The sequence below is a fragment of the Mustelus asterias genome, chromosome 16, assembly GCF_964213995.1.
Source record: "Mustelus asterias chromosome 16, sMusAst1.hap1.1, whole genome shotgun sequence".
NCBI classification, from domain to species: domain Eukaryota; kingdom Metazoa; phylum Chordata; class Chondrichthyes; order Carcharhiniformes; family Triakidae; genus Mustelus; species Mustelus asterias.
In genome coordinates, this window is record NC_135816.1 from 18514479 (window position 1) to 18802836 (window position 288358).

At 44.3% G+C, this 288358-nt stretch overlaps 1 protein-coding gene across 1 annotated transcript; it reads right to left on the reverse strand.

The window, feature by feature from the left end:
- Positions 1–2008: 2008 nt before the first annotated feature.
- On the reverse strand, positions 2009–169314 carry glra1 (glycine receptor, alpha 1). Its single transcript, XM_078231724.1, has 10 exons — positions 169234–169314; positions 163571–163635; positions 161572–161699; positions 111159–111226; positions 93981–94204; positions 76114–76196; positions 65797–65931; positions 58774–58988; positions 51816–51962; positions 2009–2293 (listed from the first exon to the last, which is right to left on the reverse strand). Exons 1-10 carry the CDS (start codon positions 169312–169314, stop codon positions 2009–2011), a joined length of 1431 nt encoding a protein of 476 aa, XP_078087850.1.
- Between the last annotated feature and the right edge of the window lie 119044 nt (positions 169315–288358).

Consider the following 288358-nt stretch of genomic DNA (forward strand, 5'->3'; position numbering starts at 1 on the left):
CTTGCCTTGTTTTGAGCTTTGTACATTTTGGCACGGCTAATTGTTGGCATCAGCTCAAACTTTCCATTCGATTTGATCATAACCACTTGTGTGTAATTGAAAGCTGCAATTGGCCTGATGAGCCATTCTGAAGGAGCTTTGTGCATTCCAAGCTCCTGGTCACGGTTCCTTAAGTGTAAGGCTTGCAACAAATTAAAACGCCATGGGGGGAGGGGGAAGTAAGTCTGTTGAAGAACAACCAAAATTTGTGTACCTTATTGTAATAATAAAGATTTTTTTGAGTTGTCCCGCGATTTAATCTTAGTCATCATGGTTGGTCAATATTCTTCTGAGAGACATCATGCGACTCAATCAATTCGAATGTCTTGAAGAATTCTTATTCCAAACTCTAATTCAAGAGCACGGAATACAAATTTCATGTGATTAACTACTGTAAGGTCAAAAGTCTATTTTTAAATTGAAGGCTGAATGTTTTTAGGTCCCAAAGCAGAATTTACCTGACATTATCCAAAATGTCGTGGGTTACCAAAGGTTAGGATTGATCGAAACTGACAATTGCCAGATCAATAACAAATTCTTCCTGAATCAGCATTGACAACATCCATCCTACCTAACTGATCTGAAAGATTTGTCCAATTCTGATACCCTGCAATCAGATCAATTACTGTTTGAGAAGAATAATAATCCCTGATAGTAGATCAACGGTGATTTACCTAGCTGAAAATGAATCAACAACAATGCAGCTACTCTTGATATGAGATCAGTAATAACACACCCATTGCTAAGATTAGACCAATAATGACACCTGTCCCTACTTTAGGATCAATTGCAATTAGACTTTGCAAAATCTGGTTCCAATATCCATTTGATACGATAATATGTTTCCCGTTAATGCTTGTACATGCATGATAAATTAATGAAATTAGGCCAATGTCATATGTAATATGTAGGAATAAGCACTATTCTACTGCGGTAGTTAAAGGCAGTGTCTGCCTGGCGCATGCACCTCTTAGTAACTAAAGTTCTGCTTTCTGCAATGATACATTGAGAGAGATGCTGCTTTATGGATGAGACGTTAAACTAAGTTCCCTGCGCAGGTTCGGGTAAAAGCTTGAGCCAGGGAATTTCCCTAGTGTCCTGGCCAACATTTATTTTTCAACCAGCACCAAAAAGAAGGAACAGATTAACTGGTCATTTACATAATTGATGCTTATGAGACCTTGCTGTAAGCAAATTAGCGGATGCATGTGTCTACAAAACAAGAGTAACCACAAATCAGAAGTAATTAATTGCTTGTGTGGTGTTATGGAGCATCAGGGACACGAAAAGGTGCTATACAAATGCAGGTCTTTAATCTTTAACAAAGTGAAATACGCTTATGAATTTAAAATGCACAGATACCAAACAGCTCATTATCCTTCCTGCTGTTAGTATTTTGCCAATAATTTGGAAAATGAGGTTGATGTCACGCATGGGGGTGTGATTACGTACTGTTCTGTTGCAGCACTGAAGAGGATAGTTGGAAATCGAGCTTTTTTTTAGATTGGGAGAGAAATGCTACAGTAATGCGATTTAAATGGGACACGTAAATGCTTAAAGGACGTTAACATATGATTAATGAAAGCCTTAGAGGGAACATGATAATTTAAAAAAAAAATTGGTGTGACCTTAAATGGAATATTTTATATCAAGCACATGAGGTTTATTATTATATAGCCATTCCATTTTTCTCAGATTTTATACAGATCAAATGATCACATCGAGGAGTTTAATGAACCTTTTATATATAATATATTTAATTATATGAAAGATTTTTTGACTGCATCGTCTCCTCTGTAATGCTTCTGTGTTGCAGTTTTTAAGGATGCCTCCCTTCAGTCTGACTTTATATAGAAATTCTTTTTTTATATATATTGCCATATTTCCTTTATATTCATGCCTTACTGCATTGCACATGTGCCAGATGCCAATATTCTTCCTGGCAGTGGAGTGTTTTCTCTCTCCAGATCTAGTCATTGTGGATATCCTCACTCCTCACGATCTTGTAGATCACCCAGTAGAAAATATTAAAAATCAGGAAGACAAGGGGAAAAGCCACTCGTGATACTGTGTCAATTCTTTTTGCTCGGTGGATGAAAAGTTTCCTCATCTCGTCCGATGATTTGGCCGGAGGTGAAGATGACTTTGATGTATTGTTATTGCCCTTAATGGCAACTCCATCCTTAGCCTGAAGGCAAGCCGGGCCCATCCCGTAAGCAGTGAAGCTGAAACGACCTTCCACTACCTCATCCTCCTGGAACAAATGAGAAGAATTGAGTTCATGAAACCTTTGAGTGAAAGCCTGTCCCCCCCCCTCCTTCCGTGCCCGTTGGGCCCCCCGCAGGGGCTGTGTGTATGATTGACCCCTTTAATCACTTATTAGTTTGATGTTTTAAGTTTCCTTTACGCTTTGTCTTTTGTTTTGGGCGGTTCCCTTCTTTTTGGGGGCTGCCCCTCTTGCATTGAAATCATAGAAACCCTACAGTGCAGAAGGAGGCCATTCGGCCCATCGAGTCTGCACTGACCACAATCCCACCCAGGCCCTACCCCCACATATTTTACCCACTAATCCCTCTAACCTACGCATCCCAGGACTCTAAGGGGCAATTTTTAACCTGGCCAATCAACCTAACCCGCACATCTTTGGACTGTGGGAGGAAACCGGAGCACCCGGAGGAAACCCACGCAGACACGAGGAGAATGTGCAAACTCCACACAGACAGTGACCCGAGCCGGGAATCGAACCCGGGACCCTGGAGCTGTGAAGCAGCAGTGCTAACCACTGTGCTACCGTGCCGCCCATTGTCCCTGGGTTTGTTTGATTTGGCCAAAAGAAAACCTGTCTACCCTCCAACCTTTCTACATATGGGAAGTTTCAGCAGACGTTGCAGAGAGTTGCAAGTTCAAGCGTAGCAACTAGCTTAGTGCAGTGCAAAAGGGCTTCACTGACATTGATTCAATGTCGCTTTGATCAAGGGGAACTGCCATACTTTCTGCTTCTTCAGGTTATGAACCTAATCTGACATCGACTGAATATTTTACAAAAATTGATTCCAATCCAGACTGGTTCCAGCAGGTGAACTCAAATGATTGCTTTGAAAAGTGTAATTAAGATAACCAGTCAATGTGGAGACAGAGATCAACAGAACAGCGGTGTAAACATCTATTCATTGATCTGGAACCTCTAGAAGGTTTTTGAAAACAATTTAAGATAACTTCCATGAATTGCCATGAACGTGGATGCCTCCTGATCATTTCCAGTTGGTCTGCCTCTTTTTCGATACGAAGAAACTATGCTGCTTCTTTTAGTACCTCCCTCACCATCAATCTGCCTTTGTCTGGCTTGGAGATCCTGCAACAATACCTAAAGGCTGATCAGCCATCAGCCAATTACTACCCTTGTCAACTTGCCCAAAGCCACCATCGTTTAACTACTCGAACTCATACCAACTTAAAAACTCATCCTTTTTTTCAAATCCCTCCACGCCAGGCCCCTCCCTATCTTTGTAACCTCCCTCAATCCTGCAGAGATATATTCTAATTCCAGCCTCTTGAACATCATCATTGGTGGCCATGCCTTCAGCTACCTAGATCCTAAGTTCTGAATTTCCCTTGTTACAATTCTCTGCCTCTCTACCTCCCATTCCTCCTTTAGGGCATTCTTTGAAACCTACCTCTTTGGCTAGATTTCGCTCATCTGACCCAGTGCTTCATATTTTGCTTTCTGTCAAGCACCTTGGAAAATTTTATTACATTAAAGGCACTTCATAAATTCAAGTTGTTGTCATTTTTTAGTTTCAACTCTCCTCCTAGGAATTTACAGCCCCCGTTTTTATTTATTGCTGTTTTACTATATTATCAATGGCTTTACAAGGATGCAGAAGTGCTCAATAATTCCTTGAAGAGTGATGTTGAAGGTTGACAATATTTACTAGAACATCCTTCCTTTAACCTGTGATGGAAAAAGAAACCTTGGTAAATCTTAACTGTCAAAGTTTCGGATTATGGTATTTGTGCTCTTTTCCCCTGACCCTTAGGGAGGAATGTCCTGGGCTTGCTGATGATGAGCTCGGAGGTGGGAAGGGTTTGCCATTAGGAGGGATGGTGGTGTACTAGAGATCCGCTGCCTTCCTGTCTCCACCAGAATTAAGTCCTTGGTGGGATGCCTCATGGTTGACTTTCCCACTTTGCCACTTATTGGGGCCCTTAAGTGGCTAATTAATGACCATTCCAGGGCCTCTACCACCCCCACTGGTATTAACCCAGCGGCAGGCATGCCTGTCTCCAGGTGGTGCAGCTAAAATCATGCCGTCACCTCATCAGATCTTGGGTGGGAGTGAGGGAGGGAGTGGGGGGGGGGGGGGGGGGGGCGGCAGGGCGTTGCTGGGCATGAGGTTCCTTCAATCAAACACACTCAGTGCCTCATTGAGCAACTCTACTTTGGGAATTGGGAAGCCTCCTGAGACCTACCCTCTGCTCTTGCTGCCGACCGCCTTACACCATTCTCCCTGTGAGCACCACATCCCCTCTCATTACTCACCTCAGGCCTGGGTAACTCTGTGATCCAGGGACTTCAGTAGATATTTTTTCCTGCAGTGACCACTGCTTCCCTGTGGCACTGTTGAGCAGAAAGAACTACCAGTCTCTGTTTGGCCAGCATCTCTCAGTCAGCAAGACTCCCACCCTGATGGTCTTGATTCCAGGGGGACGCCCACTCGTAGCCTAGTGCTAGTTTTTTGCTTTGGCCGGACTTCCCAACACGGGTCTCCCCCCCCAGCTCTCCAGCCAGCAGGCCTGATGCCTCAAAAAGATTTCACCCTTAGTCCTTTATCATCACGGGCGGGATTTTCTGGTCGTGTTCGCCCCAAGACTGCAAAATCCCACCCGAGGTCAATGGACCTTTTGCATGGTCCATGTCCTGCCTGCTATAATTCCTGTGGCGGGCGGGACGGAAACATTCCGCCCATAGTCTCATAAGACCATAAGAGACAGGAACAGAATTAGGCCGCTCGGCCCATCGAGTCTGCTCCGCCATTCAATCATGGCTGATATTTTTCTCATCCCCATTCTCCTGTCTTTTCCCCATAACCCCTGACCCCCTTATTAATTAGTCTCTGCCAGAGTCTTTTCACTCTGATCCCCAATCTTCACTACGTACAAAACCTTGCCTGATTTCACTTTGACCCTTATGAAATGTGTTTAACCTCTATTTAATTGAAAGTCATAAACCTATGTAATGTTGCTATGTGACGTCGACTCATGTTTCAGCATTGTGCCATCCTTTCATTCAATACTTTAAAACAATGTGTATGATTTTTTTCTCTCTTTTATCCTCCTTTTTGCTCCCACGTCCTTGTCTGCTCTTCCAAACCATTTATATATATTGGTGGATGAACAATGAGCTGTCCTTGTGTCGGTGCCTGATTTATGCCAGCTGTCGGCGCTTTGATATGCGGTTATAAATAGGCGCAACGTAGGCAGTTCATTTTCAGAAGACATTCATTCAGGGCTTAATTTTGATGCATAGCTTCACCTTTGATTGAAATCAGAACTAATCCCATCTGTAACGCATGCCCTATATGACTGCTATGCATGTCAGACCTGGATATACTATCGCTGTAAAACTGGGGACAAGCACCGCAAATACCAGGCACCAGAAGGACAAACAACAGGCAGACAGAGTGGATAAATGAGAGAGTAGGAGTGGGAATACTTGGCACAGTGGAATAACTGGAAGAGCACAACAAATCCAGGGCATAAGCAATCCCAGACCGGATTAAATAATAAAGCAATCAGAGGGAATAACTGATGGGAGAATACCAAGCCCAGTGCAGTGGCAGATCTAATACGGACCCTAGGGTGGTTGGGTAATGGGAATTCTGGTGCAAAGAAATGCAGATCAAAAGAAGTAGAAAAGTTAGGTGCAAAGGTACGCTCGGTGCACATAATGAAAATACAGGGCACAGAAGGAGTGATAACCTGTCCTAACTAGCTACCTGTGGCAGAAATAAAGAAACCGTGAAATAAAGAGAACAAACAGCAGAGAGATTGAGCACAAACAGCAGAAGTAACCTGCAAGAGCAGCAGAAATGCCAAGAATAAGTAATGGAAATATTGTGCAAAAGCAACACACTGCATTCAAGCTGCAGGAATAAAGTGTACAAGCAGCAAGAATACTGATAACAGGTGGTATAACACTGTATACAAGCACCAGAATACTGAACACCAGAGGTACAAGCAATATACTGTGTACAGACAACAAGAATACTGATTCAATAAATAGAATAAATAGAAACAAGCAGACTGATTGGAACAAGCAGAATAAATATCATGTACAAGCAGCAGCAATGCTGAAACAAGTAAAATAAATAGTGTACAAGCAGGGGAAATACTGACAACAAGCGGAATAAATACTGTGTACAAGCAGCATTAATACTGACATCAAGCAGAATAAATATTGTGCACAAGCAGCAGTAACACAGATAAAAAATGGAATAAATACTGTGTACAAGCAGCAGCAGTACTGACAACAAGCGGAATAAATACTGTGTACAATCAGCAGTAATATTGACAAGCAGAACAAATACTATGTACAAGCAGTAGCAATACTGACAACCAAGCGGAATAAATACTGTGTACAAGCAGCAGTAATATTGACAAGTGGAATATATACTGTGTACAAGCAGCAGTAATATTGACAACAAGCGGAATAAATACTGTGTACAATCAGCCGTAATATTGACAACAAGCGGAATAAATATTGTGTACAAGCAGCAGTAATATTGACAACAAGCGGAATAAATACTGCGTACAAGCAGCAGCAATACTGACAACAAGTGGAATAAATACTGTGTACAAGCAGGGGAAATACTGAGAACAAGGGTATAAAGACTGTACAGCTTAAATAACAATGCACAAAATAAATATTGTGTACATGCAGCTTAAGTACCGATAATAGCAGAATAAATGACATGTAAAGCGGCAGCAATACTGATAACAAGGCGTATAAATGTTGTGTACAAGCAATGGGAAATCTGATAACAAAGTGAAGTATATTATTATGTACAACCTCTGGGTTGCAGTAGAAGTTGTGATTAGAAGCAGCTTAAGCACTGATAACAAGTGGAATAAATATTGACAAGTAGCTTAAATAAGCACAAAAGGTACATCTTCATGTGTAACCAGCAGGAATACCAATAACAAGCAACATAAATATTGTGGACAAGCAGCCGCAACACTGGTAACAAGATAAATAAATATTGTGCACAAGCCGGAACACTGAAAACTAACTGTAGAAATAGTGTTGTCATGCCCAGTGCAGGCACGAATATATTACAAATATTAAAGCTGTATTTTAAAATAGATACAGCAGCTTTTAAGATGGTGGCAGCATATCACATGACTTTGGTAATATTGGCTTCAGTCATACTTGAAACTCTAGCAAATATCTAATTAAAATATGAATAATTACAGCTACTTGTGAAATTAATATCCTTTTGTTAAAGATGAACTGTTAACAGAGCAAGTCTATCACATGTCAGCCAATTTGTCTTTATGTTTAACCTTGGGTCATAAAGACAATAATGCTCAATATATTTTCTGAAAGACATTCAAAAGCTAATTTAAATTGAGTGAGCATTCTATTCCAAAGCCCTGGTTGGCTCAAGAACTCTCAAAAGTGTGAAAACCCAAACTATTAGCTTTTTTGCAAGAAGGAGTTTGGATTGGCAATTGGTCATATGTTTACTTACCTGTTCTTTTCAAAAGTAACAGTAAAAGTTGTTCACATCAGAACCACCTGAAACATAATCTGAGAAGCAATCAAACCAGTTGCAAACCAACTACACAGCCAAGGTTAAATAGCAATACCTGGAAAATCAGAGAAGGATTCTCCCCAACCTGGACCCAATTCAACTTCACCAGCAATTCAACCACAAGAAATCTCACAGCTTACCGACAATTATTTGCTTTACAAGACCTCCACTCCAGCTAAAACCTCAATTCATCCAAGAAATTACAGACATGCTACTAAATAGACTGAAATAACACCAGGAAGTAACTATATATTTTTTCTTCCTCTATATCTGATCTTTAGGTGTGTTGATTTAGGTGCGTGTGAGACATTGCATTTAAACCTCTGGGACAAGTGTGTGATAATAATACATGATTTATATTTTTAAATTCACAAAAGCTTGCTGCTGGAAATTATTTGAATTGGGACAAACCACTCTCAGGTTAAGAAACCACTCTCAGGTTAAGGAACCATTCAAACTTCACAGATAAAAAACTCGGATCATGGACAATAAGAATACAGAATCTGTTTGTGACACTACGTACGAGTAATTTAAACACTGAAAACAAGCAGAATAAGTACAGTGAGCAAACAGCAGCACTAGTGATAAAAGCGATATAAATACTGTGCACAAGCAGGGAAAATACTGAGAACAAACGGTATAAAAATTGTGTACAAGCAGCTTAAATAATGATAATACACAGAATGAATATTGTGTACAGGCAACTTAATTATTGATAGCAAGCGGAATAAATACTGCATAAATACTATGTCTGAATAGTGGGAATATTGAAACTTTATAAATACGGTGTACAAATAGCAGGAATACTGATAAATTGTATAAATACAGTGCACAAGCAGCCAACAATACTGATAACAAGCTGTATAAGTATTGTCTAAAAGCAGCAGCAATGCTGATAATAAACAGAATAAACATGGTGTCAAGCAGCAGAAATACTATAAAAGCAGAATAAATTATACAATAAAAAATCAATTATTTACAATCTATATCAACGACTTGGATGAAGGTACTGAATGTCTGGTAGTTAAATTTGTTGATGACACCAAGATAGGTAGAAAAGTAAGTTGTCGAGAGGAGATAATCTACAACAGAATGTAGACATATTAAATGAGTGGACACGAATTTGGCAGATGGATTATCATGTGGGAAAATGTGAACATGTCCACTTTGGCAGGGAGAAAGCAATATACTATTGAAATAGAGAGAAATTGCTGTCCCTGGTGGTACAAAGGGATCTGGGTTCCCTGGTACATGTATCACAAACAGTTAGTGTGTAGATACAGCAAGTGATTAGGAAGGCAAATGGAATGTTGCCAGTTATTTCAAGGGGAAGGGAATATAAAAGTAGCAAAGTATTACTGCAGCTGTACAGGGCCTTGGTGAGACAATATCTGAAGTATTATTGGAGATCCATGAAGAAATAGCTGTGGATAAAGTGGAACTTAGATTTCCATTTCATAAAGTGCCACATCAAAGGTAATTGTGGAAAATAAAAACTCATGGTGTAGGGAGTGACATATTGACCTGGACTGATGATTGGCTAGCTAACAGGAAATGGAGAGTTGGCCTCAACGGGTCATCTTCTGGTTCTGTGCCACAGGGATGAGGGCTGAAGCGTCAACTTCAATTTATATAAATAACTTGGATGAAGAGACCGAAGACATGGTGCTAAACTTGCTGAGGACACAAAGATAATTTGGGACGTATAATTTGCGATGAGAACCCATGGAGGTTACAAAGGGAGATAGATAGGCTAAGTGAGTGAGCAAAGATCTGGCAAATGGAGTATAAATGGAGCAAATGGGGAAAATGTGAAATTGTCCATTTTGGAAGGAATAATTAAAATGAAGCATATCATCATAAATGGTGAGAGATTGCAGTGGTCTGAGATTCAGAGGGTGTCCTAGTGCTTGAAATGCAAAAATGTTAGTATGCAGATACATCAAGTAGTATGGTCGGCAGCCCATGGTTGGCCGCACTTGGTTGAGGTCATTAGGTTACACTGAAGCTTCATATGTTTCATATGAAGCAATTTTTTAAAGCGGCATCTCGGCCTTTTGGCTAGGATGCAGATGAGCTCAAGTCTTGGAGGAGGAACCTCCCCCTTCTCCAATCAGCTTGGCTCATGTAGATCAGGCCCAGGACAGGGTGGTTTGGTCGCTCGACATGTCTTGTCAGCCTGGATCTGAAATGTCTCAACTTGTTGAGACTCTGAATTGGATTTGATTTGATTGAATTGGAAAAGTATAAAAAAAAATTAGGCAAGCTAATAGAATGGCATGGTTTATTGTCAGAGAATTGAATACAAAAGGAGTGAGGTTGTGTCTCAGTTATACTGGGCATTGGTGAGACCACATTAGATGTATTGTGTATAGCATTGGTCTCCTTATTTAAGAAAGGATGTGAATGCATTGTTTATTTATTATTGTCACAAGTAGGATTGCATTAACACTACAAAGAAGTGACTGTGAAAATCCCCTAGTCGCCACACTCTAGCATCTGTTTGGGTACACTAAGGGAGAATTTAGCATGGCCAATGCACGTAACCAGCATGTCTTTCATACTGTGGGAGGACACCTAAGCAGACATGGGAGAATATGCAGACTCCTCACAGACTGTGACCCAAACCGGGAGTGAAACCCGAGTCCCTGGCACTGTGAGGCAGCAGTGCTAACCACTGTGCCACCGTGTTGCCTTACTTGCTTAATCCATAATGATTCAGATATGTGTGCAGATTTGCATTCCATCACTCCAGCATGGGTGCAGTGAAGCAGTGGCTAGGTGAAAGTAAGACACTTCAAGCCCTAGGTGCCTCTGGGAGTCAGGGGGTTGCCAGTGCACACTGACAGGGAGCTGGACTGCCAGCAATCGCCCGGGCACTCTCAGGTCACTTCTTTCTGCCAGTGACTTCATCATCTCTACTAGCTGAGGTTGAAGAAGGTGCACCTGGGATTGTGCATGACTCCCTCAACAGGTTACAGTCCTCTTGGACTTTGGACACCAGAGGATGGCCGTTAAGGTAATCTTGGGCAACAGGGCATAGCACCCAACAACAGGGTTCCTCTACCTCAGCTGCGGGGTGCACCTTGGCATAGTTGGTAGGATGCAGAAATTAAAAAATATATTGTACTGGCACAAAGGTGGCATTGCCTGCTTGAAACTGGGTCCAGCACAGACTTACTCGGGGGGATTACAGGTGAATACATATCATAAGCATGTGCGCCCATAGAGTGGTTAGGACCCATTGGGGTGAAACTCAAACCTTCTCTCTTTCTTCAAAGAACAAAGAACAGTACAGCACAGGAAACAGGCCCTTCGGCCCTCCAAGCCTGTGCCGCTCCTTGGTCCAACTAGACCAATCGTTTGTATCCCTCCATTCCCAGGCTGCTCATGTGACTATCCAGGTAAGTTTTAAACAATGTCAGCGTGCCTGCCTCCACCACCCTACTTGGCAGCGCATTCCAGGCCCCCACCACCCTCTGTGTAAAAAACATCCCTCTAATATCTGAGTTATACTTCGCCCCTCTCACCTTGAGCCCGTGACCCCTCGTGAACGTCACTTCTGATCTGGGAAAAAGCATCCCACCGTTCACTCTATCTATCCCCTTCATAATCTTGTACACCTCTATTAGATCTCCCCTCATTCTCCGTCTTTCCAGGAAGAACAACCCCAGTTTACCCAATCTCTCCTCATAGCTAAGACCCTCCATACCAGGCAACATCCTGGTAAACCTTCTCTGCACTCTCTCTAACGCCTCCACGTCCTTCTGGTAGTGCGGTGACCAGAACTGGACGCAGTACTCCAAATGTGGCCTAACCAGCGTTCTATATAGCTGCATCATCAGACTCCAGCTTTTATACTCTATACCCCATCCTATAAAGGCAAGCATACCATATGCCTTCTTCACCACCTTCTCCACCTGTGTTGCCACCTTCAAGGATTTGTGGACTTGCACACCTAGGTCCCTCTGTGTTTCTATACTTCTGATGGCTCTGCCATTTATTGTATAACTCCTCCCTACATTATTTCTTCCAAAATGCATCACTTCGTATTTATCCGGATTAAACTCCATCTGCCACCTCTCCGCCCAATTTTCCAGCCTATCTATATCCTGCTGTATTGCCCGACAATGCTCTTCGCTATCCGCATGTCCAGCCATCTTCGTGTCATCCGCAAACTTGCTGATTACACCAGTTACACCTTCTTCCAAATCATTTATATATATCACAAAATAGCAGAGGTCCCAGTACAGAGCCCTGCGGAACACCACTGGTCACAGACCTCCAGCCGGAAAAAGACCCTTCGACCACTACCCTCTGTCTCCTATGGCCAAGCCAGTTCTCCACCCATCTAGCCACTTCTCCTTGTATCCCATGAGCCTTAACCTTCTTAACCAACCTGCCATGTGGGACTTTGTCAAATGCCTTACTGAAATCCATATAGACGACATCCACGGCCCTTCCTTCATCAACCGTTTTTGTCACTTCCTCAAAAAAAATTCCACCAAGTTTGTAAGGCACGACCTCCCTCTTACAAAACCATGCTGTCTGTCACTAATGAGATTGCTCCTTTCTAAATGCACATACATCCTGTCTCTAAGAATCCTCTCCAACAACTTCCCTACCACGGACGTCAAGCTCACCGGCCTATAATTTCCTGGGTTATCCCTGCTACCCTTCTTAAACAACGGGACCACATTCGCTATCCTCCAATCCTCAGGGACCTCACCCGTGTCCAAAGAAGCGACAAACATTTCCGTCAGAGGCCCAGCAATTTCATCTCTCGTCTCCCTGAGCAGTCAGGAGAAATAATCTCACAAACTGAAGGAGCACTCAAAAACTGGAGGAGGTGACTTCAGAGTCCTGACCCCAGCTGAGTAGACGGCCTCGGAACTGGCTGGGGAGGAACATGGACATTCCTGCCTTCCGCCAGCTCCACCTCCATCTCTGAGGATGATGATACTGGAGACTCAGAAGAAGCATTTCATTCCCTTCCATCCTCCACCAGAGCAGAGACTTTCACCTGGATACGCATTCTAGATTAGGTTTGAAGACATAACCTGATGAGCACATCATTGACATGTCTCTACAGCTGATGGTAGATGTGACAGTTGAAGTGTCTGACACTCGGAGGACTGCTGGAGACCAGGCCCATGCCGAATCCCACAATGATGTGTCCCTGGAATTGGCCAGAAGAGACCTACCTGACAGAGATGCAGAGTCAGGCAGGGCAACATCTGGCAGAGATGCCATGTGGATACCTGAGCAAAAAAATGGAGGAGACTGTCCAGCAATCAGTTCTGATTGCTGTCATGGCTCTGGCATGTGAAAGTTTTTAAAATTAAAGATTATTTATTAATGTTACAAGTAGGCTTACATTAACACTGCAATGAAGTTACTGTGAAAATCCCCTAGTTGCCACATTCCGGTGCCTATTCGGGTGCACTGAGGAAGAATTTAGCATGGCCAATGCACCTAACCAGCATAATCTGACTGTGGGAGGAAACCGGAGCTCCCAGAGGAAACCCACGCAGACACGGGGAGAACGTGGAGACTCCGCACAGACAGTGACCGAAGCCAGGAGTCGAACCCGGGTCCCTGGCACTGTGAGGCAGCAGTGCTAACCACTGTGCCAATGTGGGCATTGGAAGCAGTTCAGAGAAGGTTTGCTAATCTAATACTTGGATTGGGTGGGTTATCTTATGAGAAAAGGTTGGACAAGTTAGGCTTGTATCCTCTGGAGTTTAAAAGAGTAAGAGGTGATTTGACTGATACATAAGACCCTGAGTAGTCTTCACAGGATGAACTTGGAAAGGATGTTTCCTCTTGTGAGAAAATATAAAACTTGAGGTTATTGTTTAAAAATAAGAGGTTGCCTACTTAAGACAGAGGTGTGGAGAACTTTTTCTCAGACGGTTGTGAATCTTTGGAACTCTTTGAATAATTTAAAATCAGAGTTTAATACATTCTTTATAAGAGATGAAAGGTTATGGGGTAGGTGGGAATGTGGTGTCAAGGTTACAATCAGGTCAATGGTGATCCTATTAATGGTGGAGCAGATTCAAAGGGCCGAGTGGCCTACTCCTGCTCCTAATTTCTATGTTCGAAACAAATAATAAGAAGCAATCTTGTAGAAACATATAAAATTATGAAGGGAATAGATAAGATAGAAGCAGGGAAGTTGTTTCCACTGGCAGGTGAAACTAGGGGGCATGGCCTCAAAATAAGGGGGAGCAGGATTAGGACTGAGTTGAGGAGGAACCTCTTCACCCAAAGGGTTGTGAATCTGTGGAACTCCCTGCCCAGTGAAGCAGTTGAGGCTGCCTCAATGTTTTTAAGGCAAGGATAGACAGGTTTTTGAACAGTAAAGGAATTAAGAGTTATGGTGAGCGAGCGGGCAAGTGGAGCGGAGTCCACGAAAAGATCAGCCATGACCTTATCGAACGGCGGAGCAGGCTCGAGGGGTCACATGTTCTATTCCTGCTCCTAGTTCTTATGTTCTTATTTTAAGATTCTGAGAGAGTTTGATGTGGGGATACCAGGAGGAGGTTTGTTTCTTGTTCCCTGAACTCGGTTAACAGGTTAAGAATAAGAGGTCTCACTTTTGAGATGGAGATGAGGAGAATTTTCATTCTCTGTGTGTTGTTAGACTGTGGAATTCACTTCTGGAGAAAGCAGGGTCATTGAGTTTATTCAAGGCTGAGTTGGATAGATATTTGATAGACGGGGGAATTCAAGAGTTATGGGCAGCAGACTGGAAAGCGGAGTTGAGACGACAATTAGATCAGCTATGATCTTACCAAATATCCAACCAGGCCGAAAAGGTTGAATGGTGTACTCCTGCTCCCAAGTGTTATGTTTCTACGTTCCTATATTGTATACAAGCAGCAGTAATACTGATAACAAGTGCAGTATATTTCATACACAGGCAGTGTATTACAAGTACCAAACTACTGAGTGCAAGCATCTTATATAATGATAACATGATGTGGAGTTGCCGGCGTTGGGGTGGGCACAGTAAGTAGTCTCACAACACCAGGTTAAAGTCCAACAGGTTTATTTGGTAGCACGAGCTTTCAGAGCATTGCCTCTTCATCAGGTAACTTTAATCTGATGTTGTGAGACTACTTATAATGATAACAAGAATAAAGGCTGTGTACAAGAAGCTTGATAAAACTGATAACAGTCAGAATAAATATTGTGTACTAACATGTGGAATATTGATACAGTAATATTTATATTTATACAGGGAGTTTAAATGCTGTGCATCAGCAGCAGGAATATTGGTACGTGCAGTTAATACTGTGTACAAACAGCATGATAACAAGTGGTATAAATGCAGTGTACAAGCAGCAGGATTACTGCTAAGTGGTACAAATACCGTGTATGAGCAGTTAGAAAGTGAGTGACAAGTGGCATAAATACTGTCCAGAAGCAGCAGAAATAATGATAATAAGCAGCACAAATACAATGTACAAGCAACAGGAACTTTGATAAGCGATATAGAACTGTGTACAACCAATGAGATTACAGATCAGAAGCAGTGGAAATACTGAATACAAACATCTTAAGAACTGATAACAAATGGAATACATAATTGTGTGCAACCAGCAAGAATACTGATAAAAAAAGTGTAAATACTATGAACACGTAACAGCAGTATTGATAACAGACATTATAAATACTGTGTAATAGCGGCCGGGATACAAGCTGTATAAATGCTGTGTACAAGCAAGTTAAATAATGGCAACACGCAGAATAAATATTGTGCACAAGCAGCAGAAAATACTGTACAAACATTGTACATAACAGGCAGTAGAATACTATGTACAAACAGTGGGATACTGATAACAGGCAGTAAAATACTGTGTACAAACAGTGGGATACTGATAACAGGCAGTGGAATACTGTGTACAAACAGTGGGATACTGATAACAGGCAGTATAAATACTGTGTACAAACAGTGGGATACTGATAACAGGCAGTATAAATACTGTGTACAAACAGTGGGAATACTAATAACAGGCAGTGGAATACTGTGTACGAACAGTGGGATACTGATAACAGGCAGTAGAATACTGTGTACAAACAGCAGGAAGAATTTTTAAAAGCCACATGAAAACTTTTGCACAATCAGCAGGAATACTGATTATAAGCAGAATAAATACACTGTGGAAGTGGCTTAAATATTGATAACAAGCAGAATAAATACAACGCAAATACCAATAAAAAGCAGAATATATATGATATACAAGCAATAGCACTACTGATAAACAGAATAAATATTATGTACACGCAGCAGCAATACTGATAACAAATGGTATATGAGTACTGTGTACAAGCAGGGACGTTGATAACAAACTTTATACATACTTTGTACAGGCCACAACAATATTGATTACAAGTGTTATAAATATTGTGTACAGGCAGCAGCAATATTGATAACAAGCAATTAAAATACTTCACACTAACAGCAGGAATGCTAATAACAAGCGTAATAAATATTGTGTATAAGCAGCAGGAATACTGATAACAAGCAATATTTATATTGAGTACAGGCAACTTAAATGTTGGTGACAGGTGTGGAATATATAGCTTAAAACTGTTTAAATACTGTCAAAAAGCAGAAGAAATGCAGTGTACAGCCAGGAATATTGCTAATAAGTGGAATAAATATTGTGTAAGAGCAGCTTAAATACTGATGACATGCAGTATAAATACTGTGTACAAGCAACTGTTAAGAGGTGGAATAAATATTGTGTACAGACACCAGGAATATGGATAATAACCTGTAAAAATACTGACCTGATTCTCTGACCTCTTCAGATGGCCAGCGGGAATCCCAATGCTCCGGCGATGGGGCGTCGGCCAAAAATCGGGATTCCCGACGGGCGTGCAGGCTCTCGGGATTCACCCACTCCGCTAGTCCCGATTGGGTTCCCGCCCAGTGCGTCATTAGCGAGTTTGACAGACCAACTCACCAACCGTCCGCCATTCAGCCGGCCCGCCAGCGGGAGGTTGGTGAATTGGCCTGTCAAACTCGTTAATGACGCACTGGGCGGGAACCCAATCAGGACTGGCGGAGTGGGTGAATCCCGAGAGCCTGCACGCCCATCGGAAATCCCAATTTTTGGCTACCCTCAAGCAGGGGACATGGCGAGCTGGACCTTGAGGATCCAGGGAAGAACCAGAATAGAGGAGCGTCCGCCCCCGCCCCCCCCCCCCCCACTCAAATCACAGTGGTGGGGAAGAGGGGGGGGGGAGAGGTTCTGAGGGGGCTGAGTGGGGGGGGGGGGCTTGAGGGGGAAGGGGAGCTGAGGGAAAGCCTGAGTAGGGGGGGTCAGTTTGGGTCACCCTCATGCCTACGTGGCATGGGGGGAGGGGGGGGGGATGGTTTATTCATCATTTGTGAGTGGGGATGCCCCTCTTTGGTGAGGGGTTGGTGGTGCTCCCCTGGTCAGTGGGAGAGGGTGGTTGGGGGGGGACACCATTTCATTTTTTGTGGGGAGATGGTTATCTCCGAGTGTTGGACTGGGCCGTCCTCGGAACAGCAGGTCTGGCTGGCGGGTTGCTGAAAATGAGCTAAGCTGCATCTTTTCGACGGGTGGGTGAATCCCACCTGACAAACGCTCCCAGCACCAATGGGAAACACTCCGATTTTCCATCAGTGGGAATACTGATAACAAGTGCTATAAATACTGGGTGTACAAGCAGCGTAAATACTGATAGTGGATGGGAATAAATAGCATACACGGTTGGAACGAATACTGTATAGATTCAGCAGGAATACAATAAGAAGCAGTGTGAACACTGTGTCAAAAAGTGGGAAAGTTGATAGCAAATGGAAAAAAAATATTGCATTCAAGGAGTAGGATTGTGGATTATTAGTGTTATAAATACTGTGCACATGAAGAGCGAATGCTGATAATGATCAGTCTAAATACTGTGCAGAGGCAGCTTAATTACTGATAACAATCAGTATAAATAGTGCATAAGCCACTTAAATACTAATAAGAGGCCGAATAAATATTGTGAACAAGCGGAATAAGGATGGTGTACAGCCGGCATAATTACTGATAATAAGCAAAATGAACACTCTGTAGGAGCAGCTTAAATATTGATAGCAAGCAGTAAAAATCTACAAGCACTGCGAATACTGCTGTTAAATGAAATAAATATTGTGTGCAAGCGGAATAAATATTGTGAACAAGTAATAAAAAATACTCTGTATCGTAGAACCATCGAACTGTCACGGCGCAGAAAGAGGCCATTCAGCCCATTACGTTTGTGCTGGTCAAAAAGGGAAAAAATAAACTAGCCACTTATTCTCATCCCATTTTCTAGCATCTGGTCTGTAGCCTTGCAGGTTCAGATGCAGATCCAGGTGCCTTTTAAATGAATTGAGCATCTTAGCCTCAACCACCAATTTTGGTGGTGAATTCCAAATGCCCACATCCCTCTGGGTGAAAATGTTTTGCCTCGTGTTCTCTTTAATCCTTCTACCAATCACCGAAATCCATGTCCCCTTCTAACTGACCCCTCAGCAAGAGGAAACAAGTCTAATTTGGCTCAGCCCATTATAATTTTGTACAACTCAATTAGGTCACCCCTTAGCCTCCACTGTTCTGAGGAAAACAACACCAGCCTATCTAAGCTCTCCTCATTGCTGCAATTTTCAAGATCTTGCAACATTCTTGTACATCTCCTTTACACTCTCTCCACAGCAAAATTTCCTTCCTATAATGTGGCGGCTTTAACTGTATAGATACACACACACACACATACACCCGATGGCCTTACCAATGTTTTATACAGTTCCATCGTTACACTCCCGTTTTGGTATTCAATGTGGGCAATTCTCCAACCTCCTAGCCGCATCTTTCTCGGCAGCGGGAGGCGGCGTGCTGTTCACTGGCAGCGGGATTCTCTGATCCCATCGCGGTCAATCAGATTTCCCACTGATGTCACCCCCTGCCGCCACAAAACCCATGGGAGGGGGTGCGCTGCCAGCGGGGTTGGAGAATCCTGCTGGCATGAAGGGCTGGAGAATTCCCCCCGATACCTCAAGAAATAAAGGAATGCATTCCATTTGCTTTCTTGACCAACTTGTCTAACTGTCCTGCCACCTTCAAGTACATGTGGACATTCACTCCAAGCTCTCTCACTTCCTCAACCCCTCTGAATATCTTCCTGTTTCATGAGTATTGCCTTGCTTTGTTTGCCCTCCCCAAATACATTACCTCACACTTTTCTGGATTGAATTCCATTTGCAACTTCTTCACCCACTCAACCAGCCTGGAGGCGATCACTATCCTCTTCGCTATCAATCACACAACCAATTTTTGTGTCATCTGCAAATTTCCCAATCATACCACCCACATTTAAGTCTAAATCATTAATAGATACAACAGCAAGGGCCTCAACATTGAGCCTCACCACTGGAAACTGTTTTCCATTCACAAAAAACATCCATCGACCATTACTCTTTGTTTCTTGTCACTGAGCCAATTTTGGATCCAACGTGCCCCCTTCCACTGTACCCCATGGGATCTCACTTTTCTGACCAGTCTGCCATGTGGGAACTTGTCACTTGCCTGACTGAAATCCATGTGGACAACATCCACTCTACCACCCTCATCAATCCTCCTTGTCACTTCCTCAAAAAATCCAGTTAAGTTAATAAGACACGATCTTCCCCTCACAAAACAATGCTGACTACGCCTGATCAATCTGTGGCTCTTTAAGTGACATTGTATCCTGTCTCTCAAAATTGTTTCCAATAATATGCCCACAACTGAAGTCAGACTGAAGACAGGCTGACCGGCCGATGTTACAGGCAGGTTATTTAGTGATATCAAGGCATATAATACTGTGTACAAACAGTGGGAATACTGATAACAAGCACTATAAATACTGTGTACAAGCAACATAAATACTGATAGTAGGTGGAATAAATAGTGTACACCGTTGGAATAAATGCTGCATACATCCAGAAGGAATATGATAATCAGCAGTGTGAATACAATGTACAAGCACTGGGACTATTTATAACAGGCAGTATAAACAATATGTACAAGCCACATGGACATTGCCATAAATCCATGTAAATACTGTGTTAAAGCAACAGAAATACTGATTTCAAGCAGCAGAAATATTGTGTACAAGCAGCAGAAATATTGTGTACAAGCGGCAAAATGCTGATAAACAATGTAAATACATTGTGCAAGCATTGGGAGTACAGGCAGTTTAAGCACTCTGTACAAGCCACAGGAATACCACTAAAAAGTCATGTAAAAGCAACAGAAATACTGATTAAAAGTAGTATAAATAGTTTTTAGAAGCAGCAGGAAAACTGATAAACAGTATGAATACTGCGCACATACTGTCAAAATACTGATACCAAGCGGTATAAAAGCTGTGTACTAGGGGCAGCAATATTGATAAAAAGCAGTGTAAATATTGTGTACAAGCTGCAGGAAGACTGATAACCAAAGTTATACATCCTGCATACACTTCACAGCTTACCCCAGTGCACGGTCACGGGGAGTTGGAGCCTATCCTGACAGAATACACACACACACACACACTCTATCAACAACATACTGTATAAGTAAGTGTGCAAACAACAGCAATAAATACAAATAGTAAGCAAGCAGTGAGACTAGAGATAACTAATAAAAGAAATATTGTGCACAGACAAAAGGAATATTGATATCATGCAGAGTGAATATTGTGTAGAAGCAATGGAAATACTGATGATAAATGATGTAATATAGTACAAAGAACAAAGAAAATTACAGCACAGCAACAGGCCCTTCGGCCCTCCAGGCCTGCACTGACCACGGTGCCCGTGTGAACTAAAACCCCCTCCCCTTCTGGGGACCATATCCCTCTATTCCCATCCTATTCATGTATTTGTCCAGATGCCCCTTAAAAGTCACTATCTTATCTGCTTCCACTACCTCCCCCACCAGCCATGTACACCAGCAATGGGAAAACCGATAAAAAGCTTAATAAATACTGTATACTAGCAGCTTAAATACTGATGACAAGCGGTATAAAGATTGTGTACAGACTACAGGAAAAATAATAACAAGCAGTATGAAGACAGTGTACATGTAACAGGAATACTGATTACAAGCAGAATAAATAATGCATGTAAGCAACTGGAATTTCCCAACAGCTGTTGTAAGTGTTGTGCCCCAATACTGATAAGTGGCATAAATACTGTGGGCGAGAAGTACTGATGAAAAACTGTGTAAATATTGTGGACTATCAATGGTATTGATGATAACAAGTAGAGCAAATACTGTATACAAGTAGCTGGAATACTTTTCACAAGAGATTACTGTACTATGTTCAAGCATTGGAAATTCGGAGGAAGGTATTTGTTTCTCATTCGATTAGAATAGATACTCATCTTTATTTAAGTACCAGATACAGAAATTTCATGTTAACATGTTGAACTGCAAATCCAAACTGCGGTGAGTATGGGATAAACTAACTGCAGACCTGGGACTTCGATGTTGTGGCTATTTCAGAGACATGGATAGAGCAGGGGCAGGAATGGATGCTGCAGGTCCCGGGGTTCAAATGTTTTAGTCGAAGTAGGGAAGGAGGTAGAAGAGGGGGAGGGGTAGCATTATTGGTCAGAGATTGTATCACAGTGTCAGAGAGGAGGTTTGATGAGGACTTATCTGTTGAGGTAGTATGGGCGGAGATTAGAAATAGGAGAGGAGAGGTCACCCTGTTGGGAGTCTTTTATAGACCTCCTAAAAGTTCTAGAGAGGTTGAGGAAAGGATTGCGGAGTCAATCCTGCTTAGGAGTGAAAGTAATAGGGCAATTGTTATGGGGGATTTTAACTTGACTAATATTGACTGGAATTGTTGTAGCTCTAGCTCGTTAGAGGGGTCAGTTTTTGTTCAAAGCGTGCAGGAAGGTTTTTTGACTCAGTATGTAGACAGGCCAACTAGAGGTGAGGCTATATTGGATCTGGTGCTGGGAAATGAGCCAGACCAGGTGCTAGACTTGGAAGTTGGTGTGCATTTTGGTGATAGTGACCACAATTCGGTTACGTTCACCTTAGTGATGGAAAGGGATAGGCATGAACCTCGGGCCAGTGGTTTTAGCTGGGGGAAGGGTAATTATGAGGCTATTAGGAGAGAATTAGGAAACATAGGTTGGACTAGGAGATTACAGGGACTGGGAACGTCCGACATGTGGAGTTTTTTCAAGGAGCAGCTACTGCGAGTCTGTGATAGGTATGTCCCTGTCAGGCAAGGAGGAATTGGTAGGGCTAGGGAACCGTGGTGCACCAAAAAAGTTTCTTTGTTGGTTAAAAAGAAAAAGGAGGCTTATGTTCGGATGAGACGTGAGCACTTGGGTAGTGCACTAGAAAGCTTTAGATTGGCTAAGAGGGAGTTGAAGAGCGAGCTTAGAAGGGCTAAAAGGGGACATGAGAAGACTTTGGCGGATAGGGTTAAAGAGAATCCTAAGGCGTTCTATAGGTATGTCAAGAACAGAAGGTTGGTTAGGGCAAGTTTAGGGCCAGTTATAGATGGCAGAGGGAAGTTATGTGTGGAACCGGAGGAGATTGGTGAAGCATTGAACCAATATTTCTCTTCGGTGTTCACGCAAGGGGACATGAATATAGCTGAGGAGGACACTGGGTTGCAAGGGAGTAGAATAGACAGTATTACAGTTGATAAGGAGGATGTGCAGGATATTCTGGAGGGTCTGAAAATAGATAAATCCCCTGGTCCGGATGGGATTTATCCAAGGATTCTCTGGGAGGCAAGAGAAGTGATTGCAGAGCCTCTGGCTCTGATCTTCAGGTCGTCGTTGGCCTCTGGTATAGTACCAGAAGATTGGAGGTTAGCGAATGTTGTCCCATTGTTTAAGAAGGGGAACAGAGACTTCCCCGGGAATTATAGACCGGTGAGTCTCACTTCTGTTGTCGGCAAGATGTTGGAAAAAATTATAAGGGATAGGATTTATAGTTATTTGGAGAGTAATGAATTGATAGGTGATAGTCAGCATGGTTTTGTGGCAGGTAGGTCGTGCCTTACTAACCTTATTGAGTTTTTTGAGAAAGTGACCAAGGAGGTGGATGGGGGCAAGGCAGTGGACGTGGTATATATGGATTTTAGTAAGGCGTTTGATAAGGTTCACCATGGTAGGCTTCTGCAGAAAATGCAGATGTATGGGATTGGGGGTGATCTAGGAAATTGGATCAGGAATTGGCTAGCGGATAGGAAACAGAGGGTGGTGGTTGATAGTAAATATTCATCATGGAGTGCGGTTACAAGTGGTGTACCTCAGGGATCTGTTTTGGGGCCACTGCTGTTTGTAATATTTATTAATGATCTGGATGAGGGTATAGTTGGGTGGATTAGCAAATTTGCTGATGACACCAAAGTCGGTGGTGTGGTAGACAGTGAGGAAGGGTGTCGTAGTTTGCAGGAAGACTTAGACAGGTTGCAAAGTTGGGCCGAGAGGTGGCGGATGGAGTTTAATGCGGAGAAGTGTGAGGTAATTCACTTTGGTAGGAATAACAGATGTGTTGAGTATAGGGCTAACGGGAGGACTTTGAATAGTGTGGAGGAGCAGAGGGATCTAGGTGTATGTGTGCATAGATCCCTGAAAGTTGGGAATCAAGTGGAAAAGTTGTTAAGAAGGCATATGGTGTCTTGGCGTTTATTGGTAGGGGGATTGAATTTAGGAGTCGTAGCGTTATGTTGCAACTGTACACAACTCTGGTGCGGCCGCACTTGGAGTACTGTGTGCAGTTCTGGTCCCCACATTACAGGAAGGATGTGGAGGCTTTGGAGAGGGTGCAGAGGAGGTTTACCAGGATGTTGCCTGGTATGGAGGGGAGATCCTATGAGGAGAGGCTGAGGGATTTGGGATTGTTTTCGCTGGAAAGGCGGCGGCTAAGAGGGGATCTTATTGAAACATATAAGATGATTAGAGGTTTAGATAGGGTGGATAGTGATAGCCTTTTTCCTCTGATGGAGAAATCCAGCACGAGGGGGCATGGCTTTAAATTGAGGGGGGGTAGTTATAGAACCGATGTCAGGGGTAGGTTCTTTACCCAGAGGGTGGTGAGGGATTGGAATGCCCTGCCAGCATCAGTAGTAAATGCGCCTAGTTTGGGGGCGTTTAAGAGATCCGTAGATAGGTTCATGGACGAAAAGAAATTGGTTTAGGTTGGAGGGTCACAGTTTTTTTTTTAACTGGTCGGTGCAACATCGTGGGCCGAAGGGCCTGTTCTGCGCTGTAATGTTCTATGTTCTATGTTCTATGAATAAAATATCTAGCTTTAATGACTTTAGTTTCTATGAATTTATGAACTCATCAAGGTGAATATTGGGGGAGAGGAGGGAGATATTTATGTTGTATTTAACTGTCAGATGTTTGATGCTAATAATGTTTGGATGTAGATTGATTGGTAGAGATGAGTTTTTATGATTAGTTGACATTGTCATTGTATCATGCACCTTCCAGAATGTTATAAAGTGACCTAAGATGGACCTTGGTCTTTTATCATCTCACATTTCATAAGTTAATGTGACAAGAGGGTGCGTTTCCTCACCATGAATATTCTCAACCGTGAAAAATCAAATCCGGGCCATCTGTAGATCAGAATGTGAATGGATATTGCGCACCAGATTAATGTTGCACTGATACCATCTTGGGCTGATTTAATACGACAGTAAGTTCTAAATTTAAAGATGCCTCGGTAGAGTAAAAAGTTAATGGTTATGTTAATGAGACAATTATGTGAATGATGTATCCAGAGAACATGTACTTAACACAAAGTGATGCAGGATTGCGTGACCTGATCGGTGCCGTTTTGGAGTGACATCTCCCACTCTCAACCTTCTTGGTCGTCACCGAGTCTCCCACTCCTGCCTCCCGCCATTTAGGAGAGGGAAGCGGCCAGTGGGAGGGTCAGCCAGTGGGAGCACAATCAGGGTTTGGAGGCTGGGGAGGCAAGGAGTGGAAGAGGTAGCGAGCGGGAGGCAAACAGAAAAGATTAGCATATTTTTTTGGTCTTTCCAAATTTATTTTACAAATTATTTCATTTACGGAAATAGCAATTTAGCAAGGTAAAGGATTGAAACTTACAGGGTGTAATGTTTTAATGCTTTTGCTGATAAAATATTGGAACAAACAAGGTCCTATAGAATCAGACTAAAGCTTTTCCATTGGCTATAATTGGAAAATCTAGTTTGGTTAACGTTGTTTCATTTAAAGTTGCACTTTCCAGCAACACAGCAACGACGTTAAGTGAGGAATGACAGTACTGAGTTGTGATATAGGATGGAGAGAGGGGAGGTCTAAATTTAACAATGCATTCTTTCAAGAAAGACCTAATATGGGGGTGATACCCAATTTTAGCCACGCAACTTTATTAGCATTCTGGTCATGACTGTATTATTTGGGTTTTATTGGAGGTGGTTCAGGCAGCCACTAAAATAAATGATTCAGATTGGGATTATTTAAACTGGCTTCCCGCTGGGCACCACGGCGAGTCTCCGGCTGCCAGATTTCCGGCACCGTCAGCTTTGTGCATAAATTATTTAAATTAGGGTTTCCATGTCATTAGCGGGCCCGGCACTGAAATCTCCGGGCCTGCGAACATCTCCCCGCCACCCTCCCAGTCAGGAGTGTTTCACTCCAGAGGGGATTACAATAGCTCCCCACTTGCGGGGAGTTGGCGACCTGACCCCACTGGAATGAAGGAGGGCTATCGAGGCCCCACAGGCGGTCAGGGGTAAGGGTTGTCCCCTAGGCATTGTCAACTTGGCAGTGCCAGGCTGGCCCCTTGGGACTGCCTGGGGGCAAAGTGGCAATGCCCAAGGGGGCACCTTGGCACTGCCCACTGAGCATTAGGCAGTGACGAGGGGGCCTAATGGGGGTGGGGCCTATTGGGGGCAGGGCTTGTGGGGGAGATCAGTGCGAGTGGGGGGACTTTCTACCACTCTGCACAGGGATTCGTGACAGAGGGAGGGAAGGGCTGATCGGGGCTGGTCATTGGAGTGGGGGTCAGCCTGCCAGGGAGATTGGGGCTGCAGGGAGGGGGGCGGTGCTCAGAACTCCAGGGTGGTCAGGGCTGATGGTGGGATTGGGGAGATCAGGAATACTGGGGGAGGGGAAATTGAGGTGGGCCAGGGGGATGGGGTTGGCGAGGCTGGCCTGGACACATCTGGGGGGCCAGCGATTGGGCTGTGGGGAGTTGGGGGGTTGGAGTGGCAGCGATGCGAGAATTATGGGGCTGGCCAGCAATCGAGCGGGCCAGTGATCGAGAGGCCGGCAATGTGGGCTGCTGCGCATGCGCAGATCGGCGCATGCACAGTGGCCCACTCAGCGCTATGCTGCTGGCCTCTCCAGCGGGAATAGGCCCCATTCCTGGATTTTTCATGGGATTCACGCCAGTGTATTCTGCAGTGGGTGGGGTGGGGGGGAGGGAGGGGGGTCAGCCTGCTGAGGCGGTCAGGGCTGCAGGGGGAGGAGGGCGGTCGGGGCCCAAAGGGGGGAGTTGGGGCTGTGGGTGGGACAGGACAGATCGGGAGATTGGGGCTGCCGGGAAGGAGGGTGGATGGGGGAGATTGAGGCGGACTGGGGGGGGCGGTTGGAGGTGGCTCGGCTGGCTCGGACACGGCAGAGTATGGAGATTCATTTTGAAAATCCCACTGAAAAAAACCAGTGGGGTTTGCTCCAATTTGTGCACAAATTTGACACTTTTGGGAGAATCCCACCCCAACTTGTTCCCTTCTCCTGACCCGTTCTGCTCTGCTCACTCCCCAGGCCCCAGCATGGGTCAATGTTGCTGAGGCCCTGATATGTGAGCTGTGTCAGCCCTCTGACTGGCACAAACAACAACATTTTCTTTTGGTCCGGCCTGTCTGTTCTGAAGCAGGGAGGCAAGTCGAAAGAATTAGCCTGTTTCTTCGAGATTTCCAAATTTAATTTAAAAGTTATTTCATTCGCGAAAATAATAATTTAGCAACTTAAAAGTATTGAGACTTACAGGGGAACCACTCTGAGCATCAACAGAACCGCACCCAACAAATCCTCGAACTCCATCATGGGGTGGAGCGGGGGGGAAATACCCTCAGTTTGAGAATTTTTGTGGGTCATTTTACTCCCACCAGTACTGAGTGGTACCTCTACCCTCAACTTGGCTTCTTTAATGTGAAAATTATCTTAACATTATGATGCATTGTAAGTGCTGTAATTTGATTATATTGACGTTACCCTGACTTTCATAGGACTCAAGGAATTTAAATGACAAAACGAAAGAAAAACATTTAGCAGAACAAAGTGACAATCTATCTGTTCTTTAAAATGATCCCACTCTTGAACAAGTGTAGGCGAGTGTAGTCAAACAGATGGGCAGACTCCGCATGGGAATCTTTCAAAGTCAGCAGAATCAGACAGCTCATTATTCATAACAGATTGCTATATTATCCAAATAAATAGATTTAAAGATGATGCACTATTTCACCGAAATATAAAAATTAAGAAAACTGATGAAAGGTCATTGACCTGAAATATTGGAGGTGATTTTCCGGCTCGCTGTGCCTGCTGCAGATCGCACCGAGCCTGGAAAATAGTGTGCTGCGCTAAAAACGGGTTTCGCGCCTGGTGCCCAATGGTTTGCAATTGTCCTGGTTCCTTTCCACTGGCACACACCAGATCACACCCAGAAGGGGCATGAGGGCGATTAGCATATTTAAAATAGCATTTAAATATGCTTAGCCCGTTCGATGTTGGATTTTCCCAGCTCCCGGGATATTCCGACCCTTGGGCGCAGTGAGAATCACTACTGGTCTCCACTAGCGGAGGCCAAGCATGATGGCCACACCGGGGGTCGCGGAGGCCACTGAATCTCCTGGGTGGTCAGGGATATGGCTGGGCAATGCTCATCTGGCAGTGCCCACCTGGCACCCTGGCAATACCAACCTGGCACACTGGTAGTGCCAATTGGGCACAGCCAGTGTGCCAGGAGCAGTGACAAAGAGGTGGGCCATGAATAGGGGTGGGGTTTGGGTGGGGGTGGGTCTGAGTGGAGGCTATGATGGGACGGGCTATGACGGGGGTCATGAAGGAGTGGGGCATAAACTCATTACATGAGAGAATGAAGGGGGCATCTCAATTGTCATGAAAGGGGGGGCATGTCAGGGGTCATGAAGGGAGGGGCATGTCAGTGGTCATAAAGGGGGACCCTTTGAGTGGACTCCGATGCCAGCATTTCATGTCAGAGAAACATGCTGTCAATGAGGGGGTGTGTGTCCTGATGTCCGTGGGAGGAGGGAGTGGTTTTCCAGTGGACGGTTTGACAGGGGCGCCCTTTCAAAATGGCGCCCGATCGCTTTGCAACTGGACTCACTGGCGTGTTTAGGTCCTGCCCTCCCAGAACCAGTGCGCAACTCACCACTCTCCCAGAAAATGACTTGTGTGTGAGACGATTGTGGTCTGGACTGCGCCAGACAGACTGGCGTGGATCGCTCCGGCTTTCTCGCTGTGAGGGTTGGGAAAATAGCAGCTGTTGACTCTGGCTGAAATTTCCCTGTATGCCCACCATAGGAATCGTAATGGAGCGTGACAGAAAATGCGATGGGCCATTTAAAGGTCTGTTGAGCTTGGGTGGGAATTTCTTGTCTTGGGGTGCGTGCGACTGGAGAATTCTGTCCACTACTTCTCTTTCCACAGCTGCTGCTGGACCTGTTAAATAATTCCATCATCCTTTGTTTTTGTTATAAAAATTGTGAGTGCATCAAATTTCCAATCAGATTTTAAAATCCCAAAAGCCACCGTGATTACAGTGTCAATGTTTGTCAGATATTCTTCAGAAACTATGGGCTGGAATTCTCTGGCCCTTCATGCCCAGCTGCCGCTGCCGGAGAGGATGGAGAATTTGGCGCTCAGTCAAAGACCCGTTCACTGCAGCTATGTGGGATAATCCCGCTGGCTTGAAAGGCTGGGGAATCCCGCCCTATCTATAGAGTCACAGAGGTTAACAGCATGGAAACAGGCCCTATGGCTCAATTCGTCCATGTCACCCAGTTTTTACCATTAAGCTAGTCCCAATTGCCTGCGTTTAGCCTATATCCCTCTATACCAATCTTACCCATGTAACTGTCTAACTGCTAATACTACCTCTGGCAGCTTGTTCCAGACACTCACCTCCCTCTGTGTGAAAAGATTGTCCCGCTGGACCCTTTTGTATCTCTCCCCTCTCACCTTAAATCTATGCCCTCTAGTTTTAGACTCCCCTATCTTTGGGAAAAGATTTTGACTATCTATCTTGTCTATGCCCCTCATTATTTTATAGACCTTTACAAGATCACCCCTCAGCCTCCGACGCTCTATAGAATGGCCTATTTTTCACAAAATGTCATTGTTTTGTCAACAGCGAAATAACCACGGTGGCACAGTGATTAGCACTGCTGCCTCACATCGCCAGGGACCTGGGTTCGATTCCCGGTTTGGGCCACTGTCAGTGTGGAGTTTGCACATTCTCCCCATGTCTGCGTGTGTTTCCTGAGAGTGTGTTTCCTCCCACAGTGCAAAGATGTGCAGGTTAGGTGAATTGGCCATGCTAAATTGCCCCTTAGTGTCATGGGGACAAGCTAGGGTAAATGCATGGGGTTATGGGGATAGGGCCTGGGTGAGATTGTAGTTGGTGCAGACTCGATGGGCCAAATGGCCTCCTTCTACATTGTAAGGATTCTATGATTCTAATCTTTCCATTAATTCCGTCAAGACGCTAACTCACTGAGAGATCTGATTTGATGAGGTGTAAAGCTAGCAGACATGCTAAAATGTGCATTAAACGGCAATAATTTCTGTTAATTAACATTGACATGGGTCAAACAGTACAGTGCCCAAAAGAAGACGATAAGAACATTGCAAATGTTTTCACTATAATCTTCCCAAGTTTCTTTTGATTGGGAAATCGTGCATGTCACTCAGCTACTTATGAAAGATGCCAGAAAGAAATCAGGGAATTATAGATCAGTGCGCCTCACACCTGCTGTTCGGAAATTGTTAGTCTATAAAGATAGGGAATCTGAACAGCTTGAAAATTTTTCAGCTGATCAAGAGAAAGGTAGCATGGATTTGTGAAGAGTGGGTCATGCGTGAAGAATAGATTTAATTATTTTTGAAGAGGTGATTAAAGTAGTAGGTAGGGAACTGGGGTATAAGTAATATTTTATATAAACCTCCAGAAAACATTTGATAAAGTCTCTCTAAAGAGACTATTGATATTGAATCCTCTGAACTTGTAAACAAACTATTGACCCGAACAGAAAATTGGTTGAGTGGAAGGAGACAGAATGAGGATAATGGGCAGGTACTCAACTGGCCAAACAGCACAAGTGGTGAATTACAAGGATCTGTGTTGTTGCCTCAACTTTCACCGTATTTATCATTAACTTTGATGCCGACATAGCCCCATGCCCAAATTTGCAGACTCAGTGGGCTGAATGGCCTCCTCCTGCAGTGCAGGGATTCGCTGATTCTTTGGATGGAATTTTCCAGCCACGCTCACCCAAAGACCGGAAAATCCCGCCTGAGGTCTTTCATAGAATAGAACAGAATCCGACAGTGCAGAAAGCGGCCAATTGGCCCATTGAGCCTGCACTGACCACAACCTCACCTATCCCCATAGCTCCATGCACCTACCCTAGACAGCCCCCTGACATTAAGGGGCAATTTAGCATGGCCAATCTACCTAACCCACACATCTTTGGACTGTGGGAGGAAACCGGAGCACCCGGAGGAAACCCACGCAGACACGGGGAGGATGTGCAAACTCCGCACAGACAATGGCTCCAGTCGGGAATCGAACCCTGGTCCCTGGCGCTATGGGATAGCAGTGCTAACCACTGTGCCACCGTGTAGGTCAATGGATCTTTGCATGGTCTGTCCCCGCCTGCCACGATTCCCATGGCGGGCAGGACGGGAAATTTCTGCCCTATGATTATGAATGGTTTGCTGAGTTTTAAGTGCTAATGGTTTCAGCAGAACAAGTTCATCTCAGTTGTTTCAACTGAATTGACAATTTCATGAAGTTGTAATAACAGATTGTGCCTTTGATGTGATTTCTGGTTTGTTGATACAAGCAAATAAGATTACAAGTATTGCAAAGCTTTTTCACAAGCCAGAATCCATTATTTCCCCCACAATCTCAATGATAGTGTGTTTGATGAAGGCATTTATTCGATGGTCAGAGGTCTATTTTTCCCCCCAGGGAATTTAAGATAACTTGCTATTGCACGGCTTCCGAGGACTGTACATAGTGCATAGGAGGAAACATGGGGGGCATTGAGGGGCATGGGGTTTGTAGGGTGATCTGAGGGCCTGGCACAGAGCATAGTGGATCCATGGCATGGATTTGGAGATCTGTCGGGGTTTAAGTTTTTTTATTAGAGTCACAATTAGAGTCACAGAGCGGCACGGTAGCACAGTGGTTAGCACTGCTGCTTCACAGCTCCAGGGACCTGGGTTCGATTCCCGGCTTGGGTCACTGTCTGTGTGGAGTTTTCACATTCTCCTCGTGTCTGCGTGGGTTTCCTCCGGGTGCTCCGGTTTCCTCCCACAGTCCAAAGATGTGCGGGTTAGGTTGATTGGCCATGTTAAAATTGCCCCTTAGTGTCCTGAGATTTGTAGGTTAGAGGGATTAGCGGGTAAATATGTAGGGATATGGGGGTAGGGCCTGGGTGGGATTGTGGTTGGTGCATACTCGATGGGCCGAATGGCCTCCTTCTGCACTGTAGGGTTTCTATGATTTCTATGACATGTAGGCTTACATTAAAACTGCAATGAAGTTACTGTGAAAATCCCCTCGCCGCCACACTCTTGAGCCTGTTCAGGTACACTGAAGGAGAATTTAGCATGGCCAATGCACATAACCAGCACGTCTTTCAGACTGTGGGAGGAAACCGGAGCGCCCGGAGGAAATCCACGCAGACACAGGGAGAACATGCAGATTCCGCACAGACAGTGACCCAAGCCGGGAATCGAACCTGGGTCCCTGGTGCTGTGAGGCAGCAGTGCTAACCACTGTGCCACCGTGCCGCACTGGTAGGGACAGTGGGGTTCGAGAGGGGGGCGTGCGTTGCAGCTGGGCTGCTGTGTTGTAAGATCGAAGTGAGCCTTTGTGGACTTGCCTCCATGCCCACATGCTTCACGCATCTGAAGCGACTTGCAGCATCCACTGTGAACCCCACCCGTGTGAAAACAGAAATGGCGCGTGAAGGCACACGTGGCTCAGGTGTGCAGTTTCCAAGCCTCACATGCCCAAAGATTGGCTCTGGGACTAGGAAATAATTTCTAAGAATTAGAGACAAACCTTTCAGGAGTGAAATTAGGAACCACTTCTACACATGCAGAGTGGTAGAAGTTTGGCACTGTGATTCACAAACTACAAGTGATTCCATGTTAATTGTTAACTTTTAAATCTGAGATTGATCGCTTTTCGTTATCCAGATGCATTAACAGACAGTAGGAAAAGGCAGTTCATAGGATCCCGACAATGTAAAAAGAGACTATTGGGCCCATTCAGCCTACACCAACAACCAGGCCCTTTTCCCATAACCCCCCTATTTACCCTGCTAATCTCCCTGACACTAAGGGGCAATTGAACATGGCCAATCAATGTAACCCGCACATCATTGGACTGTGGGAAAAAACTGAAGCACCCGGAGGAAACCTGGAGGATTGCGACGATTCAAGAGGGCAGCTCACCACCATGTTCTCAAGGCCAATTAGGGATGGGCAATAAATGCTGGCCTGCCAGCGATGCCCATGTCCCATGAATGAATTAAAAAAAAAACACAGACATGGGGGGGGGGGGAACGTGCAAACACCACACAGTGACCCAAGGACGGGATTGAAACCGGGCCCCTGGCACTGTAAGGCAGCAGTGCTCACTACTGTGTCACCGTGCCGCCCAGTTATATGGAATTAGTTTGCAGATCAGCCATGATCTCATTAAATGGCGTGGAAGTGACTCGAAGGGGCTAAATAGCCTGCTCTTATTCCTATATTCTTAAACCACAGCCCTACAGAGGGCTTCAAATTAAGCCCCCAGGCTTCATTGACATTTTGTGTGCAAGATGGCCGACACCTGCCACACCACCACTGACAACATGCACACTAAAGATGTCAAACTGTTGGACTACTTACCTCACTGGCAGTGACATGAAATAAGGAGATGAGTTGGAGCAAGCAAGGTGAGTGTGCTGATTGGTAAGAGCTCTTCCTCACTCCATGGGAGGATTTTGTTTTCAAATTGGAACTTTTCATGAGTGAACACTGAAGGATCCTGAATGAGTTGGGCTCAGCACCTGCTCTGCTCAACAGCAACAAATTTCCCACAGGGGCTCTTTAGGCCACAATTGGCTTCTAATTCGCTTATACCTTCGGGATGCCTCAAAATTGAGACTGATTAATTTAGCATAGATTGGGGATGGGCCATTTCACTGCTAGAAATGTCATTCTTCCACCTATTTTTCACATACAGCACAATGCAAACCAATTTCTAATGTTTGTCACTAATTTTGATTCTAATATTGTGGTGGCGGTGAACATATGCAACCCATGTAAACATGGGCTTTAACACTTTATTGCTCTTTAAGTGATTAAGAAGCAATTAATGGGAAGCATGTTAAATTTGAGTATATCTAATTTGCACTTTGCATTGATTCTTTTCATAATTGGAACAGGTACAAGGCTGGCTAAGAAAGACAGAGTTCGGGGAATGTACAGACAAGTCAGAAAGAGTTTAGAATTTGAGGGAGAGCAGGGTCTAGCTTGTGGAGCAAGTTGGTCTTTTCGTGAACATAGTAGTGTTGCTGTAGCATTAAGTCCCTTTTTGCTAGGAATCTCCAGGCAACACTAGCCATGTCAACCTATATGTATTTCACTGCTGCAGAGGTGACAGAAGTCCCCTCCCCCCCCCCCTTCCCCCCTCACCCCCCCCCTTCCCCCCTCACCCCCTCACCATAGATTCTGTGATGATACTATGCCTTTAAGAAACGTATTTGTGACATGTTTCTTGTGCAGGGTTTGTTTTAGCAGTCAGTTCTATTATCGGTGCCACTTTGTCTATCGTCAGCAACCCCTTGTTGTTACTGCAGCAGCATAATTGATTTTAATTGCTAGAATGTTGGTTTTAATCTGGACTAATGCAGGTTGGTTATGCCAGTTTTTTTCCCCTGGGGTTTTTCGGAGCAGTGTTTGAACATAGAACATAGAACAGTACAGCACAGAACAGGCCCTTCGGCCCACGATGTTGTGCCGAGCTTTATCTGAAACCAAGATCAAGCTATCCCACTCCCTATCATCCTGGTGTGCTCCATGTGCCTATCCAATAACCGCTTAAATGTTCCTAAAGTGTCTGACTCCACTATCACTGCAGGCAGTCCATTCCACACCCCAACCACTCTCTGCATAAAGAACCTACCTCTGATATCCTTCCTAACGCTCCCACCATGAACCCTATAGTTATGCCCCCTTGTAATAGCTCCATCCACCCGAGGAAATAGTCTTTGAACATTCACTCTATCCATCCCCTTCATCATTTTATAAACCTCTATTAAGTCTCCCCTCAGCCTCCTCCGCTCCAGAGAGAACAGCCCCAGCTCCCTCAACCTTTCCTCATAAGACCTACGCTCCAAACCAGGCAGCATCCTGGTAAATCTCCTCTGCACTCTTTCCAGCGCTTCCACATCCTTCTTATAGTGAGGTGACCAGAACTGCACACAATATTCCAAATGTGGTCTCACCAAGGTCCTGTACAGTTGCAGCATAATCCCACGGCTCTTAAACTCCAACCCCCTGTTAATAAAAGCTAACACACTATAGGCCTTCTTCACAGCTCTATCCACTTGAGTGGCAACCTTTAGAGATCTGTGGATATGGACCCCAAGATCTCTCTGTTCCTCCACAGTCTTCAGAACCCTACCTTTGACCCTGTAATCCACATTTAAATTAGTCCTACCAAAATGAATCACCTCACATTTATAATTAGATTAGAGTTTTGGCAGGAAGAGTCATGTGACTGGGTGGGGCTAGGCTCAGTGGGAAACCCAGTTCAGTTGCTTCTTAGGAGCTATAGAGAAAAATAACTTTATTTCTCTGAAGATTGAAGGCTGGGATCTGCCAGAAAATAGGTCTCTTTCTCTGAAGTTCTGCTCTTTGAAGTTAGATCTTTCTTTGGAGACTGCTGAATGGGAGTCAGAAAAAAGGTGTATTTCTGGATCTCTGTCCAATGGTGTTAAAAGGCTGGAAATGCAGCATCCATGTAAGCATATCTGTTTTGGTGTTATGTGATAACATTGGAAGTATAGAGATAGATAACTGTTAAGAATTATACTTTATCATGTTTAAGTATTTTAATTGGTAAAAGCTATGCGAATTGTTAAATTCTAACCGTATTCTTAAATAAAGTTTGTTTTAGTAAAAAGCTTCCTAATGGGTCAATTGAATCATACTTGGAGTGAAACATCTTATGCTCACCAAATAAAGTTGGATCTAGGCTAACTTCATAATATATCTTGGAGTTTCTGATCTAGTCCGTAACAGTTCACATATGCTATTCTCACGACTGGCACACAGCACCACCTACGGACTCGAGTCCAATATTTTTTCAATCCTGTCACATTCACAACGTGCCTGCACTGCCATTTTTGTACTTCAATGGCCTCCTCTTTTAGATAAATGCCAGTAACTTATTTTTCCTTTTAGTAACTGAAGAATTCTTGCACCTTTTATCATTCAGATGATTCAAAACACCATCAAAATGCTATATAAGTTAATGTTAATGAGAGGAACTCAAGATGAAAGAGAAGATTTAATTCTTGGTAAACTAACTCCAAAGTTGATAGAATTTTTCAAATTTGGTGGAAAGCAGTCTGTGTTCACATGCAGCAAGACCTGACAACTTCCGGCAAGGGTTTATAAAGTGACAAGTAACAAGTGCCAGACAATGATCATCTCCTCTTGATGTTCATACTGTTACTGAATCCACCACCATCAACATTTTGGGGCTTACCGCTGACCAACCATAAAAATACTGTGGCTACAATAGCAGGTCAGAGGGTGCGATTTCTGCTATGAGTAACGCACTTCCTGACTCCCCAAAGCCTTTCCATTAACTATAACCCACAAGTCAGGAGCGTGATGGAATACTCTCAACTTGTCTGAACGAGTTCCAACAACACTCACAAAGCTCAACATCATCCAAGATCAAGATGCTTGACTGGTGTCCCATCGATCACCTTAAACATTTACTCCGTCCACCACATACACACTGTGGCAGCTGTGTGTACCATCTACAAGATGTGCTGCAGCAACTCACAAAGGTTCCTTCAACAGCACCTTTCAAACCATAACCGCCACCATCTAGAGGGACAAGGGCAGCGTTTGCATGTGAACATCACCACCTGCAAGTTCCCCTCTCCTTAGAACTGTACTGCTTTCCATAATTTTCAGTGAGCCAAACTTCCTGCCCAACAGCACTGTGGGTGTACCTACAGCATTTCAAGCAGGTGAGGTAGTGACGTAGTGGTATTGTTGCGGAACTAGTAATCCAGAGACCCAAGGTAATGCTCTGGGGACCTGGGTTCAAATCCCACCATAACAGATGGTGAAATTTGAATTCAATCAAAATTTGGAATTAAAGATGTAACGATGACCACAAAACCATTATCAATTGTTTGTACAAATCCATCTGGTTCACTAATGTCCTTTAGGAAAAGGAATCTGCCGGTCTGGTCTACATGGGCAGGACTTATTCAGTTAATGGTACGGCATTGGGGAGAGTTACAGAACAAAGCGATCTTGGGGTACATGTTCACAGCTCCTTGAAAGTGGAGTCACAGGTGGATAGAGTGGTGAAGAAGGCTTTCGGCATGCTTGGTTTCATCAGTCAGAACATTGAATACAGGAGTTGGAATGTCTTGTTGAAGTTGTACAAGACATTGGTAAGGCCACACTTGGAATACTGTGTGCAATTCTGATCACCTATTATAGAAAGGATATTATTAAACTAGAAAGAGTGCAGAAAAGATTTACGAGGATGCCACCGGGACCTGATGGATTGAGTTATAAGGAGAGGCTGGATAGACTGGGACTTTTTTCTCTGGAGCGTAGGAGGCTGAGGGGTGATCTTATAGAGGTAAATAAAATAATGAAGGGCATAGACAAGGTAGATAGTCAATATCTTTTCCTGAAGGTAGGGGAGTCTAAAACTAGAGGGCATAGGTTTAAGGTGAGAGGGGAGAGATACAAAAGTGTCCAGAGGGGCAATTTTTTCACAGAGGGTGGTGAGTGTCTGGAACAAGCTGCCAGAGGTAGTAGTAGTGGCAGGGACAATTTTGTCTTTTAAAAAGCATTTAGATAGTTACATGGGTACGATGGGTATAGAGGGATATGGGCCAAATGCGGGCAATTGGGATTGGCTTAAGGGTTTTAAAAAAAAGGGTGCCATGGACAAATTGGGCTGAAGGGCCTGTTTCCATGCTGTAAACCTCTATGACTCAGTGTGACTCCAGAGCCACAGCAATGTTGTTGACTCTTAACTGCCCTCAGGGATGAGTAATTAATGCTGGCCCAGCCAGTGACGCCCACATCCCGTGAATGAAAAAAAAAAGACTCAGCACCATCCCCTCAGAGTAAATTGAGGATGGACAATAAATGCTCCCTTCTCAGCAATGCTCATATCCCATGAATAAATGCAAAGAAAATCCTCGTATCCTTTAAGAACCTATAATGAGACACATTCAGGAGGCAGACATATAATGGAGCAAGCATTTTGCTTGTTTCAACAATGGGCAATACTTTTCCAAAACAGTGATGGTCACATCATCAGGTTGTTTTCTAGGTCAGAGATCCAACTGGTGCAATTTGTTTTGCCTGCGATATTTTCAGGTGCAGGTAATTAAGTGCTGCCAGGTGTGGGGGATGGCCAATTAAAGATGGTGGACAGGCCTTCCATACTACCAGCCAATCGGGGGGACAGCAGCTCTTGCGCCTCAACATGAGGGAGATGATTCCTGCCGAGGGAGTCAGGGGAACTCGAGGGTCCATCAAAATGGAGGAATGACCATGACTTTATTTTTTTTGATGGGCCATGAAGACAGTAATGCTTACAGTGCCAGTGTTAACACTGTGAGGGCAGCCTTTGCAGCTGGCAGTCCTCTCCCTTGGCCGTGGAGCCTCTGGCACTTCTGGTCCCACCCTGGGAGGTCACCTCCATGCAACGAGCAGCTGCCCCACACAATAGGGGCTGCTCCACTGCTGGCAAAAGACTGACCGGCCATAAAACCACTCTTAAATGGGTCTTTAATTATTTAAATTGGCTTCTCACCTCTGTTTGGTAAGCAATCGAATTGTCGCTGGCTTATTGCTAGGAAACTTCCCCAGTGGCCGGACTGAGTTGGGGAAACCATTCTGACATAGCTTCTCACTATTTTCCTGGCACTCCTGCCTCCCAAACCATTATCATGGGGCCGGTGAAATTTCGTCCAATATTTCCAGAGTTTGGACTACCTCGGTGATGCCTTTCAGTTTGATCTTACAAATGCCTGATGAAGTGGAAGATTAAAATGAAGGTGCATCGCAGTGACATTCCAGTCAGTTCCCTAAAGTAGGCTTTTATCAGTAATGTTTTCCTCTCACCCTGCACACAGACAGAATGCAGACTCGTTTTAACTAAAGTCGCTTCATTATCATTTGTGGTTTATATTTTTGCATTAGACTAAGTGTTGTTTTTGATCTATACAGCACTGATCATTTGATTTTAATAAAATAAGAATATCTCCATGCATTGTTTTACGTTATATATTGTTTGGTCCGTTTGCACTATGTCTGCCTGCTCCTAATAAAGTACTACCTCTAACCAATACATGATTGGAAACTGTAGGTAGGTGCTTGCTCAGAGTATGCCCTGAAAGCTGTTTGTGATTCAGTTGATTGCTTACCTCTATGTATTGTAGTTCCTCTGGACTTGCAATAGCTTGCAACTTAGAGTGGTTGTAGCATTGAATTTGCCTATCTTTTCACTTGCTCAGGCATACATACTTCTGAGGGACAGGTGACTTGACAGCCATCTTGCTGTTCCCACATGGAACAGAGTCCTAACACAACTGCTGATCTCTGGGAACAGAGACCATTGCAATGCTACAGGGCCTCTGAATCCCTCTCTGGGTTGTCCATGACCTTTGAAACTGGGCTTTGTCACACTGTGGGATTTTGCGCTACAACACCTCGACATCATCAGCGGGAGCATTCCAGATATTCCAAATAGACTCACATTCTGGATGCTTGGGATATTCCCAGCAGTCTGCAGAGTGTGGAACTTTTGAGTCAAGATATATCCAACTGGGTAGTGGGATGCTGGCCACAGCTTACTGGTGAAACACACTACGTTTTACCTATGGCTTAGTGAAGTTAGAATGGACATTGTGCACCTTCTGCACCCATGATCAGCACCTGATCACATGTTCCATCTTGAAATATACTGTTACCCTCAGAAATGTGTGTGTTTAAAGTTTTAAAGTTTATTTATTAGTGTCACAAGTAGGCTTACATTAACACTGTAATGAAGTTAATGTGAAAATCCCCTAGTCGCTGCACACCGGCGCCTGTTCGGGTACATAGAAATCATAGAAACCCTACAGTGCAGAAGGAGGCCATTCAGCCCATCGAGTCTGCACCGACCACAATCCCACCCAGGCCCTACCCCCACATATTTCACCCACTAATCCCTCTAACCTACGCATCCCAGGACTCTAAGGGGCAATTTTTAACCTAGCCAATCAACCTAACCCGCACATCTTTGGACTGTGGGAGGAAACCGGAGCACCCGGAGGAAACCCACGCAGACACGAGGAGAATGTGCAAACTCCACACAGACAGTGACCCGAGCCAGGAATCGAACCCGGGACCCTGGAGCTGTGAAGCAGCAGTGCTAACCACTGTGCTACCGTGCCGCCCTGTGAGAAGGTACACTGAGGGAATATTTAGCATGGCCAATGCACCTAACCAGCACGTCTTTCAGAGTATGGGAGAAAACCGGAGCACCTGGAGGAAACCCACTCAGACACGGGGAGAACGTGCAGATTCTACACAGACAGTGACCCAAGCCGGGAATTGAACCTGGGTCCTTGGCGCTGTGAGGCAGCAGTGTGAACCACTGTGTCGCCTGTGTATATGCTGATGCATGCTTGATATTATTTGGGGTAAGAGAGTGCTGAGATGAGTGTGATGGTCTGCAGAACTAACTTCTTCCTCGTGGCTTGAAACCTCTCTGTTAAAAAAAATTGCAGAGAATGACTACAGTGGCACTTTGTTCATATTGTGTCAGAAAATGATTGGTGAAATTTCTTATTAGTCGGAGTCAGCAAAGCAGAAAGAGCATTTTGTTTAGAAACTTTGATCTGTGCATTAGGATAGTTCGCCAATAATCGGGTTGATCTTAAACCCTCTCTCCACCTTCTCACAGGGTGAGAATCACAGTGAGAAAGTTTCAAATCTGGCTGAGCTCATTGATCCAGAATGATTTCCGCTTTGTTGATTTCAAATTGGCCCAGCCTGTGATTACAGGCAGCTGGGAACTGAATTCAACCAAAAACTGTACAAGCTGCAGCCGGGACCCTGGGACAGGCAGTCAGCAGCACCTAGGAGGGAGTGTGAGCGGGGGACCCTGGGACAGGCAGTCAGCAGCACCTAGGAGGGAGTGTGAGCGGGGGACCCTGGGACAGGCAGTCAGCAGCACCGAGAGAGGAATGTAAGAGAAGACGCTGGGACAGATAGTCTACAGCACTCAGAGGAGTGTGAGCAGAGGACCTCAAATCAGGCAGTCAGCAGCATTGAGAGAAGGACATTTGGAACCTAACATCACAAGAGAAATATGAGTTCATTGTTGGGTGAAACTGCTGTGAGCGAGGGTTATTAAGTAGCTGAGAATTAGAAAAACACATTTTTTAAAAGAAGGGGCTACTTACATTTAAGTAAGAGACACAAACAATCGGGAAGTAAAGTCAAGGCCAGGTAAGTGAACCAAAGTCAACTAAAGTTTAACGTAAGGAAGCAAATTAAAGCCACGAAGGACAGCATGATCATGTGAAATGCATGTCTTGGAGTATGTAGGAAACGGTGGATGCTCCTGACATCCTAGACAACCACATGTGCAGGAAATGTCACCAGCTGCAGAACCTTGAGCCCCGGGTTTCACAGCTTGAGTGGCAGCTGGAGTCACTGTGGTGCATCGGCGAGGCTGAGAGCTATGTGGATAGCACATTCAGAGAGAGAGATGGTCACATTACAGCCGAGGAGTCTGAAGACAGGAAGGAAATGGGTAGCCTGAGAAAACTGGGGAGTTAGTGCAGTACTCCCTGGGGGGCGGGGTGGGTAGTTAGTGCAGTACTCCCTGGGGGGCGGGGGGAGGGGTCCCTAAGGGTGTTGGTTCCTCAGAGGAGTCAAATCAGAGCCAAGTTTGTAGCACCACAAACAGCTCTGTTGTGCAGGATGGGACACAGAAGAGGGGAATGGTAGGGGATTCATTAGTTAGGGGAACATATAGGTGTTTCTGTGGCTATAAACATGACTCCAGGATGGATTTGTTGCCTCCCTGGTGCCAGGGTTAAAGATGTCATGGAGCAGCTGCAGGACATGCTTCTGGGGGAGGGTCATCAGCCAAAGGTTGTGGTCCACGTTGGTACCAAAACCTTAGGCAGGAAAAGGAAACAAGGTCCTGAAAGCAGACTTTAGGGAGTAGGGAAGGTGATTGAAAAACAGACCCTCCAGAGCAGTAATCTCAGGATTATTCCCAGCCCCACGTGCAAGCCAAGGTAGAAACAGGAGAACTGAACGATTAACACATGGCTGGTAAGTTGGTGCGGGAGGGAGGGGCAGCAGATTTCTGAGACATTGGGAGTGGTTCTGGGGAAGTTGGCACCTGTACAAGCAGCGCCTGAACAGGACTGGGATGTATATTCTCACAGGGAGAGTACAGCACAGGAATTTAGCAGTGTTAAAAGGTATATATGTAAATGCAAAGAGCATAGTAAGTAAAACCGATCAGCGGAGGGCACAGATAGACACATGTGCAAGATACTGTTGCTATAACAGAGACTTGGCTTAAGGAGGAGTAAAAATGACAGCTCAACATCTCTGAATATAACGTTTTCAGGCAGGATAGGGAGGGGGAGCATGTAGCATTACTGGCTAAAGAATCCATTACAGCTGTGAGAAGAGATGATATATTAAATGAAACATCAAAAGAGGCCAAATGGGTTGAGTTCAGAAATAGAAAAGGGGCAGCCACACTCCTGGGACCCCCAAATAGTGGAAGGGAATTGGAAGAGCAAATACTTGACACATTTCTGAGCGCAAAACCAATGGGACAGTAATCAATTGGAATATGATTAGTGTGGGGCGACACGGTGGCACAGTGGTTAGCACTGCTGCCTCATAGCTCCAGAGATCTGGGTTAGATTCCCGGCTTGGATCATTGTTCGTGCGGAGTTTGCACATTCTCCCCATGTCTGCGTGGGTTTCCTCCGGGTGCTCCGGTTTCCTCCCACAATCCAAAGATATGCAGGTTAGGTTGATTGGCCATGCTAAATTGCCCCTTAGTGTCCTGGGATGTGTATGTTAGAGGGATTAGCAGGGTAAATATGTGGGGTTTTAGGGATGAAGCCTGGATGGGATTGTTGTCAATGCAGACTCGATGGGCTGAATGGCCTTCTTGTGCACTGAAGGGTTTCTATGATTTCTATATAGAGGGTACAAAATCCATGAACTGCATTCAAGAGAACTTTTTTTAGCTAGCACATATCAAGCCCAAGGAGAGGAGGGGATGCAATTTTAGATTTAGCCTTAGGAAATGAAGGTGGGTAAATGGATGAAGTAGCCGTGGAAAAGGACAAAGATAGAACAGGAGTAAAAGTTCTAAATGGTGAGAAGAAAAACAATTACAAAGCTGAGAGATGACCTGGTGAAAATGGATTGGATACAACTATTAGAAGGAAAAACTGTGTTAAAGCAGTGGGAGGCATTCAAAGGTGAAATTTTGTAAGCACAGTGTAGATATGTCCCCACAAACAAAAAGGGTGATACTGCCAAATCTAATGCCCCTGGCTATCCAGAAGCATGCAGGCCAAGTTAAAGCAGAAAAAGAAAGCTTATGACAGTCACAAAAGACTGTAGGAAGTCTGGAGGAGTATAGAAAGTACAGGGGTGAAGGAAAAATGGAAATTAGGAAGGCAAAGGCAGGATATAAAAAATATTGGTGGGAAAAATCCAAGAAATTCCTAAGATGTTGTACCAATATATTAAGAGCAAGAGAATAACGAAGGAAAATATAGGGCCTATCAGAGATGTACATGGCAACTTGTGGGCTGATTCAGGAGATGTGGGCAGGGTTCTCGATGAGTATTTTGTCTCTCTCCTCACTAAGGAGAGGGATAGTTCAGACGTTCTTGTTAAAGAGGAGGGGTGTGAAATATTGGATACAATAAGCATAGTGAGAGAAGAATTATTGGAGGGACTGGCATCCTTGAATGTGGCTAAATCACCAGGGCCAGATAGATTGTATTCCAGGCTGTTGACTGAAGCCACAGAGGAAATAACGGATGCTCTGAGGGTCGTTTTTCAATCCTCACCAAGTACAGGTGAGGTATCAGAGGATTATTATTTAAAAAGGGTGCAAGGAAACTATAGGCTGATCAGATTGACTTCAGTAGTGGGCAAATTATTGCAAAGAATTCTGCGAGACAGGATAAACTGTCAATTCAAAAGGCACAGATTGATCAGGGATACTCAGCATGGTTTTGTTAAGGGAAGATTGTGTCCTAATAGCTCAATAGAATTTTTTTGAGGAAGTAACTAGGGAGATTGCTGAGGGTTCTGCTGTGGATATTATATACATGGATTTCAGTAAGTGTAACGACCTTAATCAGGCATTTGAGGTTGGCCTTTTAGAATATGAACTCCCTGATTAAGAGCCAAATTAATGAGCCAATCAGGGAGCCTCTTGCTTTGTATTTCCACATCTCCACATCATGGCTTTGTATTTAACCAGGAATGTCAGTTCCTCTGGGACTCCGAGTGTCGGCTGCTCACTGAAAGCACTCTGTATGCTGTAGTCAGACTTGTAAATAAAGGGATTTTGGTGAAGGGACTTCGGCCTCTAAGGACTTATTACAGTAGGCCTTTGACAAGGTTCTACATGGCAAATTGGTTAGAAAAGTGGTCAAAAAATCTCGGGATACAGAGGAAGGTGGCAGGTTGGATCTAAAATTGATTCAAAGATAGATAACAAAGGTAATGGTCAATGGATGTTTTTGCAAATTGAAAACAGTTTCCACAGGGCTCAGTGTTGGGGCCCTTGCTAATTCTTGTATATATTAATGATTTGGACTTAAATGTGTAATTGATAGTGAAGAGGATAGTTATCAACTCCAGAATAATATCAATGGTTTGGTGAAATGAGCAGAGAAGTGGCAAGTGGAATTCCATCTAGAAAAGTGCGAGGGAATGCATTTTGAGAGGGCAAAGAAAGCAAGGGAATTCTCAATGAACAGGAAGATATTGAGAGGGGTTGAGGAAGTGAGAGACCTTGGAGTGCATGTCCACAGGTACTTGAAGGTGGTCATGAAAGCATATGGATTGCTTTCCTTAATTGAGTGAACTATTGAATACAAAAGGAGAGCTGTGATGATGGGACTGTATAAAATGCTGGTTAGGCCACAGCTGGAATTTCATTTAAAGTTCTGGTCACCACATTCCAGGAAGGACGTAATTGCTCTGGAGAGAGTACAGGGGAGATTTACAAGATTGTTGTCTGGCCTTGAAAATTGCAGCTATGAGGAGAGATTGGATAGGTCAGGGTTGCTTTCCTTAAAACAGAGGAGGCTAAGTGGTGACCTAATTGAGGTGTACAAAATGATGAGGGGTCTAGACAGAGTCGACTTGTTTCCCCGAGCTGAGGGGTCAATTACCACGGGACATAGATTTAAGGTGATTGGTAGAAGGATTAGAGGGGACATGAGAAAAATTTGTTTCACCCAGATGGTGAATGGCATCTGGAATTCACTGCTTAAGATGGTGGTTGAGGCTGAAACACTCAACTTGGCACGGGGTGGCACAGTGGTTAGCACTGCTGCCTCACAGCTCCAGGGACCTGGGTTCAATTCCCAGCTTGGGTCACTGTCTGTGTGGAGTTTGCACATTCTCCCCGTGTCTGTGTGGGTTTCCTCTGGGTGCTCTGGTTTTCTCCCACAGTCAAAGGATGTGCAGGTTAGGTGCATTGGCCATGCTAAATTCTTCCTCAGTGTTCCGGGATGCGTAGGTTAGTAGAATTAGCAGGGTAAATATGTGGGATTACGGGGTTAAGGCCTGGGTGGGATTGTTGTCGGTGCAGACTCGAGGGGCCGAATGGCCTCTTTGTGCACTGTAGGGTTTCTATGAATTCATTTAAACTTTACTTGGATCTGCATCTGCCGTGCTGCAAACTGTAAAGCTATGGACCAGGTGCTGGAAGATAGGATTAAAATGAGCAGCTAGTTTCCTTTTCCACTATCTTGGCCGATGCAGACATGATAAGTTGCATGACCTAGCGGCACGGTAGCACAGTGGTTAGCACTGCTGCTTCACAGCTCCAGGGTCCCGGGTTCGATTCCCGGCTCGGGTCACTGTCTGTGTGGAGTTTGCACATTCTCCTTGTGTCTGCGTGGGTTTCCTCCGGGTGCTCCAGTTTCCTCCCACAGTCCAAAAATGTGCGGGTGTAGGTTGATTGGCCAGGTTAAAAAAAAAAATTGCCCCTTAGAGTCCTGGGATGCGTAGGTTGGAGGGATTAGTGGGTAAAATATGTGGGGGTAGGGCCTGGGTGGGATTGTGGTCAGTGCAGACTCGATGGGCCGAATGGCCTCCTTCTGCACTGTAGGGTTTCTATGATTTCTGAACCAGAACCTTTCTATAGTTCACTTTTTCCTCTTTTGCAAGATTCCCTGGGGCCAGGAGGATCAAGAGTTGAAGTAATCCTTGGCCTTCCCTTTTCCTTTGGGCGGAGGTTGGAACCCACCCCATTTCTTACCTCAGGTCAGGTAATATTGCGCTGGGACACGGGCAGTATCCAATTCCTGCCCGATTTCCCACTCTCACAGACCAGCCTAGGCACAATCCCTGTTGCCATTGAACAGGAGACCGATGTGCAATATTAAAATGAGATCAGGATCTTAAAACTAACAAAACCGTGCTTCCTTTGCAACTTCCCAGGAACATCATCCATTTGAACCCCACCACACACACATCGTTCCCCGATCAGCAATCAATTTCTTAATTTTATGGCAAGCATCCCTGCATTTTTCAGCTTGCTGTAATATATCTGAAATACTATTCTATCTCTTTTTGTCATCTATTTCCAGCAAGTCACTGGATAACTTGATGACCCTTTGATAAAGCAAATAAACAATTCCGATTGAGAGCTATAACCTCCTAAATGATAACTATTTCCATCAGTGTGAGATTAATGGTAATTGTAGTTCTATGTATTATTGTCATACAATTCACCTTGATCCACATTGCATACCCTGGCATCTCTCTTCGAAACGAACACCTTTGTTGTCATCTCCTTCTCAATGCAGCGCGGAATACATATTCGGTTGTTGACCTGCCAGCTAATTGGTTCTTGTGCCTCTTGGGTCCTCTATTTGGTAGTTGGTTGTCCTTCTGACTCATAGAAGGCACTTTGCCACTTTTTGCATGTCATCCATAATGATTGGAAAGGTCTCACCTGTAAAGGGCCATTTTCAGGATCGCCTGCACCTTCCACTGGCTTCATGATTCCCCAGGCTGAGGTCAGGAATGTGGCTGTTTGCTTTCCATTGCGGTGCTTTGACACGCCAGCTGATTTACTGAGAGTTTACAGAATCTTTACAGTGCAGAGGATGGCCATTTGGCCCATCAAGTCTGTTGTGTGGCACTGTATCAAACGCCACCGCCAAGTTTCAGAGCAATGACACCCAGCATTGACTAGAAACTTCACTGGATCCACCATATCAACAGGGCAGCTAAAACAGCAGGTTAGAGGTTAAGCACTTAACCGCTCTGTGCTGATAGGCGAGGCAGCCACAGTGATAGATGCTAATTTTTGAGAGCTGGTTGGTAATTTTACCAGGAAGTTAATAAGTGGAGGTAGACTGATCCTCCTGTAAGTCAGAGGCCAGAATGACAATGGCTGTGAGAGAGAGGATGAGCAATCGGGGGTCAGGTGTAGTAATGTGTGGGTTAGGTTGATCGGCCATGCTAAATTGACCCTAGTGTCAGGGGGATTAGCAGGGTAGATGCATGGGGTTACAGGGCTTGGGTGGGATTGTGGTCGGTGCAGACTCGATGAGCCGAATGGCCTCTTTTTGTACTGCAGGGATTCTATGTAATGAGCGGAGCATACTCTTGACATGGCAGATCCGTGATGAGGAGTCAGGAATTATATGAGGCCAAGGCATGAGAAACCAAAGCAGAGTTGGAGACTGGATGCAAAAAAAGTCAAGCTGATGAAAATGAAGACTGAAGAGACTGTTGGGGATGGATGCATGGAAAGTAGCAATGAGTCAGGGGAGGCAGGAAGAAGGAATGGCCAACAGGCTTACTTCAAATCAAAGAAAGAGATTGAAATGGGTAAGGTACTGAGGTCCAAGGTACAATGCAGCTGATGGCTGCAATCAGGCTAGGCCATTGGCAGAACTGAAGAGAAGAGACTCTGGAAAGTATGGAAAAGGAAGAGTCTACATGATAAAGATAATGAGTTCACTGGATGAACGTGAATCTTGGCCGATGATCTCATTGGTATCAGTTAATGTGGATGAAAGAGAGTTCCAACTTTCCGCCATTCGCTGTGGAGAATTGTTTACTCATTACGGTCCAAGGGTGGATTTTCCAGCTGCGCTCACCCCAAAACCGGAAAATCCCACCCGAAGTCAACGCATCTTTGCGATTCCCATGGTGGGTGGGATGGGAAAACTCCCCTCCCCAGCTTTCCCAACCAATGGAAACAGCCTCTCTTTATTTATGCCATCTGTTCCCCTTGATATCTTGCAAATTTTAATCAATCACCCTTTTACCCTCTAAATCTTGGGGCTATAACCCCAGTTTGATCATCTCTCCATGTAATTTACCCCTAGAGTTCATACATCAGTGGTAAATCTAAGTTGCGCTCTCTGTAAGGCCAACATATCCTTAAGGTGTGGTGCCCAGAACTGCTCAGGGCACTCCAAGTGTAGTCTTACCAGGACTTAGTGCAATTGAAGGATTTTTCCATGTTTCTAGAATGGGATCTTCCCCACCTGCTTCAATATCCTTTTAAGACATAGTTGCATGTCCCTCACTTTGGCATGAGATGGTTAACATAACATCTGGGACTCTCATTCCTAGTTATATAACATGCTATCTGTTCCCCTAATTATTGAATCTCCCAGGTCATGCTCTTCCTTCTCCCCTTGGAAAGCCTCCTTCTCTCAGGTATCACTCCAGCTGAATGACTCTTAAGGTGAAACTTCAATAAAGAGATACTGACGGACTGCAGATACCTTTGCAACTACAACTCTGCAACCATCCACTCTTTCAGCCAAATCAGGGGTCAAGTCATCCAACTTCTAACGTTTGATCTCTAACACCAACATCCCACCCTACCCCTCCATCCTCCCCACCCCAATCCAGATTAAGCATGAACTGAGCACGTGCAAAATGGCAGAAGCAGCAGAAATTATCATTATTGATATCACAAAAAAAACTTGAACAAAAAATTATTTACAACAGTTCTGAGGAAGAGGAACTTCCTTAAAGAATTTGAGATCTGTCACTTCTTCCCTAGAATATCAATGTTCTCTGTGCCTCACAGTGAGCTACTAGCTGGAAGCTACATCAGAAGCAGTACTCTTTGGCAAGTCAACATTAGTTTAATGCTATGGTTTCTTTTGGAAAGCAGCCTAATGACAATATTTCATTCTTTATGTGCACTGTTTGAAATAAAATAAGCCAAGATGATTAGCAGGTACCACAGCCAGACTGACAGAACTTGCCATGCCAACAGCTACATCTGCTGGATTGATCACATGTATCTGGCAGTGGCCATGCCGCACTAATTCTGCAGGCTTCAAGTCATCATGGGACAACTGAGAGGTCAATTCCATCTGCTACACGGCATCTGCACTCTACTTGAACCATAACGGCATACATATTCAATTTTCTGAAATGCATCTTCTTCCAGGATAGCATAGGGATCTTCTCTGCACTGGCTGTCAATACCTGCTGTAAATCTCGCCAATGTGACATCAGGTTGGCGAGGTATGAATATTCAGTGAGGGGGTAACATATGGCCGGGAAGCCCTTTATTTATATTTAAATTTATTACAATTTATTGAAATGAGGTTCCTTCCCTTTTTGGTTCGGAACCTCATTACATCACCAGCAAGGGGTGTGGAAAATTGGTAAATGAGATCTCGCCGGTGAGAATCTTACTTTCTGACTCTTGCCATATTTTGCACTCACCTTACTGTTTGTGCTTGTGGCAAACACAGGCACAAAACTGCCCCCAATGTTTGTGAAACCTATCACAACTGAGTGAATGCTCAGCTACAAAAATCGGTGCAATCCTTTTGTTTGTGATTTAGTTGGAAATATTGATACAAGAGATCTTCACCAAATGCATTTACACTCACATCACGCATAGCGACTAAAGATATTCCCATTCCTAGTTTCTGCTTGGTACCTTCCTTCTGAATCACCAATGGGAATTCAGAGTGTGAAGGACTTCCGATGTAAACCTGCTTCTTATGACTAGATGGCGCACCGTGCTGGGATTCTAAATGACAAGTTTGATTAATGGCCAAGGCCAGCATTTGTTGCCCATTCCTAACTGCACTTGAAAAGGTGATGGTGAGCCACATTCTTGAACCACTGCAGTCCATATAGTGTAATTACACCCAGAGTGCTGTTCGGAAGAGAGTTTCAGGATTTTGCTAGAGAAGAAACCACAATGTAATTCAACATCAGAATAATTTGTGACCTGTAAGAGGTCCACAACATCAGAATAATTTGTGACCTGGAAGAGGTCTTCCAGGTGGTGGTGTCCCCCTGCATCTGCTGTCATTGTCCTTTTAGGTGATAAAGGTCACAAGTTTGGAAGGTGCTGTCAAAATAACCTGGGCTAGTTGCTGCAGTGCATCTTGTATATGGTACACACTGCTGCTACTGTGTGCTAGCGGTGGAGAGAATAAACATTTAAGGTGGTCGATTGGGTGCTGATCGAGCAGGCTGCTTTGTCTTGGGATGGCATCGAGCTTCCTGAATGTTGATCAGCAGCACTCTTCCAGGCAAATGGACAGTATTCCATCACACTCCTGACTTGTACCTTGTACTAAGTGGACAGGCTTTGGTGAGTCAGAAGGTGAGAGTTTTTCTGATCTCCTGTAGCCACAGTATTTGTATGGCTGCTTCAGGTAAACCTTTGATCAATGGTAACCACAGGATGTTGATAGTGGGGGATTCAGCAAAGGAATTCACAAGAGTGGCTAAATTGGAAAAGGAAAGATCATGGTGATGTAGAATGAAGATGCTATTCTGAGATGGAGTTTAAGTGAAGGGAGTTTTATTCTACAGCTGACTATGGCCTGTGAAAGCTTGATGCTGACAAATGGATGTAAATGTGGAGGAATTCAATTCCCTAATGCTGAAACCGTCATCTTGATGAGCACATGCATTGAACGAGAAGTTATTTTAGGTACACCTCTATCATCCATACTCAGGCCCATCAGCCACAAAGCAGAAAGGAATGAGAATGTGATGCCCACTCATAATGCTATCTGATTTAAAAAGCAGCCCCAACACCATGATTTATATACATGATCTGAGTTTAGGCCTAAGTCATTTAACCACAAGTTCAATATCAGTTAATTACTTCTGACATAATTTAAAAAGTTAGAGATACTTTCCCCCTTTTGCAAATAGTCTTCCACCCTCAAGTAACAGTAAGAAGTCTCACAACACCAGTTTAAAGTCCAACAGTGAGTCACCGGATGAAGGAGCAGCCCCCTGAAAGCTCGTGATTCCCAATAAACCTGTTGGACTTTAACCTGGTGCTGTGAGACTTCTTACTGTGTCCACCCCAGTCCAACGCCGGCATCTCCACATCATGATCCTCAAGTAAAGAATGCTCCTTTATGTGGAGAATGTTAATTTTCAAGCAGTAAACATCCTTCAGAAAGGGACACTTTTCAACTTCTCGTGCTCAGGATCTCGCCCCTCGCTACCTCAGTAGCCTTTCCCAGCCCGACAGTAATCCAAGAACTCTCTGATTTTGCTTTTATGTGCATATTTCACTCCTTTCATCCTGCTATTGGTGGCGGCATCTTCAGCTATCCAGGCCCCTTGCTCTAGAATTCCCTGCCTAAAACCTCTCCATCTCCCCCTCTTCCATTTCCACCTTCCTGAAACACCTCTCTTTGACCAAAGTTTTAATTCGCCTCTCCCAATATCTCCTTCTTGTCTCGGCATCAGTTTGGGTCTGTTTAGTCTGGTGTGAAATGCCCTGAGACACTTTTCCCTGTTAAAGGTGCCATATAATTGCAAATTAAAGTCTGCGTATCTTCGGGAAATAATTTCTTTGTCCTTGATCATGGGGTTCATAATGTTTGTGCGTATACAGACGACAAAAGGTCAGTCATCTGTCACTGTCTCTCTAGCTGAGGGTGTGTATACTGGGAAGGTTTGTAGAAGGGTCACTTAGACCCAAAATGTTAACTCTGATCCTCTCCACAGATGCTGTCAAACCTGCTGAGTTTATCCAGCATTTTCTGTCTTAATTTCCAATTTCCAGCATCCGCAGTATTTTTGCTTTTATACTGGGAAGGGTCTTGTGTCCTTATCTCTCTAGCCCCTACCTTATGCAGGCGCCTTCGCCGGCGAAACCTCAGTAGCTCTTTATGTTGACGAGACACAAAGTTAACAGCTGCATATTCCAATAGTGCAGAGAAGACAAAGAGTAAGCAGACAGCCATCCAGATGTCAATGGCTTTTACATAGGATACCTGAAGTAGGGAAAGACAATTATTATTCACGGTACTGTAGCATAAGAACTGCACATTCATCAGCTAACCAAGCTCCGGTTACTGTTCCACTCAAGGGAGTTCCGTTTGGCTTTACAGTCTTTCCGTCATTTTGCCACCACAAAAGAGTTTGAATAGGAAATCGAGAAAGGAAAGGCAATTAGATTCAACAAGAAAGACTTGAGGAAATAGAAATAAGAGATGGGAAAGTAGGAATTGGAAACATTGGGAATGTCCAACGGGTACCGTTAGGAAGGCCTCACACATACTGAGAACCAAAGGACGAGAGAAAGCTTAGAATAAGAAAGTATTTTGTGTCCATCAAGGAGAATATTCCTCAGCCAGTGCACACCTACATCAATCATGAATTTCCCCCTTTCCCACACAAGATCTCAGTGCTCTCTTTACATTTTCGAAATGGCACGGGCAATTCCTATATCCATAATAATTTTGATATCTATATAAATGGATATAGTATCTATATAGCTCTCAACTAAGGTACTTCTTAAAGGTTGCCATTTAGTCTAAAAACAGAAAATGCTGGACTGGCAGGTCTGGCGTTCTCTGTGGAGGGAGGAAGAGAGAGATTTAAAATATTCTTCAGGTCGTTCTTCAGAACAGTTGAAAGGTCACGACCGGAAACATTTGCCGGAATTTTACCGCCTCACCCGCCCGAGGCTTGTAAGATCCCACCCGAGGCCAATGGAGAGTGCCGTTCTGCGAGCCTCGCCCGCCCCGATTCTGGGTGGGTGTGCTGGTAAAGTTCTGGGGATTAACTCTCCTTCTCGCTCCACAGCGGCTGAGTATTTCCAGCATTTTCTGCTTTTATTTCAGATTTCCAGCACTCGCAGTATTTTGTTTTTGATTTAACCTTGGTAGTCATTACTACATTCATTCCCCTGTGGAAAAAGATTCTTCTAAATTTTAATTGCATTTGAGATTTTGCTTTTTTTAAAAACGTATACTTTCAAATTCTCTGCTCCGTCAAAGAAAAATAGCCTGCTTCCTTCTACCATATCTCTTTATTTTTCATTATTCTAAAGATCCATGTCACGTCTTTTAGTTTTTTCTCAGTGAAGATACATTCAATTCCCCAAGTCTTTCTTCATAACACAGTCTGAACCCTGCAGTCATCCTCATTATTCACCTCTGAGATTATTCCAGTTACTTTTTAGGGTAATCAAAACTGCATAACAGGTTTGTCCTCACTAATGACCTACGCCAAACCATTATAAATGTCCTGGCGTGGTATCCAGAACTGCTCAGATGTAACCAACCACTAATTTGCTTAATTGTTAACTACTTCATATCTGCAAGATAATTTTTGGCTATGAGCAGTTATCATTCCTAATCTCTTTCCTCTTCCATCCATCCCAATGTATGCCATTTCATATTGTTCCATCTATACAGCCAGAGGTTGCATTGTGCCTCTGTCACTTGAGGAGGCTATTTATTTTGGCCTTGACTCTATCAGGTTTGTTTTTGGTCACTTAGTGGACAGGGAAATCTATAGGGGATTAACTGATGGGTCTACTACTGTGTTTGATCAAATCATCCATCCACAGATCTATGATTCCTCCAACTGCATAACGTGCATGAACTTGCATAAGTTCAAAGCCAAAATGTGCATCCGGGGGAAGCATTCAACACCAGCATGCAGTGTCGCAATGTTTTTCTTCCATGAAAAGTGGGCATTGCCCGACCTTTTTGTTTGGATTCCCATGCCCCATTATTTTGATTTAATTTTGATATCCTGTTAGTATTATTTTGTTTAAAGTTAATTTGGTTGGACCATCATCTCATAGAATTCAAATGGCATTGCCCCTTCATGTGGAAACATTTGATGTATTCTGTTGGTATTCAAGCCAACCCGATCCTGCCATTCTGTTGGCCTCTTTCATGTTGTGCAAATGTTTCTAATTCAATCCCATTCTTTATTTATCTTATATTTGCTCACACTGAACCTTCCCAAAATAGTAACGAAACAGGAGTTGGAACTGTTCTAGGTCTCAAACCGCCTTTGGTCAAGATCTTCACATGTATGAGCTCCCAATTAGTACAGAGACAGTCTTCCAATCCAATTAAAGGTGTTGAGTGTGCCCTCGAAGTTGGATGGCCAATCAGAGGCTTTCCAGACTCAGAGAAGCAGCTGGTTGCAGGGCAAGGTAAGGTAACTGGGAGGGTGCTTCAACAGTTTAAAAAGGGCTGCAGGGAAAAGCCTGGGAACTACAGGCCAGTGAGCCTCACATCTGTGGTGTGGGTAAGTTGTTGGAAGGTATTTTAAGAGACAGGATCTACAGGCATTTAGAGATGCAAGGATTGATTAGGGACAGTCAGCATGGCTTTGTGAGTGGAAAATCATGTCTCACAAATTTGATTGAGTTTTTTGAAGGGGTAACCAAGAAGGTAGATGACGGCAGTGCTGTTGGTGTTGTCTACATGGACTTTAGCAAGGCCTTTGACAAAGTACCGCATGGTAGGTTGTTGCATAAGGTTAAATCTCACAGGATCCAGGGTGAGGTATCTAAATGGATACAAAATTGGCTTCATAGAAATCATAGAAACCCTACAGTGCAGAAGGAGGCCATTCGGCCCATCGAGTCTGCACCGACCACAATCCTACCCAGGCCCTACCCCCACATATTTTACCTGCTAATCCCTCTAACCTACGCATCCCAGGACTCTAAGGGGCAATTTTGTTTTTAACCTGGCCAATCAACCTAACCTGCACATCTTTGGACTGTGGGAGGAAACCGGAGCACCCGGAGGAAACCCACGCAGACACGAGGAGAATGTGCAAACTCCACACAGACAGTGACCTGAGCCGGGAATCGAACCCAGGACCCTGGAGCTGTGAAGCAGCAGTGCTAACCACTGTGCTACCGTGCCGCCGCCTTCTTGACAGAAGCCAGAGGGTGGTTGTAGAGGGTTGTTTTTCAAACTGGAGGCCTGTGACCAGCGGCATGCCTCAGGGATCAGTGCTGGGTCCACTGTTATTTGTCATTTATATTAATGATTTGGATGAGAATATAGGAGGCATGGTTAGTAAGTTTGCAGATGACACCAAGATTGGTGGCATACTCGTTGGAATTTAGAAGGCTGAGGGGGGATCTTATAGAGACCTATAAGATAATGAAGGGGCTGGATAGGGTAGAGGTGGAGAGATTCTTTCCACTTGGAAAGGAAACTAGAACTAGAGGGCACAGCCTCAAAATAAAGGGGGGTCAGTTTAGGACAGAGTTGAGGAGGAACTTCTTCTCTCAGAGGGTGGTGAATCTCTGGAATTCTCTGCCCATTGAAGTGGTGGAGGCTACTTGGTTGAATATGTTTCAATCACGGATAGATGGATTCCTGATCGATAAGGGAATTAGGGGTTATAGGGATCAGGTGGGTAAGTGGAACTGATCCACTTCAGATCAGCCATGATCTTATTGAATGGCGGGGCAGGCTCGAGGGGCTAGATGGCCTACTCCTGCTCCTATTTCTTATGTTCTTTCTTATGTTCTTATAGTGGACAGTGAAAAAAGTTATCTCCGATTGCAACGGGATCTTGATCAATTGGGCCAGTGGGCTGATGAATGGCAGATGGAGTTTAATTTAGACAAATGCGAGGTGATGCATTTTGGTAGATTGAACCAAGGCAGGACTTACTCAGTTAATGGTAGGGCATTGGGGAGAGTTACAGAACAAAGAGATCTAGGGGTACATGTTCATAGCTCCTTGAAAGTGGAGTCACAGGTGGATAGAGTGATGAAGAAGGCATTCGGCATGCTTGGTTTCATCGGTCAGAACATTGAATACAGGAGTTGGGACATCTTGTTGAAGTTGTACAACACATTGGTAAGGCCACACATGGAATACTGTGTGAAATTCTGGTCACTCTCTTATAGAAAGGATATTATTAAACTAGAAAGAGTGCAGAAAAGATTTACTAGGATGCTACCGGGACTTGAAGGTTTGAGATATAAGGAGAGGCTGGATAAACTGGGACTTTCTTCTCTGGAGCGTAGGAGGCTGAGGGATGATCTTATAGAGGTCTATAAAATAATGAGGGTCACAGATCAGCGAGATAGTCAATATCTTTTCCCAAACGTAGGGGAGTCTAAAACTAGTGGGCATAGGTTTAAGGTGAGAGGGGAGAGATACAAAAGTGTCCAGAGGGGCAATTCTTTCACACAGAGGGTGGTGAGTGTCTGGAACAAGCTGCCAGAGGTAGTAGTAGAGGCGGGTACAATTTTGTCTTCTAAAAAACATTTAGATAGTTACATGGATAAGATGGGTATAGAGGGATATAGGCCAAATGCGGGCAATTGGGATTAGCTTAAGGCTTTTAAAAAAAAGGGCAGCATGAACAAGTTGGGCCGAAGGGCCTGTTTCCATGCTGTAAACCTCTATGACTCTATGAAGGTGACTCCAGAGTCACAGATTAAAAACTTTAATGGAAAAATGCAAAAAGAAGCCAGTTCACCCATCTGTGGGAGATGGGTGAGGAGGGGTGTGTGTGTGTGGGGAGGGTGGGGGGTTTGGGGGGGGAAGGGGTTGGTGCAATGGGTGGGGGAGTGAGTCCTTCTACAGGGTGGCCTTTGGCTATACTCTGTACCTCCACCCAAGCAGCGAAGGAGGGCCTGTAGGCCTGTAGGCCTGATAGGCGTGCTGACACACCAGCCTGCCACTGGGTGCCCAACTGAAGATAGTTGATCTGCACCCCCGCAACCACCCCCCACCACCCATCATTTTGGAAAACTGGAAACCAACTACTGGAATCTTACATTTGGGCTCCATTAGTGACCTTTAATAAGGCTTATTTCCTGCCCCATCTTGTGGAAGTGGGTGCCTTTCCTGAGCCTTGGAACCCACACCTGCCAAAATAGCTGTAGTTAGGAGTTGGGTTGGGAATGCCAGCCTCCCAGTTAGTTACTTCAAGCCCCATTCACAGTGGTTCCAGACATCTGTAGGGCCTGAAACTTCAGCCCTAAATGTCTATGCCAATTTTCAACCCACTTACCTCATGGGGATAATTGTTTCAAAATATTAGAAGTCTTCAAATTTGCTTATCAACTGCATAAAGGCACCAGCAAATTGTCTATATCTATTGCTAATAGCTTGTTTGATATGATTCACAAATATGTCGGCATAAAGTAAGCTGGAGGATCTCTATGGAGCGCCATTTTTTGCTTCATGCTTGATACTGCATTCCCAATTGTCACTGTCCTTTTCTGTTGACAAACAATTTCAGTCCAGGTGATCTGTAACCTTGTACCAAGAAACATAGGGTTGAATTTTCCCCTTGTGCCACTGAGCAATTCTGTGTGGGAGAACTAAATGGAAGGCATGTGTGGCTATAATATTATACTTGCCAGCCCATTTCCACCATTGGTCATTTTCCCTGGGTCAGTAGAGGTGGTGGGCAGGTTGCAACACAAAACTCAAGTAAAGTGACATTGGGTTCACTATTTAAAAGCTAGCTCCAAGTACAATTTTCCAGGTGGACTCCAGGAGGCTTTGGGGACCATGCCAAATAAGTCCATTTGTGAGGCTTACAGCAAGCCTCCCGTGGAATCGTCGGCTTTTGACAGGTTAAAAGTTCTTGCCAACTCCAAGTGTCATAACTAGATGTTGTTTGATAAGTTATATCTGTTTTCAATGCAGTAATTGATCTGTCCTTAAAAGGTAAACGACTCTTAAATTGGCCAGCATTGTGTAAGTTCACATGCATTAGTACAATTTATCCAGTGGATAAAATCCTCTTCTACATTCAGCAATATGGAGAATCATATCTTAATGAATGCAGGAGATCCTGTGGTTTGATTTTTTGATTTTCGCATTGATTTAATGTCCTAATATCTGTGTACCTTTGAGAAACTGTTCCAGTAACCACTAAGTACAAAATGTATGAGCAACAGGATAGCATTAGCAAGTCTTTGAAATTCTCATGAAATATCAGCCTTTCAAAATCCCCTTTGAAAAGAGTTGACCCCCTGACAAGCTTATAAAACTGTCAATCAAATACAAGTTTTCATATTTGCATTGGAAACATATTTAATCAACTTTACATCTCCTAATATTGTTCAAATAAACAAACATTGAAGAAAACAATTCAAAGATAAACTTATTACACTGTCAAACAAAGCTAGCAGTTCCATTTGCAGCTATGCAAAAAAAACCCCTAGAGAGCTGAATCCATTAGTGGGTCTTGGAGCTCAGCCTGACATTCATAATGAGACCATCTGGCAAAACAAATGTCTGGCCATCTGTTCCATCTGCTTTGTCAAAACAGTTGCCAGTTGGGAGTTGAGGGATGAGAGCCAGAAAGCCTAACAACCGTGAACAAAACTGGGCATATGTACCAGTAAATGAAGGTAAGCCTTCTAACCTACGAACCTTGGCATTTGCCCTCCTTTGTTGCTGCATCAGGCGGCGCTTGGGCTGACACAAGCCCACTTCCAACTCTCAAACCAAATTCCAGGTGAATGGGCTGACTTTCCGAAGTTGGAACCTTGACGTTGCAAAACGGCCCGATTCATGCTTCCCGAACCAAAGTTGAAAATTCAGCCCATAATCTTCTGGCATTATATGTAGAACTTTGTTAAATACCTTCTCGGGAATTATTGGAAATGTAATTATTGCTCAGTGATACAATATATATGTATAAAATCCCTGATAGAACAAACTTTAAACACAACATGTAAAATTGCAGGGTTAAGCTACTCCTTTGAACTTTCACTTAGTGTTTCTGATGCTATACAAGTCCATTTCATCCCTTGCTAACTTGTGGTATCTTGCACTCAATTACCTTTGGTAGGGATGCTCGAGATCCTGAACTCTGAGTAGTCATGGTAAGCACAGTGGTAATCCCTAGACCAACTCGTGCTGGTGCTGCATCCATGTTAATCCAGAAGGAGACCCAGGACAGGATGACAATGAGCAGGCTCGGGATATACATCTGGATTAAGTAGTAACCCATCTGCCTCTCCAGGTGGAAACGCGCCTCTATACAAGTAAATTTCCCTGGAGTTGGACAGAAAAGTTAATGCGATATGATTTAGATTAGTTAAAACAATGCATCAATAAAGCCTTCAGGCAATACGTTTTCAAGGAACATTCATTGTGTTTTACAGAAATTGTTTGCACTGACAGATAGGCTGAAAACTGGAGAATGCGGATTCAAGATGACTAGCAAAAGAATCAGACGGGAGATGAGGAGAACATTTTCGGCACATGAGTCTTTATGACCTGGAACGCATTTCCTGAAGGGGTGGTGTAAGCAGATCCAAAGTAACTTCCAAAGGGAAACTGTATGGATGCCCATAATTATCAAGATTGGCAAGGCTATGGGAGGCGGAGGAGGACAAAGGGCAGGACAACTCCTTCTAAGGAGCTATCAGAAGCACAAATCGACTCAATTGCCTCCTTCGGTGCTGTATGATTCTATAATGCATCAAGTTACCACATCTTTGTCCACTTTTAAAAAGGGGTAATGCTTTGGCTTTGGCTACCAGTAACTGGAGCTGTACTTCCCATGAATGTGATCATTGACAATGGTCATAAAACCATGCACATGTATGCTCCATGTGAATGGAACGGAACATTAAACATACAATTTACTGTACTGAGTTATTGACATTCCCCTCTGAAGATGTTACTTCTAACTGATTGGTTTAGTTGAACAATGATTTTCCAGTGCGTGTCAAGTTAAAATGAAAGAGATTCAAAAACGACATGCACATAACAAAGCCTGAATATTGTTAAAAATGTGTCTAAAGAGCAACTATTGCAAACATAACATCCCCCATTCCCCCAAATTAATCACCTTCTAAGCAGAGCAAATAAATTGACACAGAAAGTGATTTATCACTCAGTTCCACACAGACAACAGCAGTTTTGTTGCCTCTGGGACCTTCTGTGTAAAATTGTGATCTTTAGTTAGCAAATTGCAGCACATGTGACAATTGTAGAAATCCGCAGAATGCTGTGTCACCTCATTTGGCCACTGATAAAGTGCTCTCCATCAACTGAGTGCCAAAACAATGGACAGACATAGAATATCTTCACTCTAACAATGCTGAATAACTGGATTCCATGTCCCATGATCATGGACAGAATTAATGTGCTCTCTTACTTCCCTTGATCAGTATGTGTTGAATGAAGGAGGAGTGTGCTTTTTCTTTACCTCTTCCGAGTATGTATTTCAGTTAAGTAATTTCAACAGCAAGCTTTTGTGAGTTTAAAAAAAACAAAGACGTTTATTTATTCTCACACACTTACCCCAAATTAAACATGATTTCTCACACACATTCTTGCACAGGCAAACAAAGATTAGATACAGGTGGAGGTCATGCACTTACACAGCTCAGAATTATCTCAGTCTCTGATGTTAGAAGGCAGAATTTTCTGGCTGCACTTGTCCCAAGATTGGAAAATACTGCCTGAGATCAACGCACATTTGCATGTTCTGTGTCACACCCACTACGATTCCCGTGGCGCACAGGATGGGAAAACAGCCCCCCCCCCCCACCTCCCCCCCATAATCTCTGGTCTCCCATGTAGTAGGCTTGTAGTTTTCTGGGTTGTATCAATACTTTAAATTTGAAGTGAGGGTCTTGTGCAGCAAAGGATTCTCAGCAAGCTGTGAGATTTCTTGTCATCTAATTTCTCGAAGGTTGGTTCTCAGATGAATTTGAAAGTGGAAGAGGTTGAGAAGTCCTTTTCTCTATTTTGATCACCTACTTTCCAGGTATTACTCTTAAATACCATGGCTGCTTGATAATTTGCAGCTCGTTCTGATCTGATTTTCTGACCACTCAACTGTTGGTTTAATTGTTTTCTGGAGGAACTGTCTGCAAACAGCTTTCGCTGAGTTTTAAAAAGCAGACAGTAAACATGGTCATCTCACAAATTCAAAGTCCTTCCACATCAGGGGCCAATCTTCATGTTGATCCCTACATTCTGTGTTGTTTTTAACAGTTTTGAGATTCACCCGGTCTAGTTTGGATGGTAAGATCATCATGATTTAAAAGAAGTTCGCTGGTGTCCATCAACCTTTGTCCATCACCAATAGAGTTTCGTACTCCTTTTTTGTTCAGTATAAAACAGAGACAGACAGTCTGGGAATCCTTTAGTTCTTTTGTTGGCCCATCCTTGACAAAGAGAAGTGTGAATTCCCCGGAAAACTGAACATGTCCATATTGAGAATTGGTACTGACAGTTGCCCAAATGTCAAAGGTCATATGATTTACAACAGCCACTTATAAGTTTAAATTTACTTATTCGTGTACAAGTAGGCTTACATTAATACTGCAATGAAGTTACCGCAAAAGAAAACCCAGTGGCCACACATCGGCGCCTGTTCGGGTACACTAAGGGAGAATTTAGCATGGACAAAGCACCTAACCAGCACGTCTTTCAGAGTATGGGAGGAAGCCGGAGCACCCAGAGGAAACCCACACAGACACAGGGAGAATGTGCAAACTCCACACAGACAGTGACCCAAAGTGGGAATTGAACCTGGGTTCCTGGCGCTGTGAGGCAGCAGTGCTAACCACTGTGCCACCGTGCCACCCGTGTATGTGCTGATGCATGCTTGATATTATTTGGGGTAAGAGTGTGCTGAGGTGAGTGTGATGGTCTGCAGAACTAACTTCTTCCTCGTGGCCTGAAACCTCTCTGTAAAAAAAAGATTGCAGAGAATGACTACAGTGTCAGAAAATGATTGGTGAAATTTCTTATTAGTCGGAGTCAGCAAAGCAGAAAGAGCATTTTGTTTAGAAACTTTGATCTGTGCATTAGCCAATAATCTGGGGTTGATCTTAAACCCTCTCTCCACCTTCTCACAGGGTGAGAATCACAGTGACAAAGTTTCAAATCTGGCTGAGCTCATTGATCCAGAATGATTTCTGCTTTGTTGATTTCACATCGGCCCAGACTGTGATTACAGGCAGCTGGGAACTGAATTCAACCAAGTCGCAGCCAGGTGGTATCACTGGCACAGCAACAACTTGTACTCAGTGGGGATAGAGCGGGGGGAGGGGGGGTTGGGGGAGGAGAGCGTCCCACCTGCTGACAAAACTACCAGAGAGAACCAGCAAAAGAAAGCACAGTGACCAAAATAGACCAAGGCCAGGAGAGGAGAGGGCAGGCGAAGGACACCGAGCCAGGCAGTCAGCAGCACCTGGAGGGGAATGTAAGCGGAAGACACTGGGACAGATAGTCCACAGCACCCAGAGGAGAGTGTGAATGGAGGACACTGACCCAGGCAGTCAGCAGGACCTAGAGGAGTGAGAGGGGGGACCCTGGGACAGGCAGTCAGCAGCACCTAGAGGAACGTGAGCAGGGAACATCAAACCAGGCAGTCAGCAGCACCCAGAGGAGAGTGAGAGGGGAACATCAAACCAGGCAGTCAGCAGCACCCAGAGGAGAGTGAGAGGGGAACATCAAACCAGGCTGTCAGCAGCACCGAGAGGATTGTGCAAGAGGAGGACATCAAGCCAGGCATTTAGAATTTAACACCAGAGAAACATGAGTTCATTGGTCCTGGCGCAAAGCTGGCATTGCCTGCTTGTAATTTACATCTAGATTTTGAACACTTTTGTCATGTATGTTGAATGGTCATTATGTTGTTCCGGCAGTTACGTGCATTTAAGGGCATTGTACTTCATGGATGGTCAGTGATAGGTGATGTAGGCGTCTGGATACACCATTTATTGTGTGGCCTTACAAGTACTGGGATCACTGACTATCCTGACCTTGGGCAGCATTTGTAAAGTCGGGGGTTTAAAACCAAGCCCGTAACCCAGCAGGTAGTTCCTCACTCAGGCTGCTGTCTGAACAACATCAGTAGCTGGGGTGTTCCATATAGTGCAGACATGGACAACGTACAGAGGACCCCTTAAATCCCAGGAGGAATATCACTGGCGATCTCTCTGTGATACACCTGAAGGATTCATGTCTGGTGGTCTCATTCCTGCTGCACATTTAGAAGAGAAAAGCCCCTTTGGTTTATGAATCCTGACGGCTGTTGCCAAGTAACTCGCAGCGTTGATGTTTGCAATTGATTATCCCTTGTGCCGGTGGAAGTCCAGCGATGGCAGTGAGACCCACAACCCCGACAGCCTGACTCTCTGAAACTCACAGATTCATTGACCCTTCACAGATTCATTGACAGGCCTTGGTGATGTCCCTGATGCATTTGTGAATGGCTGTTTGTGAGATCTCATACAGGACCCCTGTAGAACCTTGGAAAGACACGCGGGCAAAGGAATCCAATGCCATGGTTAGTCTTAAAGCTACCAACATTGGATTCCCCCCAATCTCACAGAACATAGGTCTTCCTCAAGGAGCTTCCATAGTTGAGTGACGGAAGGCTGTGACATTCCGAGCAGCTTCCGACATTGCCTGGCATTTACAGATAGTTTCACCTACTATGGCATATTCGATTGCGTGCCAGTGTTAAACATTGCACCAGCCTCTGGTTGACTCACTGCTGGCACTCCTTCTTGCAGGCCTATTGCTGTGTCTGTCTGTGGGCCACTGTCCACTGGTTCTGCTGCTTGCAGAGTGACACCAGAGCTAGCAGAAGCACTGGGTGCAGTAGACCCATCCTGTCTGCTTGAGGTTATCTGTGAACAAAAATGCAGGCAGCAATCTGATCAGCACAGCTTTTGAGGCCCTCCCTTCAAAGCACTTTGAACTATTGGGAAGCTCTAATTGTAACATGAAACACACTCTTATCTCCAGTCACCTCACTGTGGTTCACTGCAGAGAGCCCTTCTTGTTGATGCAGCTATGTGCATGGACACTCGACCAGTGACCCTGGATCTGGATATCATGCCTCTGTACCCTTCCTCAATCCTAATGGCCCTCCCTCCATCACCCTTGACCCTCACTCCATCGCCCTTGCTTTGCCAATTGGTGACCATCAACCCATCCCCTGACCCGGCTATCAGTGACCCTTGAGTTTTCCCTCAGCACAGCAGAACTTCCAGTGCCTCACACTCCACTTTCCCTCAACCTGCCATTTATCCTCAACACTTCTTCCCACTGATACCCTCAGTTCTCAGGACTTCACTGATTACCCTCCCTGTGTAACCCTTACTCTCCCATAGTCATGCTCGACCTACAGTCAATCCAACTCCCTTCCTTTGTGCCCCCATGAGACTTTGTAGGGCTGCCAACTCCATCTCTCCCCCGTTTTGTCGCAACCTGTTCTCATTTTCCCAATGTGGCAGGAATATTAGCTGAATGAAACCCATAGATATTTGCAGCAATTGTACTGTGTTAAGAGAGTAAACACAGAGATGAGAATATCCTTGTACATCTATTTAACTAATTATTCGGGAGTGCCTTTAGATGGTTAATTGTGGACGTGAACTCTACCAACCAAATCGATCCTCCTCCCACATCAAACAATGCTTCAAAAGAGACATTAAAAGTATGGTGCATGTTACATTCCAAACCCTCTCCTCTACCTTCTACTCTTCCTCTGTTACCCACAAGCTTTCTCCCTGCTAACCCCGCCCCCCCATTGGCCTTGACCAATCCCAGATAACCATGCTTGCCCCCCCCCCCCCCCCCCGTCACCCTTGAATCTCCCATATTACCCTGGATCTTATAACCATTACCCTCCACATGCCATCTCTCTCCCCACTTTGCCGACACCCATGACCATCACAGTATCCTCTCTGACCCTGAACCCTCCCATTATCCACCTCACACTTCTGTTTGCTTCTGTGACTCACCCCAATACACTTCCAATATCCAACTGTGACTCTGGACCTGCCCTCGGTGCTGAATTCCACTCGCTCCTCTGACCGTGAATGTTTCCTCTGCCACCCAGCGCTCTCAAATTAACCCAAAGGACCCCACGAATGATAGCATTGACCTTGCCCCATAGGACCATCACAATCCATGTCCAGAGAGGTCCCCCTTCCCATCCCCACAACAAGACCACCAAATGCAAGATACTAGGCCTTTCCCACCTCTGCATGTCCCTCCCTCGATCAGCCACGCCCCATTCCCCTTTAACTGCTGCCACCTAATCTCAATCATTGGGTGGGAATTGACAGCTTTGCTTGACCCGAGACCGGAAAATCCTGCCCGAGGTCAACGGACCTTCCCATTTTCCACCCCTTGCCTGCTCCGATTCCCGTGGCAGGCGGGGCGGTAAAATTCTGGTGATTGCCTCCAATCATTGAACAAAACTCCCCACAGAGCTAAAAGCAGCTTACACTGACTCTAACTCCACCACGGAGACTACCTCGCCTATTTCACACGATGGCTAAGCAGTCATGAATCTGAAAGCATGTATTTCTTATTCAGATTCTTCAATTCGAAAGGTACACTTAATTGCCTTATAATGATCATGCATGATATGTAGATGTATTCAAAAGGGCTTCCCAATGTTGTAATATGCCCTTAAGCAATAGCAGCATATCTTCATTAGAAAGGAAGTGTGTCATGTGATCCAGTCTCAGTTTCACTTTGGCCTGTTTGCAGGACACAACACACACAGCTCTGCTGCCGATGTCTTCAAAGCTTATATTCTCATGTTCCTAGTTCAAATAAATGCAGACACAAAGTACTTACACAATCCCTTATGAGTGATTGGCACTGTTATATCATTATAAAAACGCAACAGCCAACACTTATTCTCAGGAAGCTCGAACAGCCATCAGTTATCCGAGAACTTAATATGTTGTTTCATCCTGCCATCGGGAAGCTGACCTTTGGCCTCCCGCACGATTAGGATTTCACGCCCGCCTCGCTTCCCACTCCCGAGAGCGTCAAGATTCCGTCCGATCTTACTAGTTATAAAACTGACCTGTGTTGTAGTGCTTTGTGCAGTCTCTTAAATCCTTTTCCTCTTTGAGAATAAACTGTGGTAAAGTTAATCCATCAGCTACCTGTACAGCTTTATCATCCCATTGAAATATCAGATCATTCATTGTGTATCCAACTGAAGGGCAAAAGAGGGAAAAGAAATCTCAATTCATCAGAATAAGCAGTGCAGAAACCTAATACTGGACTACTAAACCATTTGTAAATTCCCACAAGATTACAGAAGTAACTTAGAAATGTGGTTAATTCTCTGAGTGACACTTTTCATGTATCTATCAATGCATTTGTTTAAACCTGTGGTATTTTAATACATTTATTTCAGCTGATTATAGCGGCTGGAACACAATCCTGGACAAATGAATGGTTTCCCCAGACACTACAAAGAGTTGCAATGACCAGGGGCTGGAAATGGAAGACAGCTCATTCAAATGGAACTTCTTAAAAGGCTCCTGTCTCCTAAAGGTAAGTCAGTCTTGGGAGGCAGAACATTGGTGTAAATGGAGGGAAGGCTCAGGAAAACCCAGGCCACACATTCTCACCTGCATTTGTGTGTGGTGGGGTGGGCAATGGATGAGGTGGTAAGATTCTTCCACAAAGGGGACAGAGGAAAATTCCAGTTTTCATGTTCAGGGGCAGGATTTTGGTGCCAGTTCTATTATCGCTGCTGGTCAAAATTGGCCAAAATTAGGGCAGTACAGGATGGGCAATGAATGCTGGCCTTTGCCAGCGACACATACATCCCATATACAAATACAAAGAAATAAAAAAACAAAGTCAGGTCTGTGTCTCTGGAGAATTTTGGTGTTCCCTTACCCACCAACCAACAGCTTGCTTGTTATTGGGTCACTAAAGCATTGGAATGGGGTGGCACGGTGGCACAGTGGTTAGCACTGCTGCCTCACAGCGCCAGGGACATGGGTTCAATTCCCGGCTTGGTCACTGCCTGTGTGGAGTTTGCACATTCTCCCCGTGTCTGTGTGGGTTTCCACGGGTGCTCCCGTTTCCTCCCACAGTCTGAAAGATGTGCTGGTTAGGTACATTGACCCGAACAGATGCCGGAGTGTGGCGACTAGGGAAATTTCACAGTAACTTCAATGCAGTGTTAATATAAGCCTTACTTGTGACTAATAAATAAACTTTACTTTAGTAACATCAACATCGGACAGAAACTACAACAGAAAGGAGCAACAAAAGCAGATCACAAGCAGAAAATGTAAACAATGCAAAAGAGGGTAATAAAATGGAAAATGTTGGAATTACACAGGCCATGCAGCATCTTTGGAGAGAAACGTTTCTGGTTGATGACCCTCTGAATATTTTACATTTTCGATTTCTATTTCCGATTTCCAACATCTCTAGTATTTTGTTTCTGACAAGAGGGGGTCATGTTCGGAGAGCAACAATCTGGGCCGGAACTTTCCGGCTGTTCATGTCGGTAAGATCTTCTGGTCATATTGACGGCGCACCCCCGCCGCGGGTTTCCCGGTTGGGGTCAATGGATAATCCCATCGACAGCAACGGAACTAGAATATCCCACTGCCGGCCAATGGTGTGCTGCCTCCCACCACAAAAAGATGCCACGGGAGACGAGAGAATCCCACCCATAACAAGAAAGGATAATGACTACAAAGAATAAGATGATACACAGAAAACAAACACAAAAGAATTAGGGCAAAAGACAGTCATGGCTGGGAGAAAAGCAAAGTAACATGTACCTGACGATAATTGTTGAGGGTTAAAATAACAGATTAACAGAGATGGGATGAAGTGTTGGAATGGTTTTGTTTACAGAGCATGTCTATTAAATAAGTCTTTGTTGTCTTCTGTATGTTAACTACAACTAGCTACTTGTAACTGTATACTAATATACTGTGAAGTGTACAGCAAGGAGCTATCTCCATAACACGTCTCTGCTCAACACCATTCCCGAGATTTAGGTCATGTGTATTCTTACATTACTGTGAGGTCAGTCCTGTATTCAGTCCTGCATTAATCCTATACATGCCAGATCCTTATATTTCACTTCCCTCTAATCCTGTATCCGATGAATATGGAATTACACTAGCTCTTAGTCTTCATGCTGCAGGACCTTCTGGTCCCACCAGCGGGCAACCCCACCGCGGGCTAGACTTTCCGGGATCTCAATGATAATGGACCAACCTGCTCTACAAAAGGAGACAGGACCAAAGGTGAAATCTGAGTCTGAATGCTCTTTCATGTTTGAGTACTCAGGACCGTGCTGTTCTGGCTGTCTCACCACAGTGGTAGTCTTGACATCCTTTGCCATCTGGAGGAGATCCAAGGTTATGCAGGCATCTTCCATCCTGTAGAAGCCATTTATGAAGTCATCAACAGGTTCCCCAGGCAGCTAGACTCTCTTATTGAACTTGGCTCTCTCCAATATTTTGTTAGGTCACAAGTTGAAATAAATGTCAAAGGATTTTAGGACTTCACCAGATTTGGCAGGTAACTCATTAATATCCTGTCATGCAATGATATCATCTGTAATTGCCCTGTTGAGTAAAATAGTGTGTTTACACGCTCTTCTTCTGACCTTTGATTTAAACCTGAAGTGATGATGTATCTTAATAATCTTTCCCTCCAAAGACTTCAGTCTTGTTACTGGCCTGGGCCTTGAGTTAGTCCAAGTGGAATTGAAAGTGTCGAATGGTGATCCATTTATAGGAGTTGGCACATTATGGTACAGTTATATAAGTTGTTGGTGAGGCCGCACTTGGAGTATTGCGCACAGTTTTGGTCACCCTGTTATTGGAAAGACATTGATAAACTGGAAAGGGTGCAAAGAAGATTTACGAGGATCTAGCCAGGACTAACGGGCCTGAGCTATAGGGAGAGATTGGCCAGGCTAGTACTTTATTCCTTGGAATGTAGGAGAATGAGGGGTGGCCTTATTAAGCTATTAAATCATAAGGGGCATAGATAGGATGAACGCACAGTCTTTTTCCCAGGGAAGGGGAATTGAAAACTAGAGGTTTAAGATGACAGGGAAAGATTTAAAAGGGACCTGAGGGGCAACTTCTTCACACAGAGGGTGACACATTTGTGGAATGAGCTGCCAGAGAAAGTGGTTGAGACAGGGACAATAGCAACATTTAAAAAGCATTTGGATAATTACACGGATGGGAAAGGATTAGAGGGATATGGGCCAAATGTGGGCAATTGGGACTAGCTGGGAGGGCACCATGGTTGACGTGGACCAGTTGGGAGAAGGGCCTGTTTCCATCCTGTATTGCTCTATGCCTCTTTGGCTCTGTGACTATATGTTAAAGATGGTTAAAGTGTGGATATAGCTTTAAGAACTGACAGCTTTCAAGATGCTGTTGCCATTTACTGCAGTGTGAAGGATTTCCTGCACCTGTTGGTTTGGATGGGCTCCACAAAATGGTGGTGGCACACTCCTGAAAGAAAAATTTTCAACAATATCTGGGTGGATTAGTTGTCGTTCAACAATTATTTAGTTCAACAATTCACTGCGGTGAGTAGGGAGACATTCAACCTCAATGCAGACTTGATGTTTTTACGAATCAGACATTCACAATGGTCCCAAGAAGCTGAATTAATGACCTTTTCTTTTTTGAGCTCTGAGTCAGGGATCGGGTTTCGTGATGAGTTTCATTCAAATGGCATTTACGTCACTGGATGAGTAAATAGCATTCTTGGGACTAGCTGCGGCCTGGAACTTAAAAAGGTTTAGCTGACCTTTGCAGGCTCTGTATTCTGCATGCTGTCGCTGGACTTCCAAGAGAGATTCAATGGAGTCTTCGGCTGCAGTGAAATCTCTGCCTTCAGCTTCCGGGCTTTTTTCTCTGGAGCTTTTTCTGGTGAAATTTCAGAGCATATTCAGTTTAAGCTGAGAGCTTCTTTCAGGTCGGAAATTCTGTTGCGGGTTTTCTATTTCTTAATCTTTCAGCATTTCTGTGAGGTTTTGGGTTTTTTGATCCTCAGCTGACACCATGTTAGGGTGGTGTTGGTTGCAGAATGTCTTTATAGCTTTCCAAATGTTAGCATCAATTCTTAAATGACTACTTGCAACTATATACATACATACATACATACATATAGTAGAATGTAGGAGCTATAGGCATGCCTAGACTTTAACATGTCAATGCTTAACAGCACTCTGACCCTAGGCCTGGGTCATGTGCCTTCTTATATCACTGCGTGGACAGTACTGTATTCAGTCCCGCAGAACCCTTATACTACAATAAGAACATGGTGCAATAACAGGAGAGAATAATGGCAAATAAACATCAACAAAGAGATAACAGTGAATAATGGAAGATAATAACTAAAGAGAGTAATCAGGGTGAAAAATAAAGACAGAGATTAGTAACGGCAGCCCCAGAGTGGAATGATAACACAGTTAACACAGAAAAGAGTAACAACAAAGACTAACAACAGAGAGGGCAACAGAGGGCAGAGCACCATAGTGGGTCGGATCTCAAACAATGACGAGACGGAGGACAAGAAAGAGATAGAGAATCTGGTGAACTGGTATGGTGATAATAATCTCTCCCTCAATGTCAGTAAAACAAAAGAAATAGTCATCGACTTCAGGAAGCATAGTGGAGAATATGCCTCTGGTTACATCAACAGGGATGAAGTGGAAATGGTTAAAATATTCAAGTTTCTAGGTGTCCAGGTCAACAACAACCTGCCCTGGTCCCTCCACTCCGACGCTAAAGTTAAGAAAGCCCACCAACTTTTCATGAGGCTAAGGAAATTTGGCATGTCCACTATGACTCTCACCAACTTTTACAGATGCACCATAGAAAGCATCCTTTCTGGTTGCATCACAGTTTAGTATGGCTCCTGCTCTGCCCAAGACCGCAAGAAACTAGAAAGGGTCGCGAATGAAGCCCAGTCCATCACACAAACCAGCCTCCCATCCATTGATTCTGTCTGCACTTCCCGCTGCCTTGGCAAAGCAGCCAACATAATTAAAGACCCCACGCACCCTGGACATTCTCTCTTCCACCTCCTTCCATCGGGAAAAAGATACAAAAGTCTGAGGTCACGTACCAACCGACTTAAGAACAGCTTCTTCCCTGCTGCTGTCAGACTTTTGAATGGACCTACCTTGTATTAAGTTGATCTTTCTCTATACCCTAGCTATGACTGTAACACTACATTCTGCACTCTCTCCTTTCCTTCTCTATGAACTTTGCTTTGTATAGCACGCAAGAAACACTACTTTTCGCTGTATACTAATACATGTGACAGCAATAAATCAAATCAAAGAAAATACAATAACCAATAGTTGAGTTGAAAAACAAGAAGAATGAGACAGTAAAACATACACAAAATAATGTATGGCAGCTTAAAAAATGTTTGGTTTTTGGACAGTCGGATTTGAGACACTGTTCCTATAGTTGAAGTAGTTACTGAGTGCAACAACAAACAAATATAATAGCTAGCGTGGGATGCATTAGGGGAAATGAAACCCTTTTGATTTTGGACACTTAAGATCCTGCTTCAAGCATTCCGAGGCTCGATGTGTGATTAAATACAGAGTTATGTTTAGTTTAAAGTTTATTTATCAGAGTCACAAATAGGCTTACTCCACAGTCCGAAAGATGTGCTGGTTAGGTGCATTGGCCATGCTAAATTCTCCCTCAGTGTGCCCGCACAGGTGCCAGAGTATGGCAACTAGGGGATTTTCACAGTAACTTCATTGCAGTGTCACAAGTAGGCTTACTTGTGACACTGCAATGAAGTTACTGTGAAAATCCCCTAACCAGCACGTCTTTCGGACTGTGGAGGAAGCCAGAGAACCCAGAGGAAACCCATGCAGAGAACATGCAGACTCCGTACAGACAGTAACCCAAGACGGGAATTGAACCCAGGTCCCTGGTACTGTGAGGCAGCCGTGCTGACCACTGTGCCGCCCCACTATATTTCCACTATAACAAGGAGTCTCAGTCCCTTATTAACTGCAAACTATTAGCAATCACGGTATTGTGACGAATAATAATTTTCAATTTTCCCATTGGCCATTCACTTGCTTCTCTATGAGGTTGCCTATTTAATGAAAATTAATTTTCAATTTTGGGACATATGTTTTGGTGGAAATCCTTTCCCACTATGAACAGGAATGAGGCGTCCCAAACAGGTCCCTTACTAGTAAAAGTCAGAGCTGAATGTTCTCTCATCAGCCTAGTCTTGGATGAATACGTAATAAATGCAACAGTCGTAGGGCATGATATGAAACAAAAAGCAGAACAAGAGTTCAATGTCAGGGTAACTATAAATGGTAATAATTATAAAGGGAATAACAGCAGTGGGTTGGTACAGATTAATTGCAGAGGATAATGATAGTGTCAACTGTGGTTCCGTTGGAACCACCCTGGCCTCTGATTAACAAGGTTCTGGGTTTAAGTCCCACTCCAGTGCTGGAGCTCAGGAATCAAGGCTAACATTCCATTGCAGCACCGAGAGAGTGCTATATTGTCAGAGGTACGGGAGAGGGGTGGATTTTCCGTTCCTGTTTTCGGTGGCCGGTAATGGTGGAGGGGGTGGAGAATCGAAGGGAGTCCCAAAAAGGCTTTTAAGCCAGTGGGATTTCATCGCTTGATTGTCCCCGCCTTCTGCCAGTAGTGTAATGAGGTCCCAGTCATGCAATGATGGGACCCCCATTTGAATTCATTTAAATATAATTAGCGGGCATCCCGACTGGAAAATCCTCCAGATACGAAAGTCCCCCCCCACCCCACCGATGGTGTGACGTCACTTCCCCCAGGATTCTCGACAGGTTTTGTACAACAGGGAATTGGTGAACAGACCCCACCAGGGGGCGCACAGCTAAGTACAGCCCCCAGGGTCTTGCCCAAGCTCTGCATGATGTTGTGAGACTCACTGCTGGGATTTTTTTCAGTATTTAATAATTCAGTGGGAAAAGTCGGCAGCATAGCTGGGGGTTGGGTGGGGGGGCGGGGGGGGGGGGGGGGGGGGTGGCGGGGGCACGTAGCTACACAGTGTTTTTCCAGCCTGAGTTGACCCTCTGAAAAAAAGGAGAACATTTTGCTCACTATCTTTTGGGTGAAATGCCTGAACCAAGGCCCCATCTGTTTTGAGGCCAAAGCATTGCGTGATTTCAATAAGAATTTAAATATCGCTCTTGGGGCTAAAGGGATCAAGGGATGAGGGGGGAAGGCGGGATCAGGGTAGTGAATTTGATGATCAGCCATGATCCAAATGAATGGCGGAACAGGCTCATAGGGGCCGAATGGCCTACTCCTGCTTCTATTTGTTATGTTTCTATGTCTGATTGGGTTGATGTAAAAGATCCCATTGTGCTATTTTGAAGAAGAGCAGGTTAGTTATCCTCAGTGTCCTGGCCAATATTTAACCTTCAATCAACATCACAAAAAACATTCTCTGGTCATTATCACATTGCTGTTTGTGGGAGTTTGGTGTGTGAAAATGATTTCCTACATCGCAACAGTGACTACACTTCAAAAAAGTACTTAACTGACTATAAATCACTTTGGGACACCCAGTGGTTGTGAAAAGCACAATACAAATGTTAAGTTTTATATATGTTTTTTTAGAAGGCTGCATGTTCTCCTCGTGTCTGTGTGGGTTTCCTCCCACAGTCTGAAAGACGTGCTGGTTAGGTGCATTGGCCATGCTAAGTTTTCCCTCAGTGTACCCAAACAGGCGCCGGAGTGTGGTGACTTGGGGATTTTCACAGTAACTTCATTGCAGTGTTAATGTAAGCCTACTTGTGATGCTAATAAATAAATTTTAATGTTTCACTTTAAGTTTACACTGCAAGTTGTCTCATCTCAATTGTTCCTATTGCATTTGTTTTGTTTGCTATTTTAAGTAAGGTATTAACCCACTTATTTTAAACAAGTTAATCTTCTTCGACAATAATGAACAAAGGGATATCATACAATGGCGTGTTTGTAGGTTAGTCTCACAAACAAGTCTGGTTTATTGCAATAGAAAGCATTAGATACAGTTAGAACAATAAGGAAGGTAGCACAATAATTAAAGGACAGATATTTATAATGGAGCTAACTACAAAGGATAAGCATATAAAGAGTAATTGAGAGTAATTGTATATAATAATGATAGAGGCTGCCAATAGCAAGGGTCTGCATCACACGAGATAATTGGAATTGAGTAAGAAAGGATAGATTGCCCCAGAATGTTCACCTAAAAAAAAAGTTGATACTGTAACAGTAAATGTATCTATGAAACTTTCAGATTGTCACAAGAACTGGTTCATGAATGACCTTTTGGGAAGAAAATTTGGTGATCTTGTCCATATGTGACTCAACATGCTTGACTCTAAACTTATTTTAACCAGTACGGGAATCAAGGATTACAGGGAGAAGGTGGGAAAGTGGAGTTGAGGATTATCACATTAGATCAGTATTAATTTCATTGAAAGGTGCAGCAGACTCAATGGGCAGAATAGCGTGTCCGAAAGACGTGCTGGTTAGGTGCATTGGCCATGCTAAATTCTCCCTCAGTGTACCCGAACAGGCGCTGGAGTGTGGCGACTAGGGGATTTTCACAGTAACTTCACTGCAGTGTTAATGTAAGCTTACTTGTGATACTAATAAATAAACATAACTTAAAATTAACTCACACCAAGTGCCATTCATTTGCTACTCTTGTGCTCGCTGACCTATACTGGATTCTGATCAAGCAACATCTTGATGTCAAAATGCTCATCTTTGTTTTCAAATTGCTCCATAACCTCATGCCTACTTCTGTAAAATCCTCAAGCACCACTATTATTTGCAATTGGTTCTTCCCTCCACAGAGAGAAAATGGTCTGGAAGAGACATGGTAGAGGACATCCAAGAAATATTTTTGTCCCCAACTAACTGTGTTGATGAAGGTAGGGCAGTTAATTTCATATACATGGATTTTAGTAAGGCGTTTGATAAGGTCCCCCATGGTCGGCTTATGATGAAAGTAAGGAGGTGTGGGATAGAGGGAAAGTTGGCCGATTGGATAGGTAACTGGCTATCTGATCGAAGACAGAGGGTGGTGGTGGATGGAAAATTTTCGGACTGGAGGCAGGCTGCTAGCGGAGTGCCACAGGGATCAGTGCTTGGTCCTCTGCTCTTTGTGATTTTTATTAATGAGTTAGAGGAAGGGGCTGAAGGGTGGATCAGTAAATTTGCTGATGACACCAAGATTGGTGGAGTAGTGGATGAGGTGGAGGGCTGTTGCAGGCTGCAAAGAGACATAGATAGGATGCAAAGCTGGGCTGAAAAATGGCAAATGGAGTTTAACCCTGATAAATGTGAGGTGATTCATTTTGGTAGGACTGATTTAAATGTGGATTACAGGGTCAAAGGTAGGGTTCTGAAGACTGTGGAGGAACAGAGAGATCTTGGGGTCCATATCCACAGATCTCTAAAGGTTGCCACTCAAGTGGATAGAGCTGTGAAGAAGGCCTATAGTGTGTTAGCTTTTATTAACAGGGGGTTGGAGTTTAAGAGCCGTGGGGTTATGCTGCAACTGTACAGGACCTTGGTGAGACCACATTTGGAATATTGTGTGCAGTTCTGGTCACCTCACTATAAGAAGGATGTGGAAGCGCTGGAAAGAGTGCAAAGGAGATTTACCAGGATGCTGCCTGGTTTGGAGGGTAGGTCTTATGAGGAAAGGTTGAGGGAGCTAGGGCTGTTCTCTCTGGAGTGGAGGAGGCTGAGGGGAGACTTAATAGAGGTTTATAAAATGATGAAGGGGATAGATAGAGTGAACGTTCAAAGACTATTTCCTCGGGTGGATGGAGCTATTACAAGGGGGCATAACTATAGGGTTCGTGGTGGGAGATATAGGAAGGATATCAGAGGTAGGTTCTTTACGCAGAGTGGTTAGGGTGTGGAATGGACTGCCTGCAGTGATAGTGGAGTCAGACACTTTAGGAATATTTAAGCGGTTATTGGATAGGCACATGGAGCACACCAGGATGATAGGGAGTGGGATAGCTTGATCTTGGTTTCAGATAAAGCTCGGCACAACATCGTGGGCTGAAGGGCCTGTTCTGTGCTGTACTGTTCTATGTTCTATGTTCATTCATTCTAGATCTACCAGAAAATGCAATACAGCAATACTATAATACATTTTGGTCACATGCAACAATACCCAAATTTATACCTTTAGCAAAAGGCTTTTAAGTTCAGAGTCTAGGAGTTGCCAATAGTGATAAGCATTTATTAAGGAGTACATTAAGAAAAAAAATCACATGTTTAGATTGTTAGTTTTTGACCTTGATAGTCAAATGACCTAATAAATAGAAGACACTTACAGCTTTCAAGTTGCATTATACATGTTTGCACATCCATTGGGAAATTCTTCAAATCCATGGGACAGGCGAGACTCAGGGTTAACCTGAAAAGAAGTAAGGAATTGTTTTTACAATGGGTATGGAGGTCAAGTTAAGTGGCCTAAGCTCTGCACAACATTCTTCAAATGTGCAATATTTTCCAATTCTCTCACCCATTCTGATGAACACTACACTTCAATTTATTTCTACGATTGTTTCTAGATGTTGGTACTTAGTTGTTCCAGAATGCTGAGTCAATAACATTGACCAATGGAATCTGTACTGTGCTCTGGGTTGTTCTTAATGCAAAAAGAACGTTATCTCTACTTCTTAATGAAAACAGCAGATGGTAAATTGATCTATGGTTGATTGTAACTTGAACTGATGAATTTGTGCTAGTTCCTTCTCTCTGCACTTATTGTGGTCATGTCATGCCAGTTACTTTGAGCGCTCCCCCAGTAACTACTACCATTAACTCCCCCACTAGCGAATGCATTCATTCCTCCTTTCCAATGATCTAATCAGTGCCCACTGAGTTCATCCTTTATCTACCAATTACTGTGATCACTGCTACAAACACTACTGCAATCAACTGCCCACTGTAAATGATCATCTCTCCTCTCTACACACACAGAGGCAGTTAGAATAATTTCTCAGCCTGTCACTCTTTAATGCAATAAATCCCCGAATAATCAATGCGATGACCCCACTGTTATTTGTATCAATCATTGCTCCGTAGGCAACTATGATTACCTTTCAATTACAGTGTATCGTCATTATTTCTCCGCTCATGCATATGAACCAGGATATTAAAAGCACTACCCACATTAACACTCTCTTTTTATTAATTTTTGGAATGGGGGCTTTGCTGGCAAAGCCAGCCCTAATTGCTTATCTCTAACTGCCTTAGAGAAGGCATGTGTGAGCCACCTTTTCAAACCTATCTAATCCATGTGGTGAAGGTATTCCCACAACATTAGGGAGGGAGTTCTAGGATTTTGACACAGTGCGTGAAGGAACTGCAAAATATTCCCAAGCTAAGAGGATGTGTAACTTGGAAGGTGTCTTGGAGGTGGTGATGGTGTCATGCACCTGATACCCTTGTCCTTCCAGCTAGTGAAGGTCGCGGGTTAAGAGTGCTGGGTGAGGAAGATTTGACAGCCTGAATTCTGCAGCCACAATGCACCGGTGGAGGAGGGAAATCATAGAAACCCTACAGTACAGAAAGAGGCCATTCGGCCCATCGAGTCTGCACCGACCACAATCCCACCCAGGCCCTACCCCCATATCCCTACATATTTTACCCTCTAATCCCTCTAACCTACGCATCTCAGGACACTAAGGGGTAATTTTAGCATGGCCAATCAACCTAACCCACACATCTTTGGACTGTGGGAGGAAACCAGAGCACCCGGAGGAAACCCACGCAGACACGAGGAGAATGTGCAAACTCCACACAGACAGTGACCCAAGCCGGGAATCGAACCCAGGTCCCTGGAGCTGTGAAGCAGCAGTGCTAACCACTGTGCTACCGTGCCGCCCTAAACCATAGAAACCCTACAGTGCAGAAAGAGGCCATTCGGCCCATTGAGTCTGCACCGACAACAATCTCACCCAGGCCCTATCCCCGTATCCCTACATATTTACCCGCTAATCCCTCTAACCTACGCACCCCGGGACACTAAGGGGCAATTTAGCTTGGCCAATCAACCTAACCTGCACATCTTTGGACTGTGGGAGGAAACCGGAGCACCCGGAGGAAACCCATGCAGACACAGGGAGAATGTGCAAATTCCGCACAGACAGTGACCCGAGCCGGGAATCGAACCCAGGTCCCTGGAGCTGTGAAGCAGCAGTGCTAACCATTGTGCTACCGTGCCGCCCATAGTGAGTGTTGCAATTGGAAAGCTTTTGTCCTCGTTGGTGTTGAGCTTCTTGAGGGTTGTTGGAGCTGCAATCCTCCAAACAAGTGGATAGTACCCCATTACATTCCTGACTTGTACCTTGTGGGCAGTGGAAGGGCTTTAGGGAATCATGAGACGTGTTACTAACTCCAGAATTCTCAACTTCTGACCGTCTCCTGTCACTTTATCCATGTGACTGGTCCAGTTAAGTTCTTGATCGTTGCTGACTCCAGATGTTAATTGGTGAGAGATTTGTTGATGATAATGCTACTGAATGTCAAGGATTGGTGGTTAGCTTCTCTCTTATTGGAGAAGATCATCGCGGGGCATTTGTGCGAATGCAACTTGCCACTTATCAGCCCAAGCCTGAATGTTGCTCACAACTTGCTGCAAAGCCGGCAGTATCTGAGGAGTTGTGAATGCAATAGAATATTGTGCAGTCAGCAGTGAACATTTCTGATCTTATGATGGATGGAAAGGCATTGATGAAGCAGCTGAAGATGTTTAGGCTTGGCACACTACTTTGAGGAACTCTTGCCTCCATGTTATCAAGCTGAGAGCATCATCCTCCAACATCTACAACCACCTTCCTTTGTGCTGGATGCCCTGATTCCCATTGACTTCAATTTTACCAGGAGTTCTTTATGCCACATAGGGTCAAATGCTTCCTTGATGCTAACTGCAGGCACTTCTACCTCACCTCTGAATTCCAGTTAATTTTTCTATGTTTGGACCAAGCCCATAATGAGATCTTAATACGAGTGGTCCTGGCGGAACTAAAAGTGAGTCTTGGTGATCATATGATTGCTGAGTAAATGCTGATTGATATCAGTGTCAACAACCCTTTTCCATCATTTTGTTACTGATTGAGAGTAGGCTGATGGTGATGATACTGAATCTGGCTGCTTTTTGTGGACAGGATATACCTGAGCAATTTTCCACTGCTAGGTAAATACCAGTGTGGTATCTGTACTGGAACAGCTTGGCGAGGAGCACAGTAGACATAAGGTCACTGCACTACAGCCAGGATGTGGTGTTCAGTGCACTCAGCTGTTTCTTCATATCACAAAAGTGAACCAAATTGACTGATTACTCATTTGTGTGATGGTGAGGATTTCGGAAGGCTGTGTTGAATCACCCGCTCAGCACTTCTGGCTGAAGCTGTTTGCAAACACTTCAGCCTTCTTTTTTGCACTCATGTTTTGGGCTCCACCATTAATAAGAATGGGGTATTCATCCTTCCCTTCCTGTTATTTGTTTCATTGTCAGCCAGCATTAATGTCTGACTGTGGCAGGTTTGCAGAGCTTTGAATCGATCCATCGGTTGTGTGATCATTTAGCTCTGTTTGTTGCATGATGTTTCTGCTGTTGAGCATGCATGAGGTCCTGAATTGCAGTTTCACAAGGTTGGCATCTCATATTTAGCTCTGCCTGGTGGCTTGTGGCATGTTCTCCTACACTGCTCGATGAACCAGGGTTGCCAGGCCATGAGGTTACAAATTGTGGGACAAACAATTCTGCTGTGGAAGGCCACAGTGTCTCACAGATGTCCAGTTTTCAGTTGCGAAATCTGTTCTGAATCTATCCCATTTTAGCACAGTGGTAGTGCCACACAACCTGATGGCAGGTGCTGTCAGTGTGAAAACGGGACTTTGTCTCTACAAGGTGGTCACTCCTATCAATACTGCCATGGACAGATACAGTTGTGACAGGTATATTGGTGAGGACAAAGTGAATAATGTTTTTCGCTCAAGTTGGTTCTCTCATTATCTGCCCCATGACAACATCTAGCAGATATAGATGGGCGGCACGGTAGCACAGTGGTTAGCACTGCTGCTTCACAGCTCCAGGGCCCTGGGTTCGATTCCCGGCTTGGGTCACTGTCTGTGTGTAGTCTGCACATTCTCCTCGTGTCTGCGTGGGTTTCCTCCGGGTTCTCCAGTTTCCTCCCACAGTCCAAAGATGTGCGGGTTAGGTTGATTGGCCATGCTAAAATTGCCCCTTAGTGTCCTGAGATGCGTAGTTTAGCGGGATTAGCGGGTAAATATGTAGGGATAAGGGAGTAGGGCCTGGGTGGGATTGTGGTCGGTGCAGACTCGATGGGCCAAATGGCCTCTTTCTGCACTGTAGGATTTCTATGTTTCTATGATATGTCCTTTAGGACTCAGTCAGCTAATGAAACTACAAAACCGATCTTGGTGACAGACATTGCAGTCCTCAACTAAACACAATCTGTTCCTTAGTTATACTCAGAGCTCCATCCAAGTGGCGTTCAATATGGAGGTATACAGATTCATCATTTGAGGGAGGATGGTAGTTTGTAATCAGAACCAGGTTTCCTTTCCCATGATTGATCTGAAGCCATGGGCTTAATGGGGTCTGAATCATTGTTGAGAAATCCAAGGGTTTTACTTCCTGATTGTAAACCGCCAGCAGTCAGACAGAACACGCCCAGGAATGGTGATGGTCTTGGACAAGTCTGAGAATCCTGCCACATTATAGGTGTGGCACTTGTTGGAAGTTTACAAAATTATGAGAGGCATAGATAGGGTGGATAGTCAGAGGCTTTTTCCCAGGCTGGAAGAGTTGACTACAAAAGGGCACAGGTTTAAGGTGATAGGTAGTAAGTTGAGGGGAGATGTGCAGTGAAAGTTTTTCACACAGAGGGCGCTGAGTGCCTGGAATACACAGCCAGCGGGGGTGGTGGAAGCAGGCACCTTGGCAACATTCACGGTGTACCTTGATTGATACATGAATGGGAGGTGAACAGAGGGAGAGAAACCATGTATTGGTGCTGGCTTGGTGGGCGGAAGGGCCTGTTCCTGAGCTGTATTGTTCTTTGTTTTTATTCTGTGAGCATGTCCATGTTAGGCTGTTGAATAACTAATCAGTGGAACAACTCTCCCAATTTTGGAAGAAGTCTCCGGATACAGGGTCAGTTGTTGTCAATTAAAACCGGATGCTTAAGTCAATGCTGGGCTGGTTGCCCAATTGTATCCGTATTGTAGTGGTTTGGTACAATTTATGGGTTGGCAAGGTCATTTCAGAGGAATTAAGCTCTGACCACACTCTCTTTCCTGGTTTGTGTTCCCTTCCCTGAAGGACTTTAGATGGACAGTTACAACAATCTGTGTATTACACAGTCAACATTACCACTGCTAGCTTTATATTTCATATTTATTTACTTAATTAATTCATTCATTCTCCAGCTGCCGCAGTGGGATTTTAAACTCATGTATGCAGATCATTAGCCCAAGCATCCAGAGGCATCCCCGCTGTGCTACCATCTTCCTCTGAAATAATACCACGAACATGCGTGTGGTCCACCTTCATGATGTCTTTAAGTAAAAGTGTGAAAAGATTGATCATTTTACATGATTTATGACCATTCACTGAAAGCATCCAGTCAATTATATCTAGCCATCTGTTGCCAATATGGCTAATCAAATATTGGCAGGCATATGAAGGGCACTTGACTGCAAGCCAACAAAAGTTATTCTTAACCTTGGATAGATCATTGGTGAAACCATTTGCTGTGTTGGAACATCTTCAGAAAGAAAACCAATTATGCCTCAGGGGTTTTGAAGGAAATTGAACTCATTGGGGAAATGAAGAGAAAATTGTGTGCCGCAATGGTTAGATGTGGAATGCAAAGCAGGAGTCCATGCTGAGGACACATACTTAAATATCAGCCCACCCAGTGACTGTTTTTAAATATTAGGAGGAATTGAGCAACAGTTGTACTTTACAACCCCAGCTTCAGGCTGGACTGATCTTAAACTTTAGCTGTTACAAAGCTGAGATGGAGGGACCTGTCCTGCTGTAGAGGATCTTATTAGCTTCATGTGCTCAGCATTCAGGTAGTGACTTGACTGCTGACTTATACTGATAGTATCCCTGCAGCTGTCGATGAAAGCAGATTATTTATGAACATATAAAGCTGTAGGACACAGGTAACAAACTAATAAATCTCCAGCAAGTCTTTGGATTAGAAAGGAATTGATTTAAAAAAGAAATTCCCACACAATTATCGCTCAGCTTGAACTCAGCATCCCCTTTTGAGATGCAAGCTAAGGAAAGGCGATGGTCTAGTGGTATTATCACCAGACTATTAATCCAGAAACTCAGCTAATGTTCTGGGGACCAGGTTCAAATCCCGCCACGGCAGCTGGTGGAATTTGAATTCAATAGAAATTATCTGGAATTAAGAATCTACTGATGACTATGAAATATGAGAGAGACTGCTTTTTAAAAAATTCATTCATGGGACATTGTTGTCGCTGGCTGTCCAGCACATCCCTCGTTGCCCTTGTACTGAGTGGCTTGCTAGGCCATTTCAGAGGGCAGTTGAGAGTCAACCACATTGCTGTGGCTCTGGAGTCACATGTAGGCCAGACCAGGTAAGGACGGCAGATTTCCTTCCCTAAAGGACCAGATGGGTTTTTCCAACAATCAATAATGGTTTAAATCAATTCTATGATTTAAACCATTATTGATTGTTGGAAAAACCCATCTGGTCCTTTAGGGAAGGAAATCTGCCGTCCTTACCTGGTCTGGCCTACATGTGACTCCAGAGCCACAGCAATGTGGTTGACTCTCAACTGCCCTCTGAAATGGCCTAGCAAGCCACTCAGTACAAGGGCAACTAGGGATGTGCTGGACAGCCAGCGACAACAATGTCCCATGAATGAATTTTTTAAAAAGCAGTCTCTCTCATATTGGTTTTTATTCAGGATCACAAAACTGCAGCTCAGATTTCCCAAGCAGTGGCAAAGATCATCGAAATGCTGCTGTGCTTAAAAGTTTCCTCGACCTAATGCTGCTGTGTCTTTCTACTGGGTTCTTTCGAGCCCAGCTTTTACAGGAATGTGCAAATCAGGATCCATTGGGGAAAGCAATTGGAGCACTGTAGAGTCAGCTGGGTTGGGGGTGGCGGGGGTGGGGGGGGGGGGGCGAAGTGGTAGGGGGTAGTGATGAAGACAGGACAATCCTCTTTTTACAGGACTAGTTGCCATATGGTAAGGATAGCCCAGTTTGAATGTTAATGAATGTGTGGGTGGACGAATGAGTGAGTGAGTGAGTGAGTAGGTAGATAGGTAAGTGGTGAGGTGAGTAAGTGGGTAGGGGGCAAGGTGGCTAAGTGGTGTGGTGTGTGAGGTGGGTAAGTGATTATGATAGGTAGGGGATGAGTTGCGTAGTGATTAAGTACATCAGGTGGGTAAGTGAGTAAGTGGGTTAGGTGGGGTGAGTGATACCCCATTAGGGGGTAGTTTGGTGGTTAGGAGAGTAGTCAGGTGATCGGGTGGGGGGTAGGGTGTAGTCGGATTGGGGTGTAGTCTAGTTGGGGTAGGAAGGAGTCAGGTGGTTGGAAGGGTAGTCAGGCCAGGTGACTTGTCAAGTCTAAGTTTATTTATTAGCATCACAAGTAAGCTTAAATTAACACTGCAATGAATATACTGTGAAAATCCCCTGGTCGCCACACTTTGGCACATGTTTGGGTACACTGAGGGAGAATTTAGCATGGCCAATGCACCTACCCAGCACGTCTTTCAGACTGTGGGAGGAAACCAGAGCACCCGGAGGAAACCCACACAGACACAGGGAGAATGTGCAGACTCTGCACAGACAGTGACCCAAGTCAGGAATTGAATCCGGGTCCCTGGTGCTGTGAGGCAGCAGTGCTAACCACTGTGCCACCATGCTGCATGTCGGGTAAAGGGCAGGGGGGTAGTCATGGCAGTTGATTGGGAGATCAAGTTGAGTAATTACCCATATATTAGACTAGGGTTTGATCTGGCTAACATTTCCTGGGGAGCAACCACAGAGATGTGCCAAGGCTTTGACTCTATCTCAGAGTCAGGGATATTTGTGGAGGGTTCTGGTGAGCAGGGGAATTTGGCTGTTGAAACTTCCAGGGCAATTGCTAAAGATGTCCACACGTCACCAAGTTTCCACAGGACGCTGACGTACATCTTTGCTTGTATGTCTGGTCTCTGATAATCTGGAGACTGGAACATTTGGCCCCTTGCTTCTTTAAGTAAAACCTTCTAAATTCAATTTCTACCCAAGTCTTAAAAACATGTATTTACTTTAATATATATTGTAAATAAATGCTGCAATTATTTGAAATTTACCAAGTTGTTCTCCTATAGATGTGAAATAGTTTTAAATGCCCATTAACAGAATAGTGATAACATAACTTGTGAATCATATCATTGATCTGATTCTTGAGCAATATTGTGTGTTAATGTGCATATGAGATAGTCATGCAACAACCTGGGGTGCAGTATCCCAACCAGACTATACCCCAACCTACGCCAACCAGGCTGTGCCCCAATCCGACTACACCCAATCGCCCACTTACCCACTCTTGCCATCAAACCCACTTATTCACTTACCCAACTGACCTACTTAATCACTATGCAACTCATCCTTTACCTTTTGTAACAACTTACCCACAACCACCTTACCCACTTACCCACCTCACCACTTACCCACCTACCCATTCACTCACTCACCCATTCATCCACTCACACATTTATTAACATTCAATTTGTTTGGAAGAGCTCCGAGGTACTCAATGAGGTACTCAATGAATACTTTACTTCAGTATTCACAGTGGAAAAGGATCTTGGTAGTTGCAGTGCAGACTTGCAGTGGACTGAAAAGATTGAGCATGTGGACATTAGGAAAGAGGATGTGTTGGAGTTTTAGAAAAGCATCAAGTTAAATAAATCACCGGGACCAGATGGGATGTACCCCAGGTTACTGTGGGAGGTGAGGGAAGAAATTGCTGAGCCTCTGGCGATGATCTTTGCGTCATCAATGGAGACGGGAGAGGTTGCGGAGGATTGGAGGATTGCGGATGTGGTTCCGTTATTCAAGAAAGGGAGAAAAGATAGCCCGGGAAATTATAGACCAGTGAGTCTAACCTCAGTGGTTGGTAAGTTGATGGAGAAAATCCTGAGAGGCAGGATTTATGAACATCTGGAGAGGAATAGTATGATCAGAAATAGCCAGCATGGCTTTGTCCAAGGCAGATCATGCCTTACGAGCCTAATTGAATTTTTTGAAGATGTAACTAGACACATAGACGAGGGAAGAGCGGTAGATGTAGTTTATGTGAATTTCAGCAAGGCATTTGATAAGGTGCCCCACGCAAGGCTTATTGAGAAAGTGAAGGGGCATGGGATACAAGGGGACATTGCCTTTTGGATTCAGAACTGGCTTGCCCACAGAAGGCAAAGAGTGGTTGTAGATGGGTCTTTTTCAGCATGGGGGTCGGTCACCAGTGGAGTGCCCCAGGGATCTGTTCTGGGACCCTTGCTCTTTGTGATTTTTATAAATGACCTAGATGAGGAAGTGGAAGGATGGGTTGACAAGTTTGCTGATGACACAAAGGTTGGTGGTGTTGTGGATAGTGTAGAGGGATGTCAGCAGTTGCAACGAGACATAGATAAGATGCAAGACTGGACGGAGAAGTGGCAGATGGACTTCAAAACAGATAAGCGTGTGGTGGTTCATTTTGGCAGGTCAAATAGGATGAAAGAATATAATATTAAGGGTAAGTCGCTTGGCAGTGTGGAAGATCAGAAGGATCTTGGGGTCCGGGTTCATAGGACGCTCAAAGCAGCGTCGCAGGTAGAGACTGTGGTTAAGAAGGCGTATGGAATACTAGCCTTCATCAATAGAGGAATTGAGTTTAGAAATCGGGAGATAATGCTGCAGCTGTATAGGACCCTGGTCAGACCCCACCTGGAGTACTGTGCCCAGTTCTGGTCGCCTCATTACAGAAAGGATGTGGAAACCATAGAACGGGTGCAGAGGAGATTTACGAGGATGTTGTCCTGATTAGGTGGCATGCCTTATGAGGATAGGTTGAGACAGCTAGGTCTTTTCTCCTTGGAGAGGCGAAGGATGAGAGGTGACCTGATAGAGGTGTATAAGATGTTGAGAGGTATTGATAGGGTGGATTCTCAGAGGCTTTTACCCAGGGCTGAAATGGTTGCCACAAGAGGTCACAGGTTTGGGGTGCTGGGGAGTAGGTACAGAGGAGATGTTAGGGGTAAGTTTTTCACTCAGTGGGTGGTGGGTGTGTGGAATCGGCTGCCGGTAGTGGTGGTGGAGGCGGATTCGATAGGGTCTTTTAAGAGACTTTTGGATAAGTTCATGGAAGTTAGTAAGATAGAGGGTTATAGGTAAGCCTAGTAGGTAGGGACATGTTCAGCGCGACTTGTGGGCCGAAGGGCCTGTTTGTGCTGCAGCTTTTCTACGTTCTCTATGTTCTATGAGATGGTCTGCTTAAGTTTCACCATTTTGCATACACTCCAGTATGAATGTTGTTAATATTGGGGGTTGCGTCCTGTGCTATACCAATATTGGAACTTAACTGGTCTATGAGCAAAGATATATGCATATAGCAAGGAGATACAGAAGACACTAACTCCTGAAAACAACAGCAAAAGAAGATTATGATTACAGAACAAAAAGTCTTTTGTCACTGGGAAATGTTCCAAGTTCAGCTGGCATTGTAACTTGGATTTGTGCACTGACCATTGCTTCTGCTCTGGGACTGGTACAAGATAAGAGTACCAATTTCCAGGGTAACTTGTGATTTATTCAAATATAAACCAGATTTATATCAGTAAAGATTGATGGTATGATGAAAAGAGCCTCCAATTGTCTTTGGCTTGAAAGATTTGCTTCCAGTCCATAACTTGATATTGTACAGGAACTTATAATCAATGCTGTTTTATGTACTGTACGCCTGCTTGTTAATTCATACCTTTTATAGCTGCCTTTTGCTTGATGTGATACTTGTACTCTTCATGCAAACACACAACAATGTATATATTATTCAGTAGTAGAGAGGTGTCAGATATCCTCCACTGCCTGTAAACCCCTTTTCTGATTCACTTATGCAATGTCACTCGTGACTCAGTTGGCTGCACTCATGCCTCTGTGAGTGTCTGGGTTTAAATCCCACTCCAGGACTTGAGCAAGTAAAATCAAGGCTGACGCTCCGGTGCAGTATTGAGGGAATGTTGTCTGGATGCCAGAAGTGAGATGTTAAATAGATGCCCCCTCTGCCTGCCTCGGTGGATGTAAAAGGTCCCATGGCACTTTTTGAAGCAAGGGGGAATTAATCCTGATTTCCTGCCCAATATTTATCCCTCAATCAACATCACAAATAACAGGTTGTTTGGTTAATATCACATTGCTGCCTTGGAGGAGGGTGGGGTGAATTTGCTGTGTGCAAATTGGCTGAAATATTTCCTATATTATAACAGTTTAAGTACTTAGTTACCAAAAGAGAAAACGCTGGAAAATCTCAGCAAATCTGGCAGCATCTATAAGGAGAGAAAAGAGCTGACGTTTCGAGTCCAGATGACTCTTTGTCAAAGCTTTGATAAAGGGTCATCTGGACTTGAACCGTCAGCTCTTTTCTCTCCTTACAGATGCTGCCAGACCTGCTGAGATTTTCCAGCATTTTCTTTTTTGGTTTCAGATTCCAGCATCCGCAGTAATTTGCTTTTATTAAGTGCTTAACATAGGAACATAAGAACATAAGAAATAGGAGCAGGAGTAGGCCATCTAGCTCCTCAAGCCTGCTCTGCCATTCAATAAGATCATGGCTGATCTGATAGTGGGTTCAGTTCCACTTACCTGCCCGCTCCCCATAACCCTTAATGGTTAAAAATCTATCTATCTGTGACTTAAACACATTTAACGAGGTAGCCTCTACTGCTTCATTGGGCAGAGAATTCCAAAGATTCACTACCCTCTGGGAGAAGACGTTCCTCCTCAACTCTGTTCTAAATTGACGCCCCTGTATTTTGAGGCTATGCCCCCTACTTCTTGTTTCCATTGTAAGTGGAAATAACCTCACTGCTTCTAGAAATCATAGAAACCCTACAGTGCAGAAGGAGGCCATTCGGCCCATCGAGTCTGCACCGACCACAATCCCACCCAGGCCCTACCCCCACATATTTACCCACTAACCTACACATCTCAGGACCCTAAGGGGCAATTTTTAACCTGGCCAATCAACCTAACCTGCACATCTTTGGACTGTGGGAGGAAACCGGAGCACCCGGAGGAAACCCACGCAGACACGAGGAGAATGTGCAAACTCCACACAGACAGTGACCCGAGCCGGGAATCGAACCCGGGACCCTGGAGCTGTGAAGCAGCAGTGCTAACCACTGTGCTACCGTGCCGCCCCTGTCTAGCCCCTTCATTATCTTATATGTCTCTATACGATCTCCCCTCAACCTTCTAAACTCCAATGAGTACAGACCCAGTCTACTCAATCTCTCTTCATAAGCTAACCCCCTCATCTCTGGAATCAAGCTGGTGAACCTTCTCTGTACCCCCTCCAAAGCTAATATATCCTTTCTTAAATAAGGGGACCAAAATGGTACACAGTACTCTAGGTGCGGCCTCACCAGCACCCTGTACAGTTGCAGCATGACCTCCCTGCTTTTATACTCCATCCCTCTCGTGATAAAGGCCAACATTCTATTTGCCTTCTTGATTACCTGCTCCACCTGCAAACTGAGTTTTTGTGATTCATGCACAAGGACCCCCAGGTTCCTCTGCACAGTAGCATGTTGTAATTTTTCACCGTTTAAATAATGGTCCATTTTACTATTATTCCTTCCAAAGTGGATAACCTCACACTTACCAACGTTATACTCCATCTGCCAGATCCTTGCCCAATCACTTAGCCTATCCAAATCTCTCTGCAGACTCTCTGTGTCCTCCACGCAATTTGCTTTCCCACTCATCTTTGTGCCATCCGCAAACTTTGTTACCCTACACTCGGTCCCCTTCTCCCGATCATCTGTGTATATGGTAAATATTTGAGGCCCCAGCACCGATCCCTGCGGCACGCCACTAGTCACTGATTGCCAACCGGAAAAGCACCCATTTATTCCGACTCTCTGCTTTCTGTTAGATAGCCAATCCTCAATCCACGCTAACACTTTACCCACAACTCCGTGTACCTTTAGACTGGAAATCGCTGAGGGCAGGGACTCTGGATGGGGAGGAATTTGTAAAATGTGTACAGGAGGGTTCGTTGGAACAATATGTGGACAGCCCAACTAGAGAGGGGGCTATACTGGACCTGGTACTGGGGAATGAGCCCGGTCAGGTCTTCAAAGTTTTGGTTGGGGAACATGTGGCAAATAGTGACCACAATTCTGTTAGCTTTAGGATAGTGATGGAAAAGGATGAGTGGTGTCCCAAGGGTAAGGTGTTGGATTGGGGGAAGGCTAACTTTATTGGGATCAGGCAGAAATTGGCAGCTCTTGATTGGGAGAGGTTGTTTGAGGGTAAATCCACATCTGGTATGTGGCAGTCTTTTAAGGAACGGTTGTTAGGGCTACAGGACAAGCATGTGCCTGTAAAAAAGAAGGATAGGAAGGGTAGGATTAGAGAACTGTGGATAACCAGGGAAATTGAGGGACTGGTCAAAAGGAAAAGAGAGGCGCATGTTAGGTCCAAGCAGCTAAAAACGGAGGGAGCTCTGGTGGAGTACAATGAAAGTAGGAAAATACTCAAACGGGGAATTAGAAGAGCAAAAAGGGGTCACGAAATGTTCTTGGCAGACAGGATTAAGGAGAATCCCAAGGCATTTTATTCATACGTTAGGAACAAAAGGGTTGTTAGGGAAAAAATTGGACCTCTCAGGGACAAAAGTGGGGACTTATGCTTGGAGCCCAAAGAAGTAGGGGAGATCCTAAATGAATACTTTGCGTCGGTATTCACAAAGGAGAGGGATGTGTTGACTGGGAGTGTCTCTGAGGGGAGTGTTGAACCGTTGGAGAAAATCTCCATTACAAAGGAGGAAGTGTTAGGTTTGTTAGAGAATATAAAGACTGACAAATCCCCAGGGCCTGATGGAATCTATCCAAGGCTGCTCAGGGAGACGAGAGGTGAAATCGTTGGGCCTCTGACGCAAATCTTTGTCTCGTCACTGGACACAGGTGAGGTCCCAGAGGATTGGAGGATAGCCAATGTGGTCCCGTTATTTAAGAAGGGTAGGAAGGATAACCCGGGTAATTATAGGCCGGTGAGCTTGACGTCCGTGGTGGGGAAGTTGTTGGAGAAGGTTCTTAGAGATAGGATGTATGCGCATTTAGAAAGGAATAAACTCATTAACGATAGTCAGCATGGTTTTGTGAGAGGGAGGTCATGCCTCACTAACCTGGTGGTGTTTTTTGAAGAAGTGACCAAAATGGTTGACGAAGGAAGGGCCGTGGATGTTGTCTATATGGACTTTAGTAAAGCGTTTGACAAAGTCCCTCATGGTAGGCTAGTGAAAAAGGTTGGATCCCATGGGATAAAGGGGGGGGTGGCTAGATGGGTGGAGAACTGGCTTGGTCACAGAAGACAGAGGGTGGTAGTGGAAGGGTCTTTTTCCGGCTGGAGGCCTGTGACTAGTGGTGTACCGCAGGGCTCTGTATTGGGACCTCTGCTGTTTGTGATTTATATAAATGATCTGGAAGAAGGAGTAACTGGGGTGATCAGTAAGTTTGCGGACGACACAAAACTGGCAGGACTTGCAGATAGTGAGGAACATTGTCAGAGGCTACAGAAGGATATAGATAGGCTGGAAATTTGGGCAAGGAAATGGCAGATGGAGTTCAATCCTGATAAATGCGAAGTGATGCATTTTGGTGGGAATAATGTAGGGAGGAGCTACACGATAAATGGAAGAACCATAAAGGGTGTAGAGACGCAGAGGGACCTGGGTGTGCAAGTCCACAGATCTTTGAAGGTGACGTCACAGGTGGAGAAGGTGGTGAAGAAGGCATATGGCATGCTTGCCTTTATAGGACGGGGCATAGAGTATAAGAGTTGGGGTCTGATGTTGCAGATGTATAGAACGTTGGTTCGGCCGCATTTGGAATACTGCGTCCAGTTCTGGTCGCCACACTACCAGAAAGACGTGGAGGCTTTGGAGAGAGTACAGAGGAGGTTTACCAGGATGTTGCCTGGTATGGAGGGGCTTGGTTATGAGGAGAGATTGGGGAAACTGGGGTTGTTCTCCTTGGAAAGACGGAGGATGAGGGGAGACTTAATAGAGGTGTATAAAATTATGAAAGGCATAGATAGGGTGAACGGTGGGAAGCTTTTCCCCGGGTCGGTGGTGACGTTCACGAGAGGTCATAGGTTCAAGGTGAAGGGGGGGAGGTTTAACACAGATATCAGAAGGACATATTTCACACAGAGGGTCGTGGGGGCCTGGAATGTGTTGCTGGGCAAGGTGGTGGAGGCGGACACACTGGGAACGTTTAAGACTTATCTAGACAGCTATATGAACGGAGTGGGAATGGAGGGATACAAAAGAGTGGTCTAGTCTGGACCAGGGAGCGGCGCGGGCTAATTGTTCCTTGTTTCTCGTTTCAAGGCTTCATTCTATGATCATCTTGCTGGTGCCAGTACAGAGCGAGACTGCGGATAGTTGGGAACCTGTCTCGGGGGCAGGGAATTCATATGGTGTTCGTGGAAGTGGAAATGACTAGGGTTGGGAAGCATTTCCCGATCAGGGCCATTGTGATCTCCTGGACTCGTTTCGATCGCCTCAGGGGGTCGGAGAGGAATTTCCCAGATTTTTTTCCCCATATTGGCCCTGGGGTTTTTCACTCTGGGTTTTCGCCTCTCCCTGGAGATCACATGATCTGGAATGGGGGGGTGGGTGTGAGTTAATAGGTTGTAATGAACAAAGCATCGTAGCTGTGAGGGACAGCTCGGTGGATAGGATTTTGGTATGTAGATAGGCTGGAAAATTGGGCGGGGATCCTGGATTCAGGATTCAATCCTGGACCGGGGAGCGGCGCGGGCTTGGAGGGCCGAAGGGCCCGCTCCTGTGCTGTATTGTTCTTTGTTCTTTATCTTATGCAGCAACCTTTTGTGAGGCACCTTATCGAATGCCTTCTGGAAATCTAAATACACCACATCCACCAGTTCCCCTCTGTCAACCGCACTCGTTATATCCTCAAAAAATTCCAGTAAATTAGTCAAACATGACTTTCCCTTCATGAATCCATGCTGCGTCTGCTTGATTGAACCATTCTTTTCTAGATGTCCTGCTATTTCTTCCTTAAAGATAGATTCCAGCATTTTCCCAACTACGAATGTTAAGCTAACCGGCCTGTAGTTACCTGCCTTTTGTCTACCTTCTTTTTTAAATAGTGGCGTTACATTAGCTGTTTTCCAATCAGCTGGCACCTCCCCAGAGTCATAGAAACATAGAAAAACTACAGCACAAAAATGCCCTTCGGCCCACAAGTTGTGCCGAACACATCCCTACCTTCTAGACCTACCTATAACCCTCCATCCTATTAAGCTTCATGTACTCATCCAGGAGTCTCTTAAAATACCCTATTGAGTTCGCCTCCACCACCACTGATGGCAGCCGATTCCACTCGCCCACCACCCTCTGTGTGAAAAACTTACCCCTAACATCTCCCCTGTACCTACCCCCCAGCACCCTAAACCTGTGTCCTCTCATAGCAGACATTTCCACCCTGGGAAAAAGCCTCTGAGAGTCCACCCGATCTATGCCTCTCAACATCTTATACACCTCTATTAGGTCTCCTCTCATCCTTTGTCTCTCCAAGGAGAAAAGACCGAGCTCCCTCAGCCTATCCTCATAAAGCATGCCACACAATCCAGGCAACATCCTTGTAAATCTCCTCTGCACCCTTTCAATCTTTTCCACATCCTTCCTATAGTGAGGCGACCAGAACTGAGCACAGTACAGTACTCCAAGTGGGATCTGACAAGGGTCTTATATAGTCTTATATAGTCCAGTGAATTTTGATAAATTACAACTAATGCATTTGCTATTTCTTCTGCCGTTTCTTTTAGTACCCTGGGATGCATTCCATCCGGACCAGGGGACTTGTCTACCTTTAGTCCCATTAGCCTACCCAGCACTACCTCTTTAGTAATAGTGATCATTTTAAGGTCCTCACGCCATACAGTCCCATGACCGTCAATTATTGGTAAGCTATTTGTGTCCTCCACTGTGAAGACCGACACAAAAAACTTGTTTAAGGCCTCCGCCATTTCCTCGTTTCCTATTATTAAATCCTTTCTAAGATTTCTAAGAAATCCCCCTTCTCATCTTCTAAGGGACCAACATTTACTTTAGCCACTCTTTTCCGTTTTATATGTTTGTAAAAACTTTTACTATCAGTTTTTATATTTTGTGCTAGTTTACTTTCATAATCGATCTTTCCTTTTTTTATTGCTTTCTTAGTAGTTCTTTGTTGTTTTTTAAAGCCTTCCCAATCTTCTAGTTCCCCACTAATTTTGGCCACTCTGTATGCATTGGTTTTTAATTTGATACTCTCCTTTATTTCCTTAGTTATCCATGGCTGGTTATCCCTTTTCTTACATTCCTTCTTTTAAACTGGAATATATTTCTGCTGAGTACTGAGAAAAATCTCCTTAAAAATCCTCCACTGTTCCTCAACTGTCCCACCAATTAGTCTGTGTTCCCAGTCTACATTAACCAACTCCGCCCTCATCCTATTGTAATCCCCCTTGTTCAAGCAGAGGACACTGGTTTGGGACCCTACTTTCTCACCCTCCATCTGTATTAGAAATTCAACCATATTGTGATCACTCATTCCAAGAGGATCCCTCACAAGGAGATCCTTAATTTTACCAGTCTCATTACACAGGACCATATCCAAGATACTTGCTCCCTCGTAGGCCTTAATTAGCTTTGAGTGCTGTGAGATATTGACACAAGTGCTATATAAATGCAAATCCTTTTTCTTAAATCCATCCCTTACCCAGCATCGAATGCTTGTACTGTGCTCAATGCTGTGTGTGTGTGCTCTATAATAGATACTCCATGATCACCCCTCACTTAATAGCCTGCGCACTCTCGTCATCCAGTTCCATTTGACTGTGACTTACCTGATACTGTAGAGGACGTTACCATTTTTAAAAATTCGCAGTAATTTGTTGTCTGTGGTAATTTCGTGAAAATGTGCACCTTTCTCATTCGCAAAGAATAAATCGGGTTTCCAAATAGAATCCAACATAGAGGGATCCAGATCCAGGGAATCATCGGGAAACTCGCTGTAAGCTAACCGTGGATCATTCCATTGCTGCCGTAGGAAAATATTTAGTCGATAATCCTGCAGGTGGAGAGAGAAACACACACACAACTTGTTTACGTGGGCTCAGAAGACGAGCAAGAGTTCACCATTAATGAGAGTAAAAGACTGCTTAAATGCATCAACCATTTTCCCACTCTCCATCTTTCCTTTGACCAACACCTCAGGTTTTCCCTCTGCTAAACCAAGACAGGATTAATTTATCATTTGTAACGTAAAGGGGATGGAGTGTTTTGACCACCACTACAAAATCATAGAGTATTCCCCAAATATTCACTATTATTGCAGGAACAATGCCAAGAGGCAGAAGCAATGAAGATAAAGGTAGGCAACATGGAAGACAGGGAGTAAACATCCAGACTAGGTTGACGTAGAGATGAAGGAAGAAAGAGTTTGAAGGAGTTGGATAGAAAGTGCAGATACAGTTTGAAGTAGATATGAGGAAGAGGGTTGAAATGCACATGGACTGGATAGAAGGACAGTTTGAACCAGAATGAGCTGGAATTTTACCGGCATGCCCGCCGGGGGCGGGCGAGGCTCGGAGAACGGAATTCTCCATTGGCCTCGGGTGGGATCGTACGAACCTCAGGCAGACGTGTCGGTAGAATTCCACCCATAGAGTGCAGATATGGGGCATTATAAAGCATATAACATATGGAAGAATGGCTTGAAAATTACATGTAGTGCCATGGAAGGGAATTATGAAACTAACTTGGATGTAAAAGATATTAAAGGATTTAGAGAAAATGGAGGAATGGCTTGAAATTAACAGAAGGAGAATTCAGGGGTAAAGCTATTTTTCCAAGACAGTGGGAGGCTGGAAACAGAGTAGAGAACAATTATGCAGAGAAAACTCAGAGGGTACTTTAGTGAGGGAGCGAAATCTGAGACATTTGGGGGAATGGAGGCCATTTAATTAGTAGGCTTGAAAATCCAGCACTGGTAGCCATTACTCTGTCAAGAGTTTACAATTAGGTCAAGTCAAATTGTAAATTTTCCTGATCATGGCAGTGGAAAGACCTTCTTTTTGAATCCATGGATGATTAAGTTGTTGGTGGCTAAAGGAATGTTAGAGTTGTTAAAGACAAATCGTATATGAGATATACCACTGTAAAATATTCACATTGGGAATGAGTAAGTGAAAATTCTGTATACGTGCCTAGGACTAAGTGAACAGGTAATGAACAGTAAGAAGATTAGAAAGGATAGGTCAGCCTATAGGATATCCTCTGACAGTGTTGGATAAGATGATGCTAGGGAAATGCCATGTAGAAGATCAAGCGGACATGGATGGGGTGATAACTGTTAGAGCTGGCACAAAGTATGACCCAAACACCACAGGGCTTTCAACTAAAATAATCACCACATGAAATTGGAAGCAAACCAGATAGAACAAATCAAATTACTGGGCTTTAAACCTTGAATACTACATTTACGAGTTTCCCATTAGAAGGCATTCATCCCAGTCTCAATTCATTGTCCGGAATTCTCCACTTGTGAGACTAAGTGCAAGGCAGAGTGGCTCCGGCTGGGCCTATTGGGTTGGCCAGATCTGTATTCATTATGAACAAGTGGGTTCCTCTATGTATCTCCTATGGGCCAGTAGCTGATTTGTCTGCCCGTTAGCTGGCAGGTTCGAAAATCCTAGTGCCATATTTAAATACCAGTCCAGCACACCCATGTCATTCTCTCCAGCCCGCCTGTCTTCATCAGACTGTGCAGGAGATTGGCAACCCAGAGGAAAAAGACTAGCAACCTCGGAATGCAGTCTGTTTTTTGATTCAATCAACTTCATAGAATCAGAGAATCCCTACAGTGCAGAATAGGCCATTCAGCCCATCGGGTCAGCACCGACTCTGACCGAATATCTTACCTAGGCCCTCTGCCCTACCTTATCCCTGTAAACGTACACACTTACCATGACTTATCTATCTAACCTACACATCTTGGGACATTAAGGGACAATTTAGCATGACCAATCCGCCTAACCTGCACATCTTTGGACTGCGGGGTGAAACGGAGCACCCGGAGGAAACCCATGCAGGCACAGGAAGAATGTGCAGACTCCACACAGACCGTCACCCAAGGCTGGTATTGAAACCGGGTCCCTCAAGCTGTGAGGCAGTAGTGCTTAACCACTGTGCCACCGTGCCACCCTGAGTTAATCAGCTGAATGGCCCTCTGTTCGATATTAAAGTGTTTCATCATTCTTTGGCCATAAAGGTTAGAAGTAGCTAACAGTGAATAAATAAGGTGTGGAATGGACAGGTTTGAAGTGCAATGAAGCAAGGCGGGTCAGGCTTATTAATGACAGTTTTCAGATCATAATTGACATTGGAGGAAGCATAGGAGGAGACAGGTTTCGAGGATGGCACGGTGGCACAGTGATTAGCACTGCTGGGCCAGATGAGATATATCCTAGGATTCTTTGGGAGGCAAGGGATGAGATTGCAGAGCCTTTGGCTTTGATCTCTGGGTCCTCACTGTCCACAGGGATAGTCATGATGTGGCGATGCCGGCGTTGGACTGGGGTAAACACAGTAAGAAGTTTAACAACACCCGGTTAAAGTCCAACAGGTTTATTTGGTAGCAAAAGCCACACAAGGCTTGTGTGGCTTTTGCTACCAAATAAACCTGTTGGACTTTAACCTGGTGTTGTTAAACTTCTCATGGGGATAGTGCCAGAGGACTGGAGAGTGGCGAATGTTGTTCCTCTGTTCAAGAAAGGAAATAGGAATGACCCTGGTAATTATAGGCCGGTTAGTCTTACTTCGGTGGTCGGTAAGTTAATGGAAAAGGTCCTGAGGGATAGGATTTACGACCATTTAGAAAGATGCAGCTTAATCCGGGATAGTCAACACGGATTTGTGAAGGGTAAGTCTTGCCTCACAAATTTGATAGAATTTTTTGAGGAGGTAACTAAGTGTGTTGATGAAGGTAGAGCAGTTGATGTCATATACATGGATTTTAGTAAGGCATTTGATAAGGTCCCTCATGGTCGGCTCATGAAGAAAGTAAGGAGGTGTGGGATAGAGGGAAATTTGGCCGATTGGATAAGTAACTGGCTATTTCATAGAAGACAGAGGGTGGTGGTGGATGGAAAATTTTCAGACTGGAGACCAGTTACCAGCGGTGTACCACAAGGATCAGTGCTGGGTCCTCTGCTATTTGTGATTTTTATAAATGACTTGGAGGAGGGGGCTGAAGGGTGGATCAGTAAATTTGCGGATGACACCAAGATTGATGGAGTAGTGGATGAGGTGGAGGGCTGTTGTAGGCTGCAAAGAGACATTGATAGGATGCAGAGCTGGGCTGAAAAATGGCAGATGGAGTTGAACCCTGATAAGTGCGAGGTGATTCATTTTGGTAGGACAAATTTGAATGCGGATTACAGGGTCAAAGGTAGGGTTCTGAGGAATGTGGAGGAACAGAGAGATCTTGGGGTTCATACCCACAGATCTCTGAAGGTTGCCACTCAAGTGGATAGAGCCATGAAGAAGGTCTATAGTGTGTTAGCGTTTATTAACAGGGGGTTTGAGTTTAAGAGCTGTGGGGTTATGCTGCAACTATACAGGACCTTGGTGAGACCACATTTGGAATATTGTGTGCAGTTCTGGTCAGCTCACTATAAGAAGGATGTGGAAGCACTGGAAAGAGTGCAAAGGAGATTTACCAGGATGCTGCTGGGTTTAGAGGGTAGGTCTTATGAGGAAAGGTTGAGGGAGCTAGGGCTTTTCTCTTAGAGCGGAGGAGGTTGAGAGGCGACTTAATAGAGGTTTATAAGATGATGAGGGGGATAGATAGAGTGGACGTTCAGAGATTATTTCCTCGGGTGGATGTAGCTGTTACTAGGGGGCATAACTATAAGGTTCGTGGTGGAAGATATAGGAGGGATGTACGAGATAGGTTCTTTACTCAGAGAGTGGTTGGGTTGTGGAATGGACTGCCTGCAGTGATAGTGGAGTCAGACACTTTAGGAACTTTCAAGCGGTTATTGGATAGGCACATGGAGCACACTAGAATGATAGGGAGTGGGATAACTTGATCTTGGTTTCGGAAAAGGTTCGGCACAACATCATGGGCCGAAGGGCCTGTACTGTGCTGTACTGTTCTATGTTCAATGCTGCCTCACAGCGCCAGGGACCCGGGTTCGATTCCCGGCTTGGGTCACTGTGTGTAGTTTGTACATTCTCCCTGTGTCTGTGTGCGTTTCCTCCAGGTGCTCTGGTTTCCTCCCAAAGATGCTTCCTCCAATATGATCAGGTTGATTGGCCATGCTAAATTCCCCCTTAGTGTCAGGGAGACACGCAAGGTAAATATATGGGGTTAAGGGGATAGGGCTGGATGGGATTGTGGTCGGTGCAGACTCGATGGGCCGAATGGCACTTCTGCACTGTAGGGATTTTCTGATTCTGTGAGGATATCTAACATACAGGTTCAGTGCTGGAGCGGCGCAGTGGTCCTAAAAACGTGCTGGTTAGGTGCATTGGCCATGCAAAATTCTCCCTTAGTGTACCCGAACAGTTGCCGGAGTGTGGCGACTACGGGATTTTCACAATAACTTCATTGCAGTGTTAATGTAAGCCTACTTGTGACACTAATAAATGAACTAAAACTAAGGTTTGGGGACAATCCCAGGATGGTTGGTGCAATATATCATATCATAAGTGCATAGAAACCTATCAAGGAGAAAGTGTTCAGGTTAAAGAAAAGTAGGAAGGATAACAACTTTTATTAGTTTGAGTCACAAGTTTCCTGCCCAGTAATAGTTACTTTACTTTGCAATATGCAGACCTGATTTACACTTACTAAGCCTAACTGTATATGGGATACAACAAATTTATCATACAGTCACATCAATGCCAATCCAAGGAGATAGTAACTGTCAGACATAAGTTGATGAATTATTTCTGGAAACTCTATTGTTTATTCACTAAGATGATGCAAGTGTATAAAGGACAAATAATGAGGATGTTGCATAAGGAGAACTCCAGGCTATAAAAGATGTATGGTGAGTTGCAGCTGAGACAGCTCGTTTGCTACATCTCAAAGGAACCTCATTAATTCAGTGTCTGCAGCTAACAAGCTACTTCATTTTGTGATTCACTGTGCCTAACAATCCATATTCTGGGGTGTAGCCTTTACGTCTTTAATATTCATCCCCTGGAATCGTACAGATTTTTTCCCTCAGATCAAGTGTTTCAACATGCTCCATAAGTGGAAGGCTGGTTGTGAAACATCAAAGCAACAGTTCAATGGAGGTCATTGGAATGGAGGTGGGTACCTGAGGAGATGATGCATGTGCGCTCCAATATTCAAGGATTACGTTACTTTAATCATGTTCATTGCATTAACTTCAAGCATTAAAATTTCTGCACACACGAAAGAATTGCATTGAAGGGCAGGAACTGAAAGACCTGGTGCTGGCATGGACCTTCCGAACATGGGGCCTTATCTCTGTCTAACCCTAGCAAGGCTCAATTTCTGCCCTTATGAAAGCAACATGAAGGCTGTCTTAAGTGCTTTTCTTTTTAAGATGAGAAAGAACCTCTTGTTACCTCACCTGATAACAGAATTGGGACCTCCACCACATCGGACTGAGATTTAAGATGATTCAAAGCAGCGACCAGTCCAACAATATATGTTCGGGAGTGGAGGGGGTTGTGAATCTGAGGAGGTTTCATAGATGAATAAAGGAACACAACTGGAGGAAGGAGCAACGCTTTGGTGTTAAAATCTAACTGGAGGCTTAGCAAAGTCAGAAGGCCGGTCGAGTAATTTCAAGTCTCCTGTAGTACCATCATGAAACACAGGTAAGTCATCAATGAGACCATTAGGATAAGACTCATGTTTAGCTCATGAGAAGAGACAATGGGGATAGAAAGACTTGCAAATTCTACCAGATAGCTCAGGGAACCAAACATCATCTAACCAGGATTACAACTGAGCAATGTAGTGGCTCTCACACTGAAGACCTTAGACATGCAAGGTCAGAGTATAATGCTGGTAATTCTCTCCAGGAATACTCTTGCAGATGTTACCAGGTGCTGAGGGCAGAGAGATGGCAGCATCAATTATGGCGATGGTGGGATTCTGGGGTGTGAACTTAGTGCACTGGTAATAGGGAGGAACAGTTACAGCCAGAGTGGGGAGTGGGATGCAGTAGGGTGGCAGGTCCAGGATGAGAGTCTGGTAGGTGAAGGTTTCATGGGGTGGGAGGGCAGGGTGGGAGGCGGGGGAAACATCACAGAGGCAGATTGGACAGGTGGCACAGATAGTGGGAGCAGGGAGGGTTCGGGTGAGCATGGGGAAAGTAATGGGTGTCAGCTCAAAGGGAGTGAAGACATGTGGAGGTGGATTGTTGAAGAGTCCTGGGTAACTGGGTGACAGACGGGCGAAGGTATTAGATCAAGTTTAGAAAGTGACATGCACTATTTTTACACATGGACCTTGACCACACAGTTAGTGTGGTCACAGTGAGATCACTCAATGGATGGAAGGTCTTTTTAGGCGGCTGGAGTTCAAGGACAGTACAATTGGCTGACTAAAGGAACACCTTAATAATTGAGGCAACTGGATGTCAACCATACACAGTTGTATTCTCCTGTCCATGGTGAAGCCCACATGGCAGGAGGTTTGTTCATGGATCATGGATCTCATAACATCGAGATTTCAACAAGGTGCGGAGCTGCCTTTTATTCAGTGCTACTTGCTGATGTTAGAGGCATGGCTGCAGGGAGTGGGGGAGATGGTTGCCTCCAAAGGGCCTGATAGGGCCAACTCACGATTCTAAACCTCCACCCTCCTGAGGGAATGGTCATGGCTGACAAGGACTCGTGTGATTAATTCTTTTACGCTGCCACGGCAATAATCTCTCTATAGAGCCTTGAGGGTAATAGAAGCAAGTGGGAGAGTGTCAGAGGGAAGCTTTTTGCACATGGCTCTCATCAGCCTTGTCAAAGAGAAATATCTCCATGTGCAGTCATCTATGCAAACGAGGAACACTCACCTCTGGTCCTCCAAAATGTCCTGGAAGAGGTGGGGTGGAGATGCCATATTTAGATGGAGGCTAGCAAACAGTGATGGATGCTGGCAAACAGCATGCACTGCCACGGTGAGCACTGGCCCAGGCATGCGTGTGAACCTAGAATTGAGTGAAAGACAACGCTGAAGGGTTAGGCTGCGTCACAGGATGTGGTTGCGTGTGTCTGCCAACTTCTCCAGGATGAGCTGCGGCTGCAAGGACCCTGGAGGAGTGGTGCTGAGCTCCTGGCCTGCTGTCTGGGCGCCCTGTGAAGATGGCGGCAAGACCTTCGACCCCACGAAGTTAAAGTGGCAGAGTGGGTGGCTTCTTGCCTGCTCTGCCACAAGACTCACCGACCTCCTTAAGGTTGCATAATTAATGAGCTGCAAAGTGGAAGATTGCGCATGTTCAGAGGTCACTCAGTGGAAATCACTCTGACTTCCTGTGGACTGAGACTCCAGAATGAAAGATTTCACCCATTGTGTCAAGTTAAAATAAGATTCTACTGAGACTCAGATTAGCTCTATTCTCCTTTAAAGGTCGTATACATAAGGGAGAGGCTTAGATAATTTGAGAAACAGTAGACATCTATGAACATAACTCAGTATTGGGGTTAGGCCACAGTCTTGGAAGAATTTTTGCAGTTGAGCTTAGCCCTTCACTCTTGGCTTTGGTTAAGACTTTTTTTCTGTTGCGGCATAGGTATTCAGAAAAAATATAATTTAACAGATCAATGACAGTCACGCTATCTGAATACAAATATAGAAAGTTATTAAAACAGCATAATTATGAGTATCAGTTGATTGCAAGTACAGCCTGCATCATTTATGTCTGTTTGCTTTTGTACTTGTGTTTAAATGATTTCTAAAACAAATCAAAATATTTTGTCCAGCATTGTTCCACTTCGTGTTGACATGGGAATTTATCCATTTACTTTTCAACACTTGAATCAAATTAACACACTCTGCATGAGCTGATGTCCAATGCATAATTTAACTGGGGAGTAATTGGATGCTGTCACACTTGATCTTTGATGCAGGATGGGGACAGCTGCCAGGAAAAAGAGCGAAGAGATGAAAATATCAGAGAAATCCAATAAATTGGAATAGTTTTGGCTGGTTAGATACTTTTAAAATTATGGGAACACGTAAGCTGCTTAAAGCAGGGACAGGTTGGTAATGCTCATGGGACTACTGTTTTTAATATGTTAATGACCGAGCAGCACTGCAAACTGATGTTTACCTAAGGCAAGTTGGTAACAATGGGGAACAGAACGTAAAGAGAGGAATTTTTCTAAAATTTGTCCCGCCCACTATTCGAATCGTTGAGGCGGGACAGGACCATGCAAAGGACCATTGACCTCAGGCAGGATTTTCCGGTGTTGGCGTGAGCACAGCTGGAAAATCCTGTCCAGAGTGTAAGTTTCAGACTGAAAATTGATGTGTATCTCTCCAGCTGCATAGCTGAGCTTTCACTCCGGCACTTAATGCACAGAAAGTCTGGCGCAGTGGTTTCTGATGTCACTCTGCTGGGGCAGGGCCTGATAGAGCCGGTAAGGCAGGCTCCACAGATATCAGGGTGCCATCTTTAAAGGCTACAAGCATTAATGCACTGTCCCCAGCCATCACGGCACTGTCCCCACCCCCAGCCATCAGGAGCATTCACCTCACCAAACTGCTGAGTGTGGTAGCGGCTACTGGATTGTTATAATCGATAAGGTGTTGTGGAATGTTTGGGGAGAATTAACTCTGAAGGTAGTGAAGAAAAGGTTTTTTGTAACTGAGTGAAGTTAGTGATACTGTGTATAGCTATTGTTTTAGTGGAGTATACTTCTAGTTTATTTTATTGTTGTTTATTTAATTGCTTCATAAACATTGATTTTGTTTAAAATTATCACAAAACATCTGGCTATCATCGTCTAGATTTCAAACCTTTCCTCAATTTATATCAAATTGCAAAATACTGTTGAGGGCAATTGTTTCAAATTTCTCTTCTGGGATTTAGAATAACATGGCATTTACCATAAGCCATATTCTTAATACTGCAAGCACCCAATTTCTTGATGTTATCTCTTGCATCTCCAAGACACTTGGAATATATCCCTGACTGGGATACCGAGAACAAAGGGTCACGGTCTCCAGATACAGGGTAGGGCAGCTAGGACTGAGACTTCTTCACTCAGAGGGCAGTAAGCCTGTGGAATTCTCTATCACGATGGAGGCCAAGTCACTGAATATATTTAAGAAAGAAATAGGTAGATTTCTAGATGCTAAAGGGATTAAGGGGTATACAGGAGTATGGCTTTGACATTGAGGATCAGCCATGGTCACATTGAATGGCTCGATGGGCCAAGTGGCCTTTTCCTGCTTCTGTTTTCTATGTTTCTATCCCAGGCTAGATTGTCTCAGATGACACTCAGAACTTCCTGGTGGCTCACTTAAACAGCAGCCAGATCTGTTACATAATGCTTCAACAGCACAGTGGTACAGTGGTTAGCACTGCTGCCTCACAGCACCAGGGACCAAGGTTCAATTCCAGCCTTGGGTGACTGTCTGTGTGGAGTTTGCATGTTCTCCCTGTGTCTGTGTGGGTTTTCTCTGGATGCTCCATTTCCTCCCACAGTCCAAAAATATGCAGATTAATGGGATTAGTGGGGTAAATGCGTGGGGTTACAGTGATAGGACGGGGAGGGGGGAGGTGGATAAGAAACTCACCGGAATTCTACCGCCTCACATGCCACGGAATCAGGGCAAGCGAAGGGCAGATAACGGAAATGTCCATTGACCTTGGGCGGGAATTCCCAGTCTCACTTGAGCAAGACCATAAAATGCAGCCCATTCTTTTGAACAATCAGTGTGGACTTGATGGGCTAAATGGTCTCCTTGTGCACTGTAGGGATTCTATGCCTCTAATAAGTGGAGGGCTGGAACACCAAGCAACAACACAATGGAGGTCATCAGAATGGAGATACATGACCAAGGTAATGCAGAAATGTATGTGACTTCTAATATTTAGAGATTATGCTTTTTTAGTCATGTTCATCTTGTCAATCAATGTCACTTGGATCATGCTAGATTTCTGCACCCAGAGACTTGCTGTTGGCAAGTGCCCTTGCTATGTTTACCAGGGCCTCATCACTTCCTAGCCTTAGCCAGCCTCACAATGAAAGGCCAATGCCTCATTACAACCTCTCTCAGAACTACGTTTGGACTAAGCAGAGAGTTAATCAACTAGGAACATATCAGGTTGGAGGCAGAATTTTTAAGTTAATGATTTTAACCCTTTGTCGAACCTTTTCCATACCCCTGAAATCGAGGCCATAGTGTCAAGGTCATGATGGGCTGAATGGCCTCCTTTTACACTGGAGGGATTCTATTCTATTCGAAATGAGACCACCGTTAGATGGTGCAGTTATTTTTATTAACAGATGCAAATTTTAAATTCACTCAGATTAGTAACATTTATTTTTAAATGTATTGCAGAACAGTAGCCATGTGCAATTGCAATTTCCATTCAGAATTTTTTTCAGGTGCTCCAGAGGCCCAACCAATAGTACTTAAAGCTAGGTTTTCTCTTTCAAAATAACTGTCATGTCGGGGCAGCCGATGTTCCCTCTTCTGGCTTCACAACATTACTCCAACCTGTGCTAGCAACCCCCACACCCCTATCCCTGCCCACAACTCGCCTCATAGGATTTACCTGAGAGCCGCTGCTGTCAAGGCAGCCAAACTAAGGTGGTCACCCTCAAAGCAGCAAGATGCTGCTGGAGGCTTAATCAACATCCACAGCTCACGGGAAACATGCTGATGTGATTTGATGCACTAACTGGGTCAAACCATCAGTCTATAGCTACTGATACACGGTTATTTCAAGCGGCAAAGTGGGCCTAACTCTATTTCTATCCCAACAACTCTTGGATTATTCTTTAAGTGCATTTAATACAAGGATTCTCATCTTAATCTGTCTCTCGCTTTAAAAAAACCAGTACAAACACATCAATCTTTAGGCAGGAGGAGTATTAGTTGAAAATATACTCCAGTGTCTATTGTTTTAAGAGGGTTTTCACATGAACAACATATATTGTATGAAATTTAGCCAGTAATCAGGACGAAAGTGGGCAACAAGACAAGATATGGCATCAAGTTTGTTCTCCCGTTCAGATAAATTTGCCTTTAGACCTGATCAAGCCAGTGTTCCAACCAAGCTCAGAGTTTTTCTTACATTTGTCGGGGCACAATTGGAGCCAAGCTCATTGAGATGGAACCAAACTGCAAGAAACACAAAGTTGTGATAGTAGGGGATTTTAATTTTCCACATATAGATTGGGACTCGCATACTGTTAAAGGTTTAGATGGGGTAGAGTTTGTAAAATGTGTTCAGGAGAATTTCCTACATCAGTATATAGAGGTGCCAACTAGAGAGGATGCGATATTGGATCTCCTATTGGGAAATGAGTTGGGGCAGGTGATGGATGTGAGTGTGAGGGAACACTTTGGATCCAGTGATCATAATGCCATTAGTTTCAACCTGATCGTGGATAAGGATAGATCTGGTCCTCGGGTTGAAGTTCTGAACTGGAAAAAGGCCAATTTTGATGAAATGAGAAGGGATCTGGGAAGTGTGGATTGGCACAGGCTGTTCTCTGGTAAGGATGTAAATGGAAAGTGGGAGGCCTTCAAAGGAGAAATTTTGAGAGTGCAGAGTTTGTATGTTCCTGTCAGGATTAAAGGCAAAGTAAATAGGAATAAGGAACCTTGGTTCTCGAGGGAGATTGTCACACTGGTTAAGAGGAAGAGAGAGTTGTATGAAATGTACAGGCAGCAAGGAACAGATCAGATGCTCGAGGAGTATAAAAAGTTCAAGAAGCTACTTAAGAGGGAAATCAGGAGAGCTAAAAGAAGACATGAGGTTGCTTTGGCAGACAGAGTGAAGGAAAATCCAAAGAGCTTCTATAGGTATGTTAGGAGCAAAAGGATAGTGAGGGATAAAATTGGTCCTCTTGAAGACCAGAGTGGTACACTGTGTATGGAACCAAAAGAGATGGGGGAGATACTAAATGGTTTTTTTGCATCCGTATTTACTGAGGAAACGGACATGGAGTCTACGGAAATAGGGCAAACTGGTAGGGAGGTCATGGAACCGTTACAGATTAAAGGGGAGGAGGTGCTCGCTGTCTTGAGGCAAATCAGAGTGGATAAATCCCCAGGACCGGACAGGGTATTCCCACGGACCTTGAGGGAAGCTAGTGTTGAACTTGCAGGGGTCCTGGCAGACATATTTAAAATGTCAGTATTCACGGGGGAGGTGCCGGATGATTGGAGGGTGGCTCATGTTGTTCCGTTTTTAAAAAAGGTTCCAAAAGAAATCCGGGAAATTATAGGCCAGTAAGTTTGACGTCGGTGGTAGGCAAGTTATTGGAAGGTGTGATAAGGGATAGGATCTACAAATATTTGGATAGACAGGGACTTATTAGGGAGAGTCAACATGGCTTTGTGCGTGGTAGGTCATGTTTGACCAATCTATTAGAGTTTTTCGAGGAGGTTACCAGGAAAGTGGATGAAGGGAAGGCGGTGGATGTTGTCTACCTGGATTTCAGCAAGGCCTTTGACAAGGTCCCTCATGGGAGGTTAGTTAGGAAGGTTCAGTCACAAGTTATACATGGGGAGGTAGTAAATTGGATTAGACACTGGCTCAATGGAAGAAGCCAGAGAGTGGTCGTGGAGGATTACTTTTCTGAGTGGAGGCCTGTGACTAGTGGTGTGCCGCAGGGATCGGTGTCGGGTCCATTGTTGTTTGTCATCTATATCAATGATCTGGATGATAATGTGGTAAATTGGATCAGCAAGTTTGCTGATGATACAAAGATTGGAGGTGTAGTGGACAGTGAGGAAGGTTTTCAAAGCTTGCAGAGGGATTTGGACCAACTAGAAAAATGGGCTGAAAAATGGCAAATGGAATTTAACGCAGACAAGTGTGAGATATTGCACTTTGGAAGGACAAACCAAAGTAGAACATACAGGGTAAATGGTAGGACTCTGAAGAGTGCAGTTGAACAGAGGGATCTGGGAATAAAGGTACAGAATTCCCTAAAAGTGACGTCACAGGTGGATAGGGTCGTAAAGAGTGCCTTTGGTACATTGGCCTTTATAAATCGGAGTATCGAGTATAAAAGTTGGAGTGTTATGGTAAGGTTATATAAGGCATTGGTGAGGCCAAATTTGGAGTATTGTGTACAGTTTTGGTCACCTAGTTACAGGAAGGATGTAAATAAGGTTGAAAGAGTGCAGAGAAGGTTCACAAGGATGTTGCCGGGACTTGAGAAGCTGAGTTACAGAGAGAGATTGAATAGGTTGGGACTTTATTCCCTGGAGCGTAGAAGATTGAGGGGAGATTTGATAGAGGTGTATAAGATTTTGATGGGTATAGATAGAGTGAATGCAAGCAGGCTTTTTCCGCTGAGGCTGTCGGAGAAAAAAACCAGAGGGCATGGGTTAAGGGTGAAAGGAGAAAAGTTTAAAGGGAATATTAGGGGGGGGCTTCTTCACGCAGAGAGTGGTGGGAGTGTGGAATGAGCTGCCGGATAAAGTGCTAAGTGCGGAGTCACTTTTAACATTTAAGAAAAACTTGGACGGGTTCATGGATGAGAGGGGTGTGGAGGGATATGGTCCAAGTGCAGGTCAGTGGGACTAGGCAAAAAATGGTTCGGCACAGACAAGAAGGGCCAAAAGGCCTGTTTCTGAGCTGTAATTTTCTATGGTTCTAAAAGAGAAAATGCTGGAGAATCTCAGCAGGTTTGGCAGCGTCTGTAAGGAAAGAAAAGAGCTCACGTTTCGAGTCCAGGTGAGCCGCTTTGACAAAGGGTCGTCTGAACTCGAAACAACTGCTCTTTCCTCTCCTGCTGCCAAACCAGCTGAGATTTTCCACCATTTTCTTTTTTGGTTTCAGGTTCCAGCATCCGCAGTCATTTGCTTTTATCATTGAGATGGAATCTCATTAAACTTGAAGCAATGTCCCATTTGGGAGGACTGACATTCCCAGGTCGATGTAGGTAATTTTATGGCATTGGGTAATAAGTGGGGTGAGAATGGAAACAAATACGCAATGTAATGAAATTAACGATGGGGTTTTAACAAAAACAAATCTTTTTTAAAAAATGATTTATGTTTTTTGGAAAACGATATTCTGAAGAAAAGAACGGCACGGTGGAACAGTGGTTAGCACTGCTGCCTCACAGCATCAAGGACCCAGGTTCAATTCCGGCCTTGGGTCACTGTCTATGTGGTGTCTGCACATTCTCCCCGTGTCTGCGTGGGTTTCTTCCGGGTGCTCCGGTTTCCTCCCACAGTCCAAAGATGTGCAGGTTAGGTGGATTGGTCATGCTAAATTGCTCCTTAGTATCTCAAGATATGTAGATTAGGGGGATTAGCGGGGTAAATACGTGGGTTATAGGAAAGTGCCTGGGTGGGATCCTCTGTCAAAGAGTCAGTGCATACCCGATGGGCCGAATGGCCTTCTTCTGCACTGTGTGGTTCTATGATGATTCTATGATTCTATGAATAATTCACGAACCCACGCCTCTTGAGGTGAAAACAAAGCAATACAAGCCTCCACTGACCATTCAGAGATGTCTGAAGATAATATATATGGGGTGAGATCAGGATATCAATTTTCTCAAACAGCTCTAAGGTTAAAAAGAACAATCTCCGTTTCATCAAACCTTTGGGGCTTTGAATTTGTTACGGCAATAAAATCCTGCCCATTTTAGGATTAGTCACACAATCTGAAGACAAACTGTTAATAAAATCTGCGCAGAGTTATTGCCTTTTGAATCCAAAGTGTGCTGGATAGCTGCCATCTTCCAGAAGGTACAAAGACAAACATAACTAATGAGACAGGAAACCTTGAAGATTTTTCTCTGCCTGTGGTTGAGGAAGAAACGAACAACAAATCTTGGAGGATTCATCATACACTCTGACAGTGCGTTCAGCTTTAGGCGTGTCTTGGAACAACAGCATCGAGCAAGTACATTGTTCATCATTCAGCTGCTGGAATTCCCTCATACTACAGAATCCTTCTACATGTAGAGATCAAAAGCTGTGCACATTCAACTAATCACCTGAAAGGATTAATTGGATGACAAGAAGAAACGCTCTGTTGGACCAGCTGACCTGGAAATGTTGGCTGCACACTCAAATGCACAACGTTTCCAAGCAGTTGCTTTTGTTTCTCCTCGCAGTGCTCATGTTCCACTTGAATAAAGTGTGGATTTTCGACTTTGACAGCTCCCAGATCCACAGGTCCTCCGAGCTGCCAAGATTGGGCCACTCGGCTGTTGCTGAAGTGCAGGAGCCAGAAAGCAGTGTGTACTTTGAATTGTTCCTCATGGAATTCTACCCCAGGAATTTTCATAGCATCATCGAATCCTACAGGGCAGAAGGAGGCCATTCGGCCTTTTGAGCCTGCACCGACAACAATCCCACCCAGGCCCTATCCCCGTAACCCCACATATTTACCTGTTAATCCCCCTGACGCTAAGGGGCAATTTAGCATGGCCAATCAACCTAACCTGCACATTTTTGCAGTGTGGGAGGAAACCGGAGGAAACCCATGCAGACACGGGGAGAACGTGCAAACTCCACACAGACAGTCACCCGAGGCCGGAATTGAACCGGGGTCCCTGGCGCTGTGAAGCAGCAGTGCTAACTACTGTGCCACCGAGCCTCCTTTTCCTGCATGACCTTCAGCCTGGCCTACTGAGTCCCAGTATAAACCCTGTAGCAGCAATGTAAGGGTGGCACGGTGGCACAGTGGTGAGCACTGCTGCTTCACAGCGCCAGGGACCCGGGTTCCATTCCCAGCTTGGGTCACTGTCAGTATGGAGTTTGCACATTCTCCCCGTGTCTGCGTGGGTTTCCTCCGAGTGCTCTGGTTTCTTTCCACAGTCCAAAGATATGCGGATTAGGTTGATTGGCTATGCTAAATTGCCCTTTAGTGTCAGGGGGACTAGCTAGGATAAATGCAGGGGATTATGCAGATATGGCCTGGATGGGATTGTGGTTAGTGCAGACTCGATGGGCTGAATGGCCTCCTTCTGCACTGTAGGATTCTACGATTCAGAATCCTCTCCACGGGGGTGGAGGTGGTGTGAGTGGGTATGAGTAATGAGTGGGATGGGTAATCGTTGGGGGGAGGGTGGTGCTGTGAACACTCCACCCCTGCCTTGTTACTGTGGCAAGCTCCTGGCTGCTGCGTGCACAGTCCTAGTTACACAACATCAGGCAAACCTCTGGTAATCCCTTGGTAGTGCAGTGGGGGCAGAGGACGGATGGAATAGGAATGTAATTAACAAAGGAGCAATGCAATTAAATTATCAGAAAGTACATTCTGCGAAGCTGTGAGTTCTCTCAATTTAATTAGTACTTCATTTGCATAGGAAATTTGCATAGGAATGCAAAGGACTGGAAAGAACTCTCTCGCTGGTTCCAACATTCAAGTCATGTCAAAAAATACTCTGACCATTTCTAACAAAAGGCTTGTTTTTTTTCCCTCTCCACAGATGCAACTTCCCTGCTGGATGTTTCCAGCAGTTTCTGTTTATATTTCAGATTTCCAGCATCTGCTGTATTTTACTTTTGTTTTTATACTTGCAACTTTCCATTGATTCTTTTGACAGAATCTGTGCAAATCCCTCTTGAATTTATTGACATTCAGTCTCCGTTGGAATCTCTGGGAAAACTGTGTCACACATTCCCCACTCTGTGCGTTAAGTAGTTAAATTTAAGTTGTCAGCATTCATTCATCCTTCACTCATCATGTTCCCTTTAAGATCTGCAAACCCGATGCGATGGGTTTACAAAAGAACATCCCTGAAATCGGAACTTACTAAGTTCTGTTGTATGATTCAAAATGTAAAAGCTCTTTTGTTAATATAAGGATCTGAGGAGCACTCACCATGGTGGTTTCTGCTATCGAACCAAAACTGTTGATAAATATATTGCATGTGACATTAACTGGAGGACCTGAAAAGGAACACAGGAAAAATATATTACTACATTTTACTCCAACTCTCAACCTGTAGCATCAGTGGAGTCCAAGGACACAGAACAATAATTTCTAAAATACTACTTATGGAGAGAGCACATGGGTTAATTCATTTCCAATTTTACCTCTACCTAATTGGTCTGAAGTTACTGAAAAAGGAAACAGATTTGCCATCAAACAGGTTAGACCTTGTTTAATTGGTTGTGGTGACTGCCTCGGCATCAACGAGGATGAAATGGAAATGGTCGAGAGCTTCAGGTTTCTAGGTTTGCAGATAACCAACAACCTGTCTTGGTCCCCCCATGCCAAAGCTATAGTTAAAAAAACCTACCATTGCCTACGCTTTCTAAAGAGGTTAAGGAAATTCAGCATGTCTGCTACGACTCTCACCAATTTTTACAGATGCACCAAGGAAAGTATCCTTTCCAGCTGTATCACAGCTTGGTATGGCTCCTGCTCTGACCAAGACTGCAAGAAAATACAAAGGGTTGTGAACGTAGCCCAGTCCACCACGCAAACCAGCCTCCCAACCATTGACTCTATCTACATGTTCTGCTGTCTCGGAAAAGCAGTCACATAATCAAGGGCCTCACGCACCCTGAGCATACTCTCTTCCACTTTCTTCCATCGGGAAAAAGATACAAAAGGCTGAGGTCATGTACAAATCGACTCAAGAACAGCTTCTTCCCTGCTGCCATCAGACATTTGAATGGACCTACCTTATATTAAGCTGATCTTTCTCTACACCCTAGCTATGACTGTAACACTACATTATGAACCCTCTCCTCTGCAAAGAAGGTTCACCAGGATGTTGCCTGGTCTCGAGGGTGTTGGCTATGAGGAGAGGTTGAATAAACTAGGATTGTTATCACTGGAAAGACAGGCTAAGGGGAGATCTAATCGATTATGAGAGGCATAGAGAGGGTGGATAGTCAGAGGCTTTTTCCCAGATTGGAAGTGTCAATTACAAGGGGGCACAGGTTCAAGGTGAGAGGGGAAATGTTTAAGGGAGATGTGCGGGGGAGGTTTTTCACGCTGAAAGTGGTGGTTGCCTGGAACACGCTGCCAGAGGATATGGTGGAAGCAGGCACATTAGCAACATTTAAGAGGCAACTGGATGGGTCCATGAATAGGGAGGGAATAGAGGGATATGGACGAAGTAAGGACAGAAGGTTTTTTGTTTAGTTTAGTTCGGGCATCAGGATCGGCATGGGCTTGGAGGGCCGAAGGGTCTGTTCCTGTGCTGTACTTTTCTTTGTTCTTTGTTCATTGTTCTTTCCTGCTCCCGTATGTACTCTATGAATGGTATGCTTTGTCTGCAAAGTGCGCACGAAACAATACTTTTCACTGTATCCCAATGCATGTGACAATAATGAATCAAATCAAAAATCAAAATCACCAATCTATGAATCATTAAGAAAAAATACAATGCAGCCATTCACCACAAAAGGACGGATTTAGAAAAAGATGGAGAAGTAAATTACAAAATAACACAAAGGAAAATGAATGCTTTAGAAAACCTGTGTGTCAGCTTCAATAAAGATTTATGTTATTTTCATATCCCGAGCATAACTGTTGTTAAATGAAATAAAATACAAAGGTTTTCCTATTTTCTGTTCATGATTGAATTGCCAGGTTTCTGTGCAGTTCTTGAATTCGACTTCGTTATTAGAGTATGTCATTTTAAATAACAAAGACTGATTGATAAAATCATTTGCATAAGAGCAGCGTTTTCTCAACCTCAAAATGGCCAAACTGATTTTGTTTTATTTTTAATTGGAGAGGCCAAAGATCCCAAACACGACTACAGGAGAACGAAAGAAGGTGCAGTTTCCAGAACCCAGCACCGCAGTGAGGAAAAGCTAATTGAAAGGTATCTTGAATTGAGAGTTACAGCTCAAGAGAGTGGCCTGAGGTTAATCATAGAATCCCTACAATGCAGAAGGAGGCCATTCGGCCTATCGAGTCAGCACCGACCACAATTTCACCCAGGCCCTATCCCCACACTCCCATGCACTTACCCTAGTTAGTCCCCCTGACACTAAGGGGCAATTTAGCATGGCTAATCCACCTAACCCACACATCTTTGGACTGTGCAGGGAAACTGCAGCATCCGGAGTAAACCCATGCAGACATGGGGAAAACGTGCAAACTCCACACAGAGAGTCAAGCAAGCTGGGAATTGAACCCGGGTCCCTGGCGCTGTGAGGCAGCAGTGCTAACCACTGTGCCACCGTGCTGCCCCAATGGTTCACAGGGAGCGAGCAAAACCAACATCTGTTTAATTGTATTCGGGAGATGTCACTGCTCCCAGTAAATTTATCTTATGTGAAAGCTCACACCTTGAGTTAATATAAGGATTTGAGGAGCATTTACCATGGTGCTTTCTGCTGTCGAGAAAAGTATTTGTTCGGAGTATAAGTTAAAGGGTGGCACAGTGGTTAGCACTGCTGCTTCACAGCTCCAGGGACCAGGGTTCGATTCCCGGCTTGGGTCACTGTCTGTGTGGAGCCTGCACGTTCTCCCCGTGTCTGCGTGGGTCCCCTCCAGGTGCTCTAGTTTCCTCCCACAGTTTTAAAGACGTGCTGAATAGATGCTGGAATTTGGCAACTAGAGGAATTTCACAGTACCTTCATTGCAATGTAATGTGCTGCACTTGTGACTAATAAAAAAACTTTAATTTAAAGTTAGAAATTCTCGGTTCGCCAAATCGTTTTTGCAATAGCAGTTATTAGGGCATGCATTCCTCTCCATGTCGCTACTGCAAATTGCCTCTGAATCACAAAGAGCTCAATAGCTTTAAAAAGAAGCTACAAAATTATCATTAAAATGGCAAGTCTGAAGTATCTGAATTGGGGCTCGTCTCTGAATGATTAATAATTAATCTGAAGTAACTCAGTGGGGATTATCTGAGATTAAAATTTTACATTCAACATTCGAATGCGATATATCTAACAGGAGTGAGCAAACAAATGGATATGCAGACAATCCAGCTGAATGCAAAACTTTGTATAATGATCAGAAGAGAAAATGCTGGAAAATCTCAGGAGACCTGGCAGCAGCTGTAAGGAGAGAAAAGGGCTGACGTTTTGAGTCCAGATGACCCTTTGTCAAAGCTAAAAGGCATAGAAAGTGGGAGATATTTAGGCTGCAGGATGAGGGAATGAAAGATGAGTCAGAGCAACAGAAACCAGTGGAAAAGACTGCTAATGGCTCTCCACAGAGAGAATAAAGGGTGTGAATGGCCAAACGGCAGAGAAGCTAAAATGAGAGGGTAAACTGTGACAAATGAAGATGTTGGCGAGGCGGGGGGGGGGGGGGGGGGGGGGGGGGGGAATGGATGGGACAGAGATAAAATTTAGAAAAGAGGAAGCAAAGGGGCAGAAAAGGTAAGGGAAGGGGGATAAAGTAGGGGGAAAGAGTGGGGGGAAAGAAAAATAAAGACAAAGAAATAAAATGTAGAGAACAGTAAAAACTTAAATAAAATAGAATGAAAACATAGAGGTCGAGGTGGGGAAGAGCAAATCATCTGAAGTTGTTGAATTCGATGTTGAGACCGGAAGGCTGTAAAGTGCCGCGCCAGAAGATGAGATGCTGTTCCTCCAGCTTGTGTTGAACTTTACTGGAACATTGCAAAAAGCCAAGGACAGGCATGTGGGCATGGGAGCAGGATCGTGTGTTAAAATGGCAAGCAACCGGAAGGTCAGGGTCCTGACTGCGTACAGACCGAAGGTGCTCAGCAAAGCGATCATCTAGTCTACGCTTGGTCTCTCCGATATAGAGGAGACCACATTGGGAGCAGCGAATGCAATAGACCAAATTGAAAGAGGTGCAAGTGAAAGACTGCTTAACCTGGAATGAATGTTTTGGGCCTTGGATGGTGAGCATAGAAGAGGTAAAGGGGCAGGTGTTACTCCTTCTGTGATTGCATGGGAAGGTGCCATGAGTGACGGGAGAAGTGTTGGGTATAGTGGAGGAGTGGACTAGGTTATCCCGGAGGGAACGGTCTCTGCGGAACGCTGACAGAGGGAGTGAAGGGAAGATGTGTTTGGTAGTGGCATCACGCTGGAGTTGGCAATAATGGCGGAGGAATACGCTTTGCATGCGGAGGCTGGTGGGGTGAAATGTGAGAACGAGGGGGACTCTATCCTTGTTCTGGGAGAGAGGGGAGGGGGTGAGGGCCGTGGCGCGGGAGATGGACTGCATGCTGTTGAGGGACCTGTCGACAACTGTAGATGGAATTCCACGGTTGAGGAAAAAGGAGCACATCTTTCACTTGCACCTCTTTCAATTTGGTCAATTGCATTCGCTGCTCCCAATGTGGTCTCCTCTATATCGGAGAGACCAAGTGTAGACTGGATGATCGCTTTGCTGAGCACCTTCAGTCTGTGCGCAATCAGGACTCTGACCTTCTGGTTGCTTGCCATTTTAACACACGATCCTGCTCCCATGCCCACATGTCTGTCCTTGACTTGCTGCAATGATCCGGTGAAGCTCAACGCAAACTAGAGGAACAGCATCTCATCTTCTGGCTAGACACTTTACAACCTTCTGGTCTCAACATCGAATTCAACAACTTCAGATGATTTGCTCTACCCCACCTTGACCCCTTTGTTTTCATTCTATTTTATTTAATTTTTTTTTACTGTTCTCTACTTTTTATTTCTTTATTGTCTTTCTTCATTTTTCTTCCCCCCCTCACTCTTTCCCCCTACTTTATCCCCCTTCCATGACTTTTTCTCCCCCTTTGCTTCCCCTTTTCTAAATTTTATCTCTGTCCCATCCATTTCCCCCCCTCTCCCCGCAACATCTTCATCTATCACAGCTTACCCTCTCATTTTAGCTTCTCTGCCGTTTGGCCATTCACACCCTTTTATTCTCTCTATGGACTGCCATTAGTAGCCTTTCCCCTGGTTTCTGTGGCTATGACTCATCTTTCATTCCCTCACCCTACAGTATAAACATCTCCCACTTTCTATGCCTTTTAGCTTTGACAAAGGGTCATCTGGACTCGAAACGTCAGCTCTTTTCTCTCCTTACAGATGCTGCCAGACCTGCTGAGATTTTCCAGCATTTTCTCTTTTGGTTTCAGATTCCAGCATCCGCAGTAATTTGCTTTGATTTGTATAATGATCCATCAGTTGGGTTTAGTAGCATAAGTACAGTTGGTCTGAAGATAATGGAAAAGAGATTTGCACTCAACAATTGATGGGGAATTAAAAGACTTCAATTTAGCTTGACAATAATCTGCCTCAGGTTAAAGTGGTTGGCTGGTTTTGAAATTATCCAACCCATCTCAAAATACAGTTCTGTTGCCATGCTAAGGGGAACAATTTGCAATAAATAACAGGCTTAATGATGTGGTTGCTCTGGCAAAACTTAATTGGCAAAGAAACGGAAAGGCATTGGACCTTTGTGCCCTGGTAGTGCGGATATGAAGTTAAAAATGGGTATAAATTATGAAGTATGCTCTGCTTCATTTTATTTTGGGTTTTAACCCCAGGATAGAATCTTAAAAGATTTCACTGATTCAGATTTTCTGTGACCAGAGCACAAAGCAGCAAAAGGGCAGCAAAGCAGTGATATTGTTTGGCTGTCAGTGTGAAAGTTTGCATCTTTTGCGCAGTCACCTATTCCAAGAAGAGGACCTGGGCAAGATACCCTTGGAGATTAAGGCGGCCCGGTGGCACAGTGTTTAGCGCTGCTGCCTCACAGGATCGCCAGGGATCTGGGTTCGATTCCCGGCTGGGGTGACTGTCTGTGTGGAGTTTGCACATTCTCCCCGTGTCTGTGTGGGTTTACTGCGGGTGCTCAGGTTTCCTCCCACAGTCCAAAGATGTGCGGGTTAGGTGGATTGGCCATGCTAAATTGTCCCTTAGTGTCAGGGGGACTAGTTAGGGTAAATGCATGGTGTTATGGGGATAGGGCCTGGGTGGGATTGTGGTCAGTGCAGACTCGATGGGCTGAATGGCCTCCTTCTGCATTGTAGCATTCTATGATTCTATGACAATTGCAGCTTTATAAAACTTTGGTTGGTCCACACTTAGAATATTGCATTCTGGTCACCACATTACAGGAAGGATGTGGAGGCTTTGTAGAGGGTGCAGAGGAGGCTTACCAGGATGCTGCCTGGATTACAGGGTATGAGCTGTAAAGAGTGGCTGGACAAACCAGGGTTGTTTTCTCCGGAGCGGCGGAGGCTTGGGGGAGACCTGAGAGAAGTCTATAAAATTATGAAAGGCATAGATAGAGTTGGCAGTCAGAATCTGGAACGCGCTGCCAGGGGTTGTGGTAATGGAGGCAGATATGATAGGGATGTTTAAGGGGCTTTTAGATAAGAACATGAAAATGCAAAGGATAGAGAGCTATGGACCAAGGGCAGAAGAAGTTAGTTTAATTTGACGTCATGTTCGGCACAACATCATAGGCCAAAGGAGCTGTTCCTGTGCTGTTCTGTACTATGTTCTATAATTGTAATGCATAGAAACAGGAATCTATTAATCTATTATAAAAGCAAAATACCATGAATGCTGGAGTCTGGAACAAAAGCAAAAGATGGTGGAAACTGTCAGGAGGTCTGACAGTGCCTGTGGAGAGAGAATAGAGCCAACGTTTCGAGTCTAGATAGCCCTTCGTCAGAGCTGATGAAGGGACATCCGGACTTGAAACATTGGCTCTATTCTCTCTCCATTAATCTATTATATGCATTAAGGGAATAATGCTGCAGGGAGATGTATGTTACAATTGTAACATGCATCAGAAATAGAGATGGAGAATAGAAAGATAGTGAGTATGTCTGAAATGTATCAAAAACAGTGCTGATACCAGAATCTAAAATAATAACAGAAAATGTTGGAAAGATTCAGCAGATCAGAATGATAAACAGAGTTTGCATTTCAGGTCAATTGGAACCGGCTTTTTCTCTTGTTTACTTGTTTAATTCGTTGCCACTTCTCTTCCAGGAACGCCCATTTTAAGAAATTTTGCTCTTCTCTTCCGCATGACTTTTGTAAGAAAGGTCATTGACCTGAAACAACACACCAATTCCTCCCTTTCCACAGATGCAGGCACCTGAGTGTTCCAAAGTGGGAAGGCGATGGCTGAGTGGTATTATCACTAGACTATTAACCCAGAAACTCAGCTAATGTTCTGGGGACTTGGGTTCGAATCCCGCCTCAACAGATGTTGGAATTTGAACTCAATAAAAATATTTGGATTTAAGAATCTATTGAAGACCATGGAACCATTGTCAATTGTCCTTTAGGGAAGGAAATCTGCCACTCTCACCTGGTCTGGTCTACACATCACTCCAGAACCACAGCAATGTGGTTGACTCTCAATTGCTCTTAGACAACTAGGGATGGGCAATAAATTCATGCCCATGCCCCATGAATGAATTTCTGTTTTTATGTCTAAAACATATCCTGGAACACATATTGTGAAAGAGCCTCTGCTATAACACTGCATTGCTTTTGCATGTGGCCAGTGTAAATTATCACTGAATCGAAGATTGATTGGTTTGCAATAAGAGGCTCATATTGTTTAATATGCCAGCAAAATCCTATAATATTGTGTCAAGTCTAAAGTACAAAGACCTGGGAATAATTATTACTTTGCGCGAAAGTATTTCACATATCTTTTAAAAAATGTACGTTCAAAGTGAGTGTATGTCTCGATCAGGTCAGCACAGGCTGAAATTTGACATGAAAATCTGTTTTGGGAGATAAAATTAATTTATAAATAAACATATAGATAAAAGAAGCATCTCAGAGAAATAAAAAAAAACAAAAGGCCATTTGAGTGAAGTAATTGTGGAGAGCAACTGAGAGAAATAGAATTAAAGATAATAGTTCTGGCAAGCGTTGAATGAGAAATAGTTGTGACTGAGAGAATTAAGTAAAACGGGAAACACAACAATTGCCAGTTGACCAAGAAGCTGAGGGAAATGGTGATAGGTTTAGAAAGGAAGGTGTTGGAAGGGGAAATGAAATAAAGGGTTTACCGAGCAGGAAGTACTGGATTCTGTAAGTGAATCCCCACAAGTCTGGGAAATAGCTATCGTTAGACTTTGACAGTAGCCTCGAACTGAAGATTAGTACAACCGGGGCCCGATTTTCAAAAAATGGTGACAACAGTTAACCAGGGAAATGGAAACATGTGGTGATTGTCCCTTTCAGGACAATACAGCAAAAGAGGGTCACCTGGCTTGGTGGACCAATTAGGGCAAGAGTGGATAATACCCCTGGTGGTGGAGCTCTCTCGTAGGCAGAAAACAGTCTGAAGGCATGTAGAAGACATGGAGGGACTGGAGCAACTGCTGGGCTGCTCCAGGGCAGAAATGCAGTGGCAGGAGTGGAGGGGGGTGAGGTGGGGGGAATTCTTCCTTGTTAATAAATACCGTTTGTGTTCCTGACTGAGTCTGTAGCATACATCATTACAGAGAACTAGATGGATTACGTTGATAAAAGTAACAAATAGGTAAGACAGTCTATAAATCTTCTCCAGGGATTGTATTAACAGATTTACAGAACAACATGGAAATTGTGGTACAGAAACAGACTTGTTAACCCAAACATTGTCGTTTGGGGTTTATCTTCCACAGGGACAGAGTCTTAAATCCATGCACCCACACTTTGCCCATATCCCTTTATCCCACATGCTTCAACCACAAAACGAACCTTTTCCTAAATGTTGACACAGTTTCTCTTCCAATCACACTACCTGGTGATGCATTCCACAACCTCACAGTCCTGGTCCAATAAGGCAGAACAACAAAACATGATCACAGAAGAAAAGGAAGATCGAAATCCCACAAAGACAGCGAGAATAAATATGCAATTTGTACGTCACAGAGAGATTATTATCATAAGGGATGCTTAGTTTGGGGATGTGGATCCAAGTGTTTGCAAACACTGCAGTGCATTGCCCACTGTGAGCTTGGTAAAATACCTGGGAGTAATTATTACTCTGCGCGAAAGTATTTCACATATCTTTTTAACTGAGGAAAAGTTGGAAGGGATAGTGAAGGGGACAGAAAAAGAGCCGATGTGGTGGTCATTTAGATGTAAGGGGAAAGCTGTATTATTATTTCTCAGGGCGGCATGGTGGCACAGTGGTTAGCACTGCTGCCTCACAGTGCCTGGGACCCTGGTTCGATTCTGGCCTTGGGGTGACTTTCTGTGTGGAGTTTGCATATTCTCCCCGTGTCTGCGTAGGTTTCCTCTGGGTGCTCCAGTTTCCTCCCACAGACCAAAGATGTGTTGGTTAGGTGGATTGGCCATGCTAAAATTTCCCCTCAGTGTCCAAACATGTGCAGGTTAGATGGATTGAGCATGTTAAAATTGCCCCTTAGTGTCCAATAATGTGTAGGTTAGGTGGATTAGCCATAGTAAGTGTATGAGTTTACGAGGATAAGGCGGGGGATGGGTGGATGTGGGTAAGATGCCCTGGGAAGGCCCGAGGTTCAATTTGATGTTATTTTATTGTTCAGTGGATAAATCGGAGTGGATCAGATTCACCAGCTGACAGATGTAACCTTGAAGAATTGTTGGGGTTGAGTGTTATTGTGATTGATATATTCTGCCACCCCACTGAGGGGAGGAACTAACCAAGCAGCCGCTTCTCAATTCTTTTTTGCATGAACACAACAACCACTTTTGAATAGAATGTGTGGTAGTTCAGAATCTTTTAGACAAATAATTAGTCGCAGATCTGTCTCTGCTGCAGATAAAACTGTTGCGTTTTAGGGAAGCGATGGTTCCATTATGATTCACTATGATACACATCCTGATTCATGACCACTAGTTATGATGCAATCCTAATGACTCACAACTGATTCTGAGAATTTTTAAATGTTCCCAGAATTTTGCCAACATTATTTTGTATAGTTTACCCGAGGGGACAACACCAAGTAAAGACTGGAACTTGCCCTGTGTATCTCATATGTAGACATTAAGGGGATAAACACCCACAGAGTAAAGCATGCCCCAAAAGTATTTTACATTTTCCCCAAAATACATTCCATTTTCTGGCATTCTGAAGAAAAGGACTAGGAAGTAGAAGCGATGCATTTTTGAACTTAACAGGCCTTCAATAACATTTAAAATAATGCCTGTCTGTTCACATTTTTTAAAAATCCAGTTAACTTCACTACAAATTATCACCATTGAAAAGATCTGAACAATGCTTGATATGAAACACAACTACAGGATATTCTTAAACATCATCTGAGTGGGAATTAGTTGTTGCTTTGGTTACTGTGGCACATGGAATATCCACTGTTTTTTCTGTACCCACCTTCAGATATGACCAGCATATTTTCTGACGGGGTCTCTGAGCAACATTAATGGGAATAGTTGATTGTGGATAGTGCCCTCATCATTTTCATGTTTGAGCCACCCTGCTCAGCTAATGTTACCCAGCCAACATATCACTACCTACCACTTCAACTGATCATTGAAGCCAAGTGCTGAGCCCTTATGACAAAGAGCTGCTTTCAAAATGCCATCTTTTTTCAATTCTATCCTCACTGTTCAGGAAGAAAAGGTTATGGACAAGATTACAGTTAGGCAGTTGCTCAACTTGTATTATACAAAAGAACAAAGAACAGTACAGCTCAGGAACAGGCCCTTTGGTCCTCCAAGCCTGTGCCGATCACATTTACCTACCTAGACAAACTGCTTATATCCCTCTGTTCCCCGTTTGTTCATATATCAATCAAGATAAGTCTTAAATGTGACTAACGTAACTGCATCAACCACCCACTTGGCAGTGCATTCCAGGTCCCCACCACCCTCTATGAAAAACACTTCCCCCCCACATCTCCACTGAACCTTTCCCCCCGTATCTTGAACTTGTGCCCCCCTGTGATTGCCATTTCTGCCCTGAAAATAGTTTCCAATTGTCCACCCCATCTATACCTCTCATAATTTTATAAACTTCTATCAGGTCGCCCCTCAGCCTCCGTCTTTCCAGGGAGAACAACCCCAGTTTATTCAACCTCTCCTCATAGCTAATACTGTGATACCAGGCAACATCTTGGTAAACCCTTTCTGTACTCTCTCCAAAGCCTCCACGTCCTTCTGGTAGTGTGGTGACCAGAATTGGTCACAGTATTCTAAATGTGGCCTAACCAACATTTTATACAACTGTAACATAATTTGCCAACTTTTATACTCGATGCCCCGTCCGATGAAGGCAAGCACGCCATATGCTTTCTTCATCACCTTTTCCACCTGTGCTGCCTCTTTTAAGGATCTGTGGACCTGTAGTCCCAGATCTCTGTGTGTGTCTATGCTCCTAATGGTTCTGCCATTTACTTTATAGCTCCCACCTGAATTGGAACGATCAAAATGCATCACCTCGCATTTGTCCGGATTAAATTCCATCTGCTATTTCTCGGCCCAATTTTCCAGCCTATCTATATCCTGCTGCATTCTCTGACAACCTTCATCACTATCCGCAACTCCGCCAATCTTAGTATCATCCACAAATTTGCTAATCAGACCAGCTACATTTTCTTCCAAGTCATTTATATATATTACAAACAGCAGAGGTCCCAGCACTGATCCCTGTGGAGCACCACTACTTACAGACCTCCATTCAGAAAAACACACTTCCACTGCTATACTCTGTCTTCTATGGCCAAGCCAGTTCTGAATCCATCTCGCTAGCTCACCCCTGATCCCGTGAGATTTAATCTTTTGCACCAGCCTGCCATGAGGGACTTTGTCAAATGCTTTACTGAAGTCCATGTAGACAACATCCACTGCCCTTCCCTCATCAATCATTTTTGTCAGCTCCTCAAACAACTCAATTAAATTAGTGAGACATGACCCCCCTCGTACAAAACCACGCTGCTCCTTCATCAGGTGAGTGAGGAAGGAGCAGCGCTTCGAAAGCTCGTGATTCCAAATAAATCTATTGGACTTTAACCTGGTGTTGTGAGACTTCTTACTGTTTGCTGTCTAGCAAGTATTCAGGTTACTTATAACTAAGCTCAGTGAGGAACACCTAAGCTTCATTATTTCAGGACAGTATTTTTTTCTCTCATCTTTTCTTTTTCTTTGCCTCCAGCCGAACTCCTTTCCATCTCCAATCCAGTTCCTGAAGACAGTAGCTTCGTAACAGTTTACAATGGATTTGCAATCGAGTCATAGACCTTTCTGTTTTTTGTCATGCTGAACTCCAATCTTCCTAGCTTCTCACAAACACTTGGAGAAAATGGATGCCTGTGAAATTATTGCAGTTTGTAGATTCACTGAGACGTTCAGTAGGTTGTATTACAATAGATTACAGGAGCTGAACCACATTCTAATTTTAAGACAAGAGTAGCTGATTCCATCAGCCCTGAGAGCATACCAACTTCTTCTGAATATCTCAGTTGAATGGATATGAGAACTTATTCACAATGCCACACGGCAATCTTATGAGGAAAGTTATAGCTCATGGAATAAAATGGACAGTAGCAACATGGACACAAAATGGGCTCAGTGACAAGAAACAGCAAGTAATGGTTAATGGATATCTTTTTGGGATGGAGGAAGGTTTGTAGTGGAGGTCCCCAGGATTCAGTGTTGGGAACCTTGCTTTTCCTGATGTATATTAATGATCTAGAATTTGGTGTACAGGGGACAATTTCCAAATTTGCAGACGGAAGAACTGGTAGGCATTGTAAACTATGAGGAGGACAGTATAGAACCTCAAAATGATATAAACAAGTCGGTGAATGGCAGACAGGTGGCAGATTAAGTTCAAAGCGGAGAAATGTGAAGTGATTTATTTTGGTTAGAAGAACATGGAAAGACAATATAAAATACAGGGTACAATTTTAAAGAGGTTCAGGAGTATATGGACCTGGGTGTACATGTGTCTAAGTAATTGAAGGTGGCAGGGCAGGTTGAGCGCACAGTTAATAAAGCATGGGCTTTACTAATAGCAGCATAGAGTACATGAGCAAGAAATTATGTTGAGTTTATATAAGACACTAGTTGGGCTTCAGCTGGAGTATTATGTACAGTTCTGGGTGCCACATGTTAGGGAGGGGGTGAAGGCATTGGAGAGAGTGCGGAAGAATGGTTCCAGGGATGAGGAACTTTAGTTATGAGGGTAGACTGGAGAAGTTAGAACTATTTTGAGAAATAGTAATGGTTATTGGATATCTTTTTGGGATGGAGGAAGGTTTATAGTGGGGTTCCCCAGAGGTCAGTGTTGGAACCCTTGCTTTTTCTGATGTATATTAATGATCTAGATGTTGGTATACAGGGGACAATTTCCAAATTTGCAGATGGGAGGGCTGGTAGGCATTGTAAACTATGAGGAGGACAGTGTAGAAAAGAAAGTTGAGAGGATATTTGATGGAAGAATTCAAAATCAAGCGGGATCTGACAGAGTCGATAGGGAGAAATTCTTGCTGGTCATGAAAGAATCGAGACCAGGAGGACACAATTTTAAGATAATTGGTGAAAGAAACAAATGTGCTATGAGAAAAAATCTTTTTCACACAGTGAGTGCTTAGAGTCTGGAATGCACTGTCTGCGCGAGCGGTGGAGGAAGGTTCAATTGAGGCATTCAAGAGGGCACTAAATGATTACAGTTTGCAGGGTTACAGAGAGAAGGCAGGAGAATGGCACTGGGTGAATTGCTCATTAGGAGAGTTTGTCTCGATACAATGGGCTGATCGGCCTCCTCCAGTGCTGCAACAATTCTGTGACAACCTTGCAATTCATTCGCTAACATCTAATATTTATGGTAAAAACTTGCATATTTTACTCGTATCTCAAATCTAGGATTATGTTGGTCTACCTGCTGGAACTTGAGGAGTTGCTGGAGTGGGGGTTGTTGGTGGATGGAGTGGCGAGTGATTAAAATAACTGTGGTGAACATATTGCCCAGTTTCAGTTCCAAGCCAAATTTATTTGGTTCTTCCACTTGATCAGCAAGTCACCTAAATTAGCTGAGAGCTCCATTACGGGATGATATCCCAACAAAATTTTGTGAGACCACTGGGTGGAGCCTATATTTATACTTGCGCCACTCACTTGTACAGGGTGTTGAAGAGGAAGTGTAGTGACTAGGGGATTTTCACAGTAATTTCATTGCAGTGTTAATGTAAGCCTACTTGTGACTAATAGATAAACTTTAACCTTTGTAATTCATGAACTAGAACAACAAGGTGGGAAATACATTATTTATTATGATACCATAAGCACCATGAACATAGCATTGGATTCAGTAAGAATAAATATAGGTCAGGGCTGCCCTCGACTTTCCTCTCCCTCTCACTCATCCCTCCACTGGACCAAACTTCCTGTTGGATGGACCAGCTTCTGAACAACACCAACTTGCACCAAATCCTGAGATAATGTGTTGAAGCCAGATGTCCAATCTTGGCCACCTCTCAAAATGAAACAAGCTCACTGCTGGCAGAAGCAGGACCAGGAGTAGGACACTCAGTCCCTCGAGTTTGCTTCGCCGTTCAATGAGAGCATGACTGATCCAACCCACATTCCTGCCTACCCTTGATAACCTTTCGCTCCTTTGTTAATCAAGGATCTATCCAGCTCTGCTTTGAAAGTATTCAAATACTCTAGTTCCACTGCCTTTTGAGGAAGAGAGTTCCAAAGACTCAGGATTTTCTGAAAAGAAAAATTTCTCCTCATCTCCCTCTTAAATGAGCAACCCCTTATTTTTAAGCAGTGACCCCTAGTTCCAGGTTTTCCAACAAGAGGAAACATCCTCCCACATCCCCTGTCAATACTCATCAGGATCTTCGATCAAGTTGTCTCTTATTCTTCTAAACTCTATTGGATACAAATCTAACCTCTTCAAACTTTACTTAAGACAACAAACCCATTCTTGGTATTAGACTAGCAAACCTTCTCTGAGTTGCTTCTAATGCATTTACATCTTTCCTTAAATAAGGAAACCATTACTGTACATAATACTCCAGATGTGGTCTCATCAACACCCTGCACAACTGAAGCATAACCTCTCTATTTCTGTAATGAATTCCCCTCACAGTAAATAATACATTCTATTAGCTTTTCTAAATATTTGCTGTACTTATATACCAATCAGGAGGGGGGGGGGGGGGGTGGGGGTGCGCGGCGGCGGTGGTGGCATGGTTAGCACTGCTGCCTCACACCGCCAGGGACCTGGGTTCAATTTCCTGCTTAGGCCACTGTCTGTGTGGAGTTTGCACGTTCTCCCTATGTCTGCGTGTGTTTCTTCCGGGTGTTCCGGTTTCCTCCCACAGTCTGAAAGACATGCTAGTTAGGAGCATTGACCCAAACAGGCGCCGTAGTGTGATGACTAGGGGATTTTCACAGTCACTTCATTGCAGTTTTAATGTAAGCCTACTTGTGACTAATAAATAAACTTTAACTTTAACTTTTGTGATTCATGAACCTGATCCCTCTGCATCTCAGAGCTTTGCAATCTCTCAATATATAGATAATAAGCTTTTTTTTCCTTCCTGTCAAAATAGACAATTACACATTTGCCCTCATTATACTCCATTTGTCAGATTCTTGCCCACTCACTTAACCTACCGATGTCCCTTTGTAGCCTCCTTATGTCCAGCTAACCTCTCATGTCATTTTATTAAACAAGCTTTGGCTTGCTGAATGGCAAGGGCAAATGGTCATTTTACACTTTGACATTTATTACAAATTAACAGGACAATAATTAGAAGTGGATTACAGAGATATCCAAATAGCTAACACATATCACGGGGATAAATTTGTAGAACATAAAAAGTAGGTTTGCAAAACAATTTTGTTCACTGAGTTTGACCCTTGTCATAAAGGTTGAGGTATTTTTAAAACAGTCCAACCAAACATGATGTGGCAGTTGTTCAGTGCAAGTCAGTCACATGAATATTGCCCTGTGGGGTACAGCATTCACACATCACTCCCACAGACTGCAGAGAGCTCTATTAACCAGGCCAGAGGATTTTTAATTTTTTTGCTGGTTTTGCGATGGTTTTGGGAAATTCCAGCTTACAGTGACTGATTAAAATAAAACTCTTTGATCGCTGTGGTGATGCCAATTGTTATGCCACAGACAAGTTAAATATGCAATGATTCCAATGTTATTATTTTGAATTATGTTATGGGTCTATTTAAATAGAATATTTCCATTGAAGATGAATTTCTTTCCATAAAATGCAAAGATGAGAGTTGCTTCAAAGTGATCACTCCTGAAACAATCACATTTCTCCAAATTTATTGTAAGGTAATCAAAGGTTAGAGGTAAAGGGAGGAGTAATTGGGATGTTCTGATGTGATTCAGGTTCTAGTCTTCCAATGTTGTTAACTGTATCTTTACATCTCTGCTTTCTACAAACCCTATCAATGTCAGGAAAGTGACATTGGACTTAATAATCACATTTAAAAATAAAGCATGTCAATATTTTAGGGTCTTTTTATATAAATGTAATCATGCAGGGTAGTCTATCTATCCAGAAGATGAGAATAAATGCTGTTATCAAGTTTATGATCATAGTAAAACAAGAAAAGCAGGCAATGGTATGCACGTGGGAAACACACATTGCAGCATTAAGTAATGTGGCAGTCTTCCCTCCTCTCCATACCCATCTGGTTAGGCCACATTTGGAGTACTGCGTCCAGTTCTGGTCGCCGCACTACCAGAAGGACGTGGAGGCATTGGAGAGAGTGCAGAGAAGGTTTACCAGGATGTTGCCTGGTATGGAGGGTCTTAGCTATGAGGAGAGATTGGGTAGACTGGGGTTGTTCTCCTTGGAAAGACGGAGAATGAGGGGAGATCTAATAGAGGTATACAAGATTATGAAGGGTATAGATAGGGTGAACAGTGGGAAGCTTTTTCCCAGGTCGGAGGTGACGATCACGAGGGGTCACGGGCTCAAGCTGAGAGGGACGAAGTATAACTCAGACATCAGAGGGACGTTTTTTTACACAGAGGGTGGTGGGGGCCTGGAATGCGCTGCCAAGTAGGGTGGTGGAGGCAGGCACGCTGACATCGTTTAAGACTTACCTGGATAGTCACATGAGCAGCCTGGGAATGGAGGGATACAAACGATTGGTCTAGTTGGACCAAGGAGCGGCACAGGCTTGGAGGGCCGAAGGGCCTGTTTCCTGTGCTGTACTGTTCTTTGTTCTTTGTTCTTTCAACTATCTTATCTTTCCCATAGGCTAGATTTTAGTGGCCCCTGCTTGGTCTGTTTCCCGTGGGGGAGGGGCACATAAAACCCAGTTCCCACTCGCCCGCTACTGGGTCCCTATAATATGGTGAGTGGGCAGGCATTGAAATGAGCACCATGTCTGCCATTTAAAAATAAATAATTGTCAGACAACTGAGCCAGTTACCAAACCAATTAACCCGCATTTCACACTGTCCACACACCATAATGGTATTGTGGGTCAACCCACAGAACATGGACTGCGGTGATTCAAGAAGGCAGCTACCACCAGCTTCTCAAGGGCAACTAGGGATGGGCAATAAATGCTGGCCAGCCAGCGATGCCCATGTCCCACGAATTAATTTTAAAAAATGGTTGGCACCGACAAGTGGGTGAGAGGCGAGCCTACTTTTGAATATTCTATTGTATTCTATTCTCTTGTTGCATATCATGATCATTCCATAAGTGAAGAAGAGTATTCCGACATTATTCCAGCATTTCAATAAATTAAAGCTCTATGCCCTTGACTTACTGTCACATCTTGGTTTGAAATATTCTGCACTTGATTTTTCCATTCTGTAACCATCTTCTATAAGGTCAGTAAGATCACTTCTCAAATGCTTCAAGACTGAAAAAAACTAAATCTCTTCAGGGTTTCTTCATATCTCAGCTATTTGGCACCAAAAAGCCTTAGACCTCTTCCTTACACCATGTCTTTGCAATATAAACTGTAAATTGATTTAAATTGAGGTCCTTAAGTCTACCTTCAACATGGAGTCAGGAGTCAAAATGAGTGCTAGGAGAGGAAAGAAATAATGCAAGTTAAACCATGAATGCTGATGTAAATATTCCTTACCAGTGTAGAAGACAAGTCATCAACACCAAAGACCCAGAGACAGCTTGTTAAATTGAGCATAAAGATATCCTACCTAATTTGAACCTGTGTGACGTCCATGGTGAATAGGAGCTGAGAGGTTAAGGACTGAACAAGTGAGCTTTCCTGTTGAGGTGCTAATGATTCATTGCTTGGAGAGAACAGTTTGCAAGAGTAGATCAGAGGCACACAGGTTCAAACAAATAGAGAGTAATTGTTACGATCCCATGGAGAAATCGTAAACCAAAGTAACCAAATTTCCTGAATGACCCCCAAATGAAGCAATTGCGAACAAATGTCCATTTCTTGTAGCTTTTACTTCAACATGAATCAGAACCAATGCAAATTACACATGAATTGACAAAGAAATGATAATTAAAAAGGAAAGGCAAATTTCAATTCAAATAGTCAATACAACAAAAATACATCTTGCTCGGCACAACATCGTGGGCCGAAGGGCCTGTCCTGTGCTGTACTGTTCTATCTATCTATCTATAACCACCCGCGCCTGGATGAGTCCCTGTACAAGCTTGCACTATGTAGTTTCACACAGTTACACACACTACACACTTCCACAATATGATGTTCTTTATTCACACATGGTAAGTGAGTCCTATCAGACATTAGCTCAGAGTTTTACAGGTACAACAGCAAGGCACACTTCTACAAACCCTCAAACTCTCAGGTCACCGTGCTCCGGATGGGGTAGCTTTCCAGAGTTCCTTTTCAACTGAATGAACTGGCTCATGGTCTGGCCACCTCTGATACAAACTCTCAGTTCTTTTGCATACCTGAGCTATTCACACCACACCTGAGGATTCAGTCCCTTTTAGCTCGCTTACACATCACTTCCCCATGAGCTTTTGGAATTCTATTTTTTTTCTTATTGCCGAACTCAAAATCAATCTTATTGTGGAGAGTATTTTCTGCCTTCACCTCAGATGAATTCTGTGTTCCTCTCTGTCTGCTTTCTCTCTGTGTCCATATCTCATGATTGACTTCTGCCTACAGCTCTCCTTTGTGTCCACAGATCTCCTTTGTGTCTGCAGCTCTCCTTTTTGCCTGGCCACAAGGTTTTGGTTGTTAACTTCCTTACTGTTGATAATGTTTCCAGGTTAAGGGCCACCATGATATGTTGCATGGTTTGAAATTTCTTGATTTACAAATAAAATACTTTCAGTTTGTTTAAGTGTCCTCTGCACAGAACAAATAAAATGTTCAGCTGTTTATGATTCTGTCTTGTGGCATTGTGGTTCGCAGTGCTGCATCACAGTGCCATGGACCTGGGTTCAATTCCCGGCTTGGGTCAATGTCTGTGCGGAGTCTGCACGTTCTCCCCGCGCCTCCGTGTGTTTCCTCCGGGTGCTCCAGTTTCCTCTCACAGTCCGAAAGATGTGCGGGTTAGGTACATTGGCCATGCTAAATTTTCCCTCAGTGTACCCGAACAGGTGCCGGAGTGTGGCGATTAGGGGATTTTCACAGTAACCTCATTGCAGTGTTAATGTAAGCTTACTTGTGACACTAATTAATAAACTTAAAGTTAGTCTTGGATGTTGGTTTAAGTTTGTCCTTTGATTGTGTGGAGATTATTAGTGGGATTTTGCTCTCTGCAAGATCCAAGGAGCTTGAAAAGCTGAATGCAAATGACATAGTCCCAGAGTTAAGCTAGGAAAGCTCCTGACAGAAAGAAGAGTTTGTTAAGGTTTTATGAATTTCATCTTTAAGTTATACATTTATGAACTGTTGGGTCAACTGAGGCTCCGTGAGACTGGATTTCAACTGTAACAGAGTGGGGCCAAACCTGGTGCAGTAAGGTTGGAATGATAAGAATGAGCTGCTGAAGTGTCAGTTAAAAAGATACAAGAGGAAAATAAATTAGAGTTTAAACCGTCACAATAGCTGATACCCAGCTTCTGTGCTGAGAAAAGTTCATCAAGAAAATTCTGTTGAAATTGAAAGTAAAGCAAGTGAAAGTAAGTTAAGATTATGCACTGTATTGCCCATTAAAATCATGCCATATTCATAACTTTAAACATGGACTGTGCTTGTATGGAAGCTTCTGGAACTGCTTCTATTTATTTAAAAATGGCCACCAATTAATCGGCAAGGTGACCACCAAGGTCAGGTGACACACAAATTTCAACCCCGACTATCAAGCTTCTGGAAATTCTGAATTGAATCATGCTGAGTGGGAGGGTCTCTCCTTGAATGGACACGCTGACACTGCATTCCTTTGTGGAAAATATATCCGTCACTGTTTGAAGCTTAGTCCAAGACACAAATCAATGTACTCTTAGGGTAGGATTTTATGGCCGTGCTCACCCAAAGATTGAAAAATCCCACCCAGGGTCAATGGACCTTTGCATGGTCCGTATCCCGCCCGTTACAATTCCCATGGCGGGTGGGATGGGAAAATTCCACCCTATGTCTCCAGCTAAAAAAAAAGTTTAAAGTTCATTTATTAGTCACAAGTAGGCTTACATTAACACTGCAATGAAGTTACTGTGAAAATCCCCCTGTCGCCACACTCCGGTGCCTGTTCAGGTACACTGAGGGAGAATTTAGCATGGCCAATGCATCTAACCTGCACATCTTTGGACTGTGGGAGGAAACTGGAGCACCCGGAGGAAACCCACGCAGACACAGGGAGAATGTGCAAACTCCACATGGACAGTGATGCAAACCGGGAATCGAACCCAGGTCCTTGGCGTTGTGAGACAGCAGTGCTAACCACTGTGCCACCCCAAAGCAATAAAAAAAAAGGAAAGTTGATGGGACCAGTTATTCAGAAGTGTGAAAGACCAACATCTACGTTCTGTTGTATGTCAATGGCCACTGGCCATGTGAGTGAAACTAATTCTTTGATACTGAAATCCTTTGATCCCAAAACTCAGATGAGACTTGGGGACATTCTGCAGAATAACATCGACAAGCCAACAGCTGCAGAGAAAGATTATGCCACCTTTGTCTTTTAAGAACTGAGGGACTAAAATATCTTTTAAAAAGCATCCCATCCTGATTCTAAAGCATCAGGCCCACCTGCGAAGAAGTTAGACCTCCTGACAGAACATCCACAAGTGCTTGATTTTTGGACCTGCTGAACATTCTTCTCTTCAAAGTAATCCTGATATCTGTCTATCCATTTAGGGTGGCACAGTGGTTAGCACTACTGCCTCACAGTGCCAGGGACCCGGGTTCAATTCCGGCCTCGGGTCACTGTCTGTGTGGAGTTTGTACATTCTCCCTGTGTCTGTGTGGGTTTCCTCTGGCTGCTCCGGTTTCCTCCCACAGCCCAAAGATGTGCAGGTTAGGTTGATTGGCCGTGCTAAATTGACCCTAATGTCAGTGGATTAACAGGATAAATATGTGGGGTTACCAGAATAGGGCCTGGTCAGTTCAGACTTGATGGACTGAATGGCCTCCTTCTGCTCTGTAGGGATTCCATGACCTAAGCTTGTGAACTTATCTGAACATGAATTCAAGAGTGGAGAAAGCTTCCTTCTTCATTGGAATCACAAAGAAGCAAACTGTTAACAATTCCTTTGGTTTTATACTTGAAGAAGTGCACTTTCTTCTTTAATTTAATTTGAGTGTGGGGCGCACTTTCTTTAATTTTATTTACTTTGAGTGTGGGATGAAGAATTGATGTAGCATAGGCCTTTCAGGGTGAGTGTTTGAATGAATGAATGATCTTACTTGTTTAAACCCACGAAAATCTGTTTGTACCGTGGTTGTGTTTTTTCAACAATATTATGACTTATAATTTGCACAGCCTGTGATAAAATTGAAAGAAACCTATGGCTAGTGCACCAGATGCCCTGGACATATACGAAAATGTTCAGGAGAAATATGTGCAGAAAACCAACTCAGCATGATGATTTGGACTCAGTTCACTTCGAGGTGGACCAGAGATGATCATGTAACCCAAAAACCAGTTAAGGGGCAACATGAAGAGAGTTGCTGTACAGCCAAAGGAGGCAAAGAAACCTCATAGACATGGGCGGAAGTTCACCGGCCCGCCTGCCACAGGAATCAGAGCGGGCGAGGGGCAGAACATGGGAAGGTCTGTTGACCTTGGGCAGGATTTTCTGGTTTCGGGATGAGCGAGGCTGTAAAATCCCGCCGAAGATGTCATCAGGAGTGAGAACATCAGGAAGCGAGGTCCTGCTGGGCGCAGATTGGTCCTCATCAGGTCAGATCCAATCAAACTGGACTGACTACCTAGAGCATAATTGTATGTTTTCCAAATTATTTGTATTTGTTTAAGCTTTCAGCTTTTGGATAATAAAAGCAGTTGGATTTACTGAGAAACTGTGTCAGTTGTGATTCTCAATCTCTCGGACATTACAAATTGATCTCTTTAAAATTGATGTAAACTCTTACAAATCCTTTTTGAAGCATTCTTAAAAAAACACAATTATAGACAACTTAGACATTTTAAAGAAATTGCAAATTTCCATTACTGTATTGTTTCCGGGTCATAGGTCATCAGAAAATTTCGCAGCGGTGTCACGTAAAGAATCGTTAACCTTTAGAATGGACTGCAGGATAAAATAGTGGAGATGAAAACCTGTAATCATTTGCCAGTTATTTACCACATGCTTGGGGTGGAGGGGGGAGTCTTTCTGGATGGCGCGTGACCCCACTGATTTTCCTTGTCCATATTTATCTATTAATCTCCTTAGCCCTCAAGATGACTGAAGTTGCATTGCGAGAACTAAAGACCATGCAAGTTTCAGTCTAAGAGATTTTCTAACTGTTGCAGAAAGTTTGGCGGAGCCCTCATTACATTATCTAATTGTCTTGTACGCAAGAGTGAAACAAATTTGCTTTTTTGTAAATAATTTTTATTTAGTGTAGATCGCAGCATGTAAGCAAACCTTTAAAACCTTTGAAAAATCCTTCCAAAGCCAGGGATCAAATTATACACAGAGTACAATTATTCGGGGGCATAGGTTTAAGGTGTGAGGGGCAAGATTTAAAGGAGATGTACGAGTCACGTTTTTACACAGAGAGTGGTGGGTGCCTGGAACTCACTGCCAGGGGAGGTAGAGGAAGCAGATACAATTGTGACTTTTAAGGGGCATCTTGACAGGTACATGAAGAGGATGGGAATAGAGGGATATGGTCCCCGGAAGAGGAGGGGGTTTTAGTTCAGTCGGGCAGCATGGTTGGCGCAGGCTTGGAGGGCCGAAGGGTCTTTTCCTATGCTGTAATTTTCTTTGTCCTTTGTGCTATAAAACGTGACCCGCCAGTGTTAGTGCAAAAGGACACATTTCTATTTGCAAGTGGCCATGTGCGGAGTGCTCTGTGTGGCATGTTTTAGGCTCCCTTGCATCTTCTTAGCAACGTGACCCCATACCTCTTGCTTGAGCCTATGCAATATGTATAAGGTTAGCATAACCCTGAACATGCAATTTTGAACTGAAAATAGTGGCCAGCTCCTAAGGCAAATATATCCCGAAACATGCATTTATTCGCTGAAAAATGGGCAATCGATTTATAGGGCTAAGCGTACATTTTAGAGCTGAAAAAGATGGGGCTGTCTTATATGTCAGGATCAACAGTATTTCTTCATCCTTTCAAATCTCTAGTCTCAGTTAAATATTTTTCACCTATTGGAAATGATTGTGAAATCACAGCAGGAGGGTAATCTGTAGAAATACCACAATTGAGATAACTGTCAATCCCTGGTATGTTCTCTCTGAGGAAACAGATTTCAAATGGTAAGTGAAACATACCAACATCAGTTTGATTCCAGACTTAGTTCCGTAAGTAGAACTCTTGGTACTGAAAAATAAGCCCATATAATTAGCTGTTTAACATAGGAGCATAGGATTTAAGAGCAGGAGCAGGCCATTCGGCCCTTCAATCCTGTTCCATCATTCAATAAGATCATGGCTGACTTGGTTGTTGCCTCAACTCCACTTTCCTGTCTGCCTCTCCATAACCCTTGACTCCTTTGTCTATCAACAACTACCTAACTCAACCTTGAATAAATTCAATGGCCCAGCCTCCGCTGCTTTTCCATGAAGAAATTCCACAGACTAATGACAGTACGAGAGAAACAATGGCTGGAATTTTACTGGCATGCCCGCCCAATTCCGGGGGCGGGCGAGGCTCAGAGAATGGCACTGTCCGTTGGCCTCGGACAGGATCTTATAAACCTCGGGCAGACATGCGGGTAAAATTCTGTCGAATTTCTCCTCATCTATGTCTTAAAAGGGGGACCTCTTATTTTTAAGTTGTGTCCTGTAGTTCTAGTCTTCCCCACAATAGAAAACATCCTCCCAGTATCCACTGTATCAAGCCCTGACAGAATTACAGCTATTTCAATAAGATCACCTCCAATTCTTCTAAACACTAATGGGTATAGCTTCAACATTTCTTCATAGGATAAGTCCTTCATCCCAAGAATGAGTCCAGTGATCCTTCCCTGAAATGCTTCCAACACAAATTATATCCTTTTTCAAGTAAGCAGATTAAAAACTCTACACAAAACTCCAGATGTGGTCTCATCAAAAGTAAGTAAAGTTTATTTATCAGTCACAAGTAGGCTTACATTCACACTGCAATGAAGTTACTGTGAAAATCCCCTAGTTGCCACACTCCAGCACCTGTTTGGATACACTGAGGGAGAATTTAGCATGACCAATGCACCTAACCTGCACACCTTTGGACTGTGGGAGGAAACCGGGGCACCCGGAGGAAACCCACGCAGACATGGGGAGAATATGCAAACTCTACACAGACAGTGACCCAAGCCGGGAATCAAACCCAGGTCCCTGGCGCTGTGAGGCAGCAGCGCTAACCACTGTGCCGCCCACATCAAAACCTTGTATAGCGGCAGTACAACTTCCCTACTTTTATATTCCATTCCCCTTGCAAGAAATGTCAACATTCCATTTGCCTTCTTACACATTTGCTATACTTGCGTACTAACTTGTTGTGATTCATGTACCAGGACACCATTGAGTTCTGCAGCCTCTCCCCATGCTTGTGTCACTGACAAATTTAGCTACTGTACACTCAGTCCCTTCACTCAAGTCATTGACAGAGATTGTACATAGTTGAGACCCCAGCACTCATCTCTGTGGCACTCCACTAGTTATAGCTTATCAAACCCAAAATAAAGATTTTCCCTACTTTTTGCTTCCTGCAAGCTCGCCTGTCTTTTTTTATCCGTGCTAATATGTTACCCCTGACACCACAAGCACTTATTTTGTGTGTACCTTTTATGTGGAACCTGATCAAATGCTTTGAAAGTCCAAGTACATCACATCTCCAGGTTCTCCTTTATCCACCTTTATTGTTATTTCCTGATTTCTACTACATGATTTCTCTTTCATAAAACCATCTTGACTCTGCCTGATCCCATTGTGTTTTTCTCTCAGATTTATATGGTGCACCTTTATTCTGGTTTAAAACATTTGACTTCTCAGTTTCAAATTGAATGTGAAATTCTACCACGTTATAATCGCTGTTGCCGAGAGGCTCTTTTACTATGACGTTATTGATTAGTCCTGTCTTACATTTGAGGACTCAATAAGGAGAATGCATAACGGTAATCCAGGGGGTATGGTGTATTTGAATTTTCAGAAAGCCTTTGATAAAGTCCCACATAAAGCACATGGGACTGGGGTTGTGCCAGCATTTATTGGCCCTGACTGGTTAGTTAGGCCATTGCAGAGAGCATTTTAAGAGTACAGTAAGTAGTCTCACAACACCAGGTTAAAGTCCAACAGGTTTATTTGGTGTACTCACCTGATGAAGGAGCAGTGCTCCGAAAGCTCGTGCTACCAAATAAACCTGTTGGACTTTAACCTGGTGTTGTGAGACTACTTACTCTGCCTACCCCAGTCCAATGCCGGCAACTCCACATCATTTTAAGAGTCAACCACATTGCTGTGGATCTGGAATCTCATCATAAGAATCATAAGTACGAGGAGCAGGAGGAGGCAATTCAGCCCCTCAAGCCTGCTCCGCCATTTAATATGAGCATGACTGATCTCATCTCAGCCTCAATTCTGCTCTCCTGCCTGTTCGCCATAGCTCTTCAAATCCTTCCCAGTTAAAAATCTATCTGCCTCTTCCTTAAGTTTACTCCAAGTCAGGGCATCCACCATGCTCCGGAATAGTGAATTCACAGACTCACCACCCTTTTAGAGAAGTATCTCCTCATCATGGTTTTAAATCTGCCACTCTTGATCCTAAAGCTATAACCTTGGATTGCCCTACTAGAGGTAATATCCTCTCCATGTCTACATTGTCAATCCCCTTGGTCATTTTGTACACCTCAATTTCATCTCCTCTCATTCTTCTAAACTCCAGGGAGTATAGGCCTAAACTGCCCAATCTCTCTTTGTAAGACATACCTTTTGTCTCTGGGATCAATCTAGTGAACCTCCTCTGAACCACCTCCAATGCAACTACATCCCTCCTCAAGTAAGGGGACCAAAACTGTACACAATATTCTAATTGTGGTCTCACTAATGCATTGTACAGTAGCAGCAACACTTCATTACTTTTATATTCTATTCCTTAATAATAAATGTCAAAATTCTATCTGCATTCTGTACCTGCATATTGGTTCTCTGCGATTCACGCACGAGGACACCCAAATCCCTCTACACCAAAGTGCGTCGAAGATAATAATTTGCCTTTGTAGATAACCTCACACATATCCACGTTAAATTCCATCTGCCAAATTTTGCCCCATTTACTTAACCTATCCATATCCAATTTTAGCCACATGTAGCCAGACATGGTGGCATGATGAACATAGAACATAGAACAGTACAGCACAGAACAGGCCCTTCGGCCCACGATGTTGTGCCGAGCTTTATCTGGAACCAAGATCATGGCACAGTGGTTTGCACTGCTGCCTCACGGTGCTAGGTCAGGAACCCAGGTTGGATTGTGGCCTTGGTTCACTGTGTGGAGTTTGCATGTTCTCCCCATGTCTGCATGGGTATCTTTGAATGCTCTGGTTTCCTCCCACAGTTCAAAGACATGCAGATTTGGTGGAGTGGCCATGCTAAATTGCCCCCTAGTGTCCAAAGATGTGTAGGTTAGGGGGATTAGCCATGGTAAATGCGCGGGGATATGAGGATAGGGTGGAGGAGATGGCCTGGGTGGGATGCTTTTTCGGAGAGCCGATGCAGACTCGATGGGCTGAAAGACCTCCTTCTGCATTGTAGGGATTCTATGATTCTATGAACAAGGAAAGGATAGAAGGTTTTGTGAACTAGATGGGCTTTTACATCAATCGGCAGTGATTTTCTGTTCATCATTTAACAATTCCAGATTTTTATTCAATTCAAATTTCGCAATCTGCTGTAGTGGGATTTGAACCTGGATCCCCAGAGCCTGGGGGTCTCTGGATCATTAGTCCAGTGACAATACCACTGCACCACCACCTCCCCAACTAGTGACTAGTGGGGTCCCACAGGAGTCAGTGCTTGGGCCCCAGCTATTCACAATATACATCAATGTTTCGGATGAGCGATCCAAATACAATATTTCCAAGTGAGCTGGTAGCACTAAGCTTCATGGAAATGTGAGTGCTGAGGAAGATGTTAAGAGGCTTCAAGGTGATTTAGACAAGTTGAGTGAATGGGTAAATACATGGCAGATTCAGTATAATATGGGTAAATGTGAAGTTATCCACTTCAGATGGAGAAACAGAATTGCGCAGTATTATTTAAATGGTGATAAATTGGGAAATGTTGATGTACGAAGGGGCCTGGGTGTGCTGGTACATCAATCACTGGAAGCAAATATGCAGGTACAGTTAGGAAGGCAAATGGTATGTTCACAGAATCACAGAATTGTTATGGCGCAGAAGGAGGCTATTTGGCCCATCGTATCTGACTGGCTCTCCAAACAAACATTATGGCTTAGTTCCATTCCTCTTTTAAATCTCAACAGGTCTGACAGCATCTGAGGAGAAACAACAGAGCTAACATTTCAAGTCTGGATGACCCTTCATCAGAGAGCTACCATGCAACCTCCTCCTAGCTTAGTCTCCTTTTGAGATGTTAAATATCCTTCAATATTCAGGTCCCAGACATGGTCAACTTACAACCACTTCTCTGTAATGGCTATGGGTTAATACATGTTTATTTTTGTCTGTACTAACAATTTGTGCATTTTCTTACAATTGCTGTGTGCATTCAGACACAAGCTCTGCCTTTTTGCCATCTTTTTGCAGCACGGTGGTTAGCACTGCTACTTCACAGCGCCAGGGATCCGGGTTCAATTCCGGCCTTGGGTCACTGTCAGTGTGGAGTTTGCACGTTCTCCCCGTGTCTGCGTGGGTTTCCTCCGGGTGCTCCGGTTTCCTCCGCACAGTCCAAAGATGTGCGGGTTAGGTTGATTGGCCTTCGTGAATTGTCCCTTCGTGTCAGGGGGACCAGTAGGGTAAATACGTGGGGTTACGGGGATAGGGCCTGGATGGAATTGTGGTTGCTGCAGACTCAATGGGCCGAATGGCCTCCTTCTGCAATGTAGGGATGATATGATTCTGTGATCTTTGCAATCTCTGACCATATCTGCTGGTGCTCTGTTAAGTTTGAACACTATGGGGGTGATTTTACCATTGCGTTACACTTGTTTTCAGGCACGGCTCGGTGGGAAAGTGGGACATAAAGCGCTTAGCACGAGTAGCGCCAGTTTTTGCGAGCGCCAGATTTCCGGCGTGGTCAGCCTCTCGCCTGAAATGGGCGAGTGGCAGGTTAATCATAGAAAAATCATAGAATCCCTACAGTGCAGAAGGAGGCCATTCGGCCCATCGAGTCAGCACCGACCACAACCCCACCAAGTCCCTATTCCCGTAACCCCATATATTTACTCTGCTAATCCCCTGACACTAAAGGGCAATTTAGCATGGCCAATCAACCTAACCCGCACATCTTTGGACTGTGGGATTGTGTGTTGGACTGTGGGATATAATATATTTAAATTACTTTAAATACATTAAAGCACCCCCCCACCTCCCCCCCCCCGCCACATGATCTCTCTGGGAAAGGTTCTCGCCGGCGAGGAATAAACATACTCCCCATGAACAGGGAGCAGTCGATGTGGCCTCACCACTGGAACCAGAGCCCATTGAGTCCCCTTGGGGAGGCCGAGGGCAAGGGGGGGTGCACCTTGGGCAGTGCCACTGTGTCACCTGGGCAATGCCCACCCGGCAGTGCCAGGGGATGAGGCTAATGGGGAGGGGTCCACTGCCACTCTGCAGGGATTGGTGGGGGAATGGAGTGGGGGGCCTGTTGCCACTCTGCAGCAATCGGTGGGGGGGAATGTGGCGGGTCCACGATCGGTGGAAGAGGGGGGTGTCCGCGATAGGTCTGGGTGGCGGGGGAGGTTGGCGGGGGCTGTGTCTCGGGCCACCACGATTGCAGCGGGGCAGAGGGGCTGCTTCAGGCAGCCTGCAGTAGCAGGGGCCTGATAGCTCTCTCTTTTCTGTCAGACTCCTGCTACTGCTAATGCGTATGTGCAGCACCAGAGACCTGCACATGCGCACTCCCTCCCTCTACAGGCTTTCGGGAGCATTAAGCCCTGCCTACAGTCTTCTGCAGCGAGCAACAGGTTTGCTCAGAATTTTGCAGGTAGAGTCTGTATGGGGGGGTGGGTCTGAAAACACGCCCAAAAGATGGATCTGAAACTCTCCCAGCTTCAAGTCCGCCCAGCACTGAGAAAAGAATGGTAAAATCGCCCCCTTTAAGTGGGATTTTTATCCCACTCTGCGGCATGTTCTGCAGCGGTGGGAGATGGTACACGCTCACTGGCAGCGGGATCTTATGGTCCTGCTATTGTCAACAGGTTTTCCCGTTGAATGCACCCCTCGCTGCCGGAAAACCGGGGGTGCACCTTCGGCAGGACCATAAAATCCCGCTGGCATGAACGGTAGCAATATTTCAGTGTTTGTCCCTTCCTGCCACGCTGGTTATCAGAAACTGTTACCCAGGAGGCAAAACCAGGAGATTTTAAAATGTCAGAAAGTATTTTTAGCAGACAGACAAAAGCCTGGTTGCAAGTTGAAATATCGGTGCTGGACATTGGAAAACTGTACACGGTGCCACAAAATCGATAGATTCAAATTTAATTTCTTATTTCACTGTATTTCACTGGGTGGCACAGTGGCACAACGGTTATCACCGCTGCATCACAGTGCCAGGGACCTGGGTTCAATTCCCATCTTGGGTCACTGCTTGCATGGAGTCCATATGTTCCCTCCATGTCTCCATGTCCAAAAGACGTGCTGGTTGGGTGCATTGGCCGTGCTAAGTTCTCCCTCAGTGTACCCAAACAGGCACCGAGTGTGGCGACTAGGGGATTTTCACAGTAACTTTGTTGCAGTGTTAATGTAAGCCTACTTGTGATATGAATAAATAAACCTTAAAGCTATATCAAATGCAATATGTTGGGGATATTTTAAACAAAGGATAAGCATTTAGCCAAAAGGAAAGAATATTGTCATCCAGTCGTCGGGGGTGATTTTGGAGCTATGTTCGCTGTGAGCTCAGAGACATGGGCGTAGAATCTCACGAGAATCGGAAAACAAGATTTTCACTGGGGAGATCTTGTTTTCCAATTTTTCCTGTGCTTTGCCGGTGCTGTAACTGTGCAGGAATCTCATTTCAATATATTTTAATAAATTTTAATATAATTAGCAAGCTTCCCCCCGCTACATTTAGAATTCCTCCATCAGTGAAGTTTACAACAGGTATTTAAAAATACCTATTTAGTAAAGGCTATTAATCCAAAAACCAAGATGTGGAGATGCTGGCATTGGACTGGAGTAAGCACAATCAGAAGTCTCACAACACCAGGTTAAAGTCCAACAGGTTGATTTGGTATCACGAGTCTTTGGAGCGCTGCTCCTTCATCAGGTGAGTGGCCACTCACCTGATGAACAAACTAAGATGCAATGAGAAGGTTGCAAGTTAACCAATGTGGTCAGGGAGAACAAACTTTGCACAGTCAATTGTGCATCAGTCAAAAACTCACACATTTTGTGGTCCGTGACAAATCAGAAAGTGCAAGAAGAGGAGGAACCCCTTGGCACTGCTCTGGTAATGCCCCCTGGCATGGCTGTGCCAGGACTGTTCCAGGGGGCAGTGCCAGGGGGCCCTTCGGAGGAGTTCCGTGGGGAGGGAATTCCCCTTATTCATGAAAGTGGGGGGGGGGGGGGGGAAGTAATTTTTTTGTGCAGATTGGGGCACCCTTTAAAATTGGTGCCCTGATCCCTGTGGAGCCCACATTGCTGGTTCTATAAGGCCATGCCCACCAGTGTTACAATTTCAGAGACACCTGCAGCACTTTTGCACTCGAAGTGCTGCATTGTCAGGTGAGAAAAGCCAGCCGGGGACCTGTACGTAAATATTGGAAAATGTTGCCCATCATCTCTCCCTGTGACTACCTTGTGTGCTTACTCGCACTTTGCAAAAGTACATTGGCTGGTTGTATGTTGGTCATCTTTCTTTATTAAACTTCTTTCATGGGATATAGGAGCTGAAAGGTCCAGCGTTTGTTGCCCATCCTCAATTACCTTTGAGGTGAGTGACTTCCTCAGCCACTTCCGAGGGCAAATGGAAGTGGAATGGGAGTCACATGCAGGGCAGACAGTGTTTCCTTCTCCGAATGCATTTTCGCAAGAATCAGTGATAGTTTCACAGCACAGTTTCTAAGAGTAGCTTTCAATCCCAGATTTAATTAATTGAATTTCCACCAGTTGCCATGGTGGGATTTGAATCCGTGTCTCCAGAGCATTAGCCTGGGGTTCCTCATTACTAGTTCATTGACATTGCCGTCATACCACCATCTCCTCTCTGGGAATGGAAATAGATGATACAGCAAGATGAGGAGGTGAAAGAAACAATAATGGGAGAAACTTTAGAGGGTAGATAACCCTTAAAGCACGGACAAGTGAGAAGAATCCATGTCAAAAACACCTAAAGTTAGATTATTATCAAAGTGCACTGGGAATATGGAGGCAAAACTGTTCAAAAGTATTTCAGATCTACCAATTCATCTGAAATTCAAGCAAACAAAGACAAATATTCCGAACAAATATTTCTACCCCCCGCCGCAGTGTGTTTTCCAGGGGTGGAGGCAGCTTGCCATTGATTGCCAATGGGATTTTCCAGTCCCGCCAAACTCTACGGTTTTTTGCGTGGCTCGCTCATCCTGTCACTGGGGAACTCACCACCGAGTGGGTGGGGGGGGGGGGCGGGGCGGAGCAGGGGTGGCGGTGGGGGTCACCTTCGGTGAGACTGGAAGATCTTGCTCACAGGAATGGCTGGAAAATTCCACACATTTACTCTGTTCCTCTCTCCACAGATGTTGCCAGACTGCGAGTGTTTCCTGCAATTTGTTTTTATTTAAGATTACCAGCATCCGCAGTATTTTGCCTTTGTACAGATATATATAGCGTGGCTTACATGCTTGTGACAGAGGAGGCTACATCTGGATCAGCATATTTATTCTCTGGGATTTCCATCAATTTTAGTAAATTCTGACCATAACAATAGAGTTTTTATCCAGCAGTGCTGGATAAATTCATGTTTTTTTTTAGCTTGTTCTGAGGATATGGGTAATGCTGAGAAGGTTATTAATTTGGTCATTATGTGCAATGCTGGATTTTATCGCTGTCATCTCTAGTTATCCTGAGGTGGTGACGGCAGGCTCGCTGCTTGGAGCATTAAAATCCTTGCACAGGTGGTCCTTCCAGAATGATGTTTCATAGAAAGTTCCAAGAATTTACTCTCACGATAGAGTCATAGAGGTTTACAGCATGGAAACAGGCCCTTCAGCCCAACTTGTCCATGCTGCCCTTTTTTTTAAAACCCCTAAGCTAGTCCCAATTGCCCGCATTTGGCCCATATCCCTCTATACCCATCGTGCCCATGTAACTGTCTAAATGCTTTTCAAAAGTCAAAATTGTACCTGCCTCTACTACTATCTCTGGCAGCTTGTTCCAGACACTCACCACCCTCTGTGTGAAAAAATTGCCCCTCTGGATACTTTTGTATCTCTCCCCTCTCACCTTAAACCTATGTCCTCTAGTTTTAGACTCATGGAAATAAATTTTACCTTTGGGAAAAGATATTGACTTTCTAGCTGATCTATGCCCCTCATTATTTTATAGACCTCTATAAGATCACCCCTAAGCCTCCTACGCTCCAGAGAAAAAAGTCTCAGTCTATCCAGTCTCTCCTTATAACTCAAACCATCAAGTCCCGGTAGCATCCTAGTAAATCTCTTCTGCACTCTTTCTAGTTTAATAATATCCTTTCTATAATAGGGTGACCAGAACTGTACACAATATTCCAAGTGTGGCCTTACCAATGTCTTGTATAACTTCAACAAGACGTCCCAACTCCTGTATTCAGTGTTCTGACCCAATGAAACCAAGCATGCTGAATGCCTTCTTCACCACTCTGTCCACCTGTGACTCCACTTTCAAGGAGATATGAGTCTGTACCCCTCGATCTCTTTGTTCTTTAACTCTCCCCAATGCCCTACCATTAACTGAGTAAGTCCTGCCCTGTTTCAATCTCCCAAAATGCATCACCTCACATTTATCTAAATTAAACTCCATCTGCCATTCGTCAGCCCACTGGCCCAATTGATCAAGATCCTGTTGCAATCGGAGACAACTTTCTTCACTGTCCACTATGCCACAAATTTTGGTGTCATCTGCAAACTTATTAACCATGCCTCCTATATCCAAATCATTAATATAACTGACAAGTAACAGTGGACCCAGCACTGATCCCTGAGGCACACCGCTGGTCACAGGCCTCCAGTTTGAAAAACAACCCTCCACAACCACCGTCTGACTTGATGATGCAGCAACAGCAAGTCACGTCCAACTGCGATTGTGTGTGACTTGGGAAAAGACTGTGGAGATGATGGTGTTCCTATAAAATTGTTGCGCTTGTGCATCTCAACGGCAAATGTTGCATGAGATGGAGGTTCTGTTGCAGGGACTTTGCTGAGTTGGTGAATGCAACCGGTAGTTTGTGCAATTTTCAGCCTCAGGACAGTTATGGTCGAGTGAATAGACATCATAATTTATTATCCATCTCAAGCTGCTCCTCAGAAGGCAAGTTAGGAGGATATCATGAGCCAATTATTGGAACGGAGTCATATTTAGATCAAATAGGGTAGGATTTGCAGGCTCCCTTGTTTCTTCTCTTCTAAGATGAAGTTTTACATTACCTAACAGATTCATGTCTTCCAATTAAGTGATTTTTAATTAAGCTATGAACTTCTCTCTGGGTCTGGGATAGCTGCCATCTTCCTCCTTTCACTTCTGCCCATAAATAGCTCTTGAATATCTTTAGTAGTGAGTTTTTGGTGCTACAATCAAATGTTCACATGAAAGGAAGCCAGTGAAAGGGTCGTTTAAGGTGGACATAAACATGATCATTGAAAAATGTGACTGATATCAGAGCAATGTTAATGAATTCAAATCTTTAGTTTTTATTAATATTCATTCATGCGATGTGAACATCACTGGTTGGGCCTTCATTTATTGCCCATCCTGAAATGCCCTTGTTCAGAGGGCATTTTAAGAGTCAGCCACATTACTGCAGGTGACTCTTAAAAGTTGGTGGAGTTGCAGACACAGAAATTGGTGGAGTTGCGGATAGTGAAGAGGATTGTCAGAGGATATAGCAAGATGTAGACCGGTTGGAGACTTGGGCAGAGAAACGGTTGATGGAGTTTAACCCGGACAAGTGTGAGATCATGCATTTTGGCAGGTCCAACGCATGTAGGAATTATACAGTAAAAGATAGAACCCTGAGGCTTATTGACAGGCAGAGAGATCTGGGCGTACATGTCGTCCACCGATCACTGAAAGTGGCAATGCAGGTGGATGAGATAGTCAAGAAAGCATACGGCATGCTTGCCTTCATCGGTTGGGGCATTGAGTATGCAAATTGGCAGGTCATGCTGCAGCTGTACAGAACCTTAGTTAGGTCTCATTTAGAATATTGTGTACAATTCTGGTTGCCATACCCCAGAAGGATGTGAATGCTTTTGAGAGGGTACAGAAGAGGTTTACCAGGATGTTGCCTGGGCTGGAGGGTATTAGTAATGAGGAAAGGTTGGATAAATTTGGTTTGTTCTCACTGGAACAATGGAGATTGAGGGGTGACCTGATAGAGGTTTGCAAGATTATGAGTGGCATGGACAGAGTGGATAGTCAGATGCTCTTTCCTAGAGTAGAAAAGTTAAGTACTAGGGGACATAGGTTTAAGGTGCGTGGGGAAAAGTTTAGAGGAGATGTGCGAGGCAAGTTTTTTACACAGAGGGTGGTGAATGTCTGGAATGCGCTGCCTGGGGAGGTGGTGGGAGCAGTTACGATAGCGGCATTTAAGGGCATCTAGATGAATACATGAATAGGATGGGAATGGAAGGATACGGACTCCGTAAGTGCATATGGTTTTAGTTTAGGCAGGCATCATGATCGGCACAGGCTTGGAGGGCCGAAGGGCCAGTTCCTGTGCTGTACTTTTCTTTGTTCTTTGTCTGGAGACACATGTAAGCCACACTAGGTAAGGATAGCAGATTTCCTTTGCTAAAGGACATTAGTGAACCAGATGGATTTTTATAACAATCAACAATGGTTTCATGGTTGGGCTTATATTTCCAGTTTTTTAAAATTGATTTCAAATTTCACTATCTGCCATGTTGGGATTTGAACCCAGTTCCCCAGAGCATTACCCAGGGTCTCTAGATTACTGGAGCGATATTGCCACTATGTCACCACCTCCCATTTTGATGTATATCCTATGGGCGGCAAGGTAGCACAGTGGTTAGCACGGCTGCCTCACAGCGCCAGGGACCCAGGCTCGATTCCCAACTTGGGTCACTTTCTGACGGAGTCTGTACGTTCTCCCTGTGTCTACATGGGTTTCTTCCGGGTGCTCCGGTTTCCTCCCACAGTTTGAAAGACGTGCTGGTTAGGTGCATTGGCCCTGCTAAATTTTCCTTCAGTGTACCTGAACAGCTGCTGGAGTGTGGCAACTGGGGGATTTTCACAGTAACTTCATTACAGTGTTAATGTAAGCCTACTTGTGACACTAAGAAAAAGGAGTTATTGGAAAATTGATCAATGTTGAGAACTTTGCATTATTTACTGGGAAATATTAGGAGGTCCAAAGCCATTTTAGGGCTTCCGTTAGGGAAGGAAATCTGCCATCTTTACCTGGTCTGGCCTACATGTGACTCCAGACCCACAGGTTCTCTGACAATTATCTGTGGCTGAATCAGATTGTTCACACCTCAGGTGTGTACTTCACCGGAAGGTGAGATTTCACACAGAGGCCATGATCAAGACTACCCATGTGAATTTCAGTGTTATCCAATTCCTCCCCCGCTTCAGCTCATTTCTGCTGAAAACCTTCAATCACGGCCGGGAATTTCTGCCCCACCGGATGCCCCTGCAGTGGATTTTCCGGTGATAGAAGCAGCTCACCATTGGCCACTGGCAGCGTCTTGCAATCTAGTGAGAGAGGGGGTGGGGGGAGAGGGGGTTGGGGGGAGAGGGGGTTGGGGAGGTGGGGGATGCAGGGGGTGGGGGGGAGAGGGGTTGGGGGTGTGGGGTGGGTGGGGGGATGTTGGGGGAGTGTGGGGGGGGTGGAGGGGGTAGGGGGGGGTGGGGGTGGGTGGGGGGAGAGGGGGTGGGGGAGGTGGGGGTGTGGGGGGGGTGGGGGGAGAGAGGGGGTGGGGGAGGTGGGGGGTGGGGGGAGGTGGGGGGTGGGGGGAGGTTGGGGGTGGGGGGAGGTGGGGGATGGGGGGAGGTGGGGGATGGGGGGAGGTGGGGGTGGGGGTGGGGGGAGGGGGGTGGGGGGAGGGAGGGTGGGGGGAGAGGGGTGGGGGGCTGGGGGATGGGGGGAGAGAGGGGGTGGGGGGTGGAGGGGGTTGGGGGGAGAGAGGGGGTGGGGGTGGAGGGGGTTGGGGGGCGAGGGGGTGGGGGAGGTGGGGGGTGCAGGGGGTAAGGGGGGTGGGGGGGGAGAGTGGGTGGGGGGGAGAGGGGTTGGGGGTGTGGGGTGGGTGGGGGGGTGTGGGGGGGGGGGCCGGGCTGGGGTTGCCGGAAAATCCCAGCTCATGCCTTTGTTACTTCTAGACTCAACTGCACCAATGCTGTGATTAGTGACCCTCCGATCTTGCAAACTGCATAAAGGTAAACGCATTTGAAACTCAGCTGCAGTAGCAGCACAGTGGTTAGCACTGCTACTTTACAGTGCTAGGGACCCGGGTTCGATTCCCAGCTCGGGTGACTGTCTGTGTGGAGTTTGCACATTCTCCCCGTGTCTGCGTGGGTTTCCTCCCACAGTCCGAAAGACGTGCTGGTTTCGTGCATCGACCTGAACAGGCACTGGCCTGTGGCGACTAGTGGAATTTCACAATAACTTTATTGCAGTGTTAATGTAAGCCTTACTTGTGACGAATAAATAAACTTTAAACTTGCACCGATTCCCTTTCACCCATCAACACTGTGCTTGCTGACCTGCGTTGGTTCCTGGGCGGGTAATGCCTCAAATTGTTTTCCAATCCCTTCAGAACCTTGCCATCTCCTACCTCTGTAACCTTCTCCTACCTAACTGGCCTTGGGGATATCTGTGGCTCCTCCAATTCTGGCCATTTGCACATCCCCCATTGTAATTGCTCCACCACTAGTGGCTGCGCATTCAGTTGATTAGTGCCAAGCTCGGAAATTCCCTCCTGGGCATTCTGCCCCTCTGTGTCACTTTCTCTCTCTTTAGGATCTTCCGTAAAACCAATCAAAGCTTTTGCTGAATGGGTTAAGAACATGGATTTAAGATGCACGGCAAAAGAACCAAAGGTGACATGAGGAAAAGCTTTTTACACAGTATTTGGTTAGGATCTGGAATGCACTGCCTGAGAGTGGAGGCAGATTCACTCATGGCTTTTAAAAGCAATTTGGATAATTATCTGAAGAGAAAAAATTACAGGGGTATGGGGGTAATGGCAGGGGAGTGAAAGTTGCTTTTGCAGAGACACAGCGTCGATACATATGGCCAACAGTCTCCCCATTCTATGATTCTATTTTTGTTTGAAAAGGGGTATTTCACTGTATCAATGGCGCTATGGAAATGCAAGCTGTTGTTGTTGGAACACGATGTCTGATAAGTGGCACACAGAAAAGCAACCAAGAATGATGTTACAAGTGGTATTGTCAAAGGACCTGATAATATCCCTAAATCATGATAGATTAAAACATTATCCAGCCCCTGGGGCTCTTCCAGCCTATTACACTTATTCCGAGACAGCTGCTGATTAAATAATAAACACTGTTTTCAGTTCAGTGAACTGTTCATATTTTGCTTATGCGGATTTACCAATTTAGCTGCATGGGTTCAAATCTGTTAGTCTCTGAAAATATGATATTTTAATTTTTTTTTCCATTTCTGTCTTTTTTAAGGCTGTGTTTTGGGTAACGTGAATCAAAAACAAGGATGCAGGATATGGATGCAAACACTACTATATCCCACCTCAACATTGCAATTTGAGCCTACACAGCTAATCCATTGTTTTTGGACCAACCAGGAAACAATAAGACAGGCTCTTACATGTAAAAACTCAAACTGAAATAAGGAGTTTCACAAAGAGCGTTGAATTGAGGTAGCATAATGTGAAAGCAATAAAGATGAAATGGTGTTACTAGGAATTCACTGCTTGATGGAACTGATACAACATTATATGGAACCAATAAAACAAATTTATCTGAAGCAATTTCCCAGAGTCAAGTACATTAAATATTCTTTAGCCAGTGCAGTGAAAGCAGCAATTCGAGTTCCTTCATTATTTGTTCTGGCTGGCCAGGTTTAAGGAAAAGTACAGACTTGCAACGATAAATTCTGAACACCAAAAAGCATGCTTCAGCAATTGGTAAGATCCATTTTACCCGTAGACACAAAACATATTTCAAATATTTGGGGTCTGAAGAATGGAAAATTCCAAACATTACAAGCCTTAAATCTCCGAGTATAACATTTGCGGCAGAACCTTATAGAATTATAGAATCCCTACAGTGCAGAAGGAAACCATTCGGCACATCGAGTCTGCAACGACTCTCTGCTAGAGCATCTTACCGTGGCACACCTAACCCCACTCCCCCACCTTATTCCCGTAAAAACCATGCATTTACCATAGCTAATCCATCTAACCCGCACATCTTTGGACTGTGGAAGAAAACTGGAGGAAACCCACACAGATATGGCATCAAAATCTTAGTTCCTTGTTATGATTTCTAAGTAGGGACTAACACTACAAAATTATTTCATAAAGCTACTGTCTCACATTGTATTATTATGGAACAATAAGCCTTCCCCCTTACCGCACATACTAACTTTCATTTTCAGAATTTTGGACAAGTACTGAATTTGTACACTGCCTACTGTCAGTGAATACTCCATGTCCTGTGACTTTTCCAAGCGATTAACCATCTATTGTTAGGGAGTTAGGTTTTCATGCACTTCCATAGGAACAAGAGAGAAGGACAGTTTCTGCCTCATTGCTGTCTCAACAAAGGCCATGTCAAGCCAAATGGATTTCTAGTTCAGCATATTTTATAGGAAGTCTGTCTCAGGCTTTATGACACATTCAGATTTAAGCGTAGACAATTTGGATATTTGCTGCAGCTTTTGCTTTGAAACTGGCACAAGGAAATTAAGTGTTTATTGCCAGAAAATGTTATATTTCCCAACAGACTAATAACAGTGAAAATCTAATCAGTAAACAGTATTTAAAGAGTTTGTCTGCCATCTTATTGAGGTGAGTGGTGATAAAATGGCATTATCAAAGTCTATGATAAAGCCACTTGCAATATTAATCCATGTTATTTTAACATTTCAGCCTATGCAACATCATGTAACTCAACAAGGAGTACTAGTATCTAGAAGCATAGTGTTATGACTCTATAGAAAAGATTCACAAATAATTGTGCTATTGACTTAGTACACAATACTGTGAAACCACAGCACATTCCAAAGATGTGTAGGTTAGGTTGATTCGCCATGTTAAATTGTCTTCGGTGTCAGGGGGATTAGCAGGGAAAATGTGTGGGGTCACAGCAATAGGGTCTGGTGGGATTGTGATCAGTGCAGACTCGATAGGCCGAATAGCCTTCTTCTGCACCATAGGGATTCTACGATTTATTCCTCAGTATTCACAATTATCTCTCGCAACTCAGGCTGATGTATGGATCTTTTAATTAAGTGTTTGGTGATTTCACCAAATGTCCATTGTTCCTGTGTAAGCCGGGATCTGACCAATCTATCCAACCAGGGTTCAGGGAAATATCACAGGCATGCCCACTAGTCCTGGCAACAACCTCATAAATCTTCTTTGCACTCCTTCCAGTTTATCAAGGTCTTTCCTATAACAGGGTGACCAAAACTGTATATGTTACTCCAAGTGTAATACTCTGGTTTTCTTATTCAGTGTTGCACAGATTGTTTTTCATTCCTCCAGATACAAATCAGTGTTTAGAGGTTCCATATCTATCACATTTGTGCCAAATGTTCAACTTCCACATGTTCTCGTCAACTGCTATAAAGTAGCTTACTTGTATCCTTTTATTTTCGCAAGTTGAAAGACATCAATTTTAGTAGAGGCTCAGTTGTGTTATCTTATAGATATTAGCACAATTCATATATGGACTCGGAAAATTGCCCACATTTGGTAATATATTGCACACTAAAAATGAGACGTCTAGATTTCAGGTACTGTGTCCATTATTGTTTAATTGTAAGTCAGACATTTTAGCCATGGTCGTGTGACCAATTTCTATGCAGCACTTTCTCAGTAAGAGTTGTTGGGTAGAAAAAAAGGAAGGGGAAAAGTAACATTGATATGATAGATGAATATGGACAATGAGGGAGGCATAAGATATTAACGGGTACCGTTTTTACAGTACCATTAACCATGGGAGGTGATGGCCTAGTGGTATTATCACGAGACTATTACTCCGGAAACTCAGCTAATGTTCTGCGGAACCGGGTTTGAATCCCACACGGCAGATGGTGGAATTTGAATCCAATAAAAAAAATCTGGAATTAAGAATCTACTGATGACCATGAAACCATTGTCGATTGTCGGAAAAACCCATCTGGTTCCCTAATGTCCTTTAGGGAAGGAAATCTGCTGTCCTTACCTTGTCTAGCCTACATGTGATTCCAGTGCCACAGCAATGTGGTTGACTCTCAACTGATCTCTGAGTAAAGGCAATTAGGGATGGATAATAAGTGCTGGCCAGCCAGCGATACCCATGTCCCATGAATGAATAAAAAAAAGATAAAAGCAAATTACTATGGATACAGAAAAATAGAAAATGCTGGAAAAACCTCGATGTGGAGTTGCCGGCATTGGACTGGGGTAGGCACAGTAAGTAGTCTCACAACACCAGGTTAAAGTCCAACAGGTTTATTTGGTAGCACGAGCTTTCGGAGCGTTGCCCCGAAGGGGCAACACTCCGCAAACTGGAAAAACCTCAGCAGGTCTGACAGCATCTCTGGAGGAAGAATAAAGCTAATGTTTTGAGTCTGGCTGACTCTTCGTCAGAGCTGAAGACAAAAAATAGGATGAGATTAGGGTGTTAGGGTGAGGAGGGGAATAATTGACAAAGATGTCTTAGACAAAAAGGCAAAGGGAATGTAAATGGCGGTGTTCATGGTTAAGAAGGGTGCCAATAACAACAATTAAGAGCTCAGAATGTGTGACCAGAATGGTTGCTATCAGCACCCTTCTTAGCTATGATTACCACATTCATTCCCTTTGTCATTTTGTCCGTGACATCTTTGTCAGTTACTCCCCCCACCACCCCCCATATCCTAACTGTATAAATCACATCCTTTTTTTGTCTTCAGCTCTGTCAAAAGGTCATCCAGACTTGAAACATTAGCTCTATTCTCTTTCCAGAGATGCTGCCAGACTGCTGAGATTTTCCAGCATTTTCTGACGGTGTTATTCATAATGGAGGGAGTATAAATATGATGCATATATGATGGAGACAAATATGTGCAAATTGTTTAAGGACATTTGGTAATTCAGAACAATGAAGAAGGGCAAAGTAGAATAGGTTCAGGGATAACAAGGATAACCATGAAGGGTAAAGACAGACATTGGGCAGTAGTAATAGGCAGGGGCAGGGGTATGAAAAGGACATGTATAAGAGAATGGAGAAATTCATTGCACCAGAGAACTTGAAGTTCAGCAATTGCCTCAAAGTGAAGTTCTGCTCTAATCTAAACTTTAAGGTTTTCACAACTTCTACAATTCTTTGAAATTGAAATTCATAATTGCATAAACTAAAAATATTTCAAAAGATCTTTAAATCCAATGCCAAAATTCTAAAGGTTAACTCCACCGCTCTAAATGCCTGGCAAGTTATTCTATATCTTTTGAATTTTCAACATGTTTGTCTTGTTTCAATGAATGTAATATCCCATTTCACCAGGAATTCTAAGCATCTGAAATGGCCACAATTTGCTCATAAATTCTTTGCACCTTGCACAAATGAGGAAAGTCCAATTAAGATAATGCATTTTGTTCACAACAACAGTTTCTACAGCGGAATGCATTTACTGCAATGAATGCTATCGCTGCTTTTTAAAATCTCATTTCTATATCACTATATTTTGCTAATCAATAAATCTGTTTTGATTTTGATCCAGAATTTCCTTAAAGTTTAAAATGTGGCTACTGTCCAAACCAGCCAAGGTGATGTTGCACTTTTCAAAAGGCAATTTATGGAAATGGGTTTTTTTTACAAAACGTTCCTGTGCCAAACGATGGCAAACAGATTGGACTATTAATCAAAGTTTCAACTATGTTATTTCTGTGTGGTTTGGATCCAGCTTACTTTACATTTCACTAACGACACCAGGATATGCATAACTAGTGCTGCATAAACTACATAAAATCCCGTTTGCCTTATATGAATAGTGGCATTTCAGTGCAAATTCGTCAGCACGACCATTAGTTATGACATGGACAAAAAGAATGATAATCACAAATTCTTAAAATGGCTTCAGAAAAAATGTGTTCTATGTAACACAGAAAAAAAGTTGAAAAAGTTATTCATAGAATCATAGAGTGCAGAAAGAGGCTATTCGGCCCATCGCATCTGCACCGACCACAATCCCACCCGGACCCTATCCCCATAACCCCATGCATTTACCCTAGCTAGCCCCCCTCACACTAATGGTCAATTTAGCATGGCCAATCCACCTAACCCGCATATCTTTGGACTGTGGGAGGAAACCAGAGCACCCGGAGGAAACCCACGCAAACACAGGGAGAAATGTGCAAACTCCACACAGACAGTAGCCCAAGCTGGGATGTTATTAAATAGCTTGAGATGATTTTACGAATACAATTCGCAAGTTTGTTGGAAATTTGGATGCCTAAAACAAGACAAAAAATTATTGTGACCAATAATCATCATCAAAATCCTGCATTATTTAATATTTTCATGATTTTTGCAACGCACTGGGATGGGATCCAATTGAGAGATTTGTTTGAAGATGATTTTTTTCCTGTTTGGCCTTGTGCATGCACAATCACTCAGGTTTTTCATAAATGTTTTCGCTGCTTCCATTAGTAACATTTTATTTGCTTCTGCTTGAGTGTCAACCACGGGTATAGCTACAATCACAAACTTCATGTCAAGAACCATAGCTGCTGTCAACCTTTCCAATGCACTACAGCTTACACTTCATGCAACATTTGTGAACAAGAATTACTGGCTTTCCTGAAGGAGAAAAGGAAAACGTTTTTGTTTTTTTGACCAACATCAATTTTTTATTTTGTTTAAAGACCAGGAAGGTCTTGTTCTAAATTAATTGGTTTCACTCCGGAAACTACAAGGAATACTATAATTGGATACAGTGCCCCAAGCTTCGGAGGGGGAGAAAAAAAATCAACCAGGGTTTCCATTGTTGATCACGCTTCTGCCACCCCTGCCAAAAGCGTCACGTGCAAATGCCAGCAGGCTTGGAGTCATAGAGCAATTCAGCACAGAGGTTTTCCACATTTTACATTTCTGCCACTATTAGTGTCATGTTCACTAGTGTTAATTGTTTAAATACCATTTTAGCTTTTATTCAAGAGTTACTCATATATCGGGTCCTGGGTGTGATGGAATACTCTTCACTTGCCTGGATCAGTATTGCTCCATAACACTCAAGAAGCTCAACAGCATCCAGGACAAAGCAGCCCGCTTGATTGGCGGCCCAATGACCACCTTCAAAATTCACCCCTCCACCACCAACACCACAGCGCTAGCAGTATATACCATCTACTAAGATGCACTGCAGCAGCTCCCCTTCGACAGCACCTTCCAAATCCATGACCTATATTATGTAGAATGACAAGGACAGCAGATGCATGGGAACATCACCAACTGTAAGTTCTTTTCCAAGTCCCACACCATTGTGAATTCAAACTATATTACCATTTGTACACTGTTGCTGGGTCAAAATCCTGGAACTCCCTTCCTAATGGCACTGTGGGTGTACTACACCACATGGACAACGGCAGTTCAAGAAGGCGGCTCACCACCACCTTCTCAAGGGCAATTAAGGATAGGTGATTAAATTCTGGCCTAGCTAGGGATACCCATATCCTCCGAAGAGTGAATAAAAAAAAAAACAATTTTTCTTATTAGCATTTCATTGAGCTTTGTCAGAATAAGTAACTCGAATCTAGAATTCTTATAGAATCATAGAATCCCTACAGTGCAGAAGGAGGCCATTCAGCCTATCGAGTCGGCACCAACCACAATCCCACCCAGGTCCTATGCCCATAACCCCATGCATTTACCCTAGCTACTTCCCCTGACACAAAGAGGCAATTTAGCATGGCCAATCCACCTAACCCGCACATCTTTGGACTGTGGGAGGAAACCGGAGCACCCGGAGGGAACCCCGCAGACACGGGGAGAATGTGCAAACTCCACACAGACAGTCACCCAAGCCGGGCATTTGAACCCTGGTCTCTGGCGCTGTGAGGCAGCAGTGCTAATCACTGTGGCACCGTGCTGCCCCTCTATAACAATTCTATAATAAAAAGGAAGCTATTTATCCCGTTGTGCCTCCATTGGCTCGATACATTTCATACTATCTTCTTTCTCTTTCCCCATATTAACTTTTTTGAAAATATTTATTTATTTCCCTTTTAAAAGTTATTCTAGTTGCTACTTCTATTATGCTCCAACATGCTATATTCCAGCAACCCTCTGTGTAAAAAAACCTTCCAAACTTCTCTTCATTCTTTTGATGTTTCTATAATTTTCACTGGGAAGTTCCCTTTTAATATCCATCCCTAGATGCCGTAAGAGAATGGTGTAGGTCCTTATTTTTAATCATGATGGTTTCTCGGCCAATTCCGAGGACATCAAGATTCAACCATGCAAAACAGAGGCCAAATAAGGTCGGGCGGCATGTTTCCTTCATACGTGAACCCGTTTGATTGATAGAACCATAGAATGACATTGCATAAAAGAAGACCATTTAGCCCACTGTCTATCTGAAAGTGTTATCCTTAGTTTCGTGCATGTGCTCTTTCCCCATAGCCCTACAATGTTTTTCCCCTTACATGTTTTTATCCGATTCCCTTTTGAAAATTATTGAACCAGCTTCCATCTAATTTCCAATGTCATTTTATTAAAATACACCTGCACCCACTCCATGCCCTTCTAAAATAGGACAACCCAAACAAGGCACAATACTCCAGATACAGCCTAACTGATGATATATCCTATATCCTTTTTAATAGTTTTATTCACTAACATGGAAGTTGTTAACTTGAACCTCAAAGGCTGAAATTTCATCCTGGGATTGGGACCCTGAAGTTGGATGAATTTCCAGGTACAACTCTGCGTCATGTTAATGCCCGATGTGGTTTTTGAAGAGCAGACCCATTTGTATCCAAGATGTACGTTTGCCATATAATTCAGGCTGGTGGGTAGGTACCCAAGATTGGAGGGCCAAGAGGAGGCTTTTGAGCATTCACAGATCAGCAGCCCCACTGCCAGAGATTGCCACTGCCAATACAGATAAGAGGGAGAGGGGTGCCCTCTAAAAATAATTTAAACACTTTTAACATTAAATAAGGCTACAGGTGCCAAGCCATCATCATGGAGGCTCAACCCTTTCACAGGACAGCCAGTGGCCACAGCTATGAAATGGCTTATTCCCTAGGCTCCCCCACCCCAGTCTGCCACTGGGTGGTGGCCTCCATCTCTTGGTTGTATTTCAGGTCAGTGCAGTACCTATAAACTGACTGGGCATGTGGAGAGTGCCTTTAACAGACCCTTTAACTGGCTTAATGGGTTACCACCACCTGAGGGTGGGTATTCTTGGAACAATGTTGATCCAGAGGCAGGACAGCAGCATACAGGCCTGCAATTTCCCACAAGCGGCTGGTGAGTTACAGTTCCACCTCCATGGCCATTTAAAAATTTGCCCCCAAGTCTGTGTATGCACACACACAGACACATTGATACACTGCCTCCAATACCCAAGGCTAAAACATTTATATAATACATAAACTATTGTCTGAAAACTGACCCCACATCCCCACCACGCCCCGCACCCCAGGAGAAACTACACATTTTTCTATTTTTCCTATTCTATGCTGCTAGAGAGTCATAGAGTCATAGAGGTTTACAGCATGGAAACAGGCCCTTCAGCCCAACTTGTCCATGCCGCCCTTTTTTTAAAAACCCCGAAGCTAATCTCAATTGCCCACATTTGGCCCATATCCCTCTATACCCATCGTACCCATGTAACTATCTAAATGCTTTTTAAAAGACAAAATTGTACCCGCTTCTACGACTACCTCTGGCAGCTTGTTCCAGACACTTACCACCCTCTATGTGAAAAAATTGCGCCTCTGGACACTTTTGTATCTCTCCCCTCTCACCTTAAACCTATGTCTTCTAGTTTTAGACTCTCCTACCTTTGGGAAAAGATATTGACTATCTAGCTGATCTGTGCCCCTCATTATTTTATAGACCTCTATAAGATCACCCCTCAACCTCCTACGCTCCAGAGAAAAAAGTCCCAGTCTATCCAGCCTCTCCTTGTAACTCAATCTATCAAGTCCTGATAGCGCCCTAGTAAATCTTTTCTGCACTCTTTCTAGTTTAATAATATCCTTTCTATAATAGGGTGACCAGAATTGCACACAGTATTCCAAGTGTGGCCTTACCAATGTCTTGTACAACTTTAACAAGACATTCCAACTCCTGTATTCAATATTCTGACCGGTGAAACCAAGCATGCCGAATGCCTTCTTCACCACTCTGTCCACCTGTGACTCCACTTTCAAGAAGCTATGAACATGTACCCCTAGATCTCTTTGCTCTGTAACTCTCCCCAACACCCTACCATTAACTGAGTAAGTCCTGCCCTGGTTCAATCTACCAAAATGCATCACCTCGCATTTGTCTAAATTAAACTCCATCTGCCATTTGTCAGCCCAGTGGCTCAATTGATCAAGATCCCTCTGCAATTGGAGATAACTTTCTGCACTGTCCACTATGCCACCAATCTTAGTGTCATCTGCAAACTTACTAACCACGCCTCCTATATTCTCATCCAAATCATTAATATAAATGACTCATAACAGTGGACCCAGCACTGATCCCTGAGGCACACCGCTGATCATAAGCCTCCAGTTTGAAAAACAACTCTCTACAACCACACTGTGAAGAAGCCAATTTTGTATACATTTAGACACCTCACCCTGGATCCCGTGAGATTTAACCTTATGCAATAACCTACCATGCGGTACCTTGTCAAAGGCCTTGCTAAAGTCCATGTAGACAACATCAACTGCACTGCCCTCATCTACCTTCTTGGTACCCCTTCAAAAAAACTCAATCAAATTTGTGAGACATGATTTTCCACTCACAAAGCCATGCTGACTGTCCCGAATCAGTCCTTGCGTCTCTAAATGCCTGTAGATCCTGGCTCTCAAAACATCTTCCAACAATTTACCCACCACAGATGTGAGGCTCACTGGCCCGTAGTTCCCAGGCTTTTCCCTCGCAGCCCTTTTTAAACAAAGACACAACATTTGCCACTCTCCAATCTCCAGGCACCTCACCCGTGACTATCGATGTTTTAAATATCTCGGCTAGGGGACCCGCAATTTCCTCCCTAGACTCCCACAATGTTCTGAGATACACTTCATCAGGTCCCGGGGATTTATCTACCTTGATGCGCTTTAAGACTTCCAGCACCTCCTTCTCTGTAATATGTACACTCCTCAAGACATCACTATTTATTTCCCGAAGTTCCCTAACATCCATGCTTTTCTCAACAGTAAATACTGATGAGAAATATTCATTTAGGATTTCACCCTTCTCTCGTGGATCCGGACATCAATGACCTTGTTGATCCTTAAGAGGCCCAACTCTCTCCCTTGTTACTCTTTTGTCTGTTATGTATTTGTAGAAGCTCTTTGGGTTCTCCTTTGCCTTATCTGCCAAAATCTGCCTTATCTGCTATATTTGATATCAATCACATAATTATTACCAATAAGCCTCCTATGGTAGACTTTGTTATATTATTTTTATAGACAGCATCCACTGCATTTCTTTACTAATATACTTCATTATTTATTTCTTCAAGGCCTGCATACGCAAGAACTGTGTTCCATACCTATAATGATCTTAGCAGGAGGCAGTGTTAAAACATTCATTGGAATGATAAACCTGAATGTCGCCTGATTTGTTGTTGCTTATGCTGAGGCATGACACATTCTTTATTTTCTTCCTGAGTCAAAATCAAAGCAACTTTGATGGGACGACTGAACATAAATCCAACAATAACCCAAAGCAAAAAAATGCACATATATTAGCATTAAATTGATGCTCTCACTCAGATCAGCTATAAGAATGGTACACGTGAAATACAGAAATACCATACTATTATGGAGCTGGGCAGGGGGGAAGGGGGGGTCTGTTGTGGTGAGATGAGCGTCAGTTATATTACTCAGCAGATTAAAGGAGCTTCATCACTAATTTAGCAATATTTTACATCGGGAAATCGGAAAATGTTCCCAGTTGCCTTGATTGGTGTATAAAGTTTAAGAATGGAGCAATAATAATTTTTTCCCCTGAGCACAATACTCGCTGATGTAAATGTGAGCTATGTGCCCTCGTCAATACTCACTAATGGCTAAATTCAACTGAACAGTTGATATGTAAAGGATCACCAGAGGATTGTAGAAAGGGTTAGAATCTGTTAGACTTGGGTGTACTTGGGCAGCACGGTGGCACAATGGTTAGCATTGCTGCCTCACAGCGCCAGGGACCCAGCCTTGGGTCACTGTCTGTGTGGAGTCTGGACCTTCTCCCTGTGTCTGCGTGGGTTTTCTCCGGGTGCTCCGGTTTCCTCCCACAGCCCAAAGATATGTGGGTTAGGTTGATTGGCCGTGCTAAATTGACCCTAGTGTTAGGGGCATTAGCAGGGTAAATATGTGGGGTCATGGGAATAGGGCCTGGGTGGGATTGTGGTCAGTGCAGACTCGATGGGCCGAATGGCCTCCTTCTACACTGTAGGGATTCGATATTCAAAGTTTTGGATTTTTTACTTTAGTTTGGAATGCATGTACAAGTCAATAAATTAAAGATGGTAATTTAGAAAGAATCTGTGTATAATACCAGTGAAAATAAACATTTTAACAAGATATTGCAATGAGAAAGTGACAGCACAAAGTAGTTTCAATTGATTTTATTGGCCTAAAAATGTATTTTTTTAAATTAGTCAGTTAAAATCATGCTGCAAGCATTATATTAACCAGAAGTATACAGTGAGTAAGAAGGATAGCTTCTTGAGGTTCCTTTAGTATAAGGTGCAACCTCCTCCAAAAAAGCCTTCATTTTGGACACAAGTGGCAGTATAATTGCCAGCGAATGATACCGGCCATAACTCACTATTGACATATAGGTTATTGTTTCGATTATATTGTAGTTGTCAACTACAAGCTCACGTCTTACCCCCCCCCCCCCCCCCCCAAAATGAAAAGAACATGAAAGGAAAGCCTCCTTTGACTGTGCAGGACACAAATCTTGCTCACTGGATATTTTCAATGTGTTGACTTTCAGCAGCAGAGGTCTGACACTGGCTACTGTACAGAGTTTAGCCTCGGTGTGTACAACCCGTGATTTATGTCGGCCGCATTGCCGCAAACATTTTTTTTCCGTGTGTGGAGTGTTTTGGAAAAAATACCTTTGAAATTCGGCCTGATCCTGGCATCATATCCGGATGTCCTGCCCATCAACTTGTCCAGAAAGTCGGATGGTGAGGGGGGCTTGGCGGCAGATCTGGCCGCGTGTACCTCTTTGGACGTTGCCAAGCTGCAGAGAGGAGGGGAGGAGGAGGGGGAGAGGGGGTGGGGGAGACATGTAGAAGAAAATGGAAAGGTCAACTAGAAATCTGGAATGCCCGAACCCTGCTCAGTCCTCTTACAGGTCACACTGCAACACGTCTCACTGAACCCAAATTGATATTAAATGAATGCTGCTGACAAATGAAAGGTGTAAAGTTGACCGCCATGGGCTTGTTTTTAATTTATGACCTTAATAGCAATATATAATTCAGGTGAATTATGTGTATTATGTTTCTGTACAACGCACCCACAGCTTGATTTAACACCTTAGAAAATTATAAAGAAATCTCTCTCCTAAATGGGTAGGACCATCAGATAGCTCTTAAATAACTGCCACCCTCCCCGCATTCTCACAACAATGTTTAGCGACCCCTCAGTCCACTCCCCAGTTCCTGGTTCGTTACTTTGCTGAGCTAGAGAAATATTGGTAACCCCCCCAATATTGTCAGTAACGGGGTGGGCACAGTAATTGTACAGTAACACGGAGTGGTAATGGGTCAAGTTTCCAGTCTAACCTTTCTGCATTCTCTAACCACCCCCTACCCCACCAAGTGCTGGGGAAAAATGTGTCTCCCGCGAATTATCATCTGCACCAAAGTGAGAAGTCATTTTTGGGGGTGGGGGGTGGATATTAGCGGAGTGGACGCTCACGCAAGAGAGGTGCAGAATGCTCGTTTTAAATAATAATAATTTGTATTCCTGAAGCACAACTTTTATTGTCCAAGTGATCAATGTCTGCTCACAATTCTCCATTCCAAATGAGAAGCGCTATAGAAGGATGATTGGAGCATAGATTTCAATTAGCCGGCTTTGTGCAGACGCCAGCAATGTGTGCCATTTCCACATCAACATTAGCGCCAAAATGTGCAAAGAATGCAAACCAATCTCAATGATCTCGCCACCTCCAGTCCTGAGGACCAGAGGAGCGCTACCTGTACGATGCTAATACTGCCCAACACCTTAACATTGCAGCAGCAGCAGCGGCAGCGCCGATGCGCTATTTTACACGTTTAAATCAATATGACCCAAGGGGTGAAAATGGGTCCTCACCCCCGCACACTCACAAGGAGCAGAAGCGAGCGATCCAGGAATTCGGGACTATTTTAATTATATAACTTAATGGAAGCGGTCAGTGTATTAAACTGAGTGAATGCAGGGCAGTACCAACGGGTGCAAGAAGCACTAAAACTTTCATTTGACAAGATGCACTCAGCCCAGACATCGAATCCATTGCATCAGTGGATATACACATTAAAACATCTCCCCCCCCCCCCCCCCCTACTACACACACAAACACATTCACTGGACATTGCTTCAGTGTGCATTTTCTGTATAAGGCATGGAGCATTTTCTATCCTAGCCCAAACAGCGGGACCAGTTGCAGCAAACGAGGGCACGAAAGTCTTTCCTTTTTCTGGAGATGATGATGGGGGGTTTGACCGTTCTCCCGCACACTGGAGACGAGCCGCCGGGAGTTGGCGCTATTGCCCAGCTACCCTGGGCCAGCTCCACATCCACTGCGGTCTAATCCAATGCAGCACAAATTTCAATTGTAGCTCGGGCTGTGCACGGTCATCCAGCCGAAAATGAGATTACCCCCGCGCGTCCCGTCCCTCCATGGTGATTTGGCAAGACAGATATAATCTCTTTGGGAACGGGGGTGCCCTCCTCAAACGGCGAACGGGCAATAATCCCCAGCCTGTACATTTTATTACACACACCAAATAAAAAAATTGCAATGATGCACCATCCTGCCAGCAATTCATTAGGTTTTTAATTAAACGCGCCCCTTTCCAAACCGCCAGTTATTCTGATAAATAACACACACAAAAATCTTACCTGAAAAATACAATTGTCTCCCACAGGTAGAGGCGGAGAGCGGCGAGGCTGCACATCTTCGAAGCCTAGATGTTTGTTGGAAAGTGCTTTTGATGCAGGTGTCGTTAAGAATCTCCAATAGTCTTGGGGTTTATTTTTGTTGTTGTTGTCGCTGGCTCTCACTCTTCCCTCTTTCCCCTCCAAGATCTCGATTCTTTCAGCGTCCTGGGATAAGGTAATAATAACGTGATGTTTTCAGCACCCTGGACAGGTCCACTGCTAGCTCGGTTAATGTTGGAGAGGCTTCCAGTTTAAAAAAAAGAGGGAGATCTTTTCCTCCCTCCACCCCCTCCCCCCCTCTTTCCCTGCTAAATTATTCCGTTATTTTTTATTTCGTAATAATAATTATTTTTTTAAAAAGAAAAAAAACGCCACAAGTTTTCTCCTCCTGGCAATAGCTCCTCGATCGCTCCGCCAGTCCCAATACACTTTATCGAACAGAGAGATATCCAAAGGTATTTGTTATGGGTCTGGATTTAGACATAGCTACGGCTGGTCCAGGTAACATTTGGCACTTTCAGTGCTGTCTTTTTTCCGGGGAAAAACGCAAACCCGAGATTATTGCTGCTCTGAAAATAAGTCCCATCGCCTGGGGTGACTGAAGAGACTAAGCCGAGGGGAGGTTTCATGGCATTTAGTGATGCTGGGGGTCTGGCTCCTTCGCTTTCCCTATTTGCCCTACATTACTGTGTTGGCAGTTGAGTTATGGGGATTTTTTTTACTGCAGTAATTCTAAACTCTCACACTCCCGAAAAACTTCGTCTGGCAGCAAACCCGCCCCCTTCGCCTCTTGCAATTGGTTCAGACACTTTGTTGACATGTTTTTTTTGCTGCACTCTGGGAGTTGGAGTGCTTTCTCCAGCCCTCCTCTCATCCCTGTCCAGCCTCACTTTCTGGGAACTGCATTTCCCGAGGAGCCGAGCGATTGGAAAGCTCTAGCCTGAATTCGAGGGCGCTCTGCGGCTGGGGTGTGTGTTTGGACTTGACTTGTGCGAACGCCTCTGAACTTTCTCCTGCTCCATAACATGGCAAGATGCTTAGATTGGGTGCACCCAGATTGGGCCAGTTGTGGTCGGCGAGGTAAGTTTGTCTGGAAACAACTAGAAGCAACTTGCTTTAAAACCTCCCCAGCTCCCTCGTTTTGGGGTAAAACCCCGAGGTAGGGTGGGGATTGTGAGTTTCAGCAGTTTTTGGGGAGGAGGATACTCAATAGTGGTAGTTTTGGGAGCATGGGAGTAATTTAGGGGGGACATGTTGGATGATGGCATTGCAGAATGGGGTGAATGGTTGGTTGAATGATTCCACTGGGTGGAAACAAAAGAGACAGGTTACCAGGGGCTGTGAGCATTGGGGGAAGTTTCAGGATCTGTCACCAGTGTGTTTGGACGTTCACAGCATTGAAACTTGGGGAAATAAATAGTGATGTCTGAGGAGTGTACATATTACAGAGAAAGAGGTGCTGGAAGTCTTAAAACACATCAAGGTAGATAAATGCCTGGGACCTGATGAAGTGTATCCCAGGACATTGTGGGAGGCTAGGGAGGAAATTGCGGATCCCCTAGCCGAGATATTTGAATCATCGATAGTCACGGGTGAGGTGCCTGAAGATTGGAGAGTGGCAAATGTTGTGCATTTGTTTAAAAAGGGCTGCAGGGAAAAGCCTGGGAACTACAGGCCAGTGAGCCTCACATCTGTGGTGGGTAAATTGTTGGAAGGTATTTTGAGAGACAGGATCTACAGGCATTTAGAGATGAAAGGACTGATTTGGGACAGTCAGCCTGGCTTTGTGAGTGGAAAATCATGTCTCACAAATTTAATTGAGTTTTTTGAAGGGGTAACCAAGAAGGTAGATGAGGGCAGTGCAGTTGATGTTGTCTACATGGACTTTAGCAAGGCCTTTGACAAGGTACTGCATGGTAGGTTGTTGCATAAAGTTAAATCTCACGGGATCCAGGGTGAGGTATCGAAATGAATGCAAAATTGGCTTCTTGACAGGAGCCAGAGGATGGTTGTAGAGAGTTGTTTTTCAAACTGGAGGCCTGTGACCAGCGGTGTGCCTCAGTGATCAGTGCTGGGCCCACTGTTATTTGTCATTTATGCTAATGATTTGGATGAGAATATAGGAGGCATGGTTAGTAAGTTTGCAGATGACACTAAGATTGGTGGCTTAGTGGACAGTGAAGAAAGTTATCTCCAATTGCAACGGGATCTTGATCAATTGGGCCAGTGAGTTGACGAATGGCAGATGGAGTTTAATTTAGACAAATGCGAGATGATGCATTTTGGTAGATTGAATCAGGGCAGGACTTACTCAGTTAATGGTTGGGCGTTGAGGAGAGTTACAGAACAAAGAGATCTAGGGGTACATGTTCATAGCTCTTTGAGGGTGGAGTTACAGGTGGACAGAGTGGTGAAGAAGGCATTCGGCATGCTTGGTTTCATTGGTCAGAACATTGAATACAGGAGTTGGGACGTTTTGTTGAAATTGTACAAGATATTGGTAAGGCCACACTTGGAATACTGTGTGCAATTCTGGTCACCCTATTATAGAAAGGATATTATTAAACTAGAAAGAGTGCAGAAAAGATTTACTAGGATGCTACGGGGACTTGATGGATTGAGTTATAAGGGGAGGCTGAATAGACTGGGACTTTTTTCTCTGGAGCGTAGGAGGCTGAGGGGTGATCTTCCAGAGGTTTATAAAATAATGAGGGGCATAGATCAGCTAGATAGTCAATATCTTTTCCCAAAGGTAGGGGAGTCTAAAACTAGAGGGCATAGGTTTAAGGTGAGAGGGGAGAGATACAAAAGTGTCCAGAGGGGCAATTTTTTCACACAGAGGGTGGTGAGTGTCTGGAACAAGCTGCCAGAGGTAGTAGTAGAGGCGGGTATAATTTTACTTTTTAAAAAGTATTTAGATAGTTACATGGGTACGATGAGTATAGATGGATATGGGCCAAAATGCGGGCAATTGGGATTAGCTTCGGGATTTTAAAAAAAGGGCGGCATGGACAAGTTGGGCCGAAGGGCCTGTTTCCATGCTGCAAACCTCTATGATTCTATGACTCTTTGAAACATGCAAGTTTGTGAGATTCTGATAGAGGGCACAGATTAAAAATAATTAGCAAAAGGAGCAAAAGGGAGCATATAAAAACTGCATTCATCGTGGACCCAAATGTATGGATTTCATTTTTGATGAGACTTTGTAGAAATTGAATTGTTATTGCTCAAAAATCCTTCCACTCAGAGGAAGGTTGTAATCTGAAAAGAACTTCCTGAGAGGGTGGTGGAGGCAGGTTTAATCGAGGAATTCAAAAGGGAATTGGATTGCTATCTGAAAAGAAAGAATGTGCAAGGTAATGGGGATGGGAAAGGCGAGAGGGGCTAGGTAGAATGTTCTTTAGCACTGTCGATGACCCCTTCCATCACTTTACTGATGATTTAAAATAGACTGATGGGGCGGTAATTGGCCAGGTTGGATTTCATAGAATCATAGAACCCTACAATGCAGAAGGAGGCCATTCAGCCCATTGAGTCTGCACTGACTACAATCCCACCCAGACCCTACCTTCATAGCCCCATGTATTTACCCTAGCTAGTTCCCCCTGACACTAAGGGGCAATTTAAGCATGGCCAATCCACCCTAGCCGACACATCTTTGGACTATGGGAGGAAACTGGAGCACTCGCAGGAAACCCACGCAGACACAGAGAGGACATGCAAACTCCACACAGACAGTGACCCAAGCCGGGAATCGAACCTGGGTCGCTGGCGCTGTGAGGCAGCGGTGCTAATCACTGTGCCGCCATTTGTTCTGCTTTTTTTATGTACAGGGCATAACAGGACATACCTGGGTAATTTTCCACATTGCTGGATAGATGCCAATGTTGTAGCTGTACTGGAACAGCTTAGCTAGAGGCGCAGAAAGTTCTGGAGCAGAAGTTTTCAGTACTATTGCTGGAATGTTGTCAGGGGGACTAGCCTATCCAGTATCTGGTGCCTTCAACAGTGAAGTGAATCAAATTGTTTGAAAACTGGCATCTATGATGCTGGGGCCGTCCAGAGGAAGCCAAGATGGATCATCAACTCAACACTTCTGGCTGAATATTGTTGCAATGCTTCAGCCTTATCTTCTCCTGCAGCAGTGTTGGTTTTCCACCTGTTATGAAAAATTTGTATTGTGCATTGTAAAGACATAGGGTGGAATTTTCCCATGTTTTCTCCAAGTGTCAGGCTCTGACTGAAAGCTGGCGTGTAGCTCTCAGGCTGCACAGCCGGGTTTTTAGTCCAGATATTGACCCTCTCTTAGGAAAGAAAATCAGTGGGCAGCGTTCACACCGTCACTCTGGCGGGTCAGGGCCTGATAGAGCCCACAAGGCTGGATCTGCAGAGACCAGGGTGCCATCTTTAAAGGGCATCCTGATCAACACTAAAAATAAACTCCCCCCATCTTGGAGATACCGGAGACTCCCACCACTGCACAATCATCAGAGCTCTCTCCCTCCCCCACCACTAAGGATATATCACTGGAGTTCCATCTCCTTTCCCACCAATGCCAGCCCTTTCACCCCAATGCCTATGCTAATGGGCAGTGCCATGGGTCAATGCCAGAGCACTGCTTCATAGAATCCCTACAGTACAGAAGGAGGCCATTTGGCCCATCAAGTCTGTACCAACCACAATCCCACCAAGGCCCTATTCCTGCAACCGGACACATTTACCCTACTGATCCCCCTAACACTAGGGTCAATTTATCATGGCCAATCAACCTAACCCCACACATCTTTGGACTGTGGGAGGAAACTGGAGCACCCAGAGGAAACCCACGCAGACACGGGGAGAATGTGCCAACTCCACACAGACAGTGACCCGAGGCCGGAATTCAACCTGGGACCCTGGCACTGAGACGCAGCAGTGCTAATCATTGTGCCACCATGTCGCCCCATACTTGAGCATGTACCACACCCTGCTCCCATCCTCTCCTACCCCAGGGTTTATGCATATCTTTGCGACCCCAGGGGGATCCCCTCGACTAATTTACATCTTCAAAGAGCTGTTGTAAATCACATGTCAGTAAGGTTTGAATATGCAGTGAAGGCGGGGGTGAGGGCGGAATCATGTGTTTAGAAGGATGAGGGGGGATCTAATTGAAACTTACAGAATACTGAGAGGCCTAAATAGAATGGACGTGGAGAGGATGTTTCCATTAGTGGGAGAGAAAAGAACTTGAGGGCACAACCTCAGAGTGAAGGGATCCTCCTTTAAAACTGAGGTGAGGAGGAATTTCTTCAGCCAGAGGGTGGTGAATCTGTGGAACTCATTGCCACAGAGGGACATGGAGGCCAGGTCATTGAGTGTCTTTAAGACAGAGATAGATAGATTCTTGATTAATAAGGGGAATCAAGGGTTATGGGGAGAAGGCGGGAGAATGGGGATGAGAATCATATCAGCCATGATTGAATGGCATAGCAGACTCGATGGGCCGAATGGCCTAATTCTGCTGCTATATCTTATGGCCTTATGGACCTATGGTGTGGTGGTGGGGAGGTCTGGGTAATTACATTAAAATGTATTCAAAAACATTGAAATCAGGTCCTTGCCCTTTGCGCAGGCGTCAACCTGACGTCACCAGCGAGGGGCACGGAAAATCTAAAATCGTGGATGTAATCGCCTTTCTCGACCATGTCCCGATTGTCCACCCGCATCACCGTTCTCACTGACAGCAAACACAGGCTGAAAATTGCCCCGATGATGTCAGAGGAACATACATATATCTATAATTGCAACTTGACCAAGGAGCACACCACGATGTATCAAGAAATAGAAAGATCCATCTCAGACATGAGGACCACACCTGTAACACATCATGTGGAAGTTAATATCTGGACAAACTGCAGTTCACCATAACAAAATATCCTCAACAATGGTCTCTGTAATGATTAGATGTAATTATAAAGAGTTGGTCATTTCACAATATCTTCCCCTGGTTTTACTGATAAGTACGTCTACTTGAAAAATGTTTTAGTCACAAGTAAGACTTACATTAACACTGCAATGAAGTTACTGTGAAATTCCCCTAGTCACCACATTCCGGCGCCTGTTCAGGTCAATGCACCTAACCAGCACTTCTTTTAAACTGTGGGAGGAAACTGGAGCATCTGGAGGAAACCCACCCAGACATGGGGAAAACATGCAAACTCCACATAGACAGTGACTGGGAATCGAACTCGGGTGCCTGGTGCTGTGAGGTAGTAGTGCTAACCACTGTGCCACCATGCTACCCCCAGTTTGGCTGACAAACTGGAACCTTCATAGACAATAATAGATTTCATAATAATTTCTAATGTCTGTGATGAAAAGGTTTTAGTGCCATTTTAAACATTTACTTGATGCATATGAAATTTTACACCTAGATTTACATTTTTCACTTGTTAGTAAGTTGGTACCAAAATTATTATTTATTTATTCATTCATGGGGCATGGGCGTCACTGGCTGGCCAACATTCATTGTTCATCCCTAGTTGCCCGAGGGCAGTTGAGACTCAACCACATTACTGTGGCTCTAGAGGCCAGACCAGGCAAGGACGGCAGATTTCCTAAGGACATTAGTGAACCAGATGGGTTTTTCCAACAATCGACAATGATTTCATGGTCATCAGTGGATTTAATTCCAGATATTTTTTATTGAATTCAAATTCCACCATCTGCCGTGGCGGGATTCAAACCCAGGTCAAATCAATATCACCACTCCACCTCCCCCCAAGTTAATTTCTAGTTACGCTGTTAAATTTTGATTATTTTATTGAATTTTTGTTTCAATTGGTCCCTTACGATCACTCCTAGTTTTTGGTGTGAGAATCTAGAAATTAGCCTTTCATAATGCTTAAGGAAAATTTACCTCGTGCACATATAATTGGCACAATGAAGTGTGCGTTTAACCTGGGGCATGACTGTTCGAGGAGAAATTGATATTCAAACTAAGAGTACAAGTTAAGAATATTTTCCATTCAGCACTGACAGTTTTTATTTTTATGGTCACAAAATAAGTAAAATACTAAAACCAAAGAACATCTACCCTCCATTTGTGACAAGAATGGCAGTATAATAATTTTTTTTGACCACAGAATAATTTATGCCCAATGGCTCACATTGCAAGAACCACTTTAAACAAAAATATTCAGCTTGTATTTCACCAACATAACTTGCTTGTACCAGATTGCTGAGTGAACTAATTGCTTAGTGGTTAGCACTGCTGCTTCACAGCGGCAGGGGCCTGGGTTCAATTCTGGCCTCGGGTCACTGTCTGTGTGGAGTTTGCACGTTTTCCTCATGTCTCCGTGGATTTCCTCCGGTTTTCTCCCACACTCCAAAGATGTGCGGGTTAGGTTGATTGGCTAGGTAAAATTGCCCGTTAGTGTTGGGGGACCAGCAGGGTAAATACATGGGGATATGGGGTTAGGGGCTGGGTGGAATTGTTGTCGGTGTAGGCTCGATGGGCTGAATGGCCTCCTTCTGCACGGTAGGGATTCTATGAACATGAATATGTCTCTGTGCATTAACTCAACATGGGTACATAAAAACTCTTGGGAGGCTAGGAAATATTGAAATTGAACAGCAGAGGAATGATCACAATCAGGACATTCATTCTTTCTGCTCCAGCCAGGCAAACTTAAGCCTTTGAAGTGGATAAAGGTGCCTCTGGCAATTCAGGACAATTCAGCAGTAAGATCAGGAGCGTGATGTGGCATATGTTCCATAATCAGTTTATGCTTCATCCCATATGGTTGACCAACTGAGGAGGCTTCAGTATATTCAAACTCGCAATGCACCTGAAATTAACCCTGTTTAATGCCCGTGTACTTGACTCTGATCTACAGCACAAAGCATGTTGTGGAGTTTCAACATTGTAAATGCATTGTGTTCTTGCTGCTCATATAACTCCAGGTTTGCAACTGATACAACCTCTCTGTACAGGGAACTGATCTAGAGGTTGTTGCTTTGCTGGGTTTTATTTTAATTAAACCCTTGGAAGTGTAAGCGGACACAAATTTCTGTGATTCCTTAGATTAAATATTTCTTAGAATAAAATCAAATAAATGAAACAGGACAAAACAGCACCCAGGCACAAAAGTGTGAACAGACGAGCAGGTCTTTTAAAACGCAGAAACAAGACTGACAAAGGGACTCAGGAACTCACATTAGCATAACCTTCCATTTAATTAAATTGGCTCCAAGGATATCAGGAAGCCCTTATCAAACAGAAGGTCTCCTCGACATGAAAGACTTCCTGATAAAACACCTATTGTATAAGAAACTCCGGAGATCTCAGACAATTATCACCTCCCTAGACTGGGCAATCACCAGACTTATCACATCAACTGCGCACCTAAAAACCCATTAAACAGGATGACCATATCAGAAAACCATAAACAAACCATTTACACATCAACCACAGAATATGACTATAACTATAGCCCGTTTTTGGCGGGCCTGCAGAGTGCTTTCGGGACAGTACTGTTTGTATGTCCTGATTGCATCTCCGTCGACGTTAATAAAGCTGTACCGCTGTTGAACCTGATTCTGAGTCCGAAGTGGTTGTGTTCGCTAACAGAAGACCATAATTACTACCAACCATGGTTGCTCTGAAAGGGTAGCTGTTGACTTTTTTGAGTTCTTATGGTGATGGCGGCACAGTGACACAGTGATTAGCACCACTGCCTCACTACGCCAGGGACGTGGGTTCAATTCCCGGCTTGGATCGCTGTCTGTGCGGGTCTCATGTTCTCCCCATGACTGCGTGGGTTTCCTCTGGGTTCTCCAGTTTCCTCCCACAGTCCAAAAGATGTGCTGGTTAAATGCATTGGCCACGCTAAATTCTACATCAGTGTATCCAAACAGGTGCTGGAGACTGGCGTTGAGTGGATTTTCACAGTAACTTCATTGCAGTGTTAATGTAAGCCTACTTGTGACAATAATATATAAACTTTAAAACTTTAATGATGCTTCGATGATGGAGTTATTTTTGGAATTCCAGAGTATTGACACAATGGCAATATATGTTCATTACACATAAGCACCAATAATAACCAATCAAGATATAAATTGCAATATATGTTCAAGTCAGGATTGAGTTTAACTTGGAGACAAACTCATAGTTGATGGTGCTTCCACAACATTACTGCTCTTCTCAGTTGTCGAATCCTCAAGTAAGTAGTTTGCTGTCAAAGTAACCTTGTAATGTACGTCCTGTAAATCAGTGCACCACGGTGCACTGGTGGCTGGCCATTAAATGCAGTGACATGGGAGAAACACATTAGTTATTCTGAATGATATGGAGCCTCTTGCATGTTGTTGAAACGTTTACCCAGGAATGTGATGAGTACTGCATCATGCTCCTAAATTGAGCTATTTTCGACAAAGGTGAGTCTTTGAGGGGGTCAGTGAATAAGACATGTGACAGAACACCCAACCTTTGCCCTGTTTTTGTAACTATGGCATTGATATGTCTAATCCGATTTAACTTCTGGTCACTGTTGACCCCCAATTTCTTGATGAGCGTAGACTAGTAATAATGATGTCAGTGATGTTCAAAGGGGAGTGAATGTGTTTTCTTCTGTTCATTATGTTTATTATTGGTGTTTATGTGTAATGGATATCTCTGCCACCAGACATCTCAATCCTAGATGTTACACAGAGCCTGCTGAAGGCTGGCATATATTAATTCCATCCCAAACCTAAAGATGAAGAATGAAATTACACATTAACACCTTTCATGATAATAGGTTTTTTCTGCATTATGCATATTTTCTCCAGAATTACTACCCCTGTCCCAGCAGCCTCTCTTCGTAAGTGCTTGAGGTACTGAATTAAACAATGCCCTTCGCCTGTGTATCTTAGCAATCTCATGAACATCCCATTAACTGCATGGGTTGATTCATTTTGTGAACAGAGCCGTAGGTTTCTGGTGATGCAGCTGAAGATGATCATTGGATTCCTCCTGCGGTGATGCCTTGGAACTGTTATGAAAGAACCCTGAGCAACCAAGACCATCTTCATCTGTGTCAGGAATGACTCCTGACACTGGAAAGACTTTAACTGAGTTTAAGGAGCACAGTTTGGTAACAGGCATGGGGTGACGGCACCATGAATGAAACTCAGAACACTTTACCGATAATTAGAAGTTGGTTGGATGGAATTCAATTCGCTTTTTGTTTATTAGTGAGTTGGACGCAGCTGGGTGGTCCTCCATAGTATTGAGCGGGTGCCAATAGTGTAGGTGTAGTGTAGTGTAGGTTAGTTGGGCTTTAGATTGGTTTCACAGGTCGGCGCAACATCGAGGGCCGACGGGCCCGTACTGTGCTGTTATGTTCTATACCTGAAGCATTTTGCTGGGGGTATGAGGATCGGCTAGTTCTGTTGAACAGATTTTCAGTTTGAAAGCCAGGCTGCTGGCAGGGATGATAGCCTTTTTAAGTCCAATGTAATTAGCTGCTTATTAATGTCACATCGCATGAACTACATTGGCTGGCCATTGGCAACTTTGGCGGGAACCTAAAGGAGGCCAAATTTAAAACACTTCAGCTTTATTTGTTATATTCATATGCTGGGCTTAGCCAAAATTGAGAAACTTGGTATTCCAGTATCTTCCATTTATATCTTGAATGTAGAATTTCTACATTTCCTTTCCATGCAACCATAACAAATATGAGCAAAAACATTTCTTATTAAAAGGGAAGCATACAAACATTACTTATCTGCACAATGCTAACACTTGGAATTGTCTTATAGACAGGGGAGAGATAGTAGGTTCGTTCCCTTTATTTCTATGTTTTTAGAGAAGGAGTTTTTAAATCCTTTAAATGCTTTGACTCTCAAGAACATACAAACGATAGGTTTTTGGCTAACATTAAAACAAGGAAGAAAACATTTTTATTTCTCAACACCTAAATGTATTAATAACAGCAACCATTCATCCCCCCCTCCCCCCCCAACACACCCACACTTACGCACACCCATCTTCTGCTGCCTCATCAATGACCTTCCTCCCATCATAAAGCCAGAAGTAGGGATGTTCGCTGATGACTGCACAATGTTCAGCATCATTCACAACTCCTCAGATACTGAAGCAGTCCATCTCCAAATGCAGCAATACCTGGTCAATATACAGGCTTAGACTGACAAGTGGCAAGTAACATTACACTATACAAATGCCAGGCAATGACTAGCTCCAATAAGAGAGGATCTAACCATCTTCGATTGACATTCAGTGGCATTGCCATCACTTAATCCCCCACTATCAACATGCTGGGGTTTACCATTGAGCAGAAACTGAACTGGACTAGCCATATAAATACTGTGGCTACGAGAGTAAGTCAACGGATAGGAATCCTGAGGTGAGTAACTCACCTCCTGACTCCACCAAGCCTTTCCACCATCTACAAGGCACAAGTCAGGAGTGTGAGGGAATACTCTCCATTTGCCTGGATGAATGCAGCTCCAACAACATTCAAGAAGCTCAACAGCATCCAGGAAATAGCAGCTGTTTGGCTGGCGTCCCATCCACAAACATTCATTCCCTCACCACTAATGCACAGTGGCAGCAGTGTGTACTATCTACAAAATGCACTGCAGGAACTCACCAAGGTTCTTTATACAGCACTTTCTAAATCCACAATCACTACCATCTAGAAAGACAAGTGGAACAGATGCATGGGAACACCACCACTTGCAAGTTCCCCTCCAAGTCAATTACCATTTTGACTCGGAACTATATTACTGTTCTTTCATTGTCGATAGGTCAAAACCCTGGAACTCCCTAACAGCACTGTGGGTGTACCTACATCACATTGTCATATCCGGGTCCATACAGAAATAAAGCAAAATTGCTTAAGCCAGTTTTAAAAAATCTTTAATGAATTGTCTATCAGGACATCATTGTGGGAGGAAGTCAATGGCCAACTTCAACTGCATCTTCACAAACTCATCAACCTGCACCAATAATATTTACTGTAAGATCCATCTTCTGTATTCTTTCTACTCTTCATGGACCAAGTCCATTTCTTTGGTGTTTACAAGATACAGTGTAGCTCAAAGCACAATGTAGCACACATCAGGCATTGATGGAGTGGCAAACCTTTTGTTGGCATGGGTTATTTTCCCTTTTTTCACCTGCTATAATTCCTGGAATTGATATTAATGTTTTTGTCTTTAGGTGTGAATGTGCCCCCAAGCTACGGCACTCCAATTTCCCTTGCATGTTCACGAACTTCAGTTGATGTTGTAGATATATGCAGTGGATGTCATATATATGTTTTAACTATATACACAGCACAGTAGTAATAGCACTTTTCAGAATTGAGTGACTTGGACAAGTTCATGCATATTTCCAACGAATTATTCAATAAATACTAAGTAACTTCTGTGAATAAAAGATTAACATACTATAAAGACTCAGCAGCTTAGGTAGCATCTGTGAAGAGAGAAACAAAGTTAACATTTCAGGTCTGTGACCTTTCAACAGGCAGAATGTCAATGCTGAAAACTTGAACACATGCTCATTTTTAAGCACTCAGGATCAGAATCAATTTAGAAATACGCACTATGGTTAAACATAGTGTAAAGCACAATGTCACTCCCAACCTCTTGTGCATCCCTTACTGAACACTTTCCCCTACCTCCCCTCACCCCTTCCTCCAGTCTCGCTGAGTGAGCATACCAATTTAGTGCAGTTGGTGCTGAATTAAGGGAATGTTTTGTATTGTCAGCCCTACTCACTCGAAACTAGGTTATCAATTCCCAAGTGTCTTTAACAACAATTTTGCCCCATGAGACCACAAATTTAGACACAACATGATCAGACATTAGTTCATAGAATCCCTACAGTTCAGAAGGAAGCCATTCGGCGCATTGAACCTGCACTGACAACAATCCCACGCTATCCCCGGAACCCCACATATTTACCCTGCTAATCCCCCTGAAATTAGGTCAATTTCGCATGGCCAATCAACCTAACCCGCACATCTTTGGACTATGGGAGGAAACTGGAGTACCTGGGGGAAACTCACGCAGACACAAGGAGAACGTGCGAACTCCACACAGATAGCAACCCTCGCCGGGAATCGAACCCAGGTTCCTGGCACTGTGAGGTAGCAGTGCTAACCACTCTGCCACCATGCTGCCTGAAAAGTTGGAAAGTATTTAAAATTGAAATTATTAATTTAGAATGCTCTCTTTTTCTTTTCTTATTCGCCACTCCAGTCTTGACGATGATTGTTGATGCTGTTTCATGCCTGGCAGAGGGGTCTTATTATCTTGTGAAATAGGCTATTGTTCATATATGCACTTAGAGAGTGAGTACCCAGTTTTTTTTTGACTATGAAAGCAAACATGTCCAAGTCTTGTAAACCCACCTGCTGTTAACGCCTGTGCAATTCCAGGAAGGATCACTGGAAAAAATTCAGTGGAGCAATGGATTGTTTTCCTGTTACAGAATTGTACAGAATCCCTTCTGTTTACTAATGTCCTTTTCTGAAGGAAATCTGCCATCCTTACCTGGTCTGGCTTACATGTGAATCTAGATGCACAGCAATCTGACTAACTCTTAAATGCCTCTGTAAGACACAGAACAGTGCAGCACAGGAACACGCCTAGTAATGGCTTAGCAAGCCACTCAGTCATGTCAAACACATTAGAAAAGGCAATAAGGACTGAAACTGGATGGGCCATTCAACATTGACTGAAACACCAGAAATGGCAACAGCCCAACAAAGTTCTCCTTTACTAACATCTGGCATTTTGTGCCAAAATTGGGAGAGCCGTTTGACAGACTGGTCCAGAAGGAGCCTGACATAGTCATACTCATGGAATCATACCTTACAATGTCCCAGCCATCACTATCTCTGGGTCTGTCCTGTCCCACCAACAGGACAGACCCACTCGAAGTGGCTCCACAGTGCTACACAGTTGGGAAGGAATTGCCCTCAGAGTCCTGAACATTGACTCCAGGTGCCATGAAGTCTCATGGCATCAGGTCAAACATTGGCAAGGAGACCTCCTGCTGTCTAGCACCCACCACCCTCCCTCAGCTGATGAATCAGTATTTCTTCACATGGAACACCACTTGGAGGAAGCATTGAGGATGGCAAGGGCACAGAATATAGTCTGGGTGGGGGCTTCATTGTCGATCACCAAGAGTGGCTTGGTTATGACCACTACTGAACGAGCTGGCGAGTCCTAAAGGATAAGCTGCCAGACCAGGTCTGTGGCAGGTGGTGAGGGAACCAACAAGAGGGAAAAACATACTTGACCTCGTTCTGATCAGTCTACTTGTTTCAGATTCATCTGTCCATTTGTTGCAGATTCTTCTCCATCTTTGTGGAGACAAAGTTCCTCCTTCACATTAAGGATACTCTCCAGCTTGTTGTATGGCACTACCACTGTGCCAAATGGAATTGATTTTGAACAGGTCCTGCAGCACAAAACTGGACATCTATGATGTGCTTTGGGCTATCAGCAGCAGCAGAATTGTATTCAACCACAATCTGTAATGGGTAGCATTATGGCACAGTGGTTAGCAATGCTGCCTCACAGCGCCTGGGACCCGGGTTCAATTCCAGCCTCAGGTCAACCCGCACATCTCCTGTTTGTGTTGAGTTTGCACATTCCCCCCGTGACTGCCTAACCCGCACATCTCTGGACTGTGGGAGGAAACCGGAGCACCTCTGGGTTTCCTCCGGGTGTTCCGGTTTCCTCCCACAGTCCAGAGATGTGCGGGTTAGGCTGATTGGTCATGCTAAATTGACCCTAGTGTCAGGGGGATTAGGAGGTCAAATGAGGGTTACGGGAATAGGGCCTGGGTGGAATTGTGGTTGGTACAGACTCAATGGGCTGAATGGCCTCCTACTGTACTGTAGGGATTCTATGATTCTAACCTCAGGGCCTGGAACATCCCCACTTTACGATTACTATCAGGCCGGTGGATCAACCCTGGTTTAATGAAGAGTTCAGCAGTGAATGCCAGGAGCAGCACCAAGCATGCCAAAAAGTGAGATGTCAACCTGGTGAAGCTGCAACACAGGACAACTTGCATGCCAAACAGTGGAAGCAATATGCAACAGACAGAGCTAAGTGGTCCCATAACCAATGGAGCAGATCTAAGCTGTTCAGTCCTGCCACGTCCAATCATGAATAGTGCTGGACAATTGATCAAGCAGGTGGAGGAAAAAGCTCCACAGGTATTGCATCCTCAATGATGGAGAAGCCCAACATATCTGTGCAAAAGACAAGTCTGAAATATTTGCATCCATCTTCAGCCAGAAGTGCTTGCTGGATGATCCATCTTAGCCTCCTCAAGGGGTTGGGGAGGGGGTGCACTCGTTAAAATGTAATGGAGTAGCTGTACAGGAGTCTTAAGTGTCAATCAAGGCCGTACAGCAATGAGATCTCATGATGAAGCAGCCTGAGTAAGAATGGTGTCTATTAGTCTTGCATATTTCTGGTTCAGAGGAGTAATTGTACTCTCTAACATTCCGAGACTCATGTTCATCAGACTAATTGGCCATCAGGAGTAAACCTTCACAATATCAGCTGCCCACAGTCTCAAAGTGAAGGATATTTGTGATAACATAGTTTAAGAAAAACCGCTTGGGTGCACGTCGAGAGGGACTGTGTCCACACAAGTGCAGGACCTTAGTGCCTGCCACTGAGGATCCATTAACCCTCCAGGTGGACAGAACTGTCCAGTAGACCATGCCTGTGAGGGATGAGTGATGAATTAAACTTTCTGTCAGAAGCCCCAGTGATATAGAGATTAAGGGAAGGGACAACCAGACAGGAGGCCAGAGGCAACTCTGAAGGATGTGACCATTGACTGAGATTGGTGAAGCGATGGAGATGGAAGGGCATCTGATACGTTAGTGAGCGTTGGTTGCCAGATAAGGTGCAAGACTGGCTGCCTCCAGGATTGGGAGGACAATGGGTGAGGTGTGATTCTAAGGTTAGGTGGCTGGGACACCAACCTGACTGTCTCTCTCTTACACTCTGCCTCATTTCTCACAGCTTACTGAGGGAGATGAGTACAGAAAGTGGAGCTGGCATTTCTGCTCATTACAGCATTGGAGGAGCACAGACTCCAGCAGCAATGAATACCAGGGAATACCCAGCGCTAGGAGACCGGGGGGAGTGGTCACAGGGCAGGGTTAAGGGCCGGAGGCAGCACCAGCTGAACAGGAGGCTCGAAGGTGAAGGAAGAGACAGGGTTTACAAGGGTGGCACGGTGGCACAGTGGTTAGTACTGCTGCCTCACAGTGCCAGGGACCTGTGTTCAATTCCGGCGTTGGGTCATGTCTGTGTGGAGTTTGCATATTCTCCCTGTGTCTGTGTGGGTTTCCTCCAGGTGCTCCGGATTCCTCCCACAGTCCAAAGATGTGCAGGTTAGGTTGATTGGCTAAATTGACCTTCAGTGTCAGGGGATTAGCAGGGTAAATATGTGGGTTTATGGGAATGGGGCCTGGGTGGGATTGTGTTCATTGCAGACTCGATGGGCTGAATGGCCTCCTTCTGCACTGTAAGGATTCTACGATTCTATGATCCGTGTATCCTTCATGCAGCTATCGGACAACATGGACTGCAGGAGATTCTGCCTCACCTGTGTGGTATCTATGCCACATTATGTCCAATTTGGTGCCGCGTGGTGGTGGATGGTACCTGCTCCCTTTGGCCGTGAAATCCACAGCAGCCTTCAACTTCTACATGCCAGGTATGCTCCAGGGCTGCATGGGTGACCCTGTGTGGCATTTTGCAGACATGCATCCATAGATGCATCCGTGAGGTCGCAGATACACTCCACGTGAGGGCATCATACTTCACTAATCTCAACCTAGACCAGGTCCATCAGGGCGAGAGGGCTGCCGGATTCATCACCATCGCTGGTCATCCACAGGTGAAGGAGGCGATCGACTGCACTCATGTCGATCTACGTGCCCTGTGGCATCAGGGAGTTGAGTTCATCAACAGAAAGGGATTCCATGCCCTTAATGTGTGAGCACCAGGTGAGCTTAATGCACGTATGTGCATGTTTTCCAGGGAGCATGCATGATAGCTTCATCCTACGGCAATTGCAAATTCTTGGGATATTCGATGGTCAACCAGCACCACAGGGATGGCTCATTGGGGACAACGGATACCCACTGAGGTCTTGATTGATGGCGCCAATGCGGAGGCCTGCTTTGAGGCAGATGCCCTCTACAGTGAGGCTCACTGTGTCACCCGATAGGTGATTGAGCAGTGCATCGGCCTCCTTCAGATGTACTTCTGTTGTCTTGACAGGTCTGGTGGGGCCCTACAGTACAGCCCCAGAGGGTACAGCATTGTGGTGGTCTACTGTGCCCTACATAACTTGGCACAACAGCAGGGCGCCCAGCTTACTTCTGAAGCCATGGAGGAGCAGAAAATCTCTTTGGATGAAGAGGAAGTCTGGGAGGGAGTGAAGGAAGAGGCCAGAAAGGTGCCGGTAGTTGGAGGGCAGGCAGGGTGAAGTGTTCGTATGGATAGAAGGTCAAGAAATGCCCTCATTGCTTCCATTTCACACGATAGAAACAACATTTTGTCAAACAACTCAGGAATCCCCCTCCACCCCAGACTATGATAACCCCTCTGCAACCATGGGAGAGGGTTGCAGTGAGGGACTTGGACCTGGGGAGTCATTGCTGATCATAGTCAGGGTGATGACGACCAACAGTGAGGAAAGCTGTGTGCGATGCTCCTCAGCTATTGCTTATGTCTGACTCCTGTCTGTCTGCTGCCATCATTAACTCCCCAGCTCCTGTGCAAGTGAGGGTTGGGCCTAGATCCCTTTGTCACATAGTACCAGGGGAGAACTGGGGGCAAAGGTTTCGGGTTCACTGATTTATACCTGGGTCATTTCAGGAATTATGTACGTTTTCTCTGTATTCCCTCATTTAAAATTACCCTAAAAATAGGGAACCTTATTGTAGAATTTCAAAATCTTACAACACAGAAGGAAATTGTTCAGCCTATGCGCTATCTCATTAGTCACACCACCCTGCTGGGAAGAAAACATTTGAAAGCACAGTCTAATCAATGAGTCAGAATGAGCATGTTACCTATTTGATCATCATCTAAACGGATAGAGCAGAAAGACGCACCTCATACTGTATGTTATGCCAGGACCGATATGCATCTCAATCTCACATTGGAGTAAGCTCAGACAGAGCAGAATCCCACTCCGGATAGGAACACAAAAAGAGAAGAAATTGGAGCACCCTCTCAAACCTGTTCCATCATTCAATAAGCTCATGGCTCATCCGATCTGTTAATGAACCTTCATTTTCCTGCCTGCCCCCAATAACTACTGAAACCCTTATATATCAAACATCTGTCCATCAGAGCCTTGGCAATATTCAGTGAACCGGTCTTCATTGCTCTTTGCAATAAAGAATTGCAAAGATTAATGACTCCTGAGACCTCCACGCCTCCATCTTAAATGGGAGGTCCTTTATTTTGAAATTGTGACCCCGGAGTTCTAATTCGCCCACGAGGGAAAACATCTATCCTGTCAAGGATGGGGTGGCACGGTGGCATAGTGGTTAGCATTGCTGCCTCACAGCGCCAGGGACCCAGGTTCAATTCTAGCCTTGGGTGACTGACTGTGTGGAATTTGCACATTCTCTCCGTGTCTGTGTGGGTTTCCTCCAGGTGCTCCAATTTCCTTCCACACTCCAAAGATGTGCGGGTTACGTAGATTGGCCATGCAAAATTGCCTGCTAGTGTCAAGGGGACTGGCAGGGTAAATACGTGGTGTTACAGGGATAGGGCCTGGGTGGGATTGTTGTTGGTGCAGACTCGATGGGCCGAATGGCCTCCTTCTGCACTGTAGGGATTCTATGGATTCTATGACCCTCAGAATTTTGCATTTCTCAATAAAATCACCTCTCATTCTTCTAAACTCCACTGGGTTTCGGCCCAATCTCCTTGACCTTTACTCATATGACAGCTCCTTCATCCTTAATCCACGACTGGGAGTGCTGTTATCCTTAAGTAAAGTTTTGTCCAGGTCTTTTGCTGTATAGTTATGCTAACCTACTACACCAGACTAAAACTGAACTATTATTGCGTCCCAGTCTGCATGAAAAGGATTGCACTGTCTGCACTCCAACTAGGTGTGTTAACCAAGATTCACAGTGCATGGAACCTGATTATTCCAAACTTTGTTAGAACAAGCTCCTTTGCTCCACACTCGGGATAAAGTGCATTACTCTCAGTGACGGATTTGCATCCTTAAACCCTAACTCATCTGTGCAGCAATGTTGAGGGCTGAAGGCTTGATCCTTTTTCTGTAATGAGAATGGCTTGGCTCCCTCGCTGAGTGTGTCAGGACAAGACTGGTAATGCGTGTCGAAATGCTGGTTTCTGAGTTTTGTGTGTGTCTCTAAAATTCTTTAACAATTCCTAACCCCCTCTCCCCGTCACACCTCCCTCCCACTCCACTTTTAATAATATTTGGAGTCTCGAGGGCAAACATTTCCTTTTCCTATTATTTGTGAAATGTTTTTGAAATACAGTCTTTATAAAAGGGTCTTGATAAACATGGTGAGCAGTGGAAATTTTCCCCTTGGTGCCCATATGCTATGTTGGAATCATCCTGTGCACCAGGTGCATCAATTTAAACTGCTGTTACATTCACTACACACTCAAATCTCAACAGACTCTCTCAAGTGCCTACTCAACTACTGGGTTAACAGAATGAATGAAATCCTTTGGGGACTGCGAGAGAATGTCCAACGTGAATACATAACATTTTGGTTTTATTGAGAGGATTCTGTGAGCACCTGAGACACTTTCTGTTTCCATCTGTCTTTCCTTAATTATAGTTGAAGTGTGTTCACCAAGCATCAGATCTCTCTCTCTCTGTGTATAATTAGCAAAAGCAACATCTATATTTTGAGTGTTGCGGTTAGAATTCATTCCCCCAAAATGTTGGGAAGTAACCAGCTTTGACATCTGTGTAAAGATCACCGAGTTCTTTTTATCATTGCTGGGAACATCCTGTGAGTGGTCACATTATTGCTAATTTACTGTCAATTGTGGTGTTTTACTGCAGTGGTAAAATACGCTTGCGTTTACTGCCGTCACCTTGAAACGTCCACTTACTAATAACCAGTTTAACTGAAACCAAAGCAGCAATTATTAGAAGAATAGATAATCCTCTTGACAATTTTACACGGTGTTTTATTCCTCCCCATTCTCTCTGCGCTGACACAGATCAGGTGCAGCGCGTTCAAACAAATACACTGCTCCTGACTAGCCCCAGGTGCACCCAAATTCCTCGCCCCAGACTTTGCATGGCTGGATCTAAAAGCGAGGAAAGCAGAGGACAGCTATAGGCCTGAGTAACCTGCAGCTGAGTTCCAAGTCTTTTTTGCTTTCTCCTGGACGTTCTTGGATATTCCTCGGCTTGTTACATAAGAACATAAGAGCTAGGAGCAGGAGTAGGCCATCTGGCTCCTCAAGCCTGCTCCGCCATTCAATAAGATCATGGCTGATCTTTTTGTGGACTCAGTTCCACTTACCCACCCATAGCCATAGCCCTTAATTCCTTTATTGTTCAAAAATTTATCTATCCATGCCTTAAAAACATTCAATGAGGTAGCTCAACTACTTCACTGGGCAGGGAATTCCACAGGTTCACAACCCTTTGGGTGAAGAAGTTCCTCCTCAACTCAGTCCTAAATCTGCTCCCCCTTATTTTGTGGCCATGCCCACTAGTTCTGGTTTCACCTGCCAGTGGAAACAACCTCCCTCTTCTATCTTATCTATTCCCTTCATAACCTTATATGTTTCTATAAGATCTCCCCTCATTCTGCTAAATTCCAATGAGTATAGTCCGATGTTTACTCAGTCCCTCCTCATATGCCAACCCTCTCAACTCCAGAACCAACCTAGTGAATCTCCTCTGCACCCCCTCCAGAGCCAGTATATCCTTTCTCAAGTAAGAAGACCAAAACTGTACACAATACTCCAGGTGTGGCCTCACCAGCACCTTATACAGCTGAAGGGCGATTCTTGATTACACCTGTCTTGACCTCAAGACCAAAAATATTTGCTGCCCATTCTTCAGAGAAATGGGTCAATAAAAACAACCTCAAATCTTGTGTAAATGTGGGCCGGAATTCTCCGGCCATTCACGCCCCACCAGCAAGGACGGAGAATTTGGTGCTCAGCCAAATCTCCATTCAATGTAGCAGGACCAGAGAATCCCACTGGCGTGAACGGCCGGAGAATCCCACTCATGGTCTTGGATGGCAGACTTAAAGTAGGAAGCATTACTTGATATTCTATTATGCTAATAGTTTAATATACACGTGTGTATATTTTTTATTCGTCCATGGGATCTGCATATTATAGTATAAGGATCTGGTACATAAAGGGCTAATGTGGGACTATAAGACCATAAGACATAGGAGCAGAATTAGGCCACTCGACCCATCGAGTCTACTCCGCCATTCAATCATGGCTGATATTTTTCTCATCCCCATTCTCCTGCCTTTTTCCCATAACCCCTGATCCCTTTATTAATCAAGAACCTATCGATCTCTTTCCTAAAGACACTCAATGACCTGGCCTCCACAGCCTTCTGCGGCAAAGAGTTCCACAGATTCACCACTCTCTGGCTGAAGAAATTCCTCCTCATCTCTGTTTTAAAGGATCATCCCTTTAGCCTGAGGTTGTGCCCTCTGGTTCTAGTTCTTCCTACTAGTGAAAATATTCTATCCAGGCCTCGCAGTATTCTGTAAGTTTCAATAAGATCCCCCCCTCATCCTTCTGGACTCCAATGAGCACAGACCCCAGAGTCCTCAATCACTCCTCATATGACAAGCTGTTCATTCCAGGGAGTACAGTATTGCTCACACAGTGCTTTAAGAGAACACATGACCCGTACCTAGGAATTAGTGTAGTGTTGGACAGAGCTGTGTGTAGAAGCAAGCACCGGGGACTGCTCCTAGCTTGGACCTTTGTATATATTTCTTAGTTGTTAGAATAAACTTACTGCTGAATCACCTAAGACAATGAATATCTGAATAATATCTACAGAGCTACATCCAGAAGCTTATAACCAAAATCACTGCCAAGGCCAACATTTATTGTCCATCTCTAATTGCCCTTGAGAAAGTGGTGGTGAGCAGCCTTCTAGAACCACTGCAGACTCTATGGTCTAGGTACACCCAAGGGGCTATAAGGGAGAATGTCCCAGGATTTTGACCCACTGACAGTGAGGCAACGATGATCTAGTTTCAAGTCAGAATAGAAACATAGAAACTAGAATCAGGAGGAGGCCATTTGACCCTTCGAGCCTGCTCCGCCATTCATTTTGATCATGGCTGATCATCAAATTCAATATCCTGATCCCCCCATCCTCCCATATCCCTTGATTCCTTTAGCCCCAACAGCTATATCTAATTTCTTCTTGAAATCAGACATCGTTTTGGCCTCAGTTGCATTCTGTGGTAGTGAATTCCACACATTCACCAACCTCTGGGTGAAGAAATTTCTCCTCACCTCAATTCTAAAAGGTTTACCCCTTATCCTCAAACTATGACGCCTAGTTCTGGACTCCCCCCACCCCATTGGGAACATTCTTTCTGAATCTACCCTGTCTAACCCTGTTAGAATTTTATGTTTCTATGAGACCCTCTCTCTTTCGTCTAAACTCCAGTGAATATAATCGTAACCGACTTAGTCTCTGCTCATCTGACAGACCTCCCTTCCCAGGAATCAGCCTGGTAAACCTTCACTGTACCCCCTCTAAAGCAAAGACATCCTTTCTCAGATAGTGGGGAACAGGTGGTGGTGTTCGTGTGCATCTGTTGTCATTGTTCTTCTGAGTGATAGAGGCTGCGGGTTTGGATGGCGCTATTGAAGGAGCCTTGGTGAGTTGCTACAGTGCGCCTTGTAGATGGTACGCCCTGCAACTGTGTGGCGGCGGTGGAGGGAATGAATGTTTAAAGTGGTGGATGGTGTACCAATCAAGTGAGCTGCTTTGACCTGGATGGTGTTGGGCTTGACTGTTGTTGGAACTGTATTAATCCAGGCAGGCGAAGAGTATTCCATCACAATGAATTAGTTTATTTCTGTATTAATTTACTGTTCTACTTGGCTGGTGTATCTAAATAATTTAAGGACTTTTTCCTCCAATTATCTTCTGTATTCTGCAGTAATATATGAACTGCTAAAGTGATTTATTAATTTGCTCTGCCACTGTTTGGAACATCTTTTTCATAATAACACTGGTTAGACCATCTGTATGTTTATAAATGTTATGAATTACAGCCGAGGATATAAATTATTGCTAAATAGGTAAGAATTACAGAAATGAAATGCACAGCAAAAATGGGAGAAGGTGAAGGGTCTTGTCTCATTTTTTTTTATTGATTTATGAAATGGTTGCTACCTTTCCACATTGACGAAACAAGTCCTGGATGTCGAAGTATTAAAAATAAAATAACGCATGTCTTCAGTTAAAAGAAAGTAAATACATTTATTTGTGCACAGTAAAAACTAATATAAAAGTTGCTATCTTTAATTATAAATGACTGAATATTCGATCACAATAAAATATTTATCGTGTTTATGTGGTAGGAACCATTGCACGATCATTGTGGATACCCCATTCCTGAGAGCAACGAGTCAGTTAAGGGGTCAACAACTCTTCATACACACAGCGCCACTGGGAGCAGAGGCCACTGCCAGTGGTGCACCAGGGCTCAGGCAGTGCATTGTCACTGGAACACAGTTAAACTTTATTTATTAGTCACAAGTAGGCTTACATTAACGCTGCAATGAAGATATAGTGAAAATCCCTAGTTGCCACACTCTGGCGCCTGTTCGGGTACACTGAGGGAGAACTTAGCATGACCAATGCACCTAACCCGCATGTCTTTGGACTGTGGGAGGAAACTGGAGCACCAGGAGGAAACCCACGCAGATACGGGGACAATGTGCAGACTCCGCACAAACAGTGACCCAAGCCGGGAATGGTTTGCGAATGTTGTTGCCATTCCTTCATCAGCACTGGTTCAATATCCTGGGGTTCCTTTTCTAACACAATTGTGATGGTACCACTGTCAGAAAGCCTTCAAAGCATCTAAAAGAAGTTTAACTGCAAATTTCTTAGAACACCCAGGAATGAGCAATAAATGCAGCCTAGTCACATCACAAGAACAAATAAAACGTACATCACGAGAACCATGTCACGGTTTTGCTAAATGTTAATGCATTACCATGGAGTAAAACTAGCTAATACCCTTTTCTCTTTTTGACTGGTGATTTTGGCTTTCTCAGCACGAGTTGTCATGAAAACCTCCTTCCACAAAACTGCCCATCAAGTGATCACATCTACTGGTGGATCGTATATTTTCTCACTGGTTTTAGTCACAGCTGTCAATTAAACCCATAATTCTAACCCAGCGATCCTGAGGCACCGTTTTCCCTCCTGCCCCCATGTTCTCCTTTTCCAGGACTCATGGAGCTAATTCAGTGAAGGTCATGCATCAAACCAGTGACTAAAATACCAGTGAAAACCCCCATATATTGTAAAGGTCTTTATTTTGAAGGAAGCAGGAAATGTAGTTGATAAGTCAACTGGAAGAAGAAGGAGGCACATGACATGCATAGGCAGCTGGGATCAAGTGAATCCCTTGAAGAGTATAGGGGGTGTAGGAGTAGAGTTAAGAGCGAAATCAGGAGGGCAAAAAGGGGGCACGAGATTGTTTTGGCAGATAAGGCAAAGGAGAATCCAAAGAGCTTCTATAAATACATAAAGGGCAAAAGAGTAACAAGGGAGAGAGTAGAGACTCTTAAGGATCAACAAGGTCATCTATGTGCGGATCCACAAGAGATGGCTGAGATCCTAAATGAATTTTTCTCATCAGCATTTACTGTTGAGAAAAGGATGGATGTTAGGGAACTTGGGGAAATAAATAGTGATGTCTTGAGGAGTGTACATATTACAGAGAAAGAGGTGCTGAAAGTCTTAAAGCCCATCAAAGTAGATAAATCACCAGGACCTGATGAAGTACATCCCAGGACATTGTGGGAGGCTAGGGAGGAAATTGCGGGTCCCCTAACAGAGATATTTAAATCATCAATAGTCACGGATGAGGTGCCTGAAGATTGGAGGGTGGCAAATGTTGTGCCTTTGTTTAAAAAGGGCTGCAGGGAAAAGCCTGGGAACTACAGGCCAGTGAGCCTCTCATCTGTGGTGGGTAAGTTGTTGGAAGATATTTTGAGAGACAGGATCTACAGGCATTTAGAGACGCAAGGAGTGATTCGGGACAGTCAGCATGGCTTTGTGAGTGGAAAATCATGTCTCACAAATTTGATTGAGTTTTTTGAAGGAGTAACCAAGAAGGTAGATGAGGGCAGTGTAGTTGATGTTGTCTACATGGACTTTAGCAAGGCCTTTGACAAAGTACCGCATGGTAGGTTGCTGCATAAGGTTAAATCTCACGGGATCCAGAGTGAGGTAGCTAAATGGATACAAAATTGGCTCCTTGACAGAAGCCAGAGGGTGGTTGTAGAGGGTTGTTTTTCAAACTGGAGGCATGTGACCAGCGATGTGCCTCAGGGATCAGTTCTGGGCCCACTGTTATTTGTCATTTAGATTAATGATTTGGATGAGAATATAGGAGGCATGGTTAGTAAGTTTGCAGATGACACCAAGATTGGTGGCATAGTGGATTGTGAAGAAAGTTATCTCCGATTGCAATGGGATCTTGATCAATTGGATCAGTGGGCTGACGAATGGCAGATGGAGTTTAATTTAGATAAAGGCGAGATGATGCATTTTGGTAGATTGAACCAGGGCAGGACTTACTCAGTTAATGGTAGGGTGTTGAGGAGAGTTACAGAACAAAAAGATCTCGGGGTACATGTTCATAGCTCTTTGAGGGTGGAGTTACAGGTGGACAGAGTGGTGAAGAAGGCATTCAGCATGCTTGGTTTCATTGGTCAGCACATTGAATACAGGAGTTGGGACGTTTTGTTGAAGTTGTACAAGACATTGGTAAGGCCACACTTGGAATACTGTGTGCAATTCTGGTCACCCTATTATAGAAATATTATTAAACTAGAAAGAGTGCAGAAAAGATTTACTTAGGATGCTACCGGGACTTGATGGTTTGAGTTATAAGGAGAGGCTGGATAGACTGGGACTTTTTTCTCTGGAGCGTAGAAAGCTGAGGGGTGATCTTATAGAGGTCTATAAAATATTGAGGGGCATAGATCAGCTAGGTAGTCAATATCTTTTCCCAAATGTAGAGGAATCTAAAACTAGAGGGCATAGGATTAAGGTGAGAGGGGAGAGATACAAAAGTGTCCAGAGGGGCAATCTTTTCACACAGAGGGTGGCGAGTGTCTGGAACAAAGTCCCAATCTATCCAGCCTCTCCTTATAACTCAAACCATCAAGTCCCGGTAGCATCATAAGTAAATCTTTTCTGCAGTCTTTCAAGTAGTAGAGGTGGGTACAATTTTGTCTTTTAAAAAGCATTTAGACAGTTACATGGATAAGATTGGTATAGAGGCATATGGGTCAAATGCAGGCAATTGGGATTAGCTTAGGAGTTTAAAAAAAGGACGGCATGGACAAGTTGGGCCGAAGGGCCTGTTTCCATTCTGTAAACCTCTATGACTCTATGGGCATTGCTCATGCACCTCTTAGTCAAAGAGTATCAAGGACTGAAATCTTGGAGCACATATACTGACCAAACTTTCAGTTGTGAATAATTGTGTGGCAAACTAAAGGAATAACACAGAAAAAGCCCTCTTCACCCCTCCCCATCCCCCCACAAAAGAGAAAGTGCATGTTGTGGATATCGCTGGCTTTTGTTGCCCATGCCTAATTGCCTTGAACTGAGTGGCTTGCCTGGCCATTTCAGAGGCAGTTAAGAGTCAACTGCAGTACTGAGGTTCTAGAGTCACATGTAGATCAGAGCAGATAAGTGCGTCCATGAAGGCCATGAGTGAATCAGATGGGTTTTTACGTTGATTGATAATTTCAAGTTCGCCATTGTTGGGACCAGCTTTCATATCCAGATTTTGTTAATTGAAGTCAACATTTACCATCTGCCATGGTGGGATTTGAACCCGTGTCCCTTGAGCACTAGCCTGGCGCTGTGAATTACTAGTCCAGTGACATTACCACCATGCCACCAGCTCCCCCATATCTAAAAAATTTCAGACACTCAGATAGTGTCAGAACATAGAGTAGAATATCTACTAGCTGCCACCCAATAAAAAATGAATTTAGTAACTTAGTAACTTGTGTGCATGGGCACATTGCAGAGGAACCTTGAACCAGATCCACAATGTATCCAATAGTTCAGCAACCACAATTTAATAACTAAGTTATTGATACAGGTTCAGTTGGCTAAAATTTAGATTCATATACGTGCTTCGAGCACCCATCCCAGCTCCAAAACAGCAGCTTCCAAAGAGAGAGAGAGAGAGACAGGCAGAGACACCTCTTGCTGCTTTCACAACCAAGCAGAAACTGCTTGTTTTTCCCTGTAAGCTTAGCTCCTCCCATGAGCACATGACTCTGTCTCTTGTCAATCAACCAAATCAAACCGGACTCTGAAACCCCAGGGGAAAAAGCAAATAAACAAAAATGCATTAACTCAGATTAAACGAAACACATCCCTAGCTAGAATCAAAACTTCGCCTGCATTCTCAGCAAGTGAGCTGCCTGGTACAGACAAATCAGCACCATGTTAACAGAGCTGAGTTTTAAACATACCCCTCACAAGATACATGATATAAATACATTTCTTAAAGGCACAGCGACGTCACAATTGGGAGGAGACACAGTGCCGATAGGAATCATTTCACCCAGTTTCTGAGCATCGTGGTGGGCAGGCAGTCATGGCACGGCCTCCTTGCAGTTTCCAGGAATGCGGATGGGAAGGTAGGGGAGGCTTCTCATCCACCCACTGATGGTCACAAGTCCATTTGCAGCTCCAGGGCTTGTTTCTCCCAGCACGGAACATTTAAGCACCAACAGGGCAAGCAGATGATGGAACACAGGCTTGATTACACACCATCATTTCCACACCATTGAGATCATGCTGCTATGCCAAGATGGTTTACTGGAAGAAAGGAGCTTCCCAAAAGAGTGGGAGAGAAAAAGGCCAGAAAATCATTAAGGAAATCAAATGAGATGAAGAAAACTATGGGGCACCTGAGAGACACTGCACTGTAATATCGGAAATTCCAGGGCCATTGATCACTGCACACATGCCCTACTACACATTGTCCCTATAAAAATGGCGGCCGTGCATGCAACTATTAGGGGGGCGGCACGGTGACACAGTGGTTAGCACTGCTGCCTCACAGCACCAGGGACCTGGGTCCAATTCCCAGCTTGGTCACTGTCTGTGTGGAGTTTGCACGTTCTCCCCACGTCTGCGTGGGTTTCCTACGGGTGCTTCGGTTTCCTCCCACAGTCCAAAGATGTGCGGGTTAGATGGATTGGCCATGCTAAATTGCTCCTTAGTGTCAGGGGGACTAGCGAGGGTAAATGCATGGGGTTATGGGGATAGGACTTGGGTGGGATTGTGGTCGGTGCAGACCCGATGGGCCAAATGGCCTCCTTCTGCACTGTAAGATTCTATGATTCTATGATTCTAACTCTGCCTTTGTAGCGTGGAAGCAAGAACAACCTATTTCAGAAAGGATGCAGTGCGGAGGAACTATTGGGAATGTAACTCGGCTAATATAATGTTTCCTGGGACAAGAATGAAGTCTTGTGCAATGGTATCCTCAGTTTAAAAAAAATGGCAGTGATCCTATAAATTAAGCTGTGCATTCATACACTTAAAATGGTTTGTCTCTTGTGGAATCATTAGGCAGGCAGTTAAATATCACGGTTGTCACCCAGCTGGCCGTTGCCTGAGGTATTTTAGTGTGTGTCTTGATGTTTTCGGATTTCTCTACACTGTGTGAGCATGTCACTGGAAAATTCAGGATTTGTGTACCTCCCACACAAAAGTCAGGAAGACATTAATAAACTGGCAGAGTGGCTGTGAAATTGGCAAATGAACATCAGTCTAGTAAATGGGAGGTATACGTATCGGTAGGAAGAATAAGGCAGCCACACACCTCGGGGAAATGAGTGTTTAAATTGGATAGGGGAACAGGGGAATCTGGGGGCTGCAGACACACAGATCACTGAAAATAGTAACACAGGTTGATAAGGCCATTTTAAAAAAAAACAAATAAAGTTTGAAGGATAAAATTGTAACGCAGGGACATTATGTTAAACCTTTGTAAAATCTTGGCTAGACCACGCTTGGAGAATTGTGACTTGTTTTCATCTCCACATTAGGAAATGGATGTAGAAGCATTGAAGGAGGTGCAAAAACGATTTACTTGAATTATCTCAGAACTAAGAGGTTATCCCTATCAGGAAAGATAGTACAGGGTGGGACACATTTCTCTGAAAAAGAGAATACCGAGGGGTGACCTGATAGAGGCGTTTAAGATTATGAAAGGGCTTGACAGAGTAAATGTAAAGAAGGTGTTTCCATTTGTGAATGAGACCAGAACGAGTGGCCTCTAGTATATGGTATTTACTTTATGGTATTTACTAACAAACCTACTTAGGAATTCAGGAGAAACTTGTCTACCCTGAGAATGGTTGGAATGTAGGATTCCTTGACCACAAGGGGTAGTTGAGGTGAATAAGAGATATGTTTAAGGGGAAGCCAGATAAACATGAGAGGGAGAAAGGAGTTGAAGGATCTGATGATGAGGTTGGATGAAAAGGATTAGAAGGAGGCTGATATGGAGCACAAACACTGACAGGGACCTGTTCAGCTGAATAGCCTGTTTCTGTGCTTTAAATATTTTATATACATTGGTTAAAAAGTTGCATCAAGAGCTAAGAATACTTGACGGTCAAGTATTTGCATTGGAGAGTACAATGGAAATGATACTTTCACTCAAGAGGCCACTTGTTAAAAGTCTGGTTGTGGAGAAGAAAAAATATCCTGTGGCATAGTGGTTGTGATATTAATCTGGAGTTGACTTTCTTGTGGGGGTGTTAAATTCAGAAAGACAAACACAAAACCCAGGTAAGCGGCTTGGAATCTTCAATCGTGGCACGGTGGCACAGTGGTTAGCACTGCTGCCTCACAGCGCCAGGGACTCGGGTTCAATTCCGGCCTTGGGTCACTGTCTGTGCGGAGTTTGCACTTTCTCCCGGTATCTGCATGGATTTCCTCCGGGTGCTCCGGTTTTCTCCCACAGTCCAAAGATGTGCGGGTTAGGTTGATTGGGGTTACAGGAATAGGGCCTGGGTGGAATTGTGGTCGGTGCAGACTCGATGGGCTGAATGGCCTCCTTCTGCACTGTAGGAATTCTATGATCCTATGAGTGAATTGTGACTCTCAGGTTGTGCATTGGCAAGCTGTGCCAGGATGTGTGATACTCACCCCCGGGGTGCAATCTCAGCTGTACTTAAAGGGAACATCTCACAGTGGAAATTGGAGGTGGTTCGGAATGGATGGTGAACATCGAGTAAGGGCAGTGTCCAAGTTTAAAGATTTAGTGCTGAGTGCAGTCAGGATGATGAGTGAATCACTTTTCCATAATGATACTGCTGTCACCAGGAAGGGGTTTTTGAGGAGGTGAGCAGGAGCCTTGTGTCAAAAATGTGGATGTAAGCGGGATTTAGTCACCTAAATAGATCCAGAAAAGTAAGTACGTGTGATGATTCAGCAACATGGGTGGCACAGTGGTTAGCATTGCTGCCTCACAGTGCCAGGGACCCAGGTTCGATTCCCGGCTTGAGTCACTGTCTGTGTGGAGTTTGTACGTTCTCCCCGTGTCTGAGTGAGTTTCCTCCAGGTGCTCCGGTTTCCGCCCACAGTCCGAAAGACGTATGGGTTAGATGGATTGGCCATGCTAACTTTCCCCTTAGTGTCAGGGGGACTATAGCTAGGGTAAATGCATGGTATTGTGGGGATAAGGCATGGGTAGGATTGTGGTTGGTGCAGATTCAATGGGCAGAATGGCCTCCTTCTGCACAGTAGGATTGTATGATTCTAACATCTTGTTCTTTAAGCTTGCCCAGTTCCACTTTGGCTTGTTAAGAAACATGACTCTTCACGCCCACTCAACTTCTAACAGCATCTAATTTGCACTTTGTAAATTTTCCCATTAATATATCTACTGTTTTCCTTCACCCCACTCATTATTCAACGTGATACATGTGTCTCATGGTCACTCTCACCAAATGTACTTCATCCATTAGATGAATACCTCACCTTCATTCACTCAAAGGTCTTTTCTTTGATGGTTGCAGAAGAGTTCAAAACATAGGAGAGGGACAGGACTGGAGGTGAATCTAAATTAATAGTGCAGCTCACAGAGAAGGGAACAAGTGGCATCTGCAGTCCCTTCAGTCAGAGATAGAGAGACAGGTAGCTCACAGATAGCTAGCGACTGAATTAGAAATATCTCTGATATGTTTACTGACTTAATTTCATCAGTGACTGAATTACAAGAAAACCGAGTATGGTGATTGTCAAGATTGTGAGTTTGGCACAACTAAGTTATATCCCTTTCTTTTGTCTGCCAAGGTCTTCACACACACACACAGCTAGTGTGGTAGGAAATGCGTGATGACGATTGCTCAGAGGACCCTCATTCCTTCTGAGGGTGCACCATCACAGGTCACACAACCGTAAATACTTCGATAGGTTTATTTGGACTGACCTGGCGATCCACACCTCCCAGGTGAGTGTGAGCAGCCACTGGTGGCTGAGACAGCTGTGGAGAGTTTGTGACAGGTACACAACCCTTTCCGAGTTTTGTTCAACTGGGTACAGTTGGTAAACTCAGGGTTAGGCATCTTTGAGAAGGAAAAAACTGGGGATCCGTCAGCGACTTTGTCAGGTACTGACAGGCATGCTATAACCAGGCTATGTAGACTTTGAGTTCGAACCTTTCTCTGTACTTAAGTGGCTCAATTGGCCTCTGAGCAGGAAGGTCATCTGCCATTTTCATCACCGCTGACAAAATGACACGATAAATCATAAGACCATAAGACCAATTGCTGAAGGTAAGCATACAGGTGCAACAGGTAGTAAAGAAGGCCAATGGCATGTTGCCTTCATTGCGAGAGGTGAAGCGGGGATGTGTTGTTGCAATTACAGGGCCTTGGTGAGGCTACACCTGGAATACTGTGTGCAGTTTTGGTCTCCTTTTCTGAGGAAGGATGTTCTTGCTCTCGAGGGAGTGCAGCGAAGGTTTACCAGACTGATTAGGGGATGACGGAACTGATGTATGAGGAGAGATTGACTGGGTTAGGGTTGTTTTCGCTAGAGTTCAGATGAATGAGGGGGGATCTCATAGAGACTTATAAAATTCTAACAGGACTACACAGGAAGATGCAGGAAGGATGTTCCCGATGGCCGGGGAGTCCAGAACCAGAGGTCACAGTCTGAGGATTCAGAGTAGACCATTTAGGACGGAGATGAGGAAACATTTCTTCACCCAAAGAGTGGTGAGCCTGTGGAATTCATTGCCACAGGAAGTAGTTGATGTCAAAATATTAAATGTATTCAAGAGGCGGCTGGATATAGCACTTGGGGTGAATGGGATCAAAGGTTATGGGGAAAAAGCAGGATTAGGCTATTAAGTTGGACAATCAGCCATGATCGTAATGAATGGCGGAGCAGGCTCGAAGGGCCAAATGGCCTCCTCCTTCTCCTGTCTGCTATGTTTCTATGTTTCTGAGATAAAGGAGCAGAATTAGGCCATTCGCTCCATCGAGTCTGCTCCGCCATTCCGTCATGATGGTGCAAAGGCTATAGGAAGCCCATCCATCCCCTTCCTTTGCCATTTTATGGGTCCCCCTGGCTCTCAGTCTGCCCGGAGCTCTGGTAAAATTCAGCCCACTGTTTTATTTCTGATTGTTCCCTGCGATATCCAGTGGACCACATTTATGCAATCATAATGTTAAACTAACCTGCAAGTCATGTTCCTTATGACACTATTGAGGAATCTCCCTTCTCCCTTCTAGCTGTGATGCAACACCAGTCTGACCATGAATCCTCTGTAATACATCCCCTCATGACTCCATCTCTCCCAAGCGCAAACTGAGAACGATCCACCTCGGAATGTTAGGTAGTAACAGAAAAGGGAGTTCAGTGAAAGACAGAACGACTGAACAGGAGCAGTTCGTGATATTTTGACCTCCAGTACTTTCAAACCATTTAGCTTTCATTGATTTACAAACACGCACAGAATGAAGAAAGATTAGAATCACAGAGCACAGAAAGAAACCATTCAGCCCCATGTTCCTCTGCTGTCCAAATAGAGAGGAACAGAAAAAGGAAGCCTGTAAACAGTAATGATAGACACTGTAGGTTAAAAATGTTTACAACCTTTAGTTAGTGGTTTCTACGTTCCTCACCAAGACTGAAACATCAGACCTGGTGCTGTGGTTATTCTCATTAATGTTTAGTTACGGTTCCCTCATTCCGGTATCAGGAAAATTTGCATCCGCAGTTGTGATGCTATTAACACATAGGACTCTGGTAAGTCTTAATGCATTGCAAACTGGGCTAAAAAGAAAGAATTTGCATCACATAGCACCTTTCACAATTTCAGGATAGTCCAAAGCTCCTTACAACCATTTAAACTCTTTTTGGAGTGGAGCCACTGTTGTTATGAAGGTAACTATGATTGGAGTTGCCGGCGTTGAGCTGGGGTAGGCACAATAAGTAGTCTCGCAACACCAGGTTAAAGTCCAACAGGTTTATTTGGTAGCACGAGCTTTCGGAGTGCTGCCCCTTCACCTGATGAAGAAGCGGCGCTCCGAAAGCTCGTGCTACCAAATAAACCTATTGGACTTTAACCTGGTGTTGTGAGACTACTTACTGTAATGAAGGTAAGGTAGCAGCCGTTGCACCCAGAATGATGTTGGTTGAGGGTAAATATTAGCCAAGACATTGGGGAGAACTTCTCTACACTTCTCTGAATAGGATCTTTGAAGTCCATCTAAGAGAACAGACAGGACCTTGGTTTGTTGTTGTCCAAATGCATTTGACAATGCTGCTCTAAAGTGTCAGCTTGGATCATATACTATCATCTCTAGGGTGAGATGGAATAGAAGATGAACATTTCCCTGATGATTTTCCTTCTATTACCATGCTTGCATGCTTGGTTAGTGCAGAATCCTTTCAAGATGTGTAGAGTGTAGCAAGCTTCAATTCTAACATGTGCACAGTCGAGCACCTTTGGCAATGTGTCCTGGCATTTGCTTTTCAATGTCCCGTTTCCTTTTCAAAAATGTATAATGTCTCAAGAATGTGACATCTCAGCTTTGAAAATCTAAGTACCGTTTGGCATGCACTGCCAACATGATCTCACCCCAGTGGTTTGAAAAGGCCCAGGGCAGAAAATAAACATTCAGGGCCGTGGAAACCTCCACTTAGCACAACAAGAGCACTTACAGAGTATTTACAGAAACACTGGCTTGATCTTGAATAATCAGGTGTCACAACTTTGAGGACCTGCATGTTTAAAGTTTTTAACTGATCCAGCATCAATGGCTTTTTGCAGAGTTCTTCTTTTTCACTCAAGGAATGTGGGTGTCGCTAGCAAAGCCAGCATTTACTGCTCAAGCCTAATTACCCTTAAGAAGGTGGCAGTGAGCTGTCTTCTTGAACCATTGCAGTCCACGTGGTGTAGATACACCCATCATGCTGTTTCCTGTATGGTGTCCTTGAGTGTTGCTTGAGCTGCACTGATCCAGGAAAGTGGAGGGTATTCCATCACATTGCTGACTTACACCTACAGATGGCGGACAGACTTTGGGGAGCCAGGAAGTGAGTTACTCACTGCAGTATTCCCAGCCTCTGACCTGCTCCTGTAGCCATGGTATTTATATGGCTAGTCCAGTTCAGTTTCTGATCAATGCTAACCCCAGGAGTAGGGGATTAAGTAATGGTAATGCTATTGAATATTAATACAAGATGGTTGGATTCTCTCTTGTTAGAGGTTCTCATTGCCTGCAACTTATTTGGCTTGATTGTTACTTGCCGCTTACCTGCCCAAACCTGAATGTTGTCCAATTCTTGCTGCACATGGATACAGACTGCTTCGATATCTGAGGAGTTGCAAATGGTGTTGAACATGTGCAGTAATTAGAAAATATCCTTGTTCCTGACCTTATGATGGAGGGAAGGTGAAGTTGGTTGGAACCTAGGACACAGGCCTGAGGAATTCCTGCAGCAATGTCCCAGGACTGAAATGATTGACCCCAACAACCACAACCATCTTCATTTGTGCTAGGTATGACTCCAATTGGTGGAGAGATTTCCTCCTAATTCCCATTGACTCCAGATTAAACATTTTGCAATCATCAATAAACATCCATACCTCTGGCCTCATGGTATACTGAAGATCTTTGATGAAGCAGCTGAAGATGGTTGGACCTAGGACATTACCCGGAGGAACTCCTGCAGTGAGTCCTGGAGCTGAGAGGATTGACCTCCAACCACCAAAACCATCTTTCTTCTGTTTTTTCCCCAGTTTCCATTGACTCCAGTTTTGCTAGGGCTCATTGCTGCCACACTCAGTGAAAGGTTCCCTTGATGTCAAAAGTCGTCACTCTTACCTCACTTCTTGAGTTCAGCTCTTCTGTCCACGTTTGAACCAAATCTGTAATGAGGTCCGGAACTGAAAGGTGGCTGAACCCAAACTAAGCGCCCAGTGAGCGGGTTATTGCTGAGTAAATGCCGCTTGTTAGCACTTGTCAGTGACACCTTCCATCACTTTGCTAATAATCTAGAGCAGACTGATGTGGTGGCAATTGGCTGGGTTGGATTTATCCTGATCTTTGGGGATAGGTAATTGTACATGTGCTGCAGCGGGGAGGTAAAATTCACAGCTGCAAACTGCACCAAAGAATTAGCTTCCCATGTAATTCTAGATAAAAATGGACTGGGTAATTACCAGTAGACAGCAAATGACCCTTAGTAAATAGCCCTCAAAATCTCCATGCAAGTAAATGCAATGATGTAATTGTAGTATAAATGTATGTTTCAGCTGCCACCATGATGAATGTGCAACTGCACGATTGCAACTAAAAAAGATAACAGCATTAAATCTCAAAAATTGAATATTGCAAATTTAGAATTTTATGGCCCATTTCTCAATTGGTTGGACGATACCTTGCTGTGGATATTAATGACTGCCGTTCATTGAATGTAACTTTCATCTGGGTAATTTTGTGAGACGTGTTGTCAAGATTTTCAAAACTTGAATGCATATATAAATATTTAATGCATTCCCACATCTCACAAGAGACTTAAAGTCACACAGCACTCCCAACGATAGATAAAACGGGGGAGAATGCTATGGATAATGATGCTGTGTTAGTATAAGCAAAAAGTATAAAGATTTTATGGCATGAACGCCGGGCTAAGTTAGAAAAGAGTAGACACCCTCATAAATATTTCGGTGTAAGTAACCAGAAGAATGTTTTTGTAATGTCGGTAGCTTTGCTCCACTTTTTGCAATTCAAAATGATCATTTTCAGTCCCTGGCTTGGATTTTATGGGCCCCTTCCACTGGATACGTTTGCAAGGGGAGGGAGGGGTTGGGGTTGCATATAAAATATGATGGTTAGCTGGCCCAACTTGTTCCTGCTCACCCCTGACTCGACCCTTTATCCATAACACTGTAGATAGTGAAATTGGAGGGCCGCCCGCCATCTTTAAATAAAAAATTTCTTTTTATTCATTCGTGGGACATGGGTGTCACTGGCTGGGCCAGCATTTATTGCCCATCCCTCGTTGCCCTTGGAGGGCAGTTGAGAGTCAACCACATTGCTGTGGCTCTGGAGCCACATGTAGGCCAGACCAGGTAACAACAGCAGATTTCCTTCCCTAAAGGACATTAGTGAACCAGATGGGTTTTTTCTGACAATCGGCAATGGTCATCAGTAGATTTTTAACTCCAGATATTTTTTATTGAATTCAAATTCCACCATTTGCCATGGCGAGATTCGAATTTGGGTCCTCTGGACATTAGCTGAGTTTCTGGATCAATAGTCTAGTGATAATAGCACGAGGCCATCACCTCCTCCAGACACTTGAGCTTATTACGAAACTAATTGCATAGAATAGTATGTTATCCGTAATGGAGTTGGTGTGGGCAAATAGTGGGAGTGAGAAGACCTTCTTTTAACTTCATGAGAAAGGCAGGAAAGAATGAGGGTACTTCATTCAGAGATCCCCTGTGTACATCAGGGGCACACCACTCCAAGATGTTACATCACCTTTGTCCGCCCCCTCCCCCCTCCCCGCCCCCCAACCACCTCTTCCTAGGACCCCCAATCCCTTCCTGCCCAAAATGTCTGACCTAGCTAGGTCTGGACACCATGGTGTCTGCATTCTGGAGCCTGCTTGCAGTCCCAGCAGAGCCCACTACTCAGTTCTGGTGTTGTCGGAACCACCAGAGTTGCTGGCCAATCAGATTGGTTGAACATAGAACATTACAGCGCAGTACAGGCCCTTCGGCCCTCGATGTTGTGCCGACCAGTGGTACCAATCTAAAGCCCCTCTAATCTACACTATTCCAATATCATCCATATGTTTATCCAATAACCACTTGAACGCTGTCAACGTTGATGAGTCCACCACTGCTGCAGGCAGGGCATTCCACGCCCTTACTACTCTCTGAGTAAAGAACCTACCTCTAACATCTGTCCTATATCTCTCACCCCTCAATTTAAAGCTATGTCCCCTCGTGCTAGCCAACACTATCTGAGGAAAAAGGCTCTCACTATCCACCCTATCTAGGTTGGTAGCTATTGAGGACGGGGCATCCTCCCACTGAGGTGTAGAAGCCCCATTCTCTGCTGGTTTAGCCCACCCTCCAGTGCCTCATTGCTGTGGGGCAGGGTTCTAATTCGACTGCCCGACGTGCAACTTCTGCGACAGGTGGGGAGGGGTGCGGCGAGAGAAATGCTCCCCACACCCAGTTAAATTCAGCCTTGTATTTACCTTACAAAAGCTTAAAATGGACAATATTCCATTCACTTGAGATCACTCTGTTACGATGATTGCTTTGCATTGTATAACAAATTCTGTCATCATTAGGGAAGTTAATTCATTGCTGAATCATATAACTATATTTGTTATTTCGTATGACACTGATGCAAATCAGTGATTCTTTTATAAATTGACCAGTGAACTAAGAACGTTTGCAATGCATTGAGCCAAATTAAAATCCGATCCCATACTTGATAAAAAATTGGCATCAAACTATTCTTTAATTTATTTATAATGTTTTTATAAAACATATCTGAATCATCAGTAGCATTATTGTGCTATTATTGAGCAAATCTTGACTACATACTATCCATGGCCACCTACTCCCCAGCTGTTACCAAACTCATTTCCTTTTTATAGAACCATCACCTGCTTCTTTCAACCCAATTACTCACCAGTCAGCACTTCTTAGGCCAACGATTGTCAACATGCTCAGTGGATTATTTTCTGCATGCGTCACTCATTATCTAAAGCAGCTGCCACCACCCACTCTTGAAGAAACCTTCCCCCCGACTCTTCTCTCCATTTGGCCATCTCCACCAATCCCTCTGCCTTAAGGGCCTGAAGTGGCATCAATCTCCATTTCCACCATGGCCTTGACACTCTGCCCAGAACCACGACCACCACCTTGGTCAAAGTCACTAATATCATCCTGTTTGCCTGGAACCATCCTTCCGTATCCTTCTTCTTTCACTTCCTGGCATATCCGGATGATGAAAGGAGTAGGGGAGATGGTGGTGCAGTGGTAATGTCACTGGACAAGTAATCTTGAGGCCCAGGCAAATGCTCTGGGGACATGGGTTCAAATCCCACCATGGCAGCTGGTGGAGTTTAAACTCCATCAATAAATCTGGGATATAAAGCTAGTCTCAGTACAGCTGATATGACAGCTATCATCGATTGTTATAAAATTCCATCTGGTTCACGAACGCACTTAGCGTCAGAGGGTGGAATTTTCTCAGAAAGTGGCACATGTCATTACTGGCAAGAATATTGTGTGATTCCCGGCTGTGTGATCTGGATCGCAATCTTTAGGCACTTTGAAAAATGTTTTATTCCCCACATGAGAAACACCGGCAACCTGGGACACAAAGGGCCTGATTTTACAATCGTGTTGTGCCCATTTTCGGGCGCGAAAACTTGGTAAAGTCGGGCATGAGGCGAGTAGCGCTATCTGCGCCCACCTCCACGCCGGTTCCCCCTTTACCAAGGCCCGAAAATGACCATGATCGTTTTGGGCGCAACGGCCATTTAAATGCATTTGCATGCATTTAAATTGACGTGATGGGCTGCAAGCCCAACTTTACCCTTTACCACTGCGTTCGCCCACCCAGAATCGGCGCGGAACAGACATGCTCCAGATAAGTCCGATTCGGGCGCTTCAGTTTGTGAGGAGGTAAGTGCTGAGTGTCCGACGGCTCTCTGCCTGAGATCAGTCGGGGTTAAAGGAGGTCCGCTGCCACTCTGCCTGAGATCAGTGGAGGGGAAGGGGAGGGCGGATCACTCTGCTTGAGATCGGTGAGGGTGGGAAGGGGGAGGGGGCCCATGATCGGTCTGGGTGATGGGGAGGGGGGGTTGGGAGGATAAGGTGGTCAGTAATGTTGTGGGGGTGGGGCAATGTCGGTGGGGGCCAGGGGGAGGCAATATCCGGCCTGGGAGGGATGTGACAGGGGAGCAGCATGCTGTCATTTTTTTTTTCTCCGCATGCGCAGTTGGAGGCGCCGATCGGAGCTGCGGGATTTCGGGCGCGCAAGCCCTGCCCAAAGGCTTCCGCAGCGCGATTCAGACTCGCTGATATTTTTGCAGACAGAGTGCGTTTGGGGGCGCCTGAGGACGGGTCTAAAAGTCGGATCTGAAACACTCCCAGTTTCAGGTCCGCCCAGCACTCAAAATCAAAATGGTAAAATAGGGGCCAAAGCGTCTGCTTTGTCATCTAAGCACTTCGACAAGCTGCATTTGAATAGCCCCACACCGCTTCATCTCATGCAAGCCAGGAGGATGGCAGCAAGGGACCAGCTCCCAGATTTTCATAGGCAGCCCTCTGCTGTTTGCTGGATGCTGTGGAGGAGAGGCAGGCCACACATAGGTTGATTGGCAGCACCAACAATGTCACCAACCCCGCCTGGGAGACATTGGCAGCACTGGTCAGTGCCAGCAGCCTGACCAAGAGAATGGATGTTCAGTGTAGGAAAAAGATGAATACATACTATGATCTATACCTAAGGAAGGATGTGCTGGCCTTGGAGGGGGTCCAGAGGAGGTTCACAAGAATGATCCCAGGAATGAAGAGTTTGTCATTTGAGGAGCAGTTGAGGAGTCTGGGTCTATACTCGATGGAGTGTAGAAGGATGAGAGGGGATTTAATTGAAACTTACAGAATACTGCGAGGCCTGGATAGAGTGGACATGGAGAGGGTGTCTCCACTAGTGGGAGAGACTAAAACTTGAGGGCACAACCTCAGAGTGAAGGGACGTTCCTTATGGTGGTTAGCACTGCTACCTCACAGTGTCAGGGACCCGGGTTCGATTCCCGGCTTGGGTCACTGTCTGTGTGGAGTTTGCACGTTCTCCCTGTGTCTGCGTGGGTTTCCTCCGGGTGCTTCGGTTTCCTCCCACAGTCTGAAAGACGTGCTGGTTAGGTGCATTGACCTGAACAGGCGCCGTAGTGTGGCGACTAGGGGAATTGCACAGTAACTTAATTGTGGTGTTAATGTAAGCCTTACTTGTGACTAATAAATAAACTGTACTTTAAAACTGAGATCGGTGAGGAATTTCTTCAGCCAGAGGATGGTGAATCTGTGGAACTCATTGCCACAGATGGCAATGGAGGCCGGGTCATTGAATGTCTTTAAGACAGAGATAGATAAGTTCTTTATCAATAAGGGGATCAAGGGTTACGGGGAGAAGGCAGGAGAATGGGGATGAGAATCATGTCAGCCGTGATTGAATGCCGGAGCAGACTCGATGGGCTGAATGGCCTAATTCTGCTCCTATTTCTTATGGTATTTTGGTAAGTGTCCCCTGTCTCCCCTTGGCACTTTGCCCCCCACTGAAATGTCACCAGGGACCCACATGTCACCCCCTCGCAGGTTTCCAGCACTCGACCTCCCAGCATTATCCTCAAACCCTCTCGGTACTCCTTATCAGAACCCCTTCCCACTTAAATACCGTGCCAGTTATCCTCGACATCTGACCTGCCAAGCATCCAGAAAACATTATTCGCTTTTGTGTTCCTGCAGGAGAAAATAGCCCACAACCAGAGAGGGACAGGCAGAGAGAGAACAGGCAGGGGAGTGCCCGAACTGAGCTTCCTGACTCCATTCGAGCAGAGACCCATGGAGCTTACAGGGGAGGAGCAGCAGGTGGGACTCTGCTGAGAACGAGATTGGCCTGCGAGAGAAAAGTGAGGAGCCATTGCACCTTTGTCCCGGTGATCAATCTCACATGAGTTTCTTGTTGTCCAAACCCCTGACCAGACCATGTACTAAAAGCACGTCCCTTGTCTTGCAGAAACATCAACCGATGAGCCTGGCCCATCCATCTGCAGTGCCCCACCTCGACAGCACCCCAGACAAGACGCCACAGCTATCACCTGCACCATCCACCATCTCAGACACATAGCTTGGTGAGCAAACTTAGCAGATAGGCCTCTGGGTCACTATCTGGTGAGCACTACACTGCTTCTGCTGCACATCAGGTAGAGGCAGGAACGTTCCAGAGATTGGACAGTCAGAGGTCTGCTGGATCCCAGGACCCGGCTGTGCCCAGCCAGGTGCCATGCGTCTGGGCCCTATTTGAGATGCAAACACAGAGCCGGGAATACCAGGAGGGGTTTTCAGTGACATTCCTGCAAATGCAAGGCCAAATGGGGGAGTGCCAAAGCCTTCTGTCACAGGAGATGTTGCCAGCAATGCGTGGCACCCAGGCTAACACTGCAAGGGTGGTGTCCGCAGTGGAAAGTCTAGGGCAAGATATCAGAGCCATGACTGGCGAACTCCGAGGCATGGCTCAGTCCCTGTGCATCATGGCTGAGGAGTTCAACACCAGGATGCAGAAACCAGTGGGCCTCCAGGACTGGCACTGCCAAATGACAGGTGACGGTGTCCCATGGAGTAACGCAGGGGCCCACAAGCACCCAGAGGGAGGAGGAAGCACTGGAACACATCCTGGGGCCTTCCACCCAGGACATGCTGGGGGTGAGCAGACTTTCTAAGTTCCCTCTTCCTGATACCAGCGCATCTCAGGGGCACTGGGCAGAACAGGGTTACGCGGCAACACCAGTGCCACCTGAGAGTAGGCCAGGACCCGCCAGGTTCCGACCCTCCACAGGACGCCCACCAAAGGCATCTCAGTCAGCAGGACATGGAAGGCAGCAGGCCACCTCCACTTCTGATGCGCATCCTGGGAATGCACCGAGACGTAGTGGGAGGGTCCGGAAGAGTCAGGAATTGTTGGGGCACAGAGTGGGCACAGGTGAAGTTAGGCACAGATAGTTGCAGGTTATAATCATATGTAACAATTGTGCACAGGGGATTTTCACAGTAACTTCTTTGCAGTGTTAATGTAAGCCTACTTGTAACACTAATAAATAAACTTTAAAAAACTTAACCTTAAAAAAATGTCACCTTCTTAAAACCTTCGATATTCACAACCTTAAGGCCTCACTCTCTTTGACCCTCCTCCCACTGGGATGGCGCTTCACCCTATGTCATAAAAATGTCATAGAAATCCTACAATGCAGAATGAGGTCATTCGGCCCATCGAGTCTGCACCGACAACAATCCCACCCCATGCCCCACCCTTACAACCCCATACATTTACCCCGCCAATCCCTCCAACCTACACATCCCGGGACACTATGGGCAATTTGGCATGGCCAATGCACTTAACCCATCTTTGGACTGTGGGAGGAAACCGGAGCACCTGGAGGAAACCCACGTAGACATGGGGAGAATGTGCAAACTCTACACAGACAGTGACCCAAGCCAGGAATCGAACCCAGGTCCCTGAAGCTGTGAGGCAGCAGTACTAACCACTGTGCCGAGACAGCAGGCCCTCAATGTAGGGGAAATGATCAGGCCCACTCAAACCATAAGTAACGCATCCTAGAAGGACTTTGGCATTGATCAGTGAAACCTAGACCCTCGCCCCTAATCTCCCTTTACTGCTACTGGACAAAGGGATGTAGGTCCGACCCTCACTTATACAGGAGCTGGGAGTCAGCGTGCTGGCAGCAGGCAGACAGGAGTCCGACATCAAGAAAAACTGGAGAATCACACAGCTTTCCTCACTGCGAGTCATCATCACCCTCCTGCATTGATAGGATAAGCGTGCATAAGAACTGCCCAGGCCCTGCACCCTGATGAGATGGTCCTCATGCAGACCTTTTCCCTCGGTCGTGGAAGGCTCATGAGGCTCTGGAGAAGGCCAGGGGGGGGGGGGGGGTCGGTGGTGTTGTAGAGTTGTCAGACAACATAATGGTTTTATTGTGTGAAGGTGGAGGCAATCAGGGCATCCCTGGTCTTTCCGCCTTTAAGGACCCCACGCACCCTGGACATTCACTCTTCCACCTTCTTCCATCGGGAAAAGGATACAAAAGTCTGAGGTCACGTACCAACCCACTTAAGAACAGCTTCTTCCCTGCTGCCGTCAGACTTTTGAATGGACCTACCTCGCATTAAGTTGATCTTTCACTACACTCTAGCTATGGCTGTAACACTACATTCTGCACTCTCTCCTTTCCTTCTCTATGAACAATATGGTTTGTCTGTATAGCGCGCAAGAAACAATACTTTTCACTGTATGTTAATATATCTGACAATAAATCAAATCAAATCAAAACCCTCGCCTCGGCCTGGCCTCCATCATCCAGCTCCTCTTCGATCTCTCCCTCCACTCCCTCCTGGACTTCCTCCTCATCAGAGGAGATGTTCTGCTCCTCCTGGTCTTCAGCATTGATGACATCGTCCCACTGCTGTGCCAAATTGTGTAGGGCACAACAGACCAGCACTATGTGGGAGACCGTCTGGGGCTGTACTGCAGGGCCCCACTGGACCTGTCGAGACAGGGGAAGCACATCGATGCACCACTCAGTCACGGATCGGGTGGCATTGTGAGCCTCTTTGAAGTGGCCCTCTGCCTCAATCTCAAGCCTCCGCACTGGCTTTATCAACTGCGACCTCTGTGGGTATCCCTTCTCTCCATCAGTCATCCCTGCAGCCTTGGGTGACCCTCAAATATTCCAGGGATTTGAGATTGCCCAAGGATGAAGCTATCATACACGCTCCCTGGAAAATTGAACGCACGTGCATCCTCCTCATCTGGTAGTCACAGACCATCTGGACGTTAAGGGAGTGGAATAAAGCGGACTCCCTGATGCCGTGGGGCACATGCAGCCACATGAGTGCAACCGATGCCCCCCTGCACTTGGTGCCAAATCCTGTAGCCCTCTTGTCCTATTAGGCCTGGAGTTCTGTAGTATTCTTATCTCCCAGTTTTTAATGTTTTTTTTCCCCTTTGGAAGGGCATGGAGATTAAAGTTTGCAGGAAGATTGGTGCAGCCTTTAACTGTTCTTGAGAAAAAGGTGTTAGCAAAGTAAGCAAGTGCGGCCAATGTGGCATGGTGGCACAGTGGTTAGCACTGCTGTCTCACAGCACCAGGGACCTGGGTTCAATTCCAGCCTTGGGTGACTGTGTGGGGTTTGCACATTCTCCCTGTGTCTGCGTGGGTTTCCTCCGGGTACCCCGGTTTCCTCCCACACTCCAAAGATGTGCAGGTTAGGTTAATTGGCCATGGTAAATTGCCCCTTACTGTCCAGGAATGTGTGTGTTAGATGGGTTAGCCATGGCAAATGTGTGGGGTTACGGAGATAGGGTGGGGAAAGGGCTTGGGTAAGATGCTGTGTCAGAGAGTTGGTGCAGAATCGATGGGCTGAATGGCCCCCTTCTGCACTTTAAGAATTCTATGATTAATCAGCAACTCCCCTTATCATTCTAATCTGCAATTGAAGTTGGGGTGTAAGCAATTTGGGCTTAACTCTTGGCATCTGTCTGAAGGAATTTTTAACTTTGCAATGCCAGTGTAAACTCAGAGTCAGAGACCTGATCTCACGACAGAGTGAAATGGAATGAGATTCCCCGGAGGGTGGGGGGGGGTGGTTTTGCCTCGCCCGCTGCCTGATTGATTAAATCCAGTGCAGCCTGAACCTGGCTACAGAAGTGCACTTTGTAAACCCGGTTAACCTCAGTCTAAATATTTTCATTAATAGAGGTTCTACACCCTTGCTTTCTTTCCAGATATTGTGGTTTCTAAGTGCGTGAGCACAGTTCTCTCCTGGGCAAGTCAGTTAGAGTTATGGTTGTGAAAACGGCGCTGCCTGGCTGAAAGCTGAACTCTGCCCAATGGTCTCAGAGTCTTAGCTGCAATAAATGCACATGAAAATCTACGCATTGTGCAAATTAATTAGACAATTGATGCCAGTTAATTATTATGATATTAACAAAGGTTTAATGAAAAATGGGGCTACTTTGTGGCTTTGCAATGCCTAGAATTGTACAGCAGGGAGGTCTTTCTAAATTAATACAAGTATTCCAAGGAATGCAAGCTGAAAGTTGCCACTGTGACTGCCTGGAGATGATCTGCCTCCTCTTTTCGTCGAATCCTAAAGTGCAGAAGGAGGTCATTCAGCCCATCTGCACCGACCACAATCCCACCCAGGCCCTATCCTCATAACCCCATGCATTTACCCCAGCACTCATCCCCGGCCTCGAGTTCAGTCGTGGCTGCCTGTGGTCGTACCTCACCCCGGGCAGATTGTGTGTGTGTGGTGGGTGGGGGGTGGGATTCACTCCCCATTTTAAACTGCACTGACACTAAGGGCAAGTTAGCATGGCCAATCCACTTAACCCGTACATCTTTGGACTGCGGGAGGAAACCGGAGCACCCGGAGGAAACCCACACAGATACGGGGAAAATGTGCAAACTCCACACAGACAGGGACCCGAGGCCGGAATTGAACCCAGGTCCCTGGCGCTGTGAGGCAGCAGTACCACTGTGCCACCGTGCCGCCTTGGCTGCTTTCAACTCTCAGATTGTTGACCTGCGATAATTCACTTCCCCTTGTGTAAACAAGACTTTGCCATGGCAGGTTAACTGTAACAATTTAAAGAAAAATCCTCTGGGGCTGTGGGAAATTCCTGGCACTTTATTTTGAGAAAAACATTTGCAGTTTTGACTGAAAAGGTCAAGCAGGCAAATTTCATAAATTATTCTGAAACAATCTTCAAAATTTTGCTCAGTGAAACAGAGAAGACATTTGGGCCAATGGGCTCAGCTCCGGAGATCTAAGCTCCCAGAAACTGGTCCACATCCTGCATTCTCTGACTCTGATACATAGAGTGGAATTTTCCCGTCGTGCCCGCCACCGAACAGAACCATGCAAAGGTCCGTTGACCTCAGGCAGGATTTTCCAGTCTTGGGACGGACGTGGCCGGAAAATCTCGCCCATGGTCTCTTGCAGAGTGCCGCTATTTGCTAAAGAGCAAACAAAGAAAAGAAGGGCAAGATATTCCCCGAAATTGGCAAAGGTGGGCAGGAAAAGTGGTGTTGAGCCCGCTGATGGCATTGGCGGTTTTTCCTGCCGCATTGTGCGGCACTCAGTGCCAAAACTTTCATCCCCGGGTTCCATGCCGTATCATTGGTGGGGTGGCCTCTGATTCGCTCGGCTTGCCATCACCTTAATGTTACAATGATCCGGGCGCCATGTTTAAAGGCCGTCCCAGCGCACACCAGCCACACTTTGCAGCTCAACGACAAGTCATAGCTGCAAGGAAGTTGACCCCCAGGTTCTCAGGCACCTCCCTGGAGAGACTCCTGGATGCAGTGGAGGTGCGATGTGATGTCCTCTACCCCCTCTCTGGGCAGAAACCAGCCTGCAAGGACACCGACCCAGCACCCTGGAGTTTGCCACCGGTACCTTTCCAGAGTTACCCCAGACTCCCCCAACTTGTTCCTCGATAGCTCGGTAGCCTGGAGTCAAGCCCCCCCCCCTCACTGCCAGGTATCCTAGAATCTTCCCCTGGTCTCTCCCAACTAGACCCCGGTATTCTTCCGGTGTTACCCTGGCCTCACTCGACTCAAAGGCTGCTCAACCCCAGTCAAAGGCTGGTCATCCCCGAGTTAAGTCTGGTTAACACTGAGTGAAGCTTGTGTACCACCAAGTGAAACCTGGTCACACCTGAGTCAATCCTGTCACCCCCTCAAGTCACCCACTTTCCTCCCTGAATATATGGTGCCACTCTGCGAATGCGATGCTCACCTCCGAATCCCCCTCAGAGGGGGTGCTTATCCTTATCTGAGGATAAGTTGCCTGATACTCAGCACATTGCTGAGGTGTGGGGCATCGAACTAAGAGAAATGTGATGTATATGTTTTTTTTTAACCCTGCCATGATTTCCAAGCATGTCCGATGTGCACAGTGCACAGTGGGATGCACCTACTGAATGATTTTAGTTCAAAATTTTGTGCCCTGTAATTGCAAGAAGTCATTAATTTTCACAGACTTATATCTGTTCTTTCAATATATGAGCTTTTCGATTCAATTTAGCCGCAGCTTCCTCTGACAGATTAGTAATTTAATTACTTTCTTCTGGATTACAGAGAGCAGGCAGTAGCAGAGACTTTTTTATAGTGTGCCTCAGTGCTGGAGAATCATTGCTATCTTGTGTCCAGTAAAATTATGATCCTTTTTAGGTCAGATTAGACTCCACATTGCAACCATACGCCTTTGTTTAGTAATTAATGAGCGGCTCGTCTAATTCATTCTCATACAGCTATTTTATCGAACTTTGACAATTAAATAAGATGGTTCTCTGCTTACAATACTTACAAAGGTGCTTCGGAGGAACTGTTAAGTTACCTTTCAATGGGGAAAATTATTTGAGTTTTGTTTGTTTTTGTTTCCCAGCCGTTTCCCCCGCAGTTTCTTTCTATTTGTACTAAACTTCTTTTCTGAAGACATGGTCCAGATGATTTTCTGCGTCCCCCATCTCCGCCCCACCCCACCCCACACACCGTGGTATGCTGTGCAGCGGAGGGTGTGGCCCACCATTGCTCGAAAGTGGGATCTTCCAGTCCCGCCGCTGTCAACGGGGTTTCCGTTTGTTTGCACCCTCTGCCGCTCGAGAACTTGCGACGAGGCATCACCGGTTTCTGGACTGGAAAATCCCACCAGGGTGAATGGCTGGAAAACTCCACCTGTACTCTTCTGAATTGGTTGTATTCTGTTGTGGTCTGACCACTATGCTATCACCATGACGATGTCAATTTGGCGAATTCAGGTGATCTGTTGTGTTACAGAGCAAAGGTCACTCTGTAATATGTTGAGAACGTGTGCCCTTTGTTCTTCAAACTCCTGACACCGAGATCAAAGGTTCATACAATGAAGCAAGAATTAGTCATGTTAGTCTTTCCCAAGGAGTGTTGCCAATTCAGCTTGCATTTATTCCTCAACTTTCGATTACTTGATCTCTTACCTTCAATGCCTCATTCCCACACTGTCATTATTGGTCAGCTGACATGGTCAGCCTTTGAAGACACCACATTCTCAAGTTAATTGGCAAGTGGATAGAATCTTCTTCACCCATGATTTTTGACTGTAGGCCAGGCAACACTGCAATAGGTTTGTAACCAGTAAACCAAACTGTTCAAAAATTGATTTTTTTTCTCTAAAGATTCCTGTGTTTTTTTCCCCGACCGTGGTTACTCACAGTGGTGCCCTGGAGATTAACTGTTAGTTCTTGGAAACTAGGACAATCCTGAAGGGTTGACAACCCTATGTTTAGAGTCCCAGTGGTCGCTTAATATCAGACCTTCAACCCTATTCATCAGGGAAATGTAAGAGTTAGGAACAGGAACAAGCCATATGGCCCCTTGAACCTACTCTGCCATTCAGTAAGATCAAGGCTAACCTTCAAGCTCGATTCCACTTTCCCCACTATCTCCGTTTCCCTGAGTCCCTTAGTATTAATAAATCTGTTGATCTCAGTCTTGGTTCTGTTATTTCTTCTTGCTCTGGGGTATCTATCCAAACATTTGATGTTCTCTGAGCTGCATATCTCCCTTGAAAGAGGTGTAGGGATATTTCAGTAGATGTTTCGATTTCACAGTTCTGTTCAGCATTGATTTCTACAGGCATAGTGAGCATACATTACCACCATTCTTTATTCCTTAGTTGTAAAGGATGATTTATTTAAAGCTGTATTTCTAGCCCAGATCTATATTTAGCTGTGAAATCAATCCCTGGTGTGGTATAAGCCATGTATATCTGTTTTGACTGGCTCATGCACACTTATCTAACGCAGATGGATTTGGTCCAGTCATGGCATATGCTGTCCTGTCAACCAAATTGGAATACAATGTAGGAAACTACTTTTTCTTTTGCTGAAAGAAAGAGACATGCTGTCAAAACTTTTCATCTTGCACTCATCAGGACAGGCACACAAGAATACCAATTGTAAAGGAACAACAATTTATACTTCATGAGAAGAGAGTGCTGATCGGTTGCAAAGTGGTCTCTGATTGGTAGAGGTATTGCCATGGAGAAGCATCAAGGAGAAGTTAACTGCCAAAATTCCGGTGATGTAGAACCTTATATATGAGGATAGAATGGAGAAGTTAGAATTGTTTTTCTTGGAGAAAAGAAGGCCGAGAGGAGATTTGATGGAGATTTTCCAAATCATTTGGGCTCTGGACAGAGAAGATAGGGAGAAACATGAAAGGGTCGAGATTGGGAGGGCACAGATTTGAAGGAATTTGCAAAAGCGACATGAGGAAAAATGTTTTCACGGAGTGAGCGATTAAAGTCTGGAACGTACTGCCTGAGAGTGTTGTGCAGGCAAGTTCAATCAAAGCATTCAAAAGGGAGTTAGAGTGTTATTTGAAAAGGAAGAGTGTGCAGGGTTACGGGGAGAAGACAGGAGATTGGAACTGAGGGAAATGCTCATTCAGAGAGCAGCTGCAGACACGATGGGTTGAATGGCCTCCTGTGCTGGAACAGTTCTGTGATCCTGTGAATTTAATCAACATTAAAAGGCTGCGTAACAAAATAAGAGTGGCAAATTGCATCACATCAACTTATAATACATAAAAAGTAATTGTTGTGTTACCTGAATGATTGCAGTAGTCTGTGTACACTACTGGAAAGGTCTCTTTTTGAACACATAATTAAATTAGCCGAGCAGTCCCAGACTTATTACTTTCACCTCACACCGATTAGCAACCCTATCTTTCATGCCCCCATTTATATTTCAGTGTTTCTAATGATAAGCTCTATTGACAGCAACCTCGGATAAATGACCCAGCTGTCTTGGTGACAAAGGCACTAACACTCTCCTAAAGCTGAGGATTCACCGACTTTTTCCGAGTGAAAATGCAGTTGACAGCATTGCTAACTGGCTGCCACTCGTGTTCCATACCATTAGGCCTGTCAATTTGAGGACTAATATATGATGAAAGGCTGAAGTTCTTGGTCAGTTCTGACTGAAAATGTGACCTTGAACTAACTGTGCCGATATATTTCCCATCATTGCTGGACTGATTTAAGTTTGGAGTTTATTTATTTGTGTCACAAGTAAGCTTACATCAACACTGCAACGAAGTTACTGTGAAAATCCCGTAATCGCCACACCCCTGTTCAGGTACACTGAGGGAGAATTTAGCATGTCCCATCCACCTAACCCACACATCTTTTGGACTGTGGGAGGAAACCGGAGCACCCAGAGGAAACCCACACGGACACGAGAAATACGTGCAAGTTTCACGCAGGCAGTGACCCAAGCTGGAAATTGAACCCAGGTCCTTGGCACTGTGAGGCAGCAATGCTAACCACTGTGCCATCGTTGTAGGTAGAGTGTGACATAGAAATCTGAAGCAGGAGTAGGCCATTCGGCCCTTCAGGCCCACTCTGTCATTCATTTTGATCATGGCTGGTCATCGAATTTAATATCCTGATCCCCCCTTTGGAGGGGAGGACGTACAGACTCTGCACGGACTGTGATCCAAGCTGGGGATTGAACCCGGGTCCCTAGCGCTGTGAGTTAGCAGTGCTAACCACTGTGCCACCGAGGTATAGGCAAAGTAACGAGTGATGCAGCGTAAATAATGACCTGCTTCCAACAGGTGGTCTGACAATGTAAAATCACATTGCCTAGACAAATTTGCAATTCCTGCTCTGCCCAGCCCAGTTAGCAAGCCCATTTTCTTCTTAAATTGTCAAGTGAAAGGTGGGATTTAGAGAAGAAAACATTGGGAGCCCAATGCTTCACCTGTTTTAATGAGCAATCCTTGGCCCAGTTGATGTGCCTTACTAATGATAATTAGATCCTCCTTCTTTAATCAGCTCTAATTGTTCTTATCCATCCATAACCTCAACTGATGTAATTAGTAGCTCCTACCGCGGTAATTAGAAACCTCAGTCCCCATCTACCGATCACACAAATCCAGGCTGACACTTCAGTGCAGTACTGATTGGGTATTGCAGTCAGAGGTGCAGGCATTCAGATGTGAAGTTGAACTCAGGCTCTGTCTGCCTTATCAAGTGGATAGGATCCTGGGGCACTATTTCAAAGAAGAGGAATGGAGCTCTGGCCAACATTATTTCATTCCTTTTTGTGGGATATTGCTGTGTGTAAAAATGCTGCCGTGTCTTTTGACATTGCAACATACTTCATTACCTGCAAAAGGCTTTGAGACATGCCGAGGTCATGAAAGGCCCCGTATAAAAATAAGTTTTCCTTTTACTGTTTCCCCATTACTTTATAACGAGGAACAAAGAAATGGCCGAGGAACTAAATTTGTACTTCCCTTCTGTCCTCACAAAGGAAGACATGAATAATGTAATGGAAGTTCTGAGAAACACAGGTTTTAATGAGGAACTGAAGGAATTCAGTATTAACAGAGAAATGGTTTTGGAGAAATTAAGGGGATTGAAGGTGACTAAATCTCCAGTGCCTGATAGTCTTCATCTCAGAGTACTTAAGGAAGTGGCCCTAGAAATCATAGATCCATTGATGGTCATTTTCCAAAATTCAATGGACTCTGGAATGGTTCCTATAGTTTTGAGGGTAGCTACTGTAAGCCTGTTATTCAGAAAGGGAGGTACAGAGGAAATAGAGAACTATAGACCAGTGTGCCTAACGTCAGTAGCAAGGAAGTTGCTGGAATCCATTATCAAGCATTTCATAGCAGAGCATTCAGAAAGCAGTGGTATAATCAGACAAAGTCAGCATGCATTTACAACCGGAAAATCATGCTTAACAAATCTACTGGAATTCTTTGAGGATGTAACTAGTAGCGTTGACCAGGGAGAACCAATGGATGTGGTTTATTTAGACTTTCAGAAGGCTTTTGACAAGGCCTCACGTAGCAGTTTACTCTGTAAATTTAAAGTGCATGGGATTGCAGGCAGTATCTTGAGATGGAAAGAAAGCCAGTAAATCAGACAGGAAGCAAAGAGTAGGAATAAAAGGGTCTTTTCCGATTGGTAGGCAGACTAGTGGGGTACTGCAAGGATCTGTGCTGGGACCCCAACTGTTCACATGCTATACTAATGATTTGGACGAAGGAGCTAAATGTATTATTTCCAAATTTGCAGAAGGTGCAAAGTTGGGTGGGAGGGTGAGCTGTGAGGAGGATGCAGCGATGTTTCAGCATGATTTGGACAGGCTGAGTGAGTAGTCATATACATGGCAGATACAGTATAATGTGGATAAATGTGAGGTTATCCACTTCGGTAGTAAAATTAGAAAGGAAGATTATTATTTCAATGGGTGTGAATTGAGAGAGGTGGATACTCAGCGAGACCTTGGTGTCCCCGTGCATCAGTTGCTTAAAGTAAGCACGCAGATACAGCAGGCAGAATGATATGTTGGCCTTCATAGCAAGAAGATTTGAGTATAGGAATAGAGATGTTTTACTGCAATTGTATAGGGCGTTGGTGAGGCCACAACTGGAGCATTCTGTGCCATTTTGGTGTCCTTATCTGAGGAAGAATGTCCTTGCTATAGAGGGAGTACAGTGAAGGTTTACCAGGCTGATTCCTGGGATGGCAGGTCTGTCATATGAGACGAGACTAAGCCGGTTAGGATTATATTTGTTGGAGTTTAGAAGAGTGAGGGGGGATCTCATAGCGACTTATAAAATTCTAAAAGGATTAGACAGGGTAGATTCAGAAAGAATGTTCCCGATGGTGGGAGACTCCAAAACTAGGGGTCATAGCTTGAGGATAAGGGCTAAACCTTTTAGGACTGAGGTGAGGAGAAATTTCTTCACCCAGAGAGTGGTGTATCTGTGGAATTCACACCACAGAAAATAGTTGAGCCAAAATGTTGTGTGATTTCAAGAAGAAATTAGATATAGCTCTCGGGGCTAAAGGGATCAAGGGCTATGGGGGGAAGGTGGAATCAGGGAATTTAATTTCATGATCAGTCATGATCATAATGGATAGCGGGGCAGGCTCGAAGGGCTAAATGGCCTCCTCCTGCTTCTATTTCCTATGTTTTTATTTACTCCAACTGGTGAATTTACTCTTCAGTAAACAGCACATGGCGGGATGAATTTAAATGGACCATGTAACGTACGACCCATATACTTGCCAGCTGAGTGGACCTTAACAGTCACAATTTTGTTATGATGGGCCCTCCCTCTCTTTTTATACTTTGAATGTCAGAAAAATAAACATCACTTGAGATTTTGTTTCATAGCTTGGAATTGGATGGGACATAGAAATGTAACTGAGGTAGACTTATCATGAATTAGGAAGATGTTTCTTTCCTTGGGACTGCAAGGACTGTCATAATAGTTTAGTTTTGTTTTAAATTAACTTCTATTGATTAACAATGATCCATCAGTGTAAGATTGCCAAGCGACGTAAAAACATAATCCTGAGTATGGAGAGATTAATGTAAGCAACAGAATGAAAAGGAAGTCATTGGTACGGTTGATATCATAAAGCATAAGTGAAATATTTTAATCTATCATTGTAATTTATGCAGACTGCTTATCGCAATCTCTCGTGGAACTGAACTGCAGTCAGTTGGCTCACCACCCATCTGCCCCATCTGTAAGCAACCAACACCCCCAATAGCGTCATTATATTATATGTAAAATTCATGTTATTTATATAGTCATGAATAATGGTGGACAAGTATTCAAGTAACAGGAGGAAGAGACTTCACAAACATGCCCATCCCCAAAGGTTGGGGGGTGGGGGGGGGGGGGGGTGCTCAGAATATCAGTGCAAAAGACAAGTCTTTGCAGCCATCTTCAGCCACAAGTGGACAATAAATTTCATCCTCCTGACGTCCCAGCATCACAGGTGCCAGTCATTTGCCAATTCAATTCACTCTGAGATATCCAGAAATGGCTGAAGACACTGGATCCAACAAAGGCTGTGGGCACTGACAATATTCTGACTTGTAATTCTGAAGTCTTTGAGCCTCAGGACTAGCCGCATCTTGAGCCAAGCTGTTCCAGTACAGTTACAACATTGGCATCTGCCCAACAATGTGGAAAATTGCCCAGTTATGTCCTGTACACGAGAAACAGGACTAATCCAAACTGGCTAATTACTGTTCCATCATTCTATTCTGAATCATCAGCAAAGTGATCGAGGTATTGGTGACAGTGATATCAAGCAGCAAGGACCTGTTCACTGACGTTCAGTTTGGGCTCTGCAGTGCAACTCAGCTCCTGACTTTATTACAACCATGGTCGAAACAGGTACAAGGAAGATCAATTGAAGAGGTGAGGTGAAGAATGACTGCCATAGAATCATAGAATCTCCACAGTACAGAAGAAGGCCATTCGGCCCATCGAATCTGGACCGACCACAATCCCACCCAGTCCCTATTCCCATAACCCCATACATTTACCCTGCTAATCCCTTAACACTATGGGTCAATTTTAACATGTCCAATCAACCTAACCTGCCCATCTTTGTACTGTGGGAGGAAACTGGAGCACCCGGAGGAAACCCACGCAGACACAGGGAGAACATGCAGACTCCGCACAGACAGTGACCAAGGTTGGAATCGAACGTAGGTCCCTGGTGCTGTGAGGCAGCGGTGCTAACCACTGTGCCACCCTATCAAGCCAGCTCAGTAAGCAGTGGTGCATTGAGCCACTGTTGGTGATGGACACTAAATTTTCCCACCCAAGCTACATTTTGTGCCCTTGCTATGCTCACTGTTTCTTCCAGGTGGTGTTTAACATAAAGGAGTACTGATTCGTCAGCTGGACGAAGTTGGTAGACTTGGCAGTGATCAAGCAGGAGGTTTCCATACCCATGTTCGATCTGATGCCATGAGACCTCATGGGGTTGGGAGTCAACATTGAGGACACGCGGGGTGACTTTGTTCTGACTCTACATCGCCGTGCTGTCACCTCTGGTGAGTCTGTCCTGTTGGTGGGACAGGAATGTTTCCTTTTTATTCATTCATGGGATGTGTAAATTGCTGGAAAAAATACACTTATTGCCCATCCACAGTGCCCTGAGAAAGTGATGATGATTCCTCATAACATATGTAAGGATGGCATTAGAATATTCTGGAATATTGTGTGAAAGGTATGATTTGATGGGTTTGACTATATTTGGTTGTTGCTTGACTAGTCGGTGGGACAACTTTCCCAATTTTGGTACAAATCCCCAGAGGCCCTGTAAAATCCAACCCATGTCTCTGAATTACTTGTCCAGTAACATTACCACTATGCTACTGTTACCTATTCTCACTCCCTATTTGCTATTCGTGTCATGGCCATTCCCTACTGAGGTATCACCATACCTTGACATGCAGCCATGCCTGCAGATGGACACTTCTGCCACTAGTTGGAGCTTCATACACTCTGAGCATTACAGATCCTCATACATATATCTATAGCATCAGTGAAGGAAATTCATTTCCTCCTGAATTTCCATTGACAAAGCCACAGGAAATCTACTAGCATTTCCATACATTTCAGCTGAGTTGTCACCTAATGAACCATCTGCTGTTCAGCTGCTATCCCGAGCAATACATCTCTCACAAGATTATCTGTATTAAATAAAAGAATAAATTAAGTGTAGAGTTAACTAAGCTGAGAGTGCATTGAATGACTGAAGGATAAGATCAAGCGGACTGCACTTCTTGGTTTTTTGTTCAACAAAAGTTTTGTTGTAAATAACAAATAATTCCCATTCCTTCTGGAAGTGTATCAAAGAGAGAGAAAAGCAGAATGCTTGTTCTCAGCAAGGTGAGAGTTCTCAGTATTGGTGAATGGAGCATGATTTCACTTCTGTGCCATATGTATCACCAACCATTCCCAGGTCAGATGTAACAAATTGTGCCTAACTTCTAGCCTCACCAACAAATGCTGCAGTGAACTGGAACATAATCCTTTTTTCCATTCCTTGCTGCAGTCATCTGAATTACAGGCTGTTTGATTTGATTTAATTTCTTATTGTCACATGTATTAGGATACAGTGACAAGTATTGTTCCTTGCATGTTATACAAACAAAACATGCTGTTCATAGTGTACATAGGGGAGAAGGAGAGGAGAGGGTACAGGATGTAGTGTTACAGCCATAGCTAGTGTGTAGAAAAAGATCAACTTAATTTATGGTAGATTCATTCACAAGTTTGATGGCAGCAGGAAAGAAGCTGTTCTTGAGTCGGTTGGTGCGCGACCTCAGACTTTTGTATCTTTTTCCCGATGGAAGAAGGTGGAAGAGAGTAGGTCCGTGATTATGCTGGCTGCTTTTCTGAGGAAGTTTACACAGGGTTAATGGATGTGAGGCTGGTTTGCGTGATGGACTGGGCTATGTTCTCAACCCTTTGTAGTTTCTTGCGGCCTTGGTCAGAGCAGGAGTCTTACCAAGCTGTGATACAACCAGAAAGGTTTCTATGGTGCATCTGTAAAAAAATTGGTGAGAGTCAATATAGTGTAAATGGGTGACTTTGTCTCCCAGTCATTTTTATAATCGTTAGAAAGTGGAAATTTTCAGTTGGGACACTAAAACATTATTTATTATTTGATATGTGGTGCAAAAAGTTCTGTTGGTACAAAATGTCAGAGTAATCATTCAGGTAATGTGAAAACAATCAATTCCTCGATTCTCGCTGTACACTCGTATAATTCACATTGTACAGAATTAAATGGGATGTTGGGAGCACTTAATAAACAAGATTTTCCTGAGGGCCAGTCATGTTTCTAAAAAAAGATGAATGGTTTCATATCTGTTGTCAGGAAAGGAATGGTGACAGCTCGAGAGGTTCAGGATGAGCTAAGCAATTACAACACTTTCCTCATGATCAGCAGCTAGGTCCTTAGATTGAAAAGAAAATCGTTGCAAGGACAAATGAAATCTAAACAGATTCTCCCCTTTATATGAGCAATCAAATCATGCTGAATCACAGCAGTGTAAGGGTACTTCTCTTTGTCTGAAGCCGAATCTCACAATGAGAGGAGAGGTGATGGAGAAATATAGCCATCAGTAAAACACTGGGATACAGGGGCGGCATGGTGGTTAGCACTGCTGCCGCACAATGCCAGGGACCAGGATTTGATTCCCGGCTTGGGTCACTGTCTGTGTGCAGTCTGCACGTTCTCCACGTGTCTGCGTGGGTTTCCTCCGAGTGCTCTGGTTTTCTCCCACAGTCTGAAAGATGTGCTGCTTAGGTGGATTGGCCATGCTAAATTCTCCCTCAGTGTACCCGAACAGCGCCGGAGTGTGGCAACTAGGGGATTTTCACAGTAACTTCATTGCAGTGTTAATCATAGAATTCCTACTGTGCAGAAGGGAGCTCTTTGGCCCATCAAGCCTGCACTGACAACAATCCCAGCCAGGCCCTATCCGCTTAACCCCACGCATTTCCCCTGATAGTCCCCCTGACACTAAGGGGCAATTTAGCATGGCCAATCCACCCATCCTGCACACCTTTAGACTGTGTGAAGAAACTGGAGCACCCAGAGGAAACCCATGCAGATACAGGGAGAAAGTGCAAACTTCACACTGATAATCAACCCAGGGGGTAATTCTACCCGGGTCCCTGGCACTGTGATGCAGCAGTGCCAACCACTGTGCCACCGTGCTGCTGTTAATGTAATCCTACTTGTGATACTAATAAATAAACTTCCTTGGATTATTCTTACTGGGCTAGTCATGGCTATGAATAGTTTGAGTAAAGTTTAAAAAAGAATAATTTTCGAAAATTTTGACAGAGTGGAAAGTGAAGAACCATTTCCTTTGATTGAGGAGTCAGTAATGAGGAAGACCATCAACTTAAAGCTGTCATTGAAAGAAGGAGGAAAGAGGTTAAAAGATTACTTTTACACAGGAGATGGTTGGTGCATGGAATGCTTTATCAGAGGGAATGGTTGAGGGAATGTGAGCAATATTTGAAGCAGAGGATGATAGACAGGCAGTTGGAAAATGGGATGGTTTTTGTTGAATTTATCTATTATGCAGCCAACACAAACATGAATAGATTCACTCTGTGCTGTCAACTTCATCTTTTGGAATGTTCACTTGGAAAATCAAATATTAGTGAAATCTGACCCCATGTTTCTAAAGCAGCTTTTTTTTTCACAGCTTCACCTGAAGGATTCAGATGCTGAATCAATTTCATTTTTTTTGTGTATAACACAATGGACGATCGTCTACATTACCGTCTGCAACATTTATACAGTAAGAAGTCTCACAACACCAGGTTAAAGTCCAACTGGTTTATTTGGAATCATGAGCTTTCGGACTCACCTGGTGAAGGAGCAGTGCTCCGAAAGCTCGTGATTCCAAATAAACCTGTTGGACTTTAATCTGGTGTTGTGAGACTTCTTACTGTGTCCCACCCCAGTCCAACGCCGGCATCTCCACATCATGGCTAACATTTATATCACATGAACTCTCACTTTTAGGCCACAGTTTTCAGCAAAACATGGCTGTAGAATATAATTTTGCTGCTCTAACATTGTACGTGACTCCCCTTGAGTTTGAATGTAATCTAAAACAGCTTCAACCCATTATTTGTCTTTTCTGTGCCACCCAAGTGCTAACCAAGCCCATCTCTGCTTAGCTCCTGAGATAAAACAGAACTGAGCACTATTGTGCTCTGTGAAAGCTGGCCTAACCTTCATCTAAAGCAGTTTAAAACATCCCAATATTAAAAACATGGCTCGAGCTCACGCACACTCAATGTTCCACATGACCAGAACAAACGGTGACAAATTGATTGCATGAATTCTATAGTATGCAAAAAGTCACAATTCTCTCAATGCCTGTTTGCATAATAGATGGAAAAAATGTTACATTATGCATTATATTTAAAAGAAAGACTTATAAGATCTTCAATCAGTCCATGTTGCAGGTAGGAACATCTTCCCTCCACACTGACGTGTTGAACATTTTGAAGGGGAAGTTAGCCCTACTCTCTTACTTACAACCCTTCACAAATGGATAAGCGCTGAGCAGATTTGATTAATTCAGCCTTGTGTGTGATATTAGTTTCAGATGCCTGGAGTGTATGGTTTGCTGAACAACAGTGCTCGTAGGTCCTTTGGACGCTGATAGGTCCAAGTGGTAGGTACTTGAACCAATCTATGGCAAAATTGATGAGTAAACTGGGATGTTAGGTATCAGCTGCTTGGCGGCCTGAATACACACGTGTTGCCTTTATGATTGGGTTGCAGAGGGATACACATCTGCTCTTGAAATTTTATAGCTCCAACTCTAAATGGAATGAGTGTCTAATGTATTTCCATCGTGTGGTCAGGACTTTGTGATGCTCTGTAATATAAGATTATGAAGGGAATAGACAAGATAGAAGCAGGGAAGTTGTTTCCACTGGTGGGTGAAACTAGAACTAGGGGGCATAGCCTCAAAATAAGGGGAAGCAGATTTAGGACTGAGTTGAGGAGGAACTTCTTCACACAAAGGGTTGTGAATCTGTGGAATTCCCTGCCCAGTGAAGCAGTTGAAGCTACCTCACTGAATGTTTTTAAGGCAAGGATAAATAAATTTTTGAACAGTAAAGGAATTAAGGGTTATGGTGAGCGGGCGGGTAAGTGGAGCTGAATCCACAAAAAGGTCAGCCATGATCTTATTGAATGGTGGAGCAGGCTCAAGGGGCCAGATGGCCTACTCCTGCTCCTATGTTCTTATGTAGTACATTTGATTATGACTTTTGTTCAATAAGTTCCTATTGTCCATCAAACTAAGGCTTGAACCCATACTTATCAGTTGTTCAATGATGAACTTGTACCTATTTAGTTGGAGCGTAAGTTAGATGAGGCTTGTTGGCTGCAAGATTAACTATCTGGGATTGAATATTGAAATCCTCATTAATTGATACTTCAGCCAGACAGTCCTGCAGGGCACTGTTGATGATTCACCAGCCAGCCAGCCTATTAATGGGATGTAGAGGGGTAAAGCAATGCACAAGATTTCCCAGGTATATCCAATTCACTGAAAGCAGGATAAATCTAACTGGACCAACTAGTTCCCTATCAGCCTGATCCAAATGGTTGCAAAGTAATGGAAGCATTTATTGTACCATCAAACAATGCCTCCTCACCATTAATATGTTTACATGGGTTCAGTTCGGGTTCTATGACAATCACAGCCACATTCCAAACATGGATGCAATGGTGAATACAGAGGAAAGCTGCTCACATCACCTCAACATATGACTGAACTCAGTATCCCAAGATTCCTGGCAAAAAGTGACGTCAATGGGAGTCAAAGGAAAAATCTTCAGCGGTTGGAGTCATGCCTAATACAAAGAAAGATGGCCATACTTTTTGGAAGGCATTCATCACTGCTTTGGGATATTCCTTCAGGAATGCTTCAAGATAGGATCCTCAATGCAGCTATCTTCGTATAGATTTGTATTTATATGGCGATTTTCATGCTCAACAGATGTTTAAAGAGATTTGTAGCCAATGATATACTGTTGAAGTGTGGTCTCTGTAGTAACATGGGAAATGCGACAGTCAATTTGTACACAACAAGCTCCCACAAACAGCAATGTGTAAATGTTTTAGTGATGGTGATTGGAGGATAAATATTGGCTAGGAAATGTTGCCATGAAGTCTTTTGCATCCATATAGAATCTTTAACCTCAAATCCAAAACAATGCACCTCTGACAGTGCATCACACTCTCGGTACTGCACTCCGGTATCAGCCTTGATGTATGAGTTCATGTCCTGGAATGGGACTTGAATGTGGACAATCAGTGGCCTCACTTCCGCCAATTGAGCCATAACTGACACCTCTACTGCATCAATGACCTTTCCTCCTTTATATGGTCAGATTCTGCAGTGTTTAGCTTCATTCATGATGGTGTAAAACACTACCAACACTCATAAATCCTGCAGTTGATTTTCTGTACCCAATGTGTAAAACTTTTATTGAAGAAAGAATGATTATAGTCAGCATGGCATGTGAGCATGGTTTGCCCTGATTAAAAGTGTTTTAATCATATATCCCCCATTCACTCCTCTAAACGAGACCAGAGATGATCTCAATGAATGGTGGGGCAGACCCGATGGGTCAAATGGTCTACTTCTGCTTTTATATCCCATGACCTTTGGATAATGTGCACTAAAAAGTTAGAACACGCTTGCGTGAATGAAAAGTAAAAAGCAGACCCATACTATGTCGTAATAGACTGTGTGCAGTTACAGCTTCCCAAGCCCCAGTTGTAGCCCTGCACACAGTTGTGAGTGCTTAAGTTTTGGCCATTGCTAGCCTAAGACAAAGCGCTCTGACCTTGGTTAGGTTTGTTACATCTCTGCAAGGAGAGTTACAGCTACACAGCTTTGTATCAGGCAGACATATATTTAATATATTTCCCAGTGACTTGGTTAGCAGAGCCATGAGTTTCTATCTCTGAATACCAGCTGACCAAAAGAAGTCTATGCTGATGGGCATATGTCTTGCTGAGCAAAATGAGTGGACAAAGTTACAAGGAAACCTGAAGCAAGTTACCTGAAACTTTATTGAAATGTGTGCAGATTGAAACGGGATGAGCATTTAAACAGATCAGAATGTTATTGGCAGTCAGTGATTTCCTGCAAATGGGCTCCTGAAGCTTGTTTTTGACTCAATCTAAAATAATTAGTTACTTGCTACCACCGAACAGATAACCGGTGCTGCTCAGACCCTGTCTCTGGGTCATCTTGCCCCAGGTGGAGTCTGACAAGCACTGACTCAGCTCCCAGCAGTGGCGAGCTAATTATTTTCAATCAAGTGCTGTAGTCAGGAGCAAATTGATTAGCTCACCAGCCGAGGCCTCCTCTCCCGCCTTCCCGCTGACCCCAGAGCCCAGTTGGTGCCTGAAAGTGATTCTGCTCCACATTGACAGCTCTGTTTAACATTTGCAGAATTATTCAGAGTCTGCCTCCATCAACAGCGCCCACCTAGTACGGAGCTGCCCACGGTCTCCGGTCTCAGGAGAGGCGATGGCCTACTGGTATTATCGGTAGACTATTAATCCAGAAACTCAACTAGTGTTGTGGGTACCTGGGTTCAAATCCCACCACGGCAGATGGTGGAATTTGAATTCAATTAAAAAAATCTGGGATTAAGAACCTACTGATGACCATGAAACCATTGTCGATTGTTGAAAACACCCACCTGGTTCATTAATGTCCTTTTGGGAAGCAAATCTGTCATCCTTACCTGACTTGGCCTATATGTGATTCCAGATCCACATCGATGTGGTTGACACTCAACTGTCCTCCAAGGGCAACAAGGGACGGTCAGCCAGCGACGCCTATGTCCCACAAATACATTAAAAAAAAAACTCCAATGGTCCTCAGAATCCACCTAACTTCCCAACTTGTACAAAGTTCCTGGAGGTGGACTATAAACTGATGCCAATGCCTGGGAATCAGGAGAAGATTTTGACCATTATGTGTGATTACGCAATGTAGGAAATCATATAGAAATCATCATAGAAACCCTACAGTATAGAAAGAGGCCATTTGGCCCATCGAGTCTACACCGACCACAATCCCACCCAGGCCCTACCCCCATATCCCTACATATTTACCCGCTAATCCCTCTAACCTACCCATTTCAAGACACTAAGGGGCAATTTTAGCACGGCCGATCAACCTAACCCGCACATCTTTGGACTGTGGGAGGAAACCGGAGCACCCGGAGGAAACCCACGCAGACACGAGGAGAATGTGCAAACTCCACACAGACAGTGACCCAAGCCGGGAATCGAACCCAGGTCCCTGGAGCTGTGAAGCAGCAGTGCTAACCACTGTGCTACCATGCCGCCATATATTGCAACCGTATAAAACCTTAGTTAGGCTGCATTTGGAGTATTGTGTGCAGTTCTGGTCACCACACTAGCAGAAGGTTGTGGAAGCTTTGGAAAGAGTGCAAAGAAGGTTCACCAGGATGTTGCCTGGTCTCGAGGTTGTTGACTATGAGGAGAGGTTGAACAAACTAGGATTGTTTTTACTGGAAAGACGGAGGCTGAGGGGAGACCTGATAGAGGTCTACAAAATTATGAGAGGCACAGAAAGGGTGGATAATCAGAGGCTTTTCCCTGGGGTGGAAGTGTAAATTCCAAGGGGGCACAGGTTCAAGGTGAGAGAGGGAAAGTTTAATGGAGATGTGCGGGGAAGTTTTTCATGCAGAGAGTGGTGGGTGCCTGGAACGTGCTGCCAGAGGAAGTGGTGGAAGCAGGCATATTGGCAACATTTAAGAAGCATCTGGATTGGTACATGAATAGAGAGAGAATAGAGGGATACAGACCGAGTAAGGGCAGAAGGTGTTTATTTTAGTTTAGTTAGGGCATCATGATTGGCACAGGCTTGGAGGGCTGAAGGGCCTGTTCCTGTGCTCCAAGTTTCTTTGTCCTTTGAACTCACTTTCTTAACTTTTGACGGAGGCACCATCTAAATGCTGCTGTTAAGTGGCTGCATGTCCCACCTGGGCAGCCAGGTTTCTGTGATGTTCGTACCACTTGAACCTTACCTGTGCTACGAAAAGCCAGTCTTAAAGGGTAATTGCTTTCTTCCACATTTGATCATTATGATACGCCTCATTTTGCGAGGAATCATATTGCTGCTGCTCCTATCCCAGTCCCTCTGAGAGCAGTGGAAAAGGTAACTCACAATAAGCGCCTGCACTTCTTCTTCAGTGCTTCTCTTGTAAGGTGTGATCAATGTTTCTGCCAATTACACAGCCCGTGGATCTCCTGATCTAAGGCCAGAATTGTTATAGAAGTACAGATTCTCATTCTCTCAGCGTGCAGTTTTCTAGAGATGTGTGGAGTAATTTGACTAAGAGATGAAGATGCATTTGCATTCCCTAGTTTGGTATCACACATGTAGGTAACGATCTTACCAACACGCCGAACAAGTGTGAAAATGGGAGATTTTCAGACCCGTTTCTTTCGGCGAGAGAAAAATTTAATTCTTATGACACTTAGAAAAAAAAGTGGCAAAGTGTGATTCTCACCAGAAGAGGGAGTGGACAGAGGCTGTTCACACCAGGAAGCTGACTGCTAGAGGGTGCTATTGCGCATGCGCCTGATCTCCCAATGCACTATGATAATAGTACACAGTGCACTTGGAGATTGTCACTCTTCCACTCCCCCAGACATTGCCTCCCCTGGATTGCGCACCCCTGTGTCCCCACAATTCTACTCCTCCTGGGCAATCACCAACCCTATTCACCCCCTCAGGTCGATCGCTGGTCCCAATGAACCCCACTCCCCAGACATTTGCCACACCTGTTCACAACCTCTAGTCAACCGCTGCCCCGTTCAACCCCCAGTCGATTGCCACCCTCGTTCACTGCCCCCCCCTAGTCAACCACTGCCCCTGTTGAACCCCCCCCCCCCCGGTCGATCGTTGCCTCCATTCACTGCCCCCAGTCAATCGCCGTCTCAGCAATCCCCGATTGCAAAGTGTACAGCTCCCCACACACTGCCACCCCTCCAGGAGCCCTTCCTCTCCTAGGCCCCGACCCCTCCCCTTGGGCCAGGGTGCCAGGCTGGCAGGTAGGCAGTGTCCCTTCCAGTGCGCGAGTCTGATTACGCTGACAATTCTGTGCTGGTAATCATAGAAACCCTACAGTGCAGAAGGAGGCCATTCGGCCCATCGAGTCTGCACCGACCACAATCCCACCCAGGCCCTACCCCCACATATTTACCCACTAATCTACGCATCCCAGGATTCTAAGGGGCAATTTTTAACCTGGCCAATCAACCTAACCTGCACATCTTTGGATGTGGGAGGAAACCGGAGCACCCGGAGGAAACCCACGCAGACACGAGGAGAATGTGCAAACTCCACACAGACAGTGACCCGAGCCGGGAATCGAACCCGGGACCCTGGAGCTGTGAAACAGCAGTGCTAACCACTGTGCTACCGTGCCGATCACAAGAGATGAGGAACCGGGTGCGAATCTGATTTATCGCCTCTCTCGTGATCTTATGGGCTCACCACATTGATCGGCTAGCATGACAAGCCAGTAAGATCACCCCTATTGTCTTTATATTGAAGGACACAGCGCAACACACCCTTGGTGCTTTGCTTAAGCACCAGCCTTACTTTCCAAGTATCATTCTGTATGGCAGTGCTGGATTATTTCCATGGGCAACCCTTTGAGATGAATCATTTTCCTGCCTCTTTCATCTTTTGCTATGAATGATGCGCTTGGTCTCCAGACTTCTGCTTCTTTCCCTTGAGGAGTTGGTTGAGGTAAGTAATCCAACTGGTGGGGATCATGATAAGCTGCATTCTGTTAGCTTGTGGTGTGGCTTGCTGTAACTGCCATGCTCAATGCAATAATTCATTTTGATTTGTTTTTTTTAATCATCTTGAGCGTTGGAATTTCTTACACTTCAGTGAAAAATAAAAGGAATCGTCTGAATCTAAATGAGAAAAGGACTGGTGCATTAATCAGAGGGAACCAAATAGAATAATAATGCATATCGTAAGCTTTTGAGTCGGAATGGCTGCAGCAGGAATTTATGGGATGTTTGGTACTTACACACTCATCAGTGTAATCGGGCTTGGAATATTTCATGCCATTTGTTGCACTTGTGGGATAACATTAGCTGTTGTTTCACGTAAAACGCTAACTGTGAGAATTGCCCGTGTTTACACTTTCTTAGTCATTTGCATTTCTTAAAGGCTTTTACTTGGAGATTACTGTGATGCAGCTTCTTGACAGGAAATGATCCTGAATACATAAGACACATGCAATAAAGTTTTGCACATGCATTGTTGGTAGGTGTTTAAAGCTGTTCTCATGCTATTTACGTGCTATTTATCTATTTACAATGTTGTTGAGCGATGGAACTCAAGCCGTTCTAACTCTGTGAGGGTGAGCTGAAACTATGAATGTTACAATGAATTGTGATTGATAGGGGTTTTTAGCAGCGATGTGGTTCATTGAGCAGTGTATGAGGCTCAAGGTGCATTAGATGGGATATGGCATGTGAAGATAGATTCACTGACCTCAGCTATCGGAGTGAGGTCATTGAACTTTTTGCAGCACTGTATCCAGCTCAACTCCTGGCACTGATTGCCACAGCTAACAAGTCCCACTACCTTTGCAAAGTTTGTCTGAAGGGCCTCCTGGGGATAGGTCACATCTCTCATCTCCATCCCCCCCCATCAACACATCCAGTACAGTGTCAGAGAATACTGTAGCTGGCTCTCTCCAGTTGTACCATAATTCACTCTTGCTTACACCCTCTTCCTTAAACCTCCTTCAAGCACTTTCTCCAGGCAGACGTTTATTTATTTACTTTATTTATTAGTGTCACAAGTAGACTTATATTAACACTTCAATGGAGAACATGCAGACAGTGACCCAAGCCGGGAATCAAACCCGGGTCCCAGGCGCTGTGAGGCAGCAGTGCTGATTACTGTGCCACCGTGCCACCCCACGGCGTGTTGGTAAGATCGCTACCTACATGTGTGACATCAATCCAGGGGATGCAAACGCATCTTCATCTCTTGGTCAAAATACTCCACACATCCTCAGAAAACGGCATAGTGGGAGGATGAGAATCTGTACTTCTATAATAATTCTTAGATCAGGAGATCCACGGGCTGTGTAATTGGCAGAAACTTTGATCGCAATTGACAAGAGAAGCACTGAAGAAGAAGTGCAGACGGTTATTGGGAGTTACCTTTTCCACTGCTCTGAGAGGGACTGGGATAGGAGCAGCAGCGATACGATTCTTCGCAAAATGAGGCATACCATAATGATCAAATGTGGAAGTGAGCCCAACCTGAGGCCTAGGCCAGGTTTGGACGCCAAAAGAAAATACATTGCGAAAAGTTCCTGGGGTGTTATCTTACCTGCCGTTCAGGCCACGCTCCTGCTCCAGCACAGTTGGAGAATTTGGTGGCCAGCCAAATCTTGGTTCATTGTGGCGGGATGGGAAAATCCCATCAGCGTGAACGGTGGTAAAGACATGTGGCTCCCATTTAATCCCTGAGCAACCGGATTGTGATGGTCTCAGGAATAATGGGTGATAATTGATATCCCGCCACTGTTGACCGGGATTCCCACACCATCTGCTTCCGCTCTCGACTTAATCAGGGGAGGGTTTGACCCTGTCAGGAGATTGAAATGAGGCCTGCCCTATGAGAAGTGGGCCTGGCCCCCTTGGTTCCATGGTGATAGACTACAGGAAGTCCAGCCAATTGTCTTTTATATTTGCAGATTGAAAAGCCTCCTACTTAATTCCAGCATCTTTGCTTCTATTTCATTTTTCTGAACAGTATTCAAGAATGAACATTTTTAGAATGCAGATATTTTATAATTGTCAACTGAAAAAGATGGGAACTCAGTAATTCTGAATAGTTAAAACTATAAATCCTTCAGCAACACATTGAGCTTTTGTCAAAAACCTGATCTATTCCAGCTCATTCCCTCCAGTCAAGAAAGTTGAGCAACACTTGCTGTTTAATCCTCCAAATATAAATTATTGAGATGAAAACTACAAAGCAATAGCTTCCTTCAAACGTACAAGCCTTTGTCGCATTACCTTGTAACTAAAGCCAAAATATTCAGTGCTAATCAGAGCTCTGATTAGTGGTTAGCACTGCTGCCTTGCAGTGCCAGGGACCCGGGTTTGAATCTCGGCTTGGGACACTGTCTGTGAGGAGTCTGCACGTCCTCTCCGTGTCTGCGTGGGTTTCCTTCAGGTGCTCTTCAGTCCGAAAGACGTGCTGCTTAGCTGCATTGGCCATGCTAAATTCTCCCTCAGTGTACCCAAACAAGTGCTGGAGTGTGGCGACTAGGGGATTTCCACAGTGACATCATTGCAGTGTTGATGTAAGCCTACTTGTGACACAAATAATTAAACTTTAAACTTAAACTAATCATGGTGATTGCTGAGAGCTTTTTTTCAGTAAAGATGAATCTTTAGGTCATCTGCATGGCATCTATATTCTGTCCTTAAAGTGTTTTAGATCTGTGACGTAATCGGAATTGTTCCAGGTAGTTAACGCTCACGTCGTAAATATCCCAATTTGAATTATTGACATCTTTAAAATGATGTGCGACAATTTAGTAGAATACACTGCAGCAGTGACAAATCTCTGTGCCGGCTATCGCAACCCTGCTTTTCTATTAGCGATCAGCTTGCTTCAGTGCAGGGCTAGGTGGAGAGGTCAGCACATACTTCACTTCAAGGAAAAGGTTGCTCAGGTCTAAGAAAGATGAAGCAAAGTAGAACACGCTTCCTCTCTTGCCATTTATCAAATGCTGCATCACCAGCAACTTTGAATAAACTCCTCAGCGTGTGAAATTGCATTTGGCCTGTTTCTGGGACCGCAGCCAAGGATGGAGAGACAAATCAGAATTCGCTGTACATGACACATAAAATGACATACCGCGCTGTAATGAATTAAAAAGATAATGCTTGCATTGTTTATTTACTTAAGGGAGCAACTCGAAACGTAGATTGCAACTAGGGAACTCCAATGTGCTAACTCATACAGTAGAATCCACTTCTTGTAGAAACATAGAAAATAGGTGCAGGAGTAGACCATTCGGCCCGTCAAGCCTGCACCACCATTTCATATAATCATAGCCAATCATGCACTTTCAGTATCCCACTCCCAGTTTCTCTCCATCCCCCTTGATCCCTCTAGCTGCAAGCGCCATGTCCAGCTCCCTCTTGAACATACCTAACGAACTGGCCGCAAAAGCTTTCTGTGATAGAGCATTCCACAGGTTCACAACTCTCTGAGTGAAGAGGTTCTTCCTCATCTCAGTCCTGAATGGCTTGCCCCTTATTCGAAGGCTGTGACTCCCCCCACTAGTTCTGGACTTCCCCAACATCGGGTTCGCTGTTAGATTTAAATCGGGGCAGACCTTGTTCAACTTTATGGTTACTGTTCTTTTTCCTCATCTTGGTAGCTCAGGTTCATGAAACCATATAAACCAGAAAGGTCTCAGGTTTGATATTGGATATCAAAGGACAATGGCTGCTCAACCTACTGGTCCCTTCAAGATAGATTGGCTTTGAGTGAGCAGATCATGGTAACCTGCCTCAGTATCTCTGGAATCAAGAGGGGTTATTTCATCAATCATTCATATTAACCCCTGCTATGGACAGTTAGGTGAGGACAGAATCAAGTTAGATGATCAGATATAGGAGGAGAATTAGGCCATTCAGCCCATCAAGTTTGCTCCTCCATTTCGATAGAAGAGATTGAAAGGACAATGGCTGCTAGACCTGCTGACCCCATGAAGATGGATTTTCAAATAAAGGCCAGAATTCTCCGACCTCACCCACGGCTAGGATTCTCCAGTCCTGCTGCAGTCAATGGAGGTTTGGCTGGGCACCAAATTCTCAGATCTCTCCCATGGCTGGAATTCTCCAGTCCCCTTGCAGTGAATGGAGCTTTGGCTGAGCGCCAAATTCACTGTTCTCTCTGGCAGTTGTGGCGGGGGCATACGAGACTGGAGAATTCCGGCCATAGTCTTTTAGCGAGCTGGTCATAAGAGGAATGTTGATGGGATATCAATGAACCCCCCACCCCCCCCCCCCCATCAACTACATTGGCTCCAATCCTTTTTCCGAAATTTCAAAAAGGTGTTTCTGTCCATGTTCACAAGAAAGGCTGGAAAGATGAAGGGCTCTTGCAAGAAATGGACAAGTGTGCAACTTGACACCAAGAGGACTGTGCAAAGAAAAGGTTTGCTCAACTGGGACATGTTCATATCCTACCTTGTCAACAATGCAGTCTGTGATATGAGATCAAGCAACATTGAAGTGGCAGTTATTCCCGGCGGCCTTACGAGTGCTGTTCAGTCTTTGGATGTTTGTGTAAATAAACCTCTCAAAAACTTTATTCAAAAGATCTGGATGTTGGAAGGCAAAACACCTTCCTTAAAGATGGAAATGTGCGAGCACGCTCACTAACAACATTGTGCCAGTGAGTCAGAGACCCATGGAATGAACTTGATCTGAATATGGTAAAAAAATCACTTCAATCATGTTGAATTTAGGATATGCTGAATGGTAACAAGGAAATGTGGAATGATGATGCCAAAGCTATCAATGATGATAATGATGAGGGTGATAAAGACAGCTATCGAGATGAATTGCTCAGTGATCCAGATAGTAATCAGAGTGACGTTGAAGGATCTCAATGAGAATTATTATAGTTAATTTATTGTGCTACATGGTGATATTATAAAATACATGAAAGTGAAATGAAAGTCGCCATCGTCCCAGATGACCATAGGCTGGTGGTGATTTAACCTGAGGATCACCACACCTCAGGCAAGGTTGAGAAGTCACATTTTCATGAATAACCTCAGCCGGTACAGGAACTGAACCTATACTGTTCCAATACTTTGCATCACTAACCTGCTACCATCCAGCCAACTGAGCTAAACTGGTCCCCTCTAACATTGATGTTAGAGAATTAATATAAATTCTTTAATGTTGTTTGTTCCTACTTTAATCCATTGCGATGGTCTTTTTGAGCCCAACTCAATCCCACAGTCACATTACCCGTATAAAAGTCAACCTCATAACCTTTGGCCTAAAATGTTGCTCATGTAAATTTGACTTTTACACTAGTATTTACGGTACTTGCCACTTCTCAGCCAAAGCTGGAATTTTGTACAGACGAGGTCAACTGTGAATTTTAAATCTGAGATTTGGCTCCTTGAGCCTGTTCAGCCCTTCATCCAGGTCGTGGCTGGATCTGTGAACTAACTTCATACACTGGCCTTTGCCACATATCCCTTAATACTCTTGATTAACAAAGATCTATCCATCTCAGCTGGGCATTATGGGATTGCTGAGAAACAGTGACAGTTCTGATGTGAGTGGGCTGTGACAACTGAAGGGAAACTTAGTAACTTCATTGCAGTGTTAATGGAAGCCTTACTTGTGACTAATAAATAAACTTTAAAACTTTAAGAAACTGGTCAATGAGAGAGGTCCATCTTGCGGGGGGTGAGGGGGGGAGTGTGTGGGGGGGGGGGGGGGGGGGCTAGTCAGGGGTCTGAATGAAGTGGGATAATCGTATAGACAGGACTGCTAATCGTGGATGGGAGGTTGGGCCCACATAGTAGGGGAGATTGGGGCTTAGTGGTGATGGGGAGATGTGGGGCCTAGGGTGGAGGGGGCAATTGGAGCCTGATGATTTGTGGAGGGAAATCAGGGCCTGTTTGGGGGTGGAGGTGGTTGAAGGTTGGAGGCCTGTTGGAGGCTGTTGAGAGGGCTGGGGGTGAGGGGGTCCACCTGGATCCAGGTGCTGGGCATAAAGGCACTGAATTTTCCAAACCCTCACCCTGAGGAAGTTGCTGGGCTTCCTGACACTCGGGAAACATGGCTAGAGTTCAAAATCAAAACTGAAAGCTGCAATCTAGATCCATGAATCAGGCTGGTCACCCAACCACATCCACATTCCAGCCTTAGTTAAAGGTGGAAATGGGTGGGTTAGGATCAGGAAACTGATTTCTGGCACTTTAAGCCTCTTCCTCTCCAGCTACACCACCCTTGTCCCAACAAGGAACCCAAATCCACCTGTTCCCTTTCAGTTAAAATTCAACCTCTATTGTGTGGTATCGCTTTAGCTACAAGGATACATCCAATTAACCTTTACTGAGCTTTGTTACGCTGACAGGAATCAAGCAATTATTAGCTGTTCCAATAGCTCACTGCTGTGAATGATCCAATGTTTAAAAGGTCATAGGCTGGCGAAAGGACGCACTGCAGAAGAACCAAAACACAGATCACATAGCGTTCAACTTTTCCAAGGACATGCCCCTACCTTGCATCTTCTTCAGTACATCGCATTGCAACAAAGAGCTATGTCAGACCCAGCTAACTTCAATAATGTTTTGAAAGATTATTTTGTCCCTCTCCTTTTTTTTTGATTATCAGTCATTTGAACAACTTCACAAGATGTCGCCCACAAGCCTGGCCTCTCCCGACGTTCGTGGGGGCACACTGTTGGAGGACTTGCCGGATAATGATTATGAATGAGAACCTTAGCTGGTGTTTCCAACTGCTGAAGCCAATTACAACATTCCCCCAGCAGGGATCTGCCAACTCATCACAGGCCAGGACTTTCCCTGATCTCTATGACTAGTCGAACTTGCTGAAGCATGCGGGAGCTGACTCTCATACATTTAACATGAGAACAATCTACATAACCCGTCCTGAGGGAGCCAGTTACTGACAGCTCCACACATCTGTAAGGCATCAGGATAAATTCCAGCATCTTCTCTCAAACATTCACATTACCCAATTTTCCAGAGAATTGTATACTCCGCAGCAGTAAGGAAGACTGAAAGGAACCACAGGCTTAAATGAATAGCAATGAATTACTTTTCATACCCTTAAATTATTATGGAACCTATTAAAACGCATACATGAATTTTTTTGTGAGCCAGTGCAGTTTTATACCAGAGAAAAGACTGCAAAGATTCATAATGTGGTACCCACTTTTATCATTAGGAAGCAGTTGACAGCTGAAAAATTCTATCATGATACTGTCAAAAACGATCATTTCTGTATTGATTATTCTTTTTTATTGCAAACAGTGCATCAAAAGACAGAATATTCCTGAAAATATGCGGGCAACAATTGTGTGCGAATTTAATGCCAAATCCTGTGATTTAATTTAATTTAAAGGACTAACTTTGTGCAGGAGGTATGCAAAGCAACTTCTTTTTTGATCATAAGAAATACTGTGGATGTAAAATAAAAACAGAAAAAGCTGGAAAAACGCAGCAGCTCAGGCAGCATGATCGATTCAAGTCCAAGTGTTTCTCTCCACAGAGTGCCATAAAATCTGGAGGCATGGTTTTGGCCATCTCACTGACAGGGCAGGGCAAGGCACGTTTCACTGAGATGGAGATCAGGCCACTGAAAAGAATACCCATGGATACAAGGAACCTCACAAGCACCAGTGCAACCCCTTACCTCCCCAGGTAAAGGGTTTGAGGGTTTATCTCAAAGTTAATGGCATTCAGCATTTTGAAATCTGAACCTTATCATCCATCAACTAATGCATTAGCTGAAAGATTCACACAATCCTTGAAACATTCTCAAGTTGCTAGATGAGATGTGAGGGCAAAACAACACTCATTTCAACAAGGAGATCGAGGTGTTCGTGCATAATTATGCCATGAGTGAGAAATGGGCATCAGCCATAGTTTTAGCAAAAAATACGTCCAATTTCTTACATGGTACAAACTGAAGGTGAATTGGTTTGATGACGTCATGCTGACTAATTGTTATCTTGAAATTATTTCTCACAATTGTCTCCAGAAATACTAATTTCATTCATCCTTAATGTTGTGACTCCAACTATTACACAAGACTGAGTTGAATCTGAGTTGCTTAATGGTTATATCTTTGCTACTATCCCACATGGGAATGATTATAGAATCCCTACAATGCAGAAGGAGGCCATTCGGTCCATTGAGTCTGCCCCGACCACAATCCCACTCAGCCCCTATCCCCGTAAACCCACGTATTTACCCTCCTAGTTTCCCTGACACTAAGTGGCAATTTAGCTTGGCCAATCTACCTAACTCGCACATCTTTTGAGTGTGGGAGGAAACCCATGCAGACACGGGGAGAAGGTGCAAACTCCATGTAGACAGTGACCCGAGGCCGGAATTGAACCCGGATCCCTGGCGCTGTGAGGCAACAGTGCTAACCACTGTGCCACCATGTCGCCCTCTGATGCAGAATTCGTTCTAAGAGAAGAAGTGTGTACTGGAGTTCCAAATCATATTTCTAGAATCAGGAACAGCCAAATTCCAGAACATCGTATACAACCAAATCAGAATTGATGTCCTCCTGACCGACTTTCCTAGTGACTGTATGATGATTAATAATGTATAGTACTGTGTCTAGAGTATTATAGAACCTATGTGTAAGATCGCAGTAATTTGTTGTCATGACCACAACAGTACAGGTGGAGGGACGTTGTATATTGAAATGGTTGTACGATTCTGTTAAGAGCAGGTCACATGACTTGATCATGAGGTCAAGGTTGCTTAATTGGGGTGTTTCACAGGCTTCTGTCTCTGTTCTGTGCACAGAGCATCTCTTTCAATTAACTTGTTGTCTGTTACTTTGAATCTATGGGTGGAATTCTCCCGTCCTGCCCATCATGAGAATCGTAGGTGGGAGGGGGTGGGGGGGGGGGTGGACCATGCAAAAGTCCGTTGACCTCAAGCAGAATTTTCTGGTCTTAGGGCGAGTGTTATCGGAAAATCCCGCCCAGTGTGTGTAAACCACATCCTTTTGTTTTTCTTTCAAACACACAACCCCTAACAAAGTTAGGCCACTACGTCCTTTTCTCAGAAGGCTAAGGAAATTTGGCATGTAAGCTACAACTCTCACCAACTTTTACAGATGCACCATCGAAAGCATTCTTTCTGGTTGTATCACAGCTTGGTGTGACTCCTGCTCTGCACAAGACCGCAAGGAACTACAAAACGTCGTGAATGTAGACTCTGTCTACACTTCCCGCTGGCTCAGCAAAGCAGCCAGCATAATTAAGGACCCCACGCAGCCCGGACATTCTCTTTTCCACCTTCTTCCGTTGGGAAAAAGATACAGAAGTCTGAAGCCACATACCAACCGACTCAAGAACAGCTTCTTCCCAGCTGCTATCAGACTTTTGAATGGACTTACCTTGCATTAAGTTGATTTTTCTCTACATCCTAGCTATGACTGCAACACTACATTCTGCACTCTCTCGTTTCCTTCTCTATGAATGGTATGCTTTGTCTGCATAGCGCGCAAGAAACAATACTTTTCACTGTCTGTTAATACATGTGACAATAACAAATCAAATCAAATCCAATACACTTCATTATGTCAGTGGCAAGGGGCATAGAACATCGGAGAGTGAGATCATGCCACCCAGATTCTCATTTCAGGAGTCTCACGAGTATTTCTGCCGGCATTTCCATTTTCACCCACAGTGAACGCTAGCAGATTATTCCGGCCTATGTTTCTATTTGCACTCTCTGACCATTAGAATATAACCCACAGTTAATTGTGTGCAGAGGTTTTTTTTTAGAGTTTATAAAGCTGAAACCAAGTAGTTTAGCAGCGCATGGAACTGTTAAGTTTCCTGTTGCTTTTGCAATAAGGAATAATGTGGAGTCAGTTGGAATCTGAACCCTGAATTCTGGATATACCCCTTCTGGTTCCAGTAATAAACCAAACTGGCTGGTCATTCATCAAACATTCTCTGAAGTAATGTGTATCTGATTAGCTTAGCAAAGAGATTTTCCCAGGGAATTATATAACTTTCGAGCAGGCTCTCGGGGGAAGATAACCTCCTACAAAACGTAGGATAGAATTTCCAGAGCCAGAGTGATTTCCTGCACTAGTTTCAATCACAGAACTAGGTCAGAGAGGAATTTCTTACATTTTCTTCCCTTTTTAGTCTGTGTTTTTAATCCTTTTTTTGCCTTTCCTAGGATATCACATGGATTTGAGTGTAAAGGCCAGCATTTGCCTGTGGATCCCAATGCCAGGACTAAAAGGGAGTTTCAGGTCCACATTTTCCAGCATGGATACTGGCGGCATAATCTTCCAGCAGACGGCCTCCTAATAGGCCCCCTCCACTCTTGCTATCCTAGTAATGTCAGCAGACAGGCCTTTGAGGCTACCAGCCCAATCACAGGGCCAACAGTCCTGGAACCTCATCAGCCCCATCAGGAGAGGTTGGCACTGTTGAGGTCAATTGGGGAAAGCCTCAACATGAAGGGTCCCTTGCTGGTCAACACAGAAGGTCTGCACTGAAGACTTGCAAAGCCGCTAAGGAAATTGTGATGGCGGGGAAACCCTTCCACGGGATCAGATGTAGCTGTGATTGTGGTCTTTCACCTATACAACCCACCCCACCAAGGAGGCTGCCCCCACTGAGCTTTGCCTCCACATGCAGCAGGCAGGTTGAAGGGAGGTGGGGGTCACAGAAGGGGATGCTGGGGCTGCTCTGTGGGTGGAAAAGCTCCAGCAAGGCTAAATCACCCCTAATTACTACTCAAAATAGCTGCTCACATCCATAAAGCCACCAGCTGATCCTGTCACCATACATTCATGGGACTATTCCCCCTATTTTCCTGTTCCTTCCCTTCCCACCTCCAGCTCTTTCTCCAGCGGGCTTGTAAAATCCTATCCTACTTTTCGTGATGCTCACGACATTGTTATGATCCCAGCTGATGTTAATACTGAGCATGTCAGATCCCATAGTGAAACTTGATTTGATAGATTCTAACTTTACTTTTTAGAAAATGTGGAGGGAAGTTACTGAACAAATTCCCAGGAGTCTCCTGCTGAACTTTTAACACATCGAATTAAATATTTATTTAAACAAGTAAATGAACTATATTGCACCAGAGAAAAAGGTTGGCAAGATCGCAAACCAAGCATAAGAAGATTATCAAATTTTCCAGTATTTCTTTACCCAGCAATATCTTTACAGGCACAGAAACCAGTGAAGAGTTACCACCAGCTTGACACAAAGGCTTTTTGCTTGGGACTGGCACACGTGCAAACGGTTTTCTTTTGATGAATTCTCGAGTATTTACTTAATCTTTCTCACCCAACTTATATCTCTCCTTGCACTTTGAACTCACTGTTTTGGTAGCAACATCACTAAACTGATCACATTACTGAGACTATTCAGTTAATTGCTATGCACTAACCTTGTACTTCTCTCTTCTAAGAGAGCTGCAGCATTCCTGTCTTCATTGTTTAACACACACTGAACTCTTCCGTCTTCTTCTGTGTCTCTATGTAACTTGACCACGATCTCTCGGCAACAGCCCAGTTTTTTCTACTTTGTGCTTTTTTCTCCAAATTGGTAAACAACTGATCCTTTTTAACTTGTCTCTTTAAATTTAGGGGTTGCAAAACCTCATTTAAAATGTGTATATCTATAAACAAACCCAAAAGACTAACCTTGCACTGACTTCTCGGCACAAAAAAATTAAGCTGAATCCATCTCACTTTTCTAGAGACACACAAATATATTTATATAGAAACTCAACTTCAAAATTATACATTGTTCCTCACAGTATCACAGCTGTGTAGGACAAGCCAGATGGGTCAGATGGTCTTTTCCTATCTATGTTTGTCTGTATATCTGTATGACTGAGTCTGCCAAAGGAAGTTGATTTAGTTCCAATTTTTCATTGCCTGGAATATTATTTTGGAATGGCCAAGATCGCAAAGAAACCTCACCTCCTGAAGGAAGGATAGTCCTTTATTGTTTAGTAGCTTGTTAATGAGTGCACATTTGATTCCCCAGTAGGCAGACAATTGGTGCGGAAGCTCCTCCTAAGAAGCATGGTCAGTGGCACAACTCAGTGGCACAAACATATGAGTGCATTGGCACCATCCGCCCGACTTGAGCAACTTTTTTATTCATTTGTGGGACATGGGCGTCTCTGGCTGGCCAGCAGTTATTGCCCATCTCTAGTTACCTGAGGGCAGTTGAGAGTCAATTGTTGTGGCTCAAGAGTCACATGTAGGCCAGATCAGATAAGGACCGCAGATTTAGAAACATAGAAACACTACAGCACAAACAGGCCCTTCGGCCCCACAAGTTGTGCCGAACATATCCCTACCTTCTAGGCCTACCTATAACCCTCCATCCTATTAAGTCCTATGTACTCATCCAGGAGTCTCTTAAAAGTCCCAATTGAGTTTGCCTCCACCACCACTGACGGCAGCCGATTCCACTCGCCCACCACCCTCTGTGTGAAAAACTTCCCCCTAACATTTTCCCTGTACCTACACCCCAGCACCTTAAACCTGTGTCCTCTCGTAGCATCTATGTCCCTCTGTAACTTCTGACTTCTGACATCCCTCCAGACTATCCACAACCCCACCAACCTTTGTGTCGTCGGCAAACTTACCAACCCATCCCTCCACTTCCTCATCCAGGTCATTTATGAAAATGACAAACAACAAGGGTCCCAGAACAGATCCCTGCGGCACACTACTGGTGACCGACCTCCATTTAGAAAAAGACCCATCTATACACACACTCTGCCTCCTTTGGGCAAGCCAGTTCTGGATCCACAGGGCAGCAGCACCTTCGATCCCATGCCCTCTCACTTTTTCTAGAAGCCTTGCATGGGGGACCTTATCGAACGCCTTGCTAAAATCCATATAAACCACATCTACTGCTTTCCCTTCGTCAATGTATTTAGTCACATTTTTGAAGAACTCCACCAGGCTCGTAAGGCACGATCTGCCGTTGACAAAGCCATGCTGAATATTCTTGAGCATACTAAACCTCTCTTAATGCTCATAAATCCTGTCCCTCAGGATCTTCTCCATCAGCTTACCCACCACTGAGATTAGACTCACCGGTCGGTAATTTTCTGGGCTATCCCTATTCCCCTTCTTGAAAATAGGAACCACATCCGCAATCCTCAAATCCTCCGGCACCTCTCCCGTCTCCATCGATGACGCAAAGATCATCGCCAGAGGCTCTGCAATCTCTTCCCTCGCCTCCCACAGTAACCTGGGGTACATCCCATCTGGACCCGGCGACTTATCTATCTTAATGCCATTCAAAGATTCCAGCACAACCTCTTTTTTAAAGTCCACATACTCAATCTTTTCAGTCCACCGCAAGCCCGCAGTACATCCACCCAGGTCCTTCTCCTCTGTGAAAACCGAGGCAAAATACTCATTAAGCACCTCTGCCATTTCTACTGGTTCCATACAGACTTTCTCGCCTTCACCTTTTATAGGCCCTATTCCTTCACGTCTCATCCTTTTACTTTTCACATATTTATAGAACGCCTTAGGGTTCTCCTTAATCCTACCTGCCAAGGCCTTCTCGTGACCCCTTCTGGCTCTCCTAATTTCCTTCTTTAGTCCCTTCCTACAAACTGTATACTCATCTAGATCCCTATCTTCGCCAAGCTCTCTGAACCTTTTGTACGCTTTCCTTTTCTTCGCGACTAGGTCCCGCACAGCTTTCATGCACCACAGTTCCTTTAACCTACCAACCTACCTGTCTGCTCGGAACGTTGTCCTGTAGAACTCTAGACAGACATTCCTTGAAAAACTGCCACCTCTCTTCAGTACATTTCCCCGAGAATACCTCCTTCCAATTTACTCCTCTAATTTGCTGCCTTATGTCTTCATATTTCCCCTTACTCCATATAAACGCTTTCCTAGCTGCCTGATCCTCTCTTTTTCTAATGCAAGCATAAAGGAGATAGAGTTATGATCGCTATCCCCAAGATGCTCTCCCACTGAGAGATCTGACACCTGTCCAGGTTCATTGGTCAGTATCAGATCAAGTGCAGCCTCTCCTCCTGTAGGCTTGTCCACATGCTGTGTCAGGAAACCCTCCTGAACACACCTAACAAACACCTCCCCATCCAATCCCCTTACCCTAGGGATATTCCAATCTATGTTTGGGAAATTAAAGTCTCCCATCACAACAACTCTGCTATTACTGCATCTCTCCAGGATCTGTTTCCCTATCTGCTCCTCCACCTCCCTGTTACTATTGGGCGGCCTATAGAAAACTCCCAGCAAAGTGATCGACCCCTTCCCACTCCGAACTTCCACCCACAGAGACTCTGTAGACAATCCCTCCACAGCATACACCTTCTCTACAGCTGTGACACTATCCCTGATCAACAGTGCCACTCCATCCCCTCTCTTGCCTCCCTCCCTGTCCTTCCTGAAACATCTGAATCCCGGCACCTGGAGTATCCAGTCCTGACCCTGAGACATCCAAGTCTCCGTAATGGCCACCACATCACACTTCCAGGCATCGATCCACACTCTGAGCTCATCCCCTTTATTCACTATACTCCTGGCATTAAAGTAAACACATCTCAATCCTAAGATTTCCTTCCCTAAAGGACATTAGTGAATCAGATGACTTTTTCCAACAATCAGCAATGGTTTCATGGTCATCAGTAGATTCTTAATTCTAAATTTTTAAAAATTGAATTTAAATTCCACCATCTGCCAGGCAGGATTCGAACCCGGTCCCCAGAACATTAGCTGAGTTTCTGGATTAATAGTCTAGCGATAATATCACTAGACCACTGCCTCTCTTTAAAGGATATGCACCTCAAGTAAATCTGCCTCTTGCTGTCAAGTTAACTACTAATACAGAGAAAAATCATAATTTAGATTTAAACAAAATGACATCCAGACAAAATGTGAACTGTGATCATGAAGTAGCCCCCACATAGGTGATTTAAATTTTTGACTTTCATTTCAACATTTCCATCAGTTTTGTACATACACTGCGTACAGAAATAGAAATATCTGAAGAGACATATTATGACCTGCAATTGCAACATAGCACTGCTCGATACTAGTGCCTTTTGCTAGATTTTAAGGTATTTCCTTTGCACATAATGTTACAAGTCTTAATGAATGGCAGGTTTTATATATTTCTCAGTAATATTTCAGGAATGCAGTTCTGGGCCATTACACCAAATTCTCCTCTTTACCAAAAATGGACAAAATAAAAGGGAAGAGATCAATTAATATTCCGGTTCTAGAACCTTGTCCCAATTTTTTGAAGTTATTTCCACTACAGAAATGCAATTTGAAATAGCAAGGGTATTAAAAATAGTTTGCTGCATTTTCTATTGGTTCTTATTTTAAAATCACCATTTATTATAATTGGGTTAGGACTGGCCTTTAAAATAATATTGTTTCGAACATTTATCCTCAAATGTTTATTACGTTGCTAAGTTGCATTGTTGGGACTGGTTCAAAGTGTGAAGAACCCAGCCATATTTTTTGCATGATGAAACTCGAACAAAGATAATGTACCCTTCAGAAAAATTGAGACTTTTTCATAGCTCACATGGAGCTCTTAAATCTTCTTGCCTTCCTGCGAAGGTTTGTATTTTCCGAATAACTTCTTTCACATCGACCTTTGTGAGATCTTTCTGTTCTTGAGCAGCCTCGACATGCTTGAATGATTGTTAGCCTCTTAATGAGTTGGCAGGCAATGTTTCGATATTGGCACATTAAAACGTCTTGCAATCCTACGTCATAGAAAATTGCGCAATTCTTCATTTCAATACAGTAACATTGAAGTGAAGCTGTGGCTTTTTTTTTTACATCTCTTTGGACCAATCTAAGTGGTCTAGTGGAAAACCATGCTCTGTGTTCAAATTGTACAAAGGTAGCCTGGCAGATGTGAGCATGTTCCACTCCTGCACCATTTGGATTCAGCAAGAAGGATACATATCTTCATAAGGCTGAAAGTAGAAAGGGTCAACCCACTTATCTTGGGTTGTATGCTTGTAATTTCACAACTTTGATTAGTTTTGACCTCATTTCGTTCATACGAGTCATCACTCAACTCCTGAAGCATTCTGAGAACTGGGGCTCTGACTTCGACCTGATGACTTGTGTGCAGATGTTCGTATTCTCATCTCTTATTTCTATTTTTGTGATGTTTCCTCTTGCCTTGTTGAGTGGCCTCTTGCATTATTCATTATCCTTTGCCTGAAAGGGTTGGTGGGGTATATGGTGGTGATGAGGCTGCAGGGGCTGCAGTGGGTGGGGGTCCCTGTACGAGACTTCTTTCAATGCTGCTCTTCAGTCAGTCACTAGAAGGTGCAACCTCATTTCATCTGGAGACATACCCCTCCCTGCTAGACAGGCTGAGATTAGAATGCATCTCTATTGGCATCGCCTAAGTGCTATCGCAGCAACAAAGTATAATATTCTAATTCTAAAAGGTTCAATCCCTAGGAGCTGAAGACTTTGAAGAAATGATGTGAAATGATTTGACAGTTAATAACTAATGATTGGGCAACTAAAATTCTCTGTGACTGATCTCTGCAGTGTATAATAGTAATGCGTACATTTCTTCTGCTTCAGAAATTTGAGTTAATGTCAGTGCACACTTTTAGTAAGTATCATGTAACTGAGAGACAATTGAAGCTGTTAAGCTCAGTCATATCATCAAGTACCGTGTCTTTCTGGATTATGTCTTGACGTGGTACATATTTACATTATAGTGAGCTGAATTAAAACTCAATTGCCGTTCCTTCAAGTTGAGCCACTTAGTAATTTCCAACATCCTGAATGTCACAAGCGTCACTAGTAAGAGCAAAGAAAACAAATGTCAACGTTGGCATTTGGTACCGAGAGTTGCATACAAATTCAAAGTTTGGAGTAGAGGTTTAAAACAGGGTATTTTTAAGATTAATTGTACATGCAGATGGACACAGGGAAGGATCAACTGTAAAGTAATAGCCATAGTCCACAAAGAACCATTGGCATTCCTCTCCATTAGAGAGAGACAATAGGCGGGATTTCCCGGCTGCGCTCCCCCCAAGACCGGAAAATCCAGCCCAATGTCAATTAACCCTTCTATGGTCCACCCCCCCCCCCCCCCCCCCCCCCCCCACCCGCTAAGATTCCTGTGGGGCAGGAAAATTCCACCCAACACACAGCTTAAGGCGCACCCCTCCTCAAGAGCGAGGAGCCAGACCTCCATGAATGACCACAACCTGTACTGGGATTGATGTCACACCATTGGCGTCATTCCACCTCACTTTCTAGCCATTGTGGATGGAGAAAGAATGGTTACAACAATGATTTAACAACAATAATGGCAATAGTGGCTTTAAAATGGCTATTCTGGTTGAGAGCTAAGCATGCTGGGAATTTTGGTCAACTTATAGATTATAACCAGATGTAGATCATAAAGGGGCTCTGGTCTGGGAGCTGTGATCTGAAACTTCCCAGATAAGGGAGTTTGTTTACATTAATCTAGACACTGTGGCTCTGATTTTTATGGCTGCTACGTATGGGACATGTCAAGTGAACTAAGTGTAATGGCTTCGTTCAAAAGTAATTTCATTGGATGTTCGAGCCATGTGATCAGTTTCTGGTGACACAATCGGCTGGATGATAGATAATATTCCGGAAGCGAGTGGGGAATTGTGGATAAAAAGACAGGTTTGTTTGGCAGCGATAACTCAAAGAAACCAACCAACGCAACAAGACCTTGCGCCCTGAAGGATGCTTCAGAGAGGAAGGTAGATTCTATATCGAGGATATTTTTTGGCCAAGGTTTTCCTAAACTTGGTAGCATCTATTTTCAGTTAAATAGTTAAAGTTGATGATGTTTAGTTAAAGTTGATGCTCAGTTAAAGTTAAAATGCAGTAAAGAGTTAATGAGTTGCAGCTGTTTATGTTTGAGCCGATACTAGAAGTGTTAAATAAAGAAATAATTGAATTCCTGCCCTTGTTTTTCTCATTAAACTGGAATGTGTGGAAGGTGTTTAAATTAAAGCTGTATAACACCATCTAGCCAACTGAGGTAGGACCAATAATATACATACTTGGAAAATCTCAGCAGGTCTGACAGCATCTGTGGCGAAAGAAACAATGTTAACGTTTTGAGTCCGTTTGAGTCTTCAGAGCCATACAAACTCAAAACGATCTCTTTCCACAGATACAGCAACACAGTGGCACAGTGGTTGACACTGTTGCCTCACAGCTTCAGGGACCCGGGTTCAATTCCGGTCTCGGCTGACTGTGTGGAGTTTGCATATTCTCCCCACGTCTGCATGGGTTTCCTCCGGGTGCTCCAGTTTCCTCCCACACTCCATTGATATGCGGGTTAGGTTGACTGGCCATGCTAAATTGCCCCTTAGTAGCGGGGGGATTAGCTAGGTAAATACATGGGGTTATGGGATAGTACCTGGGTGGGATTGTTGTCAGTGCTGGCTTGATGGGCCAAATGGCCTTGAGGTTTTCTGGCATTTTCTATTTTTATTTCAAATTTCCAACATCCACTGAATTTTGCTTTTATTAGATGGAAACTTGGGTTGATTTACTTATAAAATCAGTAATGATGGAAACTATATGCATCATTCTTACACAGGCTTAGATGTGACTGATGGGAAGTGCTGAGAAGGTAGAAAGGCAGCTAATAATGGACACATTTATGGCCAGAAGGGTGTGAAACAGACCAAGAAGAAGAATGAATTAAGATCAAAGACAAAGGTAGATTTTGAACACCTAGAGCAACTTTTGAGGAATCTGATCGACAGGATAATTTGAAAAATGGGAAGGACACTCAGACAAACAGGAATAGTTGAAGTGCTTGCAATCATCAAGAATGGTAGGTGATAGAAAAAGTCACGTGGCATTAAGCAAGATAAATGAAGGTGAAGATGCAGAATGAAAAGTGATGATGTAGGATTATCCAACTGGTGTAGCCACAAGGCAAGATTCCACGGTTGCATTGAAGCGACATTTGATGCAATTAATATTCATTTTTACTACACAATGGGTATTGCCGTACGGCATGTGAATGCATTATACGATTCCTCTATAAAGTAGGATGCCTTGTGAAAGGTCATGGTACATTTACTTTAGCAAGGGGGCTGCAGTAATTTACAGAAACTAGAAAGGAAATCATAAATATCAGAAAATGACAACTGCTGCAACTCTTTTTATTGAACACTCCAGGAAATATATATAACCCAGTAGATTAGAGCAAAGAATGGGGAAGATGCATACAAAAGATGCTGGGTTTAGATGGTAAAGGAATTTATAATACAAGGCATTTGCAGTTGCTCAGGCAACTGAGAAAACAGTCGAGGTTAGGAGAGATATTTGTTTCTAGGCCTCAAAGGCATTTGACAAAAAGCCGACAGAAAAGTGATGCATGGCATTTTCGGCGGGTTATATCATAATGAGGCATATTAATGCAATGAGAATCAACTTGAGTAAGCTTGAGCTAACAATAAGACATAAAGGTTCTGTCAGGTGGTCCAAAGCCAAAAGATTACTTAAACAAAGTAGCCAGCTGCCATTGCTTCTATTCATTAGATTCATTGGTAGCTTCTGAAAGATGAAGAATTGTACATGGAAGACTTCGATTTTCAAGCGTGTCCGATATAGATGATTCATTACTTGCCAGGACACCGGGAAGCTTGAAAGAAAAGCTGAGTTAAATATAATGGAAAAAGACAAAACAATGACGTATTGTTGAACTGTAAGTTAGGGAAAAGAGGGATTGAAAATTGCTATCAAAAGAGAGAATGCTGGAAAATCTCAGCAGGTCTGGCAGCATCTGTAAGGAGAGAAAAGTTGACGTTTCGAGACCAGATGACCCTTTGTCAAAGCTAAAAGGCATAGAAAGAGGGAGATATTTATACTGCAGGGTGAGGGAATGAAAGATGAGTCACAGCCACAAAAACAAGGGGAAAGGCTGCTAATGGCAGCCCATAGAGAGAATAAAAGGTGTGAATGGCCAAACGGCAGAGAAGCTGAAATCAGAGGGTAAACTGTGACAGATGAAGGTGGGGGGGGGGGGGATGGGTGGGAGAGAGGCAAAATTGAGAAAAAGGGAAAGCAAAGGGGGAGAAAAGGTAAGGGAAGGGGGATAAAATAGGGTGAAAGATTTGGGGGGGGGAAGAAAAATAAAGAAAGGCAATAAAGAATTAAAAGGTAAAGAGCGGTTAAAAATGAAATGAAAACAAAGGGGTCAAGGTGGGGTTGAGCTAATCATCTGAAGTTGTTGAATTTGATGTTGAGGCCAGAAGATTCTAGCTTCTTTCCTAATGTGAGATAGCTACTGAAGGAACAAAAGGAAGCAGTCGGAAATCTAAACTGGAAAAACAATGCTTGTGTGTCACAGACTATTTTCATTATGAGAAGGGATTGCTGAGAGGGTAAAATTTGCCGGATAGTTGGAGATCGGTACTAACACTGATATATGGTAGTGGATGTTAGATAGGGAATCTGAATGAAAAATTAAATGGCACGAGAATGCTAAGGGCAGTGAGTGACTAGAGCAGATGGCTTCAGTGGCAGTAATGAAGACGTGGATCAGGTTAGAGTCAGTGGCAGAGAGAATTCATCAGACTAAGGTCATACGGTATATACAGTTACAAATTAGGAGTGAGCAAAGGGCACGGAAAGATATAATGGGGTCAGGATAGAGAAAGAAAGGGTAAAGAGGTTTTTTTTTCCTTTATTCTTTCTTGGGATGTGGGCACCAGTGGCAAGGCGAGCATTTATTACCAATCCCAAATTGCCCTTGACTTGAATGGTTTGCTTCGGAGGACAGTTTAAGAGTCAGCCACATTGCTGTGGCTCTGGAGTCACAGGTAGGCCAGACCAGGTAAGGATGGCAGATTTTGGTGGCACAGTGGCACAATGGTTAGCACTGCTGTCTCACAGCGCCAGGGACCTGGGTTCAATTCCGGCCTCGGGTCACTGTGTATATGGAGTTTGCACGTTCTCCCCCTGTCTGCGTGGATTTCCTCCGGGTGCCCCAGATTTTTACCACAGTCCAAAGATGTGCAGGTTAGGTTGATTGGCCATGCCAAATTGCCCCTTAGTGTCTAGCAGGGTAAATACATGGGGTTACGGGGATAGGGCCTGGAAGGGATTGCTGTCGGTGCAGGTTTGATGGGCCAAATAGCCTCCTTCTGCACAGGGGGATTCTGTGATTTATGATTCTATGATTTCCTTCCCCAAAGGACATTAGTGAGCCAGTTGGGGTTTCACGACAATCGATGATAGCTGTCGTGGTCACCATTACTGAAACGAACTTTCACTGAATTTAAACTCCACCAGTTGCTGTGGTGAGATTGGAACCTGTGGGTGGGATTCTCACCACTGTGGTGATGTATAAAGGAGTCACAGAGTACAGACACGCCTGTGGCAACGTGGAAAGGAGTCACAGAGTACAGACACGCCTGTGGCAACGTGGAAAGGAGTCACAGAGTACAGACACTCCTGTGGTGATGTGTAAACTCACAGAGTACAGATATTCCTGTGGCAATATGGAAAGGAGTCAGAGAACAGACACTCCTGTGGTGATGTGTAAAGCAGTCACAGAGTACAGACACTCCTGTGGCAATGTGGAAAGTCATGATGTGGAGATGCCGGCGTTGGACTGGGGTGAACACAGTAAGAAGTCTCACAGCACCAGGTTAAAGTCCAACAGGTTTATTTGGTAGCAAATACCATAAGCTTTCGGAGCACTGCTCCTTCGTCAGATGGAGTGGAAATCTGATCTCAAACAGTTTGAGAGCAGATTTCCACTCCATCTGACGAAGGAGCAGTGCTCCGAAAGCTTATGGTATTTGCTACCAAATAAACCTGTTGGACTTTAACCTGGTGTTGTGAGACTTCTTATAATGTGGAAAGTCACAGAGTACAGACATTCCTGTGGCGCTATGTAAAGGAGTCACAGAGTACTGACATTCCAGTGGTGATGTGGAAAGTCACAGAGTACCGACACTCCTGTGGCAATATGGAAAGTCACAGAGTACCGACACTCCTGTGACGATGTGGAAAGGAGTCACAGAGTACGGACATTGATGTGGCAATATGGAAAGTCACAGAGTACCGACACTCCTGTGACGATGTGGAAAGGAGTCACAGAGTACAGACACTCCTGTGGCAATATGGAAAGTCACAGAGTACAGACACTCCTGTGGTGATGTGGAAAGGAGTCACAGAGTACGGGCATTGATGTGGCGATGTGGATCTCACGGTCAGAAGTCAGAGAGAGGAGGAAACAGTCCAGGGGTGCAGAGGGCATTCAGCAAGAGGAATCTTTGGGAGCATGGTGCACTGTAGAGGCAGCGGGAGGCAAGGGCTGTGTGTGCTCCAGAGAAGAAAAACTCAGTTTAGAGTGCAGACCCTTCTCACAGTCGCTGTCCCTGGGCTTAGCTATCTCTGCACTCGGCTGCGGATGGAATAATGATGGCAACTGGAGGCATCTGCAGCCTGTAGGTTGGTTCACCTCGGGCGTTCACTACGTGACATTGTGATGTTTGAGGAGTATACCTGGATGTTTGAGGAGTATACCTGGATGTTTGAGGAGTATACCTGGATGTTTGAGGAGTATACCTGGATGTTTGAGGAGTATACCTGGATGTTTGAGGAGTATACCTGGATGTTTGAGGAGCATATCTGGAACAGTGAGAGAGGGAGCATCAGATTCCATTTGGAAGTACAAATGAAGAGCTGCCATCTTGCTTCACCACAGTAATTGTCCTAAAGTAACAGAAAATGTGACCAGAAGGAGGCCAAGGCACAGCTGGGCTAAGGAGCCCCTTCTGGCAGCACCCTCTAGCTTGCTGGTGCCACAAGAGTGAACGAGAGTCAACTTATTTAGAAAGGGGGAAGACCTCCTGTGAAAAAAGCAACTGGCGGCATGGTGGCACAGTGGTTAGCACTGCTACCTTACAGCGTAAGGGACCCAGGTTCAATTCCCGGCTTGGGTCACTGTCTGCAGAATCTACACGTTCTCCCTGTGTCTGCGTGGGTTTCCTCGGGTGCTCCGCTTTCCTCCCACAGTCTTAAAGACATGCTGGTTAGGTGCATTGGCCATGCTAAATTTTTCTCAGTATACCTGAACAGGTGTAGGGATATGTCAACTGGGGGATTTTCACAGTAATTTCATTGCAGTGTTAATGTAAGCCTACTTGTGACACTAATAAATAAACTTCATAAACTTAAACTGAAAGCCATTGCCTTAAGGAGATGTTAGGGAGATACTCATAACTCAGTAGTTCACATCAGTCAGTGCATCTCAAGCATTGCACCTTGGAATGTAGACTTAGTGATGCAGGTGAGAGCGAAGGACAGTTGCATCACATAGAAATTTCCATCAATGAAGTTACACCTTAACATCCCATGCATTTTGTCACATTTCTGGGATGCCATCTTGATCACCTCAATGTGTGTGCTAACATCTCAGGGACAAGGCTGCATTAGTCACCATGCAAGTAAGGCAGGAAATTATGGAGCCTTATCTTTCCCATAGCTTTCATATTCTGAGCTTCACTTCCCGACCCTGTAAACATGAATGCCTTCAATGTTTCATTTCAGAGAGAAGGCAAAAGGATAAAAATGGATCCAGGGCTCGATGCTGCCTTTGTCAAAGTCCTGATGCAATGGAGGAGGTGAAGGAGGGAGAGATAATGCTGAATGCAGCTCCAAGGAGGCCCTACCTGGGAGACATGGTCAAGGGGAGCCAGAGCATGAGCAGGAGGGTCAGAAGGAGAGACCCAGACAATGGAGGTGACTCACCAGACCTAGGATTTATCGTAGAAGAGTCTCCTATTTACAAATGAGTGAGTGGCAGTGCCGGGCACATCTGCACTTGTTCCAGGATTGAGTACATCACATATGCCACATTCTTTGTGAAGATCTGACGCGATATGAGGTTGGAAGCTTCCTCCTGCCAGTAGCTGAAGGTGACCAAAGGGGAGATCTTGTAGAAACACATAAAATGATGACTATGATCTATGATTCTATTATGAAGGGAATAGAGAAGGTAGAAGCAGGGAAGTTGTTTCCACTGGCGGGTGAAACTAGAACTAGGGGGCATGGCCTCAAATTAAGGGGGAGCAGATTTAGGACTGAGTTGAGGAGGAACTTCTTCACACAAAGGATTGTGAATCCGTGGAATTCCCTGCCCAGTGAAGCAGTTGAGGCTACCTCATTGAATATTTTTAAGGCAAGGATAGATAAATTTTTGAACAGTAAAGGAATTAAGGGTTATGGTGAGCGGGCGGGTAAGTGGAGCTGAGTCCACAAAAAGATCAGCCATGATCTTATTGAATGGCGGAGCAGGCCCGAGGGGCCAGATGGCCTACTCCTGTTCCTAGTTCTTATGTTCTTATAAAGTGCTCAAATTTTTTGACTCTGGAGTGGGGGTGGGCGATCTTACCAAAAACATTCTAAGTGTCAAACGAGGTTGAAAACGGGAGAAATTCGCACTGTTTTTTTGAGTGACTTAAATATCGAATCTTACGTGACTCTGGCAAAAATAAATTAAGCTAAACGAGTTTCTCAGCAGCAGGGGGAATGGGTAGAATCTAGCTCACCTGAAAGCCGACTGATAGCAGCAGAGGGCACAATCGCACAGGCTCAGATCTCTGTGTTTGTAAACACAGAGATCTGTCATTCCCTGCCACCCCAGCTATAGCTGGCCTTCTGGCTGAACTTCCCCCCACTTCTACCATGGGCTCCGCAGGTCTCGATGACTGATTGCCATCAACAGAGATCAGATGTGAAGGTCTTGCCGTAGGGGCACTGATCACTGGGCACCCTATCACTGCCCACTCAGCACCCTGGCACTTCCTACTATGCACCATAACAGTGCCGGGACAGTGCCAAGTGGTTGGGGCCTGAGTGTTGGAGGAGCCTGAATGGGGTGGGGCAATGTGGCCGGAGGCAAAGGGAACCTCCGAGGTGTGTGGGGGGGAATGGGGGGGGGAAGAAACTCTGCAAAGGGGAAGGCAAGTGGGAGGGCCCTGCAGGGGTAGTGATCGGCAGCGGGGGGGATGGGGACGGGGGGAGCTCTGCAAGGGTGATGATAGGAGGGGGGCCAATTCCTCAGACAGTGGGGGTAATCGGTAGGGGGATGGACTGGCTCAGAGAGTGATCGGTGTAGGGTGGGGAGGGGCCATATCCACGGGGTGGGGTGGCAGCAAGTTTCCCACTTCACTGGGAGATCAGAGTGCCTGTGCAATGGCGCCCACAGCACTCTGCAGCCGGCTTCACCGGCAAGCTTAGGCTCCACCCATCCCCCCCACTAGCAAGAATCGCCTGAAGGCTCGTTTTTTGCAGAGTGCCGTAAGATTGAACTCGTGACTCACTGAAAATATCAACGCCATTCTTTCCCACTTTCTCAATCGTTCATCACCCAGAATCTTTTCGTAAGATCGTACCATATTTGTTACACGACATATAACTCTAAAGATGAAAATCACACACTCTCATCCAGTTGCACAGTTACCTTTCCCATCCAGAACAAATAATTCCATCCAGTTACACAGTTAATTTTTATTTATTCATTCGTGGACATGGGCATCGCTGGCTGGCCAGCATTTATTGTCCATTCCTAGTTGCCCTTGAGAAGGTGGTGTTGAGCTGCCTTCTTGAATCGCTGCAGTCCATGTGCTGTGCAACATTTACAGATGCACCATAGAAAGCATTCTTTCTGGTTGTATCACAGCTTGGTATGGCTCCTGCTCTGCCCATTCCACAAGAAACTACAAAAGGTCGTGAATGTAGCCCAACCCATCAAGCAAACCAGCCTCCCATCCATTGACTCTGTCTACACTTCCTGCTACCTCGGCAAAGCAGCCAGCATAATTAAGGTTCCCGGACATTCTCTCTTCCACCTTCTTCCGTCAGGAAAAAGATACAAAAGCCTGAGGTATGTCACATACCAACCAACTCAAGAACAGTTTCTTCCCTGTTGCCATCAGACTTTTGAATGGACTTACCTCGCATTAAGTTGATCTTTCTCCACGCTCTAGCTATGACTGTAACATTACATTCTGCACTCTCTCCTTTCCTTCTCTATGAACGGTATGCTTTGTCTGTATAAAAAACAATACTTTTCACTGTATGTTAATACATGTGACAATAATAACCCAAATCAAATCAAATCTGTGCGTTGAACCAAATTGCCGTGAGGGAGGGAATTCCAGGATTTTGACCCCGTTGATTCACGATAATTTAACAGGTTAAGGACTAGTTGTTAGACTGTGTGTTTTTTGTTGCTCAGCAAGGTCATTAATTGCAGTGTAAATCCACGCCGGGTTCCTGTTTATTCAAATGAACTGCATTAGTTCAACTTCTAATTGAATATGATAGTTATTAAAACCCTGACCCACCAGTTTGGAAAACCTTTCACTACAATTATTAATGTCTAGCTTAATATTCTCACAGCTTTTTGCTGTTCATTTATTTTCACCTTTTTGGTCCATTGGAACAGATCAGTCGACTGAATAATGAGTTTTGGCTTTGGTTCCAAAAAAACAATGGAGAGAAATTGCTAATTTGGATAACATGCTGGAAATAATGTTTTAAGCATATTTAATTTAACTTGTATGATACAGTGAAGTTTCACGTCTAGCATTCCTTCAATTATAGATCCGGTCACAAGCACTGTAAATAGTAATTTGGTTCTTCGCCTTATCACTACATATTACATAGCCCTGTAATCATCTGTGAGTATTTCTAGTTTCTGATGGTAATGTGCAGAGGGAACAAGATCCTTTGCAACACCCTGGGCTTTGCAAACATCCAGCCTACTGTTATTCATTTATATCTAAAGTTACCTTCATTCATCATGATAAGGAGCAGGTGTTGTGGTTAAAATACATAAGCACTTCCGAGTAGCAGAAGTTGTCACTTTGCCTTTGTAGATTCCAAAAGGCGGAAATTATCCATGTTGACATCAGACTCAGTATTCCTTTCAGCTGAAAATATTCAACAACTTAAGGAATCTTAGTTACTGAAGGTTTGGTTAACATGCCTACAGTGCAGAAGGAAGTCATCAGCCCATTGAGTCTGCACCGACTCTCTCTGACAGAGTCCCTTACCCAGGCCCTTACCCCCACCCTATCCATGTAACCCAATCCATCTAACCTGCACATCTTTGAACACTGAGGGTGGAATTTTCCCATGGTGGGCGGGACACGAGGCATGCAAAGATCCATTGATCTTGGGCGGGATTTTCTGGTCCTGGGGTGAGCAAGGCCAGAACATCCTACCCTCAGAGACAATTTAGCATGGCCAATCCACCTAACCTGCACACCTTTGGACTGGGGGAGGAAACCGGAGCACCCGGAAGAAACCCACGCAGACAAGGGGAAAACTTGCAAACTCCACACAGAAGGCCCGATTTTACTATTGCGTTGTGCCCATTTTTGGGTGCAAAAACTTGGTAAAGTCGGGCGTGAGGCGAATAGTGCGATCCGCGCCCACGTCCACGCAGATTCTCACTTTACCAAGGCCCGAAAATGGCCGTGATCGGAACCATGCCCGAAACAGACTTAATGAGCTGGATCCCAATCTTACCTGCGTTTCCCCCTTTACCATCGCGTTCGCCTGTCAAAATCCAGCGCGAAACAGACATGTTCGGCGAAGGTCTGTTTTGGGCGCTCCAGTTTCTGAAGAGGTAAGTTCAGAGCTTCCATCAGCTCTCTAAGGCCAGATCGCTCTCCGATGGAGAATGGGGGAAGGGAGGCCAGATCGCTCTTTGGTGGGGGGGTAGGAAGCAGGCCAGATTGTTCTCTGGTGGGCGGGGATTCCACTGCCACTCTGCGGGCGATCGGTGGGGGGGGAAAAGGGACAGGGGGTTGTGATCAGTCTGGATAGCAGGAGGTTTGGATGGATAAGAGAGACAGTTATCTTGTGGGGGTGGGGCGATATCTGTGGCGGCCATTGCGCCCGCTTTTCACTTTTTGCGGCCCGGGAGCAATGTGACAGGGGAACGTTTTTAAAATTTATTTTCACTGCACATGCGCAGTTGAAGGCTCTGATCAGAGCAGCAGTGTTTCGGGCACAATAAGCCCCGCCCACAGCGCGATTCAGACTTGCGATTTTTTTTTAAGCTGAGTGGGTATGGGGACACCTGAGCACAGGTTTCCAAGTCAGATCTGGATCACTCCCAGATTCAGCACTTAGAATCAAAATGGTAAGATCGCCCCCAAAGTGTCACTCAAGTCCGGAATTGAACCCGGGTCCCTGGCAATGTGAGACAGCAGTGCTAACCACTGTGCCACCGTGCCATGCTTTAATTAGAACTCAGTATTGGGGAAGCAACCAAACTTCAAATGTTAGTCTTATTGACACGCACTGAAGTGAGTTGTTGTTGAAGCTTCACACTGTCCTGCTGGAGAATAATGTGACGGATTAGCAGACTGATAAATAAAAGCAAATTACTGCGGATGCTGGAATCTGAAACCAAAAGAGAAAATGCTGGAAAATCTCAGCGGGTCTGGCAGCATCTGTAAGGAGAGAAAAGAACTGACGTTTCGAGTCCAGATGACCCTTTGTCAAAGCAGCCAATAGGGTGTTTATCAGTCCTGAATGTTTATGGACTCTGGTTACCCATACAATGCAAGAACCTCTCTAGACATCAACCAAGAATTCAAAGCCAGCATTCTGGTTTCCACTCACCAGCTATCTTTGGAGCAAGGATCAAAACCTACATCTTGGGCTCATAATTCTATTCTTTACTTAATGATTCACTGCAGTAAGGGGAACAACATAAAACAATGTGCATTTAAAATACAACAAAAACACCCTTCGTAAAAATAGTATTCACCAAAATCTGACACCAAGCAAAATAAGGAGGTATAAAGACAGCTGACTAAAAGTTTGGCTAAAGAGGTAGGTTTTGAAGAGTTTCTTAAGGAGAACAGAGAGTTAGGAAGGGAATGTTAGAACTTAGGTCCTTTGATGAAGGTGTATATGCCAACTGAGGGGCGCTTAAAATCAGTCATCTGTGAGAGGCCAGAATTAGGCGAGTGTAGATATCTCAGAAGGTTGTAGGACTGGAGGAGGTTCACAGAGATAGGGAGGAGTGAGGCCATGAAGTGATTTTGAAATTGAGCCATAACCAGTTGACCTGGATTCAATGCAAATCATTAAACACAGGGGTGACAGATGGATGGGAATTGATGAAAGTCTGGATATGTGCAGCAGCGTTTTGTATTAGCTCAAACATATCTAGGGTGGTGATGCGCTATCAATTAGGCGAAAGACTACCGGTGTGCCAATACAAGTGTGGGCTTTTATTCATAACAGAATCAGGAGCAGATCCCAACAAATAACCGACCTGGACTGAACAAGGGGGAGGAGACAGCCACCTTTATACTAGGTGCCGAGGGGAGGAACCAAACTGGAAGGGGATGTGTCCAGGTATGACAAGCACACACAACGGTGGTCCATATAGGACAAAGGCACAACTGAGGTCCACCACAGGTGGAAGATGGGAAATTGGACATGAGTGAGTTGGAATAGTCAATCCTAGAGATAACAAAGACATGGATGAGGGTTTCAGCAGCAGTTGAGCTGGAGCAGGAGTAGTGTCGGAGATGGAAATAGGCAGAAGTTCACCTCAGGGTCAAATATGACCCCAAGATTCCGAACAGTCTGGCTCATTCTCAGGCAGTTGCTAAGGAGACAGAAGGAGTCGGTAGTCAGTGAATACAGCTTGTGGTGTGATCCACAATATTTAGTCAGAGTAAATTTCTGCTCATCTAACTTTGGATGTCGGGCAAGCAGTGTGACAAACCATCATCAGAGAAGGGGGATGAGCGAGGTGGTGGTGAGGCAGAGCTGACTGCCATCAGTGTACATATGGAATTGATGCTGTGTTGGGATGTAATCACTGAGGGGCAACAAGTGGATGGGAGATAGGAGAGGGCAAAGGTTAGATTCTTGAAGAGCCCAGAGGTAACAGTGAGGGAGCAGGAGAACTCATTACAGACGATTCCCTGCTTTCATATTTGGCGTGTCTGCTTCAACTCTCACCAACTTTCCACATACACCATAGAAAGCATTCCTTCTGGTTGTATCACAGCTTGGTAGGCAGCACAATGGCACAGTGGTTAGCTCTGCTGCCTCACAGCACCAGGGACCCAGGTTCAATTTCTGGCTTGGGTCACTGTGCGGAGTCTGCGCATTCTCCCCTGTCTGCATGGGTTTCCTCCGGGTGCTCTGGTTTCATAGAATAGAATTATAGAATCCTGTAGTGCAGAAGGAGGCCATTTGGCGCATCGAGTCTGCATTGACGACAGTCCCATCCAGGCCCTATCCCCATAACCCCATGCATTTACCCTTGCTAGTCCCCCTGACACTAAGGGGCAATTTAGCCTGGCTAATCCACCCAACCCACACATCTTTGGACTGTAGGAGGAAACTGGAGCACCCACGCAGACACGGAGAGAATGTGCAAACTCCACACAAGCAGTGACCCAAGCTGGGAATTGAACTGGGGTTCCTGGCACTGTGAGGCAGCAGTGCTAATCACTGTGCCACCGTGCAACCATAGTCCAAAAGATGCATTGGCCATGCTAAATTCTCTCTCAGTATACCCGAACAGGCGCCGGAGTGTGGTGACTAGGGGATTTTCACAGTAACGTCATTGCAGTGTTAATGTAAGCCTACTTGTGATGCTAATAAATAAACTTTAAAACTGCTCTGTCCAAGACCGCAAAATACTACAAAGGGTTGTGAACAAAGCCCAGTCCATCATGCAAACCAGCCTCCCATCCATTGACTCTGTCTACACTTCCCGCAGCCCTGGAAAAGCAGTCAGCATAATCAAGGACCCCCACGCACCCTGGATATACTCTCTTCCACCTTCCATCAGGCAAAACATACAAAAGCCTTAGGTCACATACCAACCAACTCAAGAACAGCTTCTTCCCTGCTGCCATCAAACTTTTGAATGGGCTACCTCGTATTAAGTTGACCTTTCTCTACACCCTAGCTATGACTGTAACATTACATTCTGCACTCTCTCCTTTCCTTCCTTATATACGGTATGCATTGTTTGTATAGCACATAAGAAACAATATTTTTCACTGTATACTAATACATGTGACAATAATAAATCAAATCAAATCAAACCAAATGATACTAAACGAATAGTATACAGTCTGAAAGACGTGCTGGTTAGGTGCATTGGCCATGCTAAATTCTCCCTCAGTGTACCCAAACAGGCGCCGGAGTGTGGCGACGAGGGGATTTTCACAGTGACTTCATTGCTGTGTTAATGTAAGTCGACTAAAAATTAAACAAATGAATGGTTTAATTTTCTTACTATAAACTCCTTGGATATCTGGATTTGATTTTAATTTTTTGGATCAAATGAAGTACACATTTCTGTAAATTCTCATTTTTTTTTCTCAGGATTCAGGGAGATAGAGGGTACGCACCATAAAATTCCAACTTTTCTTAAACAAGGAACGAATACATTATTAATGATGTTTTTTAATCATTCCACACTATCTACTTTATCTAGTCAGTGAAACTTTAAATAAACAAATCAATAAGTAAACTGTTACATGCAACAACTTAAGCAAAGTCAATAAAATATGCCATGAAATCAAATCAAGCACAGACCATAAGACCATAAGACATCGGAGCTGAATGAGGCCACTCGGCCCATCGAGTCTGCTCCGCCATTCAATCATGGCTGATATTTTTCTCATCCCCATTCTCCTGCCTTGTCCCCAGAACGCTTGATCCCCCTATCTATCTCTGTCTTAAAGACACTCAATGACCTGGTCTCCACAGCCTTCTGCGGCAAAGAATTCCATAGATTCATCACTCCCTGGCTGAAGAAATTCCTCCTCATCTCTGTTTTAAAGGATCGTCCCTTTAGCCTGAGGTTGTGTCCACAGATTGGATTGCTATTCATTGGAAGTTGAGTGATTGTCCTTTCTCTTGTGCGTTAATGCAAAACTAGGACACCCTTAATATTGGTAATGTGCACTTTGGCTGTACAGTGTGCAGCTACAATACCTGTGACACCTATAGAGTGATGTTGGAGTGGCTATGAACAATATTGTGAGGTTGAAATACCTATACACTGGGGCATTGAAGATTTTGTTTCATTTATTATTGTCACAAGTAAGCTTGCATCAACACTGCAATGAAGTTACTGTGAAAATCCCCCAGTTGCCACACTCCGGCGCCTGTTCGGATGGTGATAGTTTTGCTTTCCCAAAGGACCCTTTGTGTTGTCGGACTTTTAAAAAAAAGGTTGAATATTCAATTTGATAGAGTTACTTTAAGTTCAATCTGCACTTTGTGAGAAATTTGCAGATACTGACTGAACCACAGTACATTTCCAGCATTTCCTATTTTTGTATATTAACTAGTCTTGCTGATCAAATTAAGCCTCAAGACCCATGCAAACATAGAATCCCTTTCATGCAGAAAGAGGCCATTTGGCCCATCAAGCTTACACCAACAACAATTGCACCCAGGCTCTATCTCTGTAACCCCACATATTTACCCTGCCAATCCCCCTGACACTAAAGGGCAATTTTGCATGGTCAATCCACCTGGACTGTAGGAGGAAACTGGAGACACCCAGAGGAAACCCACATAGACATGGGGAGAATGTGCCCATGTCACCCAAGGCCAGAATTGAACCCGCTAATACCGCGAGGCAAGAAGTGCTAACCACTGTGCCACCGTGTTGCCCATATACACACAATAAGTTGATCCTGGGTGAAGCTGTTGGGGACATCATTAGGGCATGAGAAAACAAGAAAATAAATTTAATCTGAGACAAGATATAATTTAGGAGCCTGTTGAGTCAATGCTTTATAATGCAGAAGGAAGCCATGGCGAGTAAATACTTACCGTGTGCTTTTATTTGCTGGTGTCCCAGACAGCACACAGGGAAATAAATCATGCCATATACCACTGGGACAGTGGCTGCAAAAGGATCAAATTCAACATAAATATTTAAGTCAAATAGCCAGCACGGATTTGTGAAGGGCAAGTCTTGCCTCACAAATTTGATAGAATTTTTTGAGGAGGTAACTAAGTGTGTAGATGAAGGTAGTGCAGTTGATGTCAGTATTTTGTCCATTTCGGGCGGCACGGTAGCACAGTGGTTAGCACTGCTGCTTCACAGCTCCAGGGACCTGGGTTCGATTCCCGGCTTGGGTCACTGTCTGTGTGGAGTTTGCACATTCTCCTCGTGTCTGCGTGGGTTTCCTCCGGGTGCTCTGGTTTCCTCCCACAGTCCAAAGATGTGTGGGTTAGGTCGATTGGCCATGCTCAAAATTGCCCCTTAGTATCCTGAGATGCGTAGGTTAGAGGGATTACTGGGTAAATATGTAGGGATATGGGGGTAGGGCCTGGGTGGGATTGTGGTCGGTGCAGACTCGATGGGCCAAATGGCCTCTTTCTGCACTGTAGGGTTCTATGATTCTATGATTCTATGTCATATACATGGATTTTAGTAAGGCGTTTGATAAAGTCCCCCACGGTCGGCTTATGAAGAAAGTAAGGATGTGTGGGATAGAGGGAAGTTTGGCCGATTGGATAGGTAACTGGCTATCTAACAGAAGACAGAGGGTGGTGGTGGATGGAAAATTTTCGGACTGGAAACCGGTTACAAGCGGAGTGTCACAGGGATCAGTGCTTGGTCCTCTGCTATTTGTAATTTTTATAAATGACTTGGAGGAGGGGGCTGAAGGGTGGATCAGTAAATTTGCTGATGTCACCAAGATTGGTGGAGTAGTGGATGAGGTGGAGGGCTGTTGTAGGCTGCAAAGAGATATAGATAGGATGCAGAGCTGGGCTGAAAAATGGCAAATGGAGTTTAACCCTGACAAATGCGAGGTGATTCATTTTGGTAGGACAAATTTAAATGTGGATTACAGGGTCAAAGGTAGGGTTCTGAAGAATGTGGAGGAACAGAGAGATCTTGGGGTTCATATCCATAGACCTCTGAAGGTTGCCACTCAAGTGGATAGAGCCGTGAAGAAGGCCTATAGTGTGTTGGCGTTCATTAACAGGGAGTTTGAGTTTAAGAGCCGTGGGGTTATGCTGCAACTGTACAGGACCTTGGTGAGACCACATTTGGAATATTGTGTGCAGTTCTGGTCACCTCACTTCAAGAAGGATGTGGAGACACTGGAAAGAGTGCAAAGGAGATTTACCAGGATGCTGCCTGGTAGGTCTTATGAGGAAAGGTTGAGGGAACTTGGGCTTTTCTCTTTGGAGCGGAGGAGGTTGAGAGGAGACTTGATAGAGGTTTATAAGATGATGAGGGGGATAGATAGAGTGAACGTTCAAAGACTATTTCCTCGGGTGAATGGAGCTATTACAAGGGGGCATAACTATAGGGTTCATGGTGGGAGAAATAGGAAGGATGTCCGAGGTAGGTTTTTTACTCAGAGAGTGGTTGGGGTGTGGAATGAACTGCCTGCAGGGATAGTGGAGTCAGAAACTTTAGGGACATTTAAGAAGCTATTGGATAGGCACATGGAGTACTTCGGGGTGATAGTGAGGAAATAGCTTGATCTGGGTTTCAGACAAAGCTCGGCACAACATCGTGGGCCGAAGGGCTTGTTCTGTGCTGTACTGTTCTATGTTCTAAATACTTTAAAACTTAAACATCCTAAAGATAAAGAAATTAAGGCAGAGCCACAACAAGTGGACTGAGGTAAGTTGCTCAACTAAATTCAGTACAGATGGATAAATAACTTTTAATGGAATAATGTGGTTATGCAGGGCAGGTACTTTCTTAATACCAACAGAAAACCTCATTCAGACTGAAGTAAACATAACACTGAATGGACTAACCGACAAATAGAATTGAGTACTAAAGAACTTATCCTCAAATGGCAACCCTACTCAAAGTTTCTGTGCGTTTAAATGGACACATTAGGCGAGGCTTGTAAAATCCCGCCCGAGGCCAACGGAGAATTCCGTTCTGCGAGCCTCGGGGCGGGCGGCGTGCCGATAAAATTCCGACATTAGGAAAATCAGACAACTCCATTTGGGTTGTGCAAGCTTCCCAGTTGGAGTTTCATAGATTTGCTACAGCCAGGTGATTCAAACGTCCAGGCACATGGTCCAGAAAAGCTAACTCATTATTTTTCTAAAACACTCAGTGCACCAAACTGGATGAACCCAAATGTGGCCTCAAAACATTTTAGAATTCGCATCACTCAAAGCAATTTTGCTCAGTATTTTGTCCATTTTTGAGATCGACTTGTATAATGAATGAATGAATTAATGGCAAATGATCGATTTCTTTTTAATGTGCAGAATAGCTCATTAAAATATCATAAATTAACGATACGCTGGGTTTAGCGAGTTGCCTGCTAGCTTTCTCTACATGATAGACATGGATTTTGCAATTATTTAATGTTTCATAGTGGAGAGTTTATAGTAACTCAACAGGCCCGATTTTAACCCATTCAAAACCCATTCACTTGCACAGAGCTAAAGTCAGACACAGTTGGCTGAATTTTTGGGCCCAGTTCAGGGTCGGAATGGAGACTGACAGGGCCAAAAAATACTGGCACCAACCTACATGCCAGTTTCCTGACTCTGTTCCCGGCACCGATCGTTTTAGCCGAGCTGGTTTCATCTCTGGAGGGGTGTCTGCCCCTATGGGATGGGTAGTGAATTAGGCTCATTAAGGGACTTGATAACCATAGTTAAAGGATCGCGACTGGGATTTTCCAGTGGGGCCTCCAGTTTCCCAACAGAATGGGAGGCAGGTTTACTGTCTGAAGGTGGGAACTAAATGTCAACACTCCAGACAAGGCTATGAGTCCTCCCAGTCCCTCTGGGGGTTGTTACAATTCAGTTAGGGATTGTTAACATTTAAAGAGAAATCTGAACACCTCATTTAACCAAGAGAATGACACAAGATTTTACTTTTTTTAAAGATAAACTTTATTGTGATAAAAATATTTAAACAAGCACTATTAACTTAATAATATGATTTTTAACTGCATATGTTTTGCACTCAGATTTATTTCTATTTCCCCTGAGAATTATCTTATAATACACATCACTCTCAAAGTTATTTACTGTGTAGGGGTCACTCATAAGTATGCAACAGTCCCCTCGAGAATTCTCCTCATCTCCAGCTATTTTCAGACATAAAACTTATATACCATTTCTTGATGTGGATCCTTCAATCCCTTGTTCTGGTTACTTTTCCGATAGTTAAATCTGGAATTAAGAATCTACTGATGACTGTGAAACCATTGTCTATTGTCGGAAAAACCCATCTGGTTCACTAATGCCCTTGAGGGAGGGAAATTTGCCAACCTTACCTGGTCTGGCCTACATGTGACTCCAGAGCCACAGCAAAATCGGGTTGACTCTCAACTGCCCTCCAATGGCAACTAAGGTTGGGCAATAAAGGCTGGCCAGTCAGCGACGCCTATGTCCCATGAATGAATAAAAAAGAAATGTTCTAAGCTAATCTGCTTGTTTCTTTCTTTGGCACAAGACTCTGTGGGGACCACTACAGGTTTTTCTACTAGTTTCAAACTGGACAATCTTCCGGTTTTTGTTCCCTCATTAGTTTCAAACTGTGATTAAGTCCCACTCACTTTCCATGCAGTCACTGATGAAGCTAGTTTTTATCTTGCTTGAAGAGCACGTGTCTATTGAACTGACATTTACTTTGGCTATCTTCTCTCAGTGAACTGCACACACCAGTTCCAAGGTGAACGAAGAATTCTCTAAGCAAACATTCAGTTGAATTGAAATTAGAAAACTTTCCTATGCTCCACCCATCTCCATGATGATGCAGTTTGCTCTGGGGCATCCTCAAACCAACCTTTAGGTTAATTATGCCTCATTTACAATTTCTACTTTGATCTGATGAAGTAAATGGTTTCACAGCCCTGTCGGGTTTTCTGACTACTTTTAAATTAATTTTTCCCAAAACAAAAGATATTTTCGAGAATGCTCTTCTTGCAAACACTGCAGACAACATCTCTCTAGCTCTTTAGCCAAATAAAGTCACGTGTTGTTTTATAGCTGAACCTCTACTATTCTGATTAAAGAAACATGGGTCACAACTTCCATTTCTTGAGGTATTTTACAATCTTGAAAGCCCAGGATTTTATTATGTTACTTTTACAATGTTAATCTTCTCAGAACTAAAACTTACCTCCCTAATTCCTCTTGAGAAGGTAATGGTGAGCTGCCTTCTTGAACCACTACAGTCCATGTGGTGTAGGTACATCCACAGTGCTGTTATGGAGAGAATTCCAGGGTTTTGACTCAGCGACACTGAAGGAACAACGATATAATTCCAAGTCAGGATGGTGAGTGACTTGGAGTGGAACTTCCAGATAGTGGTGTTCCCAGGTATCTGCTGCCCTTGTCCATCGAGACGGTAGCGGTCGTGAACTTGGAAAATGCTGTCTAAGGAACCTTGGTGAGTTCCTGCAGTGCATCTTGCAGATGGTATGCAATGTTGCCAAAGTGTGTCGGTGGTGGAGGGTGTCAATGTTTATGGATGGAGTGTCAATCAGTGACCTGATCTTGTATTTATATGGCTAGTCCAGCTCAATTTCTGGTTAATGATAACTCCCAGGATGCTTTTAGTGGGGGAAATCAGCAATGGTAATATCATTAAATGTCAAGGGATGATGGTTAAATCGTCTCTTGTTGGAGACGGTCATTGCCTGGCGCTTGTGTGGCATGAATGTTGCTTGCCATTTGTCAACCCGAGCCTGGATGTTGTCTAGGTCGAGCTGCATTTGGACACCGACTGCTTCAGTATCTGAGGCATCATGCATGGTGGTGGACATTGTGTAGTCATCGGCGAACATCCCCACTTCTGGCCGTATAACGGAGGGAAGGTCATTGATGAAGCAGCTGAAGATGGTTGGGCCTAATGTTTTGAAAATGTCATTGCGGAGCTGACTCCATGTTGAAGCATCCTCTCTATTACTTACCCTCTTCTCCAGCCTATTGCTTCTTTCAAACTGGGAGGCCTCTTATTGGTCTTCTTATTTGAGAACCTGCCTGCCACCATTGTTTGGATAGTGAACTTGGCTTCATGCCAATTAAGGGGGTGCCTCTGTGAAAGTTCCAATGACTGACTGTTTTCCCACAGGTGACCTGGAAACAATCCCGATTCCTGAATCCCACCCCGGAGGGAAAACCCAGTCTATGAGTTTGCATGGTGTATGCATTGATGTCAACTTTTGATTCAGCTACATAAGCCAAAATTCTCCGACCTCGCTCGAGACTGGAATTCTCCAGTCCTGTTGCTGGAAGGCTGATCTTTATACCTGTTTTAGCATCTGGGCAATAGGGTAATAATAAGGTCGGACTCTTAAAGCTGATTGGACCTCTCTGGCAGAGGGCTTCCGAGGGAATTTTACACGCCCTGCTAAATTTCAAATTGGGAGTTGAAAGCCACGCTTCTCCCTAAATATGAAGCTCTCTTGATGCTCTATTCTTAACCAATCAATTATTTTTCGATCACTATCTTCCTTCCTTCCTTCTCTCCCAATCATCATCCCTCTCAATTTTCTTTCACCTTCTATTCGAGTCCCTCATGCTGTCAACCCCCCTCCCCGTCAATAAGCCACCTCCTTCTATCATTCTTAACACCTCTTCTACCTTCCCTTCTGATCTCGAAAGGGCTGGCGATAAATCCTCTTTCAGGGGGATAAGTTTATTTTGTAAAGGGGGGGGGGTTGAAGAAATGTCACATTTCACTAAAAGTGCTTACGCGACCATGACTTTGGAACCGTGTCCAGGAGAGAAAAGTGATGTTTCTGAGGAGTCTACCATTGAAATTTCAACATCTAATTTCACACTTGACAAATGGTTACTAGGGAGCACTGTATTTCTGCCTTGCGCTAATGTCACCAAATTGTAAGAGCTTAAAGTCAGCTCAACTCAGGCATCTGCAAAGCTCTTTGAGGTATACATTTAATAAATGGCCTAACCGCTTGCAACTCAGAATAAAAAAAACCTCTGACAATGACTTAATGGGCTGTGAATATTCCAGAGGTCTGTATTTAATTTGCACAGCCATAATAAATTAAAAATTGTACACCATTCAGAGAAGAAAAGATTTACTAGGATGCTACCGGGACCTGATGGTTTGAGTTATAAGGAGAGGCTGGTGTGGTGCATTCAGCAGGGAGCAACTGGAGAACTGGCTGTGTACAGATGTATGGTGTAAATAAAGTAACTTGGTGATGGGATTTCGCCTCCGTGGAGTTATTACAGCTGGATAGACTGGGACTTTTTTCACTTGAGTATAGGAGGCTTAGGGATGATCTTATAGAGGTCTATAAAATAATGAGGGGCATAGGTCAGCTAGGGAAGTCTAAAACTAGAGGGCATAGGTTTAAGGGGAGAGGGGAGAGATACGAAACTGTTCAGAAGGGCAATGTTTTCACACAGAGGGTGGTGAGTGTCTGGAACGAGCTGCCAGAGGCATTAGTAGAGGTGGGTACAATTTTGTCTTTTAAAAAGCGCTTAGACAGTTACATGGGTAAGATGGGTAGAGTAAGAAGTCTCACAACACCAGGTTAAAGTCCACTTTAACGTTGGACTTTAACCTGGTGTTGTGAGACTTCTTACTGTGCTTACCCCAGTCCAACGCCGGCATCTCCACATTAAGATGGGTAGAGACAGATATGGGCCAAATGCGGGCAATTGGGACTAGCTTAGTGGTTAAAAAAAAAGGGGCGGCATGGACAAGTTGGGCCGAAGGGCCTGTTTCCATGCTGTAAACCTCTATGACTTTATGACCATTCAAACGAGAGGCATTTTGATTCTCCTCTCTCCGGCGAGATGAAAAGTATGTGACATTCCAGTGAGGAACCAAACAACAGCAGTGTTCCTGCTCAGATTTGTAGATGAAGCAATTGCAACCTAATTGAAAATGCAGCTCACTACTCGCTGTAAAAAAAAATCCTTACACACACTCTAGCTGTCAGACACATTGGCTACCAGCCTGTTAAATTTTGGACATTTAACTTCAGTCTTGCAGATTGCTGGGGGAATGGACCTAACCAGGATTTAGATCACGTTCTTATTGGTACCAGCAATCTCAGCCAAGCTAGTCTGATTTAATAACCCAGCTCTTTTACTCAAATTTAGAAGCCCTGTTTAATCTAAAGAGAGAACAAAAACATTTCAATAACCCTTCCTGAATAATCTAGGGAAGATGGTGGCATAGTGCATTGTCACCGGACTAGTATTCTAGAGATGGGGCCTCAACTGTTTACTATTTACATAGATGATCTGGAGGAGGGGACTGAGTGTAGGGTAACAACGTTTGCTGACGACACGAAGATAAGTGGGAAAGTGAATTGCATGGAGGAAGCGGAAGGTCTGCAGAGAGATTTGAATAGGCTGAGTGAGTGGGCGAGGATCTGGCAGATGGAGTATAACGTTGGCAAATGCGAGGTTATTCACTTTGGAAGAAATAATAGCAAATTGGATTGTTATTTAAATGGAAAAAAATTACAACATGCTACTGTGCAAAGGGACCTGGGGGTCCTTGTGCATGAGTCGCAAAAACTCAGTCTGCAAGTACAACAGGTGATCAAGAAGGCAAATGGGATGTTGGCATTTATCGCGAGGGGGATAGAATATAAAAGCAGAGAAGTCTTGCTGCATCTGTACAAGGCATTGGTGAGGCCGCAGCTGGAATACTGTGTGCAGTTTTGGTCCCCTTACTTGCGAAAGGATATATTGGCCTTGGAGGGAGTGCAGAGAAGGTTCACCAGGTTGATACCAGAGATGAGGGGTGTAGATTATGAGGAGAGATTGAGCAGATTAGGTTTGTACTCGTTGGAGTTTAGAAGGCTGAGGGGTGATCTTATAGAGGCATATAAGATAATGAAGGGGCTGGATAGGGTAGAAGTGGAGAGATTCTTTCCACTTAGAAAGGAAACCAGAACTAGAGGGCACAGCCTCAAAATAAAGGGGGGTCAGTTTAGGACAGAATTGAGGAGGAACTTCTTCTCTCAGACGGTGGTGAATCTCTGGAATTCTCTGCCCAGTGAAGTGGTGGTGGCTACCTCGTTGAATATGTTTAAGTCACGGATACATGGATTTTTGATCGGTAAGGAAATTTAGGGTTATGGGGAGCAGGCGGGTAAGTGGAACTGATTCACTTCAGATCAGCCATGATCTTATTGAATGGCGGGGCAGGCTCGAAGGGCTAGATGGCCTACTCCTCCTTCTATTTCTTATGTTCTTATAGATCCAAGAGAATGCTCTGGGGACCCAGGTTCGAATCCACCATGGCAGATGGTGATGTGAGAATTCGATAAAAATCTAGGATTAAAGTGTCTAATGATGACCATAAAACCATTGCCGATTGGTGCAAAAAACACCATCTGGTTCACTAATGAAAGTGTTTGTGAGATTGTGCAAATCTCCGGAATAGGGGTGGCATGGTGGCACAGTGGTTAGCACTGCTGTGTCACAGCGCCAGGGACCCAGGTTCGATTCCCAGCTTGGGTCACTGTCTGTGTGGAGTTTGCATGTTGTCCCCATGTCTGTGTGGGTTTCCTCCGGGTGCTCCGGTTTCCTCCCACAGTCTGAAAGACATGCTGGTTATGTGCATTGGTCCTACCAAATTCTCCCTCAGTATAAGTGCCGGAGTGTGGCGACGAGGAGATTTTCACAGTAACTTCATTACAGTGTTGATGTAAGCCTACTTGTGACAATAACAAATAAACTTTAAAAAAAAGCTTAATGTCCTATAAGGAAGGAAATCTGCCGTCCTTACCAGGTCTGGCCTACACGTGACTCCAGACCCATAGCAATGTGGTTGACTCTTAACTGTCTTCTAAACAAGGGAAATGAGGCATAGGCAATAAATACTGGCCTGACCAGCGACACCCACATCCCATGAACAAATAAAGAATTCCGAAGCACAGTTTGTTTATTGTAATTCCACATCCCACTCTAATTAGCAAATAACAGAATCACAGAATACTACAGCGCAGAAGAGTCCCTTCGGCCCATTGAGTCTGCACCGACGCATGAAAGGCCCTGACCTGCCCACCTAATCCCACTTGCCAGTACTTGGTCCATAGCCTTGAATGTTATAGTGTTCCAAGTACTCATCCAGGTACTTTTTAAAGGATGTGAGGCATCCCGCCTCCACCATCCTCCCAAGCAGTGTATTCTAGACCGTCACCACCCTCTGGGTAAAAAAGTTTTTCCTCAAATCCCTCCTAAACCTCCCACCCCTCACTTTTAACTTGTGTCCCCTCATAATTGATCCTTCAACTCAGGGGAACAGCTGCTCCCTATCCACCCTGTCCATGCCCCTCATAATCTTGAACACCTCAGTCAGGTTGAACCTCAGTCTTCTCCAATCAACCCCTATCTTTTCCGAAAGTGGACTTGCTATTGAGAAAATGCTGGAGCAAGAAACTAATATTTTTAAGTGATGCCTTGATCCTAATAACAGCATATGGTAGTATCAAATGTCACTTGTGTTTAGATTAATTTAATGAGTGATGTTTAATTAGATGTTGATAATGGAACACTACCTAATGCTCTCTCTGTGGTTTTGTTTTTAATATAACTATTTTTGGTGTCAGGGTAAATTAAATATTTCCTGTTGAAAGTGAAATATGATTTTCTCCGAATCCATATTCACTTTCAATGGACCATAACGTCAGTAAAAAGGTAATCTTATCTGATCCCAAGTGTTAATATATATTTATAGATGTGAAAAATGAGAAATAATGACAAATTCTATGCTTAAAAAGTATTGTATCATTGTACAATTTGCCAAACTAATTGCTAACAACATATTTCCCGACATTGTAAATTTTTCCTAAGAGTTCTTTGATGCTTTTTAAATTCTCGATGTTGTTTCGCATCGATTCACTGTAGTGGCTGAATATTTTGATTATATATGTGTTTTTCCCATCAACTTGGCAGGATGCCTGATGACACTCCTGTGGCTCAATGGACTCCAGTGTTAGTCCCCTAATTCTGTGACTAAGTGATTTCACACTCGCTGAGCACACATGCACCTCTGCTCTTCCAAACTCTCCATATGCTATATCTAACTGTAGGGCATATAGGTTCTGAGGCATTGATCCATCACTAATATCATTCTTCCTATTTCTGTAACATCTGTGAAATAACACCCATGAGAATTTAAGGTATATATCTCTTCTCAATATGAGTTCTTGCATTATTATCTATTATAAACAGATTTCCCTCAAATTCCTGACGATTGCAGTGATTGGCACCAATTGCAACTCCTTCGATACTGAAGTAGTTTGTGTCCAAGACCTGGACAACGTTCATGCTTGGGCTGATGCAATGCAGTCAACGCTCGTTGTTCACAGCTCGCACTATCGCAAATTTGTTGGCCCGAGTGAATGTGTTTGTACACCCAATTGCGGTACACAGCCCCAAATCTTCGCTCATCCATGATTTAATTTGTTAAACTTCTCACCCAAACAAATGTTGGTCCAGAAATGTTAATAAAGCACCGAATTCAGAGGCCATAAAAAAAACGTTGCTTCTTTGTATCTTTCCTATGTAGAAAACGCACACTAGGCATGTGTTTTCTCGAATTACATGTGGTTTGCTGTGATTTACAGGACACTAACTCCCAACCAGTATTTTGCAGTACGGGCAGTACAACACTTGACTCAAAATGAGTGAGTCAGAGCCAAGCAGAAAGAACGAGACGTGATCTCATTGAAACCTACAAAATACTTAAAGGAATAGACAGGGTAGATTTTTCTTTGGTTGGGGAATCTAGAAGCAAGGGGCACAAATAAGTTTTAAAATAAGGGGGCTGACACTTAAGACTAGGATAAGGAGATATTTCTTTACATAGAGGGTGTTGAATCTTTGGAATTCCCCACCTCAGAGGACTATGGAAGCTCCATCATTGAGTATGTTTAAAGCAGAGATTGTTACATTTCTGATTAATGTTCAGAATAAAGGGTTATGGGAATAGTGGATGTAAAAGGCATTGAAGTTTCTGATCAATCATGATCATATTGAAAGGTGAAATGCCCAGGGTCCTGTATGAATGGGCCAAGCTCTGGAATGCCTCAGTAATGTCCACCTGCGCCTGCAACATGTCCGTATACGACTGGTCCCTGCTGTCCTGGGCCTCAAACATGGACATCACAGAGTGAGCCAAGCCTTGGATGTCGTCAGACATTGCTCAGGTGTCTTTTCCCAGGCTTTCCACTAAAAAAGGCAGGAAGAGTTCTACAGATATTTAAGACAGAAAAGAGTTAACAAAGTGAGCATTGATCATATAGAAAGTCAGTCTGGAAATTAATAATGGAAAATGAGGAGATGGCAGATGAACAGATATTTTGCACTGGCCTTCACCGCAGAATACATAAGTAACGTCCCAGAAATAACTGTAAATCAGGAATTGGAAGGGAGGGAGGAACAGAAGAAAATTACAATCACCAGGATAGTGGTACTGAGCAAATTGTTGGAACTACAAGTTGATAAATCCCCAGATCCTGTGGACTTTATCCTAGGGTCTTAAAAGTATCCTAGGGTCTTAAAAGCTAGTGAGATTATTGATGCGTTCGTTTTAATTTTCCAAAATTCCCGAGATTCAAGGAAGGTTCCACTAGCTTGGAAAATAGTGAATGTTACTCATTTATTCAGAAAGGAAGAGGGACAGAAAGCAGAAATAAACATGCCTGTTGGCTTAACATCTGTCATAGGGAAAATGTTGGAAGCTATGGTAAAGATGTTTTCGAGAAATTAGATAAATTCAAGGTGATTGGGCAGAGTCAATGTGGTTTTCTGAGGGAAATCATGTTTAAGCAATTTATTGGAGTTCTTTGAAGAAGTAAGATATGCTGTGGATAAAAGGGAACTGGTGGATGTATTGTACTTCGATTTCCAAAAGGCATTTGATAAGATGCTGCACCAAATGTTATTGTGTAAATTAAAAGCCATGGCGTAGGGGGATAACATATAGGCATAAATAGAATTTTGGCTAACTGACAGGAGACAGAGAGTAGGCATAAATGGGTTATTTTGTAGTTTGCAAGTTGTAACAAGTGGTGTGCCGCAGGGAAACCAGTACTGGGGCCTCAACCTTTTACAATTTATCGATTGACTTGGATGAGGAGACTGAAGCTATGGTTGCTAAATTTGAGGATAACACAAAGCTGGGTAGGAAACTAAGTTGTGAAAAGGACACAGTGAGGATACAAAGGGATGTAGATAGGTTAAGTACGTGGATAAAGATTTGGCAAATGAACTATAATGTCGGCAGATGTGAAGCTGTTCATTTTGGCAGGAAAAATAAAAAGCTTATTATCTAAATGGTGAAAGATTGCAGAGCTGTGAGGTGCAAAGGGATCTGTGTGTCCTTAAGCATGAATAACAAAAGGTTAGTATGCAGTTATTATGCAAATAATAAGGAAAGCTAATAGAATGTTATCATTTATTGTGAGGGGAATTGAAAACAAAATTAGAGAGGTTATGCTTCAGTTATCCTGGACATTGGTGAGACCACATCTGGAGTACTATGTACAATATTGGTCTCCTTATTTAAGAAAGGATGTAAATGCATTGGAAGCAGTTCAGAGAAGGTTTACTAATACTTGGACTGGGAGGGTTGTCTTATGAGGAAAGGGTGGACAGGCTAGACTTGTATCTGCTGGACTTTTAAAGAACAAGATCCTATGGGGTATTGTCTGGGCCAATATAGGCAAGATATTTCCACTTCATGTTGCAGCTGTACAAAACTCTGGTGTGGCCATACTTGGAGTATTGTATACAGTTCTGGTCACCACATTATAGGAAGGATGTGGAAGCATTGGAAAGGGTGCAGAGGAGATTTACTAGGATGTTGCCTGGTATGGTGGGAAGGTCTTATGAGGAAAGGCTGAGGGACTTGAGGTTGTTTTCGTTAGAGAGAAGAAGCTTAAGAGGTGACTCAATAGAGGCATACAAGATGATCAGAGGATTAGATAGGGTGGATAGTGAGAGCCTTTTTCCTCGGATGGTGATAGCTAGCATGAGGGGATATAGCTTTAAATTGAGGGTCGATAGATATAGGACACATGTCAGAGGTAGGTTCTTCACTCTGAGAGTAGTAAGGGCGTGGAATGCCCTGCCTGCAGCAGTAGTGGACTCGCCAACATTAAGGGCATTTAAATGGTCATTGGATAAACATATGGATGATATTGGAATAGTGTAGGTTAGGTGGGCTTTAGATTGGTTTCACTGGTCGGCGCAACATCGAGGGCCGAAGGGCCTGTACTGCGCTGTAATGTTCTATGTTCTACATGTGGGAGAGTCTAGAATTAGAGGTCACTGCTTAAAAGGGAGGATTACCAGTTAAGACAGAGATGAGGGGGATTTTTTTCTCTCAGAGGGCTATGCGTCTTTGGAAATCTCTTCCTCAAAGGGCAGTGGAAGCAGTGTCTTTGATTTTGTTTTAGGCACAGGTGGATACATTCTTGGTAAGCAGAGGGATGAAAAGTTATAGGGTAGATGTCAATGTGTTGATGTGACAATCAGATCAGCTTTGATCTTACTGAATGATAGAACAAGAACAAAGAACAATACAGCACAGGAACAGGCCCTTCGGCCCTCCAAGCCCGCGCCGCTCCCCGGTCCAGGATTGAATCCTGAATCCAGGATCCCCGCCCAATTTTCCAGCCTATCTACATACCAATATCCTATCCACCGAGCTGTCCCTCACAGCTACGATGCTTTGTTCATCACAACCTATTAACTCACCCCCACCCCCCCATTCCAGACCATGTGATCTTCAGGGAGAGGCGAAAACCCAGAGTGAAAACCCCAGGGCCAATATGGGGAAAAAAAATCTGGGAAATTCCGCTCCGACCCCCTGAGGCGATCGAAACGAGTCCCGGAGATCACACTGGCCCTGATCGTAAAATGCTTCCCAACCCTAGTCATTTCCACTTCCACGAACACCATATGAATTCCCTGCCCCCGAGACAGGTTCCCAACTATCCGCAGTCTCGCTCTGTACTGGCACCAGCAAGATGATCATAGAATGAAGCCTTGAAACGAGAAACAAGGAACAATTAGCCTGCGCCGCTCCCTGGTCCAAACTAGACCACTCTTTTGTATCCCTCCATTCCCACTCCGTTCATATAGCTGTCTAGATAAGTCTTAAACGTTCCCAGTGTGTCCGCCTCCACCACCTTGCCCGGCAACACATTCCAGGCCCCCACGACCCTCTGTGTAAAATATGTCCTTCTGATATCTGTGTTAAACCTCCCCCCCTTCACCTTGAACCTATGACCCCTCGTGAACGTCACCACCGACCCGGGGAAAAGCTTCCCACCGTTCACCCTATCTATGCCTTTCATAATTTTATACACCTCTATTAAGTCTCCCCTCATCCTCCGTCTTTCCAAGGAGAACAACCCCAGTTTCCCCAATCTCTCCTCATAACCAAGCCCCTCCATACCAGGCAACATCCTGGTAAACCTCCTCTGTACTCTCTCCAAAGCCTCCACATCCTTCTGGTAGTGTGGCGACCAGAACTGGACGCAGTATTCCAAATGCGGCCGAACCAACGTTCTATACATCTGCAACATCAGACCCCAACTCTTATACTCTATGCCCCGTCCTATAAAGGCAAGCATGCCATATGCCTTCTTCACCACCTTCTCCACCTGTGACGTCACCTTCAAAGATCTGTGGACTTGCACACCCAGGTTCCTCTGCGTCTCTACACCCTTTATGGTTCTTCCATTTATCATGTAGCTCCTCCCTACATTATTCCCACCAAAATGCATCACTTCGCATTTATCAGGATTGAACTCCATCTGCCTCAGGATTGAACTCCATCTGCCAAGTTTGACAGACTGAGTGGCCTACTCCTGCTCCTTATTCATAAATTCATAATCTGCTCATTACCCCTTAACCTTTTAAATCTTTTGTAACTTAACCCTTGGTGTCCAGGTATGATTTTTATTCAATTGGAATTTACACATTCTTCCTGAATCTGTGTGGGTTTCCTCGCACTGGTTTTCTCCCACAGTCCAAAGATATGCGGATTATGTGCATTTACTCTGCTGAATTGTCCCTTAGTGACTGAAGATGTGCAGGTTAGGTGGATTGGCTATGTTGTTAAATCGCCCCTTAGTGTTGAAAGATTGTAGGTTAGATGGATTAGCCATGATAAACGCGCAGTGTTACAGGGATAGGGTGCAGGGGAGGGCCTGGGTAGGATGCCTCATCGGAGAGTCGGTACAGACTCGATAGGTCGGATAGCCTCATTTTGCAGGAATTCTGTAGGAATTCTATAATAGTGCACTTCTTCAGGTGCCAATATATCCTTCTCCTCAGGTATGTCTCCTGACACTGCTCACAATATTTCAGGCAGAGTCTAAAGGCGGATTTGTATAACTGAAGCCTGATTTCTATCTCTTGTATTCTTGTCACCCAAAAGGTCAGCTATTCATTAACTTTTTTGATAGTCTGTGCTACTGACACTGCTTGCAGCTACCCCAACAATGATCTGCTGTCATTATAGGTTACAATCATTTGTCTTGCACCAGCCTCACATATCCACTGTCGTTCATCCGCACCTGCTCTGAGAGATCCGTCACAGTCCATAAGATGGTTGATTTGGGAAATACAAAAACTTGGTAGAACAACCTCCATTGAGGTTGGGTAGAAAAGTAAAGAGAACTTTATTTTGTGTTATATCATGCTACATCTGACTGTTACAACCCAGGTCAGAAACTCCAGGGTACTTTATGAAGTCAACCTAGAACATAGATTTTGCATTTTGAATTTGGCTCGGATAAGCACGAGATGTTTCACTGCAGGTATGATTCAAATGACCCTCTAGGGAGCTTTTATCAAACAAAGTTTATTTAAGAATACAGTTGACACATAGAAGGAAAACTAGCAATAACTTTTTACCAATTACAAACAAGAAAAAAAAACATGATATTGTATAAACCTTCACAACTGAATGCATTGTTCCAACCAAACAAATCCTATCAATAAACACCTTTTCTGGGATTAGCACAGGAAGCTCTTATGTTCATGTTCTGTTGTTGGATTCTGCAGCTTTCTTGACACGCATCCAGACAAGCTTGAAGTCAGAACAGCTTCCCAAAACACCAGAGAGACAAACGCATTCAGCCAGGAGTCCATGCATTGCTTTCAGCCAGGAGTCCACACACCTTCCAACTAACCAGCAACCAAAACTGTAAATTAAGGAACTCTTAAATCATTCTTCCCCCTAACAATTCAGAAACTCATAAAACACCAGGATATCACATCAGGCCCTGATTAAAAATAAACAAAACCCCATTTAAACTATTTAAGCAGCAATAAAAGGACATCTAATCAGGCAGCTGGTGCCACAGTGAAAAGAAAAACAAAGCTGCTTATAACTGCAGAGAACATGATTAAAAAATGCATTTCTTAAAGGTACAGTAGCATCACATGACCCTGATGCTTGATGTTAGCAGTGAAATGGAAAAATGCTCCATTTTCAGCAGTAACATCTTCAGCTTAATGAGCATGCAAGTCACTGAACAAAAAGTAAATAGGAAAGGATGCCTTTTTGGTAAATGGCTCTTGTTAAATTACATTCTCTTTAACTAGAAAGTAGGCAAGGGCTTTGCTCACTATTGTTTCCAGTCATTAAATCTGGTGCAATTGTGATATATTGGCCAAAAAAGCCAGAGGCTAGAGTTTAAAAAGTTTAAACAGAAACATGTAATAAATTAGTTGATATTAAAAAAACCTTAGGTATGAATTGGGACCATGCATCAGTTATTCTAGCAAACGACATTATTGTCTCAGGCTTGGAACTAACCTAGACATGTTGTAACTGGAGAGCATACCGCTCATGGTTCTCATTATTGTAGAGTAAATTAGACTTAGCTGGACTATGTCATTTGTTGTAACATAACTTAAATTGGATTTTTCTCCAAAAGGATTTTAATAAATTATTTTCATTAAGTTGCCAAGATTGGAAATGCATTACCTTGAAAATATATCACCTTCAAGTTGTTTGCTAAAAGTGCCAACAAAAAATTGCTGTGTTCTTCAAAATAACCTAACCAGCTTATTTTACCTTTGCATCATACGTGATACGGCTGTGCAAAAAAGATAAAGGAGTTCATTAAGTTTACAAGCTACAGCAGAAATGGATCCAAATTTGATCAGGTTCTCATGCTCCATCACTACATAAAAAACAATTTGTCATGACTAATTAATTGATGTGCTGTAGAGCACAGACTATACATTTTCCACTTGAAGATGATAGCTCGTAAAGTTATCAGCAGAGGCAGCTGGTTCGATAACAAAAAGTGAGGATATGCTTCCGCCCTTTCACATTAACACCATCAAAGCCTGCTCAAACAGACAACTGCCCAGCCCAGCTCAAATTAGTGACCCTGTCTTTATCCCCTCCATTAATCAGTCAAACTCAATTGCTACAGTAAGTCTGATCTTTACCTGTTCTCATTTCTATCTACTCTTTACTGCTGGATCTCGGTTCTGCCCCACTGTGATCACCAAACCTCGGCTCTACCTTACACTGGAATTTACAGTTGGCAACTTTATGTAAAGATATTAAGACAAAAAAGAGGATGTTAAGTGATGGTACAAAACTAATACTGACAACATTTTCAAAACACATTTTGGACAATGCGTTATTTAATTATTGCAATCAGAAAAAGCAGATTACAAACTGAAAATAAGGTATTTTTCTTTGCTTGCTGGCATGGAACATACCCAGTGTAATACTCCATTCAGATACATATTCCATATCTGAACATCATTATCTCTCTCCATTCATGTTCCCATTCATACCATCCATGAAGATGACAACTTTAACGATCGCACTTCTCTTTGGCTACCTCTCACAACTTTATTTTAATTCCTGTTGACCAACACAATTCACAATAGCAGAAGACACAATTCACAGTTTATTTTACATGGTATAAAGTATTACAACCTAGGTGCTTGATGCTATATGTCTTCAGCATCCTCATAATACATGAGGATGCTCAGTTGGAGCACAACCAGTGAGCTATAACATGCAGCACAAGAGTCAAGTCCAATCTTACTGACAGTGGAATGTAACACAAAAAAGGTAAATAAATGACTTGCAACATATATAACTATTCTTTCTTACTCTACGGAACAAACAATAGTCACGTTTGTTCTCAAGCTTCTACCCAGGTAATTGGTTCTAGCCTTAGGCCTGAAAAGTTGGAATAGCAAATTCTGCACTTGATCAATAGTTGATCCCAGGATTTTGGAAGTGGTAGGTCAAATCTTGTTTCTCCCTGGAGGCTCTATGTGAAGACACAGATTGCCATATTTCCACCCAATCCACGGACAACATTTAGCAGTGGAATCTTATTAATTATTTGCAATCTCACAAATGTTCGTTTATCGGGGGTCATCTACATGTCAATTTCATTGGGCTTAAGGAGGGACGAGATCATTTTCAAAGCCAGCTTTTTAGAAAGAGAGTGAAGTTCACAAAAGAGGAAGACAACAAGACACAAGGGAAATCATGTCTAAGCAATTTATTGGAGTTCTTTGTGGTGGCACGGTGGCACAATGGTTAGCACTACTGCCTCACAGCGGCAGGGACCCAGGTTCGATTCCGGCCTCAGGTCACTGTCTGTGTGGAGTTTGCACGTTCTCCCCATTCTGCATGGGTTTCCTCCGGGTGCTTCGGTTTCCTTCCACACTCCAAAGATGTGCAGGTTAGGTTGATTGGCCATGCTAAATTACCCCTTAGTGCCAGGGGAATTATAGGGTAAGCACATGGGGGTTACAGGAATAGGGCCTGGAATTGTCAGTGCAGGCTTGATGGGCCGAATGGCCTCCTTCTGCACTGTAGGATTTCAGTGACTCTAAGAAGCAACATATGCGGTAGATGTGCTGTATTTAAATTTCCAGATGGCATTTGCGGCAGTGCCATGTCAGATCAATGCAAAAAAATCAAAGCTCATGGTGTAGGGAGTAACATATTGCTGTGGATAGAAGATTGGCTAGCTATGGTAGCCCTAAATGGATTTTTTTCAGCTGGCAAGATAAGGGGGATGATTCTTCCAGCTCACTGCGCTGCACTCCTGGGCCAAGATTTCTGGCGTCGTCAGCTCCACGCCGGAAACTGGCATGAAGCTGATTTAAATATTAAAATCACAATTTAAATATCATTAGCGGGCCGGGACTCTGGGCTTTGGGCAGTGCCAGGGGGTTGGGGCTGCCGGTTGGCCGGGGGGGGGGGAGGGCGGGGATCGGTGAGATCGGGACTGCTATGGTGAGGGGTGGGGACATCTGGGAGGCCAGCGATCAGAAGGGTGGGGGGATCTGAGGGGCTGCGATGCGGGGTCGAGTGGCTGGCCAGTGATCTGTCAGCGCCAGTCTTGGCAGTGACAGATCGGCGCACGTGTAGAGGGCCCCTCAGTGCTATGCTGCCATCCTCTCCAGTGGGAATAGGCCCCGTCCACTGATTTTCAGCGTGAATCTCCCAGAGACACTCTGCAGTGCTCAGAGTGTGGGAGATTCATTTTGAAAATCCCGGTAAAAAAAACCAGCGGGAGTTACTTCAGTTTTTATGCGAATTCGGAACTTAGAATTTTTTTGGGAGAATCCCAGCCATAATGATTGGTGTGCCACAGGGATCAACACTAGGGCCTCAATCTTTTTAGAATTTTAATAAATGACTTAGATGAAGGAACCAAAAGTATAGGCCGCGATTCTCCCAAAAGCGCTGAATTGGCGGGAAAGCTGCTCTAGATTCCGACTGTTTGTCAGTTCAGCTTGTCACCCGAATCTCCGCACTTCGTGCACTGCAGAGGTCCCAGTCGTGAATATCTTAAAAACCAGGGGGGGGCGGGGCCTATTTGCACCGGAGTCGGACAGTTCCGGAACTCTGCGCATGTGCAGTGGTCCCGAACTGTCAAACCCCCATTTGCTGGCCAGCCCAATCGCTGGCCATCCTCGGACCCCCACAATACCGGAAAGTTCCCGATAATGCGACTTAAAATACATTTAAGGCATATTAAAAAAAGATTCAAATGACTTAGCTGCCTTCCCGCCGGTTTCCAGCGTGGTCTGACCGGCGACTGTTCGCCGGCTCTGGGAGATGCGCATGCATTCCCGGCGCATGCGCAAATCCCGGAACAAGACTGGTGACGCGCATGTCCCACTGCGTCCCGCCAAAAACATTACGGGTCGCGATGGGAGAATTGCGGCCATAGTTGCTACATTAGCTGATGACACAAAGATCTGTCACATGGTAAGATGTGAAGAGGACACAGTGAGGCTACAAAGGGATCTGGATTGGTTAAGTGAGTGGGCAAAGATCTGGCAAATGGAGTATGAGATGTGGGAAAATGAGAAAATGTCAATTTTGGCAGAAAGAATAAGAAATTGGTATATTATTTAAATGGTGAGAGGTGACAGAGCTCTGAGATGCAGATGGATCCAGGGGTCTGAGTGCATGAATTGCAAAAGGTTATTATGCAAGTAGTTAGGAAAGCTAACAGAACGTTATCATTTATTGAGAGGGGAATTGAATACAAATTAGAGAGGTTATGCTTCACTTATAAAGTCATGATGTGGAGATGCCGGCGTTGGACTGGGGTAAACACAGTAAGAAGTTTAACAACACCAGGTTAAAGTCCAACAGGTTTATTTGGTAGCAAAAGCCACACAAGCTTTCGGAGCTCTAAGCCCCTTCTTCAGGTGAGATGAATGAACACCGCTCGACAATCACCAGGCAAGACTGTTCTCTTCCTGTTGGGGAGCACTTCAGTGGTCACGGGCATTTGGCCTCTGATATTCGGGTAAGCGTTCTCCAAGGCGGCCTTCGCGACACACGACAGCGCAGAGTCGCTGAGCAGAAACTGATAGCCAAGTTCCGCACACACGAGGACGGCCTCAACCGGGATATTGGGTTCATGTCACACTATTTGTAACCCCCACAGTTGCGTGGACCTGCAGAGTTTCACTGGCTGTCTTGTCTGGAGACAATACACATCTTTTTAGCCTGTCTTGATGCTCTCTCCACTCACATTGTTTTGTTTCTTAAAGACTTGATTAGTTGTAAGTATTCGCATTCCAACCATTATTCATGTAAATTGAGTCTGTATCTTTATATGCTCTGTTTGTGAACAGAATTCCCACTCACCTGAAGAAGGGGCTTAGAGCTCCGAAAGCTTGTGTGGCTTTTGCTACCAAATAAACCTGTTGGACTTTAACCTGGTGTTGTTAAACTTCTTACTCACTTATAAAGGGCATTGGTGAAACCACGGCCATGATTCTCCCCAAAAGAGCTAAATTGGCAGGAAAACTGTTCTAGATCCCGACTGTTTTGATAGTTCAGCTTCTCACTCGAATCTCCCCATTCTGTGCAATGCAGCGGTCACAATCAGGGAATCTCATTAAAAACCTGGGGCGGGGGGGTGGGCAGGGCCTATTCTCATCAGAGTCTGACAGTTCTCGAACTCTGCGCATGCACAGTGGTCCCGATCTGTCAGTCTCCACGTTTGCTGGCCAGCTCGATTGCTAGCCAGCCCGGGACCTCCGCAGTGCTGCCCCTCCAGCCCCCCTCCCATGGCCTGATCATGGCCCCCACAACAATTCCCTTGCAAATTGAAAAGAAGGTATTTTTCTGTGTTTGCTGGCATGGGACATAATGTGGAGATGCCGGCGTTGGACTGGGGTAAGCACAGTAAGAAGTCTCACAACACCAGGTTAAAGTCCAACAGGTTTATTTGGTAGCAAATACCATAAGCTTTCGGAGCGCTGCCCCTTCGTCAGATGGAGTGAAAATCTGTTCTCCAACAGTGCACAGAGACACAACATCAAGTTACAGAATACTAATTAGAATGCAAATCTCTACAGCCAGCCAGGTCTTAAAGGTACAGATAATGTGGGTGGAGGGAACATTAAACACAGGTTAAAGAGATGTCTCCAGACAGAACAGCTAGTAAGATTCTGCAAGATCAGGAGGCAAGCTGTGGGGGTTACTGATAATGTGACATAAATCCAACATCCCGGTTTAGGCCGTCCTCATGTGTGCGGAACTTGGCTATCAGTTTCTGCTCAGCGACTCTGCGCTGTCGTGTGTCGTGAAGGCCGCCTTGGAGAACGCTTACCTGAAAATCCAAGGCTGAATGCCTGTGACTGCTGAAGTGCTCCCCCACAGGAAGACATACCCAGTGTAATACTCCATTCAGATGCATATTCCATATCTGAACATCATTATCTCTCTCCATTCATGTTCCCATTCATACCGTCCATGAAGATGACAACTTTAACGATGGCACTTCTCTTTGGCTACCTCTCACAACTTTATTTTAATTCCTGTTGACCAACACAATTCACAATAGCAGAAGACACAATTCACAGTTTATTTTACATGGTATAAAGTATTACAACCTAGGTGCTTAATGCTATATGCCTTCAGCATCCTCATAATACATGTAGTTACATCCTCAGTTGGAGCACAACCAGTTAGCTATAACATGCAGCACAAGAGTCAAGTCCAATCTTACTGACAGTGGAATGTAACACAAACAGGTAAATAAATGACTGGCACACACTCTTGCAGCAGACATAATTATTCTTTCTTACTATACTGCACAAAAATAGTCACGTTTGTTCTCAAGCCTCTACCCAGGTAACTGGTTCTAGCCTTAGGCCTGAAAAGTTGGAATAGCAAATTCTGCACTTGATCAATAGTTGATCCCAGGATTTTGGAAGTGGTAGGTCAAATCTTGTTTCTCCCTGGAGGCTCTATGTGAAGACACAGATTGCCATATTTCCACCCAATCCACGGACAACATTTAGCAGTGGAATCTTATTAATTATTTGCAATCTCACAAATGTTAGTTTATCGGGGGCCATCTACATGTCAATTACATTGGGCTTAAGGAGGGACGAGATCATTTTCAAAACCAGCTTTTCAGAAAGAGAGTGAAGTTCACAAAAGAGGAAGTCAACAAGACACAAGGGAAATCATGTCTAAGCAATTTATTGGAGTTCTTTGTGGCGGCACGGTGGCACAATGGTTAGCACTACTCCTCACAGCGGCAGGGACCCAGGTTCGATTCCGGCCTCAGGTCACTGTCTGTGTGGAGTTTGCACGTTCTCCCCATTCTGCATGGGTTTCCTCCGGGTGCTCCGGTTTCCTGCCACACTCCAAAGATGTGCAGGTTAGGTTGATTGGCCATGCTAAATTACCCCTTAGTGCCAGGAGAATTATTGGGTAAGCACATGGGGGGGTACAGGGATAGGGCCTGGAATTGTTGTCAGTGCAGGCTTGATGGGCCGAATGGCCTCCTTCTGCACTGTAGGATTTCAGTGACTCTAAGAAGCAACATATGCGGTAGATGTGCTGTATTTAAATTTCCAGATGGCATTTGCGGCAGTGCCAGGTCAGATCATTGCAAAAAAATCACAGCTCATGTGTAGGGAGTAACATATTGCTGTGGATAGAAGATTGGCTAGCTATGGTAGGCCTAAATGAATTTTTTTCAGTTGACAAGATATGGGGGATGATTCTTCCAGCCCGCTGCGCTGCTTTCCTGGGCCAGGATTTCTGGTGTCGTCAGCTCCACACCGGAAACTGGCATGAAGCTGATTTGAATATTAAAATCGCAATTTAAATATCATTAGCGGGCCGGGACACTGGGCTTCGGGCAGTGCCAAGGGGCGAGGCCAGAAAGGGCAGTGCACATTGGGGATGGGGCCTATGGTGGGGTGATCAATGGGAGTGGGGGGTCCCACTGCAGTTGGGATCAGTGGCAGAGGGAGGGAAGGTGTTGATCGGGGATGGTCATCAGGGTATGGGGTGGGGGAAGCTGCCGGGGGGAGGGGGTTGGGGCAGCCGATTGGCCGGGGGAGCTCGGTGAGGTCGGGACTGCTGTGGTGGGGGTGGGGGGGGGGGGAACATCTGGGAGGCCAGCAATCAGGGGGTAGGGAGATCTGAGGGGCAGTGATATGGGGTCGAGCGGCTCGCCAGTGATCTGTCAGTGTCGTTCTTGGTACTGACAGATCGGCGCATGTGTAGAGGGCCCCTCAGCGCTATGCTGCCAGCCTCTCCAGTGGGAATAGGACCCACCCACTGATTTTTAGCGTGAATCTCCCAGAGGCACGCTGCAGTGCTCAGAGTGTGGGAGATTCATTTTGAAAATCCCGCTAAAAAAACCAGCGGGAGTTACTCCCGTTTTTATGTGAATTCAGCACTTAGAATTTTTTGGGGAGAATCCCGGATATATTGATTGGTGTGCCACAGGGATCAACATTGGGGCCTCAATCTTTCTAAAGTTTTAATAAATGACTTAGATGAAGGAACCAAAAGTATAGTTGCTAAATTAGCTGATGGCACAAAGATATGTCACATAGTAAGATGTGAAGAGGACACAGTGAGGCTACAAAGCCAAAGCTGGATTGGTTAAGTGAGTGGGCAACGATCTGGCAAATGGAGTATGAGATGTGAGAAAATGAGAAATTGGCAGAAAGAATAAGAAATTGGTATATTATTTAAATGGTGAGAAATTACAGAGCTCTGAGATGCAGATGGATGCAGGGATCCTGGTGCATGAATCGCAAAAGGTTATTATGCAAGTAATTAGGAAAGCTCATAGAACGTTATCATTTATTGAGAGGGGAATTGAATACAAATTAGAAAGGTTATGCTTCACTTATAAAGGGCATTGGTGAAACCACATCTGGATTTCTGTATTGGTTTCCTTATTTAAGGAAGGTTGTTAATGCATTGGAAGCAGTTCAGAGAAGGTTTATCATAGAATCATAGAATCCTACAGTGCAGAAGGAAGCCATTTGGCCCATCAGGTCTGCACCAACCACAATCCCACCCAGGCCCTATCCCCATAACCCCATGCATTTACCCTAGCTAGTGCCCTGACACCAAAGGGCAATTTGACATGGCCAATCCACCTAACTCGCACATTTTTTTAACTAAATTAATACATGGAATGGGTCGGTTGTCTTATGAGGAAGGGTTGGACAGTCTAGACTTGTGTCTGCTGGAGTTTAGAAGAGTAAGAGATGACTTGATGGAAAGATGTTAGATCCTGAGGGATTTTTACAGGGTTGATTTGGGGAGTGTGCTTCCTCTTGTGGGAGAATCTAGTACTGCGGAGTGGTCACTGTTTAAAAATAAGGGGTCGCCCATTTGGGACAGAAGTGAGGATTTGTTTCTCTGAAAGGATATGTGAGCATTTGAACTCTCTTGCTCAAAAGATGGTGGAAGCAGAATATTTTTAGGGCAGAGCCAGACAGATTCTTGATAAGCAAAGGGGTGAAACATTATCAGGAATAGGCGGGAATGTAGCATCGAAGTTATAATCAGATCAGCCAAGATCCCTTTGAATGGTGGGGCAGGATTGAAGGGCCAAATGCTCCTCGCCCTACTCCTAATTCATATGTTCATATGTACAATTCAAAATGCAAAACGTTCTTTCAGCAAACGCTGAGATTTTTGTCCAGCAATTCTTTTGGGCCATATGATGACGACATTCCTTGCTGAAGAAAGAAACAATTAGTTCTGCATTAGCTGTGAATACTCCTTTCTATTTACAGCATCTTTCCCGTCACTGAAGAACAACAGCAATAATAGCAACACAACCAAAAATAGGCGCTAACCTGAACAAGGAGCTGTTAGCAGGAGTAGCTAAAACAGAGGAACATAGGACTTAGGAACAGGAGTAGGCCAATGAGCTCTTCGAGCCTGCTCCACCAGTCACTGGCTCATCTGGCT

What these genes read in the sequence shown, in the direction of transcription:
- glra1 (XM_078231724.1), bottom strand. Translation starts at nt 169,314, where the DNA reads ATGCGGGTGGACAATCGGGACATGGTCGAGAAAGGCGATTACATCCAC. An exon ending in CGATAGCAGAAACCACCATG is followed by an intron (nt 94,205 to 111,158) that starts GTGAGTGCTCCT and finishes CTCCACCTGCAG; the next exon opens with GATTATCGACTAAATATTTT. An exon ending in CACAAAGCACTACAACACAG is followed by an intron (nt 58,989 to 65,796) that starts GTCAGTTTTATA and finishes GTCCAACTCCAG; the next exon opens with GGAAATTTACTTGTATAGAG.